Genomic DNA, 244,135 nt, shown 5'->3' on the forward strand with positions numbered 1-244,135 from the left:
TAGCTGCTTGGGCAAATTGAGGAACAAGAATCTTCAACTTGCCAATGCATAGTAACTATAAGGAAGACTCATCCCGAGCTGGTTATCTTTACCCCCAAAAAGGAAAAATACACAATGGCAGGAAAAGGTATGCGGGGACAACTAGAAAGAGGAACACAAGTTCAACTAAATCAACATTGCTTATTCACCTAATATAATGGCTTAGTTTAGCTTCTTAAATAAATCAAGAACAATGACTAACCTCGAACAAAAGAAACAAATTCAAAACCAAAAAAAAAAGTGCAAGAAATTCACACGTGACGACATGTCATTAGACAAAACTAGAAATGTAAAAGTTCAAGGACTACTTAAAGGCATTGACTTACCTCAACTTGGATCAGCTGGACTTCTTGCCTGTGAGAATACGGGATATTTGGAGGCCCGGCTAAATGCTTCATTAAACAAGATTCTTATCTGCATTTCCTGGAATCCCGGCAACCATGAGAGCAAAGCCACGGGAGCCATCACGATAATTCCAAACAGCATATCGTACAGCCGGGCCAACGAAACCACAGTCTCCCACACGACAGTGGACTGCAAGAATGGTCTAAGTACCAGGGCAATGGATATAAGGCCCCATCCTGTGGGGACAAATGCGAGGAGGCTCTTGACAAGGTCAAGGATATCGAAAGAAGTGAACTTCAGCAATAAGATGATCACAAGAAGCACGACCACAATGACAAGAAACTGTATGAGACGATAGTATATGTGTTCCTTAGCAGCATATTTATCTCGAGCATATGCCATGATCACATGAATAGCAACAGCCACAACCATGTATATCCATGATAGCAAGTATACAGCAATGCTAGTGTTACCCCGGATTATATTCAACTGATATACAACACCATACTGAAAAAGGAGGAAACGAAGGTCTAAAATGATCTCCAAAAGCTTGCCCCAAAGTCCGGTCGTCCTCAAATGGTCTTGTTCCTCGTACCACCAGGTCTCCCAGCTCTGGTCTGCCCTAACAAACATCCCTCCATCATTCCATATCCACTTCATGAAATCATTGTAATCATACACAGTCTTCAGCCAATCAAAGCCTGAAGGGTTAAATATAAATGGTGACATCATCCACGAGACAACTAGAAACCAGCTGGAGATGGTCATGGCTATGTAAACGAATGTGTCCTTGGCCAATGGGCTTTGTGAGGCATACACTACCAGAATAACCCCAAGCTCAATGCCCTTCACAAAGTGACTGCGGGCATACATTCGATAGTTCTCAGCGAAGCTTTTGTGCTGCACCACGAAACCACGGCCAGTGGCTCGGTATTTTGCACCCCCATGAAGAATAGTCCGGCCAAAATAGTGCGCCTGAGTCCCCAAAGAGAATGTGTAGAAGAATGACGCAAGCTGCAACTGCATCGTAATGAAGTCCCAAGCTGCCTGGAGGAATCCATGCTCAAGAGAGTTCTCTACAATCATTGGAAGAGCAGTGAAGATACCAAGCTGGACGGCAAACTGCTGGTTGAGAATAGCCCCGAGAGCTTCACCACTGACACTATCATTCTTAGCTGCCGCTTCAATGCCACTAAGAGCAAGATACAGGCGGCCCCACAAAAATGTGTAAACAGTAATAACCACTATCAATGAGTTGAAGTAGAAACCTACAGTTGTGTAGAAGACAGACAGCATCCGGAAAAAGTCTAAGCGGTGACCCAGCCTATATATGTCTCTGCTCAGAACCTGCTCACCATTGCCGCTAGCAACCTTGGCCTCAAACATAGCTATCTGATTCAACCCAACATCCCTTCCCTTACCCACTTGGATATATTCGTGGTGTGTTACATTCCCTCCTCTCAATGTACAGTTGAAGCCGGCAAATATATCCTCACTGATGTTGATCACCTTGGAAGCCTTGCTTAGCCCTCCACGGGTTAAGAACCAAAACCTATCAAAAACATCGGGTGACCATAATGCATACGTACCTTCAAAGGGTTCGCCAGAACACGCTGCCCCAAAGTCACGAAACTTGTTTCCTGGGAAGACATAAACCAGGCAAGAGAAGACACGGAGCCAGTGAAAATATTTTCACGTACTCCTAAAATCGTTGGCTTCCTGATCCCGTAAGAATTCTTAAATTCTTCCAACAGATTACGCATTTTGAGTGCCTCCTCAAAGTAATTGTCTTGGTTCATGTCGATGGTTTGGAGCGCATCCCCCCGAGTGAAGATTATTGCGTGGTTCTGATTCTCTGGCTTTCCTTCCCCAAGCTTCACAGGGCCCGGCAACTGGATCCGGTAGATCTCGACCTCCCTCTGCAGTTGCTGGTCGTACTTCACCAGAACAGAGTAAAATTCTACTCCGTCCCTCCCTGAGTGAACCTCATCAACATATGCAACTCGAAGGGCCTCGTTCTTCTTCATAAGATACAAAATATCTTTGGCACGCTGGTCTTTATTTGCCTTCTGAACGCCATAGACCTGACAGGTGATCACATACGTGAACTTCATTAGGGCGCACGCATTCTCACTCCCCTTCAACAGAAGACTCACACCACTAGGTGCTCTATCAAGTCTCCGTGAAGCCGGCATGTGGACGGAAGGAGGACCATTCAAGCTGGCATTGGACCTGAGTGAATGATGAGAAGCGATGTTTTGTATACCCATCCTTATGTCCACCTCTGAAGCGTCGTCTAGATATGAAAGCATCTCAAGAGCCCTATGGTAGTACATCATCCCTCTCACGGTGCGGGACAACGTCTGGCCCCTGTAAGATGCCCAGAGACGCAGCTCTGTCGCCTTAAAATTCCAAATATCTTCCACATTCTCCAAGCCTTCTCTGCGCATCCTTTCCAAGAAGTTCACCCACTCATCCTCGTAGACCTTCTGCAGATAAAACAGAGTTGAAATTCCATCCTCATTCTCTTTCCGAAGGCTGCCTTCTGTGTACAAGACATCTTCATCGTAGTAGGGAGTCAATACAGTGAAAGCCATCATCTTTTCCACGCAAGGGGCGAGAGGCATGTTCATGAAGAGCGAATTGCTAAAGAAGGCAATCCGACGCCTAGCCTCGAGATTCAATGGGACATTATGCATTGAGTCCCTGGATGTAAGAATTGTATGTACCCGGCGCAGATGTCTGTAGAAATCAGGATCCTCAGGAAGCTCGACAGCATTTTCAAAGAGGAATCCTGCATCAGTGGCTTGGCCTAGGGGTGCCAGACCCTCCTGCTGCAAAGCTCTAATCAACTTCTTATCCTTTGGGAATTCTCGAACGGAAAGTTCATAGAGAGCCTGCAGTACATTCACTATCTGGCTCATATCTTTTGTTTGGCTCAACAGAAGCTGAAGGAGTAGGCTTAATTTTGCATGAATATCTGTAAGAATTGTCATTTTATGAAGTTTCGTGATGTCCCCATTCTGAATATGCATATCAATACAATCGAACAACTTCTTGACAATAGATTTCTCTTCGGTATAGTCTTTGATAATCGTGATAATTAAGTACTTGATGCTATCATATGCTTCGATGACAGCACATCGCCTATACTCGTTGACGCAAATCTTCAACCAAAGATACCAGTCAGAAAATTCCGCCAACTCACTTGCCTGACTCAGGGCAAGAAGCAGTTCATTGCAGAGGAGGGCACAAGGCCAGCGGATTACCCTAATGTTCCAACAGTTGGGCGGTAGCTCCAAAAGCTCAAATTCTCTGTCACTAATGAGATCTTCTTCCCTGAGAGTTGTAATGATTTCATTCCAAATCAATGCAAACCTTGTCGCTTCCACTTGACTGGATTCTATCTTATTGTAGGGCTGACCAAGACCATAACGCAGTCTCAGCCGCTGGATCGCATCATGCAACTTCTTGACCATCGTCGCTTTAGCACTTAGCGCCGGCTCCGCTGGCATTAGATTAAACTGTAGTGCACTAGCGAAAAACTGAAACCTAAGCCGCAGCTGCTCAATATTCCGTATTTCGCCCAGATGTGAAAACAGCCCAATCACAGCACCAACAAGAGAAGAGAAGATAGAGTACCAAATTTGCAAGTCCATAAGGTATATCAAGATAACAGGAGTCCACAACAGTATCACAGCCATCCTATTAGTTTTACCGAAGAATTCGTGCCACGTGTACCTTACATTGCGAAGAGCTAAAAGAGCCTTTGTTGGAGCAACTAAAGGCTTGATTTGCAGGAAATAACTGAACGAAATTTTGCTAACCAACACCACAACCCAAAAGAGCGTGTACTTTATGTTATTCACAAGCCCTTCTCTCACGCCGCGACCCACAAAAATTCGAGTGTGGAACCACCATGTAAACAGATACAATATGCTCCAATTAAACTCTTCAATCCCGATCCGGATCCAAGGAAGAATGAAAAGCGCCAAGGCCAGCAACTCTGGAATTACGTACACTAACGCAGTCTTGAGGTATACAACGATCCTCCGATCAGCCTCTTGGGACCAATTGCCATCAGCATTCTTCTGAATCCATATTCTCGCATAGAACACCGAAAACACAACTATCCAAGTCACGGCAACAAGACTCTTCAACATCATCCTCAACCCAAGAAAGAACGTGTCTCTCGAAACCAAACTATACTGCGTCCCCGCGTCGAGCACGGATTGCAGCAACCTAAGTCCACTCCAGGTGATAAACACCGTCAATAGCTTCACCTGCACATCCCTGCTCTCCAATGCCTGCCAGGGGTACTTCTTCTCCTCCCAAGCGATGATTATCATCGCCTGAAGCAAGAGAATCAACAAAACCCAGAGCCTATCGAAGCTACGGAAGACATTCCAAAACGACCTCTGCTCCACAAACCCCGTCTTCCCCACCCTCTCACTCTTTCTTGCAGTTGCAAAGTAATTGCAACTCAAATCCAACGGCCATTTCAGCGTCTTGAAACATCTCCTTCTCCAAAAGTATTCATTCAGATCATCGTAATTCCGCCAAGCGGAATGCGGGGCGCTCCCGTTCCTACTGTCCTCAACCTCAGTCTGAATGGTCTGATAAATGGGCATCACGACGGACTTCAAGAAGGCATTTTTGCCGGTGAACGAGGGCAAGTACGGCCTGCCCGTGAGCCTATCAATCCTTTCCTCAAGAAAGGAGTTCAATTCATCGGCCATATGGTGAAACACATAGCAAATGCACTCGGGCATGAACCGCAAGTTCGCGGACTCGCCCCAGATGAGCAGATAGAGAGCCACGTACAGCAATTCGCGGCGGAGGGTCGTGATGCGGGAGCCCGAGGAGAGCCCGAGGAGTCTGTGGCGCTTGAAGAGGTAGGAGCACCAGAGGGTGTAGTTGCGGAGGAGCTTCTTGCGGAAGGAGCGGACGACGTTGAGGTCGAGGGCGTCGGCGTTATCCGGCGGCGCGTTGAGGCGCATTTGGGCGTTGGCGAGGTGGAGGACCAGGTGCTCCCGCTGGTTGCGGACGTTGTCGGCCTGGAAGCCGAAGAGGGCGGCCAGCCAGTCGAGGAGGTCGGGGCGGGCGCCGGCGGACCAGTCGGGGAAGGGCGGCGGGCGGAGGTCGTCGACGATTAGGAGGGCGGCGGAGACGGCGCGCACATCCGGGAACCGGAGGGAGGGGTGGTCGATGACGGGGCTGTGGATGGGGATGATGTTGTAGACCCCCTCCCGCGACGGCGGCGGCGGCGGCGGCGGCGGCGCGTAGCGGGGCACGGGCCCGCCCGTTGGCTGGGGACGCTGGCGTACGTTCATGGAGGGTTGGGTCGGCCACGCGCTTTGCTCAGTTATTGAGTTCGTCCGTTGCCATCATCATCATCAATGGCAGTGGCGATGCAGAAGCTGCTGTTGCTACTTGCTGCCGAGAAAGTGAAAAAGTTTTTTCAGTTTCAAACTTTCAAGAGAGAGTATTATTATCTAAATTATTAATTGCATGCATGCTTTGGAAAATGAAAAATATTTTATCTTTTTTTTTTTTTTTACCGTTTTTTTCTTTCGACAAGAAATCCAAGACAAGACAAAAAGAAAAGCGACAACCCACCTTTTGTACTCGAAAGTGCTTGTGGGGCTTGCAACTTCATTTTTTTTTCTTTTTTTTTTTTTTCACTTTTTTGGGTCTTGGTAAGTCCAGAAAATCGAGTCAGTACAAATTTCTTGACCCAAGTAGCTTTTTTTTTTTCTTTTGGGGTGTAAAGAAGTGGGAGAGGATCCCACCCGCGACGATAAGATAATTTGCGCCTCGCCCTCAACCAGCATAGAAGATGTTCAAAACTTCTTATCCCCATTGTACGACTCACTTGCGACCCGTGAGAGGTGTGTCCCTATGAGTCACCTCGGGTTTACGCCACCGGCTACCTATTATTCAAAGGTTCTCAGGTCACCAAAAAAAAAGTGAGAGAGGAAATAGTGCATGAGCTACGAAAACAATTTGCAATTTGAAACTATTCCTTACAAAATTTCAAACTTTCATTTATTTCTTTTGGGTTTAATATCATTAAAAAATCCCTAACCAATACCTTTCTAACAAATCTATCTCAAATAAAGTTTTTAATCATGAAAACTCTACGTCATTACAAATTTACCTCCAATTATTTTTGTGGCGACTAATACCTTCAAATTGATATATCTATCATAAAAAATTACCCTTCGTTAGTTTTCATTAAATTTTACCATTAAATCATTGAATTAAATGACACATGATAATTAATAAATATACTAATTTGGATTTTACCCTTCATTTATTATAAATGTACCAATTTTGTAATTTTTCTTAGTATCAATCTAGTTTAATAGATAGCATATTGATTAGAAATGTACCAATTTGGGTTTTTACAATCAAAAAATAATTTTTAGTAAATTTATCACAAATGTATTAGTTTGAAATTTTTTATGGTCAAAAAGTAATTTATAATAAATTTATCACATGCGTCCCAATTTAAAGTTTTCGTGATATTAAGCCATTTCATTTTCATCCCTAGCTCTTCTTCTCATTTTTCTCGAACAAAGCATCAATACTATTTAGTGAGAGGATCAGAATGAACTACCATAAATAAATCATTATCTATGCATTTCAGGAACAAGATTGCAGTATAAATTATAATGATCGCCAGCCTTTCGCCCTCTTTTTTTTTATTCTCATTGGTCGAAAAGCTTTTTCACCTTTTTTTCACTCGAAAAAAAAAAAAAAAAAACCTGCGGCACTTCACTTGACCGGATAACGCACGCAAGCGATGCCTGAAGAGTTGAATAACGTCCCGTGTGTCTTCTTTTCCTCCTTTTTTAACTTATTATTCCTCTCTTTTCAAGCGATCGTGTGGGCGACGCGCCGCCAGGAGAGAGTGAAGTCCACGCGCCGATAGATTAAACGGGAAGTGGCGCTCGCGTGCGCTCTTGCCAGTCGCTGAAGTGTACCATCGGGAATAAACGAAGAGATACAGCAAATTAATTAATTAATTAATTAATTACAATTTCAATAAAAGACTTTCTTATCTATTTTTTGTGTTGAAATATTCATGTCTATTGAGAATACATTTAATAATCATTCTATTTTTAGAATAATTTTTACTCATAAATAATTTTATATTTTATTTTTAGAATAATTTATGAACATTTGAAGATATTTATTAAAATCCTTAAAATTTCTAATACAAATTATTTTCTTTTAATTTTTTAATAAGTTTATTAAAATGTTCTCACTTTTCCTTTCTTTCTCCCTTTTCATCTTCTCATTTCTCTATGACCAATGACCTCATTAAAGCATAGCTGGCCCCCTAACAACCCGAGTTACGGTGAAGCTACCTCACCTAGTCAAGGCAAGGCCACGAGGCTCACCAAGCCATAGCGAGGCTCGTCGATTTAAGCCTCACTATGGCTCGGCATCACCGACTCTTGTCTAAGCGGTCATCGGCCATGGCCAAGACCTAGATCAAAAGGAGGAAGAACTAGTCGAAGGAGGAAAGAACAAGAATGAGAACGAGAAGATAAAACAAGAAAAATTAGACTTGATTTTAGAATTATTCCCAAAAATAAGAAATAAATTTTTATTCTTTATTTTATTTCAAATCTATTTTCGCAAATTAAAAAAACAAATTTTTGTTTATGAGAACAAAAATTTACCAAACGGATTTTTTTTTTGGTTTTGAAAAATAAAATAATAAAATCAGACACTATCTATCTATCTATCTATCTAGAGTATTACCATTTATCAACCATAAATACGATGGACCACCATGCAACATACGGTGGTTGTGGACAGAAGCACAAGCTCTTTTCCCGAGAAATAGTAACTCTCTCTTTTCCATATCAAGATCAAATTCTCCCCCCCCAAAAAAAAAAAAACAGAAGATGGCAAATTCTTGCACCCACAAAAAAACTCAACCAACTAAAAATCAAATGGAGCTTGAGGAGGGCGGTCTGGTCTTTCGATGTTGGGGATTTTGTTTAGAGGCACGAGAGCTGCTTCTTAGAACAAGAATAGAAATCTATAAGTGGTTGGTGGGTTAGACTAGACTACTATTTTTCATAATCTAAATGTGAGGATGAGACTTTGAAGGTATGTGGGGCCACTATTTTTCATAATGTGCCATATCTAGAAACTTTCAAGAACACATATTCGCATGTATATCGCACGCGAAATTTTATCATAATTTATCGTAAAAGAACCTTCGGTGAAATAAATAAAAATTGACATAAAGCAACACAATTACAAACAAGTAATGGATATGATTATTTTTAAATTCGTAACATTACGATGATTATAATTACAAATAAGTAATGGATTTTTTTTTTTTTTTTGCCTAATCTATTTTTGCCGGTTCCCAATTTTATGTGGTTCACTTGCTTAGGGCTTGTTCATCATTCTTCGATTATCCAATTAATGTCTACTCAATTATCGAAGTTACACAAGCCTATGTTTCAAAAGGGACTACAAAAGAATGCACAATTGTGATAATTCAAATGACTTTTTTTTTTTTGAATTATCAAAGGACACCTAAAGTGAGGTGAGGCTCAAATCCCCAAGAGAGAGAAATGGGATAGGACACGTGTTTTAAGCGGGATAAAAATCCGAGAATGAGTGTAGTGTAGGAATAGAGAACATTATAAGAAGACAAATTAAGGAACATTATAAGAAAAAAACGTTATATACAATTAAATTGATGAAAGACGTTACTTATTTTCACATGCAATTATTGTGATTTTAAATTATTTAATTGCATGCACGACTAGGAAATGGAAAATATTTTCTTCTTTTTTTTTTTCTCTACCGTTCTTTCTTTCGACACGAAGTCCCAAGTAAAAACAAAAAGGGAAAAGCGAAAACCCACTTTTGGACTTGAAAGTGCTCGTGGGACTAGCAACTTCATTTTTCCTTTTTCTGATTTTTTATCTTTTTTGGGGGCTTTGCTAGGTGCAAAAAAATTGATTCGCTTGAAATTTCTTGACTAAGTAGCTTTTTTTCTTTGGGTGTAAAGTAGAGGGAAAAGAAATAGTGAATGAGCTACGAAAACAATTTTGAGTTTGGAATTTTTTTCTTACAAAAATCTTAAAATTTTATCTTTTCTTTTTCGTTTCTCGCTCTACTTACCCTTTTTTCTCAAACAAAGTCTTGATCTAATGATAAATTGTCAATCATACTTTCAATAGATGTACATCTCGATCGTCAACCATCACTTAACATTTTCTTCTTGTGCAGACGCTTCTTATTAGGGTATTTACTCTATATCATTTGGTGAGGTGATATGAATGAACTATCATAAATAAATCGTTATCTACGAGCTTTAAGAATAAGACCGCCATGATACTATTTCACATTTAATAATTACTAGAATCAACTAACAACAACTTCTATTTAAACACAAGAAAAATATGAAACATTAATAAAATAAAAATCTCAATCATACTAATGATTCCAAATTATACACTCAATAGAAATATAAAATACTTATTTTAGATTCCACATTTTAAGTTATAAATCTCACTTATTTAGACCTAGATACTACTCATCGAAATAGCTTTCTTGATTTTTGGAATTTGAAACTTACTTTGCATACATTAAAACCTATGAACAGACCAATCGAATAAATTTTCATCGATCCGACTTTTTGATTCTTGATTTTACCATGAAACTATATTCACTCCAAACACAGATCCAATGTAGAGATATCTTGCCGCCATTAGCATCTCCATAAAATTATAATAATAGGCTCGTCAGTCTTATACTTTCAAATTATAGTGGTAATTAAACCGACACATGTCTAATATAGAAATATTTTATAGCTGTTATCATCTCAATCGAGTTGCAGCGGCAAGCTTATCGGTACGGCACTTTTGAAATGTGGCGGCGGCGGAATAGTCATAACTCGATCCCGACGGTGGCGTAAGCTAATCTAATCGCCAGCCCTTCGCCCTCCCTTTTCTTGAAATTTGACCTTTTTGGTCGAAAAGCATTCTCACCCCTTTGGCTTGTGGGGAAAAAAACCTGCGGGCGCTTGGGGTTGTCCGAATAGCGCACGCAAGCGATGCTTGGGGTGTTGAAAAACGCCCGTGTGTCTCTTCTTTTTCCGCCTTTCTTAAATTATCATTCCTCTCTCTTCGTGCGGTCGTGTCGGCCACGCGCCGCCGAGGGGGAGTGAGGTCCACGCGCCAATGGGATATACGGGAAGTGGCGCTCCCGTGGGGTCTCGCCAGTCGCTGTCGTGCACCATCTGGGAAAAAGCGAACAGATACAGCAAATTAATTAATCAATTAAAAATCTAAATTAAAAATATATATATTCCTGTCTAATTGCCAACCCCGGATACGACGGCGTTGCCGCTCGCTGCCACCGTGTAACGTACGGCAGTCGTGGACATTAGCGCCAGCTCTTTTCGCAGGCAGGAAATACTATTTTTTTCCTCTCACCTTATCGAGATCGGAAATTCTCACACCAAAAAAAAAAAAAAATCGAAACTAATGAAAATTCAAATCGTCGAATGTTATGATTCAAATTCTCATTTTCTCAAGAGATGAAATGAAGGGATGAAACAAAGAGGATTTAAAAGTTAGAACAGGACTGATAAAAAAAAGACAAGAAGTTTGATAATGAATTAAAAATTAGAGTAGGATTTCTTTAAAAAAAAATTGGAAAATCATAGAATGAGTTTACAAGGAGGGCGGTTTGGTCTTTTGATGGTGGGGATTTTTGTTAGGAGGTATGTGAACTGCTTTTTTTTCTATAAAATAAGTAGAAGTCCGTAAATAGTTTATATGTTAGACTAGACGTGTGACGCAAGTTTGCAATATTTTCCATAATCTAAAGTAAGCATGAGACTCCAAAGCTATGTGGGGTCATTATTACACAATCCGAACTCAATGCGTGTACACTATTGAATCACGTGAGTTTCGCATGGAATCCATCTAATCAATCGATTCTTTTGAATTGAGCTTGCATGTATTGGGATCGTGCTAGGAAATTTTTCTCATTTGTAAGTCTCTCGCGATATTGTTTGTAGTTCTAATTATTTTATTTTTTTCGTAGCTTACCATGATTTGACTTATTTAATGTGCTATATCTAGAAACTTTCAAAAACACATATCAACATGTATATTGCATGCAAAATTTTATCATATTTCTCATGAAAGAACCTTTGGTGGTAAAAATAAAAATTGACAGAAAGCAACAAATTACAAAAATGGAAATAATTATTTTAAATTCATAATGTTATGATGATTATAATTTCAAATAGGTAATGGATTTTTCTTCTTTTTTATTTTATTTTTATTTTTGCTCGTTCCCATTTTTATGTGGTTCATTTGCTTAGGGTTTGTTCATCATTCTTCAATTATCCGATTAATGTCCACCAAATTATCGAAGTCACAAAGCCTATGCTTCAAAAGTGGTTTCAAGAGAATGCGTAAATGTGATAATTCGAAACAATACCTAAAATGAGAAGAGGAAGATGAGTGGGTTGTTAAGGAACATTATCAAAAAAAAAAAAAAATAGAACTTTATTTACGATTAAATTAATGAAAGACATTACTTATTTTCAAATGCAATTATTGTAATTTTAAAAGGGCTTTAGGTATTCCTGTTACACAAAAATCAAAATACAAAACGTGGAAACGAGGGTCACCTAGAAAAATCCAATGGTACTATTTTTTTCCTCCCCCTAAATAGTGATATTCGTGCATCACTTGCAACATGCAGGTGTTAAGTACTAATCCTGACATAATTACAATTCCGGCAAATGGAGGAGTGCCACGTGGCACCCGCATCTGCCGTTCCTTTTTTCCTCCATTTTAGGTCAACCAAGCAAGCACTGAGCATTGCTCAAAAAAAAAAAGCAAGCACTGCAGCTGAGCTGGCCAATTGTACGTTGCACAGAATAAATTTTTCTAAATTAAAACAATAAAAAATTTCAAATTATGCATATTTTGACATAAGTATTTCGAACTCCGAACTTTTTTGGGTTTCATAAAAAATTTTAAATTTATATCAACATGATAAATATACCAAATGAAAATGACATAAAGGGCTAGTTTTTTTCGCAAAAAAAAAATAATATAATTGTGCGATATTAAGTGTAATTTGAGGTGTTTGGCGGCATTTTTTTTTTTTTTATATTTGTGATGGTATAGTTTATCTGATGGAATATTTTATCTTTCTAATAATGATGTGGTCCCCACCACGGGATATCTTTTCAAAAGCAACAACGGATCTATCTGCTGCAAACTGGAAAAGGAAAAATGGACGGGCGTGATGCGCCCATTTGAAACGTGGCCACGGATGGGGCCCACTCCTGGTGTTTTTTTTAAAGGCTGCTTTATGCCTTTATGCGCTCTCTCTTTTTTATTCATTTTTTTTTTTTTTTCATATTTTGGAGAATATTGTGGAGATGGGGGGGACTGACAGAATCTTTGCTTGGATTTGTCCTCTCTAGGTCAGATTCGCAATTCTCAAATTGAGATCTAAGGTAAAGCAGATCGTCTTTTTGATTACGCCCTTGTCTTACTTATAACGTTAACCCCCCGTGAAAAAGCCAACCTTTTTGCACACACTAGTCTCATCTCATGTCACATTATTTCATGGAAGCAAAAGGTATCTTAAGAAAAACTGCAACACTCATTCTCAGACTTTTGTCCTACCTCCTTGCAGGACGTGGGAGTCGAAATCCACTCCGGAAATGAAATCGTCCCCACCGCAATCTCCCCCTGAGAAGGTGGGGATTTGAATCCCTCACCTCCCCCTTCCAAGTTGGAATAGTGGCCACTGAGGCGAACCCCCAGTGATTAATCGTGCCCAACTTGAAATGTAGATTGATCGAACATTTTTTTTTCTGATTAGATTTGAATTGGGTCCATGAAATCTATTAACTAGACAAATCCAATGCATACTTTCAATGCGTTTAATTTTTTTACCTAAAGAATTTTACAGTGTTGGCTTGGGCAAATGGTTGGAGTGGGCCATCAGCCCACCAAAAACAAGCCCTAGAAAACTTCCATCTATTTCACTAATTCATTGGTGTAATTTTTTTTTTATTGGTTCCACTCTTTTTCTAATTTAACTCTAGCTCTTAAGCTTTTAATCTACCTCATTGTAGGGCATAAAAATCGAAACTCACATCTGAAGTCAAGTTGTCCCCATTTCAACCCCTTGGGAGAATGTAGGAATTCATTGGTATAATTCGGTTGCTTGATTTGTGCCCATTTCATAATCCAATGAGAAGTTTTACATCCCATGAAAAATATGAATTTGTAGCTTTGAGGAATAAAATTGTTCCAACTACCATAAGCATGAGGCATTCAAATAAACATCTACTTGATTTGATCTACTCTCTTTTTGCATACCCATATAAACGAGTCTTGAGTTATACTGAGCTCACTACAGTCGCTGATTTTTCCCTTTTTTCTTACCCTATACTTCATTGAACAAAATTCGTCTAAGACATACCTTAGAATACATCACCACAAGTATACATCAATTGGCATCATCGACATGTGTAGTAAAATTATAGTAAGAGATTACTCCATTAATGCATACAATACATGATCGATCCTCACTCATATATGTTACGTGCCCCACAAGGTAACATCAAAAGCAAAGTATACATTATATGTTATGCAAAAATTCACTTGCTAATAGTTGATATCACAAGAGCCTAAGGTTTGAGGGTGAAGAAAAAATGGAGGGAGCATAAAAGGATGATTAGGTAAATCACTGCCACAACAAAATTGGTGATGAGAGGGCGGTGACAGAACTTGGAGACTTGCCCACAAATTGGTAACCTAACTACGTGGTTGTTCCGGGGGGAGATATATATATATAGTAGCAAAGATAATGTCACGAAATTTATTTAGAACGGGAACGAAATGTGTGAAATGGTTGTTTGTTTATGATTGATCAAAGCATAAATTTGACGGCATCGCAAGTTGACGTGATCATCGCCATAAATAGATATCGCAAGCCCAATGTAAACCTGGCTCGTTTGAGCCAACTAATTTAATTTGTCAAATTGTGAAAGACCCACAACAACGAAATCTACTCGATCAAATGGTTTTCGGTGGATTGGGCTTCACATGAGCTAAACTTGGGTGAGCAATTATACATGCACAAAGTGATGGAATCAGCTTATTACGATACAAATTACGGTGAAATATTTGCCACGTTTTAATGGAAAATGAGTAGTCTCGATTGATCAATAGGCTAATTCATAAAACGATAGGCAAGATTTGCCTGCAATAGACATTATTCAAGAGGATTAAATTATCACTCTGTCACTAAATTATGATTGATTATATCTATCACATAGGTATGGGCGGAAAAAAAGTCTTAAAAATAGGAATTTTTCTTGAACAAGATTCATTTGTTTTACCTAATTTTCGAAAATCAACCATCACATCGACCTTCCAACCTTTCTTGTAAATTTATTTCTCAATAAAATGAGGAAAATGAACAAATGATTTTTAAACCTTTTGGCATTTTCGTACAAACCGTCTAGATGTTGTTGATTACTTGTGGACTTTCTAGAGCAAAGCCATCATTTCAAAAGCTCTCTCATCCACTACATTTTCTAACCTTCCACGTCATTTGTCCGCAAATAGCAGCAACCTACATACTCAGCGTCAAAGCATGCACGAGGGTTCAACATTATCAATGATGGCTTGGACAAATGGTTGGAGTGGGCCGACAACGCACCAAAAATAAGCCCTAGAAAATTCCCATCGATTTCACTAAATCATTAGTATAATTCGACTGCTTGATCGGGCCCATTTCAAAGTCCAATAAGAAGGTTTACACCCCACGAAAGATAGGAATTTGCAGCTAGAAAGAGTAGAGCAGATTAGGTTACGTGATGATGGCCATAAAGTTGTTCGTAGTCCAATAAGTGCGAGGTATTCAATATATATATATTGATCGACTCTTTGTATTACTATGTAAACATGTCTAGAGTTAAAACGATCTCACTGTGGTCATTGATTTTGCCCCCTTTTCTTACCCTATAAGTGGGCAAACAAAATTTGTTTGATACATATCTTAAATTGCATCATAAGCCATCATGCAAAATGTAATAACCCAAGCCAATATCACTAACCCTCCTATAAGTTTCGAAAAATTATACATCCATGAGCTCCGTCGACATGTGTAGTAAAATTGTAGTAAGAGATCACTCCATTAATGCATACAATATAACTGATCCTTACTCATATGCATTACATAGCCCACAAGGTAGTATCGAAAGTGAAGCATACGTTATATGAAATGCAAAAATTCACTTGCTAAGTAGCCGATATTACAAGAGCCTTAGGTTTTACGACGAAGAGAGAGCGGAGGAGGCATAAGAGGAGGACCAGGTAAATCACCCCCACGACAAAGCCGGCAATGAGAGCGCCGGTGACCTGGTCGGAAAAGCTGGGGACTTGCCCACAAATTGGTAGCCAACTGGCATGGCTATTCCCTTTCTTGCCCACCTGGCCTATTGCCACTGCAGCTGAAATGCTGGAGCTCAGGAGCATTGCAATGACCTAGGGATGGACACAGATATATAAATATACATTAGGAAAGACAATGTCATGAAATTTATTTAGAACGAGAGTGAAATGTATGAAATGATTGTCTATGATTGCTCAAAGCGTAAACTCGACCGTTGCAAGTTGATGTCATCAACTCATCATCATCGTAAATGGATGCCAGAAGCCCAATATAAACCCGGCTTGTTTGAGCTAAGTAATTTAAATAGTTAGATTGCAAAAGTCCCACGGCGATGTTATCTACCCAATCAATGGTTCTGGATGGAATGAGGATCACACAACCATCCACAAAAGTAGTGGAATCAGGTTATTACAGGGCAAAGTAAAGTGAAAAGTCCGCCTTGTTTTGCTGGAAAACTGAGTCGTTTAGATTCATTTCGAGAGGCTACTCCGTAAAATCATAGGCACAAGTCGCTCGCAATAGAAACTATCCAAGAGGATGAAAAAGTCACGTTATCACTAAATCATGATTGGTTTTATCAATTATGTCAGTAGCGAAATAAGTTTAGGAAATATATAAATAAATAAATAAATAAATAAATAAATAAATATATATATATATATATATATATATATATATATATCTTTGCTCAGATCCTATGTGGACATATATCTTTTTCGAAACCCTTATCAATCAAACGTATGGAAATCAATCCTAGTAATGATATTTAAATTACAAGACTTTGAACATATATTCCTGTGTAGAACAAGAAAATACATGAATTACAGAATTCTGAGATATGTTAGAAGTTGTGTTCGAAGCTAAAAGCTCTCATTCGCCTATTAATTTCTAAGTCGTATTCATGTTGTTTTGTAATCGTGTAAAAGATTAGGTGTACAAGAGTAAGTGTAATAGTTGAATCCTGATAGTGTGATTTATCATCTGAAAAGGATTGGTATTTGCAATTTGTAACTTGTTGTATAGATTATTAGTGCAATCCAACTCGACTTATGATCGTTGGTAAGGAAAATGGAATTAGGCTTGGGAATGAAACCAGAATCACTATATATCATTGTGTGCACTACTTATTTTTCTTACCCTTATTGGCTTTAGCACTTTCCAACGATCATGCTGACTGAAATATCTGCTTGACCTAATCTTTGCAAAAGTTGCTAACACTTTCCACAATTTCCATGCAACCAATTCAGCCTCCCTCTAAGTTGTATTATTAGTCCCAACAAAAGGATGTTAATTTGACGTTTAGTGTATCCAAGTTCCTAAACCTAAAATCTCTAATTCGAGAATGGTGAAATGCCATCCCGCATTTCACTTGGCCCTTAACTAGCCTAGGCTAGGTTAGTGGCTGTTTTAAAATAAAAATAAAATGATATATATGGCTAATCATAATGAATCGAGTAAGCTAAACATCACAAATTGGTAAGAACTCACACGTGACCTATATAGCACCAGCACGGACATATGACACGCGACACGACACGACACGACACACCGACACGTCATTTATTAAAAATAGAGAATTTCGACACGTTCCAACACGTTATATATTAAATATATTTTTATATATAAATACATAAATAAATAATAATAAAAATAGCCTAGAATTAATTTACACAAAAATATTAAATAATATCATTCATTATTTTAATTTGTTACAATAATACACAAAACTTAGAGGAAAAAATATTGTTTAAAGAAAAATGCTAAAATGATATTTTTAAATTTATTTATTTATCATATATAGCATTTTTTATTTCTTCTTTCATAGTAAAAGACTTTAAGAAAAAATAAAACAATTCTAAAAAAATAATGACCCCGTGCGTGTATATTTATAGCAATTTTATTACTTCTTTTATTACTTCTTTTGTGTATATTATATTTTGACCCCTCAAGTATTAGAAATTTTTAAAATTGACCAAATACGTGTCGGAATCGCGTGTCGGAATTCTGAATTCGCGTGTCGGAGCGTGTCGGAGAGAGTTGACCACGTGTCGGATTTTTCAACACTCGTTGACCGCTGTGTCAGGGCGTGTCGGAGCATGTTGGACACGTGTCGAAGTGTCGGACACGACACGAAAGCTTCCGGAGAGTGTCCATGCTACATAGCACGTGACAACATGCCGTTAGACAAGACTAGAAATGTAAGAGTTCAAGGACTACCTAATGGTATGCAATTACCTCAAGTTGGACATCAGCGGGACTTCCGGCCTCTGAGAATACGGGATATTTGGAGGCCCCGTCTAAATGCTTCATTAAACAAGATTCTTATCTGCATCTCCTGGATTCCCGGCAACCATGAGAGCAAAGCCACAGGAGCCATCACGATAATTCCAAACAGCATATCATACAGCCGGGCCAACGAAACCACGGTGCCCCACGCCACAGTGGACTGCGAAAATGGTCTAAGTACCCGGACAATGGATATAAGGCCCCATCCTGTGGGGACAAATGCAAGGAGGCCCTTGACAAGGTCGAGGAATTCGAAATGAGTACACCCCAGGGATACGACGATCACAAGAAGCACGACCACAATGACAATAAGCTGTATGAGACGATAGTATTTGTGTTCCTTAGCAGCATATTTATCTCGAGCATATGCCATGATCACATATATAGCGATGGCCACACCCATGTATATCCATGATAGCAAGTATATAACAACGCTAGTGTTACCCCGTGTTATACCCAACTGATATACGACACCATACTGAAAAAGGAAGAATCGAAGGTCTAGAATGATCTCCCAAAGCTTGCCCCAACGTCCTGTCATCCTCAAATGGTCTTGTTCCTCGTACCACCAGGTCTCCCAGCTCTGGTCCGCCTTAGTAAACATCCCTCCATCATTCCATATCCATTTCATGAAATCATTGTAATCAATCACGGTCTTCAGCCAATCAAAGCCTGAAGGGTTAAATATAAATGGTGACATTATCCACGAGACGACTAGAAACCAGCTGGAGATGGTCATGGGTATGTAAAAGAATGCGTCCTTGGCCATGGGGGTCTGTGAGGCATACAATACCAGAATAGCCCCGAGCTCGATGGCCTTCACCAAGTGACTGCGAGCATACAGTCGATAGTTCTCAGCGAAGCTTTTGTACTCCACCACGAAACCACGACCAGTGGCTTGGTATTTTGCACCCCCGTGAAGAATAGTCCGACCAAAATAGTGCACGCGAGTCCCCAAAGAGAATGTGTAGAAGAATGAGGCAAGCTGCAACTGCATCGTAATGAAGTCCCAAACTGCTGGGAGGAACCCATGCTCGAGAGAGTTCTCTACAATCATTGGAAGAGCAGTCAAGAGGCCGAGCTGGACGGCAAACTGCTGGTTGAGAATAGCCCCGAGAGCTTCATTGTTGACACTATCATTAATAGCTCTCCCTTCGATGCCACTTAGAGCAAGACACAGGCGACCCCACAAAAATGTGTAAATGGTAAGAACCACTATCAATGAGTTGAAGTAGAACCCTACAGTTGTGTAGAAGACAGACAGCATCCGGAAAAAGTCTAAGCGGTGACCCAGCCTATACATGTCTCTGCTCAGAACTTGCTCACCATTGCCGCTAGCGACCTTGGCCTCAAATTTAGATATCTGATTCAACCCAACATCCCTTCCCTTACCCACTTGAATATATTCGTGGTGTGTTACATTCCCTCCTCTCAATGTACAGTTGAAGCCGGCAAATATATCCTCACTGATGTTGATCACCTTGGAAGCCTTGCTTATCCCTCCGCGGGTTAAGAACCAAAACCTATCAAAAACATCCGGGTGACCATAATGCATACGTACCTTCAAAGGGTTCGCCAGAACACGCTGCCCCAAAGTCACGAAACTCATTTCCTGGGAAGACATAAACCAGGCAAGAGAGGACACCGAGCCAGAGAAAACATTTTCACGTACACCTAAAATCGTTGGCCTCCTGATCCCATAATATGTCTTGAATTCTTCCAACAGATTACGCATTTTGAGTGCCTCCTCAAAGTAATTGTCTTGGTTCATGTCGATGGTTTGGAGCGCATCCCCCCGAGTGAAGATTATTGCGTGGTTCTGATTCTCTGGCTTTCCTTCCCCAAGCATCACAGGGCCGGGCAACTGGATCCGGTAGATCTCGACCTCCCTCTGCAGTTGCTGGTCGTACTTCACCAGAACGGAGTAAAATTCTACTTCGTCCCTCCCCGAGTGAACCTCATCAACGTATGCGACTCGAAGAGCCTCGTTCTTCTTCATAAGATACAAAATATCATTGGCACGCTGATCTTTATTTGCCTTCTGAAGGCCATAGACCTGACAGGTGACCACATACGTGAACTTCATCAGGGCGTACTTATTCTCTCTCCCCGTCAACAGAAGACTGACACCACTAGGTGCTCTATCAAGCGTCGGTGAAGCCGGCATGTGGACGGAAGGAGGACCATTCAAGCTGGCATTGGATCTGAGTGAATGGTGAGAAGCGATTTTTTGTCGTCCCGTACTTATGTCCGTCTCTGGAGCAGAGTCTAGATCCGAAAGCATCTCAAGAGCCCTATAGTAGTACATCATCCCTCTCACGGTGCGGGACAATGTCTGGCCCCTGTAAGATGCCCAGAGACGCAGCTCTGTTGCCTTCAAATTCCAAATATCTTCAACATTACTCACGCCTTCTCTGCGCATCCTTTCCAAGAAGTTTGCCCACTCATCCTCGTAGACCTTCTGCAGATAAAACAGAGTTGAAATTCCATCTTTATTCTCTTTTCGAAGGCCGCCTTCTGCATACAAGACATCTTCTTTGTAATAGGGAGTCAATACGGTGAAAGCCATCATCTTTTCCACGTTAGGGGCACGAGGCATGTTCATGAAGAGCGAATTGCTAAAGAAAGCAATGCGACGCCTAGCCTCGAGATTCACTGGGACATTGTGCATCGAGTCCCTGGATGTAAGAATTGTATTTACCCGGCGCAGATGTCTGTAGAAATCAGGATCCTCAGGAAGCTCGACAGCATTTTCAAAGAGGGATCCTGCATCAGTGGCTTGGCCTTGCGGTGCCAGACCCTCCTGCTGCAAATCTGTATTCGACTTCTTCTCCTTTGGGAATTCTCGAACGGAAAGTTCGTAGAGAGCCTGCAGTACATTCACTATCTGGCTCATATCTTTTGTTTGGCTCAACAGAAGCTGAAGGAGTAGGCTTAATTTTGCATGAATATCTGTAAGAATTGTCACTTTATGAAGTTTCGTGATCTCCCCATTCTGAATATGCATATCAATACAATCGAACAACTTCATGACAATAGATTTCTCTTCGGTATAGTATTTGATAATGGTGATGATCAAGTACTTGATGCTATCATATGCTTCGATAACAGCACATCGCCGATTCTCATTCTTGCAAATCTTAAACCAAAGGTACCGATCAGAATTTTCTGCCAAACCACTTGCCTGACTCAGGGCAAGAAGCAGTTCATTGCAAAGGAGGGCACAGGGCCAGCGGATTACCCTAATGTTCCAACAGTTGGGTGGTAGCTCCAAAAGCTCAAATTCTCCATCACTAATGAGATCTTCTTCCCTGAGAACTGTAATGATTTCATTCCAAATCAATGCAAACCTTGTCGCATCCACTGAATTGGATTCTATCATTTTGTAGGGCTGACCAATACCATAACGCAGTTTCAGCCGCTGGATCGCATCATGCAACTTCTTGAACCACGTCGCTTCAGCCGTTAGTATCTGCTTCTCTGGCATTAGATTAAACTGTATTGCGCCAGCAAAAAACTGAAACCTAAGCCGCAGCTGCTTGATATTACGTATTTCGCCCAAATGTGAATACAGCCCAATCGTCGCTCCAACAAGAGAAGAGAAGATAGAGTACCAAATTTGCAAGTCCATAAGGTATATCAAGATAACAGGAGTCCACAACAGTATAACAGCCATCCTGTTAGTTCCGCCGAAGAACTCGGGCCACTTGTACGGTGTGCCACGAAGATCTAAAAGAGACTTTGTTGGAGCCACTAAAGGCTTGATTTGCAGCAGATAACTGAACGAAATTTTGCTAACCAACACCAAAACCCAAAAGAGCGTGTACTTTATGTTATTCACAAGCCCTTCTCTCCTGCCGCGACCCACGAAAATTCGAGTGTGGAACCACCATGTAAACAGATACAATATTCTCCAATTCGACTCTTCTATCACAATCCGGATCCAAGGAAGAGTGAAAAGCGCCAAGGCCAGCAACTCTGGAATTACGTACACTAACGCAGTCTTGAGATATACAACGATCCTCCGATCAGCCTCTCGGGACCAAATGCCATCAGCATTCTTCTGACTCCATATTCTCGCATAGAACACCGAAAACTCAACTATCCAAGTCACGGCAACAAGACTCTTCAACACCATCCTCAACCCGAGAAAGAATGTCTCTCTCGAAACCAAACTATACTGCATCCCCGCGTCGAGCACGGATTGCAGCAACCTAAGTCCACTCCAGGTGATAAACACCGTCAATAGCTTCACCTGCACATCCCTCCTCTCCAATGCCTGCCAGGGGTACTCGGTCTCCTCCCAAGCGATGATTACCATCGCCTGAAGCAAGAGAATCAACAAAACCCAGAGCCTATCGAAGCTACGGAAGACATTCCAAAACGACCTCTGCTCCACAAACCCCGTCTTCCCCACCGTCTTACTCTTGCTTGCAGTTGCAAAGTAATTGCAACTCAAATCCATGGGCCATTTCAGCGTCTTGAAACATCTCCTGCTCCAAAAGTACTCATTCAGATCATCGTAATTCCGCCAAGCAGAATGCGGGGCGCTCCCGTTCCTACTGCCCTCAACCTCAGTCTGAATGGTGCGATAAATGGGCATCACGACGGACTTCAAGAAGGCATTTTTGCCGGGGAACGAGGGCAAGTTCGGCCTGCCCGTGCGCCTATCAATCCTTTCCTCAAGAAAGGAGTTCAATTCATCGGCCATATGGTGAAACACATAGCAAATGCACTCGGGCATGAACCGCAAGTTCGCGGACTCGCCCCAGATGAGCAGATAGAGAGCCACGTACAGCAATTCGCGGCGGAGGGTCGGGACGTCGACGCGGAAGGCGGTGGAGAGCCCGAGGAGTTTGTGGCGCATCCCGAGGTAGGAGCACCAGAGGGTGTAGTTGCGGAGGAGCTTCTTGCGGAAGGAGCGGACGACGTCGGGGTCGAGGGCGTCGGCGTTCCGCGGCGGGGGGTTGAGGCGCATTTGGGCGTTGGCGAGGTGGAGGACCAGGTGCTCCCGCTGGTTGCCGACGTTGTCGGCCTGGAAGCCGAAGAGGGCGGCCAGCCAGTCGAGGAGGTCAGCGCCGGCGCCGGGGGACCAGTCGGAGAAGGGCGGCCGGCGGAGGTCGTCGACGATTAGGAGGGCGACGGAGGCGGCGCGCACCTCCAGGATCCGGAGGGAGGGGTGGTCGATGACGTTGGTGTGGATGGGGATGATGTTGTAGACCTCGTCCGGCGGCGGCGGCCGCGCGTATAGGGGCACGCGCCCGCGCGTGGGCCGGAGACGCTGGCGTACGTCCATGGAGGGTTGGGTCGGCCACGCGCTTGCTCAGTTATTGAGTTCGTCCGTTGCCATCATCACCATCATGGCAGTGGCGATGCAGAAGCAGCTGCTGCTGCTGAGAAAGCGGAAGAGTTTTTCAGTTTTAAAAAGAGAAAGAGAGGGAAAAGAGAGGGAGAGAGTATATTGTTATGTAAATTAATTATTTAATTGCACGCGTCCTTGAGATTCCTCGCGGCCGCCATCATCTCGACAGGTTGAACAGTTGAAAATCTGGTGCGGGGGCGTGGGAAAGAAAACGTGCGGCATTTCACTTGTCCGGAAAACTCGCTGCTTGGACAGTTGAAAAACGTCTGTCCTTTTTTTCGTCTTTTCTTGGGGTCGTGTCGGAGGCGAGTGAAGTCCAGGCACCTTCATTACAATATACGCGAAAGGTCTCGCCAGTCGCCAGTCGCAGCTCGCTGCCACCGTGTAACGTACGGCGGTCGTGGAAAGTAGCGCCAGCTCTTTTCGCGGGAAGTACTAATTTTTTGTTTTCTCTCTCTCTCTCTCCTTTCGAAAATGACCTTATCGAAATCGAAAATCCTCGTACCCAATCAAAAAGATAAAAAAATTAAAACTAACTAAAAATCAATTCGTTAAACCGCACGAGTTCAAATTCCCATCTTCTCATGAGATTGGGATGTAGACGATTAACTTTAAATATATGTTTCGACTCAAGCACCTATAAAAAAACAAGACAAAAATCTAAGCATAAATTAAGAGTTAAACTAAGACCGATAAAAAGGACAAATTTTGGGACAACGGTTGACGAGTTTACGAGGAGTGTGATTCGGTCTTTTGATAGTGGGGTTTTTGGTTTGGAGGCACGTGAACTGCCTTTTTTCTTTTTAATTTTATAAAAGATATAAAAGTCTGCAAGTAGTTGGCAAGTTTGACTAAATCTGACACATGTTTGCAATATTGTCAACCATCTAAAGTGAGAATGAGTATTCAAAGGTATGTGGTGGCATTACACGATCCTAGTGCACATGAACTCGATGCATGTACACTAAATCATTAGTATAATTCGACTGCTTGATCGGGCCCATTTCGAAGTCCAATAAGAAGGTTTACATCCCACGAAGGATAGGAATTTGCAGCTACAAAGAATAGAGCAGATTAGGTTATGTGATGATGGCCATAAAGTTGTTCGTAGCACAATAAGCACAAGGTATTCGAATGATCTTTTTAATTTATTTGATCGACTCTTTGCATTACTATATAAACATGTCTTGAGTTAAAACGAGCTCACAATGGTCACTGATTTTGCCCTCTTTTTTTACCCTATAACTATAAGTTGGCAAACAAAATTCTTTTAAAATATATCTCAAATTACATCATAAGCCATCGTGCATAACGTAATAACCCAAGTCGATATCACTAACCACCCTATAAATTTCCAAAAATTATACATCCATGGGCTCCGTCGACATGTGTAGTAAAAATGCAGTAAGAGATTACTCCATTAATGCATACAATATAACCGATCCTTACTCATATACGTTACATGCCCCACAAGGTAGTATCCAAAGCGAAGTATACATTATATGAAATGCAAAAATTCACTTGCTAAGTAGCCGATATTACAAGAGCCTAAGGTTTTAGGACGAAGAGAGAGTGGAGGGAGCATAAAAGGAGGATCAGGTAAATCACTGCCGCGACAAAGCCGGCAATGAGAGCGCTGGTGACCAGGTCGCAAAACTTGGGGACTTGCCCACAAATTGGGAACCAACCGGCATGGCTATTCCCTTTCTTGCCCACCTGGCCTATGGCCACTGCAGCTGAAATGCTGGAGTTCAGGAGCATTGCAATGACCTAGGGATGGACACAGAGAGAAATCATATATATATTAGGAAAGACAATTTCATGAAATTTATTTAGAACGAGAGTGAAAGGTATGAAATGATTGTCTATGATCGCTCAAAGCATAGACTCGACCGTTGCAAGTTGATGTCATCATCATCATAAATGGATGCCAGAAGCCTGAGATAAACCCGGCTTGTTTGAGCTAAGTAATTTAAATTGTTAGATTGCGAAAAACCCACGGCGATGTTGTCTACCCAATCAATGGTTCCGGATGGAATGAGGTTCACACAACCATCCACAAAAGTAGTGGAATCAGGTTATTACAGGGCAAAGTAAAGTGAAATGTCCACCTTGTTTTGCTGGAAAATGAGTTGGTTAGTTTCATTTCAAGAGGCTACTCCGTAAAATCATAGGCACAAGTCGCTCACAGTAGAAACTATCTAAGAGGATGAAAAAGTCGCACTATTACTAAATTATGATTGATTCTATCGATTATGTCAGTAACGAAATAAGTTATATATATATTTCCTCAGATCCTATGTGGACATATATCTTTTCCAAAACCCTTATCAATCAAACGTATGGAAATCAATCCTAGTTACGATACTTAAATTACTAGACCTTAAACATATTTTCCTATGTAGAACAAGAAAATACATGAATTACAGAACTCTAAGATATGTTAGAAGCTGTGTTCGAAGCTAAAAGCTCTCATTCGCCTATTAATTTTTAAGTCGTATTCACATTGCTTTGTAATCATGTAAAAGATTAGGTGTACAAGAGTAAGTGCAGTAGTTGAATCCTGATAGTGTGATTTATCATTTGAAAATGATTGGTATTTGCAATTTGTAACTTGTTGTGCAGATTATTAGTGTAATCCAACTCGACTTATGATCGTTAGTAAGGAAAATGGAATTAGGCTTGAGAATGAAACCAGGATCACTATATATTATTGTGTGCACTTATTTTTCTTACTCTTACTGGCTTTAGCACACAACTTGAATCACTCTGATCGAAATATTTGCTTGACCTAATCTTTGCAAAAGTTGCTAACACATTCCACAATTTCCATGCAACCAATTCAGCCTCCCTCTAAGTTGTATTATTAGCCCCAACACAAGGACGCTAATTAGACGATTAGTGTAATCAAGTTCCTAAACCTAAAATCTCTAATTCGAGAACGGTGAGATGCCATCCCGCATTTCACTTGGACCTTTATTGGCCTAGGAAAGGTTAGTGGCTGTTTCAAAATGAAAAAATAAAATAAAAAATATGGCTAATCATAATGAACCGAGTCAACTAAATGTCACAGATTGGTAAGAACTCACACATGACAACATGCTGTTAGACAAAACTAGAAATGTAAAAGTTCAAGGAATACTTAATGGTATGGAATTACCTCAAGTTGGACATCAGCGGGACCGCTGGCCTCTGAGAATACGGGATATATTTTTTTTTTTTAGGACTAAGAGAATACGGGATATTTGGAGGCCCCGTCTAAATGCTTCATTAAACAAGATTCTTATCTGCGCCACCTGGATTCCCGGCAACCATGAGAGCAAAGCCACAGGAGCCATCACAATAATTCCAAACAGCATATCATACAGCTGGGCCAACGAAACCACGGTACCCCACACCACAGTGGACTCCAAAAATGGTCTAAGTACCAGGGCAATGGATATAAGGCCCCATCCTGTGGGGACAAATGCAAGGAGGCCCTTGACAAGGTCGAGGAATTCGAAATGAGTGAACTCCAGCGATACGATGATCACAAAAAGCACGACCACAATGGCAAGAAGCTGTATGAGACGATAGTATTTGTGTTCCTTAGCAGCATATTTATCTCGAGCATATGCCATGATCACATATATAGCAATGGCCACACCCATGTATATCCATGATAGCAGGTATATAGCAATGCTAGTGTTACCCCGTGTTATACCCAACTGATGTACGACACCATACTGAAAAAGGAAGAATCGAAGGTCTAGAATGATCTCCAAAAGCTTGCCCCAACGTCCTGTCATCCTCAAATGGTCTTGTTCCTCGTCCCACCAGGTCTCCCAGCTCTGGTCCGCCTTAATAAACAACCCTCCACGATTCCATATCCACTTCATGAAATCATCGTAATCAATCACGGTCTTCAACCAATCAAAGCCTGAAGGGTTAAATATAAATGGCGACATTATCCACGAGACGACTAGAAACCAGCTGGAGATGGTCATGGGTATGTAAAAGAATGCGTCCTTGGCCATGGGGCTCCGTGAGGCATACAATACCAGAATAGCCCCGAGCTCGATGCCCTTCACGAAGTGACTGCGAGCATACAGTCGATAGTTCTCAGCGAAGCTTTTGTGCTCCACCACGAAACCACGGCCAGTGGCTTGGTATTTTGCACCCCCATGAAGAATAGTCCGACCAAAATAGTGCACGCGAGTCCCCAAAGAGAATGTGTAGAAGAATGAGGCAAGCTGCAACTGCATCGTAATGAAGTCCCAAACTGCTGGGAGGAATCCATGCTCGAGAGAGTTCTCTACAATCATTGGAAGAGCAGTCAAGAGGCCAAGCTGGACGGCAAACTGCTGGTTGAGAATAGCCCCGAGAGCTTCATTGTTGACACTATCATTAATAGCTCTCCCTTCGATGCCACTTAGAGCAATATACAGGCGACCCCACAAAAATGTGTAAACGGTAAGAACCACTATCAGTGAGTTGAAGTAGAACCCTACAGTTGTGTAGAAGACAGACAGCATCCGGAAAAAGTCTAAGCGGTGACCCAGCCTATACATGTCTCTGCTCAGAACTTGCTCACCATTGCCGCTAGCGACCTTGGCCTCAAATTTAGATATCTGATTCAACCCAACATCCCTTCCCTTACCCACTTGAATATATTCGTGGTGTGTTACATTCCCTCCTCTCAATGTACAGTTGAAGCCGGCAAATATATCCTCACTGATGTTGATCACCTTGGAAGCCTTGCTTATCCCTCCGCGGGTTAAGAACCAAAACCTATCAAAAACATCTGGGTGACCATAATGCATACGTACCTTCAAAGGGTTCGCCAGAACACGCTGCCCCAAAGTCACGAAACTCATTTCCTGGGCAGACATAAACCAGGCAAGAGAGGACACAGAGCCAGAGAAAACATTTTCACGTACTCCTAAAATCGTTGGCTTCCTGATCCCGTAAAATTTCTTAAATTCTTCCAACAGATTACGCATTTTGAGTGCCTCCTCAAAGTAATTGTCTTGGTTCATGTCGATGGTTTGGAGCGCATCCCCCCGAGTGAAGATTATTGCGTGGTTCTGATTCTCTGGCTTTCCTTCCCCAAGCTTCACAGGGCCCGGCAACTGGATCCGGTAGATCTCGACCTCCCTCTGCAGTTGCTGGTCGTACTTCACCAGAACGGAGTAAAATTCTACTTCTTCCCTCCCCGAGTGAACCTCATCAACGTATGCAACTCGAAGGGCCTCGTTCTTCTTCATAAGATACAAAATATCTTTGGCACGCTGGTCTTTATTTGCTTTCTGAATGCCATAGACCTGACAGGTGATCACATATGTGAACTTCATTAGGGCGCACGCATTCTCACTCCCCTTCAACAGAAGACTCACACCACTGGGTGCTCTATCAAGCGTCCGTGAAGCCGGCATCTGGACGGAAGGAGGACCATTCAAGCTGGCATTGGACCTGAGTGAATGATGAGAAGCGATGTTTTGTATACCCATCCTTATGTCCATCTCTGAAGCGTCGTCTAGATATGAAAGCATCTCAAGAGCCCTATAGTAGTACATCATCCCTCTCGCGGTGCGGGACAATGTCTGGCCCCTGTAAGATGCCCAGAGTCGCAGCTCTGTTGCCTTAGAATTCCAAATATCTTCCACATTCTCCAAGCCTTCTCTGCGCATCCTTTCCAAGAAGTTCACCCACTCATCCTCGTAGACCTTCTGCAGATAAAACAGAGTTGAAATTCCATCCTCGTTCTCTTTTCGAAGGCTGCCTTCTGCGTACAAGACATCTTCGTCGTAATAGGGAGTCAATACAGTGAAAGCCATCATCTTTTCCACGCGAGGGGCGAGAGGCATGTTCATGAAGAGCGAATTGCTAAAGAAAGCAATGCGACGCCTAGCCTCGAGATTTAATGGGACATTGTGCATTGAGTCCCTGGATGTAAGAATTGTATGTACCCGGCGCAGATGTCTGTAGAAATCAGGATCCTCAGGAAGCTCGACGGCATTTTCAAAGAGGAATCCTGCATCAGTGGCTTGGTCTAGGGGTGCCAGACCCTCCTGCTGCAAAGCTCTAATCGACTTCTTATCCTTTGGGAATTCTCGAACGGAAAGTTGGTAGAGAGCCTGCAGTACATTCACTATCTGGCTCATATCTTTTGTTTGGCTCAACAGAAGCTGAAGGAGTAGGCTTAATTTTGCATGAATATCTGTAAGAATTGTCATTTTATGAAGTTTCGTGATCTCCCCATTCTGAATATGCATATCAATACAATCGAACAACTTCATGACAATAGATTTCTCTTCGGTATAGTCTTTGATAATCGTGATAATTAAGTACTTGATGCTATCATATGCTTCGATAACAGCACATCGCCTATACTCGTTGACGCAAATCTTCAACCAAAGATACCGGTCAGAAAATTCCGCCAACTCACTTGCCTGACTCAGGGCAAGATGCAGCTCATTGCAGAGGAGAATACATGGCCAACAGAATACCCCAATCTTCCAACGGTTGGGCAGTAGCTCCAAAAGCTCAAATTCTCTGTCACTAATGAGATCTTCTTCCCTGAGAGTTGTAATAATTTCATTCCAAATCAATGCAAACCTTTTCCCTTCCACTTGACTGGAAACTATATTTTTGTAGGGCTGACCAAGACCATAACGCAGTTTCAGCCGCTGGATCGCATCACGCAACTTTTTGACTATCGTCGCTTTAGTACTTGAAGTCTGCTCCTCTGGCATTAGATTAAACTGTAGTGCACTAGCGAAAAACTGAAACCTAAGCCGCAGCTGCTCAATATTCCGTATTTCGCCCAAATGTGAAAACAGTCCAATCGTCGCACCAACAAGAGAAGAGAAGATAGAGTACCAAATTTGCAAGTCCATAAGGTATAGCAAGATAACAGGAGTCCACATCATTATTACAGCCATCCTATTATTAGGTTTACCGATGAACTTGTGCCATGTGTCCTTTACATCGGGAAGAGCTAAAAGAGACTTTGTTGGAGCGACTAAAGGCTTGATTTGCAGGAAATAACTGAACGAAATTTTGCTAACCAACACCACAACCCAAAAGAGCGCATACTTTATGTTATTCACAAGCCCTTCTCTCACGCCGCGACCCACAAAAATTCGAGTGTGGAACCACCATGTAAACAGATACAATATGGTCCAATTAAACTCTTCAATCCCGATCCGGATCCAAGGAAGAATGAAAAGCGCCAAGGCCAGCAACTCTGGAATTACGTACACTAACGCAGTCTTGAGATATACAACGATCCTCCGATCAGCCTTTTGGGACCAATTGCCATCAGCATTCTTCTGACTCCATATTCTCGCATAGAACACCGAAAACACGACTATCCAAGTCACGGCAACGAGACTCTTCAACACCATCCTCAACCCAAGAAAGAACGTCTCTCTCGAAACCAAACTATACTGCGTCCCCGCGTCGAGCACGGATTGCAGCAACCTAAGTCCACTCCAGGTGATAAACATCGTTAACAGCTTCACCTGCACATCCCTCCTCTCCAATGCCTGCCAGGGGTACTCGGTCTCCTCCCAAGCGGTGATTACCATCGCCTGCAGCAAGAGAATCAAGAAAACCCAGAGCCTATCGAAGCTACGGAAGACGTTCCAAAACGACCTCTGCTCCACAAACCCCGTCTTCCCCACCCTCTCACTCTTGCTTGCAGTTGCAAAGTAATTACAATTCAATTCCAACGGCCATTTCAGCGTCTTGAAACATCTCCTGCTCCAAAAGTACTCATTCAGATCATCGTAATTCCGCCAAGCGGAATGCGGGGCGCTCCCGTTCCTACTGTCCTCAACCTCAGTCTGAATGGTCTGATAAATGGGCATCACGACGGACTTCAAGAACGCATTTTTGCCGGAGAACTTGGGCAAGTATGGCCTGCCCGTGAGCCTATCAATCCTTTCCTCCAGAAAGGAGTTCAATTCATCGGCCATATGGTGAAACACATAGCAAATGCACTCGGGCATGAACCGCAAGTTCGCGGACTCGCCCCAGATGAGCAGATAGAGAGCCACGTACAGCAATTCGCGGCGGAGGGTCGGGACGTCGACGCGGAAGGCGGAGGAGAGCCCGAGGAGTTTGTGGCGCTTCCCGAGGTAGGAGCACCAGAGGGTGTAGTTGAGGAGGAGCTTCTTGCGGAAGGAGCGGACGACGCCAGGGTCGAGGGCGTCGGCGTTCCGCGGCGGGGGGTTGAGGCGCATTTGGGCGTTGGCGAGGTGGAGGACCAGGTGCTCCCGCTGGTTGCGGACGTTGTCGGCCTGGAAGCCGAAGAGGGCGGCCAGCCAGTCGAGGAGGTCGGGGCGGGCGCCGGGGGACCAGTCGGCGAAGGGCGGCCGGCGGAGGTCGTCGACGATTTGGAGGGCGGCGGAGGCGGCGCGCACCTCCAGGAACCGGAGGGAGGGGTGGTTGATGACGGTGCTGTGGATGGGGATGATGTTGTAGACCTCGTCCGGCGGCGGCGGCGGCCGCGCGTCTTTGGTCAGGCTCCCGCGCGTGGGCTTAGCCCGGTTGCGTAAGTTCGTGGAGTTGTGCGAGGAGCTTGCCCCGTTATGGAGTTCGGCCGTTGGCTTCATCATCACGGTGGCAACGCAGAAGCTGCTTCTGAGAAAGTGAGGGTATTTCAGTTCGAGATCGAGAGAGAGAGAGAGAATAATTGCATGCATGCTTGGAGGAGCCCTCGTGGTCGCCCACCCTATTCTTTTTTTTTTTTTTTTATTATAATTTTCTTTGGTCGATAAGCCTTTTCTCACCTCTGTTGACGTGTGTTCAGTTGACCGATGACCGTCGCGTCTTTCCTCTTCTTTGATTATTATTTGTCATATTATTCTGTGCTCATAATAACCGCCTTAAAAAAATGCGCACATGTGATTATTCGAAGCAATACCTAAAATGAGGATAGGAAGACGAGCGGGTTGTTAAGGAACATTATTAGAGAGAGAGAGAGTAGAACGTTATTTACAATTAAATTAACGAAAGACATTACTTATTTTCACATGCAATTATTGTAATTTTAAAAGGGCTTTAGGTATTACTATTAAGTAAAAATACAAAACGTGAATATTCCCCTAAATAGTGATATTTGTGCGTCACCCGTAACATGCGGGTGCTAACTACTAATCTTGACATAATTATAATTCCAGCCAATGGAGCATTGCCGCATGGCACTTGCGTTTGTCTTTCCTTTTTTTCTTCCATTTTCTTGGTTGAGCAGCTGAGCTGGCTTATTAGACATGGCACAAAATAATCTTTTTCTGAATTAATAACACAAAAATTTCAAATTATGTCCAATGTAATACAAATACCTTCAATTTTCTTTCACGTTACTAAAAATCTTAAATGTATCTTTTACGACACATGAACATTTGTTATCTCATAAAATTCTAAAATTATACATACCTAGATGAAAATGAAACAAAGGGTTAGGTTTTTTTCATAACACAAAAGAAATTGATATAATTGTGTAATAATAAGTGTAATTGGAGGGTTTTTTTTTTGCGGTATTTATTTTTTCTATATTTGCGATGGAATAGTTTTTCTTTCCAATGTGATGAATCCCCACTGGGTTCATCTGTCTCCTGCGAAGTGGGAAAGGGCGTACATTTGAAAGGTACCCCGTGGGGGCCACTTCTGTTGTTTTTTAGCTTTCTATTTTTTCTTTTTTATTTTTATATTTTGAGGAATACTTTGTTGTTTTTTAGCTCTCTTTTTTATTTTTTATTTTTATATTTGAGGAATATTTTAGAGCCCCCTCCCTCCCCCCGGCCCCCAACGACGAAAACGAAACCCCCGGGGTTGGTTGGGTTGGGGATTTGACAGAATTTTTGCTTGGATTTATTCTCTAGAGGCCAGATTTGCAATATTTTCAATGAAGATCTAAGGTAAAGCCGACCGTCTTTTTAGTTACGCCCTTGTCTTATTTATAATCTTAAGCCCCGTGAAAAAGCCAACATTTTTGCACACATTGCTGTCATGTCACATTATTTTAGGAGGAGCAAAAGGTATATTAAAAAAAAGTGTGGAGTCGAGTTGAACAAACAGTGCCTTACTTGAAAATTTCTATTGATTGGATTTGAATTGGGTCCATGAATTCTATTAGCTAGACAAAACTGGTACGTAGTTTTAATTAATGCGTTTAATTTTGTTTTTTTGAAGATTTTTTCAATGTCGGCTTGGACAAAGGGTTGGAATGGGCTGCCAACCCACCAAAAATAAGCCCTAGAAAATTTCCACCGATTTTACTAAATCGTTAGTGTAATTTGGTTGCTTGATTTGCGCTCATTTCATAGTCCAATCAAAGTTTTCCATCCCATGAAAAATAGGGATTTGCAACTATGACGAATAAATTGTTCCTACTACAATAAGCATGAGTCATTCAAATTAACTTCTCATTGATTTGATCTACTCTTTTTGCATACCTATTGTTGACACATAAATTTTGACTACCCTAGTCATTTATTTATTGCATAAAAATTAGGGATTAATTTTTAGCCCTAAAAAATAGAATTAAGTTGCATAGCATATAGTTTTAGAGCATTTTTTTTTATTTTATTTGCATTAAACTGGTGACGGATGGATTTGATTTGGTGGTTATGAACTTTAATTTAACAAATTAGGCGAGCTCACGAATGGAACAAATTGGCTCAAGCCTCGTATCTCGAAGAGATATTACGGACTCATCTTTGTGAAATTTCAAATTTGAAAAAAATCCTATTGTAATTTTGAAAAATCGGTGGAGAATATTCATTTTTTGCAAAGGAAATCTAGAAAAGATGTGAAAAAAAAATATTGTGTTTGAAAAATCTTCGTGGATATTAATTTGAAGAAAAAATAAAATTCTAATCCTTGGTCTATAAAAGGGATGTTCGCGTATGGTTTTGAAGATGCCACGCAATTGAAACACACGGTCACGGTTCATGAATGAAAAAGGGGGCTTTTCTCTCGTTCTCTTGAAAAAATTCAAGACAAAAAGAGAAAAAATTACTTTCTTCGTTTTTTAGGGTTTTTGGGGGGTTTTCCTCGTTTGTCTTCTGAGTCAAAAAGTCAGTAAAAAGGAAAAAAGGCTTTTTGGGGAAAAGAAAAAAATTACAGCAGAGTGAGAGAGACAGGTGAACGACGTGGGGGGCAGAAAAGCTGAAAAAAAAAAAAAGAAAAAGAAAAGGAAAAAAAGTGACTGTTCATCTTCTCCATGGTCCCCTCCGCCGGTCACAGCTGCTGACCGCTGCGCCCGTGCTGCTGTGGCTGCACCGCCGCGCCACCGCCGCTCCGCCAGTCGCCGGAGTTCCCCCTCAGCTGCGAGCTCGCGCTACTGTCTCGGTTCGCTGCCGCCGTCCCCTCGTCGTGCCAGAGCCACCGCCGCAGCGACCTGCAGCGACCCGCGAAGTTGTCGCCGTCCCGCCTGCTGCCCGAGCCACCGGCCTCCACCGCACCAGCCGCGATCTGCTCGTTCCGCGAAGCCGCCGCTGCTCCTGCTCCGCCTGACATGCAGCCCGTTCGCCGACGCTGCTCCTGCCTGCACTCGCGCGCCTCCGCCTCTGCTCCGACGACCCGGCGTTGTTGCCCTGTTCGTTGCTGCCGAGCCCTATCCGAGCGACACCACCGCCGCGCTTCGTTGCTGACCAACGACCACGCCGGCTGTCTTCCGTGCCGAGCGACGACCATCCGCCGATTCGGTTCCCATCCGCGAGCAGCTCCGTCTGCCGGACCACCGCCGCAGCAGCCACCTCCGTGCCGCACCACCGCTACCTCCCCGCCATCGTCCGCCCGCCGCCGCCCTTCAACGGAACGCCGGTGACCAGCCGCCTTTGGGTGACCCACCACCACGAGCTGCCAAGCCGTGGGTGAAAAAAAAAGGAAAAAGGGAAAATCAATCTAGGTAGTTTTTTTATTTACTTTATTATATTTTTTAGTAGAATTATTCCTTAACGTATGATTGAGACTCTGACATGAAATAGTTTATCAAATTAGGGATTGACAGTTTGATTTTTGCATCCCAAATCCGACTCGTAATTGCTTGAAAAATCGCCAATCCGATCTCACGCTTGAGATTCGATTAATTGTTTATTTAAAATTGACCAACCTGATTTCATGCGCAAGATATATTTCGTCAATTTTTGGTTATCAATCTTATCTTGCTCTGATTTACCGTCGTGTGGTTTGGGTCGACTTTGTTTTCATAGAAAAATTCAAAAAAAAAAAATCATTGATAGATTAGATTTGTTTTGGAATATTCCTCGCGTTATATTGCATATTTAGAATAAGAATTTTATTTCGAATTTTATTTTGAAAAAATAAAAATCCAAAAAATGCATTTATTTAGGATGCTAGTTTTTCTTTTTCTTTTGAATTGCATGTTTAATTATTTGACAATTTTAATTTCAAATTTCATAAAAAGAAAAAGGAAAAAAAAATAGAATTAGAGCATTCTTTGCACGTCATTGCATATTAAGATAAAATTACGTGTTTAATTTCAAGTTTTAGATAGATTGCATATTAGGTTAGAGATTACCAAGCTAAGATAACATCCCATTTTAAATTAAGATTTGGCCTGACCCAATTCTTAATATAAGTTGGATAGAATCTTAATTTAGCTAGATAATTTTTGCATTTTTCTAATTTCGAATTTCATGGAAAATATAAAAAAAAAATTTATCTTAGAATAAATCAATTTCATTTTTTAGTATAGACTGCATTTTATTTATGTCATATAGGTAGATTATATTGTCACGTCATATCATTTCATGTTAAATTAGTGACATTGCTTTGTATAAAGCATGACTCTCATTAAATAAGTGAAGAAAAAAAGAAATTACGTGTTAATTAGAAATTATATCTAGGATTGTCGATGTGAATTATAATCTAACATTACAAATGCTTTCGTTGCATAAGTATTGCAATTTATTCACTACTTTATCTGGGTGTTAAATTGGTGGTTTGCGCGCCCACATGATCGCCTCACATGTTAGGGAGGTGAATTAAAATCAATTCAAGCTGTAAACATTTTTTTCAAAATAAAAGAGAAAGGTACTAAAAGAGTATTAGAGAAATTTAGCATAACTAAGTCCTTGAACTCACAATCTCTGGTTTGTAGAAGTAAATAAATCTTTGTAGAAGTAAATAAATCTCTCATTATTTTACTTAGGTGTCTAATTGACTTACCATAAACCGATTAGTGGTGACTCCCTTTTACATGCTAAATATTTGAACCTAAGTTGCAAAATATCTGGTATCACATCTCAATATCGCTTAGGAGAACTCTACAGAGAGGTTTGGTAAGTTAGACTTAGTAGTCCATTCACCTAATTTTAGGTGGTGCATCTGAAAATTTGGTCGTGACACTTATCTAAACATATTTTGAGCTAAAACTTAGCTCACTATATTCACTGATTTTCTCCTTTTTTCTTACCTTATATGTCGTCAAACAAAATCCATTTTAACACATACTTTAGATTATGTCGCGAGCCATCATGAAAAACGTAAAACTCGAGTCAGTTTCACTTTATTTCCTATAAACTTCCAAAATTATATATCCAATGACTCAATCAACATGTGTAGTAAAATTGTTGTAAGAGATTACTTCATTAATGCATACAATATAACCGATCCTCACTCGTACATGTTACATGCCCCCATAGGGTAGCATCGAAAATAGAAGTATACATAAATGTAATGCAAAAATTTAAGTACGCGCTAGGAGTTGATAGTACTAGAGCCTAGGGTTTGAGTGCGAAGAGAGAGCGGAGGGAGCATAAGAGGAGGACGAGGTAATCGCTGCCGCGACAAAGCCAGCGATGAGAGCGCCCCGGTGAGAAAGGTACTAAAAGAGTATTAGAGAAATTTAGCGTAACCAAGTCCTTGAACTCACAATCTCTGGTTTGTAGAAGTAAATAAATTTCTCGTTATTTTACTTAGGTGTCTAATTGACTTACCATAAACCGATTAGTGGCGACTCCCTTTTACATGCTAAATATTTGAACCTAAGTTGCGAATTGGTATAGGCTTAGGAGAACTCGAGGTAAGTTAGACTTAGTAGTCCATTAACCTAATTTTAGGTGGTGCATCTGAAAATTTGGTCGTGACACCTATCTAAACATATTTTGAGCTAAAACTTAGCTCACTATATTCACTGATTTTCTCCTTTTTTCTTACCTTATATGTCGTCGAACAAAATCCATTTTAACACATACTTTAGATTATGTCGCGAGCCATCATGAAAAACGTAAAACTCGAGTAAATTTCACTTTGTTTCCTATAAACTTCCAAAATTATATATCCAATGACTCAATCAACATGTGTAGTAAAATTGTTGTAAGAGATTACTTCATTAATGCATACAATATAACCGATCCTCACTCGTACATGTTACATGCCCCCACAGGGTAGCATCGAAAAGAGAAGTATACATATATGTAATGCAAAAATTTAAGTACGCGCTAGGAGTTGATAGTACTAGAGCCTAGGGTTTGAGTGCGAAGAGAGAGCGGAGGGAGCATAAGAGGAGGACGAGGTAAATCGCTGCCGCGACAAAGCCAGCGATGAGAGCGCCGGTGAGAAAGGTACTAAAAGAGTATTAGAGAAATTTAGCGTAACCAAGTCCTTGAACTCACAATCTCTGGTTTGTAGAAGTAAATAAATTTCTCGTTATTTTACTTAGGTGTCTAATTGACTTACCATAAACCGATTAGTGGCGACTCCCTTTTACATGCTAAATATTTGAACCTAAGTTGCGAATTGGTATAGGCTTAGGAGAACTCGAGGTAAGTTAGACTTAGTAGTCCATTAACCTAATTTTAGGTGGTGCATCTAAAAATTTGGTCGTGACACCTATCTAAACATATTTTGAGCTAAAACTTAGCTCACTATATTCACTGATTTTCTCCTTTTTTCTTACCTTATATGTCGTCGAACAAAATCCATTTTAACACATACTTTAGATTATGTCGCGAGCCATCATGAAAACGTAAAACTCGAGTAAATTTCACTTTGTTTCCTATAAACTTCCAAAATTATATATCCAATGACTCAATCAACATGTGTAGTAAAATTGTTGTAAGAGATTACTTCATTAATGCATACAATATAACCGATCCTCACTCGTACATGTTACATGCCCCCACAGGGTAGCATCGAAAAGAGAAGTATACATATATGTAATGCAAAAATTTAAGTACGCGCTAGGAGTTGATAGTACTAGAGCCTAGGGTTTGAGTGCGAAGAGAGAGCGGAGGGAGCATAAGAGGAGGACGAGGTAAATCGCTGCCGCGACAAAGCCGGCGATGAGAGCGCCGGTGAGCTGGTCGCAGAACTTGGGGACTTGCCCACAAATTGGTAACCAACCGGCATGGCTGTTCCCTTTCTTGCCCACCTCGCCTATTGCCACTGCAGCTGAAATGCTGGAGCTCAGGAGCATTGCAATGACCTAGGGATAGAGAGAGAGAGAGAAATCATATGCAGCAGAAAAGACTATCGTGAAATTTAAAAAGAACGAGAGCAAAATGTGCAAAATGATTGTTTGCGATCAATCAAAAAATAGACTCGACTGCACGCAAGTTCATGTGATAATCCCCATAAATGGATACCGCAAGCCTGATATAAACCTAGATCGTCTGAGGTAAGTAACTTATATCGTAAGATCTCAAAAGACCCACAACAAGATTTACCCAATCAATGGTTTTCGATGGATTTTAGGTTCACATGAGCTGAACTCGTGCAAACATTTATCCATCCACAAAGTGGTGGAATTAGCTTATTACAGTGCAAAGTGAAGTGATAGGCATCGGATGACACTATCCAAGAAGATGAATAAGTCATATCATTACTAAATTATGATTGGTTCTATTCATCACGTCAATAATGAAATAAATTTAGGAAATATGTATATATATCTCCTTTCCTCATATCCTAGGTGGAGACACATTTTCCGAAACGGTTATCAATTAGACACATTGAAATCAATCCTAGTAACGATATTTAAATTACTTGACCTTGAACATATTTTCCATGTAGACAAAAAATTGCCAAGTGCCAAGAAGTTGGAAACATTCTAGTCTGCCTAAAAGATCGAGTCGCCTGCTTAAACCCTATAAGCCAGCAACTCCATGGGTCATGCGTTGCTTTTTAATCGAGAGAATCCATCGAAAGAACACACACCAAGAACTGAAAGAGCGTTCGGAGACTCACTTACCACATCCATCATCATCACAAGTCGCCAGAACACCGGCTTACAAGATAGCAGCAGAGAGACCAAGCTGTACCCGCCAGCAATGGCTTCTGCAATCACAAAGTACCTGCGCCACCGGAATCGAAATATGAACAAGAACCCCACTAAGAAACGAGTGAGAGAGAGAGAGAGAGAGAGAGAGAGAGAGAGAGGAAATGAAAGCTTTATGTACATGTGAAGGTTAAAGAGCTTACACGAATGCTGATGTGTAGCTGTACTTGGCATCGAAGCTCAGGTTGAGAACCTTGGCAGTCTCGTGGCTGGTGACCATGACCGCGATGGCTGCAGCCGTCGAGCCCACAGCTAGCAGCCTGAGCACTAGCGAAATCTTGGCCTTGGTCATGGAGTCTCTCGGCTTTCAGGCGGTGGCGATCGGACTGAAATGCGACCAAGCTACGGCGAGGCCTGTACTTAAATGTCTGAACACCCGATCACTCTAGATTTGAGGGAGAGATAAGAGGAGGCGAAGCGTGTTACTCGCACTGTTAATCAGATAATTCGTTTTGGAGGGCGGGTTTCGGACATCGATTTGGAAGAGCCATGTCTGGATTTCGGGAGTTGTTTATACATGCTGAAGTGCATACGTGCAGCTGTACTAGGTCAACTGCCCGATGCCTCTCGTCCGTTCGTTCGAGAGCGAGTGCGGCTGCTTCGGCGCTCTCTCCAGCTGCAATCTTTTCCTTCCTCCGGTGTCTGGTTGAACTACCAAATTTCAGCACCTGCCGAGGCCTTTCGTCGCGCGCCGCGTGTGGCCGCGAGGCTCCAAAACTGAGGCGTCGTGGTCAGCGCTTTCTCTTCACTTTTGGCAGATCTCTGCTAAATGCTCTAAAATATTGAGGGAGGAGGACGAGAGGAGTGGAAACTGGAAAGTCGGAATTCTATAGTTAGGTGACCGTACAGGAAAATGCATGGTGCCCAGCAGGAAAATTTTTAATTACACCTACCACGGCTACGTACACCTCATCGGATTTAACTAATGCGAGGGAAAGAATCCTAGAATCTTCATTTTTGGAGGCACATATTTGAATTTCTACATCAATTAAGAGTGGAATGGTACAAACAATCCATGAACTTTGGTTTAATATTTAATACGATTCATAAATTTTATATTTTTTAATGCGATTTTTGAATTTCCTGAATTTTTAATTTATTTAATATGGTATCTGAATTTTTGATATATATTTTATTTAGTTCCTAAATTATATGAAAATATTCAATATTATTCTTCCACTCATTCAAAGTTCTTATTTGAGGCATTTCTTGAAAATGACCCAAGAGTCTTCTTCAACACATTGAAAGGTTTTGTTGTCTTGCATTTCCATGAACATACATAAAGCGACTCCGAAATAATTCTCATTAGAAAAGAATAAATTACCAGTTTTTTTTTCATTTTCAAGGACTCGTCAAAGTCCAGCAATCTTATCAGCCCAACATAACTGAATATTTTTCAAACGGTTATGAACATTTTATTGAGAAAAAATCGGAGGGAGCTCAATCATGGTTCATCGAGGATCTGCATAGGTTACAAGTTAGTTTATCAGCGAAATATCCAGTTTTTCGGGTAGTCTCTCAAGTTGCATAACCATGTCACTATTTGGATTTTCATTATATTATTAAGGTCATAATATATGTACTTTTTGCCTATAAAAAACTCTATGCTTTACGATATTTTCCTTTACGCTCTAGAAATCTGCAGTGCAAATGAAGAAGCATGAGTCAAAGTAAATAAAGCTGGCAGTAATTCGCATTTACCATCTCGAAAGATAGCCTGCAGATGAGAAGCTTTATCTCTGCAAAACTTCTCAAAAAGTTCTTGGAACTTGGTGGTTTCATTCTGTTTTTACACTACATATTATGGTTGCATCGGATAAAGTCATCTCTAAACGAAAACATGTTCCCACGGTTGACCTCATTCAACACAATAAATACAATAGTTTTCCTCAATTATGTCGAATCAAGCTATGCAAAGGTCTTGTGAAAAATCGGCATTTTATCTTCCCTAATTATGACAGTTCATTTTAACTGAAAGTAATCCCAAACTCTTTGTCAAGATAGTACATTTTTGGGGACATTACCTAATCGATAATAATGAAATTTCTAGTTCATTGTTGATCTAGCATGGTCTCCAAGGTCAAGCCACATGAAAATAATTTCCGATCTATTTGCTTTCACCTGTTTTTGTAGATGGCCTCTCTACGACGGAAGGCTAATTTCATACACGAAAACTGGGTCCGGACACTACTTGATTTTAAATGAAGAAAACGCAAGAGAATTTTTTTTTAAAAAAAGTGTCCATATTTAGATTTTATGGGCCAACTAGACAGTACCCGCCTAGAACGGGCCATTTAACGGGCCCATTTTTATAACCGGACCATCTTTGTTAATTGGACCACCTCAATCCTTAAATTCCTCTCTAATCAAAGGCTTAAGCAGGTCGTCATCAACCACATAGGTTGACCTACGCTTTAAGAAAGCATGGTCTTGACTTTTCGCAGAAATCCGAGCAGGGTCACGCACATGTTCGATTCTTCAGTCCACCAAATGTGAAAACTTTGATGTTCGAGTCGAACATCCTTCTCAATGGCTCGTGCCTCACCTAATCCATGAAATTGCTAGGATATTTCGCAGGTCTGAGATTTATTCATGTATGTAAGCTTACGATAAAAACAAAACTAGAAGCCAACGCAAATATGATTCTGAACATTTCACGTTCCGTCTATAAATTGAAGTCTTTCGTTAATTGTACGATGAGGACTAGGAGTAAACCATTGAAGGAGACCCACATGTATGAAAATGGAATTTCAGACGTGGGATCGGCGACAAAGATAAGGGGCCGGACTCCATGAAAGCTCATGGAAGTTGCAGAGATGCATCGGCTCCAATCCTGGTCGGTCCAAAGAGCATGTGAAAATCGATACATGAGTCTCACGATGGTCCCTCCTCGTGCTCATGTCTTTCCTTTGAGTGAGTTGCAAGTCAAGAATTTGATTCCTGATTCCCCTTCTAGAGTTTGGAAAATTTGCGAAAAGAATAAAGTTACACTGAATTCTTGGCCCCTCGGAGTTTGTCCAGTCGACAGGGAGCCCCGACTTTTAGATGGCCAAGTGAGCTAGGTAACGCAATTTCATCAAAGTCCCAAATGGTTGGGACAGAGTTGAGAAATTTAACAAGAGATTTCAAAGGGCACGATTGCACGAGTCATGAAATTCAAGATGAATGCCCGACGGTCAGAAAAAGGCGATCGGCACCCTTTAGTCCTTCCCTCGGACTTGCATTTGTCTTCTCTAGAGATTCCAACCGGGGCCGAATCATGGAGCGGACTCTCCTAAGCACTTTTATCGTGGGAACTCAGTACTTGCATCGTGATAAAGTTAAAAATTAATCATTTAATTAGTAACGATTTGCCTAGTGATTTGCCTCGCGAACTACATATATACACGGACGATTGAGCTAGTCCAACAAAAAAAAAAAAATCTCCTTGCCAAAAGTTCTTCCGGTTCTTGAAATAGCTTAATTCATCCGGAAACTTAAAAGGGTGTCCAAGGTTGTTCTTTGTAATCCCTCCTGCAAGAGATTATTGAAAATATCAACGGAAGGTTGTGCTTTGATTTGGACAACCAAGGACATGAAAATGGTTGGAAGTTGGTCACCTAAGTGGGGTCGATTTTGGTAATCTGCAATGCTACAAAACCGGGCCATCTTTGTATATTGGATCGGCTCAATCCTTAAAATTCCTCTCCAATCACTGCCTTAAAATGGTCGTCATCAACCCCATGGGTTGACCAAGGCTTCAAGAAAGCATGGTCTTGCCTTTTCGTGTGGAAGCCCCATCACCGTGGCGGCCCAGGTTCGATTCTTCAGTCCACCGAATGCAAAAACTTCAATGTTCAAGTCGATCAATCTTGCTCATGGCTCGTGCCTCCCCTGATCCATGAAAGTAACGAGATATTTCGCAGGTCCAAGATTTATTCATGTACACAAGCTCACGATAAAACAAAATTAAAAGCTGGCGCCAATGAGATTTTAAGACCGAACCCTAATGCTTAGCAAGAGCAACCGATTGTATCTAATAAAAAGCTTGAACAATTCACGTTCGTCCCTCCAGATTTCAAAATAGGTCGTTTGTTAATCTCCAAGCTTGTTGTGAGATAGATATAGAAGAAGGAATGAATTGATGAATGAAAGTGGAAGAACTAGAGGTTAACCCCTTTTCGTTAACTGTACGATGAGTACTTGTACAACATTTGATCCTCTGAATTGCTAACTAAAATATGAATCGATAGGACAAGTTATGAAATTTAGGGGATTCTGTTATATCATATCAATTATTTGGTGATTGTAATAATAAAATTGGATATATTTATATTATATCATTTATTGTTGGAGATAAATGGCACATCAATATAAAAGAATCACAAATTTTATAAATGGAGATTGTAGAAATCTCTCACGATACTCTTGTCTACTTTATTTTTATCTACTTTTTAATTTTATTTTCCTCTCTTTTTTCATTTGTTTCTTTTTTTATTTCTTTCTTCCCCTTCCATTATTCTCCAATAAAATTTTATTAAATAGAAAGCTGTAATAATATACCTAAAATACCAAAACACTTAAAATATGTAATAAATATATATTTATATATTGAATTTATATTATAAGATAAAATTAAATTGAATATATAAATAAAAATAAGATTAAATTAGAAAAATAATTTTTATTATTATTTTGAATTTCTCATATTAGAATTTAAATCTTATTCATATTGATATATAATTTTAAATTTTTAAATTTAAGAAGTTTATTATTTGAGAAAAATAACTTTCCTTTAAGAGATATTAGAAATCTTATTTACCTTTAACCCACATTTTCATAAAAAGTTTAATCGATCTATATTCCTCTTATAGTCAATTTTGTCCTATCTTAAATATGCATCAAACGTAAGATAAATCTTATCTTATCCTGACCGCCAAAAGGCAGCCTAGGAGTACACCATTAAAGGAGACCACATGCAAGACGTGGGGACGACGAAGATAAGAGAGGTCGGACTGACAGAAAGCTCATGGAAGTTGCAGAGATGCATCGCGTCCAGTTCTTGTAGGTCCAAAGAGCATGTGAAATCGAGACACGGAGGCGTACATGGGGTCACATGATGGTCCCTCCTCGTGCTCGTGTCTTTCCTTTGAGCGAGCTGTGAGTCAAGAATTTAATTCACAAGTCCCCTTCCACAGTCTGGAAAATTTGCGAAAAGAGTGAAGTGACGCTGAGCTCTCGGCCCTCGGAGTTTGTCCAGTCGATGGCGAGCACTGACTTGTAAATGGCCAAGGGGGGCTAGGTAACGCAATTTCGTCCAAGTCTCTAATGGTTGGGATAGAGTCGAGAAATTTAACAAGAGATTTCGAAGGGCACCATCGCACGAGTTATGAAAGTCAGGACGAATGCCTGACGGTCAGAGAAGAATTTGTCTTTTGGGGCCAAGTCATGGAGCGACTCTCCTAGGCTCTTTCAATGCGGGAATTCAATACTTGCGTCATGATAGAGTGAAAATTGACCATTTCATTATTAACGATTTATCTAGCAATCCACCTCCCGAATTACATATATACACGGATGATTAAGCTAGTTGAACGAAAAAATTTCCTCCTTGCCAGAAGTTCCTCCGGTTCTTGATATAGCATAATTCATCCGGAAACTTAAAAGGGTGCCCAAGGTTGTTCTTCGTAATCCCTCTTGCAAGAGATTATGGAAAAGACCGATGGAAGGTTGTGCTTTGATTTGGACAACCTTGGACATGAAAATGGTTGGAAGTTGGTCACCAAAAGTGGGGTCGATTTTGGTAATCTGCAATGCTACAAAAGAAGAAATTCATCCTCATCACCAATAAACATTCTGGAGGATATACATATATTTTATATTTTGTTAAAAATACGTTTGAGACACTCGATAAGTAATTAAAGGGGAAAGTATGGCAAGTTTTCAATGCACTGGCCGATCGTCATGATAATATGCACAGTCAATTTCATGAAAAATAGAATGTTTCATCATTAAAAATGTTTGATTACTATTGATAGATGCTACATTGGAATGAATGACCTATTATCACATTAGATGTGACTAACCCATTGGAGATTCCCAAAATGAAAGGATCAGAGTTTTTGAATTCGTGCCATTTAAGGTCTAGGAACAAGCCACTTTTCTACCGAGGACGTTGAAATTCATTCTCTTCACCAATCAACATTCTAAAGGATACATATATTTATATTTTGTTAAAAATATGTTTGAGACATGAATAAGTAATTTGAACAGTAAAGTATTGCAAGTTTTCAATGCACTAACTATGCTCATAACATGCTTGATCAATTTCATGGAAAATCGAATATTTCATCATAAAAGATGTTTGGCTATTATTGGTAGAAAAGATTTTTTTATACATATTTTTTGCCAAAAAAATCAAGATGCTACCTTGGAATGATGACCTTTTATCACATTAGATGTGACTAACCCATCGGAGATTCCAAAATGGAAGGGTAAGAGTTTTTGAATTCGTGCCATTTAAGGTTTAGGAAGAAGCCACTTTTCTATCGAAGACGTTGAAATTCATTCTCTTCACCAATCAACATTCTAGAGGATACACATATTTTATATTTTGTTAAAAATATGTTTGAGACATGAATAAGTAATTTGAACAGGAAAAATTGCAAGTTTTCAATGCACCGACCGTGCTCATAACGTGCTTGATCAATTTCATGGAAGATCGAATATTTCATCATAAAAGATGTTTGGCTATTATTGGTAGATAAGATTTTTTTTTTATACATATTGTTTGCCAAAAAAGTCAAGATGCTACCTTGGAATGATGACCTATTATCACATTAGATGTGACTAATGCATCAGATATTCCCAAAATGGAAGGGTCAAAATTTTTGAATTCGCCCCATTTAAGTTCTGGGAAGAAGCAACTTTTCTATCGAGGACGTTGAAATTCATTCTCTTGACCAATCAACATTCTAGAGGATACATATATATTTTATATTTTGTTAAAAACAATTTTGAGACATGAATAAGTAATTTGAACAGTAAAGTGCTGCAAGTTTTCAATGCACTGCAGTGCTCATAACATGCTTGATCAATTTCATGGAAAATCGAATATTTCATTATAAAAGATGTTTGGCTATTATTGGTAGAAAAGGTTTTTTTTTTTTTTTTTATACATATTTTTTGCCAAAAAAGTCAAGATGCTACCTTGGAATGATGACCTATCGAAAGTTCCCAAAATGGAAGGAACAAAGTTTTTGAATTTGCGCCATTTAAGCTCTGGGAAGAAGCCGCTTCTCTGGGTTAAACAACCGAAATTCTTACAATAATAGAAAAAATGGAGCCGGAATCCTCGGCTAGACCTCGCATGAAGTGAACGACTTTCTCGCCAAAATAGCTAGCGAAAACGTCCCAAATTAAAATATTAGAAATTCGATCACACGATTCAAAATAATATGAAAAAATTCCAAATAAAGATTTGAAATGCCATCATCTTTTCAAATAAGGGTTTAAAGTGGATATTATTTTAAATAAATACCTGAAGTGTCTTAAATTTCTCAAATAATGGCTTGAAATAGATTTTGCTTCAAATAAGGGTCTAAACTCAATATTTGGTGAAGGGCAATTTCATGTTTTAATTTTTTTTTCCTTTTTTCTATTTTTTCTTACCCAAAAAACTAAAAAAAATTAAAAATTTAAAAGAAAAAACACACACAACGGGGGAGAGCTCCCTACCCCCGTATGATTGCTACCCTAGTGCCGATGTAGCGATGATGATGGCCGACGCTTGGATAGGGGCTAGTGACCCGTGCTGACCAGAGGCGAGGGACCCTTATAATTTTGGAATTTTCCCCAAAAATATTGTTGCTAAATCAATTGAAATATTTGAGGTACTCAATAATAATCTCTATGAATTGCATGAATGCACAAAGGGAAATGCTTGGTGAAAAAGGTTTTTTATTTTTTATTTTCTATAAGGTGATATGTTTTTTCAAATGTACAGTCTACCTTAAAATTACGTCATTGATTTGACAAACTTTAAAATTATAAATGTTTTTAATGTATGTTGCTGGTGGAAAAGTGCTTGTGATAACGAGTTAGATTGTCATGAAATTATTAAGTTGAAAGTACTCCTTTAGAACGAAATTTTTAAGAATATTTTGTACTATAAATGTTGATATTAATATATGTGCGGTGGTGTTTATAAAATGGTGGCCATAAATTTCTTGTTTTACTTGCACTGTTTGTCAATTCTCAAATTTGCCTAACTCAGGCCTTAAATCAAACCAATTTTAATCTGATTTGGTCATTTAGTTGATACATCAGCAACCACATAAGAGAGAGAAAATGTGGCGAGGGGTGGCTCACCCTTCGGTGAGGGCATGATTATTGTTAAGTGCTGTGGGCCTCCCTCCTGAAAGTAGGCGTGGGTAAAAGACCTCGTCCCATGGTGGCACCATTGCTCGCCACCCTCGCAACCGTAATGCGAAGGTTAGGCAACCCTTGCTTGACCATCACACGAATGTCGGGTGAGGGCAAGCAGACCCTCGCGTGGCCACCTCAAAAGGGCCCATTGTCCCATTAATAATGATCGTCTGATGTCATCCAATTCATTTGAATTGATCGCATCAAGAGTCGCGTGCGACGGATAACAATCGCATCGTCACGATGGTCAATTCGCGATTCAATTTATCAAATTCATGAGCATCTCTAATTTTTTTTTATTTATATAATTTTAGAAGTTAGTGATCTTTCTTTTAGAAAGTGGCATAGTATTTTTTGAATAAACGAGGAATTCTCTTTTTTTCATTTCGATTAGGACGAGTCAAATAATTTCGAAGGGAACGAAAAGTCAACATGGACGATTCCCGTGTGTTTCTACAGCGGCCACTCCTGTCGCTTTCTCAAATTAAAAACGCCCCACCACATATTGCCACGCGTCGACCCCCTTCTAGAACCCCAGCAAAAAGGACGAGAATATTGCATTATATGTGACAATGATTATAACGCCCCTTAATATCACCGAAAATACCAAACGGACACATTCACTTAATACCAAACTTTGAAAGAGGCGAAAGATCCGCCTAGGGGTTGGAGATCCCGTAATATCACTTTCGTATTTCTTAATAGATAGAAAATTATGAGATCTCACGATGATAAAAGTAGACACCACGTCAGATTAAAATTTGGGTATCGTCAAGTAAATAAGTATAATAGCCTTTCACGTCTGGGATGAGTGAGGTTAGGTAAAAGGTCCACTCAAGACCAGCATGCCTTTGGCACTATTACTAAACCAATTGGGTGGTTCTTGAATCTTCGGTTTAGTATCAATGCTTTCCTTGTACCACATCTTTCACAAATTGATGTATCCATGTTGTATTTATCTTGAATCATAATATATTTGGAATTTTTTGAAGGATAAATGCGACACAAATACATCGATTTAGAGTAAATATGACATAAATATACCCGATCTATGATTTTTTGTGATATAAATGTCGCACGGGTGCGCTGATTTGAGATAAATGTGGCATAAGTATATCGATTTGAAAGTTTTCGTGATATATTTATAGGTATACTGGCTCAAGATTTTTTGTGATATTAGCGTAAATTTGATACATGTGTTGAAATGGATATGGAATATTAAAATTAGTTGGTCTCGTGTAGATTTTAGTTTTTGACAAAATTAACGGTTCAGACTTAGTGCCTACCCACGCATGGCTGAGTTGGTGGGGGCATTCTCCTCTGGTATATCCGGATCCCCCAAGGTATGCTCATGATTTAAGTGGGGGGCTCGACGGTAGGTTGCTTGGTCAATCTCCCCTGAGGTATAATCGGTGTTGTGTTTCCGTAAGGTGAGCTAGGTTGGATTTTCGGCATAAAAAAAAAAAAACGGTTCAGACTCAGTTGAGTATATGTAGTAGGTTCTGATTCAATAGATCTTATAGATGGAAAACTATGGGAATAAAAAGATTTTGCTCTCTTCGAGATTTTTCTTGCTAAATTTCGATTTGGCCGATTCAAGAATCTTTTCTCTCACTCTACAGCCCCAGCTAAAATACTTTTGAAGAGACAAAAACTGGAGGGGGTGTTTCAAATCTCCCGTGAAAAAGGTTAAGTTTCCTTTTCTTTTTCGTAATAATATACTTGAGTGGATCAGGGTTTACGAATCATACGCAAAATCTACCCAATTTCTACTGTTACGAGTTTGAAACTCAAAGACAGGGGAAGAGACATATATCTCTTTCATGCAAGAACAAGACACTCCCGATTGCTTAGAGACATATCTAACACTCTTCCAATTTCATGAACCGATTAAGTTCGGGCCTTCATAATTGGACAAGTTACTCTTAACTTAGAGCAATCTGTATGCGGTGGGTGGGATTTGAACATAACCTCTAATTGCCAAGTTGCAAATCTCTCAATACCCCCAACTAACGACACTAACCGAGATTTAAAATAAGGACCGATGCAAAACACTGAGGGCGTGCATGGAAACGTTCCAAAGAAACGTTTCTGGAATACTTCTGTACGGATTTTGTTCTCGGGAACAAAAAAAAAAAACGCTGCGTTTGGTTGCGTTTACATTGTTTTTTTGTTTTGTTCGGAACAAAATAAGAAAAAAAAAAAAGAAACAACAAATTGTTGTTTGCATTTGTTAGAAAACAAAAATGAAGAAACGTTTCTCTTCTCTCTCTTCTTCTTTCTTCTTCTTTTCTTCTTCTTTTTTTCTTCTTTTTTTCTTTCGTCGGTCACCGGCCTCGGCCATGGCCGGCGACCGGCCGTCGAGGGCCGGGCGACGCCGTCGAGGTCGGCGACCTCGCCGGATCCGGGCGAGCCCGAGCTCGCCCAGCCAAGGCGAGGCTCACCACGGCGAGGCTCGGCCTCGCCCAACCACGATGAGGCTTGGCCTTGCCGAGGGCCGGCGAGCCTCGCCGTGGCCGGGCGAGGCTGCTGGCCGTTGGTCGGTCGCCGGAGGCGGGGATCGACCGAAAAAAAAGAAAAAAGAAAAATAAAGGAAAAAAATGAAAAATAAAATAAAAATGTTTAAAAAATTAAAAGAAACAAAAAAGAATAAAATTTACCAAATGTGTTTCTATTCATTTTTTATTCCCGGAACAAACGTTACCAAACGCGTTCTTTTGTTCAAAAATTGTTAGAACAGAAACTTTTTTTTTGTTTATGTTCCCTGGAACAAAAAAAGAACAGAAACGTTACCAAACGCGCCCTGAGTAATCACTCTTGTCCTCAGAATTTAGTTCATAAAATTCATGCAAAAATGCTTGTAACATGGTTTACAATTTGCCGGTCATACTCATTACTAGTGATTTCACTTTTCTTCTTAACTATTAAGTTGCCATTGTTATATCAATTGACATATAATTTAAGAGCACTCATTAACAAGATATTTTTTTTTTCATATTTTTTTGCCAAAAAGACTTAGGTGCTACTTGGAATGATGACCTATTATCACATTAGATGCGACTAACCCATTGAAAAGTTTTAATTTCCTGCCAATTTTTCTATCAATGACTGGGTCTACATGGTAAAACTTCTAGATTGAACAACTAAAATTCTTACAACGACAGAAAAGTGGAGCCGAAATCCTCGGCTAGACCTCGCATGAAGTGAACGACTTTCTCCCCAGATAGCTGGCAACATTGTTTCAAATTAAAATATTAAAAATTTGATTAGATGACCTAAAAAATAGGGCAAGTACCACAAAAAATCTCAAATTATATATACCGTGACAAAATATTCCTTTTTTTTTTGCCACCAAAAACCCTAAACTTGACTATTGTAATACATATACTCTCAACTTTTTTTTTTGGGTGTTATGAAAATATCAAAAATTATACATGTGTGACATATATATCCTTTATTTTAGTTTCATCTGAGATATATTTGTTGTGTCGAAATATAACTATAGGATTTTTTATTAAACAAAAAAAAATTTAGGTATTTATATCACAAATGGCAAGTTTAGGGTTTTTAGAGACATAAAAAAAGTTCAAAGCATTTGTCGTACAATGAGCTTAGTAAGTGATTTTTTGTGGTATTAATCCTAAAAGATATTGTTACCATATCAATTGAAATAGGAAAAATTCCAAATAGGGGCCTAAAGTGCTTTTATTTTCTCAAATAAAAGGTTAAAGTGGACTTTGTTTATAAGAGCTTGAAGTGCTTTCATTTTTTCAAATGATGGTCTAAAGTGACTATAGTAATCTCAAATAAGGGCCTAACTTCACTAGCCAAAGGCCATTTTCTTCTTTTTTACTTTTAAAATATTTTCCTTTTTTTTTTTTTTTCATGTTTCCCTTTTTTAGTTTTTCCTTTTTCTTTTTTTCCCCTCTTCCCTTTGTTGGCCATGACGGAGGTCGCCAAACTCAATGAGGGCTAGGTTGCTTGACTTAGGATATAGTGAGGGTCTCGTAAGGGTGAGGGTTACCCTCACTTGCCCAACCCGGTGAGGTGACCCTTGCCCTTGCCCAACGCCGACATTGGGCAACCTTGTTTGAGGCTAGCAGAGGAGGTGCAGCAATGGCAAGGGAGGAAGAGGAAAAAGAAAACAAAACAAAAGAAATAAAAAATATACTTAATTTTTTTTTTTTCAGAAATACCCATTCTTTGATGGCCAAAATAATCAGGCCAACCAAAAGTCCTTATTTGAGACAATTTGATTACTTTAGACCCTAATTTGAGACGATTGGCTACTTCAAGTTATTATTTGAAATAATGTTCACTTCAAGCTCTTATTTGAAAAAATGAAGGCACTTCAGGTCCTTATTTTAAAATTTCCCACTGAAATATTTGAGGTGTTTGATAATAATCGCTCTGTGAATTCTATTTTGATGCTGAATGCCCAAAGGGAAATGCTTGGTGAAAAATAATTATTTTCTTATGAGGCAATATATTTTCTCAAATGACTGTCTACTTCATAATCATGTTCTCGATTTTACAACTATGCAACGGAAATATTTTTAATGTATGTTGCTAATGGGACAATGCCTGTGATAAAAAGTTAGATTATCATGAAATTATGGGTTAATACCCTAAAAAACCCCAAACTGGTACACTTATGACAAATTTACCCCAAACTATTTTTTTGACCACCAAAAACCCCAAATTGATATACATTTGACAAATTTACCCCAAAACAGTACACTTGTGACAAATTTACCCTATGTTAGTTTTCGTTAACTTTTATTATCAAATTATTAAGTTAAATGACACGTGACAGTTGACCGGTATACCAATTTAGGATTTTACGCTCTGTTTGTCACCGTTTACAATTTTTGTGATTTTTTTGTGGTATTAATCCAATTTAGCATAGGGTATATTTGTCACAAATTTACAATTTTGGGGTTTTTTGCAGTCGAATAAATTAGTTTGGGGTAAATTTGTCATAAATGTACTAGTTTAGGGTTTTTTTATAGTCAATAGGGGTAAATTTGTCACGGGTATACCAGTTTGGGGTTTTTCATGGTAAAAAAAATAGTTTAGAGTAAATTTGTCACAAGTGTACCAGTTTGGGGTTTTTCAGGGTATTAACCCTGAAATTATTGATTAAAAAAAATACTCCTTTAGAGCAAAATTTTAACAATATTCTATTTTTTTAGGTGTTGACTTTAATATATGTGCAGTGGTATTTATAAAAATGGCGGTAATAAATTTCTTGTTTTACTTGCACTGTTTGTCAATTCTCAATTTTGCCCAACTTGGGCCTTAAATCAAACCAATTTAATCTTATCTGGTGACTTGGTTGACACATCAGCAACCAAATAAGAGAGAGAAAGAGGTGGCGGTGACGGGGCTACCCCTTGGTGAGGGCAAGATCACTAGTAGGGCAAAAGACCTTGTAGTCTTGAATGTACCATGGCAGCGCCATTGCTTGCCACCACCAATAGAAAAATGGAGCCAAAGCAAAACAACGAGTAATCACTCTTGTCCTTGAAGTTTGGTTCATAAAATTCTCGTAAAAATGCTAGTAATATGGTTTACAATTTGCCGGTGCTTACTAGTGGTTTCAATTTTCTCCTTAACTACTTTGTAGCTATTGTTACTATATCAATTGAAATGTAGTTTAAGAGCATTTGTTAACAAGATAAATGTATTTCCGAAAAGTCTTGATAATGATGACCTATTATCACATTAGATGCGACTAACCCATCAAAAAGTTTTGAAGTGGTGCCAATTTTTCTACCAATGACTCAGTCTTCATGGTAAAAATTCTAGATTGAACAACTATAATTCTTACAACCATAGAAAAATGGAGCCGAAATCCACGGCCAGACCTCGCATGAAGTGAACGACTTTCTCCCCAAATCGCTGGCAACATTGTTTCAAATTAAAATATTAAAAATTTGAGGACATGATTTAAAAAGAGGGCAAGTACCAAAAAAATCTCATATTATATTCACTATGACAAAATACTCCAATTTTTTGTAATCAAAACTCTAAACTTGACCACTGTAACATAAATATCCTCAACTTTTTTTTTTTTTTTGGTATTATGAAAACATCAAAATTTATACATGTATGACATATAAACCATTTATTTTAGTTTCATCCAAGGCATATTTATCATATCGATATAAGTTGGAGATTTTATATCAAAAAAAAAAGAAGTTTGAGTATTTGTATCATAATGGACAAATTTAGGGTTTTTACTTACAATGAGCTTAGTATGTGATTTTTTGTGGTATTAATCCTAAAAGATATTGTTACCATATCAATTAAAATATGGAAAATTTCAAATAGAGCTGTTAAGTGCTCTTATTTTTTCAAATAAGGATATAAAGTGGATTTTGTTTCAAATAAGTGTTTGAAATGCTTTCGTTTTCTTAAATAATTGCTTGAAGTGGCTATATTAATTTCAAATAAGAGTCTAACCTTGCTAGCCAAATGCCATTTTCATCCTTTCTATTTTTTTTTCCTTTTCCTTTTTTTCTTTTTTTTTTCCTCTTCTGTTTGTTAGCCCTAACGGGGGTCGCCAGACACAGGCAAGAGCTAGGTTGCTTGACTCATGATATGGCGAGGGTCTAGCAAGGGTGAGGGTTGCCTTTGCCTGCCTAGCCTCGACGAGGTGAACCTTGCCCTCGCCCGACACTAGCGTGGGGCAGCCTTGTTTGAGGTCCGCGACCTCGTCGGCCATTGACAAGGCACGGCAATGCCCAGGAGAAGGAAGAGGAAAACAGAGAAAAGAAAAAGAAATATATATATATATATATATATATATATATATATAAAAATAAATATATATATATATATGCTTAGAATTTTTTTGATCAAAATACCCCTTCTTCGATTGTCGAGGTAGTCATCAGCCAATCAAAAGTCCTTATTTGAGATAATTTGTCAACTTTTAGTTCTTATTTAAAATAATATTTACTTTAAGTCTTTATTTGAGAAAATAAAAACACTTTAGACCATTATTTGAAATTTCCCCTTTAAAATATCTGAGGTGTTCGATAATTATCTCTTTGTGAATTGTATTATGATGCACGAATGCACAAAGGGAAATGCTTGATGAAAAGGATTTTTTTTTTTTTTTGATTTTTTATGAGATGATATGTTTTCTCAAATGTACAACCTACTTTAAAATCATGTTGCTGATTTTACAAACTTTGCAATTAGAAATGTTTTTAGTGTATGTTGCTAATGGGAAAGTCTGCGATAACAAGTGAGATTGTCATGAAATTATTGAGTCAAAAGTACCCCTTTAGAAAGAATTTTTAAGAATACTCTGTACTTTAAATGTACTTTAAATGTTGACTTTAATATATTTCCAGTGGTGTACATAAATTGATGGTAATAAGTCTCTTGTTTTACTTGCACCGTTTGCCAATTCTCAAATGTGCCTAATTTGGGCTTTAAATCAAACCAATTTAGTCTTATTTGGTTATTTGACTAATACATCCACAATCACAAAAGAGAGAGAAATGGGTGGTGGCAGTGGTTGAGGGGGGGGGACCCCTCAACAAGGACATGATCACTGGTATGTGTTATGGATCACCTCATGAGTAGACGTGGGCAAAAGACCTCATAGGCTCATACCATGGTGGCGCCACTGCTGGACACCGCCGATTGAAAGTCTCGAGGCACTCGCAATTGCAAGGCAAAGGTTAGGCAATCCTTGCTCAACCAGCACACGAATGCCGAGCGAGGGCAAGCAGGCCTTCATGTGGCCACTGTGAGAGGACATAACGATCGTGCAATCTCGTCCAATTCATTTAGTGAACTGACCGTGCCGAAAGCTGCATGTAACGGATGCACAGCACATACATTGTGACATTCAATTCGCGATCCGTTTCATCAAAATAAATGTACCGTCTCTAACTCTTTTCCTGACTAAAGAAATTTAGTGATCTATCTACTAGAAAGTGGCATTGAATTTTCTGAATAAACAACCGAATTCTTCTCCTTCTTCTTTTCCATTTCGACGAGGACGAGCCAATAATCTCGAAGGGGACGAAAGGTCAACAGGGACGAACGATTCCTGTGTGTTTCTACAGCGGCCACTCGTGTCGCTTTCTCGAAATTAAAAGCGCCCCATGGCGCATCGTCACGTGTCGACCCCCTTCTAGAACCCGGCAAAATCGACGCGAATAATGGCATTAGATGTGACAATCCGGATAGATACATGTGCGGGACTTTATTTCCCGTGGAACGAGGTGTCCCATGCGCGTTTGACGTGGGCATCCACGAGCATAGATCTTCTAACCCACTTTAATACGGTGGAGAATCCCAAATTAGTATTTTTGTGCCGCATTTAGTTTAAGATTCATGTAATGATTCACTGAATCTGTGAATATCCAAAAATTATTTGTTATTCAATGTTTCAGTCGAAGTTTATTTATTTATTTATTTATCGGTCCCACTCTATTCATATTCTAATTTTAATTCTCGGACTTTTATCCTGCCTCATTGTAGGGCGTTCGAAACCCATACTTGAAACTAAATCGTCCTCATCCCAATCTCCCTAAAAATATGGGGATTCGAACCCCCTACCTCCCTTTTCATGTTGGAAGGATAAAGTTAATTGCTTGAGTTTTTGTTATCTAAAGATTCTTTGTTCTCCAAAAGCCCTGGTCGATTGTCTTGTGGATCCCCTCGTGCCATATTGTATCACATTTACCTTGAACTGCGGTAAACTTGGAATTTTTTGGATGGAAAATAAGGGATGGATACATCAATTTGGAGTAAATTTGTTATGAATATCCTACTTTGAAATTTTTTGTGATATAAATGTTGCACAAGTTCATTGATTTGGGGTAAATGTGATTTGAGATTTTTGGTAGTATTAACCTTGAATTTAATACTTGTATTGAAATGAATCTAGAATAGTAAAATCGGTTAGCCTTGTCTAGATTTTATGTGGGTGTCATCGAATTTAATGATTTGGATTCAATGAAGAGAGAGAGAGAGAGAGAGTAGGTTCCGATTCAAGAGTGCTTCTAGATGGACAACTATGGGAATAAATTTTTTTGCTCTATTCCGAATTTTCTTGCCAAAAAGTTAAGTTTCCTTTTCTTTTTCCTAAAAATCATGAACCGTTTAAGTTTGGGCCTTCATGGTTTGTACAAGTACCCTTCAATTTAGAGTAATCTACATGCGGTAGAGGGGATTTGAATATAGCCTCCGCAGAGTTAAAACAGACACTGAAGCAAAACCACAGTAATAAATCTTGTCCTCAAAGCTTGGCTTGTAACATGGTTCACAATTCGCGGGCGATTACTAGTGAATTTCACTTTCCTCCTTAAGTATTTCGCGGCTATTGTTTTGGTAGCGTGTGATTTTTCTCCTTTAAACAAATCTTGCGCCCATGCATGCATGTCTCGCGTGCAGATCTCCCATTATTTGGTATTTAGATTATTGACTCGATTGACTTTCACAGATACATGCACTTCTACTTTACCTCATTCATGTGTTTTTTAAATAATTAACGTTATTTTATCGGACAATTCGAGGGGCAACTTGACTTTCCCTATGAGATCAAATAATCTGTGTTGCTTACCTCAAGCGGAGGATACCCTAGACAGAATCCGCACGGTTCCGGCGTAACTTGCTCCCCTTCTAGAATGGCATATCCTTCGAAAGTTGAAAACCAAGAAACGATAAAAAGTCTAACCGGGAGAGAAGAAATTGGAGGTAAAATTGGAATTTAATAATAGCAAATTACTCCCAAATTCTTCAGTAGTAGGAGAGGAGGGAGGTCGCCCCACGTCACCGCTCTTTTCTCAATGGTGAGTGTTGCTTTCGTGTATCTAGGGTTTAGTAAGAAAATGACGGTGAGTCCTCTAATTTTGTGATGGTGTGCAAGATATTGCGAGTACAATTTATCATACTTGAATGTTGGTTCGAGTGACAATCATGTGCCGGATTACCGGTCGGTCCATAAATTGTCGCACCAACATTTGAGAGTGGTCCGTCCATATGTTGGTTCGAGCGACTATTATGTGGTGGATACTTGAATGTTAGGTTTTCGAAAGTTGAAGCCAAGAAACGATGAAAAGTCCAACCGGGAGGGAAGAATTTTTGAGGTAAAATTGGAAATTAAGATGATAGCAAAGTGCTCCCAAATTCTTCAGTAGTTCGAGAAGAGGAAGGTCGCCACACGTCACCACTCTTTTCTCAACGGTGAGTGTTGGTTTCGTGCATCTAGGGTTTGGTGGATTGATGACTATATGTATTCTAATTTTATAATGGTGCACAAGAAATTGCAAATATAATTTATATGTCGATATTTGAATATCGGTTCCTTTGAGGGGTTGGCGGGAAGCCCAATGAGGACGTTATCCCGTAATCTCAACTAAACTCCCGTAAAGGAGCTATGATGTGCCAGATCAGCGGACGGTCCATAGATTGGAGACCAATGAGAAATATATTATTTATGTCTAAGGTGCGAAGGAGTGCGTAAAGCAGGCGAGAGGCACTTTATTTTCTTCGATTCGATTGATCATCAGTAGGACGTCAGCGATAGTCAGTGAGGGAGCGGTAGCCCTCCTGCCTATATTTTTTTCCTTTTCTTTTGAAGTGTCTAAAATAGTAGATCATAAAAGTGCTTTTACCGGCTGATGAAGTCATACCTTTCTTTGAGACTAACAATGCTATTTCAAACCACCTCATGTGGTGGCGTCACTAGTGGCCTTAAGTACGGTATCGTGATGGTAGGTTATGCGCTAGCATTGCTCCGGTTTTACCTTGCCGATTGCTAGCTATACGGGGGTTTTCGGGTCACAAAAAAAGAAGAAAAATGCTATTTCAATACCCACTTAGCTGTCGGTTGTACGGGAATTCCCGGATTATAAAAAAAAAAACAATGCTATTTCAATACCCACCTTGTAGTGGACACGTTGATTTGCGCTCTACCCCCTCATCCGGGAGGGGAGGGGTTTAAACCTCCGCGTCCCCATTTGTGCGACTTAAGTGGAGTGCCGTGGGAGGTGGGCTCGCGCTAGTGCTTCCCTGATTTGTGCCATCGACTGCTGGTTATACGGTGGTTCCAAAGTCATTAAAAAAAAAAAAACAATGCTATTCGAAACCCCACGTTCTTATTGCGTGACTAAAGTGAAGTGCCGTGGGAGATGGGTCTTCATGCTAGTGCTTCCCTGGTTTAAACAATGCTATTTCAAACCCACCCCACGGTGGACGCGCTAGTTCACGCCCTGCTCCCTCATCCGAGAGGGAGGAATTTTGAACTCCGTGTCCCTATTGCGTGACTAAAGTAGAGTGTCGTAAGAGGTGGGCCCCCGCGCTAGTCTTCTCCAGTTTCGTCGATTTACGTGGTTCCATGGTTTAAAAAAAATGCTATTTTAAGTTTTTATTTGAGAAAATAAGAGCACTTCAAATTCTTATTTAGAATTCCTTTGCTCCCCCTTCCCTCCTTTTTATCCATGCTTATAAGTGCAAAAATAAGGGTATAACATTTAAAGGATTTTGGCCCACACAAGAAACAACTTGCCCCCAAATTAAAAGGGCTTGTGAGAGTATAAAAAGAAAATTGCTTTTCTATTAAATACCCTTCAAAATCCGACTTTAATTAATTTTAAATTTTAGACGTTCCGCTTATGTTTCTCTTGTCAAGAGTACAATATCGCATGTTTGTCCACATTTAGAGGACTAATTACTATCCGTTTTTGAAATTTTTGAATGAAATATTTTTTTTAAACCCTTAAAAAATAAAGAAGAAAATTCTAGATACGTCTTCTTGTCAATATTTTTGAAAAGTATTCGAAAAGAATGAAAAAGAAGTGAACGCACATATTCAATCCAAGCTTCATTTCGTGGGGGGAAAAGTCAAAACATTAACTCCTATAGCCTCCCCACTTTCAAAGGCAAATTAAATTGCACGAATTCTAGTCATTTGACTTAAACTCACCCATTACTTAATGTGTCGGGTACACATTGAGATCGATTTTCACACGTTTAGATGGCGAAAATCAAATCGACTTATAAAGAATGTTTTTCATGAATTGAAAACGACGAGTTTAAATACATGGAAAAAGATTGCATTTTTTTAGTAAAAGAGAAATTATTTTTCTAAAGTAAAGTAACAATCTTTTTTTAAAATTGATTTCCTTCAAACAAAGTGGAAATCATTTTTTTAAACCACAAACTAAATAACCACCAAGGGTTTGTCCCACCTTCCAACTTGAAATAGGGAGGTGGGGGGTTCGAATCTGGACCGGGGACAATTTAGTTTCAAATAGAGAGGTGGGGGTTTGAATCTTCACATTCTCAGGGATTGGGGGACGATTTAGTTTCAGGAGTGAGTTTTGATTAGCCCCACACTTTTCCTCTGAGGAGGTAGGGCAGAGTGAGAGTTCGAATATAAATCGAATAGGACCGACAAAAAAAAAAATCACAAAGTAAATAAAAAAATTTCATTAAAGATAATTTCCCTTGACTATAAAGTTTTCAGGTAAATCAAGCGCGCCCTAATTACGATTGATTTTGCATATATACACGCATACAATAATACGGCATTCATACCGTAAATATTGCCCGAACGTCGGTTCAGGGGCTCACGCCGGAAGGCTTGCAACGATGAGCCTGCGCATGCGCCGGACGATGCGAAACCCGTCCCGTCTCGGCCGTCGGATGTCGCGATCGCTCCTACAGGAGCCCGCGCGATCTGACGGCCGAGATGAAGCGGGCGGCTCCCAGCACGCGCGCGCATGCGAGACACGCCCGCGCGTGAACTGTTCTCCCACACAATAACGTGGATACTACCACCATAATAAAATTAAAAAAATAAAAATAAAAAGCGCAAACATCCCTTTCTATAAAAATCCCTCCACGACGATCAAGCTCCTCCATTCCCCCCCCTCTCTCTCTCTTCTTTCTCTCTCTTCTTCGTGCGCGATCGCCATTGAAGAAGCTCCGCGCGAGACCTCGGAAGGCGGAGGAGGAATCCCCCCACGCGATTTCGCATCCGCCGCCGCCGCCGGCCGCCGCTTTCCGGTAGGTCTCTCCTCCTCCTCCTCCTCCGGCCGGTGAATTCCGGTCTTCACCTTCGGTTCCGCGCTCCCGTCGGGTCCGAACGCTAGCAACCGCTCGTTAGTCTCGATTCGGAGTCTCGGATCTAGCGCTTTTTGACTCTCTCTCTCTCTCTCTCTCTCTCTCTCTGCGTTTGCCGCTTTCGATTTTAGAAATGTGAGGAGCTCGCCGTTGTTCTAGAAGTCTCGCGTCTGTCGGGTGATCTTCCGGTGGGTTCCGGTTGGTGCCGTTGGCTTCTAATTGGATGTCGTGGTGTCGTGTAATTAGGGAATTCGTGTTTGCGGGAGCTGATTGTCGCGTTCGCTGGGTGGATTCCGTCGAGCGATCGCGTTCTCCGTTTTGGTTGTCTTTTCCTTTGATGTAGCGATGGGGTTGTTCTGTGCAATCCGCGCTGCATTGCGCCGGCTAGTGGCGCAGAAACTTTGGAAGGCAAAGTGGCGTGCTTTTTGCTCGAGTTGAAACTTGGGATGGGCTTGTTTCAGGTTTTCCAGTGGGGAATTGGGGGTTTTCTGGTGTTGTCCAGTGTCTTGATCATGGCGATTCTTCTGTGTAGAGCTGGGCGATTGCTTCTCTCTCGGCTAATGGTGTTGTTTCTCTGTGTGAATAAAATATAGTTAAGAGGTGGCGCGTTTGCATAGGTGACTGTTGAGATGGAGGCTGAGGAAAAGTGAACTTTTTTCTAAATTTCCTTGAAGAGGTGGCCGTTGAACGGTCGAGCGGATTCAATTTTAATGCTTTTCTTTTGCATCTTTCTTCCATGTCCACAGTTCAGGCGGATCAGGAAGAATGATGGACTGATCTGTTTGTTTTCACAGCTAGCTATTCTTGTAATTGTGGGGCATAACATTTCTACTTTCGGAAAACATGTGATTGATTGGCATCTTGTAATCTTAGCTGAACAATTTTTCTTATGCACAAGTCAAATTTATATTGCTCAAAAAGATTAGGAACCAATTTGCCCTTTGGATTTATGCTCCTCTTCTTGTTTATGGGGAGGGCTTGTTTTGTGCTTCAGATTTGCTGCTCCTACTGTTGTTATCAAGGGGATGCAATTGCCTGACCTTCATTTTCTCTACAAGGGGACAGTGAGATAAACTTGTCAGTTCATTAGCTCTTTCAACCTAGAATTTTGAAGTGGGCTTCTTGTGGATGAATGCGTTGTTTGTTTTCACCATCTCCTGTGTCTTGCATAATTGATTTGATCGCCATTTGGACGATTTGAAAGTGGAGATTGAGTCACATTTGGGTAAAAAGAGACACAGAAAAGATAGCAACGATCCTTACTTTGAGGTCTTTATTTATTGTTTTCTCGTTTTTCATGCTCCAGTAGATTATAATTTTCATACGTTACCAATAGTACTAAGATCCTTACTTTTCTAGTGGATATTTCAGATATTTTAGTCTAGCTGGTGCTTGCTTTTGGCTTTATACATGATTGACGTTGGAAAAGAATCTACAACATAGTGCGATTGCAGTATGACGTGTCTTGTAAATTCAGTCAGGAAAAGATCATTTTGGACTCTTCACTGCTGTTGGAACTTGGAAGATAGGCTGGAAACAAAATCCATCCGAAAGTCAAAAAGTTAACTTTTCAGTTACGTAAAGCACATACAAAAGATGCTCTACTTTTATCTTTTCTTTAAGATGGGAGAATAGTGAAATCATAGTGTCCTTCCAAAAGATGTAGAAGAGGACGAAGGTGTCTAATGTTGGGACCACATCGATCACATCCTTTGGTACAACTGTTTTTTTTTTTTTTTGGTATTATCTAGTACCTTGTTTGTTTGATTGCAATTCTGGACCCAAAGTTGTGGTCCCCTCGGATTCTCACTAATCATGCATTTGGTATGCAAGGTCGATAATTGTTTGGTTCCTTCTTGTGATCTTAGCCGTTTGTGGGTCCTTGTTTGGTGCGTTTGGTATGGTTGTGCTCGCGCAAGGAGTTTCGTAAGCTCTTTTCAGTTATCTATATATGCAGGCAGAGTTTGTTGGACCTCTATGAACTTGAGAATTCATTAGCATCTCTTATTTTTCTTGTCACAGTTCTTATTGCAATTCTCAAGATAGATCCATGGCATTCGAGCAGTACTTTGCCCAGGAGTGGAGGCCCATCTCTGGACCAGCTATGGATTCTGGAAGTAGCGATGGCTGTTTCGACTGCAACATCTGTCTAGACTTTGCGATTGAGCCTGTGGTCACTCTCTGTGGTCACCTCTACTGCTGGCCCTGCATCTACAAATGGCTCCACGTGCAAAGCGCCTCGCTTGCTTCTGATGAGCACCCACAGTGTCCCGTCTGCAAGGCTGAAATATCCCACACAGCCATGGTCCCTCTCTATGGGCGTGGCCAAAGCTCCAAAGAGTCTGATCTGCAAGACAAGGCACTCCAACTAGGAACAATTGTACCCCCGAGACCAGCGGCTTGTGGCATCCAAGCTCTCGCCTCTACAACACCCCGCAGTGGTCAGCAGCTCCCCTACCGTAATCCTTACCAAAATCCGTACTACAGCGCCAATTCGTTTGAAGAAGATTCACCATCACCATTCCTCAGCATGGGATCCGTAGGCCTCGACCACTCGATGGTGGGAATGTTTGGGGAAATGTTTTATGCAAGAGTCTTCGGCAATTCGGACAGCCTATATGGTTACCCGAATTCATATAGGTACATGGGAGGAAGTAGCCCGAGGTTGAGGAGGCAGGAAATGCAGGCGAATAAGTCGCTGAGCAGAGTAACTTTCTTCCTCTTCTGTTGCTTCCTGCTCTGTCTAATTGTATTCTGAGCTCGGTTGAAGCCGGTGTTTCCAACCCCTCACCCATTTTGTATACTTGTATAGCGTAAAATGAATCTTAATGGTACTAGTAGACGGCACGTCACACGGCTTGCACTAGAGAATGACTCTTTGTTACATATTGAGAGATGGATTGCTATAGACAAAACATCATGGTCTTCGTGAGCGTGTCATCAGCGACCATCTTGTGCTTTAACTTCTAGTCCTCTTTGCCGTTCATTGTACTGTACTGTTCTTGGCACTCGACCCGTCACCGATTGACCCTACCTAAAGCAATAGAAATTGAGCGCAGAAAGGCCCGGGGCCACCATATTCCTTTTCCCTTTCCTGTGGGGGTAGGCCGGCCGAGTGGGGTCGAAAGATGAAACTACGTGTAATGGACAGCTTGTATGTATCCATGGGGCGGTCAAGTCCCAATCGAACGGACTGCGATGGCCCTCCTGGAGTCTCGAGGTTGGGTATCCTAGCCACGAGAAATTTAGGGGCGATTTTGATTATTGGTGGGTCTGATGAAATCGATGTCTCGATTCCATATCTCTTCGAAGTCTGCGAGTACCTGATGCTCGCCGACGGGCTAGATGCCAACGAGCTCTCCATCAGTGCTGGCTCGAGTTAACGATTGCGTTTCATCACGGTCCACCGTGAAGGGCGTCTCTTTCAGGGAATTGGCATCATCGTTTTGCACAGGATCGATGGGAAGGAATTGAATGCATGGAACTCCACTCAGATTCAAATGGCAGAGATTCGCACGCATGTGTATACTTTACATAAGTGCAAGCATTGCCCAATAGTCAATCTTTTTACATGAATGAGAAGAGGAAGATGGGGAGTTTGATTCTCCATCTTTTTAGGGGCTTGAAGATGGAAACTTTTAATTTCAAATGTGGAGTTCTGCTCTCATGTTTTGCAAAGTGACAGGATAAAAGTTTTAGAGCGAATTAAGAGTTTAAGTAGGATAGATAAAAAAAGAAAAAGAAAAAAATTGATGGGTCACCATTATAACCTTCTAAAAGAGTAAGAGCCATTTTTTTTTTTTTTTTGATAATAATGAAGGAAGGAAGGAAAAACGAAAGACCAGCACCGAAGTTCCAATGAATAGAACTGATATGATGGATGGTGATAATATGGACATAGAAGTGGTTGATGGAATTGCTGATTCATTGTGATTTCGAAAGCCACTAATGACTGATGAGGTAACACGAAAGTAGGCCTGGAAAATAGCCGTTGATGCATGCCTTTTTATCTACTCCAGGGAATGAGCATTCAATATGGTCTTTCAAAATATTAATATCTCAAAAGTTACTAAAATGGAATAAAAAAGTTTCGGCTTTGGTCTTGACTTTATTTGCTTCGTGAAAAATGAGTAATTTGAAAAATAATTTTTCAAAGCCAATAGCTTGTATCTCTTTTAGAATGTATGAATGAAATTTACTATAATGTCTAGATATAAATTATATTGATAATGAAAATATTTTTATTGATTAAATATTTCAAGTGACACAAGTGATTATTTCTGAATTATTCAATTTTTCGTGAAATTCTTCATTAAACAACATTTGAGAACTTAGGCTACATTTGGTAACACCTCTCTTCCGGGAACAGTTTTTTTAAAGACATTTTTTTAAATTTTTTTTATTCCTAGGAATAGTTTTTGACTATTTTGAGATGTTTGATAATTATATAAATTTTTCTTTCTGGAACAAAAATACGTTTGGTACAACCCTAAATATTTTTGTAACTTAAAATTTCTTTTAATTTATTAATTATTTTATTACAATTTTTTTTTTTTTTTTTTCTTCTCCTTCATCTAGTAGATTGTCGGCCAAATAAGGTTAGGCAAGGCCGCTTGCCTTGGGGAGCCTTACGGTGGTCGGTCGAGGTGGAGTCTCGCCGTGGCTAAGCGAGGTTTGACCTCACTCGTTACGTGAGGTTGAGCCGAGCCGCACCGAGCCGAGCCGCACCAAGCCTCGCTGGTAGCTTGCAAACTCAGGGGAACCTCATCAAGGGCTAACAAGACTCCGGTGAGGTGGTGGGGCCTCGTCTGGCTAGTTGCCGGCCATTACTAAGATTGGTGACTGGCTAGGGGAAGAAGAAAGGAAGAGAAAAAAAAAAAAGATGAAGAAATTGAAGAAAGGAAGAGAAGAAAAACTTGTTTATTAAGTTATTTTCGGGAATAAGAAGCAATTTTATTTTTATTTTTTATTTATATTTCAAATTTATTTTGGGAATAATTTGTTTTCGAAAAGAAAAAAATTATCAAATGCATTTCTATTCGTTCTTGAGAATAAAAGAATAAAAATACTTATTTTTTAGGGCATTATCAAACTCACCCTAAATCATTCCAGCATTGAAAAAGGACTGATCTGCAAAAGATTTGGTTGTGGGATGCCTTTTACTCATGTTTCACACGGTGCAGAAAGTTGGCACGTCAACCTCAAAACCTACTCATAATAAAAATAAAATAAAATAAAATAAAATAAACCTCGAAACCTACTCTCGCCACTTACGGTGCAAAGCAAATGGCCATGGCCAAAACCAAAGCAAAAGATAAAAACAATTAGGCAGGGACAAAACCCAAATAAATCGCAATCACAGTTGTCCAATTCATCATCACATCCCCTTTCCGTTCCATCCTCTCACGAGCTAAGATCCTATACATCAATAATTTTATCAGTTATCATCGTCGTACAATGCCTTAGTCGCTAGAAGTCAAAAAGGCCTATGTCCCATCCAACAATGTGGCATCAAACTACAATTGCTAGATTAACCAAAAAAAAAAAAAAAACTACAATGGCTAGAGCCCAGAAACCGTACTACTAACTAGCAGGGCAGGATCCAAGAGCGGGGAAGAAATTCAACAACTTGGTAGTCGGCCGAAAGGAGGAGAAATCACATGCAAGGTACGATATGATCTCGATTGATCTTGATTGATCTCGAAAATAGTCATCGAGGTGCAACGAATTTAGGATTGGTCTCGGGTTGTTTTTGAATGATTTTTCCATCAATGTCTCGTGTGTTGAATATATGGGCAGAGTGGAATAATAACTATTTACATACTTGACTTTTCATCCTCCAATGACACCGGGAGATTAATAATAGAGCATCAAAAGACCTATTGATGAATTATGAAAGTAAAGCAAGATAGAGAATTATTAAAAGGTGGGGTTAATAAGGGTATTTTGAGCACTCCTAAAGTGCCATATATATATTTGATGGGATAATATTTAATTTTCAAAAACCAATTATACATTACAAGAAAATTTAGCACAATGAAAATTACGTTGTCTTTCTTCAATTTGATTATTATAAAGAAGTGTCCTCTAAGGCACTCCTCGATAAGATTCTCTGCTAAACCGATGTTTGTCAGCAAGATAACATCCAAAAATCATTAATTCCTCAATCTTCTCGTGAATAAAGCCAAGCTCGTGACAAATGCATCTTTCATTTGTCGCACGAACTTCTCTTTCTTTATTGCAATCGAAGAAACGGACAAACCACATAGACTTGCTTATCGACCTGTTTGTTAGTCTCACCATCTACATGTAACATGTGACTGACTAGTAAATAAGTCATGTTGGTCGACAGTACAATTTCTAAGTACATTTTTATCTGTGCAAAAATGTCGTTATGCGTAGAATATATTGGAGATCTTATATTTTATTATGTGAAGCCCTACCTTATAGGGTTTATGCCCGAACTCATCCAAAATTTCATTACTTTTGTAGATCGAGTAAGATGCGAATTAAAATCTGAATGAATAATTATACGCATAATTATATAGGCTCGGGACTACAATTAGTCGAGCTTGTATTGTTTGCTTAATTCATGTATACAAGTTCCTTCCTTGACTATTGAACTTGTAGATTATCAAAAATCAGCCTAGTTGATAACATGATTGCGTGTTAATGTATCGAAAGATCTTTTAGGGTTCAATTCAAATGTAGGCTCTCCTTCTAGGTTCAACAAAAGAGGAAGTTGTCTCTCTTGGAACTTCCAAAATGTGGATTGATTTAGTATGATTGATTGAAATTTAGAGAGTATTTCCTAACATTGTTGGCTCTTTTTATTTATTTTTATTCATTTAGTCGTAGTCTACGTCACCAATTCATTTTTATTTACTTTTTTGGGCCACAATATACCCAAAATGTAACCAAACCAACATTTTGTTAGAGAACAAATGCTCTCAATTCATAATCAGTTCGATCTTATGTACAACGAGTTTGGTCAAGGGCACTTCACTAACTTGCAGCTTTGTTGAAAGTTAGGAAATGGAGAGATGAGGATATATGCTTTTTTAAATGAAAATTCCACAAATGGTTGAAAACCATGGGAGAAAATATTAGCAAAATAAGGTAACTGATCTCGAAAATGCTCAGTGAGGTTCGACGAATTTAGGGTTGCTCCTGGACCCTTTTTGAATGATTTTTCCATCGACATCTCATGTTTGGAGTATATAAATGGTGCGGAATAATTACTTTTTAAATACTTGAATTTTCACCCTCTGATGACAGCGCGAGATTAATAGTTGAGCATCAAAAGTCAGGTTGATGAACTGGGAAAGCAGAGCAAGATAGATAATTATGTGAGAGGTTGACAAGGGAAGATAAACCCGTTGGACATAGATGCTGAAAATTCCACCTTCAATTCGGGAAAATTAAGTTCTTTAGGGATCTCCAGCTTATAGATTCATGGTTAGCCGACTCGACAGTATGATTAGATAGACGACAATCTAATTAACACAAGCATGTCTCAAGTATGAGCTCCCACATGAATAAATGAAAGGGTCGGATTAATGAGGGTCCTCTAGGCACTCCTTAAGCGGCAATATATGTTTAACGGGACAACGTTTAATTTTGAAAATGCTCGTCGCATATTCGTCAAATGTCGCGATGAAATTTAATGTATCGAGACTAGATTATTTTATATATTTGATCAATAAACAAGCATCCTAAGAGCACTCCTTAACAAAATTCTGAGTTAAACCTATCTCTTTCAACACAAAAACAGCCAAAAATCACTTTCTCTGATGAATCTTCTCGCGTCTCCATTAGTCACACGAACTTCTCTTTCGCAATTGCAATTGAGTAAAGGGACGAACCTTCAAGACTTGCTTTCTGACTCGTTGATCTCACCATGTACGTGTAACATGTGGCTGACCAGTAAGTCATGTCGGTCGACAGTGCAATTTCTAGGTACATTTTTATCTGTCTAAAATTGTTGTCATGCGGAGAATATATTGGAGATCTTATATTTTGTTTTGTGAAGCCCTACCTCATAGGGTTTACTTCCAAACCCTCCTAATATTTCATTACTTTTATAAATCCAGTAAGATGCAAACTAAAATTCGAGTGAATAACCATATGCATGACTATATGGGCTTGGGACTATAATGAGTCGAGCTTGTATTGTGCGTTTAACCGATATATACAAGTTCCTTCCTTGACCATTGGATCTATAGATTATAAAAAATTAGCTTGGTCGATAACATGATTGTGTGCTGATGGGTTGAATTCAAATGTAGGGTCTCATTCTAGGTTCAACAAAACAAGGAGTAGTCTCTCTTGGAACTTCTACAATGTGAATTGAATTAGTATGATGAGTGAAATTTAGAGAATATTTCCTAATGAAATCAACTCTTTTAATATATGTTTTTCATAATCAACGTCACCAATTCCTTTTTTTTTTTTGGCCATACCATACCCAAAATGTAACCAAACCAACATTTTGTTAGAGCACAAATGCTCTCAATTCATAATCAGTTTGACCTAATATACAACGAGTTTGGTCAAAGGCAGTTCACTAACTTGCTGCTTTGTTGAAAGTTAGGAAATGGAGAAACTAGGATGTATGGCTTTTTAAGTGGAAACTCCACAAATGATTGAAACCGTGGAAGAAAATATTCAGTGGTTCTTCAGCAAAATAAAGTAATTGATCTCGAAAATACTCAAGGTGCAACGAATTTAGGGTTTGCTCCTAGACCGTTTTCGATTGATTTTCCAATCGATGTCTCGTGTTTAGAATATACGGGAGGAGCAAAATAATTGCTTTTTTTTTAAAATACTTTGAATTTTCACCCTCCGACGGCAACGGGAGATTAATAGTAGAGCGTTAAATGCAGGTTCACGGATTGTGAAAGCAGAGCAAGATAGAGAATTATGTGCCTGTTAGACAAAGATGCTGAAAATTCCACTTTCAATTCGGGAAAATTAAGTAACCATTGGGGACCATCCTTTTAACATGAAAGGGGGAGGTGGGGGGGGGGGTTCGAATTCCCATATTTTCCAAGAGTTAGGGTGGGGACAATTTAGTTTCAAGTGTAAGTTTCGATTCCCACGCCTTGCAAGGAGACATGGTAAAAGTCTAAAAATGAGAGTTAAAGTAAGAGTAAAGTATGACTGACAAAAAAAAAACATTCGGGAAAATTAAGTTCTTTAGGGACCTACAACTTATAGATTTACTATTTCTCGACTTGACTATGTGATTTGATAGATGACAGTCCATTTAACATAGTGTGTCTCTAAGTATAAGCTCCTACATAAATTTATGAAAGGGTCGAATTAACAAGAGTCTTTCGGGCACTCCTTAAGCGGCAATATATATTTAATGGGACAATATTTAGTTTTTAAAACGCTTGTCATATATTCATCATATATCGCGATGAAATTTAGTGTATTGAGACTATATTATTTTATATATTTGATCACTGGACAAGCATCCTAAAAGCACTCCTTAACAAAATTCTAAATTAAACCTATCTCTTTCAGCACAAAAACAGCCAAAAATCATATTTCTTTGGTGACACGAACTTCTCTTTTGCCATTGCAATCGAGCAAAGGGACAAACCTTCAAGATTTGCTTTTTGACTTTTTTTTTTTAATGACCCGAGAACCCCCGTACAGTTGGCAACCGGTGGGGTAAACCCGGGGCGAATTGGGTCGCCACCATAGAGCCAACTGTAGGTGAGTCGCGCAATGGAGACGTGGAGTTTCGAATCCCTCCTTCCTCGGTTGGGGAGAAAGCTCTAACCATCGCGGCTACCACGGGCGGTGGTCTTTTTGACCTATTATTCTCTCCTTCTACACGTAGCATTTGGATAGCTACTGATTGGAGAGTCAGGTCGGTGAATAGTGCAATTTCTTGGCACATTTTTCTTCATCTGTCTAAAATTCTTATCATATGAAGAATATGCTAGAAATCTAATTTTTATTTCGCAAAAGTCTAACTTATAGGATTTACGTTCAAACGCATTTGTAATATTTTGAAAATGGAACCGTGAAAACGACCATACAAATGGTTATGTGCACTGGGGACTCTGTAATAAGTCGAGGTTGTATTGTGTACCTAATCTTTCCTCAACTACCGAACCTTTAGATTATCAGGAAATTAGCTTCATCAATAACATGATTGTGGTCTTATGTCTCGAGCATCTTGAGATCTTTTAGGGTGCAGTTTAAATGCACTGTCTCCTTCTAGGGTCGACAAAAGAGGAAGCAATCTCCCGTGGAACTTTCTAAACATGGATTGACTTAGGATGATGAGTGAAATTTGGGAAAAGTGCGAAAAAAAGTCTTAAACCTTTTGTCTTTGTGCCAATTCAGTCCTAAATCTTTTTTCGGTGCCAATTTAGTCCTAAACCTTTTTAAGTCGTGCCAATTCAGTCCTTTCCGGCAATTTTGACCGGATTTTGCTGACTGGACGCCGGCCGGCTGACGTGGCCTGATCGGCGCTGACGTGGACAACTTTTAATAATATTTTAATATTTTAATATTTTTTTAAATATTTTTTTTTTTTATTTTTTTATTTTTAGTTTTGTCTTTTTCCTCCAGCCGGTCGCCGGTGAGGGTGAGGCCGACCTCATTTGGCGCGCGGCGAGGCCAACCTCGCCGGATCCGCGAGTCGAGCCTCGCCCATGGCCGCCTCGCCGGATTCGGCCATGGGCGATGGGTGAGGCTCGCCTCGCCGGATCGGCGAGGTCGAGCCTCGCCGGCCCTCGCCCGACCTCGCCGAGATCGAGGCCATGGGCGAGGGCGGTGAGGCTCGACCTCGCCGAGATCCGGCGGGCGAGCCTCGCCCATGGCCGCCTCGCCGGATCCGGCCATGGACGATGGGCGAGGCTCGCCTCACCGGCCCTCGCCCGACCTCGCCGAGATCGGGCCATGGGCGAGGGCGGCGAGGCTCGACCTCGCCGAGATCCGGCGAGGGCGAGCCTCGCCCATGGCCGCCTCGCCGGATCGGGCCATGGGCGAGGCTCACCCTCGCCGGCCTCGCCCATGGCGGGCGAGGCAAGCCTCGCCCGGATCCGGCGAGGGCGAGCCTCGCCATGGCCGCCTCGCCGGATCGGGCCATGGGCGAGGCTCCCCCTCGCCCGGCCTTGCCGGATGCGCGAGGCGAGCCTCGCCCATGGCCGGCGAGGCCGGCGGGCTCGACCTCGCCGAGATCCGGCGAGTCGAGCCTTGCCCATGGCCCGATCGGCAAGGCGGCCATGGGCGGCTCGCCCTCGCCGGCCCTCGCCCATGGCCGGCGAGACTCGACCTCGCCGGATCCGGCGAGGTTGGCCTCGCCCTCGCCGGCGGTCGCTTCTGGCCGGTCGCCGGACCTCGCGACCGGCCGGAGGAAAAAGAAAAAATAAAAAAAATAAAAAATATTAAAAGTATTTAAAAAATATTTAAAAAATTACAAAATTATTAAAAATTATTAAAAGTTATCCACGTCGGCGCCGATCATGCCACGTTAGCCGGCCGGCGTCCATCAGCAAAATCCGGTGAAAATTGGCCGAAAGGACTGAATTGGCATAACTTAAAAAGGTTTAGAACGAATCGGCACCAAAAAAAGGTTTAGGACTAAATTGGCACAAAGGCAAAAGGTTTAGGACTTTTTTGGCACTTTTCCCAGTGAAATTTAGAGAGTATTACCTCACAACGTTGGCTCTTTTTAGTCATAATCTATGTTACCAATTCCTTCTTTTTGGGCCATGCCATTCACAAAATATAACCAAACCACCATCTGTTAGAGCATAAATTCTCTCAATGTACAACTGAAGGACAGTTCACTGACTTGCTGCTTTGGATGTTGAAAGTTAGGAAATGGGGAGATGAGGATATATGCTCTTTTAAACTGGGGATTACACCAATGGTTGAAAACACGAGAGAAGATATTCAGTAGTTGCTCAGTGCCACGTCATCAACTGATGTCGTGTGGACATTTTTTATCAACATCTTTTTCATAAATTGACACGTGTTTGTTAATGTGGAATCAAATAAACAAAATTAAAAGTCTACCCTTGGTCCAACCACGTAAGCCTCTTTGCTTAATTCGCTGAGTTTGACCATTGCGACTGCCTGATCATCGTCGCCAATAGAGTCGCCGGCACCAGATCCAGGCCGACCAAGCGACAACCCTGCTCCATCCTCTCCGTCGTCACTCGCGGCCATAGACGAGCCGCCGTGGCTAGATTCAGATCTAGAGGCACAGCTCCAGATACGCATCCAAGCTAAGCAATTTACCTTGACACCAGAAAGTCTTGCTTGTCTAAGCGGATGCAAGTATACCATTACCTTGGAGCTCGAGGACTCTGTTGCTCTTTTTGCTTTTTGTGCTCGCTCACGGCCATGGAAGAGCGGTCGTCGCCGGTCAACAAGCAGCTCGTTGCCCGGCATTGCGTCCAAGCCGAGCCCAACCTTAGTCAGGTTTGTCTGAAACACTAGGTAATAATGTTGCCACGTCAGTTGATGACGTGGTATATTAGACACGTATCGTCTTTTGTGAATGGATGTGTTGTGTATTGAAAAACAATACTAAATAAGCTGCTGACATGGCGCTAAGCAACCATTGAATATTTTGGAACGCATGGCACCGGAGACTTGCTGCTTAACATTGAAGATGCACGAGAACACAACGTGGACAAATTCAGGACTCATCGCGTATGAAAAATCACGCTTGAACGATATCTCGACGGGGCCCTAGCAAAAGTCACAGGCTCGGGATCAGCCTTACGAACCCGATAAAAGCTTAATCATATAGCAAAAAGATTTTAAAGATGTGCGCACGAATGCACATGAAATTAGAGGGTGTACATCTTGTTAAGCACGTCCATGTTCACCGCCCCCGGTTGAACTTTAGCTCAATGTGAGAATCAAAGACATGTCGAGACCCGATCGGTCGTGACTTCAGATTAAATGACCGGCGAGCCCGGCCGGCCGACTAGAGGCTCATGAATCGCGATGAGGCCTGTACTGTTGGCATGGGCTTTCAACTTGGTAAAGGCCCTGCGCTTGTTGGGCCAATGCTGGTTTCTGTCACCTTAAATCGGGCCTCGGCCCATTATTCTCTGCTCAAATGCCTCTAAAGCATCGATGTTGTTAGGACAAGGTGTTATGAAGATAGTCCATCGACAGAATCTGTCTTAGTTTGTTTTCTCCTAAATGCATTAATAAATTTCAAGCTAACACTTTTTATATAAGAGAGATGGCTTTGTTTGTTTTGTGAAAAATGAATAAATTAAAAAATAGTTTCTAAAAAAATGATTGATTGTATTGATTGAAATGATTAGTCAATGAAAATATTTACGTTATTGATACCAATTTACATCTAAAAGTTTTCGTAAGCGGTGAAAATATTTTTTATTCATTTATTTTTTGTAAGTGATACAAGTGTTTATATTACAATCATATTTCTTGAAACAAATGGCGCCTTAATGCTAGGAAGATCATGTTTGTTTAAATGAATTGGAAGAAGTTAGAAAATCTAATTTTTTATTTCTAGAATGAAAAGTATCCAAACATGACCTTTTCCTCATTCATTCATTTGTTCCACAATAATCTTTCCATCTACAAATATCCTCAATCATCTCTCTTGCTTAGTCATCATTTTGCATTTTTTTTATTATCGTATGGGAAGTATTAATTCCATTTATGTGGACATACAAACTTATGTCATTGGGTTCTTACAGTAATTTTTCTCGTAATAAAGATTAAAGATGCACATATTTAGACGGGAGAAATCGAAATAACAATAATTTTTTACGCAATAATATAGCTTATTTTATTTATTTCGAGATAGTGTCAGCACATGGCGTGGATTCACAAGTTGTATTATTATTATCATTATTATTATTTTTATTATTATTATTTTGGTTGTCGGTATGCTGTGTATGATTTTGTCTTCTATTTGTTGCACGTTTTTTTCCCTCACTCGTGGTCTAACGTCTTGACTCCTCGAGCCGTCGAGTTGGAATGCGCCAGAGTCCTACCGACAGTGTCATTTCAATGTAAAGGCCGCTTTGGAGGAACTTTCATGGTCGTACAAATTAAATCGCTAATCATAGTACATGTCGACTCTTTTCAAGACACTCGTTAATCAACAAGTTGAGAAAATTTACCCACCGATGGATAGCGCAATTGGTTGAGTTCTACTGCTTTACAGCATAAAGGAACGAATTCGAATCTCTACGTTGTCAACACGTCTTAAATATGGGGTCATAATGGTGAGGTTCTATGTTAACTTCCCTTCAAGTATTGATGCTTGGTCCGGGGTGCACCGTGCATTCTACGGGCCATGGGCTGCTCGGCAAGCCTAGTAGATCCTAGACATCAAAAAAAAAAAAAAAAAACGAGTTGAGAAAGTTTTATGATTTTTGATGTACCAATTATTTTTTTATATAATATATAATCGATATCTTGAAAATATAATTATCTTAATGAAGTACTTTCACTGAGTTCTCAATTTATTTGTTGACACCACTGTATCAGACAAAAAAGTTCACGCTTTCGGTGCGTCCTTATCGAGCATTGCGACATAAGTCATTTCAAGACTAATTGATCTTTCTAGCACGTGAAGTCTAACTTTTCCGACAACAGTAAAGTTGGAAATTTTAACGGAATAAGAATTTTCAATTTCGAGAAAGCATATCATGCAACAAGAGCGTCAAACAAGATATTATTTATTATTTCACTTTGATGAAATATACATTAGGCGTCGCAAAATGTTTACCACGGAATATATAATTGATCGATGATACGATATTAGCATGTCGCGGGATAATTTATCTTGTACCTTTTATTTTAACCCAAGGTCTTGATTTGCTGGATGCCCAAATTGTTAAATTCACCAGGTCAATGATCTCGAGGGACAAAAAGTATGGCGATAATCTTTGACAATCCCATTTTATGACTTTAAGATGCAACTTTTGAGAATCGAAGTTGAAGCCTATTAAGAATACATTTTTTTTTATAATGTTTGGCCAAAAGGACAAAGCATTCTTACAAAAGACGAGGATAATGGATGAAAAATCAAATTATATTCTATCTTCAGTTGCCTCTTTATTCAACCAAAATTTGCTAGAAAAGTATTATTATATTGGTGGAGAACCGAAAAGAAATGAATATCCGTCAAAAGGAAAAGGACCAAAAAAAATAAAAATAAGATGTTGCTGCCCAGGATCGAACTGGAGACCTTTAGTGTGTAAGACTAACGTGATAACCACTACACCACAGCAACAACTTTGGACTATGGGAAGAAGAAGAAAATATATATCTACAAATAGAAGTATCTCAATTAGTCCACGAACTAGATTTTCCTGTTAAAACCTTTCTTCTTTCACCACCCATTTTGTAAGTACATTCATGACGTCATGCGCGTATATAATTTTTTTTTGTGTGGAATTAATGCCCTCAAAACACATGTGAAAAGTACTTAAAATGAGCAAAAATTCCGTAATATTGCATTGTAACTAGACTTTTATTGTTGCAAAGATCTAATTGCCACATTTAAATTCCTGAATGCTCGGACTTCAAATGAAAAGTACCATGCTCCACGGCCGAAGATTTCTTTGAATTTTTCTTGCTATAAGAAAATTGGTGAAATAAAAAGGAAAAGGTCCTCTTTTTTTCTTTTTTTTTTTATTTATAAATTTTCATAATGCACTGACTCGGAGTGTAGGGCATCTAGAGATTCATGGAAATATATCCTCTCTTTTTTTTTTTTGGATAATTAAGTGAAAAGTAGAAATGACAAAATAGTATATTTAAAAGGGTAAAAAAAGTACGTGTGGCACGTGCATTTTACTCGCCCTTTTACCAGTCAAATCAGGCTTGCTACCTTTCGTCCATTTCATCTCCCGGATCCTGCTCCACAGTACTTTCCGCCGCACAACCAATCGTTATCGCAGCCCGCCACCTTCGCCCCCAGTCAAAGACGACTTTCGGTTACGAAGCCTTATTAATCAACGGATGTCGTCGAGATCCTGCAGATCATATCGTGGAACGGGCCGCACCGGATGACGTCTCGCACGCACATCATGAGGACTTTTTTGACCAGTGGAAAAGGGAGAAAAAGCTCCGGAGCTCCCCCAGATCCTTCCGGCGTTTGGGGTCAGTGCGTCTCCTTCTTTAATCTTCTTCCAAGGCCCTTTTTAATAATTGATTTCGGTGATTAGTTAGTAGGAGAGATGCTTCTTGAAAAATTTAGGTCCAAGTTAATTATCATCGCCACTTTAGATCTTTTCAATCTCATTCTCAATCTTAAATATATCGATTCGACTTCAGCCATGGTTATAAAAATCGAGTCTCGTTACGACACTTGTCAAAATCGATTTAAGGAAAGTCAGCAATATAGTATACTTTTCTTTTGCGTTGTACGTGATCAGTGTGTTGGAAATCAAAACATTTTCTTAGTTAGTATGGTTAACTAGTGACCCGGCGGCATTTCCATGTATAGGGATGTTACATGTCACATGAGAGTTGCTTATCTTTGATTAGTAGACCAGCTTTGGTAGTTTTGTCAAGACATCGTGATTGAATTTCATTTTTTGACTATGACTATAGGAGAGGGATGCATCCTTATCAATGATAACTACTCAACATGAACATCTTCTTTGGTTGAGTACCCTTTTTAGCTTGCGAGACTGGCTTCTCTTGAGGAATTTATTAGAAAGATGAATTATCTTCATTCCTCTTTTCAAGTTGTTACCTAGGGTTGCAGAACTTATTAGTTATTCCTATTACACAATGTGACCACTTTGTTCAAGTATGACTTTTTCCCTACATAGACAAGTAGATGCACGATCACTTTGTGCACGGTCGTCTATCTAATCACTAGAGTCAATTTTGCACACCTCATCACCGATAATTCATCTTTAATCTCAAACGGAATGGTGATAAATATTTATCTCATTTAAGTACGTCAGGGTGCATACAAAAAATGTGTTTCAACATGTACTTTTTTATTAGATTTAATATAGGTCCGGTAGTTTCTCGAGATGCGATTGATTTAGTATAATTAAATATATCGAACAATAATCGCTCGCATTATTACTTCCACTGATCCGTAGATAATATTTTTGAAATAATTATTGTAGATAAAACATTCGTTAACAGTATTAATTTACCAACGAATTCAAGTTCATCTTGAGTACTCCTAGAGTTAGTCCACTCCCACTTTTTTAAAGACAAGTGACATTAGAAAAACACCACTAAAGTTTCCAAAGGAAAAGATGAAACGTCACTTCCGCCTTCCAGGGCGCTAGCAGCTTCCTAGCGGAGGCTGGTTGAGTTGAATAGGATAAAACAGAAAGACTGAAGAATAATAGAGGCCGGGCCTTCCGCAAGGAAAGTGGCAACCAGAAAGAACACGTAAGTGACAACAATGGCGGCTCGTGAGGAAGTTTCAGAGCAGAACAGCAACCTACAGAGCACGAGCAGGAGCCCGAGCCCGAGGACGAGAGGCCCCGCTCCGTTCTTGCTCAAGACCTTCGATCTTCTTGAGGAAGCCGGAGGTGACGATCTCGGAGAAGAAGAAGAAGAAGAAGATGATGATGATGATGGCGACGGCGAGGGGATGATGAAGAAGAAGAAGAAGAGGAAGATGATATCGTGGAACAAAGAAGGGAGTGGGTTTGTGGTTTGGTGCCCTGCCGAGTTCTCGGAGCACATGTTGCCCAAGTACTTCAAGCACAACAACTTCTCCAGCTTCATTCGCCAGCTCAATACCTACGTTAGTCTCTCTCTCTCTCTCTCTCTGTGGATCAGATGCATGCGTTCTGGACTCATCTGCAGTATCGAATCTGGTGATTTCACCTGCCAAGATTTTTAGAAGGGACTCGCTGGACTTAATGGTTCAGATCGACGCCGGACGCGTGCGCCGCGTCTTGTTTCGACTGAGTACATGCTTAGCTTTTGAGATGCAGCGCGACCTGCCTTTTTATCTTCACTATCCATTAGAGTCTGCACTTGGAGATTGGATCATGTGACTTGGAGATATAGCATTTCTCGTTCTTCTAGGTCGCTTCATTGAAGCATACACAGCTTCTGAGTTTAGATCTTAGAAATTTCATGTATTTTTTGTCTTCTCTACCTTTCTTCGTTATATTTCAAATCTTTATCACTTAAGGAGCTGCAAATAATTTTTTGTTGAATGATGAGAAAAGGGTAAGCTTTCTTTTTGACCATCGGCGACGAGGAAACCTCCTTTTTTTCTTTTTCTTTTTTGAACAGAACGAGGAAACCTCCTTAGGCCGACAAAACCGGCACTGAATAGGCCTGGAAATTCAAATGCCGATCAGAATTCGAATGGAGTTTCACTCAAAGATACAGAATTTCTTGTCATATCTTTCCTTGATAATAGGCCTTTATAACAAAACGATAAAGAAGCATGAAGTCAGCCATGTGTTGAATCCGTGCATGAGGAAGTGTAGCGTGGACGGTGCTTGCTAAAATTGAAATATGAGCCCAAGTATGGACGTTGGTCGGCGCAGATTTCTTTGATTTCGGCTCGCTTGTCAGACACCATATCTTTATTCATAGACTCATGTGGAGGCTTGTTAAATTTGAGCAAAGTATTTGTGGGTCCTAAAGTGAAACAAAAACTCGCATTATGTTATATCAATATAGTGAGTTGAAGACACACTAATTGTACGTGCGCCGATTGCCCATAGTAAGAGGTTAGCTAGAAATCTTAGCTACGTCAATGAAGTTTCTTTTTGCTTCAAAGGCTCCTTTTATGTCGACGTAGCAACATTTTTGAGAAGAGAGTAAGGAAAGTATAGACCAGAAATGAATGAGCGCAAACCTTAATATTGTAATTTGACATTTAGATACAACTACATATTTCACGGTATATTTAAGTATACCCAGGTTTATAATTTGAATAGGTTCAACTTTTTGTTGATGATGGAAAAACCATAAAAGCAGGGATTCAAGAAGACATCATCCAAGAGATGGGAGTTCAAGCACGACAGGTTCCATAAGGGGTGCAGGCACAGACTCGCGGAGATCACCCGCAAGAAGTGTGAGCCCAGCGTCTTCCCTCAATTCTTGAGACCTTCCAAAGACCACCACAAGAACAGCAACAACAGCAGTAGCAGCAACGGCAATGCACAGACCAGTGCAAGCTTTTTAGAGGAAGATGGTCGGGTCCAATTGATGGAGGAGAACAAGAACTTGAGGAGGGAGAAGATGGAGTTGGAGACCCAGATAGCCCAATTCAAAGCTATAGAGATGAAGTTGCTGGACTGCCTTGGCCAGTACGTGGGCAACAACCCCCACCCCCACCACCACCATGAGAAGATAATGTCATACAAGAGCAATTTTGGAGGGTATGGTGAGGAATAGCGCTTGCAAATTGAAAGGATTAACGATGTTGATTTCTGTTGATTTGTGTCCTTTGCATTGAGAGCTCAAAACCCAATCAAGGGTGGCGCAATCTTATCAAGAAATTATCCAGTTACTTCTCGAAGCATGTAAGGGCAATCTTCTTAGGGTCTCTTCCCCTTGCCAAGGGTCACTCCATGTGAAAATCTGGTTGGGCAACATAAATAATAGACGGTTCGTGTTTAGTGGCGTGCAAAAAATGAGCTTATCCAAACGTGATCCTTGAACTTGCAACTTGGGCAGTCAAGGACTCGAATTTCTAAAGTTTTTTCGATCAAACTTTCCTTTGGCTCCCTCTCCGAAGGAATGAAAGATTGAGGCTGAAGTGTCTGTACGTGCCCAGATGGAAGTGTGAAGCGGAAAGAATAGGGGCAACTTTAGAATTAAAAGCTCTTGATACTTCTTTTTTTTTTTTTTTTGTGAGATAAAGAAATTGAAGTGTTATAACTTTTGTATAGTAATCATTTTAGTATCAAAATCTATTGACGTATCACTTTAGTTCTACTTTGATTAAAAAAGAAAAAAAATGCTATTGCTAATTTAGGATATCGGAAATTCAATATGACAATATTTTAACATTTCTTCCAACTGATGTGATTTGTTAGAAATCCGACATGGTAATATTTCAGCATAAATACTCTACAAGACTTTGCTACCCAAATTTAATAAAATTCGGGAAAGATCTTGCCAATTTTTCCTTCTTCTTCAAACCCTAATTCAAATCGCAATATTTCGCAACAAAATTAAGAACTCAATCTTGCAATGGAGAGTAGAAGCAGGATAAGTGGCTCATGTTTGCATCAACAAAGTCAAGATGAAGGTGAATATTACTACTATTGTGAGCTCAAAAGTACAAGACCAACTTTGACAAGTTTGATTCCAAGAAGATTTCATGGATGTACTAGGTATAAAGAAGACTTGAAGTTCGAATATTTCAAATATGTTGATGCAAAATTTTTAAGTTAAGCAACATAGGTGATCTTAGAGCTACCAATGGTGTCATGACCTAATTTTCGAGTGCAACGGCTAATGGACTACTAAGTCATTAGCCTACTAAGTCTAAACTTCTCTCAAACTCATACCAATTTGCGATTTAGTTCAAATTTTTAACATGCAAATGGATTTTATCTAGAAAATCAGTTTTAATCTAGATGACATGCAAATGCAATTTTTTGTATTTTTAAGATAAATAAAGCAATTAAAAGATAAGCACCAAATCATTCACGGTCATCAAAAATATTATCCATCATTCGAATTTGGAAGCGATATCTAATCAAACCTGATTATTTCGCTAATAAAATCAATAAATTGATCTTAGCCTTAAAGATCAAAATATCGATTTTATTTTCACATGATTAATTATTTTATCTAAAGCCTTATAGATGGAATAAAAAATCGGTGTGTGGTTGCGAATTAGGCAATAAACCCTAATTGGAAATACACCTATCATTCTGTTAAAATTTTTTTGGATTGTGTGTTTGCACTGCGGAAGCATTGGTTTTGGTATTAGTTATAGTTTTTGGTTAGTGATGTGTGCAAGTGTATGGTGTAGTTTGTAGAAGATGGACAAGGAATAAACTAGGATAATTGAAGGACAAGGAACATGGGATATGGAAATAGTTTCATTAGTTGGATAAAATAATTTTACAATAGTTGAAGGAAGTGTTGGTGAGGGAGCATGATGTGGTTTTTATGCTTAGCTCCCACACCAAAACATGGAGCACTTGCTCCTGATTTTTATGCTTAGCTCCCACACCAAAACATGGAGAACTTGCTCCTTTATATAGGCTGCCAAGGTAGGTGGAGGAAGTCTCTAGATTTCTCTATAAATAGCTACTAACATAAGATGGAGAATTCTAGAATGAAAACACAAGAGATGGCAGCTTGTAGACTCTTCTAGAATTTTTCTTGAATTTTCTAGCTCAAATCTATCTTGAAGTTTCTAGAATTGGATCACAAATTCCAATACATTCAAATATGCACGTAAAATATTGAAAAACATGTATTAAGCAATAAAATATCCAAACCAAATTTAGATGAGATAATTACCTAATTTCGTAAATAGTATTACCAAATTTGAACTCAATGGAATTGGCTCGACGGATGATCGGCAGGCGAGACTTGGCACTATGAAGAGATGGTGCTGACACCGAAGGTTGCTAGACGGGTGGTGCAGGCCCAGCGATTACGACGTGCTGGTGCTGCTCACAGTGGCCCAGCGATTCAAAGAGGCTCTCTCCTTTGTTGTTTTTGTCTTTTTGTCTTTTTGTATTATTCTTTTCTATCAACTCTCAGCCATTGATAGTGCCGCAGTGTAGGATGGAAGCTTTGATGCTCACCAGAGAAGACAAAAAGCTTGGTGGTCGCAAGAGAGATATTCAACAAACCTGTAAAACCGAATCAAATTTCAATGGGAAGGACTGAAATCGTGGGGGTCGCTAGAAATTGAAGAACAGATGTGGAAAGGCGTTAGCTTCTCGTTGGAATCATCTGGAACAGAGATGTCGGAGATGCAGGAGCGAGCCGGGACTGCTTCTATGTTTGCTGGATTCGCTGGACGTCTTGGCTGAGCAGCTTTCAGTAGTGGCAGGTCCAGCAGCAACTAATCGTCATTGAAAGTTCGGCAACGATGCAAGAAGGCAGCAGCGAATCACCAGGAGCTCGAGGTGCAGCAGGGACCAGTGACGATGCAAAGTGCAGGCGTTGGGGCTTGCCGATGGGGTTTCGCAGCAGCGGCGCTCTTGTCAGCACGGCAAGTCGTCAAGATGGAGTAGCGGTAATAGGCGGCGCCGGAACGTACACACGACCGTGGGATGTTTGGCCGCAAACCACTCAGCCGTCGTATCCCTCCCTCCTCTTTTCCTGGCGTCTCTTTCAATGTGTTCTCCTTAAAATTGCCAACGATGGTCGGGCGTTAATAATTGCAAGAACAGCGTGGGGCACGACAGCTACAGTCTTGGCTTACGTGACCTGCAGTGAACAAGCAAAGGAACTCTCTCTCTTCCTCCAATTCTCCGGCCATGTATTCTATTGTGTGGAAGCGTTCCTTTTATACGTCAACGGGCAGGGTTACGAAGAAAGAAAGCAAATCGTATTTCCTCTTCTGATTGCTTAAAAGATATCATGATTTGTCCTTTTCTTCCCTCCTTTTGACTGTGAGTCCATCTTTTGGCGATTCATGCATATTTCTTTCCTTTTGATGGTGTATGCTGTATAATCTTTATCGATTCTATTTCTTTCAACTAAATATCAGCTCACGAGTTGTTCAATTCCGTATATTATGCTAAGGATAAGCGCTTTGTTCATAGAAAGGAAAGATTCATATTTTCAATTGCCAAAAGTTCAAGATTACATAGATGCAACTACAAAGGAATCGATGAAGTATATTCCACGACCTTGTAAGAAAATATTTAGAGTCTCATTCTCCTGAGTCCATCCACCATCGTTAGTCCAATGCGAATGCAATAAATAAAAAATGAATACACCTAAAATTATATGCTATGCAATTAATATTATTTTTTTTAGGGCTTAAAAATTAATCCCTAATTTTTATGCAATAAGTAAATGACTGGGTCGCCAAAATTTAGGTGTCAACAAACGGCATCAACCTCCACTTACATTAACAAACAAGTTGAATAATACCGACTCAATGCAACCAGAAATGAAGGCTTTGGAATCTTTGGCCATCCACATGAAGAAGGAAGTTCAAGTATGAAAAGTGAAAAAAAGTTCTAGATGCTTGTGCTGTTGGTATATGATTTTGCTTATTTTATGCTCAAAATGTAAACTACATGATGAGAAGAAAACTTTTTAGTCTACCATAGTTGAAGATCATTGGAATGTGTTGTTATATTAGGGCAATGTAAGCTAGTTATTGCCTTGTTTGTACTGGAAATGTTAGTTTGTTGCTCAAATGTAAACTAAATTGGCCAATCAATTAAGCTTCAACTAGTTATTCTTCTTGCCACTATAGAGTGAGTTTGCCGGAACTTTGTATAATGCTGCAATTGTTGGTTAACTCTTATGTCTAGGAATTGTTGGGTAATCATGCAAGTATGCATCCATCCATTGGTTTTTTCTAGTAATTGTGTGTATGGTGGTTGAATGGCCTGTTAAGTGGTCAATTTGTTGGTTAGTGTATTTCTATAAGTTTTGTGCTGCAATTTTTACCATGATGGTTGGTTAAGGATCAATGGTCAATTTTTTTGTGGCTAGTTTTAGCTACTTTGTGCATGAGATAAATGATCAATCTGCTTTTTACAAGTTTGTGAGTGATCTTTTACGTTGAAAGTGATCACTTATGATTTTCAGCTTTTTAAAAAGTGGTGTATTGGTTTCACTTTCTTAAACACATCCATGACTAGCTTACGGAGAAGCAAGATCCGAGCACTTAGATGGCAACACACATGGCGTATGAATTTGGAAACACATAGAGAAGCAATTATTCCATCAACCATGACTTAGATTCAAACCAAACAACATTGCAAATTCAAAATAAGGATGTTCTTATATCAACATAAAGTGAACATTACTAACAAAATGTCACTTGTAGTATTTGTCCTACAGTTGGCCCTACAGTTGGTCTTTGGAGTTGACCTTGCAATGGCCCTTGCATCGTTGCCTTCTGGTGTCCTTTGTTGTCGTCGTTGTTGCTTCTTCAATTAACATCTAGCCTTTCTATGCCCTTCCCCATGGTAATGTGAGCACTTAATTCTTCCACCAACTTGTCCATCCTCTTACTTGTCATCTCAAAATCATGCATTCTCCTTTTCTTTTTTGGTTTCTCTACTTGTTTTTTAGTGATAAAGGGTTAGGGGTTTCATAATTTGTTGGGTCTTGAAATTTGTTACTTTAAAATAGGTTGCATCATAAATTGATACGGAGTAAGATATTTACTTTTCTTGTACCAGTCTTCTAGGTAATCAAGAAGTTTTGGTTACTTAAGCTGGGTACAAATGGCATGTGCACAAAATATTCCAATTACTTGTCAGATTTGACATAAACACTTTTTCATCTCTAGTTGGACTATATACTTTTACCATTATTCATGATCTCATATCTATCATCCTAATTTGAAGCAAGATAACAAACCTACTAACCCCCATGCCGTCATCCAATCTCTTGGCAATCTTAGGACGACACTATTTAATTCATTTTGCAATTTCATCTCTCTACCTTTGCAGTCTAGTGATGATTGTAATACATATGTCTTCAACCATGATTGATTTACACCTAGCCTCTATGATTGTGCCATTGAATTCTTTATAGAAGTTGTTATTAATGATATTACACTTGAATTTTTTATTGTAGAAGGCTCTATGACAATGCTTAGATTTTTAGTGCGGAAGAGTGCTCTAGAATCTTCCCACATCAAGGTAAACGACCCCTCATTGTGAATTATGAAATTTGCCATGTTGGTGCTCATTGCAATAAGCCAAAATTGTTTATGCGACTTATTCTATTTATACTTCTTTGCATAGTTTGCATATATGGGCCTCACACACATTATATGGTTAGCATATAATATTAACTCAACTAATGCAAGAATGAGTCCCTACAATAATTCAAATCGACAACCATTTGTAAGCAACAATATATGATTGACATTAGAAAAACAACAATGGACAATGTAGTCATTCATAAACATCCAACCTTCCTCATCAGTTATCCCTAAAGTCAACCATTAGATTTATAGAAACCATTGTTCTCCACATTCACAACAACCTAGGCTAATGAAAACATGTAGTTATTTTCATCTCTTCTAATAGTAGCTAATTACTCTCCTTTGTATAAACTATTCAAAAAAAGAAAAATTATTCAGTGATGTGGTACCGCCAGGATCATGTGCTAATATAACACGCATTTCTCTAGTTAGAACCTATCACAAAGTGACATATGTCAATTTAAAGTCTGCTAACTACTGAGATTTACCCGAGTTGCCACCCTTTTCACATGAGAAGAGTGGATTAATCACGCTGATAGGATAGTAAATGCCTTCAAAATTCAATTGATCACCAATTCATTGTATTCTCTACTCTCACTCTTTCATGTCCCTTTCTTTAACTTTCCTCATTTTCTTTGCTTTCTGAAGGAAAACCTCTATTAGAAAGATGTGAAGCCGTGGTCGCATAGCACTAGGTTAGTCATCTTCTCTACTCTTGTACTCCTTTATTGTTAGAAACTTTGTCATTTTGTTAGACACTCAAGCACAGCCACTCAAGTAGTCTCATTCTTCAGTTATGATAGGATCTATCTCTTATGTGGATGCTTTTTGATTTTCTAGGCAAATTTCTTGTAATTAGTGATGACCGACGATGGTAGGGATTATTGCTAACTTATATTTTCACAAATATGTGATAGATTATTCCTCATTCGTATAGCTAGCTCAATTTGTTCTAGTCTTTGTCTGTTATCTCCTCTTTGTCCGAGATCTCTCCTCCTAGGTCTTGTTTTTCGTCCGTGATCTCTTCTTTGCTCGAGATTTGTTCTGTCAGAGATATCTTTGCATTGTGAAGTTTTGAGTCTTCAAATTGGGGCTTGATCCCCTTTAAAAATCCACAACTTTAGTTCAAGTTTAATTCTACCATATACTTTTTTTGGTCTTATAAAAAACTCCCACCCCCCAAATTTCATTCTTGCCCCAATTTTACCATAGAATTTTTTTGGTTTTATAAATAACCGCCAAGGTTATGTCCAATCTTACTTCTACCCTAATTTTTTTATATCATAAAAAACCACTAGCTTTTACTTAAGTTTCATATATGCCCCTTGGGAAAATACTAGACCATTTGGTAACCATTTTGAATGAGCTCTCGACCAAATGCTTGGCTTTGGGAAAGCTAAAAGCTCAATACTAGTAGAGACTAACATTGAGCTTTCAACATTTGATCAAATGCTAAACTTAATTTTTTCATTCAAAAACTATTCTCACAAATTCTTCAAATTTTCGATTTTGTCCCTGGTTAAATTTTGTTTATTAAGAAAAAGGAGACAACCCTTCGCCGGTTTGGCAAAGGGTTTGGTTCATTTTCAATATACATACATACACACATACATACCCAAAACCCATTGCAAAAGTTTTTATGCCAAACATACATTTGACTTAAAGTCCATTTGTAAAGAGTTTTTACCAAACACAATTTGTATTTCCTCAAATAACTTTGACTTTTGGCATTTGTATTACACCTAAAGCTTATTTGCAAAGCTGAACTAAACACACCCTTGTTATGTGACATTTACACATCATTGCTCTTGCTTTTTCCCCCCAAATTTCATATTCAATAAAATGTCTAGAGATAAATTTTCATGACAATTTTAATGACATCTTAATGGATCTGAAATTTGGGTAAAAACTAGAGTAATGTGGGTTAGTTTTCTTCGATTGCTCTTACTCTCAAAAGAGTTTTCCTTCGGTCTCGCTAATGATATTTAATTTTGCGCTTAGTCTTTAAGCTCTCGTGCTTGTGCTTGGGACACTCAACTCGAGACAGTTTAAAAGTTGGGACACTAAGCTCGCTTGATAGTTTTCTATTTTTCGATTGTCAAAAGAAATTTTGAATGGAGAGTAAATGGGGATAGTTTTAGGACTCAACTAAAAGTTGGTAGTTTTTTATGAGACAAAAAAAATGACAAATTTCGTTCTTTCCTTTCTCGTTTGCACCAATATCAATTTTAAGAGGTCTTCTCTATAGTTGTTTCTATCTAAATGTAGGTTTTAACTTTGTTTTTCTGGCATCTTCTTTCCGGGGCTTTAATTGAACAAACAATAAATAAATTTGTTGCTCATTGCACAAAAAAATGCATCTCACTAAACACAATAAATCACCAATCTTTTTCTAGTTGTGAGATTCCTCCCCCTAGTACTTAGCCTTAATTTTTTTTTCTTTATAAGCTCTCACCTTTTCTTGCATCTTCATTTTGTGTGTATAGTGAGAGAGGATGACAATAAGGGTCTGTTTGACAGTTGACTAAACAGTAGCCGATTTTATTCATTCGTAGGAATAGAAAAAAAAATTCTTTTGATAAATTTTTTATTCCCACAATTAGACTTGAAGCAAATCAAAGAATAAAAAAAGTTACTTCTTTGTTTAGAAACAATTCCAAAATTAAGCCAACCCCCTTTTTTTTTTTTTTTTTTTTTCGCTTTTCACTTCTTCTTTTATTCTCTTTCTTCGTCCTTCTCTCTTCTTCTTCTACTACACCGTTGCTACTTGCCAGCGACTGGTTGGGCGAGGTTTGGCGAGTTTGCTGGAGGCTCGCCCAACCACTGACAAGACTCGGTCGTGCTAGACCTAGGCGAGGTTGAGCCTTGCCTAGCTAGGTGAGCCTCACTTGGCTACCGACGAGCCTCGCTAGCCAAGCAAGGCTCAGTTGAGCCTTGGGTGAGCGAGGTTGACCTTGCTGATCTGGTGAGGTCGAGCTTGCCCAACCATTGATAAGGCTTGCCAAGGACTAACAACACTTCGGCAAGGTCGTTGACCCTCGTCTAGGTGGTTACTAGAAATTCAGAGACCGACGATCAACCAAAGCTTGAAGAAGAAGAGAAAAAAGAAAAAAAATAAAAAATAATGATAAAATTATGTAAAAATTAAAAGAAAATGATTTGGATTAGAAATTTTGAGGGCGGTGTCAAACAAAATTCTATCATGAAAATAGAAATCTTGGGCAGTTATTAATTAAGTACCTTCAAATGCTTATAAATTCATATGGGGAATAGAATTAAAAAAAATCATTTACAATTAGAAATTGTTTTCAACAACAAAATGATTACCAAATAGGCCCTAAATGAATGAGTGAGAGAGAGAAAGACCAAAAGGGAGAGAGACTAAGGGCACACATGATAAAATTTTGGAATAAAAATTAATTTTGGCCAAAAATTAATTTTTCAATTTCTATTTTATGGACGAGTTTTAAGTACAAAAACGTGTTTGATAACAATTCAAAATTTATTTCTGAAATAAAAATTCGTTTGATAACAAAATAAAATTTATATTTCTAAGAGCGACAACAATTGACGTTCGGTGACTGGTGGCGGGCGGCCAAAGTCCGACGTTTGGCATCCAACGCCAAGTTCGGTGACTAGCGGCGAACGGCCAAAGTTCGGTGACCAACAACCGGTGTCCAACGTTCTGAGTTCGATGTCTGACGTTCGACATTCGGAGTCCGGCGACAAGAGGCTAGTGGCAGGTGGCCAATGGCACGAGTCCGGCGGCAGGTGGCGGATCACGAGAGGCCAACATCCGGCAGCGGTGGCGGCGGCGAACGGTCGCCGGCAAATAACATCCGGTGGTTGGTGGTGAGCCTTTGGCATCCAATGATTAGCAATGAGCAACCAACGACTGGTGGGCATTCGACATCCGGCGACCGGCAGTTGGTGACGAGCAGCCGGAGTGCGGTGGCCGGGGTTGGTGGCGGGCGGTCGACAACCGACAGCGGCCGTCTGGCATCCCACGGGCGGCAAGTGGCGACGAGCGTTGATAAGAGTGAACGATGAGAAAAATTTTGATTTCTCATTCCTGTTCCAAAAATAGAAAAGTTAAAAATTTTAATTTCTGATTTATGTTCAAAATCTATTTACGGAATAGAAATCTGTTCCGAAAATAGAAAATTGCGTTACCAAACGGATTTTTATTCCAAACCTATTCCGAGAAATAGAAAAACAGAGAAATAGAAAAACCAAAATTTTGTCATGCGCGCGCCCTAAGTCAAAAGAGACAAGACAAAAAGATTGAATTTTGAAACGTGTGGAAATGTATCAGTAGGTCTAGCCTACAAATATATTCAAACTATCAACGAATTCCTAAAATTTGAGGCAAGATGGGGATTGTGATTTTTTTAGGTATAATGACAAGTTGAGAGGCTCGACTAGAAGGGGTGTTTTGTCATGAAAGATTATCTCATCATTCACACTACTACTACTACTACTATTATTATTATTATTATTATTATTATTATTATTATTATAGATCTTGTAGGAATTAACATTTTGTTTAAATGGTCACATAGAACTCTTTATAACATATAAAAATGAATAGACGAAGTTTTTTTTTATTATTTATGAAATTATTTAGACATAAATTATTATTGATAAATGAAATTTTTTTCCATCAATTAACTATTTTAAGTGATTATCTTTAAGAAAATTTTATCCAAATCATTCATTTTTTGCGCAACAAACAAACATAGATAATCCTTACTAAATTTCTTTTAACCTCATCAATCATGCAACTTCTTTATTTTATTAACCATTATTAACCTAACATTAGAGACTATTCTAATCAAGAAACATATATAATGACAATATAGATAGCATTATTAGCGACTGTACTGTACTAACATTTTTAGAGGTTATGAGCAGTTATCCCTTGAGATAATAAAACAAATGGTTTATGAACAATGTGGTCTCCAAATTGTTAACTTAATATATAATATGGTTCATAAACTTTGATTCTGTTTAATGTAATCCTTGAATTTTGAGTACATATTCTTCAACTTAACATTCAATATTGTCATTTCATTAATCTAAGTTTATGAACAACATTGCATATTTCTATACTAAAAGTCCAAGGACCAAATCAAACAAATTGAAATTTTAAGAATCACATTAGACGTTAAGTTAAAATTCGAGTATCATATTGAAGATATTAAAATTGAAAAACCGTATTATGTCCATTTCTCAATTCTCTTTGCCCTTTTTAGCTAATGGAGAGCGAGCTCTAAACCCTGCTCAAACCCCATTTCATCTCTCTCTCTCCATATCAATGAACGGCTGGTCGTCTCTGATCCGCGCCCAAATCTGCAGCCGTCTTCCCGGAGCCGCCGCGACCGGCTGGCGGTGCAGCAGAGGGTACTACAAGAGCAGGACCCGGAAGCCCACCCTCTACTCGGAGGTCAGCCCGCTCGGGGACCCCGGCCGGAGCGTCGCCCCCGCGCTCGACGGCTGGCTCCGGAGCGGCAACACGGTCCGGTTCGCCGAGCTCCAGCGCATCATCCGCGACTTCCGCCGCCGCAAGCGGTTCTCCCACGCGCTCGAGGTCCGTCGTTTTTGAAGCTGTTGATTGGGTTTTTGTTGGTGTCCTGATCGAAGCGGGCTGTTTTGAGTAGTGTGTGGATTGCTGTGTGTGTGCTTTAGAAGTTTGGATTTTTTTTTTTCTTTTTTTTGGTTGGGATGACTCGCGTTCGGATTGTGGGATAGGATATTTCGTGTCTGTGATTTAGTAATTGTGTGTTGATATGGGACAGGGTGTTTGGGAGATTGTAATTTGGCCAATTGGGGGCATTTGGTTCGCTCGAAGGGTGAATTTTTCGAGCTGTCTGTGTTTGCTGGTCTCTAATTTGATTCGGGTGGTCTGTGAACTTATGCTCCCAATTTGAGCTTATGTAAAAAGTGGGTTGTGACTAGGGTAGAGATCTGAGATTGGGTTTGCGATTGCAATTGTGGAATGAAGTGACACTGTTGTAACAAGAGAAAGGGAAAGAGAAGGATCACATTAGTGGTATGCAGAGTGTTTGGGTAGCCTAGCCATTGGGAAACAGAATGAAGTCCTGCTTCTTCTTTTTTTGACCTCATAGACAATGCTTCCTGAGAAGTAAAAAATGAATTTATGCATTTGTTTTGCGGAAAATAAGTGATTCGGAAAATATTTTCTGAAAAATCGCTTATATTGTTTAAAAAATAAATAAATGGAAAATTATTTCATCGCCCATGTAAATAGTTAGGTATAGATTGTCATCAATAATGAAAATATTTTCCGTTAACTAATTTTTCTAAATAATATAAGCAATCATTTTTCAGAAAATGTTTTCTAACTCACTCATTTTTTGCAAAACGAACGCACCCTTGCTACCCTCAAAAGGGAAAGTCCGATCGGGTGCAGATTCTGTGGTCACAGGAATGCTGATGACTTATATAGGACATGTCCTGCTTGGCCCTTTCGTTTTCTTTTCCTTCAGAATCTGTGTTTTTCATTTGGGAAATGGGTGGGGTTTTGTGTGAAGGTGTAACATACAAAACATTTGATTTTGAGACAAGTGATTCTGCTGCATACGATCTTATTTTCCGTGGTTATGTTTTGCAGGTCTCTGAATGGACGCAAAAGAACGGTGTTTTTGTTTTTTCACCTGTGGAGCATGCTGTGCAGTTAGATTTAATAGGGAGGGTCCATGGATTAGTTTCAGCTGAAAAGTACTTTGAGAACTTGATGGACCATGATAAAACTTACAAGACATATGGAGCTCTCCTTAGTTGTTATGTAAGGCGGCACCAGGTGGAGAAGTCCTTGTCTCATCTCCAGAAAATGAGGGAGAAGGGTTTTGACTTGACAGCTCTCACTTACAACAACATGATGTGCTTGTTCACGAAAATTGGACAGCATGATAAAGTACCTGATGTGTTAACTGAGATGAAAGAGAACAAAGTTTTGCCAGATAACTTTAGCTACAGGATCTGTATGAATTCCTATGGCGAGAGATCTGACATAAAGGGAATGGAAGAACTCCTTAGAGAGATGGAAACCCAACCTCACATAGCTGTGGACTGGAATACATACGCCGTTGCTGCAAATTTTTACATAAAAGCAGGGCTGGCCAAGAAGGCGCTTGATGCCCTGAAGAGATCAGAAGAGAGACTAACTGGGAAAGATGGGACTGGATATAACCAATTGATATCACTCCATACTAGTCTGGGAAACAAGACAGAAATTTTGAGGCTGTGGGATCTAGAGAAAAATGCTTGCAAAAGGTGCATAAACAAGGATTATATTAACATACTAAAATCTCTGGTGAAGCTTGGTGAGCTTGAAGAAGCTGAGAAAGTGCTGACAGAGTGGGAATCATCTGGGAATTGTTATGATTTTGGAATACCGGATACTGTCATAGCGGCTTATTCTGAAAAGGGGTTGCACGAGAAAGCCGAAACGCTCCTTGAGAATTTGAAGGAGAAAGGAAAAGAGACTACTCCAGACAGTTGGGCACGAGTAGCTGCAGGATATTGGCACAACGGTGATGTGGAGAAGGCAGTGAAGAGCATGAAGGTGGCCCTCTCTCTTCCGGTGACGAAGAAAAGGTGGAAGCCTGATCCTAAGTTGGTTGCAACAATTCTAAATTGGCTTGGCGACAATGGTAGTGTAGCAGATGTGGAAGCTTTTACAGGCTTCTTATCCATCGTTCCTGTGAACAGAGAAATCCATGATGCCCTGTTAAAGGCTGGTTCGAGAGAGAGTAAGATGTAGGTGGGTTCTAAACAGAACTAGAGCTGCTGAACTAGAAGGAGAAGAAAAAAGCTCATTAACGTGAAAGATGTTAACAGCACAAGACAGTGCTATTTGGAATGGTCGAATAGCCAGAGACTGTTTTTTCCACTGGTTTTCGGGTGAAACCTTGGCTGGTGGAAGATCAGTCGAGTGCCGTTGTTTACCACAAGCAAGTCGACAGAGAAGCCTGAATGAAATTGCTCTTTCGCAAATTGGAGAAAATCAGGTTAATGCTAGAGAACAAGTAAATCGTCTGATGCATCGAAGCGCCGCTGTAAAAGGTTGTGGGATTTTTCTTTGGGGGTGCCTTGAGAATCTTTTAGTTTTTCATGTCCCCTCCATATCTTGGTGTCTGAGAATGGAATTGGCAAAGCGATTCTATGTCCGAAATCCGTTTTAGTTTGGCCCCCTCTTTGGTGAAGGGGTTTCATTTGCACGAGAAATGTGGCATTTCTTTGCCTGAATAGATTTCCAGCATAACATGAATATTAGCGAGACGGTGAATGCTTGTTCATTAGACTCGAAGCAAGAAAAAACGAATGTCTCGACAATGAGCAGCAAAGGAGCGCTTCACGATAAATACCTGAAGCTGGGTGAATTATTTTCGGAAGTGAATTTGAATCATGTTAAGAGATTCAGGAAGTATCGCTTTCTCTTGCGTAGACTCCGTTAAAATTTATCGGGCAGAAAAAGTTTAAGCTCAATGCGTCTAAGTCTCACACTGAATTCCATTATCCTCTCTTCTATTGCCTCTGTTTCGAGTTCCTATTTCATTTTGTTCCTAGCTCGTGGTGCACCAAAAATCTCTATCAAATAGAGTAACGCTGCACTTTCTAAATTTTCAAATAACAAAAACTGTAGATGGTTCATATCAAATTAGAGGTGAATTTTCTTCCCAAATGCAAGAGGTATGACGTCCGAATGACAAACGATAGGGATGATGTCCGAATGACAAACCATGTGCCATCAGCAAGATCAATATGACAAGATGACGGAGTGGCATATTACCCACAGATTATTGTAGAAATCATCCCATCTTCACCAACAGAAGGCTACCACTCAAAGCAGCAACAATTCTTAAAACACGACGAGAACTCTGCAACTTTCACCATCTTTACACTATAAGAAAGAAGTTTTGCTCATCCTAAGATTGATATTGATAGCCACCTCTTTACTGCTCTATCGCATTTAAGAACTAATCAGTCAATGCGAAGGAGTTGATATAACACGTATATTTAAAAAGAAAAAATAAAAAACCTCTGGAACAAGCAAAACATGACGAATGCGCAAAAAGAAACTGATGTTGCTGTCCAGCTCTGCCTTCGATTGTGGAATGATACTGTCTACTCAGACAGGGTGGCCTTTAGCTCTCCACCATTTTTAAGATCCATTACAATATCACAACCTCCTATTAGCTCACCTTTGTAGTAAAGTTGCGGGTAGGTAGGCCAGTTGGAGAAGGTTTTAACACCTTGCCTCACTTCTTCGTCAGTTAGAATATCAAAGGAGCCGAAGGCAACCCCCTCCTCCTTAAGAGCATTCACGACCTTGGAGCTAAATCCACACCGTGGAGCATCAGGGTTGCCCTTCATGAAAAGCATAACAGGTGACGAACTAATCAACTTCCTAATACGGTCTTCGAGATTCTCTTTCTGAACAATTCCTTTCTCGAGTAAAACCTTCTCAAGTTGCCCACTTTTCTGCATCTCCAATACAATGTCAGATCCTCCAATAAGCTCACCCTTGATATAAAGCTGGGGATAGCTGGACCAATTCGAATGAACTTTGAGCCCTTGGCGGACCTCATCGTCAGAGAGAATGTCAAAGCTCTCAAACTCCACTTTCTCTTGTCTAAGTATCTCAACTACCTTTCTGCTGAAACCACACTTGGGTTCATCAGGTTTTCCCTTCATAAATAGCATGACTGGACCTGAATTTATGAGGCTTTCAAGCCGAGACGTAAGAGCTGAACTCAAGCCAGTTGATTCTGTGATGCCAGCCTTACCACTTCCAGTTTTTTCATTTGTTGCCTCATCGGATGCGGCAATACTGATCCCATGATCCTTGAGAACTTCTTTCAGTTCACCACTATTATGCATGGCAGTTGCTATTTCACATCCACCAAGCAGTTCTCCTTTGAGTAGAGCTGGGGAAAAGTTGGCCAATTTGAAAACTTCTTCAATCCCTCACGAACCTCAGCATCAGATAAGATGTCAAACGTTCCAAACTTGATCCCTTCTTTCTTCAAAATATCTACAACATTTTGGCTGAATCCACACTTGGGGGCTTCAGGGCTTCCTTTCATGAATAGCATTACTGGCTGAGAATTAATTAGCTGCTGCAGTCTAACTTCAAGTGCCCCTTGTTGCTGCACTTGGGAAGAACCATTTCCTCTTGCAAACTCCTGCACTGTCTCAAGAACTGCAGGCCCTGCAGCCATCCCAAGACTGGCAGGAGCCGCAGGTGCACCAGGGTTGATCGGTCCTGCAACTTTAGCTACTTTGTTAGCCAGACTAGATGGATTTGCACCTTCCAATGTGTCAACGACTTTACCATCCTGAAAAAAATTTAAAAGAACTCAATTAGACGTAAAATGCACTGTTTAGAAGCATATTGAGGTTTACTGAGATAAAGTTCACAAATAGGAGGCTGCCAGATTGTTTTCTGGATGTGTTATATCATCTCATTAACCATGACAGTATCCAAAATATGCCACAAATTTCAAAAGATAAAAACTAAAGCCATTAGGCACAGGCCTTCAAAAGTCCATGCAAAAGCATTTGAATATGTATATTCAAGATCACTTTCCTACTGAAAGCCCACATTTCCCACAACCTATAACTTTCTCTGAGGCCTCAAATTATTTCTAACAACTTGACCACAGACAGTTATGACTTCAAGTGCACTTCCATAACTTCCAGGACAATATTCCAGACTCTGCTTTAAACCTTGATTGGCCACATGACAACCATTCTAACTAGAATTTTGCAAATTAAAAGCAATAGAACCCAGAAAATCCAGCCATTCCATACAAAAATAAAATAAAATAAAGCATATGGCAAAATTGCCTTATTTCTGTCTAATCCATCTAGTTACCTTGCACAAAATCAAAGGAAGCCACCACATGTTATAGTATCATGACATCCGCTTCTTACGAGAAAAAGGTGTCCTTCACACATAATATACCGACTCCTTACCGGTCAATGGAACAGTTTGCACTTTTTACCAGTTCAACATTTTGCTACAAGATATTTTGCCGCTACGCCATCTCTCAAAGGACTTGCAGCCAGTTGGTAGATTTCCACCTTTTCCTTTTTTATTCTTCCCTTTATTGCCAACTTGTCTCGGTTCATTATCCTTGGATGGAATCATCAGGAGATTTCTTTTTCCCCTTCGAAATTCTAACAGGAGAAAATGACTAAAACACCCATTATCTCCAGCTGTACACTCTAATAAATTTCATCAAAAGGATATGGAGAACTCCATCTCCTTTACAATTTGTAAAAAGTTGGCTTAAGAGGGCAGCGAAAAATCTAGTTGTATGTGGGCATGGAATTTCTTTATGCGTCTCCCCAAAATGCCCTACATCCCACCGCAAGGATTTCACCTTGATGCATAAATAATGATTTTCCAAGAAAAACTGGACTGCAACTTGAAACAGGAAAGTTAATATCAACAAACAAAGAAATGACTGAACTCTAACCTTATGTTAAGATGAGGAGGGAAGGAAAATGAGAGATGAGCGTGTAAAATGGGGCATAATTTGAAATTTTGTGGGTGAAAATTTAAAAAATTTTCAACACCTCTCTCACTTCCCCTCCCCTCCTTAGCTTTACATAATGTTAAGTTACTTTCACATAAAAAAAGGGGTTCTGATCCAATGTCAAACTTCCCTTTTCATATAGTTGATAGGCATACATCTCCCCCCTTCCTTTTTTTTTTTACCTCTTTCTCTTTGAAACTGCTGAAAGAACCCAATTGCAACATCTTCTTGACACCATAACCCATTTTCCAATAAAAGCTCCAAGCTTGTTCAATAACATGGAAAATGGAAGACAGACAGCCTTGTATTTACGTATTACAGTGACAACAAATGTCAACCTAAGTCTCATTTAAATAGAAGAGGCCAGCACTAAATGAGGTTAGCAATATTATGCAGACAATAGTGACACAAATATCAAATATATTATTCCACACTGTCCTATAGATGCTTCTAAATTAAACCATTTCTAGCTAATCAGACAAAGAAACCACTTTTTTTGCTTGATATTCTGGGAATGCTTGTACCAAGACAAATTCCCTCAACCACAGGTACTGTCATAAATGTAAATAGATGCAATAATCATGGTTTAAATTGATTCTTACATGGTGTGGGCTTTTTACCGGATTATTTCAGAATCAAGAAAGCCTGTTACAAGAACCTATTAATCTATAAGCAAATTGTTGAGAACAAAAAGGAAGTCAGTCCTCAATAGCTCTCGGTGTGAGAAAGAGCATTTGAGAGGTTTTAACTTGAAAATGGCATTAATATTACTCCAACAGTGCATATTGAAGATTTTGGTCTGTACTTTGTGTCTTCTCGTATATTTCCTCACACTATTAAAGAAAACCCAAATCAACAAATAAAAGAATCCTCTTGGTGTAATAAATATCAGCCTCGTATGTGCTCTTCATAAAAAAAACATCTCGTTCCTGAGAATATTTTTGAAATGACAGTGAAAGCATATGGTCGTTGTTTCGTACATCTTTAGAAGTACAGGATAAATTTTATAGAAATCCCAGGCATCGGCTAAAACATCAACTATGTAGACACAGGAATATGCAAAAAATGACTTATGAATATAAAGGTATGAGAATGAAAAGTACCACCACTTATTTTAATGTAAATACACCAGAAGCAATTGCAACCCTTTTGAAGGAATATAAATGAAAAATAAAAAATGATTAAAATGTACAAAATCCTCATATAAATGAACATCAAAGGATCCTTAAAATGTACAAAATCTTCTATTAGAAAGACAGATAACTATTCAAACAGTAGCAGATACAAAACTCTTATCATCAAACAAAAGAAAGAAAGAAGATTCACCTTGAAAAACACAAAGTAGGGCACAGCAGACACTGCATAAGCCTCAGATATTTCAGGTTGCTCTTCAGCCTCAACCTGCAGAATAATTTAGAGATGACCTCCAATGAAACAATCCACAACAAGAGACATTTTAAATCACACCAAAGCAAGAGCATACGGCCTCATTTGCATCTGAAAATCTATCTAAAGCAGCATCAGTATAGCAAAGAAAACACCAGTTATCTTCAACCGATGAGCCCAAGCTTTTATTTTTACCACATTCCTTTCAGGCTCAACTCACATCATGATCCATCATCAGAATCTCGGGATAACTCAACAGAACTGCCGCGAGAATTCACGGAACCTACTCAAGGTTCAACAACCCACCAACACTCCTGATCTAATCAGTCCGATAAAGCAATGATTTTTCGGGCTGTTTCAACAGAATTCCGCGAATCAATCCCAAGAACACGTACGCTATGCACTCACAACAACCACATAGACACTCAACTAAGTCCACCACATTCAACCATACGATCGATACACACAGGCACAGCCGTACAAAAGTCACATTTTTCATCCATCATTAGCGATGCGAAGCACGTCGTATCAAAGCAAAACGGCAATCATTCCGGCGGGAGAGAGGTGACCGGTACGAACCCGGAGGAAATTGGCGAGGGGGAAGTCGATGGCGAGTTGGGAGAAGACTTTGTCCATGTGCTTGGACGCGTCGCACCACGACGCCCAGAAGTGGAGGGCCGCCGGAGCTCCGGCCGCGACGGCGGCGTCGAGCTCCTGCTTCGACCGGACTTCCTTCACCGAACCCCCCATCGATCGCGGGCGGAGATTTCGCCGGAGCACCGGAAGAGAGAGAGGGGGAGGAGCAGAAAAACCCTAGAAAGTTTGCTCCTTTATTGCAGAGATTCTCGAGCGTTGCAGAGGGAAGCAGGAGGAGGAGCTGGGCTTGGAATATATTCTGGCACTGGGGCATGTGTGCGTTCGGGATTGGAATTTTTTTTTTCTCAAATAATAACTTAAATTTAATTTTTATTTTAAATAAGAATCTAAAATAATTATATTAATTTTAAAGAAAAGCCTGAAATGATCATTCATGATTATTAGCCTTACTAGCTCGTTAGCCAAAAATGTTGGGCGATTAAAAATGTTTTTGTCTAAATACAACATAAATTTAAATTTACAAAAAAAAAAAAAAAAAGCCCTTGCCCTGGCAGTGGCCATCACCATCTAGGCAGCAACCATCGCAATCACCTAAGTAGCATCTAGGAAGCATCAACACTTTTAGGAAGCCTTCATATTATATTGTACACTCCGACACGTGTTCGAAAGCAACACGTGTCCGATGCTCTCAAACATTATCCGATATTCGATCAACACGTCGAAATATTCGATACTTTGTCAACTTTTTCGATACTCGAGTCAAAATTTTGACATATGAGCTTTCGATACGTAAGATCAATTTTAAAAATTTTCAATAAATGAGAATTCAAAAATATATATATAGGTGGAAAAATAAAAAAATAATAAAAATAATAAAAATAAGAAAAATCTAGTTTTCTCCTCTTCTAACTCTTACAACACAATACACAATTTATCCACTAATTTTTATCTCTTTTCTTTCAATACGTTTGACACATAAGTTCATAATGTGAATTGCTTATTTTTTCTCTAAGCTTTATGGATTATTGGAATGGAATAAAATTTATCAAATTGAAACAATGAATGATATTAATAAATGGTGGATTGATGTTTTTACTATAATTTAATCTAAGCTTTTTATTTATTTATTTATTTATGAATTTGTCACAAATTAATTTGATTAAAAATGATAATTTATCATGTATATATAAAAATATACATTTAATATGTAACATGCCCCAAAGTGTCGCATTTTCTTTATTTTCTAAAAAATGACGTATTGCTATATCGTGTCATGTCCTATGTCGCGTGTCAATATTAATACTATTTAGAATACCAATAACACCGATATCGACGCATGATATGTGACATGACACGACACGATATACCGACAAGACTTCAAAAAATAAAGAATTTTGACACGTTGGAATACGTTATATGTTAAATATATATTTATATATATACAAGATAAATTATCATTTTATCATTATTTTAATCAAACTATTTGATTTAAATTCACAAATAAATAATAATAGGCTATAATGATTTTACATTAAAGATATTAATAATCTATCATTTATTAATTTCATTCATTATTTCAATTTAACAAATTTAACTCAACTCTAATAATCTATAAAATTTGGAAGAGAAAAGAAAAAGTTACTTGCTTGTCAGAAGAGTGTTGGAAGAGAAATGAAAAAGTGAAAGATGAAAGAGCATGAAAATGAAAGTCAAAAAACTTTTTATTATTTTTATTATTTTTATTATTTTTTATTTTCTACATATTTACATTTTGACTCATCATTTATTAAAAAATTTTAAATTGATTTTATGCCTATTGGAATCACGTGTCAAAATTCTAAACTCTCATATTGGAATTCCCAACTCACGTGTTGGAAAGTGTCAGGAGAATTGACCGAGTATTAAATTTTCTGACACGTATTGATAGAATGTCGGAAAACATCAAATAATATTGGAGAGTGTCGAATACGTATTGAAATATCTAACACGATACAAATGCACATGAAAGCTCCCCAAAAGTATTGGTGCTTTATAAGCCATCACCCCATCAACGATAGGGCGATGGCCATAAGTGAGAGGGAGCTAGGAGGATTAGGCCTTTATTTGAAACAATCACCTGCCTCTATTTTTGCTTCTTTTTTTCTTTAATTCTTTTTAAATTTTTAATCTAATTCAATTTAAATTTAAATTGCATTTGGATGAAAATATTCTTGATCGGCTGAAATTTTTTGCCAATTGATGAGCCGGCAAGACTGTGTCCTTATTTGAAATAACCATAATTACTTTAGGCCATTTTTTGAGATTAATATAGCTGCTTCAAACTTTTATTTGAAATAAAATCCATTTTAAATCCTTATTTGAAAAAATAAGAATACTCTAAGCTCCTATTTAGAATTTTCCATATAAATGATAATAACAAACCTGTTTCATATATCCATTAATCCTCACCTTAGACCTTGTCCAATGCTATAATCAAATGTTAAATACCTAGAACCAAAGTATAATCCATATATTAAGAAATGTGATATACATATACTTCCCGTTGGCATGCATAGCGTTTACATTGACCTGACCACAAATAAGTGAGTACAATTCTCAAAGTATGCATGAATCCAATTCATCATTGTCAAAGGGATTCATTGTGCTCTTACGTCTGTACTATACATATCTTTTACAGACATAAAGCACGATTAAAAGCCAAAAAGACGAAGAAGAAGAAAGAGAAGTCGACCAAGAGAAGTGTTGAAAGAAGGGTGTTGAAACACAAATGTGCTGTAGAAAAAGATTGACGGGCATATGCAAGACAATTATTAAACCTCCATGAAAGTCCTCACTTATTATAGATGACTTCTCAGAAGAGACACCAAAAGTCCAAATGTGAATGGATCACTTTCACCAGTACTGAGACAACAACCTCAAATGAAAATTCAATGTCCATCATATGTCCAAATGGCCCTCCAGACCAGTAATAGGTGAGCAAAGAATGACCAGGATTCTCATCACAGATAAACTTCTCAGAAAGGAGATGTACTCCCAGATTTCTTCTTGTAAAAGCTCAACCGTTCTCGCTGGATTTTGTCCAGCGCAATCAAAATGGTTCCTGCAGTTCCTTCTTCAGTCCATTCGATGGATTCTTTCTCCAGAAGCTGCAAGATCTGTATGAATAAAAGCACGTAAATCAACGACATGATCAACAGTCTCTTAAAAATAAAAGAAACAAGGATCATGCGGATTCTGTTGGGAGTTCTGTTGAACTTAATGTTTAAGAAAGTGAAACGTACCCTTCGCCTACGAGCTCTTTCAGAGGTATTGGTACCATTAGATTCGATGACAACTTTGAGGTAAGCTGACAGAAAATAAATCACGTGTTATTACCACACTTTCTTTCTCCATGTCGTAATTACAGCAAAAGTCACATGATAGGGAAAGTAACTGACAATAGATGCCAGAAAGCGATAGCAGATGATGCTTCATGAGACTAACTGCCTCCTTGGGATCTTGTTGATGCAGGTCAAGCAAAAATTCATCGTTCGCATCTGCATTTCCACCACTGATCACAAAGAGAACAATAACGATGAGTAAGTCCTTTAAATCCTTCCCCGAAATCACAAAAGGTAAAAGAGATGTTCAAAGCATGGAATATGTTTTCTATGAACATTTTTCACTTGCATTAACTCTGTTATGAGCATTGTTGAGCTCAAGATCCTCCTACAAAAAGGTAATACCTTGTCTCGTAAATCTTTGCATTGGATTCTTCATCTGCTTCACGTGCTTTTTTCTGGTAGAAGTGTCCCTGGTATAACAAAGAATTATCATATCATTTTCCAGAATTTTTTCTTTTTAAACTTCCAAAGTACGGGCGGCCAACCCATCCACACAAACCAATCAGCACATGCCTAAAAACCATCAGTTTTGATGAGATACAGGCTGCACTTAGAAACCTTTGAAGCTTCGCCGTAATATCTCAAAGAAGGATCACTTATTTGCTTCCAATAAGATTTTCCATAAGTAATTGAAGGTCACGATTGAAAATATGGCAAGTTCGACATATGGATGCCGGTGATTGTTAGAGCTTTGAGAACATCATCCAATACAAGCTCCCATAAAAAACCACTTATGGTAACAAGTATGAAAGCATGACAATCCCATCAGATTAGTAGCATGATTCAGAAGGCAGGGTCCACTTCCAGCATTATATCATTGGCAATGCAAGGCCAATGAAAAAGCTCCTATCTAAAGTTCCTGCATAAAAGGACAAGGATGTTGAAATATTTTTCCATCAATCAATGGAACTCAGATATCACTGAATTGGTCAAGGACCCCCTTTGCGGAGTGGGAGAAGTAAGATTCTTCAGGTTGGCATTGACCTGTTCAGCATCTTCCACTTCAGCCTCGTCTTCATTCTACAGACCAATTAGAATCTATTTAACGTCCATCAACTTTTGTACCTCATTTATGAATCGATAGAAATTGAGTGGCCAATTCTTTGCATATTCAAATCACAACTTTGTCAAGCTTGAATCCCTGATAGTACCATGGACTGATGGAATCAAACCTGCCCTACCGAGAATCTTGAAGAGGACTGTTGTTGGCCTTCTAAACTTATCAAGACATAACTACTAGTATATTCAGAGACATTTATAAGCTTTACCTGTTCCATGAGTCTTTCAGCCAAAGCCCGATCTCCATTAGCATAAGCTTCAACAGCCTGATATATAGATTGCGCACAACTTTACATTATTTTCAGCACACTTTAAACAGAATGAGATTCACCACGCAATTAGGAAAAAAAAAAAGAAAATAGGAAGAAGTCACTCACTGCTGTGTAGTATTCTCTCATAGTTCTGCGATGCTCCAATACAGCCTTCCGGAGAACTTCATACGCATCTTCCACATCTATATAAACAGTTACTTTCTCAAATAAGGACAAATAAAGGAAACGGCAAAAAGAGGAGAGAAAAATCAATGCACACATCAATAGACAGTATTGCATAACCAGCTCCCCATAAGTCTTTCATTTGAATTTGAATATCGAATATTCCAGGGTGAAACTTTTCTAAGCTCATAAATCCATCATATCACCAGTAAACTTCAAAATGACTCCGTTATTCATGCTATAACTCTATACTCACACAAGTTTCTTCAATGAGAAAATTGTATCTGCAGGGTGCATATCTAAGCATTGGAGTCAGAAAGTACCACATTAACAGGAGATCAAGTACAGAGTATGGTTCCTTTCATACGAGAGAATATGATGTCATGAAGCTGGCCTATGCAGCTTCCATGGGCAAATTTCAGATATTAAGAGCAGATATTCAGAAGAAGGGAAGTATCATTAGAGTCTAACAGGAGGATTTAACATGCAATCCACTATTGGCCAATATAAGTTTATCTCCAACTTCTGTATCCAAGGACCTCTACACATCGATAGTTTAGGCCTTTAGCAACTAGTAGGTAAAAAATTTCAGACGGTATTTATCTTAAGATGCACAAGGAACTCATGGGTTAGGAAAGTGAAAGGGTTCTGATATTGTTTGCAATCAATAGCAACCTGAATTCACAACTTCCAAGGACCACTAGGACAAAAATGTTCACAGTAGAGACTAAAAGCCCAAGAGTAAGTTCCTGCTGAGGTTTATTTAAGGGACTATTGAAGGGCGAGTGCAAGCTCCGCTAGATCATAACTTCATAGCGTCTTCCCATCATACAAGAAATGAAGTCTTAAAAAGTAAATTACCGCGGTCATTATTTTCACAGTTTGTGTCTGTTACTTGAACCTTGTCTTCAGGACTTAAATCTTCTGGTAGCGGAATCACCACCTTGCCAAATGCTCTAGATCTCCTCCAAGAATTACCAAGAAATGACCTCCTCCTACCAGTTGTGAGGTGAGGTTCATCATTGTTTATCTTGGAAGCACTAAATAGTGTGGCCAATATTTCCTTTTCTTGATTCTGCTTCTCTATTTGTTGTCTAGTCAGTTCAGCAGACTTAGGTTTGGACAATCCACTTCTTTCTCTGCAACAAAAGAAACCAGTGCATGTAACTAGAAGGAAAATATGGTAGTCACAAGCTGATTCTTTTCCCTGTGAAAATGACTATTGGTTGTAATAACTCAGTTTTTGAGACGACATCCAGAAAAATAAGCACATTTGGGATTGAGCTGAAAGATTTGGGTGAAGGAAAGATGTTTTCATGAAATAAGTACAAGGCAATAAGCATACCCTCCTGCATTTTTAGTGTCTCGCAACATTTTTGGTGGGCAAAGCATTTCAGATGCAGGGTTTATATCTCTATGCTGTAACAGAAGTCAGAGATGAACAAAACAAATTAACAAGGAGAGCATATATCACTATGCCGTAAAAACAAATGACAGAATCATACAGATGTTAACATCACATAATTAAAAAAATTACGTTCAAGGAAAATAGAATAGTATGCTTAATAACCATCTTCCAAAGAACCAAATATGGACTCTTGTAAACATTCTGACCAGGATAAGGTATCCTATCAGGTGAGACAGCAACTTGAGCTGCGGAGTCAAAATTTGTTGGTAACACCTTGAATCCAACCATGTACAACAGGCTATATCAACTTGCTCTTATGATCATTGACATTGATCCTTAATGTAAACTTGTGACAAACCAAATGAAGAACAAGAATGAGGGAGGGCGTTGCATTGCACTATTTAACCAATATACCCAGGGCCTTCACATGCATTAATTAAGTGTTTTGGGTCACATTAATTTAGAGAACCACAAAAGCGTTCCCCGTGTTTGTCAATATTTATTTAAATGTTTCAATTATCCCCCTCATGGCCCCAGATAACACCAATAAATTTGTAACAATTAAGAAGCTCTGCTTTATTCAATAAAAATTAAAAGGCCCCATTTGTAGGCCCCAAATCCACCTATTTTAACTGGTTATTCCTTCAAACCATACTCACAGAACTTTAAGGATTTGCAGGTGGTAAATTTCACACTGACCAATCTCTGGTGCAAGAGGAGACATATCATTCTCCTTGTCTATAAAAGAGTACAATTTCTGGTGTTTACGTGCATTAAATTTGAAATTTAGAGGCAAACATTAGTATTTCTATCTGTTCTATCTTTCTTAAGAGACAAGTGAAATTTATCCATAAATTCTGTGAGTTAACAAACATGGCCATCATCCTGGTTCAAGTTGAGATGAGAAACTTGACATGCCTGGCTCACTGAATAAGTAAATTGGTAAGTATAAATTTGATATACGGAAAAATTTATGAATTTTATGCCTGCAGTGCACCTTTATCAGTCAGATAGTTCTGGTCTAAGATGACAAATTAGGTTTATAAAATCACTAAGCACTGAGCAGTCCCAGAAAATTTTAAGAAGTACTGGTACAATTAAAGCACCATGCAAGAGAAACTTTACATTCTGACCAACCTTTTTCAGTGACTCTCCATCCAAGTTGCTCCTTTCCTTTGAAGCTATGGCTGAAAATTCAATTAGTTTCTCAAAGCTCTGAGAAAAAAGACATGCAAGATTATCAGAAGTTAGTAATATCATGAACTTGTCTTATCATTTTGTATTTGATCATGAGGTACGGAAGTTAAACATTTACAATTAAGAATTGACTGCACTTGAAATGTATTTATTCAACAGCCAAGTTTAGCCTACTAGAAATTTTACCCTTTAAGGCTTGTATCAGCTATCGCTCTCACCCATTTCTTTGAACAGTCAATGTTGAAGACAATCACATGTGACTAGTCTCTTCACATAAGTTACTACGATGACATTCTGTCAAGAGAGAATATCTAAGCAATTTCCACAGCAAGATAAAACGTAAAGGGTCTTTCTATGTTCATTTCAGAACCGAATTGAAGAATTTCTGTCTTTATGCTACAAAGTAAAGTTGAACTTTTCTAGCACAGCATTTATGCCCATCCGTACAACCAACAAAAAAGGCACTTACCAACCTATTTGTTGATGGGTTGGAATTTACAATAGGGAAAGGAATGCTCATTTCTTTATTATTTAATTTACAAATTTCGAAGTGCATCCTAATCTTCTCTTTCTTGTAATATATTATAAGAACAGTTTTGACATTCCATTATTTTTTAAGCATACCACATTGCATGTACACAGGATTTATATAGGCTTCGTATTGATATATTCTCCTTCCACCTAATAGGTTAAACTTTCATTTTAGACTTTGTAACAGGGTATCAAAACTAGGTTTTGTGAGGTTCCCTGTTCATCAATTCCAGTGTTGCCCTAAATCTGGTCTACAAATGAGGGAGGGTGTTAAAAGTATCTCACATCACTTCTCTACGGGATTTATATGAGCCTTACGTTGCCCTAATGGCTTAAGCTTTTGGTTGGATATTCCAACGATTATCATTTCCTATCCATTGCCATATTATTAATATGTAGCAAGCAAACAACGAAACCGTAATAATCGTTCTATTTTAACTTATTCACCAAGCATTCCACTTGAGTTAAATATTTAGAATCACAATTGAGCATAATAATTATACTTGGCTTGTATCTAACTTGGAAAGTCACTCATTAATTGTACAATATGGCCTCAACGTGATCGGGTTTTCTTGAATAAGATGAACTCCAGTGGAAATAATATAGAATATTATCATTTCAAAACATGGGTAATCAATTATACATACCTCTTTCACATCGTATCCACATATCCCTGCATCAAGTTGAAGTACTGTTTGTCAGCCATTTCATTGTATCATATGTGAATACATGATGCTGCATTCATCTCATTTATTAAGATCATATATCATCTGCATTCCAGATTCATAAATTATCCTCTCTCTCTCACCAACCATCTCATTGTATTTTATGCATGTTATGCATATGCACAATGGAATTGGTGCACATGTTCAATCAGATCTTTCAAAATTTAGCCCCTGTTTAGTAAAATCTAGAAAAAGAAACTGTAAACAGATAATTTAAGTATTCCTCTCTTTCTTTATAAAAAAAAAGTTTTTTTTTCATAATCTTTTTTGTCTTCTCTTCATCTATACGTCTGCATGCTAGAAAAAATATCATCATCAGGTAGAAGTATTGCAAATCCTAGGAAGGGGATATTTGTTTATAAAATCAGACATATAGGATAACCATAGGGGCATATGAATGCTAAAGCTTTAGGCCGTATGACCTTGGAATTTACTGCAAAATGACCAATATATAAAAGGATGACAAGCATGACAATCTGTACATCTTTCCGCTGTGAGGCACAGCATGATTGAGTGGTTTTGTTCAACATAATAATAAGCTAATATATAATCTATCTCCACAAGATGATATGCAAATTGAAATTATGTGATGCTGTGACAGTAACAAGATAAATTTTAGCATTCGAGTGTCGTTTGACACACAAACTAATATTGCTTTTGTATAAGCAAATGGTGGAACTCCTCTCACCTAGCATAAAGTTCCTAATGCCGATTTTGGTTTTATACCTAGCATACATTTCCTTTCTTTGAAGAGTCAATACTAGAACCAGAATGTATTGTTGCTCAGATACAAAGGGGATAGTATCAAGCACAGAAACTATGGCCTCACTAATAACATTGTAAATGTACTTCCAAAAATCACCATCGGTGCATTCTGCCATACAATATAAGAGTAGAAATGGCTTGAAATCATTAGCACAAGTTGCAAGTCAGCATTACAGGAATATTCTCATGCTCAAACCTCTGTATTAGCCACAAGCTAGGGTCTCCAACAGCATACACCAGGAGAGAATAAAAACTGATTTTGTGGTTTTCCCCATAATGCAATAAGATACTTCCCAAAGAAAAGTCCATACATTTGTGAATATGCCTTTGAGCAACATCCTCCTGAACCTATCATTAACTTCACAAACTGATGTTCATGGTCTTCATCTCATTATGTCATTGTCATGAAGATCTGACACTCTTGTTTGTCAGGAACCTATTCCAGTACAACAAAACTAAGACATACTGCTACAAGCAGGATCACTATATGTACAAATTGCCATCACACAATCTGTTTTTTAAAGTCTTATGTAAGATCTATGTACTCCAATCTTTCATCTCTTTTCTTCTCCTTCCCCTCTCAACTGGTAAACTCATCATATAATTGTACATGTTCATAGGGGATCCAAAGGCCATGTAATTGTTCAAACCACCTCTTGTGAACTTCTCTCCACATAGATTAGGGCCTCAATCACTTATTCTCTGAAAAATACAACTCCAATCAGATCTTTTCTTGAGCATGCACACATCCGACGAATGTTTGTGTCTTTGCCAGATGCATTTTGTGCAAACTTTGGCATTTGACCCCCGATAGTCCATGCCATAAAACATCATCAGCCCTATTCAGTGCTCATAAAAAGCAATGGATGTGCCCCACTTCATTCATCCTTATTCTCTTCTCTAGATAAAATCTCCATCAATTTCTTCATCATTTTGCAAAGTTGATCTTATATATTGGAAACATTCATTTTTTTTGGGAACTTCTCAGTCTCTAATTCTGGCCCCTTTTGTACCTTGAACCTCTACTTCTTCTGGACTTACACTCCATATGAATTGCCTTTGACCAGCAAACATAAGAACCCTTCAATTCCAAGTTCCAACATTTTCCTCTAAAGTTTGAGCTCAGCATTTACTTCTACTCGAGTTTTGTTTGATACAATACCATTTTAAAAAATAATGCAACAAGATATATAATCATGGATATCCTCAGTTAACAAGATCATCACTAGAGAAAAAAGATGATGACTTAGTATAACTCTAGGACTATATGCAAGTCCTCCGTTTCTTCTCCATATGTCCTTATTGGAGCCATAACTCTGTCATACATACTCTTTATAGCTTGCTTATGGGTGATTACTCCTTCTCTAAATCCAACAAATTATTTTTCTTTGAACCCTTTCATGTGCTATCTCCATACAAATCTCCGCACCTAGCAAATTGCCTTGATATTCCATCCTCTAAGCACAAACTATGTTGGCTGTCCAAATATGTAACTTTTGCTTCAAGACATGGTAAACTACTCATTTTCCTATTCTGAAATTAGCACAATTGGATACCCTCTCTATTGTGATATATCGCTACCAAGTGCTTTTCCTTCACTAATCAAGCATGTCCTTTGCTCCAGAGATTTTACTGAGGGTTAATAAGTGTATGAGATAACTATCTCCTCCTTATCTTTTCAAAGTTAAATTGATGGCAGTTTGGTTCCGCCAGTTCTAATTTTTCCCCTTCAAAGCCACAAAAACTTCATGTTTCCTAATCTGTTGATAGAAGGACAGGTCTTCACTCTTACTCAACTCCCCCAAATAAAGTATTTCTTCCAGAACCTTCATTGAAGAAATTAAACCAATAACTTCTCCTCTATCTTTAACCTCATCCTTTGCAACTAGGTCCTGTGCAAACTCGTCCTTACTTCATCTTACTTGGTTCAGATCTCTAGTCCTTCTCTTGTTCTAGCGAATTTATACACATCACTCTCTCCTCTGGTGCCCAACCATTTATAAGGTCATTAAAAGCTGCTAGCTTCACATCTTCTTCTTTTTAAATTCTTCTTCACTAATTTGTCAAGAAACTTATATGGCTAGTAAATCTATCTCTAATATCTAGGTAAAATGAAGAATGAAAAAACTAGACAGCAACTTGGAAATTTCATCCATGACCATCTTTAGGTTTAATTGTCTGTCCATTGCCATCAAGTAACATAAATATGACCGAAGGCTTTTCTCATCCCTCTTTCTTGGTCTCCTATAGCCTGGTAGTCAAATTTACTCCCTTTCTTTAAGAGGCTTATTTTTTTCCCCTGTAAAACTCATTGCTTTACATGGACATTACTTCCCTATTGACTGCTAACCTTCAAGCAGATTGATAGATATGAGAAAGTTCTTTGATATTTTCTGCTCACGTGTGATCATAAGTGTTCCATTTATTCTTTATAAGTATCAAAATTTTGTTTGTGACTTTGACTCACACATATTGGATTCTCACAACCACCCTCATTTTCTATACCAAGAACCTTTTGCAGATAAAAAAACTCTATCAGTGCTCTACTCATAATTCAAATCACTAACTCATTTTCAAACCAATGTCCTGCTTTAGGTGTGCCAAAAAAAAATACTAAGGAAGTTCCACCATTGTCAAAAAACTGTTCATGTGAGTCATCTCTCTTGCAAGCAATTGAGAAATAAACCAATCTATTAGATTGTCTCAATGTAACTTTCAGATATCTATGATTAAGGAAAACTTCCAAATCTCCAAATAGAGAATGATGTAATACTGTATTCAAGAATTTTCTCAGGCTCAGATAATACTTGTACCCTAATTCTGCAAATTAAACTTAAACTATTTTTCAAGAAAAGAGGATGTATAAAATATCAATGGGATAGCAGTGCTAAAAATGTTTACCAAGTACTTTGCCAATCACATCCCTATCTAGCTGAAATCCATCTTCAAGCATTTTAAACAGGAAATTCTCTGTGTCCTTGTGCATCTCCATGATGGGATTCGGCTGAAAGTCTGGATTATTATTGGAGATGGACGGCAACTTTGAATCCAGTTTCAAAGGTTTGGCAGTCTCAAGCGAACAGAGTTTGGCTTTGACATGCTCTTTTCCCCGAGAACTTGAAACACTACCCGTTGAAACAGGACGCCATTTTAGGTTTGAAGATCTGGTATTAGCACCTGCTTGAAATGGCTTCGGACGGAGGTTACCATTTGATGATGATGAACGAGATCCTCTTTTCACATCACTACCAGATAAGTGGTCAGTGGTATCTGCACCTGTAGAGTGGGTTTCTCTCATTTCAACCCTAATGTGACCTAGGAAATCTGTTTCTTTGAGAGAGAGAGAGAAAACACTGACGGCACCGCGAGAAAAATTTCGATGTTTCCTCAAAAGTGTTCTTAAATACAGCCAAACTTGAAACTTACTTACAAAATGAATGGCAAAACCAAGGGCGATAATTAAAGAGTTGCCATATCATTAGGACATAATGCGGTAAGCAAAAATAGATGAATATGCACAGATGAAACCCAGATTTCCTGTTGTTTTTTTTTTTTTTTTTCCTTCCTTGTCGTTTTTGTTTGGACCATTTTCTCGGTAGATGGGAAAAGTCTTAACACTTATTACACCTTCCTAAGGAAAAATTAACTCATTATTACGACAAGAACCTAATGTGTTAAGCAATAAAAAGTGGATATGCATATTATCCAAGATTACCAGTCATTAAATTTTTGTCCCTTTTTCATTTTGGTTGGGATTTTTTTCCAGTGAGGGGGTGGGCAGTCATACATTTAATTACACATTGTAAAAGAAGATTTTACCGATGAGGTTTGTGTTCTTAAGATTTCATGTCTCCTGTGCACATCACAACTCACAAACAAATGCACATCATTATTCAATACACAATGGTTCTATAAAGCATCAGTGCAGGAAGTGAATGCAATTTACTTAGATTACAGAGGATGAATATGCCTGTGCAAATCACTCACTCATGCGATCAAGTTCCATAGTTAGGCATCAGGACAAATACTACCAGAAAAGAAAATAACAAGCTAAGCCACTCCAAATATGATGAGAAACACAGTGCATGATTCACTTATTGATGTCTAGCGAGCCTTGTGTATACAGGCAATAGCAGACCATATGGCAATTCCGGAATCAATAGAATCAAGACAACTTCATTCATAATTCAGTAAGACTTGAACCTCTGCCGTAGGAGGACCACCCATATCGAGCAATTACTTAGCAATAAACTGTGGAAAAGGCTATGCTAAGGAGAGTAAAATGGCACAAAAACAAGATAATCCATTTGAGAGAAGTCGAAGGCACCTAAATCAAGTATGCTGTGTGACAAACGAGCGCCACATAATGCATTCTTGGATCTGGTGATTTCCACATAACCTTGCAATAAGAGGATTCTTCAAAACAGATGGCAACACACATGAAATCCTATTTTGCATGCCAATAAAACCATTTATCAACTGACAACATTTTCAGTTTTCATAAACGAGCTTAGTTACAATGTCAGTTCATGGCATCAAAACTATTTCACTAGCTAGGAAAGTGAGCTATTTGCCTTATGGTACAAACATACAGCAATTAGCAAAAAGGCCAAATACCTACGCATCACTCTAGAAACACATTGGGCCTTCAAAAAGTCGCAGAAAAATATCGGAACAATTGTACAAAGCAAGCAAACTTACCACGTAAAAAAGCAAAGAAATTTATGAAAAAAAAGAAATCAGGAAATTCCTAGACAACTGAAACTGTCGCTCGGCGATGCATACCAAAGGCTGAAGATATCAGAATCTAATGCAGCTTATGTAAAAGCGCGATCAATTTATTGACCCCGACGACCTCGACTCCATACTTCACGCCTCAGCTTTGTGTTGGATGGTCTTGACCTCTCTCACCCTAAAAGGTAGCTCAAAAGAAGGAGACTTTCCGTCATACTTATAAACCGACCACCAGCCTCTTTCACAACCGACATTGGACAACCTCAAACAGAATTTTTAACAACACCCTTGCACGCTCTTTCTATCCACTTTATTATGCCATCCATTTCCACGCGTAAATCGGCTACCACCCACTTTCACGCGGCGGCGAAACGAGAAAAAGGTCCTACCTTTGACTCCCCCCGCGTCCCAAATTCTCACTGCCGACCAGTAACCGAGCTCACAAGTTTCAGCCTTTCATCATCATCACTCGAAGGCAGAGAGAAGGACATACACTAAAGACAACGAAACAGTCTCTCCATCCCGCCATCCGACACGATCCACATTACGGTACGGAACACATCCCGCGGAGCAACCCGACGTCCCAAACTCTTCGCTGATCAAAACCAGTCCGGTCGACTCCGTTTCGCGCGGACGCAACGTGAGAGAGAGAGAGTACCGGCGAGGGGATGATGCTGTGCGGAAGCGTCGTCGGGCGCTCTCCCGGCGAACGCGTCTCTACATTCCGGCGACGGCGACGGCGACGAAGGCGGGGAGGGGAATGCCGCGGGGTTTCTGCAACGACGGAAGCTCACGGCATTTTTCAGAGAGAGAGAGAGAGAGATGGCACGTCAGAGCGCCATTCCCCCACGCGACGTTCCGCCTCCCGGTTTTCCTTCCGGGAGAAAAAGTGGGCAAATTGCAATAGACAAAAAAAAAAAAAAAAAAAAAAAAAAAAAAAAAAGACGGTCACCCAAATTATTTCTTATAACACAAAAAATCGTACCTATATAATATATATATCACTAACTTGTATAGCATGGCACATTTACCTGAAACTGTTTTTATAACATCAAAAATTTAAACATTTTTCTGTGACAATAAATGTTCACACAAATATAAAACTGGGATTTTTATTTCAGTTACAAGTTTAGAATAAATGTGCCACATAAATACAAATTTATGATTTTTGTGTCGGTAAGAAAATTTGAGATAAATATATTGGCAAAAAAGTTTGAGATAAATGTATCACTGTAGGTATAAGTTTAGAGTTTTTTTTATGGCTTTTATCCGAAATGCACATTTTAGTTCCGAGTTCTAAAAGAAAAATTACTATTTTCCTTTACATTTACTTATGTAGGTGTGTAATTATAAATATTAATTCTCTTTAGGATTTGTAACAATTCTTTGAGCTTTTGTTTTGCCTTTAGGCCATTAGAATTACTAAAAACTTAATAATATAAACATTTTTTCGACCACGGTCACCATTCATACCTAACTTCTAATTATTGAAAGATTCTCGCATTTTATCGAAATCCATTTTTACTCTCGTAAATTTGAGGTCTTGAACGGTATCTATAATAAGATCATGGTTCATTACAAAACACTTATGGCGGGTTGCGCGGACCTGGCGAGAATGTGGCTACTTTAATGATGAGGATTTGAGATATTATACCACGATCCATAATAATAAAGGAGCGCGGCAATCATATCTTTTTTCATATAAAGGACGATTTATTTTCTATGCTGTGAGTATTTGCTCTTGGAATTATAAGATATTAGAGATCAAACCTATCACCAACGGTGATTTGAAATTAAAGAAGTCCTTGTATCACTTACAAAAATAAATATGTAAAAAAAAGCTTTCATTGTGCACTTGAATATTTAAACATAAATTATTAGTAGTAGATAATTTTTTAATTTAACTAATAATGAGCACTCATTTTTAGAAAAATAGTTTTCAAATCATTCATTTTCTACTTAAAAAAACCAATTGACCAACTAAATTAGTATCTCTCATTCAGTTTGTGAATGAATGACTCGCACTCTAACACTTCACTTGGCGAGTCATTCTGTGTAGACCAGTCTCAGCAAATCTAGCCATGCTCATCTAGCAACTATCTTCAAGCGCAAGTACTTTGTCATGTAGACCAAACGTTGAGCAACACGGAATGAATCCTAACGCACTTGGAAAACAATCAATCCACGCTACGCAAGCTAATGCTCACACAAGCATCATGATACCCGAAACCGAAAATACATGAGTCGAAAGACATCGAACTCCGCCGTCCTCGCGAATCATCCGAATCGCATGTCACGCCGCTCGACTTGGTAGCTTAACGAGCCTTCCAGTACCTGCTGTTTAAATGCTTTGTCAATGTGATTCGAATCCTTTCAAAGATCCTGAAAGTGCAGCTTCAAAAATGGCGTCGACCAAATGGGCTTGCGTTGCTGCAATCTCGCTCCTACTGAGCCTAGGATCGAGCGCTGCTCAGAGGTCTCTCCTTATGAGCAGCACCAACTGGCAAGAGGCCGGCGAGCCGACGGATCTGGACTTACGCGGAGGAATTGCCGGAACCCTGGGGTCATCAAGTGAGGGCGGCACCATGGCCATCTCCGACATGGGCGGTTTTGGCCAGGACATGCCTGGTGAGGCCAGGCCTGACCACCGCGATCTGAGCATGGCTAGTGGATGGGATATGGATCCGGATGGCGAAGGCCACGACGGCTGGCCCGCTAACGCGCACGATAATCCTGGGGTGTCCAAGGAACCCGCACCCATTCCGAGGTTTCCTGATGACCCATACGACCCGCCATTAAGCCAGTGGCGGGATCAGTTCATGTATTGCAGTCCAATGTCCTGTCAAGGGAGGAAAGATGACTATGGCCCCGGCGCCGGCGGGGACTGCATGGGATTTAGTATGTTGATTGAGTACCCGTCGCCACCACCTTCAAGTAAATCAGGAGTCAGCAGAAACCCAGTACACTCGCCAAACGGAGCTAAACCTGATGGCCATACGATTTCTTTCACTGAACCTCTTGCTTTTCCTCCGGAATCTCACGCCACCGGAATGCCGGAGGCAACTTGGGAAGAACCAATGATGCCTGGTCACTGAGTGATCGATGAATGCAATAGTTTGTAAGGTATACAGCATTATTCCTGCATAATTTCGCCACAATAAAGACACAAAGAAATGTGTCTCCAGGAACTCTGCTTTCAACTATGGGGTTAATGAAAATGCACGCTTATATTATATAAGCCAGATTCGATGAGTGCACCATATACTGCTCGGCTTTCCCACGTACTTGCATGGTGGTTTCACTCGTCGCGTATGGGTCCTGCTCAAGCCGGACATTTTCACCTCGTTTCGCCCTCTCAAATTTCACTCAGTTTCTACAAAAGCGGAGAATACTCGCTAGCTCTCACCATACACTTCCTCTCGACCATCCTGTCATGCCATCTGCAGAATTACAAGTCCATAAATTGAACGTGCCGGAATCCAATGAATGCGGTTGAATAATCCTGATGATGTATTCACTAATCTTAAGCACAAATTGAAAAATCTGCAGCCCTCCTTAAGTATTCGGAAGAGGAGAAATTACAAGCCCTTTGAAATGTGCAGCCTAAAGTATTCAAATATACAAGAGCAATCGAAACAACAAACAGAAACAAAAAAATCTCAAGTCTCCTCGACATATCTCTGGGGAGAAAAAAAGGTCTTTCTTGCTTGACATGTTAACTGCCATAAAAAGGAAGGGCCGTATGGTCGGGACAACTTTACAATTTGCGCTTGATCTCGAATACACAGATAATCTGATCCCAATTATCATCATAGAAACATAATATGAATACATATACATACACATATTCCCTCTCAGTGCATGCTGTTAACAAATTGCACTTCAATTGGAGAAAGAAATGTTCAGGCCGCAACAAAATTGTTCATGGAAGGCCAGAAAATCTGCTCATGGATGAATAGCGACCCATATCACCAAAAAACTAAAGTATGGGCGAGGTAAACCAACCTAGAAATCTTCAGTTAATATATGCAACTGTACATCCATAATTCAGTGGACTTTCCTGTTCATACTTGGCAACTCGGGGATGATTCTTCAATATCTCAAGGACCCGTTCCTTAACAGCTCCAGTACCCATACCATGAATGATGAAGATGACAGAGTACGAGCCTCTAGAAGAAATGGCCATGTCAAGTTCAAGAGCAGCTTCCTCGACTCGCATGCCTCGAAGATCCACAGTGTTCTTTGATGTCTGCAATAATGGTCCATACAAAGAGCCTTCATCTTTGTTTCCCTCGACTTGATTCTGGAGCTCTTCATTGTTATTCTGTGACTAAGAAGGAAACAAAAACATCGAGTTAGCATCTTACTTTGTGCACAGAGAAGACACCAAATATGCACCAAATACTTAAAAGGCCAGCTTTGCTATTTGACAATAATCCAAGAGGAAGAAAGAATGCATGCATGCAATAACATTCCAAATTATGAAATTCTGACAATCAAACAAGGGACAAACTGAAACATGTCCATCCTTCAAATACACAAGTAAGATCTAATGTAGGACACACGTGTTTGGCAACCTAACAACCATATGCATCCATCAATTGGAGAGAAGAATTGAAAGACACCACACAATCATCCCAGTAAAGGATCATAGAAAATTTGTCTGCAAGTTCCATTTAAGAAAGAGTATTTTACAACCGACAAGGAATTGATGGCATGACAAGTCATCTTAGTGAGGCAAAGTGAAAAGAGGGAAAAGACAGATGTTACAATGTATGTTCAACAATTGAAACGGCTAAAGCCTGCAATTCTGAAAACTAAGGACAGAAGATTGGACCAGACTTGTAATAAATACAGATTAGTTGGAACTTGGAATGACTCCCGTCATAACGGACAGCAAGTCCAAGAAGAGCCTATATAAGTTTGAAAGTCTGGACTTCATTGCGGAGTTCAACTATGCACTAGTGAATCCATTCAACTGCCTAGCCCTTGAAATGGATTTCACTTTCTCAGGGATCAGTGATATAAGCATCTTACCTGTCTGCTGCTTATAATGCATTTGCTATGTAAAAAACAAAGATAGAGAAATTGAATAAGCATAAAAGGCAAGATGATAGTATTCAGATAGTGGTCATAAACCTTCCTCCTTAACTGTGGGATGGAACTGGAAGCTCGACTCCTCCTACTATTGGCAACAGCTCTAACATCATTCTTGTTTACCCGGACTCTTACTTTACCGAATTGGACAAGGACAGTGTCATCATCCCCAGTTTCTTCAACAACAGTAGCTAATTTATTACCCAGTCCCTTGACGTGGACCTGCTCCCCATACTGTGGCACAAACAAAGCATCATCCGATCTATCAGGAAAATCTAGTTCGCTAGGTTGATGAGCTTCTAAGATAGATGCGATTGAGGATTCACATTTCCTGACAAGTGAATTAAGCTGATCAGGACTGGCATCTTCAAGGTTATTTTCAAACTCTTCAACCACTGCTTGTATTTGCATTTCTGTTGCCTTTCGTTCTTCTTGGGCATGATGCATTTCCTTTGCCATAAGAGCTTTCAGACGGTTATCAATGTCTTCTGCCTCATGCAGGATCTTCATTTAACCATATAGAGCAAATAAGAAGAGGGAAGAAAACATAAGAGATTTTTGCACAAGTAGAAGGATTGGTGTATGAGTAAGTGACTATTGTAATAATACAAACCATAACAAAGCACTCTGTTCCCATGAAGAAATCTATTTTTTGCCGTAAGCCAAAGACAAATGTCAAGATGCCAACTTCCCATCTGAACCAGCAGCATACAACACAATTCTCAAGTTTCTCCATAATTAATAAGGAAGTAAAACTTGCAGATAAGCTTTCAATAATCAATCTTTCAATTCCTCTCATGGCTTTGAAGTGGCTATCAGAGATTTCAACTCATAAAGCATATCCTAGTGCCCAACAGATGAAGACTTCCACTAACTATAATCTCAAACAGTGAATGCAATGCACTTGATCTGATTCAAACACTCAACAATTAAGACACAGCTTACTTAGAGCTAATACTTAATATTTTAAGTCCGTGCAAGGTAAGTTAAGAAGTATTATAAAGTGTATGACTGTCAAATGCAATGACCCACCGGCAATTAAGAAAACACACTCACATATCACAGGCATATCTAAAACTTGATCAAATTTGCAAAAGTTGAGCACCGATTGGAACTACGAGTAGTAGGGAAAAAAATCATATAAACCTGATTTTGAGAAATCTATTGACTTGACTTGCAATAAATCTGTTAGGAACTCTATAGCCAAGAAAAACACGATGTTATTAAGTGATTGTGAGATTCAACCTTGACCCAAGCCAATGATGCAACTGCAGCTGCATTATTTATTTCACAAGACACGTAATTGAATACAAATGCCATGAGGAATAAAAAAGCATATTAATGAATTAATTCAATGCTAGCATCAGCAAACTGACTTAATTCACTAATTTCAAGAAAACTACTTTGATCACATGCAGCAACAAACTATACAGCAAACATAATAAGTTTGAACAAGATTGCATTATGGTGGCACGTTCAAAATACTACCTCCTGATAAAGATTCATGACCTCAACATGAAGAGATGCAGCCTTCTCAGCTTGGGCTTTCAAACGGTCTCTTTCCTCCAGCAAAGATTGATATAGCAAACCTTTCCGCTCTTGCTGCCTTTCTGGTCTTAACCTCTCCACCCATTGTTTCGCTCTTTCAATTATCTCCCCATCGAATCCAATTGATTTTGCAATATTCAATGCATTTGAATCACCAGTACTCCCCCAGAGAATCCGATAAGTAGGTTCCAAGGTTTGCAATGAGAATTCCATAGCTGCATTCTCAAACTGCGCATCCTTTTTCTTCAGAAGGGTTAAATCCGCATAATGAGTAGTAACAACAGCTAAATGAATACGATTCTTGAGATATTGCAAGATGCTGGCAGAAAGTGCCACACCTTCTGAGGGGTCAGTTCCACTACCAATCTCATCAATGAGGACAAGTGATTCTGCTGAGGCAACATCTAAGATTTTGCATATCCGAGATATGTGCCCGCTAAAGGTTGAAAGATTTTGTTCCAAGGACTTCAAGGAAAAACTGGAGTAAGAACAAAAAATTAACAAAACTGAAACCATCCAAATTGTTCATCAGCCATAAACAACAGAAAGACTACCTGATGGTCTCCAATATCTGCGAGAATCAGATCGAACCATGGAATCCTCGGGGAACCCTTAGCAGGCAAATACATGCCAGCCTTAGACATCAGAGCTGCTAGGCCCAAAGTTTTCATGGAAGCAGTTTTGCCTCCTGTATTAGGCCCAGAGATCACAACTACTTTGGTTCCTTGCTCGATTTTCATGTCTACAGGCACAGGAAAATCAGAACTGACTCCTGAGTTATCTCTAGATGATAGCCCCCTCCTGCTGTTATTTACATTAGCAAAGTCCATGGAATTGGATGCAGCTACATCAGTGGAATGCCCAAGTGATGGCTCAAGAAGCAATGGATGTCGAATATTTTCAATATCAACTAGTCTAACAGCTTCAGCATCACATGAGCCATCAGAATGATCTGAACTTAAAGTTGGACAGACTCCATCGATCCACTGGGCATGAGAAGCTCTAGCAAATGCCAGATCTATTTCAAGAACCCTATCCAATATGTGCTTTATTTGTATCCCTGCATCTGCTATTTCAGAAGTAAGCAGGCTTAAAATTGCTATCTCTTCCTCCCTTTCAGCATTTGACAGCCTCACTTCCATGTTGTTCAACTCAACTGCCTCTTTAGGTTCCATAAAGTATGTGGCACCAGAACTGCTAACACTAAGAACAACTCCGTCTGAAAGTAAATATCTATGCGAGGCCCTAATACCAACACAAAGCCTGGAACGGCGTGTGGTAATTAGAGGCTTGTCAATGCCCCCAGCACGAAAAACATGAGCTGACACTTCTTTCAACAATGAATCCAACTTTTCCATGTTGCTCTTTCTTTCAGATCTGATGATCTCTAGATCTTCACTAGCTCTATCAAGGATTATTGAGAGATTGCAATCTATGCAATATTCTATCTTCCGTTGTAGGTCTGTGCAGAAATCACAGTCATAGAGAATTTTGAGAAGTGGAGCGTACCTGTTGAATCCCACAACAAAGAAAGAGTCAAGCCATTCGAATCTCATGAGAAAGATTAAGTCAAGAGATTCTCCCTCTTTTCTAAATAGATAAAAGAGATGTAACTCTCCTTTCACCACAACAACTCTAATAAAATAATTTCGAGGTCGATTTAGAATAATGCAAATCAATGAACTATCTAAATGTAGCATACATTCAGAAGACCATCAAGCTTCCAGCAATCATAGAAATATGAGAAAAGAAGATCATGATAGTCTTATGCTTCTCCTCATGTTAAAGAAGAACACGTCAAGACCTCTTTGGATTCACCAAACAAAATTTTTCTATACAAGTCACTATAAGAAGAACCATGCACCAAATAATGATGTGCCTAGTTTGCTATTACTTATGACTCGTTAATTTAAAACATTGAAAAGGGGTACAAATGAATGACTGACACCATCAAAATCTCACTACAATGCAAGAAATAGTAAATATTGATGTTTTACATTAAGCACACGCTACATCAACACTAAATCACTAGTAATCATTAGAAAACTACAATCCATTTTCTGTTTCTCTCTTTCCAATGAAACAACAGAAGGATCCAGCTACATTTTAGAAATTCTTAACACCTATAACTCCCATATTTATTCAAACATTCATCAGTTGATTAAAACCAAAATCCATATATAAAATCTTGGGAAAAAAAAAACAATTGGTCCAAACTGATCTACATGTCAGATTAGTGACCAATAAAACCAAAAAAGAAGACAATGAGAAAATGACTCTTTGACTAACCATAGCATCCCATGTGTGAAATGCTAGCTATCTACAGTCTACAGCAATTAGAAGCAAAGGAAATCATGAAAATTTTGCCAAGGATAAGAAGTTCCAAACATGTTGTATGTAACTTCCAACAGATCACAGTGAGAATAGTAGTGACAGAGGGAAGGAGGACAAAGGGGACACATGCAGCAACCCCACCCCCAAAACACACACACACACACACACCCAAAAGAACAAATCTCGACAAAAACCCCAAATGCCCAAAACACACGTGTAGCATCTCATATCATCCTGTTATTGTCCTTGTTAGTTTGTGACATCATTAGAGATAATTCTAGTTTCAACAAATGTAATCGTTGATTTCTTTGAAGGCCAACTTGCCAAAGAGAATCAAATCATGTCCAAGCCAGTGTGCTACTTCCCTTATAAAAAGATTCTTGTTAATAAGTTCACTAAGTGCACTATAAGTAAGAATGCATATGAATCCCTTTTGAATTTTCAAAAAGAATGGATTTCATGAAAGCTACTTAACTAAAATAGAACCATTTACATTTCCAAGCATATTAATAGCATTATCAAGTGTGCTAAGGGCACAAAATAACCATGATATTCATGATATGTTCATTATGGTCAACCATGTGTTATCTGCAGTGATTGTTCTCGTAGCACAATGTACATTTACAATTTAGAGAAAGCTACTTAATTCAAGCAGAACCATTTACGTTTCCACAGCATAATCAGCATTAATAAGTGTGCTACAGGCACTATGTATTCATATTGTTTAGATTATGATCAAATTTGTATTATCTGTAGTAGCTGTCCTTGCAGTCACAATGCACACTTTTTCTTCTATATCATGACAAGATTTTTAAGGAAGAGCTTGTTTTTATAAAAAACGAGAGAAAGAGAGAGAGAGAGAGAGAGTTTTCTAAGCAGTGTCCACTGTAGGCATCTCTCTAACACAAAACCCAAGAAACAAAAGAAAGGAACAGCGAGGAAAGATGGAAGCTACTCTCAATCAACGCTGGTTCCACCACTATGAGAGTAAATTCTAGCAACACAAGTTATGGCATCCCAGAGTCAACTTGTAATTGGCATTTTCATTAACAGAATTTATTAAGCATCAATAGAAACCAACAAACGTTGAATGCAACAGGCTCCTCACGTTGCCCGACTAATCATTCCCACATTCACACAGCACAAGAATTGGCATTTTGCAATCAAATCCTTTTATCCAAAATTAGAGCATCATCAAACTCTATGCTTCCTAATACATATAACCACATCACAAATGCATAATCTCACTGAAAAGGAGTGTAATTATCTATAAAATCTAGGTTGCAATCAAGCCAAGTCCAGTCAACACAATAACACTTGAACTCAACTAGACTCGAAAGCTCAAGGCCACAGCTTGATATTTATCTACAGCCTAATTTTCCAAGCTCGATATCGACCAGGCAAAGTAATTTAACAAGCTCGAGCTCAACAGACTCGGATTTATCAAGAGTTAAGCTCGAGTTAGGCTCGAGATTGCGTTCCCGAAGTACAGTAAGACTATAAAAATGCTATTTTTAATTATATTATCGCTGTATTACCGAAATAGTTCCGCGATGTATAAGAAACTAATCACCGACTAAACTAACGAGCTACTCGAGCCAAGTGCTACGAAGAAACTTACTCACCTCCCAAAAGAATCACGGCCGCCCGCCACCGCCGTCGCCTCGAGCTCCTCCCCCACCTTCCTCGCGGCGCTCAGCATCCTCCGCACCGCGCATATCTCCCCTATCGTGAGCAGCTCCCCCTTCCTCGCCGACTCCACGACCGCCGACACGTCCTCAATCCCGGACAAGTCCCACCGGCGCGACTCCGCCGCGAGGACCGCCGCGGCGGTCTGGTCCAGGAGCCTCCGGCTCGCCGCCGGGGTCTCTCCGATCGGGACGTCGGCGTCCCGCGTGGCGACGAGTCCCATGGAGGTGGAGGCGAAGGAGGAGAGCTGCCTGCAGACGGAGCTCCATTCCAGGGTCTTCAGCGTCTCGGATTGGAGCGCCTGAGCTAGGGAAGGGCGGCGAGGGTGGTGCGAATCGTCGGAGTCGGAGGCGGCGGCGGCGGCGGCGGCGGCGGCGACGACGGCGAGAGGGACGGCGGGCCGTCCCGGGGAGGAGTACGGCGGGAAGGAGAGGTTCGGCGGGAAGGAGACGGGGCAGAGGAAGCGGGCGGTGGTGAGTTCCATTGACGGTGGTCGAATGCGGTCGTCTTTTGAACTTTTTATCCAATTGGACGAGGTGCGGCTCGCCACGTGGCATTTCTAAACCGGACCGGCCCGTGTTGGATTATTTGGTTGGCCCGATCTAGCTAAACGAAAAATTATTCAAAATGTCCGAAACCAATTACACTTTTATGAATTTAATCTTAAACTTTTCAATTTTATTAATTAAATACTAAGAATTTTCACTTTTATAGTCGGTCCATCCAGTAAATTTAATTTTACGTGGACATCGATGGTGCCATGTAGAATCGATGTCCATGTAAAATAGTCGGCAATGACGTGAATAACTTATAGTAATATTTTCTTCTTTTTCTTTTTTATTTATTTATTTTTTCTTTCTTTTGTTGGTGTTTGGTCACTAGCCACAAATGATGGTCGACGACTAGCCATGCCCACAGGCAAGGGCTCCCCTCACTTATAGCGAGCAAGGCCAAACATCACTTGTGGCTAGTGGGAGGCCATCAGTAGAAGGAAGGTGGCAGTTTAGAAAAAGACAAAAAGAAAAAATATTAAAAATTACCCACGTTAGTGCTGGTCATGTCACGTGAAACCGCCAACATCTACATTAGTAACTTTCCATTAAAATTGGATGGACGAACTTAATTGATAAAATATGAAATGGTTTAGGACTTTTTAGACAATTTTCCCATCTAGTTAATCATACATTATGTGACTATAGAGTGTGATGATCATCCCTTGTCCAATGGAGAAAAAACATTGTCTGATCTTAATTTACTTAGAGTGTGTTTTGTTTACAGAAAATAGATGATTTTGATAACATTTTTCTAAAAGAAATTACTTGTATTGCTTACCAAAAATGCAGGAACGAACTATGTTTTCATCATTCATAAAAATTATTGGACATAAATTGTTGTCGATACTTGAGAAAATTATTACCTAATTAGTCTAAGTAATATGAGGAGTTTATTTTTAAGAAAATATTTTAAAATTATTTATTTTATCAAAACCTTGGTAAAAAAAATTATTAAGTAAGTTTGTATAGGTGGTATTACTCTCCTACCACTTATCTCTTTGCCTCTTTCAACGACACTCACGAATATCAAGTTATTAAATCATGCACTTGTGAAAAAAATGGATACATCATGCAATGTGGACATATGATATAGTGACACAGCAAACGATTTATGTATATAAATTAAAATAGTCTTCTTTAAGATTATTTATTTCACGAAAAATGTGACAATTTTGGAAAGTTTCTTTCATGAAATCATGGAAAATGACAATATTTTCCGATATTTAGCTAAAATCTAAAAATAAATTAGAAAATATGTTTCATTATTTGATAAAGAAAATCAAATGCTAAATAGACATACAATATTCAAGCTAGTGGCTTGTGCATGAGTAGTGAAGAAATCTAACATGAGTAATAGGTCTCAAGCTCTAATCCTCAACTCCTAGGCACGAGCACGGGCACTAGTCTTGGGTCCACGGACACCGAGCCCCAGAAATCGGTCTCCCATGCCTAGTTCCCCAGCTACTCTTAAGTGTCTAAATTATTTTTACCTCCCCAAGCATCTCTAATTACTTATTTTTCAAATACTGTGTCCAAGGACAAATTCGTAATTCCATAAATTTATTTTATATCCCACATTTGTCAATATTAAAGATATTTTGTACCTCATAGCAACCTTCTTACTTCTTAGCAAGATTTCAAATCTCAAAATAATTTTCTCTTTCCCTAAATATTTATACATATTGGTCATATTCTAGAAAGAATGAACACTCTTCGGGGGTTTCCATGTCATTGTCGAATGCGTGTCAAATGTGTCAGACACGTGTCGCACACTTCAAGCACTTGTCTAACGTGCAATCGACATGTGATCAACAAGTATCAAAAATCCAACACGTGGCTAGCACTTCGAAGACGCCTCAACATGCCATTCTGAAATGCACGAGTCAATTTTAAACATTTTCAATAAATCTATCAAAAATATATATACTTAAGTCATATGCCCAGCCACCCCAAAATTGATATACCTAGCCGGCCCCAAAAATATATCGACGTGTGGATTAATTTTTTTTTTTTTGACTTATTGTTAAATGTTAAATTTAATTGTGGAATGTGGATTGCTTATTTTCTTTTTCTAAGTTTTATGAATTATTGGAATGTAATGTAGTTGAATTTGTCAATTCAAAATAATGAATGAAATTAACAAATGGTGGATTAATTTTTTTTAATGTAAATTTATTCTAAGTTCTTTTTTTATAATTCATTTATTTTTGGATTTTAATCAAATTAATTTGATTGAAATAATCATAAAAACGATAATTTATTATGTATATATAAGAATATACATTCAATATACAACATATCTCAACGTGTTAAAATTCTCTATATTTCGATAAACGACAAATCAGCATGTCATATCACGTATCGCGTGTCGCTATCAGTGTCGGTGCTACTTAAAATTCTTTATCCTCTGAAGCATCCCTTAATAATAGCTTCTACAAGAATGGCTTTAGCGGCATCTTTGGCCTTTTCCTCTATCGAGTCATGGTTCAAGCAACTCCTACCAGTCCTGCGTTGAGAATGCAACTCAAGACACTCCCCAATCGATGCCTATCCAACCAGGAAGCAATCATATGGTACAATAAGTGCATGCTGCACCACTTAGATATCGACTTCTTTGGAGCGATGGCGACACACTTAATGTGGAATATCAAGAACAACAGATCACCTAATGATTCGAATGTCAATGCTCTCGCTTTGATATATAGTCTTGTGGCTAATGTTTCATTTTTATGAAGTGCATGAATCCGATGGAGGCGACAGCTCACGGCAAAGATATTGACTTGTGTAGTATAGTATAAAAATCAATAGTACCCCGTGCAGCTCTTGGCTCAATTGATGGAGGATATCAAGCAATGTTGTGAAGGAAAAAGAGGTTGGCAAATTCTGAGCTCGAGCTGTAATCTTCGATATGAGAATTACCTTTTCTATCGGCAGCGGGCAGCTTCACCTCAATCAGTTCCAATTGTGACCTCGCCTTCATGTATAAATAAGGTCATTACTTAGAAAAGCATATGCAATGTAAAGCAAGCTAGTTCCTATGATTGGAAAAGTATAAAGATGATTTGGTGTGCAAATAATACTTCATGGAATTAACCAATCTAGATGCTTAGAAAGTGCACAATTAGTCTTGTTTACATCATCATGGACATTTGTTTACTCTTATTGTGATTCACAGTTGCCATTGGCATGTGCCCAGTGTGCCACTATTGTATTGTGTATCTTCATCAATTATTCCATTCCATTAATTAATCATTCATATATTTGGCAATGAAATGATTTTTTCTAAAAATTTCAATTTCTTGTATGCATGTAACACATCTGTAGATTTGCTATTATATACAAAAGTAATGCATCAAGTCATCTTTCAATTATTTGATAGCAAATTAAAGAATTTTTAGGATGTCATGTAGGACTAGTATACACAAATTATATGCAATTGTAACTTGTAATGAGTAACTTAATTCAACTTAAAAATACACAATCTCGTGGTTAATGTTTCATATAATTGTACGTTGTATGAAGTGCATGAATACGATTGAGGTGACGGCACATAGCAAAGATAGAGACTTGTGTAGTAAAAACATCAATAGTACCCAATGCTGCTCTTATTTAGCTTAGCTGATAGAGGATATCAAGCAATGCTGTGAAGGAAAAAGGGGTGAGCAAATTTTGAGCTCGAGCTGTGATCTTCGATATGGGGATTACTTTTTCTATCAATGGAAGACGGCTTCATCTCAACTAGTTCCTAGTCTGACCCCACCTTCACCTGTAGATAGGGGTCACTACTTAGAAAAGCATACACAATGTAAAGCAAGCTAGGTCCTATGATTGAAAAAGTATAAGATGATTTGATGTGTAAGTAATGATTCATGGAATTAACTAATTTCAATGCTTAGAAAGTATACAATTGTCTTGTTTACCTGGTCATGGACATTTGTTTACTCTTACTATGCCTGACAGTTGCCACTGTCCAGCAACCGGCGTGCACCCGGCGTGTCGCCGCAGTATTGTGTATCTTTATCAATTATTTTATTCTATTATCTAATAATTCACATGTTTGGCAATGAAATGATTTTGTCTAAAAATTTCAATTTCTTGTATGCACACAACGCATGTGCACATTTGATATTATATATAAAAGTAATGCGTAAAGTCATCTTTCAATTATTTGACCGCAAATTGAAGAAGTTTTTTTAGGGTTTCAAGTAGGATAAGTATAGTATACACAAATTATATGTAATTGTAACTTGTAATTAATTACTTAATTCAACTAAAAGATACAGAATCTCGTGGCTAATGTTTCGTATACTTCTACGTTGTATGAAGTGCATGAATCTGATGGAGGTGACGATGCATAGCAAAGGTATGACTTGTGTAGTGTAGTAGAAACATCAATAGTACCCAGTGCTACTCTTATCTAGCTTAGTCAATAGAGGATATAAAGCAGTACTGTGAAGGAAAAAGGGGTGAGTGAATTTTGAGCCTGAGTTGTAATCTCCACTACAAGAAAAAGTGTGACCCCACCTTCATGTATAGATAAGGGTCACTACTTAGAAAAGCATATGCAATGTAAAGTAGGCTAGTTCCTATGACTAGAAAAGTATAAGATGATTTGGTGTGCAAGTAATGATTCATGGAATTAACCAATTTCGATGCTTAGAAAGTGTATGATTAGTCTTGTTTACATGGTCATGGACATTCGTTTACTCTTACCGTGCCTAACAGTTGCCATTATCAAGCAACCGGCGTGTGCCCGGCATGCCACTGCTGTATTGTGTACATTTATCAATTATTTCATTCTATTATTTAATAATTCATATGTTTGGCAATGAAATGATTTTGTCTAAAAATTTCAATTCTTGTATGCATGTGATGCTCGTGCACATTTGCTATATATATAAGTAATGCATCAAGTCATCTTTCAATTATTTGATAGTAAATTGAAGAATTTTTTAGGGTGTCACGTAGGATAAGTACCATATACACAAATTATGTGCAATTGTAACTTGTAATGAGTTACTTAATTCAACTTAAAAATACACAATCCCGTGGCTAATGTTTCGTATACTTCTACGTTGTATGAAGTGTATCAATCTGATGGAAGTGATGGTGCATAGCAAAGATATGGACTTGTATAGTGTAGTAGAAACATCAATAATACTCAATGCTGCTCTTATTTGGCTCAGCTGGCAAGCAACATTGTGAAGGAAAATGGGGTGAGTGAATTTTGAAACCGAGCTATAATCTCAGATATGAGGATTACTTTTTCTATCAAAGGAAGGCGGCTTCACTAGTTCCAAGTATGACCCCGGCTTCATGAACACAGGGTCACTACTCATAAAACATATGCAATGTAAAGCAGGTTAGTTCCTATGACTAGAAAAGTATAAGATGATTTGGTGTTTAAGTAATGATTCATGAAATTAACCAATCTCAATGCTTAGAAAGTATACAATTAGTCTTGTTCACATGGTCATGGACATTCATTTACTCTTACCATGTCTAACAGTTGCCACTATCGAGTAAACTGACGTGCGTCTGGCATGCCTCCGCTGTATTGTGTATCTTTATCAATTATTTCATTCTATTATCTAATAATTCATATGTTTGGCATTGAAATGATTTTGTCTAAAAATTTCAATTTCTTGCATGTAGGCAACGCATTTGCACATTTGTTATAGATACATACGTGTGTATGTCAAGTCATCTTTCAATTATTTGACGGCAAATTAAAGAAGTTTTTTCAGGGTGTCATGTAGGATAAGTATAGTATACATGTATTATATGCACTTATAACTTGTAATGAGTTACTTAATTCAACTTAGAGATACACAATCTTGTGGCTAATTTTTCATATACTTCTACATTGTATGAAGTGCATGAATTTGACAGAGGTGACGGCACATAGCAAAGATATGGACTTGTGTAGTATAATAGGAACATCAATAGTATCCAATGCTACTCTTATTTAGCTTAACTGACAAAGAATATCAAGCAATGCTGTGAAGAAAAAAAGGGGTGAGGAAATTCTGAGCCCAAGCTATAATCTCCAATATGAGGATTACTTTTTCTATCAACGGAAGGTGGCTCACCTCAGTTAGTTCCAAGTGTGACCCCACCTACATGTATAGATAAGAGTCACTACTTAGAAAAGCATATGCAATGTAAAGCAGGCTCATTCCTAGGATTGACAAAGTATGAGATGATTTGGTATGCAAGTAATGATTCATAGAATTAACTGATCCGATTCTTAGAAAGTATACAATTAGTCTTGTTTACATGGTCATGGACATTCGTTTACTCTTACTGTGCCTAACAGTTGCTATTATCGAGCAACCGGTGTGCGCCTGGCATGCCACCACCATTTTGTGTATCTTTCTCAATTATTTCATCCCATTATCTAATAATTCATATGTTTGGCAATGAAATGATTTTGTCTATTTCTTGTCTACACACAACACATGTGCACATTTGCTATTATATATATATATATATATATCATCTTTCAATTATTTGATAGCAAATTGAAGAAGTTTTTTTAGGGTGTCATGTAGGATAAGTATAGTATACACAAATTATGTGCAATTGTAACTTGTAAGGAGTTTACTCAATTCAAATTAAAGGCATTATTAAAAGACTATGGGGTTAAATGTCATAGTTCACTTTTCTATATTTCAATAATAATTCTTTATTCAATTAAGGATAATGATAACGCAAGTACTTGAATTTTCATCCGTTTTATAATTAAATACATGAACTTTTTCTTCTATTGCGTCAAATATCTCGATTTTTCAAATTTGCATCATCATGATACTTTCGTTATATAAATTGTCATATTATGCGATTTTGCTCACATGACTCACTTAGTTAGCCAAAGTTAAGTCCAAATGATGGCGTAGCTCACTTATTAAGCAAAAACTATGCCATTTCCATATAAGTATCGGTATCGGTGATGAGGGAGAAGAGAGTGTTGATTCGAATGACCTAGGCCATCCAATATTTCTTTATTGACATGGCAACATTTCAAGAAACTACATCGGACGCCAACGTGGACGGTTAACGGCTATTTGAACAGTGTTGTTGTCGAATTTGACGTTATGCTTCTCCGATTTTAGTGCATGACTCACATTTATCCGCATCTAAAAAGTTGAGGTACTTAAATGAATAAAAGTAAGTTCAAGTACTCAATTCTACAATAGGCCGAAATTCATGTACTTGCGGTCACCGAGGCCTCCGTGATGGCTGACAATAACGTGACTTCTTTGGTTACCACCAAGCTAATTTGCTGTTTACCAGGCATTTTTCTTCGCAAGGCATTTGAGCGTCCAACAGAGGCGATTTTAACATGAACGGAAAGCTTTATTTGCTTTTGGACATATCCCCATAAGAGCGTGCAATGAGACCGAGTCCCTAGTCGATTTATGAGATTCGTCGACATTCTTATTGATGTCATTCTTGCATCCACTTAAATGTTCTCAAGCGATAAGAAAATTCGCTAGATAAGCATGTGCTGAAATATTATCTTACATCGATTGAGAACAGGTCTTAGATACTATTTATATTCATGTAATCTCTCTCTATTTATAAGTTTAAACTTTCAGGTTAAACTTTCTAATATGATATCGGAACCATTTACCCCTTACATGAAGATGCGTGGTAAAAAAATCCATGTGAATGTGCATAGTCAAAATTCCACATGCAATTGGTAATCTGACTTGCACATGAAAGGAAATGTTGAAATATTATCCTCTATCGATTGACAAAAGATTCTAAATGCTTTTTATATTCTTATGGTCTCCCTTCACCTATAAGTTTAAGTATTTGGGTTGAGCTTTCTAATAGCATGCAGTAACAATTCTCCATATTTTGAATTTTATATGACAGAGAGCACATCCAAGGCCATTATCTATGCAGCCAGCTTATCAGACAATCTTCAGATAACAGAACATACACCGGCTGGTCAACCGATCAAAACCCAAGAACGGAATATGCAACTAAATTGCACCCAAACCTAGGTCAGGAACTCTACTTGGTCAGAATATCACTGTCCTCCCAAAAGAAACCAATATCAAGCTAGAAATCGAATGGTCAAGACAGGTAGGTCTGCAAGATTGGCAGCACCTACTGTCCTCTATCAAAAGAAACTGAAATCTGATAGTCATTAATCATAACCAGCACGAGTAATACTGATACACAGAAAACTATGTGCATTCGCACTTCGAACCTTATGAAATTATATTACGATACCATGTTAAGAACCTCCAACACAAAAATTTATAGAACGGATGATTATGGGAGACCAAACCTCCAATGATTATGGAAGCAAAATTCCAGTACCATGTTAGACAAACCTTAAAGACAAAACCTTCTATTATATCAGAGCACAACCTGTTTTATTAATATGCCGTTTGCTGTAAAGCGGGACAATACTGGACCATTGGGACAGCCTACCAGGATTCATTACTATTCAAACCTAGTTGGATTTGTATACTTGGTCCGCCGCTTAGCAATTGCAAATTGCTTCAATACATTTCACCATAATGGAAAAGGGGAATCCTTGCGACTATTGAGGCAGTAGCAATAGAATAAAATTCCTAAAAGCTGCAATAATACTTATAAAAGCACCTTTTTTTTTCTGAGTTTGGCAAAAGGAAAATACTAATGTCATATTACGCGAGTGCAATATCTTAAGAAGATAAAAAAAAGCACAGATGTATAATTATTGGAGTTTTCAGAGCGGACAAGGGAATTGTCGAAGCATCATTTCCACAACTTCAATCTTGAAATCCTCTTCAAGAGCTGCTTTTTTCAGTCCAAGCAACAGAAACTCCAGACACAGACCACTCCCGTTGATTTAACCCTTCCCAACAGGGTGGCTTAGGGTTTAAAAAGTGTGTGTTATGTATACACCATCATCCATCCCCCTCCCCCAAGACACCCCCCTAAATAGCCTCTATTATGAAAACTGGTGAATCTATGCTTTTTTCCTATCTGAATTATTCATCTGGGAATGTTGCTCTCCTATGAGTAGTCATAGCCATGGTCGCTTCTAAAATCAACTATGGGCGCGTTTGGTAACGTTTCTGTTCAAAAATTGTTCCAGAGAACAAAAATAGAAAAAAGTTTTTTTTGTTCAGGAAACAATTTTTGAATAAAAAAACGCATTTGGTAAACTTGTTAGGGAATAAAAAATAAACAGGAACACATTTGGTAAATTTTATTCTTTTTTGTTTCTTTTAATTTTTTAATATTTTTATTTTATTTTTCATTTTTCCTTTCTTTTTATTTTTTCTTCTTTCGGCCGGCAACCTCGCCCGGCCACGGCGAGGCTCGCCGGGCCAGGCCGGCGACGCTCCGGCGAGGTCGTGGACTCTCGACGGCGTCACCCGAGCCCTCGGCCGGCCGGTCGCCGGCCATGGCGAGGCCGGCGACCAGGCCAAAGAAAAAAGAAAAAAAAAGAAGAAAAGAAAGAAGAAGAAAAGAGAGAGAGAAGAAGAAGCGTTTCTTCAAAATCGTTTAACAAAAAACAACTTTTTTTGTTTCTCATTTTTATTCTTTTTGTGTTCAGAAAACAAAAAAAAAAAAAAAGAATAAACGCAACCAAACGCATTTACATTGTTTTTTTTGTTCCTGTGAACAAAAAAAACAAAAAAGTGTTCAGAAACAGAAACGAGGAATAAAAACATGCAGGCCCTATGATTATCATTCCCAAAAGAAATTGCTAGTAACGAAACAAAACATATCTGTCAGGCTACTTTTCCTCATCAAGAAATTCATGAGATGGCAACCCACAGAACAATTTCAACGTTTCAAAATGCCACCTGACAGCAGATATGAATTGAGAGCTCTCTTTCAGGATTTTATTCCCCCCTCCACCAAAAAAAAAAAAAAAAAAAAAGATCAAAAGAAGAAGAGTGAAAAGAAAGAGCTACCATTTCTATTATACTATTGTTTCAAGAGGTGGAGCCAAGATGCTTAGAAGTACAAATTCACTTCTCCAAAGCCCTCCCCCACAACCCACCACACAAGTGAGGAAAAAGACATTGGCATTTAATTAATTAAACATTGAGGAATTTGCTGATAAATCATCGAAGGGGAGGGAAGGACAGCTCAAGACCAACAGCCCAGCTGATATTTGCCTTAGTTGAAAAACAGTAACAAAAAAAGCCATGCGTCCTGCAATTGCAGGTTTAAAGGATTACCAATCACGGTAGCATTTCAAGCACATAGCATGGCGAACAAATGCAACAAAAACTCTTTTTCCAGCCAAAATTCTTGAATATAAGATTATGCAGCTGCAGTGGCGACAGTGACTTTAGACTTTGAACAAAAGAGATCCAAAACATCTGCATAGTTACGTATGTGTCTTGGGCACTTAGAAAGAAGCTCTTGTACTTCATTATGCCTTCTAGCCTTGAAGAAGGCTTCAAACGTTTGAAGAAACACAGATGTAGATGGGAATTTTTTCCAGGTCATTGCCTTTAGAAAAGCAAGAGCATCGTCTTTGGTTCCTTTCTTCGATACGTGCTGAATAAAAGGATCAAGGAGAGGTGGGTATCCATGTTCCTTCATCAAACTCAAAAGTTTCAATGCATCTTCAAATCCTCCTTGAGCCAGCAATTTCTCTATCAAAAGTTTGTAGGTCGTATGCCGAGGCTTCAATCCATTGTTGGATGCACAATCATTCAAAATTTGCCAAGCATCAAAAGTTCTGTCCTTTTCGCAATATGCATTAACCAGTGAATCAAGAGCACAGCTAGCAGAAGAACCTGCATCCTTCTGAACCATCTCATGGAAATAATCAGAAGCCTTTTCAAAATCTCCCGAAACACAATGCCCTTCTATTAGCAATGTAGAGGTCCTGAAATCAGAAGTAACACCAGACGATTCTAGTGTACCCATGAATTTGCTTGCCTCATCCTTTTTACCAGTACTACTAAGCTCGAATGCAATTTTGCTCCGGAGATTGCAACCAGGTAAGAACCCGCACTCCTGCATTACTTTCAAAACCTTGTTGAACTCCCCCAATCTTCCTACACTGGCTAAAGACTTCAAAACCGTATAAAGCATGGAGTCTGTCAGCACATTCCCTTTCTCTGTATAAACCTTTACAACTCTAGAAAAAAGACCCATATCAAAGTCCTTGCTAACGGCTATTTTTCTCAATAGGAATGTACTTTCCGTCGCTGAAGGCCTATTGGCACCACCCATTGCAAACTCATATAAATAGACCGTGTCCTTCATCATCTTTCTCTTACAAAACCGACCCAATACCTTGCCATAAGTCTCTACTTCCATTTCATAGCCAGCAACCTTCATTTCATCGACCAGCTTCCAAAATCTATCAATACAATCTTCTCTCCCCAAGACAACTGCCATGGCATTATATGTCTGCTCATTATGCTTAAATAAACCACTTTCTTCGACCCACCGGAATAATATCAATGCTTTCATGGGCTCGGTAGCAAGATTTTCCAGTACCCTCTTAACCACATCACTTGAAAACTCGACATCTAACTCCCACAATTTCTTCTCGACATCTTCACTCCAAACCAAATTCTTCACTATTTTACAAATACTGGAGGAATTCTTCTCAACAGAGCTATTAACCGATCCAGAAGAAAAAACGCCTTTCAGCTTCTCCGCATCACTCTCTCTCCCCGCTTTCTCAAACGTCTCCAACACTTCATCTCTAACGCGTCCCGACACGCCATAACCCCGTTTCTTCATAGTCTCAAACAAACCCCAAAATTCAGAGATTAAGCCGTTCACACCCAAGATACCCAGCATCAAATTATACGACTTCGAGCTCAATCTCTCACCGTGCCTCTCCGAAACCCAATCGAAAAACTTACCCGCGGCGCGAGGCCTGGCAGAGAGACTCTCCAAGACCTTCACAATCAAGTCGTGGCTCACGGCGACATCGCTCGACTCCAGCTCCTCCGCCGCATCTTCGTAGTCCTCGAATTTGGCGAACGCACCGGCGACAGCCGCGTGATCCGAGTCCTTCAAGGGCCTGGCCGCGAAAGAGCTACTGGGTCCCGCCAAGCTCCCGACTTGGTCGTCGAACGGGGGTCCCGGAGGTGAGCTGTGAAGTGGGTTCGCGCGGAAAAGCGGCGCCGAGCGGCGAAACGAGTGCGGGTTCGGATGCGGACAGTGTCCCGGGACGTTCGACGTTGAACGGAAGTGGGTTCGGAGGAGAAGCAAACGCCGTGAAGCTCTCATTTCTGCGGGATCTTCGGGATGCGATGGCTGCGAGGATGCTTGAAATGGAGGAGGGATGGCGGCGGAGGAGGAGGAGGAGGAGGAGCGCCGGAGATGATCAGTACGGCGCGACGGCGGGCGACGGCGATGGATGGGTTTAGGATTCTAGAGAGGGACAAAGCAAACGTAGACATGCATTCAACATGAGCGGAATAATAATTTCTATAAAATAATCGATTATATCTAGCTTTAAAAATGAGTTAATGAAAAAAAATTTCATTGTCGATGACTATTTATATTGAAATATTTATGTAGATGGTGAAAATATTTTTTCATAATTTATTTTTATTAATGATAGAAGTAATTATTTTCCAAAAAATGTTTTCACGTCGCTCGTTTTTTGCGAAATAAAAATTTCATCTTTTAACTATTTTGATTATATTTTGCACTATGTATATTGTATGTCCCAGTAATTTGCTAGGTGTTATTCATGCATTATATCAATTTGGATGGATTATAGTTACAAAGGAAATGAAAAATAAACTAATAAAAAGATTCACAAACAATGAGGCCTATTTTTTTTTTCTGTCGGTCAACCAGTCTTCTAACGTCTAAAAGTGTTCAGCAATGACCTATCGAGAAACATTGTCCAAATGCTGAATAGAGAACATAATAGCTAATTCTCTTATTGTCTTTGGTCGCCTTGATGTGCCTTTTGAGGCAGAGAATGGCATCGAATGCCCGTGGCATTTAGCCTTGGGGCATTAAGATTTGAAATTTTACTTGCTAGCCTCGTAATTTCGAAAAAATAACACAAATAATCTTTAAATTTTGACTCAATATATAATGTTGTCTTTCGAATTTTAATTTTGCAACGTGATTCTTAAATGTTGACTTAATATGCGACGTCGACCATAAACTTAGAATTTATTCAATGTAATTATTAAATTCTTGATAAATGTTCAATGTAATCTTCTCAATTACATTATTTTTATATATTTTAGGGACTAAATTGAATATTTATCAATAATTCAGGGATCATATTACATAAATTAAAATCACAGACAATATGGCCTATTAGACATTTGTGTCATTTTACTCATAATTTTCTTTCATCAAATCCACTAGTCATGTCATTTTGAAATTGATCCGTACAAAATGCATATAATTTGGTAGATTAGAAAATCTTAATTTGAAGTTCTAAACTAGAAACATAATTTGAACATTAGAGAATGGATTATACTTTTGAGCTAAGTAGCATCAATATTAATATGCTACACATGACACACTAACACATCATTTAAAAAAGAAGAAGAAGAATTCTGACATGTTAGGATACGTTATATATTAAATATGTATTTTTATATAATTTGATTCAAATTCATAAATAAATAATAATAAAAAGTCTAAAATGAATTTACACTAAAAATATTAAAATTATTTGTTAATATCATTCATTATTTTAATTTGACAAATTCAAATTTATTTCAATAATTCATAAAACTTGAATGAAAGAAAGAAGTAATCCATGTCGAAAGAGAAGAGAAAAAAAAACTTTGGGGTGAATTATGCGCGGCGAGAAGTAAGAGTCAGAAGATGAGAGAAAACTCAATTTCTTATTTTTGTTGTTTTTTATTTTTTACACATTTATATTTTTACTCATTAATTATTGAAAATTCTTAAAATCGACCGTGTGTGTCAAAATCATGTACCAAAATTTTCTGATGAAATTTTTGACAAGACATGAAAGTTTTCGAAGAGCATGGATATTTCATAACTTTTGGGTCTAGACTCCAACGATCTTGGATAGAGAGTCGATTTTGGTTCCGGGCGTACCAAACCGGTTTGGGCCGGGCGTTTCGGATCAGTCCCGGTTCAAGGCCGGTCCGGTTCTCCGTTCGTTTAACACCGTCGTCCTCCCCAACTACTCTCTCTCTCTCTCTTTCTCTCTCTTCCCTTCGGCAGCTCTGAAAGCGTTCGCGGGTGCGGCCATGGCGGCAGCGGCTGCGGACCTGGTTTCCCTCTCGCCTCTCGAAACTTGAACAGCGATTCCGCCACGCGATTCTTCAAGGACCGCTCCGTTTCTTCTCGAAACTTCTAGAGAGAGAGAGAGAGATGATACCGCAGCAATGGGGCTCTCCGTGCGGAAACCACTGCACGAGCAAGTTCTCCGCCCTCACTCAGATTCCATGTATCTCTCTCTCTCTCTCTCTGTTATCCGCATGGCGGTTTTGTGTTTTTGAGGGGATATCGTAGCTCGATGATGCAAGTTTCAGCTTAAAAATCGCTTTTTTTATTTTTTTTATTTTTCGGAGCTCTTTGCGTGGACATCGATAGAGGATGAGAAATGCGGGCGCTCGGTTGAGTGGCGAGATGACGTTTCAGTTTTCCCGTGTTTATCGGTAGCTGGTTGATCGGTGATTGGAAGTTGCATGATGAAATACGCATGAGAGGGAATTGGGAGAGGTTGTGAAGTAGAAGTGTAACGTTCGGGTCGACCACGATGGGATGGAGTTTAAAGGGCTGCTTCTTGTTTGGTAATACCCAGTGGACAGAATTTGATGGTGTTGTGTGAAAGGAGATGAATTTGCTGTTGCATTGCTCGCGGAGGTACTCCACTGGTTATGGTTAATTTTACTGAACTGGAGTTCCGACCTTTGTACTTTGGGTTCCTCACCATGTAGTGAGGATGGAGATCGCAACGGATGTTATTTTGGTTATTTATATACTGCTGGTCGTGTATATTATGGTATCATTGCCCACACCAACATACCTTACTCCGTCCTCAATTGTCAGAGATGTCCATCCGCCTGTCTCTCTCTATTTCTGTCTTCTCTCGATACTTGTCTTTGGTTATAGACGCTTCTCGACTGTAGCTTACTCGCTATGTCTATGTGATGATATTCAGTTTTTTTGTTATTTATGTAATCGTTATGCTATTGCTCCACGACATGTTGCCATGTTTTTTATAGAAATCTATGTTGGAGATAATGGTTGAATTCATATTTTAGATGGACAATTGAGATACCTATTAAATTATGCACTGTATTTGGCTTGTGTTGGATTTGCTCTAGCAGAATACTATCCTGTTGTTATTAGATTTCTTGAGTATGTGGTGCCCTGTGACTTTCTATCTTTTTATCACGGTTCTTTTCCACTCCGTTTTGCTTGACAGTTTTGTAATGGAGAGTTCTTGGATGGAAATCTTCAGATTCTTGATATGCAGGAACTTTTTAGATCTTACCTGTCAGATTTTGCTGGTTGGTTTCAATTGAGCGAGTGTCTGAAATGCGAAAACATTTGCCTGAATTGGTTGTTGCTTTTTTTTCTCCTCCTTTTCTGGTGATTGACTTTTACATGTGAAACATCATATCTGCTCTATCCTACTAATTGGAGCATATTAATGACAACAAAAGGATTATGCAGGGAGAGTTTTTTGCAAGAAGGCTTGTGATGCTGATGGAGAGACATGGGAAGAATGTGAGTTCCCTTTTACGTTTGACTATCTTTTACCCTCATATCTGGACATTACCATCATACTATTACAAAACATGAGTGACTTACAAGAGTAGTCAAGAGCTGAGAACTATGCCTTACTTAGGTTCAGGCTCTCCTTTGCCTCGGTGTGCACTAGGACAAAGAGATTATGCAGTGAATTTGGGGAAGTGCTAATCAAATGGAACGTCTCTTGTCATGAAGCAGCCTTTTTTTTTCTTTTTATTGAGCTGTGGTTGGGGGAGGGGACGGTGTCTAGTCAAGAACTGATGCTTGGCTTTAATTTTGCCTGGACCCTGCCACAAGACACTCGACACATATGTTTTTGCTGATTTGACAGCAAAAATAGAAGTGGAATGATTTCATTGAGGGGAAGGATCTTTCCTCGTCCTGGCTTTGTAAAAGACTCAATGACTGCCTTAAGATCATGAAGCTTGAGAGGTGGAGAAGAAACTGTTGTTTAACGCTCGTCTTTGTCTATGGAGGCTTGAGATTGAAAACATCTGACCTAAATCTAGGGTTATCAATGTACAGATCCCTTGCCTGGTTGAAATCTCGCTTTGGGTATTCCATTCCTACTGCTCTCTCTACTTGGGAAGGGCCACCTGACTAGATGTGTACCAAGCGGATTCATCCTTTGTCGATTTCCTACTTCTATTGACTGGGTTATTGGAATTTTAGGTGTGGAAGAGTGCAACGAGATGTGTTATAAGGACCCTGTGCTGAAGGACCGCCAGTGGAGTGCTTACATTGATCGCTCTCCTGGTGCTGCAACTTACTCAGAGGTTTTGCTCTCCTCATAACTTTCCATGAAAGTTGTAAACATTACCTTTGTCTGCTCCTTATGCTCTTTCTCTCTCTCCCCCCTCCCCTCTTTATGTTCAATGGGCTGTGTTACCTTGATGGCAGTGGCTTGTGCCAAATGTTCTGTTTTTTGAATCAGCCTTCTGTTATTAAACCATGTTAAAGGTTAACCTGGTGGTTGTGGCATATGCATTCTTATCTGGAGATAAACAAATGATATCTCACCATAGAAATGGTGATTAGTTGCAACATTGAAGCTACAGTGTTATCCTGTGGCACCGTAACCGACATTCAGCTTGCCATATTACTGTTGCAAACTATACCTAAAGATCATTCTGTATTGCACCATAAGGCCTGTCTACATAACAATAAAAGTTTAGTGGGGAATACTGAAAAAGTATGCACAATGATGGAACTCTGTGTATTTGGGTATGGGCAACCGTCACCCCAATTTGGGAAAGTTACTCAATTCATATTCACTTGAAAGGTTTACATGTGTCTTTTGGCGGTCCTTTGTCAATTAAAACAATTTAAGCTATTATTGCTAGAAGCGTGATGTGTGAAAATGTGGTCACATAACTAAATCTAAAGCACATATCATACCTACGTAATGGTGATTGTGTAGAAATTCCTTATAAATTTTGTACGAAAATCAGTATCATATTGATCTGAAGCACAAGATGATTTGGAATGCTCATCAAACTACCTATTCATATATAACAAATTCCAACATAATGAACTGCTCCCTTCCTCTCTCTCTCTCTCTCTCTCTCTCTCTCTCTCTCTCTCTCTCTCTCACATATCTTTCGACAAAAAAAAAAAAAAAAAAAACTGCTCTTATAGAAAATTGATACCAACGTGAACTCCCAAAAACTTTTGTCTCTTGTTAAATAATGAAGGATTTTTTTTTTTAAGAAGAGAATTGTACAAAATTATAAATCTACAAGACTAAAAGAGAGAATAATAAACGAAAATTAAAACAACACCAAGAATAGGCACATACAGAGCAAAATGACCAAAGCCGAGTAATCGAATCTCAATGCAGGCAAGGTTTGGTATGTTACTGATGCTAGTCATTCTTTCATTGTGACTCATGTATCATCAAATGGTGTCAAAGGGTTATGCACCCAAGTATTATGGACTTTAATTTTGGTAATTTCTATTGAGTGTAAATTAAGTATCTTATTGGTAGTTTTTTTTTGGCCGAAAGATATCACATTAGTAGTTTAATAGTATCAGTCGGTCTCTTCATGGTTTTGACATGTCAATGAATGGCTCTTTAACCTATCAATTAATAAAAGAATCTCAGTAGTGACTTTGATATCTTACCAGATTGTTAAGGGAACAAAAGCACTATAGTACTTCCTTTATATAAGACTTTGAGTGGCCATTAAAGGAGACAAAGTATAACTGGCATTCATGGCCGTTTTCTGACTAGGGAGGCACTTTGGGGAGCAGCCACTGCCCGCGACCCCAGCCTCCATCCCTGGGCATGCAGATTGCTCATAAAAACTTTCGATGGGTTGTACAGGTTCTTAATGCTTGTAGAATCTGGTCATTCGTATGTCCTTTTGCATTTTAAGTGATTAAAGCAAGGCAGGTTAGGATCTATGAAGTACATATTTTATTCCTTCTGAGAATTGAGGTCTGACAATAGTTGATTGAAGAATAAATGAAATCTCTAAATTAACTGAAAGAAACTGCCTCTTGAATTTAAGAGATGGGCTGTTTGTGGAGTGACACTGGCAAGAGATTATCTTCCCAAAATTGGCAGTGCTTGGTCTTTCATCGTGAATAGGGCTTGTAGATATGGTTGATATACATGTCCGAAGTATAATCCGTGTGACCTCCCTCTACTTCTTTTTCTTCTACAGGAATGTTTTCATGCTTGTGTATCTGGCTGTGGCTACAAGGTCAGTTAATGTGTGCATTAAACAAATTCTTCATATCATTGCATCTAGGGTAATTTAGAAAGCTGAACCATTATGATTATATTGTGTTTATGGATATTATGGATGCACTGATACAGAAGTCATTTGTTGCCTTTTCAAGCATGCGTTTTGTTGGCCATTGAGCTGCGTCAATTACTGTGTGGCATACACGCACATGCTAAGGCTTGTATGACAATAGACTATCTTAAAAGTACCTACATATATTAATTCTAGAATGGAAGTTATCTTGTTGGCTATTGAGCTGCGTCAATTACTGCGCGGCGTACACGCACATGCTAAGGCTTGTAAGACAATAGGCTATCTTAAAAGTACCTACATATATTCTAATTCTAGAATGGAAGTTATCTTCCAGCAGTCTTGTATGGTTGCAGATTTAGAAGTACTAGTTGCCATGGCTCCCTTAAGTTTCATCTTCTCTACCGTAGCTCCACTCTAGTTAGCTATTTTACTCAATCTTTTTGTCGAGCTCATGTAGATCATCAAGAGAAAAGTTACTTATTTAATGAAATTATCTCTTTAGCTCCATATCGATCATGTGCTTATTGTTCTTTCTCTGTATGTATGAATACCTATCAAGATGGGGATCTATTGAAATGTCAATGACCCTTATTCACATGTTTAGCATTTTGTTTTGGATGCCGAGATAGTGTTGTTTGCCTGGCATAAGCTTGAAAACAGTGTTGCAACTGTTGTCTTGGAGATGACTTAAACTCTGTATTTCTTTGCCTTTATATGCCCCCCTTAAATGGGGCCAGTGCGGTGAATTAAACATAATGCACAAGCTGATGAAGCTCTTTCCCCTATTTGGTTTTCATAACTTCCTTTTACTCTGCATTTTTTTTTCTTTGACACAACGGTGTTCAAATACTCATTGCAGTTTGGCATTCCTCTGGAGAAAGTCGAGCAAGTTCGTCCAAACAGACCACTGAAGCCTCCTCCTCCTGTTCAGAAGGTAACTGAACCATCTCCACAACCTAGCGTACCCTCCGAAGACATTCCTGGCACCTCCGCCTGAGAGGCAAAGCATCTGAGAGCTGAACTTTAGATTTTAGTAACAACAGATATCCATAGAAGGTTACAGTGGAACTCACATCGTTTACTGCTTTCCTAAACAGCTAACTCCAACGACCAATTTTGGCTGACTGAACCCAATATATTTGCATCGCCCATCTGCCATCCCGGATTTTTAGGCTTTTTTTGTACTTCTTTCCTCTGACCTTGAGGAGAAATTAGTAAAAATTATCTGAGTTGGATGCAATATGTAACTTGAACCCAAATTAGCAATCCAGTTCGGCATTGTTGATGCAAACATTATGTGCATCAAACGGAACGTGCTGGAGATTCTTTACTAGTGTAGCAAAGTATTTACCACAGGCCTCACAATCTCATCAGATGAATGGTCACTATGAAGCATTGCAAAGGAGAATATTCCCCAACTGGAGCATCGAAACTCATGTTTCTTCAAATTATCATTATGTGTATTGTTGAGAAAGATGTCCTTAATCCGAACTTGACATTCTCAAGTTCACCAATACGATCAGAAAAAGGAGATTGTCAGCAGATTGCAGATCCCAAGTATTTTTTTCACTAAGTCAGCGACCATCATGGTCAGACCCGGAGTGGAGTGGAACAAAAATATAACGATAATAGTATTACATTTTACTAAAAGGAAGAAAATGTTGCTGCCCAGGATCGAACTGGGGACCTTTAGTGTGTAAGACTAACGTGATAACCACTACACCACAGCAACTCGGCTCCGATAACCAAAGCTAAATTGGCACTACAACATATGATGCAACATCCGACGTTTATTCCGGGGTGCTATTGCCACACCACTTTGAGCACTAGAGTCCAACAATTGGGTAATGTCTTGGAAGCTTCTCACTGACATAACTGCTCATTAACGAGTTGAAAAAAATCAAAATTTCAGCTTGGCTCGAAACTGAGAAGCAATAAGGACGGATGGTAGTGTACAACAGGAACTGGAGTGTCTGAGCATATGAAGCTTCCTCATTTGTCATGTTCCAAAATTGGACTATGATTTGGACATTCGCACACGAAGCAGAGTTCATCTGCTTCCCCATTCCCATGTGTCAGATCGAGCTTGTCTTCCACATTTAGGCTTTGAGAGAGAATTAGCACTCCTTCGTTTCTCCAACAAGTTCAGTCCAATATCTTGACGCATATGTCTAGAAGCCTGGAGGATTTATATTAGCCCACAGTTTACCAAGTACTATCAAGGACTCTTTTTAACTATTTTCTGGAAGAGAATAGAGGTAGGAAGGCAATCAAGGGCTTTGAGATGGCAAGAATTATGAGGAGTTGCCTGCAATCACTGATGAAGTGGGTGAACTATGTGGTGGGGATGGTTGGGGTGGCCATGATCTTGTATGGCTTTTGGATGGTCAGAGTTTGGCAGAGGGACAGAGATTCAGGCTCCACTTTTTACTCTACTGCTCCTTGGTAAGCTTGCTCCTCCAAACTAAGGTCATTTATGCTTACGACTCTTTTTCCGAAGAGAAAAATCCAAACCTTTTGGACAGAAGTTGAAGGCTTGAAGTAAAAATCAATATCATTGAATTCATAAAATGCATGTGCATTCGGCATATTTTAACTCACGGATCATATGGGTTTCAAGTGGAGTTCAGCCTAATCGAGTATAGTACATACATACACTCAGTGCATGAAACTGGTGCCTATTACAGTTCTTCCTTACTCCAAGTTACAGTTATTTTCAGTGCTATATTTTTCTAGAAGGGAGATCCTACCATTTCTCAGCAAAGTTGGGACTCGAATGCAGGTTCATCTATGCTTTTCTTGGGATGGGAGTGATCTTGTGCCTTATAACATGGATTGGTCGCGTTGCAGCTGACACTGCAAATGGCTGTTGCCTTTCTTGTGTATCCTTTTTCTTTCTGCTTCTCTCTTTCTCAATTGGCCCAGACACAATGCAAGGACAAAGAGCTTCCTCCGTTGACAGGTTCCTAGTGCAAAGTGTAGATGAAGTTAAACCACTTTGGAAGTGTTCCTGAAAAGTTGCTTATGAGAATGGATTAGAGAAAGAGTCTCAATAGCATTATTCGACATTTTAGAAGTAAAAATGTTCCTGGAAGATATAAATTCAGCAACAAATTTACAGTAAATTACGAATAATTATGCTCATTTTGTGCTTGATTCAATTCTATTGTACCAAATGTTGACCCTTAATCAGAATCAAGTACATGTTCATCATGTGTTTGCTCATCCTGATTGAAATCATGGTGACTGCAGATGTACTCCTGAATTCTGACTGGGAAAAGGTACTGTTCATGATTAGGGCAATTCCAGAAATTAGCATTACATGCAGTTGTTTTGATTTATCATCACTTTTGTGTATAATCCATGAAATGTTTGCTTATTTTTACACTGTGGCTGATGCTCCTAAAGGACTTACCTGAAGATCCAACCGGAAGGTTTTCCGATTTTGAGGATTTTGTGAAGTCAAACTATGATGTCTTCAAGTGGATAGGATTGCTAATACTCCTAGCACAGGTATCTCATGCTCCATCAATTTGTATCTACCTTTCAATTTATTTTGAAGAAATGCGTTGAGATTTTGGCCTATTTCGAGCAATCATCCAAGCAAATTTGTCAACCGTCAATGAGAAAGAACACATTTGATTCGATTGGCCAGATTGCTTAGGTTATTACATTTTAGTGCATACTTAGAAACCCGACATTAGTTATAGATATATGATTATGGGAATTTGCGAGGTTACCCACTAATTGTGCTCTTAAAATGATGTCATTTAGTATGGAAGTCTAAATTATGCTCTTTTTTCTTTCTCCAACCTGAATCAATCTTTCTAAAAGCTTTGAACGTTTATTTATTGCTTCTTGCGACTCTTCAGGGACTGTCCATCCTGTTGACCGTGGTGCTTAGAACACCCAGGCCGCGCCGGGGACCCGACTTCGACGACGATGACGAGTACCCTCAGACGAAGCTTCCGCTCCTGGGTCATGCACCTCCGCCACCTCCGTACGCTGTCGCGCCACCGGCTTTTGCCTCGGTTAAATAGCTCTAAAAGCTTTGAACAGATAAATATGATGGCCACAGTTCGAGCTCTCTCCCTATTCATATGCAATAGGTGTTGTGCGTGCTGTCTTTTCTGCTAGAAGCAGGAGACATGTTTGTGGGTTATATATATGCTTTGTCGTGTCATGTATGTCTAATGTTTTGGAAAATATCGCAAGATACAATCCTTATCTTCACTACTAATCTTGACAAGTAGTTTCCTCTCGGGCTAGCATCATTGAAGTTGCCATGATCGCCAGCAATAGCATGATTCGCCAACAAATGAAGAGAATGCCGAAGAGCTTGCGGACTGAACTCGAGATTTTTGCGCATTCTTCACCATCTATAGCCTTCATCGAATAATCCGAAGAACAAAACCTTCTGCCATAGAATCAGGGAAGATGAGACTCTACGCGAGGTCATCTAATTCCATTATATTCTCATGATGAATGTAAATAGGACCATAATAGAAATTATGTGCGGTGATGAATGATGAGTCCCGGGCGTCCCCAGGCATCTCCGTTTTTGCAAGAGGAATGCAACTACGTCGTCCGCCACTGTCGAAGCTCAACTGCACGATCGAAAATTAGACAAATGGCAGAAGCAAATTCGGAACCCCCCCTTAATGCAAGCTTCTCTATAAAGAGTTTAAAACCATTACTTGATCCAGAGTTTTGGATCACTATCACTAGCAACAATCATGCATAAAATTTAAGAGTTAAGTAACTCCAGAGAGGCCAAAAGACCTCAGATTTCAAACCCCCATTGTGTTAAGTGCACTGTGTTTTAGCGTACTCATCATCCTGCTCAAAAATCATTACGAGAGCACAGAACAGCAGAACTTTAAAATGGAAAGGTACGTAACTTTCAAGGAAGTTCAAATATATACAAACATATATACACAAGTGTTGAGTTCATCTTGCAATGAGTTTATACATAGAATTGCAATGAACTTAAGGCCATACAGCCCACATTAACTTAGGCTGGCTTCATTAGAAGGATAAAAGAAAACCAACCAGGAATTGGTTATTAAGGGGAGAAATTAAAAGAAAACTGTGCAAAGAACTAGCTCAAGTTGAGCCATTCACCTGAGGTGAGAATCATAGGTGTCAAAAAGGGCCTCGGGGATTATCAGTGGCAACTTTTCTATGTATATGAAGAGCCTCCTAAGATTCTCCCTGGTTACTGTCTGCATGTCTACTATGTCCCTGGTGTCAGTAAGTACCCAGAGATCACCAGAGTCCACTCTCTTCAAACTGTCGCGACAGAAAGGGCATGACTGGGATATCATTCTCCTGCGAAATTCAAAGAGGTTTTAAGGAAGGAAAACTCTTGCTCCTCCATGGAGAGCAAATAGCTCATAATAAATAGATGCGACTAATTATTTCTTTCTAACAAGTTCTTGCTTCAAAGATGCATAGCCCATTTATTTAATCAGGTGAGAGCTCAAGTAGAAAGACTCAAGCATCAAGAAATAAACTCTAATTGGATTAGTTTGTATAAGAAAAATTGCTAGAGAAGCATGCAATAACAATGTTACATATTTTGAATTTTACATGACAGAAAGCATATCCAAAGTCAGTATCTATACAGCAGCTCGCCAAAGCATTCTTCAGAGAACAGAACATACACTGGCCAGTGGACTGATCAAAGCCCAACAACAGAATATGCCACTAAATTGCACCCAAACCTAGGTCCTCAAGAAACCAATATCAAGCTAGAAATAGAAAGGTCAAGAGAGGTAAGTCTGCAAGATTGGACACATACTATCCTCTATTAAAAGAAACTGAAATCCGATACTCATTAGTCATAAGCAGCATGGGTAATGTTAATATAAAGAAAACCGTGTGCATTAACACTTCAAGCCTTATGAAATAATATTACAATACCATGTTGAAAGCCTCCAACACAACAATTACTAGAACAGCTGATTATGGGAGACCAAACCTCCAATAATTATGGAGGCATAATTCCAGTACCACGTTAGACAAACCATATAGACAAAACCTTTTATTATATCAGAGCACAACCTGTTTTATAATAGAACAGATATGCCGTTTGCTGTAAACAAAAGACTCATATTACTAGAGCTGCTTTCCATGAAGTGGAAAAATACTTGACCGTCGTGACAGCCTCCTAGGATTCATTAATATTCATACCTAGTTGGGTTTGTACGCTTGGTCCGCCACTTAGCAATTGCAAATTGCTTCTATACATTTCACTATAATGGAAAAGGGGTCCTTGCGACTGTTGAGGCAGTAGCAATAGAATAAAATTCCTTAAAGCTGCACTAATACTTATAAAAGCACCTTTCTTATTCTGGATTATTCATCTGGTAATGTCGCTCTTCTATCAGAAGTCATAGCCACGGTCACTTCTAAAATCTACTACGAGAGCCATTCCTAAAAGAAATTGCTAGTAATGAAACATAACATATCCGTCAGACTACTACTCTCTCAAGAAACTACCTCCCCACCCCCCCCCAAAAAAAAAAAAGATTCTCTATCTTTTTTTTCCTACTCTGGATTATTCATCTGGCAATGCCGCTCTTCTATCAGAAGTCATGGCCACGATCACTTCTAAAATCTACTGCCAAAGTCATTCCCAGAAGACAATGCTAGTGATGAAACATAACATATCCGTCAGACTACTTTTCCTCATCAAGAAATTCAAGCGATCGTAACCCACAGAACAATTTTAACATTTCATAATGCCATCCGGACAGCAGATGTATATTGTGCACTTTCTTTCAGGATTTTATCCCCCATATCAAAAGAAAAAGAGAGAAGAAAGAGCTATTATTTCAATTATCATTGTGGAATATGCTGATAAATCAAAATTGAAAAATGGAGAGAAACCAAAAGAGAAGGAAGAGAAAAAGACTTTTTTTTTTTTTTTTTTTTTTTGGTTGGGGGTTGGGGGGGGGTTTGAGGGAAGGACGTCTCAAGACTGACAGCCCAGCTGATATTTGCCCTAGTTGAAAAATAGCAAATGGTCCAAAGGATTACCAATCATGGTAGCATTTCAGGCACATAGCATGGTTGCAGTTTGGCAGTACCATTTTGCTATTCAGCTCCATGCATATTCCACATTCATCTTCCCTTTCAGCATCTACATCTGAGCGCAGTGCATGTTCCTCTTCCTCTCTCCTGCAGTATCTCCCCAGGCATACTTCCTCTGTATTATCTCTTCGGCATCTGAAATGCCTCTCTGAAGTTGCATCAGAGAGGGATAAATTACAGCTGATAAACAATGGCAACACTGAATCAGGGGACAGATGCAATATGGAGTAACCATATGACCACAAAGCCAGATCGATCACTTGGAAATGCTACATTTTACCATAGAACTCTCTGATACTTGCTTTTCTCTCATGCATAGACATGGTTGTCGTGCCATCCACATGAACCTACCAGAGAACAAAAATCTCGGGGTCAGATATTCATGCTCCCAAAACTGTTAATCACGCATGCTGCCAATAAATCAAAAAGAAAAAGAAAAGCTTTTCACGCCTTGTAAATAAGAATTCTCAAGAACCCAAGGGCACCGGCAAGGTAGCAATCTGTCCATTGCACCAGAAAGAGGAACAGGTGCGCAGCCGAACTATACGACAATCTCATTTGGAGACAGGCACCATCATAATCCCCCGGAAAATCTGAAGCCCTGCACGACACTCGCACAGTAAAGATCTACCCCAAGAATAGCTTCCAGACACACGCAGAGTGGGGCACACAATCCACATCGGCGAGGTTAACAGCTCAAGCGGGCAATCATGTAAAAATTCCATAGAGAACAAGAAATGGGTGTCAATCACAAATCCAAAAGCCTCAAGAAAAGATAAACATGAGCTGAAGGAAGCTCATTTCCACTATCTAACCAAGCTCCTCCATTCCTCAACCACTGCGGATCAACAGGTAGGTAAAGACCAGGTAAGCGGAAACATTAACTTCGCATCGCGAAGACAAGGCGCCATAAATTAGCAACACCCAAGAGACTTCCGTTAGAAAAAAATCAAGCTTCAACAGAAAAACCATGCCAACTTCCTCCAGAAAATGGAAACGAGGCATAACAAGCTTCAAAAGCAAAACTTCAAGCAGACCCAGCAACCAGCACCGAGCCCCGAACTCGCCTACCCAATTCGCCAAACTCGACAGACGAATCGCGACCGAAAATTCAAGAAAGTCCATGATCGAAGAAGAAGCAGGTAGAGCGAGAGAGAGAGAGAGAGGATCGGAAGGGCGAAATGGGGAAGCTGCTCACAGCGTGTTCGCGTGCTGGATGTCGGCTTCCAGCACCTTGAGGGAGTCCTTGAACGACTTGCGCATCGACGCCATGTACATCACCTTCTTCCCGAAAAAAAGACCTTCCCGACGACCCCTTCACCCGACGAGCACCATCGAACGCCGCCGGCGACGAAAGCGAGGGGGGGAGAAAGAACCCTCGTCGGAGCCCGCCGCCGGAAACCCTAATCGGACGAAGGCCGGCCGCCGCCGCCGACGACGGCGGGGATATCGAGGAGGAGGAAGGCGGTGGAGCGTGGCGAGAGGAAGGAGAAGAGGACACGTAGGAACGGAGGGAATTTAGATTTTGGCAGCGACCTTCCCCGTCGTGGAGTGGGGGGATCCAGCGCGTGATGGTGCAGCGTACGGACGGATGGAGTTAAAATTTATTAATAATATTTATTTATCCGATTATTTCTATAATAATAAAAAAAAGAAAGTAAATATTGACGAGGAGGACACACCCAACACGCTCGTGACCTTATCCGGATTAGAATGATTAATTGATATCTTGTGGATAGAATATCTGGGCAATCAAGAATTTTCCCTAAAAAGAATGACACCCACCGCCCTTCTTTTTTATTTTTATTTTTCTTCTTTCTAATTTTTAATTTGCTGGTCGTTTTTTCGAGCCCAAACAAATTCCACCTCGAAAAAAGCGTTTCCCGTTGAAAGACTGGACTGAGGGCCCATCGACGTTTGGATTGATGAGTCTCGATTAGAAGACCCACCCAAAATAGTATAGTCTCGGTGCTGACGCACGATACACGACACCTACGAAGCACGGACACGTTGCCCATGCTTCCGTGTCGTGTTCGACACGTGTCGGAGTGTGTCGGACATGTCGACACACTTGGACATGGGATCAATGCGTGTCGGATTTTTCGATACGCAGTCAACTTTTCTCGACACGTGTCGACATGCGTGTGAGGAAGACGATGGAGGGTGGAAGCGAGGGCGAGGGAGTAGAGACGAGGCTGCGAGCGATGGCGAGCCCGCAATGGCAATGGCTTGCCCGCGACGGAGAGAGACGGCCAGAGAAAGAGCATAGATTGAAAAAATATAGTCGAATAAGACAATGGAAGGGTAAAGACGAAAGACGAGGGCGAAGGAGCGGAGACAACACCGTGACGGTGAGGTAGGGCCTACTGCGATGGAGGGCTGGCGATGAGGCTGAGGCTAAGGCCGCGACTACGAAGGAGGAAGGGCTGGAGGAGAGGTGGTGAGGTGACTGAAAGAGAGATCGTGTGAGAACGAGGAGGAGGTCATGGTTAGCAGGTGATTGGGGGGGAGGGGCAAGAAAGGGAAAGAACCGGAGGCGGAAAGTGGGGGTGGCGTGAGGGGGAGGAAATTGAGAGGGGGAGGAGTGGGTTTGAGGTGGGGAGGGGTAGAGAGGAACAAGAGAGGAAGATAAGGGCCTGTTTGGCAACCCTTGCCAACAGTCATTCCGATTTTTGTTCCTGCACCGATTTGGGACGAGAATCGCGTTTGGTAAATTTTTGTTCTGAACAATTTTGGACAAGATTTGAGAATAAAAAAATTTGATTCTCGTCCGAGAATCGAAAAAAGAATTAAAACGGTAAAACCTTATTCTTTCTTTTATCATCTCGGTTGCCATTCGCCATCGCCCGCCGCCCGTCCGCCGCTCGGGGCCGCCGCCGCCGCCGCCGGTCGCCGGTCCGCCGCCGCGGTCCGGCGAGATCGCCGGAGGCAAGCCCTGCCACGGCGAGGCTCGGCCTCGCAGATCTGGCGAGGCCCGGCCTCGCCGGTGGCCGGGCCGGCCGCCCAAGACCGGGCGAGGCCGACTGCCACCGACGGGTGGGCAAGCCTCGCCGGTGGCCGGGCGAGCCTCGCCGCGCATCGGGCGAGGTCGAGCCTCGCCGGTGGGAGCCGGGCGAGCCTCGCCAGCTGCCGGTGAGGCTCGCCCGGCCATCGCATGAGCTCGCCAGCCCCGCCTGCACAAGCTGGCCTCGCCGAGGTCGGGGCGAGGCTGCACTGCCACCGGCGAGGCTCGACGAAGCCCGAGCCTCGCGAGGGCCGGGCGGCGCTCCGTGAGCGTCGCGGCCCTCGGGTGGCCGTGTCCGGCGACCGGCCAAATGAAGAAGAAGAAGAATAGGAAAAAAGGGAAAAAAAGAAAAAGAAAAAGAAAAAAAGAAAAAAAGGAAAAAAAAAGAGAAAAAAGTAAAAAGTAAAGAAATTATTTAAAATTTATTTAAAAATCAAAAGAAATTATTTAAAATTTATTTAAAAATCAAAAGAAATTAATTTGGAAATGTAATCAATTAATACGGTATGCAAACGCAATTTATTCCGAATAAAAAATTTTGAAGTTACCAAACACGTGTTTTTACTTTTAATCGGTTCGCAGGAATGTAAAAAAAACCGATTCTTATCGAATCGGCCCCTAAATGACCGTTACCAAACGCGCCCTAAATTTTGAGGAATGAGGGTTTGGAAAAAAAAAAAAAAAAGAGAGGAAAATAAATTTTGGACGATATATATTATATTTGTTAAAAAAATAAATTATTTAAAAATAATTTTCAAAATGAAAATACTAAAAGTTAGATAATGATAAATTTTAATTATTATAGAAGATCATAATTTTTTTAAATAAGTTAATTATAATTTTTGTTAAAGTTAAAAATATGTTATCAAATATGGATACGCATTAACTATTAATGTCTTTCAAATTTCCTATGAATACATTTATTAATATTATTAGTGCAAATTCATTGTAAGCTCTTTATTATTATTTATTTATTTGTGAATTTAAATCAAATTAATTAAAAATAAAAATATTCATTTAATATATAACGTGTCCGAACGTGTTGAAATTCTCTATTTTTTGAGAAATGACGTGTCGACATATCGTATCGCGTCGTGTGTCCATGCTACTTAAGACAACACGACATGATACGCCAACACGTCGTTTCTTAAAAAAACAGAAAATTCCAACACGTTGGGACACGTTTGTATATTAAATATATTTTTATATATACATAATAAATTATCATTTTTATAATTATTAATTGAATTAAACTCATAAATAAATAAATAATTCTAGAATGAATATACACTAAAAACATTAATCCATCATTTATTAATATCATTCATTGTTTTAATTTGACAAATTCAACTTTATTTCAATAATTTATAAAACTTTGAGGAAAAAACAAGCGATTCATATTATGGACTCGCATGTTAGATATGTTAGAAGAAGATAAAAAAAAAAAACTTAAGGGGTGACTTATATACGGAGTCAAAAGAGAAAAAAATATTATGTTTTTCTTCTTTCTTCATTTAGTATTTATTATTGTGTTTTATTTTTTCACACACACAAATATACATATATATATTAATTATTGACATTTCATTTATTGAATTTCTAAAATTGACATCAATATCGGAATCACATGTCGAAAACTCGTATGTCGGAATTCCGACTTGAGTGTTGGAGAATGTCGAGAAAGTTGATAAGGTATCGAATTTTTTGACACGTGTTGACCGAGTGTCAAATAAGCGTCAAAGTATCCAACACGACACGAATGCTCTTGGAAAATGTCGGTGTAGTTTAGAACCCTTGGACAAAATTAGTAAGTAGGGCAGTAGGGCGAGATTAGCTGTCTCATAGGGGGTTCGGTCTCTTCCTGAGTCCATGGTGTGCGAGGACCCTTTAGTGGACGACGGCTTCCGCCGTTGGCAAGCGACGGCCGACGGGTCAGCTCGGATTGGCTCGACCCACTGGCATGCCAGCCCGCCATTGGATGGTAGCGGGCGAATGGATATGGTCGGCGTACCAAATTCGAATTTCGAACGATATGCAGGCAATCAGCCGGACGGACGCATGATGCAAAGGTCCCTACACTCAGACGAGAAGTGGTCTCCATTCGACAACACGAGGGCTTCAGGGCCTGGAATGAACCGGGCTTTACTAGGGATCAAATTTTGGGGGCCGATAGCTTAATGCTTCGTGAATCTAAGCCTTACACTTTTCCAGCTCCACCACTCTCACCCTTTTGTTGAACTTTTATTATACTTTGGTTCTCATCTCAAATACCATTTACCATACTAAAGATCACGTTATGTCCTTGTTTGAAAAAAGAGAATATAAGATATAAAAAAAACCATTAAAAAAAATGTTAAATTATTACATTGATACCACTTCAACCCTTAATATTTTACATTTATGTCAATTCAATTTATTTAATCAATTCTAATCGAAATATAGCTAGATCTATCATATCTGACACAACTGAGAGAGATATAGACAAAACTAATCATTTTCATTATTCTTTTCTTTTCTTTTTCGGGCTTGGACAAAGGCAGCCTAGGCCATGAGGAGATCGATGACCTAGGCAAGGATTGTGACCTTCAACCACAGTGAAAAGAAAAAGGAAAAAAAAATCAGAAATTTTTTTTAAAAAAATTATAAAATTATCCATGGTTACGCAAGTAGGATGGTCGACATCCTTAGTAGTAATTTCCGATCATGACCGGATGTTCCAATTGACACGACTAAATTGATTTAATCAAAAAGTGTAATATCATATTAATATCAATACAATAGACCCATTAAAACTTGATTTAAAACTTTTTCGATACTTTCTTGTAACATGCCTTACCCATTTAGTATTTTTCCTGCTCCAAAATATGATTAGATTTGTCCTGACATTATCAATCTCTGTCGTGAAATTTCATTATTATCTTCAGCAAATCAATGTTTGGCTCCCATCACAGAAAATACATAAATAGGTTTAGGATGACTAACGTTCGCATCCTCAAAACTTGTGACATCCCAGAAATTCAGTCTATGCCATGTTCATGAATCCGTTTCATCAGAGATTCAGTTCATCAATCTTGGTTTTCACCTTTGCCCTGTTTCAGCTCACGGACTTTAGCCGTTCATGGAAGACCCTCAACATGCTCCTGAAGGTGACGATCCCGGCAAGGCTTCTGTCCTCCTCCACGACCCAGACATAGCTCACCCTGTGCGCGAGCGCCTGAATCATCACTGCGACAAGCGAAGAGCTCGGGTAACACATGATGGCCTCCGACCTCCTCACCATCCTCGCGGAGTAGCCTCCGATCCTCCCGCTCTTCCCGCACCCAAACTCTTCGTCGGAAGAGGATGATGCAGACGGCAAAGAGAAGGCCAATTCCTCATCCAGCGATTCCAAGAACGTGACCAAGTTCTTCTCTTCCAACCTTTCCTTGACCAGACGGACTAAATCGTCTGGCGGACCACCACAGTCAATGTACGCCATGAGATCTCCAGCAGATAGTGTCAAGACAGCAGCAGCTACAGTCAAGTCGCAGGCACTGAGAGTCAATGGCGAGATCTCGCCAATCAATTGGCCTCCGTCGTCGACGATCGCCACTGCAGTTTGTTTGAGGTTGGATTCAGGGATCAGCTGCAAGGCTGATGCAGCAGGGTCGTAATAGTGCACAGCAAGGATCGTGTCAGTGTCGATGATGCCAAGAGAATTTATCGGAAGGGCCGGCGTGGGGGCAAAGAGATTGATGAAGTTGAGGAGGTATCGAACGATGTCTTCCAGCGTGAGCCAACAGTATTCCCGGTGGTTGTGGAGGATGTTCTTCCTCGGTGCGGTTCCCTTGCGAGACCGCATCGGCACCACCAGGTTCTGCGCACCTTCGAGGATCAGCTCGATCGCGTCCAGCAAGCTGGAAACGGAAGAGACAGAGTCGTCGTCAAATGCCATTCAACATGCCGATGCGAGAACAAAATCAAAGCAAAATCGACACACAGATACGGTGCAATGACGATTCCTTTTTACACGAAATCCGGCATCATGAAATTAAACCGAATCCTCATCAAAACAGTCGCAAACAACAGTAGGATCCCGACATCGAACGTCCCCAACAAAGAACCGAATGTAAATTCGCATCGACATTCGATGAAATCCTACCTAAGATAAGGACACGAAACAAAACGGACGAACGAAGGCATGACTGGAATTAGATCCGTGAAGAACCGCAGTTTGAGGTGAAATCGACATTCAATTTCATACAGGTATCCGCAAACCAAATCGATTCTCATCAAGATTGCCACAAAACGGTTCGACCGTAACAGCGGAAGTCAGAAACAAGCAACAAATCATGCATTCATATCAAGATCCTATCAAATCCTCGATGAAATTCCACTACCTAATCGCAAACTTTCGAAGACAAAAGCGCCGAAACGCGCAGATCGCATCGGCGAAATCTCAAAATGAACCACCACGAGTCATCTCCGACAAGATACGAACCTGGCGTGAGGCTCCAGATGCCTGACGAGGCCGCCGCCCTTGGGGACGACGGCCGCAACCTTAGACCGGAGCGCGGCGGCCGGATCGGCGAGGTTCTCCTCCCTGCACAGGAAGCAGACGATGTCCACCGTGCACACCTTCCCCACGCACACGCAGCGGCCGGCCTCACCGGAGGGGGCGCCGTCGGCGCCGTCGTCGTCGCAGCAGCTCCACAGGCCGACGGCGGCGTCGCCGGACCTCCTGAGGGCGGAGAGGGCGTCGCCGACGGTGGCGGCGGCGGCGGAGAGGCACCTCAGCGCGGGCTTCCCGAGGCAGAGTTCGGATACCTCATTCGCCAGGAATCCCACTGCCATGCAAAGACGGGTCGAGATGGAGATGGAGAGAGAGGAAGGTTCGGGAGAGCTGCAATGGAAGGAGAGCTGAGGAGAGCGTGTTTTGGGTTCGCGAGGTTGAAGGAGGAGACGCGCCGGTATTTATACGGGGGGCGTCACCGGATATTGCCGGTTCGCCGGTTCGCTCGGCCACGGGAAAGACAAGGCGGGGCCCGCTGTACTTGTCCGCATGGGCGGTATTGCCGGACAGCACATCACGTGGGGCACCTTAACAGGGTAAAGATTAAAATCAACTCGATCATGAATCCATTAATTTTATCAATTAAATCGATTGGATTAATTTTAACAGGAAAGAAATAACTCACGTGGATATCGATTAACTTAGACTGGATATTCGGTGCTAATATAGATGATTTTTAATAATATATTAAGATTTTAAATATTTTTATTGATTTTTTAATTCTTTTTTATTTCCCTTCTCTTCTCCCTCCTTTGGCCGGTTGCTAACTTCAGGCAAAGCTCATCTACCTCGATGAGGCTTGACTTTACCGTTGCTAGGCAAGGTTGGTCTCACCTAATGTCTCGCTAGTCCCAATGCAAGGTCAACATCAGCAAGGTTGGGGTGAGGCTCATCCTTATTAGTGGCCTCTTGCTAGGTCGACCTCACTAGTCTTGGGTACCTACCATTATACTTACAATGATTGGCCATAATGGAGAGGAGCATTATATTGGGAGAATTTTCACCTACTATAAATTTGCTTAGACATGCGAAAAATGATAATAGATCTGCCACTCGAACCAAGACATAACTTTTAGTAATTATTGTTAATCATTTTTGGCACTTCTTTTCCCCATAGAGATATTGAATAGCAGGAACTACTTTTTTGACCATTGTAATTTTGAAAATGAACATTGAAATGTCCCTTCAGAGTTATGAACATTGAAATGTCCTTTCAAAGTAAGTAAATAGATTCGAAACATATAAAATGTGGTATGTATATTGTACCTTTTGAGGCAATTATAGGTCCTGGGAGGCAATTCTAATTGGTCAATAAATATAGATTTCAATGCTATTTCACCTCTAGCCGATCGTCGAGGCCTGATGACTGGCTAAAGAAGGAAGAAGAGAAGGAAAAAAAGAAAAAGAAAGAAAATAAAATTTTTAAAAAAATGTTAATGTTATTAAAAAATGTCATATAAGCATCCAAAGCATTCACATCAACAATTTTCAATCAGAATTGATCAAATGGATTTAATTGATAAAATGTGAAAAAATGTAGAATTCAATTAGAAAAATTTTAAAATTTATGATTGAATTTGCTTGAATTTTTTAGATAAACTATCCAAAAAAACCCTACCACCGTTTAATTTAAATTGTTATTTATTTTGGTTTTTCCAAGTTTCGGAGTTTTATAGGTCCCGAAAAACTCGGTTCTCTCTCTACTTAGGGCTTCATTAGGTTATCTTTACCTCCATCTGTCTTATGATTAGATCTTTGCAATTGGTAGTGAAATTGCTTGACATGATCACAAAATCATGGATGGCTAAGAAGAAGTTGATGAACGTATTCAATGGACATGAATTGAAAGTGTTTCGTGCGTTCGAAGGAAAGATGACTTTGAAATAGAAGAATTTACCGTCAAAGCGAAACGTTCTACGGGTCAAAGAATAGAGAGCTTTGAATCGATCGCCAAAGAATTTGGATGAAAGAAGCAAATGAATCACTCGCTTGAAAAGAATTCCCATAAACAATCAATTCATATGGCGATTTTTGCAACTGATGATGCACCTTCTATTCATAGATGGACTAAGATGTAGGAATTAAGGAACCTTTAAATTGGGCAACCTACTCAAATTAAAAAATCTACATAAGCTATGAAATCTAGTCAAATTAGCTTTCTTCTTCTTCTTCTTCTTCTTTTTGGGGTCTAAAAGTTAGCTTTATTCTTCAACTTCTAGAAACTCCATCTCAAATGACCTCTTCTCATTGGTTCCACCGTATCATATTATGGCTGAAATCTCTATTTGCTCACAAAAAAATAAAAGGCTCGATTAATTGATCTGATGAGGTTTCAAGCAGGTTTGTGAGTTGATTATCTACAGTGGAGTTTGATGCTCCGACATCAATAAATGTACTACATGTAAAACATACTTGATCATTCTCAATCCAACCTCAAAGTTCTCGCACAAAAATTCATTGTTTGAGATAAATTTTATCATTCAACCAAAAAAAAAAAAAAAACAGAGACAAATTTTATCTTTATGGATCAATAAAAAAATCATAATTTGACAGGATAATAAATTCAATAAAATCTCCCATATCCAAAAAGAGAAGAACCCTCTTCTCTATAGTGTTTAAAGCTTACAATATTCACATTTTCTTTATTTAAACACAGGCCGATTCAAGATGCACTTGGATGATTTTCAGTAGAGACATGTGGGTATGAATTTTAACGGTGAGGATGCGTTCTCATAAAAAAGAAGAAGAAGAAGTATTAGATTATTGCTAGGAGATATCAAATTTTAAATCATTAACTTTCTGTAAAGTTCTCTATACTTTTTCGATAATTTATTGACATAACGGTATTTTCGTCACATGAAAAGCTGACAATAGACTTGAAAGCTGACTTTACAGATTGTGCAGATGCACGCAAAGGTTTGCATATTTCCATTTTTGCGTTAATTCAAAAAATATTATCAATCGGTATCATATATAGTAAAGTGGATAATTCATTTGCAATAAACAAACCAAGATTTTTATATAGATATATTATATATCTACTAGTCGTGGACATGACTTGCAATTTCACCAAACAGCCATGAGTATTAAATATACTAGTAGACGTACCAATCGAATTATCCTCTAGATTAGTGAGTTTCAATAAGAGATATTTGTTTTCTGAGAATTTTATTTTTACCATCAATCCACGTTAATCCTCAAAGAGTTTCCAGCTTGTTTATTTTTCAAAAATAAATTCATCAAAAAAATAATAAATAAATAATGAAAGAATTTTTATTTTTGGTAGATAGCTCGCATCTTGAGTGTCTATTATTCTTTCTCCCAGTTAGCGAATATACCGTCTTCGTGCACGGACGACTCGTCGCCCCATGAAAACAACTTGAAACCGCCTTTGCTCCACAAGTTTGAAAAGTTCGACAACGATTTGTTCGTCTAATGTATCTCGTGCCGCTTGCCGACGGAGTTCACATGCTATTCATATACACACGGGCTCGCTTGCCAACAGAGCTTATAAGTTTTGGTTTTTTTTTTTTTTTTAATTGAGCATTCGAACATGATTTAAACCCGGGTCCAGGTCGGGTAGGGCTTGTATGACAATCCTACTCGCACGGCACTTTCAATCATCAAATTCCACATGTGATTATTCCTAATTTGGTTCCACGCAAGGATGCCAAAAGATATTGCGCGTTTCTTGCAAACGAGGGATTTATATACTCTTTATGTACAGGTAATCTCTTTTCACCTATAAATTTAAACTTTTGGATGGAACATTTTAACAATTGCCATGCACATATTAACATCCATATTTGCACGAGAAATTAGATCACCAAAGTGGTCGTTTAACTTTAATGAACACAAATCTTTCTTGACCATACATTACCATTTATTTTGTGAACTTTTGAGTCAAGCATACGCTGTTTTTTCTGGTAAACGGATGCACGCAAATGCCACAACTTTCCTCATCAATGTTCTAAACAAACTTGGACTTGGCTTTTGTTTTTTAATGAATGGAAAGTCCGACCAGTTGATACGGAGCATGTTGAAATGCACATGTAAATTGTCTTAATAAAGACTCATATCAGGACATTGGTATGGTGTATAGCGGTAAATATATCTTAGTTAGCTCATAATTTATTAGCTTAAACTTTTAACTAGACATGGGTTTAACTAGATATATTGACGACTTTGAATTTGGTCACCCTGGGACTGAAGGTAGGTAAGGGTTGTGGTGTAGCGATTGACTTTGGTTTCATCTCTTTGGATGAAAGTATCGAGTTTCTACAAAACAAAATATGCCATCGAGAACCCTTTTTTTAGGGGGGGCAAAAAAAGAAGAAGAAAGGACACAGTTAACAAGAATTAGTTTGGTGTATTATTAAAGTTCCCGCATCATTTATTTACGCTGTGCACATGTGATCTCTTTAGCTATAAATTTATGCTTTTGGACCGGATATTTGCTTTTCCTTTTTTTTCTTTTTTTTTTCTTTTTTTGTTTCACTTGCTTGAATCTGGGTGAGGGCTGAGGCCGTCACTTAGATCTTGGCGAGGGCGCTGGCCAGGCCAAGCCTCGCCAGGTTTGGGCGGGCAAGTTTCGGTCCCCCTTCTTAACCCCAATTTTCACCCTTAAATTCATGGCCGTGCAAATATACCTTTTCTCTCTCATTTTTCAATTGATAACGCACTAGCAATATTCCTTATTGGACCACCCACCTGGGTGGCATTTCTACCCCTCTCCCCTTGTGAAGGAGGGGTTCATCAGTCGCTTGGGCGTGACTTAACTGCAGCGTGAGTAAACTGCGTCGCCGCCCCTGATTCTTCCCGGGTGTTGGCTTTTGGGGTTTCTTGGATCACCAAAATAAATAAATAAATAAATAAATAAATAAATATATATATATATTCCTTATCGGTCATGTTTTCTACATTCGTGGTCTGTGCACATTCTAAACAGTATTATTTCCTCAAGATATAGTGTAAAACCTTAAAACTCTTCATGGACTTCATCTTCTCTTCGAAACGTTGGTCTTGAAGTAGGGTTTTCGAGTGGCTATTTCGAGGGATGGACCAAGCAGAAAACGAGGGCATTCCTTGGTGGTTTCAGGATTCTTCACCAAGAAGTAGGTGCCTTATGACACCAACTGAGGGCTGTCCCGCCTGTTCAACAAATATACCGTTGACGAGCTGATAGAATTGCGTTCTTTATTTCATTATGTTGGTGCATGCATGTCTCAGTCTCCTAATTTAATACGATATTTTTATCGAGCCTCATCCCCAGCTCTACTCTCTTGATATTTTATGTCTAGAGATGCCAAGGTCTGCATGAGATCTAGACAGAGCAGTTTAAGGACCTACTCGATCCATAAGGCATTCACGTTGAGGAATCAAAAAATTGAAATTTTTGTCGACTTTGCTGCTGCCAATGTACAATTTGTTCACGTCTCTTTTGGCATTGATTTTCTTTTAGCAGCCGTTCGTTTCTTCATGGGCCAAAGGACAAACGGCATCATTTGCTTCTGGACAAGATATTCCTGGGGAAGATACTTTGATTCTCAACCAGCTCGCGTTGTAATTTGGAGCTGAATTCTCAACCAAATGTTAAGAAGAGAAACTGAACCTCTCATTGAAGATCTTTTCTCCATAGTAATTTGCAAAGAGACAAGACGGAGAAGCACGAGGAATTCGTGCATTTTGTATATATATCTTCCTGGAGTTAACAGAGACCACTTAAATTTTCGAAAGGCGCAAATGAATTTAAGTGCGACTACGTTAAAAGCGACCTTTCGTCGAAATGATAATTCAACTCCTTCTGTGTGGATAGTATACATGATATGAATGCTTCAATACGAATAATTCAAAGGCTCAGATTGGAAGTGGTCAATATTGATAAGCAAATTGGTGAAGGATGTGGTTTTATCTTTAAATTTGGCAAAACGAAATGTTTCACTATGAACAAAAATAGTTCTTCGTGATCGAAGATCAATCAATAAAGTTACATCATTGGAATGAATATAAAGTCGAAGGTAGTGGGGCCAGGGCGCCGCTCCAAGCTACCCAAATCTTGGCCCATTGTTGCCAATGGTTCACAAAAAGCGATGAACATTTATAAAATCCAGAGAGGTGTCTCGATCACCAACCGACCACCCGAAAGAGCCAGGATATTGAAAATTCCAAAGATTTCTTAATATGGTACTAAGTAGTCATAAAAGACATTCGATGAAATCGCACATACTCTCGAATAACACTCTAAAAATATACTTAGAAATCTATTCTGTCATGATAAGGAGGTCGAGAAAATAATATGAATCGCACCCGTTTGAAAATTTCTGATTTGGTTCTTTGACATGGCGCAGCACCATTTTAATTTTCTTTTGGGATAACAGTGTAGATTTGACAATCCACATCTCTCAACTAACTTATGAAAAACAAAACCAGGATAATTAATTGAAAACCATGAGCAAATGAAGTCGCTCTAACTCTCCAAAAGTATCTGTTAAAAAAAAAAAAATAACTCTCCAAAAGTAGAAGGGACTCTTTCTCTCTCTCTCTCTCTCTCTCTCTGCCCCCTGGGAAATATACGGTCCACGAGAAAAACGAAAGGCCAGCGATTGCAGAGGCCGCGTCATCGATGACGACCCGGGCCCGGCCGTCATTATCCCTCCCGCACCCGTCCGTCCGTACACGAAAACCCGCCACACAAAACCGATCCGGGCAGGCAGCGGAGAGACGACCGATACGTGTCTGTCCCGAAGTGCCGTCTTCTCTCCGTCGACCACTCATGGTTCTTTGCCCCGTGGGATTCGTTGGATCTTGCGATGATCGGAAAGATGTGGCTCGTGCGGGACGAGACGAACGCCGCAGTGGTACCAGGTTCGCCGTGCGAAACCGTACCTGCAAGTCAAATCGCGCGACCACAGGATTGATCGGATGTAGTGACGTGTTCTGGAGACTTTGGCGTATTCAGCTTGGATCGTCTGAATTGATCGGGGCCTTTCGCTAGCGATGTGATCGTGCCGGCTACAAAAATATCATCCTCGTAAAAGGTCGTAAGGATAAGTATGGCTGTAGAAGAAAACGAGAACCATTGTTTCTCAATCGGTCCAATTTCCGATTTTGAGATGTACATTTTCAGATAGAATTGAAAATCAATAATCTATGACAAGTTTTCGAATGTTTTTTATTTGATATCTTTACACAATCCTATGGCAAGATTTCGCCACTTTCAATAATGAGTGTGCAATCTGAAATCATTTGTCAAAGCTTCTATTTTCGATGATATTTATGAGTGAGATTTTTATTTTGTTAACTTTTTATAATTATCATGTATCTAAATATGAAATGTAATCAATGGATTGTAGCGAATAATGGTCTTTAAAGGCAATGATTCACTGTAATCGTTCAATCAAAAGTATAGATGGAACCTTAACAAGATAAGTTCTAAATTCCTGGAAATGCAAGAAAGGTTCTAGATTTTAAAAATTAGAGAACTTGTTTTTATGGGTGGATTTTAGATTTCGGGTGGAATTTAGACGGAATTTTAAACTAATCACCCCTAAAATATTGTACAATGATGATTCGAGGAGATAGGAACTTGATAGGGTTGAAGAGCAATTGAGATTGTTGGACGGCCCCACGCTTGAAGTGTAAGATGAGCTTATGAGGCTTGCATGGGATGCGAATTATGCAGATATTAGATGCGATGGAGAGTAAAGTGCATTGAAATTGGGAAGTGTGGAAATTAAATTGCTTGGAAGGAAGAGTAATACGAAATCGAAAGTCAAGATCTCGATCTGGGAGAGAAGTGTGGGTCTTTTCGAATTCCTATTTATCGTATTTTGATGCTCAGAATTGTGAGTTTACTTGAATTGAGAGACCCAACTTGACAAGTGCATGTTAGTAAACGAGCCATAAACACATAAGTTTCAGTCGATTTCAAACCTCAAGCTATATATATTGTTGAAGCATCCTACATCTGTGTACATGGTTTATATACTTTTGATTTATATGTTGTCTCCATTTATCTATTAGCAGCTTAACCTTTTTGGGTTGGCCACTCTAACTTGGTATTAACCCAATTTTGCTTCGATTTATTTTGTGCATGCGGTCTCCCCTTTATCAAATTCCACTTGTGTTCTCTAATCCGTCCTACACGTGAAACGTGATGTTAAAGTATTCAACATTTGTCTAAGGAGGATTGTACTTTATACCCACATGATCTTCTTTCACCTATAAGTCGAAGCTTTTGAATTGGTCCGCCACAATCACACATATAATTTTCCATATATGCCCACCCGATCTAACTTGGTTGCCCATCACTATGCAAACCCGATAGTCGCGATATGCCAACCTAATCTACTACTAATTTTTTTTTTTATTATGCAAATGGCTTTAGTGGAAGTTATAACATTACTTAAAGGGTCCTTATAGTTGATCAATCGATGAAATTATTTGATAAGTCACTCTCTTGAACTTGAGATTATAAAAGGTTGCGTGGGCAAGACAATGTCTACATGAATTATTTGTTAAGTCGCTCTCCTGAATTTGTTCAAGTCCAACCATAAATATACTTCCGTGCGAATGAGAATAAAACATTTGTCAAGGAGATTTTCTCACGAGCTTTTTTGGGGGGCGGCGACGGCGAAGTAGACTTCCAACCATTCCAATTGTCTAGATTGCTGGAACATAAAAAATGAATTTATTGATCAATCCGTTTAAGTTGAGACGAGGATTTTGTGCGATATTTGTCAGTTGAAATGTTTTTTAATATAAAAATGAGAGATAAATATATTAAAAATTCTAAAACTTATCACAAAACAAAATGGCCCAATGGCTTGCGGTTTTTATCTTGAAAATTGTTATTCTTAGATTAGGAATGATATGTGTTATTTTTAACAAATGTTTGTTAAAAATTTCTCACATTATTTGACGACGGGTTTTACATACCATTCATATAAGTATGGGCTTGCTTGTCGACAAAGCTTATAAGTTTTAATTTTTTAGATTGGACATTCTTACATAATATTAGACCCACATTTAACCTTAGTTTATTTCTCTCGTACGGCATTTCGCTGATCAAATAACACTTGCCATTTCTAATCTGGAAAATATTGTACATTATTTGTCAACAAAGCCTTTTATCTGTACGTTTAAATTTTTCAATTGGACACTCTAACAATCACCGCACGCAAAGTGACATTCTTGCACAAGCAATTAAATCACCAAAGTGGTCATTTAACTTTTGTGAATGAATATCTTTCTCGACCATATGTTGCCATTTATTTTGTGAGCTTTTGAGTCAAGCTTATGCTGTTTTTCCGGTCAACGAATGCGCTCCACTGCCACAGCTTTCCTCGTCAATGATCTAAGCAAACATGGACATGGATTTTGATTTGTGATGAATGGAAAATCCTATACGGTGATGTCAATTGAAAACATTTTATATGTGAAGCATATTGAGATGCACAGGTGAGTTGTATTGATAAAGTATCACATCGATAAACTAGTGTGGCATGTAAATGTAAATATAGTATAGTTGGCTCATAACTCATTAACTTAAGTTTTTGAATGAAGATGGATCCAAATGGATATGTTGATGGGCCAAACTTGATCTCCCTCTCGGCATTCTCCATGGGAAAAGTACTAAAAAAGTTGAGGCCTATTATATTTGTTCCAATTTAGTTTTAAACCTTTCAATTAGATCGATTTAGTCCTAAACATTTTCAAATTGATACCAAGTTAGTCCATTTAGTCAATTTAGGCTGAAAATTACTAACGTTGACACCGGCTAGTCAATGTGGCATGGTTGATGCTGGACATTTTTAATACATTTTTTAAATTACTTTTTGATTTCTTTTCTTTTTTCTTTTTCCTTCGCCTTGTCTTTTCCATTTCTTTTTTTCTGGTGGCCATTGCTGGCCATCGACCATAGCCATGGCTAGTGAGGGTTGGCCTCACCTAGGCGAGGTTGCCCTCGTCAGCCACAGGCGACAATCAACCTAGCTGGGTCGAGGCTAGGTGAGGGCAAGTGCCAGCTGTCCAAGCGAGAACCCCTTGCTAAATCTGGTGAGGCCAACCCTCGCCTAAGTCGGAGTGGCCTTGTCACGCCTTGCCTAAGCAAGCATTAGCCTCCATAGGCCTTGCCTAGGCGAAGGCGAGGTCCGGCTAGCCTTGCTTGGGCAAAACGTGGCAAGGCCACCAAGGCATAGCAAGGCCGCCTTGGCCTGGGCGAGGGTTGATCTCACTAGATCTGATGAGAGGGCCTCACTTGGCCGATGCTTGCCTTTGGCCCATTGACTGTTGAGGTTGACCTTTGCCTGTGGCAAGCGATGGCCATTGGAAAAAGAAAAGGGGAAGGAAAAAAAATTCAAAAAATTATTTTAAAAATTATTAAAAAATTATTAGAAATGTCCACATCAATGTTGACCATGCCATGTTAGCCGGCCGGCATCCACATTAGTAATTTTCAACCTAAATTAGTTGGATGGACTAAATTGGTACAATGTGAATAGACTTTAGAACTAAGTTGGTCCAATTAAAAAAATTAGGATGAATTGGTATCAATACAATAGGTTTAGGACTTTTTGAGTACTTTTCCCCATTCTCCACTAATGAAAGTATTGGACTTCTACCCTGTGCTCTCAATAAATGATATCGGATTTTCAAGGTTCGATAAGGGAGAAGACCTAACAACGAGCTTGTACGAGCACATTAGGAGGAGGTTGTTAAAATGTTCGTGTATTGTTAACAGATGAATCTCTGGATTGATTGACAATCCTTCGCAATACGTAATTATCCAAAGGAACCCCAAACGAGAACAATCCAAGAAGTGAATTGTACTATTTTCAAGAAATTTTAAAGCAGCAAATTAGAACATACGAGAAAACTTTTAATGCAAAACAAAATATGCCTTGGATCGGCCCCGCCCCCCCGCCTTCTCTCTATAGAAGGACAATCTTAACAAGAATTAATTTAGTGTATTGTTAAAGTCCCACGTCATTGATTTACTTCGTTTAAGTGCTCTTTATATACACATAATTTCCGCACATTCGAATGTGATATTAAAGTCAGGTTCTTTCCCACTTTATTCCTGCATGTGCCCCATTCGTCAAATTCCATGTGTTATTTCTAATCACGGGTGTTTAAATTCCTTATAAGTCATGTTTTCTATAGACATTCTAGCAGAATTATTTCCTTCCCAAGTTAAATTATCAAAATATCGAAATGTTCGTCTTGCGCTAGGGTTTTCCAGTGGCTATTACAAGGGACGGACCAAAGCTGAAAACGAGGGCAACCCCCTTGAGGAATCAAAAACGTTGAAATTCTTGTCAACTTTGCTTCTGCCAAAGTACAATTTGTTCACGTCTGTTTTCGCATTGGTATTCTCCAGCGGCCGTTCGTTTCTTCATTGACGAAAGGACAAAGGACATCGTTTGCTCTTGGACAAGAAGACAATCTTGTGGAAGAAGATACTGTGGATTCCCAACCAGCTCGTGGTGCAAATTGTAGCTGAATTCTCAACCTAATGTTAGAAGAGAAACTCAACCTCGCGAAGATCTTTTCTCCATGGTAATTTGCAAAGAGACAAGAAGGAGAAGCACGAGGAATTCGTGCAATTTGTGCATATATCTTCCTGAAGTTAGTAGAGACTACTTAAATTTTCGGAAGATGCAAATGAATTTAAGCGCAACCATGTTAATAGCTACCTGCCTATTCAAAACAATAATTCAACTCCTTCTACATGGATAGTATAAATAATATGAACGCTTCAATGCGAATAATTCAGAGACTTGGGATCAGAAGTGAACAATGTTGTTGATCAATAAAATAGCAAGGGGTGTGGGAAAGTCTTATCTAGAAATTTGACAAAATGAAACGTTTTATTATAAATAGAAATAGTTCGTCGTGATAGAAGATCAATCAATGAAGATGCATCACTGGAATGAACGTTAAAGTTAAAAGCAATAAGGCTAGGGTGTCACTCCGCACTACTCAAATCTCAACCCATCGTCGACAATGGCTGACAAAAGAGCGATGACCATCTATAAAACCCATAGGCATCTCGGTCACTAATCGATCATCCAAAAGAGCAGGCTTAAGGATATCGAAAGTTATTGTTATAATATTTAAATAATAAACTACACATTCATCTAACAATTTAAATATTTAGAATAGTCAGTAGTGATTTTATGTAATCTTCCATAGTGGATGGAGCCTTAGAATATCTAAGATGCACCCACTTGCTTGAACAATACGTGGGAAATACACCCGAAACTTATCCAATCATGTTAAAAGGAGGTCGAGAAATCGATAGGCATTGCACTTAATTGAAAGTTCTCGATTTTCCGTTTTTTAACATGACACCATTTTTAATTTTGTATAACGGTGAGGATTTGATAATCCACATCTCTCAACTAGCTCAAGAAAAAAAAAATTGAAAACCATGAGCAGATAAAATGTCTCCGTCCCCCTGGGAAATATCCGGCCCACGGCAAGAACGAAAGGCCAGCGATCACAGAGCCCCGGCCGTCGTTATCCATCCGTACACGAAAACCCAGCCGCACAAGTCCGAGCCAGGCAGGCGAGGGGAGACGACCGCCACGTGTCGGTCCCGACGCGCCCTCTCCTCTCTCTCCCTCCCTGGTGCCTGCGCGTCTGACCGGGTACGGTCCGTTGCCACGTGGGGATCGTGGGATCTCGCCGTGATCGGAAAGATGCGGTCCGCGCGGGTCGAGACAAAACGACTCCCGACGAGACGACGTTCGCCGTGCGAAAACGTACGCGGGAGTCAAATCGGGCGACCCCAATTATTGATCCTATGCGTTGACGTGTTAGTTCAAGAGTTTGGCTCGTTCAGCTTTGACCATCTGACTTGATTGCGGCCTTTCGCAAGCAACGTGATCGTGCCCAATGGGAAAATATCATCCTTATAAGAGCATCATCATCATCATAAACATGAGCATGATTTTAGGATCGAGATGAAAATCATTGATTTACCGTCGATTCGATTTTAGATTCTAAAATATACATGATATGTTATTTAGAAACTCATTTTGGTGAATTTAAGTTTCACGTTCTAGATATAATTGAGAATCGGTAAGTTGAAACAAGTCTTTATGATTTTCTTGTTCCATATCTTCGTATGATTCTGCGGGATTCCATGATAATCAATGAAAAATATACATTCGGAAACTACTTATCTACGTCTTCATTTATGATGATATTTATGACTGAGATTTTTATTTTGTTAATTTTTCATAATCTTTGTATATTTAAATATAAAATATGGTCCGTAAATTGTAACGAAGTAATTATTAGATGTGATAATTCATTGCAACCATTCGATAGAATTTGAGTAAACTCTAGAAACAATCCTAGAATCTGTGACCAAGTAGATTTTAGATTCCAAATATTAGAAAATCTGCTCTTATTGATAGGTTCCAAGTTTTAGATAAAACTTAAATGAAAGTCGGAACTACTTACTTCGAATAATGAGTATGTAATCTAAAATCACTTATCTAAACTTCCATTTTCGATAATATTTATAATTAAGATTTTTACTTTATTAATTTTTCATAATTTTCGTGTGTCCAAATATGAAATGTGATTGATGGATTGTAGCGAATGGTGATAATTAAATACGATGATTTATTATAACCGTTTAATTAAAAGTATAGATGAAACTTGCGTAAACCTTAATACTAACCTTGGAACCTGTAACAAAATAAGTTTCGGATTCCTTGATATGCAAGAAATGTTTTAGGTTTTAAAAATTGGAGAACTTGTTTTGATAGGTGGGTTCTAGATTTCAGGTGGAATCTAGACGAAACTTAAAATCAATCACCTCTAAAATATTGTACAATGATGATCCGAGGTGATAGGAACCTAGCGATTGAGATTGTTGGACAGTCCCTCGCTTGAAGCGTAAGATGAGCATATCAGGCTAGTATGGAATGCAAATTCTGCAGATATTAGATGCGATGGAGAGTAAAGTGCATTGAAAGTGGGAAATGCGTGGAAATCAAATTGCTCAGAATGAAGAGTAATACGAAATTGAAAGTTAGATCTCGTGCCGGGAGCGAAGTGTGGGTCTTTTCGAAGTCCTATTTATCGTATTTTGATGCTCGGAATTGTGAGTTTACTTGAATTGAGAGACCCAACTTGACAAGTGCATGTTAGTAATTGAGCCATAAACACTTAAAGCTTAGTCGATTTCAAACCTCAAGCTATATATATTGTTGAAGCACCCTACATCTGTGTACATGGTTTTATATATTGTTTCCATCCACCTATTAGAGCTTAACCTTTTTGGGTCAGCCACTCTAACTTGGTATTAACCCAATTTTTGCTCCGATTTATTTTGTGCATGCGGTCTCTTGTTCGTCAAATTCTACTTGTGTCCCCTGTCCGACTTACACATGAAACACAGTGTTAAAGTATTCAACATTTGTCTAAAAAGGATTGTATGTTCTTATATCCACACGATCTCCTTTCACCTATTAGTTAAAGCTTTTGGACTGGTCTGTTGTAATCGCACATATATTTTTCCATATATGCCCACCTGATCTAGCTTGGCTGCCCATCACTACACAAACCCGATGTTCGGATATGCCAACCTAATCTACTACCAATTTTATTTTATTTTATTATGCAAATGGCTTTAGTGGAAGTTAGGACATTACTTAAAGGGTCCTTAAAGTTGATCAATCGATGAAATTATTTGATAAGTCACTCTCTTGAACTTGAGATCATAAAAGGTTGCGTGGGCAAGACAATGTCTACATGAACCATTTGATAAGTCGCTCTCCTGAATTTGTTCAAGTCCAACCGTAAATATCTTTTCGTGCGAATGAGAAGAAAACATTTGTCAAGGAGACTTTCTCACGAGCTTGGTGGGCGGCGGCGAAGTAGACCCCCAACCATTCGAATCGTCTAGATTCTTGGAAGATAAAAAATGTATTTAGTGATCGATCCATTTTCGTGACGAGGATTTTGTACGATCGAATTCCTAATTTTAATTATAGGATCTTTTTTAATTGATTCTTTTATAAAGGAAATCAATTAGTTATTCATGAAACTTTCATTTATTTAATGACTAGAATTAGACGAGGAGGGACTTGAACCCTCACAAAGTCGATGGATTTTCCTCTTACTATAAATTTCATTGTTGTCGCTTCAATGGGATCTTTTATCCTGGTTGGCGTCAATTGAAATGTTTTTTATATAAAAATGAGAGATAAATATACTGAAAATTCTAAAATTTGTCGCAAAACAAAATGGCCCAATGGCTTACTGTTTTTATCTTATAATTTCTTTTTCTTTGATTAGGAACGATATGTGTTATTTTTAACAACTGGTCATTAAAAATATCTCACATTATTTGCCGATGGGGTTTACATACCATTCATATACACATGGGCTCGCTTGTCAACAAAGCTTATAAGTTTTAATTTTTTTGGATTGCACATTCTTACGTGATATTGGACCCACATGTAGCCTTAGTTTATTTCTCTTGTATGACATTCCATTGATCAAATAACATGTGTCATTCCTATTCTGGAAAATATTGTACATTATTTGTCAACAAAGCCTTTTATATGTAAGTTTAAACTTTCCAAATGGACACTCTAACAATCGCGGCATGCAAAGTGAAGCAATTAAATCACCAAAGTGGTCATAACTTTTGTGAATGCCGACCAAAAAAAAGAAAAAAAAACTTTTGTGAATGAATATCTTTCTCCACCATATGAGCCATTTATTTTGTGAACTTTTGAGTCAAGCTTATGCTGTTTTTCTGGTCAACGAATGCGCTCCACTGCCGCAGCTTTCCTCGTCAATGATCTAAGCAAACATGGACGTGGATTGTGATTTGTGATGAATGGAAAGTCCTATATGGTGATGTCAATTGAAAACATTTTATGCATGGAGCATATTGAAATGCATGTATGAGTTGTATTGATAAGGTATTACATTGATAAATTAGTGTGGCGTGTAAAGGTAATTATATCGTAGTTAGCTCATGACTCATTAGCTTAATTTTTTTAGTGAAGATGGATCCAAATAGATATGTTGATGGGCTCAAACTTGATTTTCCTCTCGGCATTCTCCATGGGAAAAGTACTAAAAAAGCTCTAAGCCTATTATATTTATTCCAATTCAATTTCAAACTTTTCAATTAAATCAATTTAATCCTAAACATTTTCATATTGATACCAATTCAATCCATTCAGTCAATTTAGGCCGAAAATTACTAACATGAACATTGGTTAGTCGATGTGGCATGGTTGACGCTAACGTAGACATTTTTAATATATTTTTTAAATTGCTTTATGATTTCTTTTCTTTATTCTTTTTCCTTTACCTTGTCTTTTCCTTTTATTTTTTCTGGTGGCCATTGCTGGCCATCAACCATAGCCATGGCCGGTGAGGGTTGGCCTCACCTAGGCGAGGTTGCCCTCTTCGGCCACAGGTGACGATTGACCTCATTGGGCTAAGGCTGGGTGAGGGCAAGTGTCAGCCGTCTAAGTGAGAACCCCTTGCTAAATCCGGCAAGGCCAACCCTTGCCTAGGTTGGAGTGGCCTCGTCACGCCTTGCCTAAGCGAGGGTTAGCCTCCATAGGCCTTACCTAAGCGAGGGTGAGGTTCGACCAGCCGTTCCTAGGCACGTGGCAAGGCTGCCTTGGCTTGGGAAGGGTCAATCTTGCTAAATCTGATGAGGGGGTCTCACTTGGTCGGTGCTCGCCTTTGGCCTGCTGAGGCCGACCTTTGCCTGTGGCCAACGATGGTCACTGGAAAAAGAAAAAGGGGAAGTAAAAAAAAATAAAAGAAATTCAAAAAATTATTTAAAAATTTAAAAAAATTTAAAAATTATTTTAAAAATTTTAAAAATTTTAAAAATTATTAAAATGTCCACATCACCGTGATCATGCCACGTTAGTCGGCCAGCATCTGCATTAGCAATTTTCAACCTAAATTGGTTGGATGGACTGAATTGGTACAAATGTGGATAGATTTTATGACTATATTGATCAAATTAAAAGGTTTATGATTAAATTGGTACAAATACAATATGTTTAAGATTTTTTTGGTACTTTCCCCATTCTTCACTAATGAAAGCATCAGACTTCAACCACATGCTCTCAATAAATGATATAGGATTTTCTTGGTTCGATAAAGGAGAAGACCTAACAACGAGCTCGCACAAGCACATTAGCAGGAGATTGTTAAAATGTTCGTGTATCATTAGTTTAAACTTTTGAGTAAAAATGTGATGTCAACAAATGAATCTCTAGACTAATTGACGGTCCTTTGCAACACGTAATTATCCAAAGGAACCCTAGAGATGAACAATCCAAGAAGGGAATTATACTATTTTCAAGAAATTTTAAAGCAACAAATTAGAAGAATATATGAGAAAATTTTTAATGCAAAACAAAATATGCCATGGAAATCTGTCTTTGTTTTTCCCCCTTTCTCCAAAAGGACAATCTTTTGGACCTGAGCAAGTCCTTAAAAGCCTCATGGAGGAAACAGGCGGGAAAACCGGCCTAGGGTGAGAGACCCCGTGCTGTCCTCATATTCCCTCTCTGTCAGGAAGAAAAAGATAGACAGGGAATTATGGGGCCTCACGATGGTGAATGTAGACACCAAGTCAAGACTTCGATTCTGGTTACTACTGGGTAGGCAGATATAGTAGACTCCCGTGCCTAGAGTGAGTGAGAGTAGGTTAAATGCTCACAGCTGTGTTGACACGCCTTACGGCACTGTCCTCAACCACAGGTTGACCCAGTTCCCATAAGGACAATCTTAACAAGAAATAGTTTAGTGTGTCCCACATCATTTGATTTAGTTTGTTTAAGTGCTCTTTATATACATGTAATTTCTGAACATTATAATATGATATTAAAATCAGGTTCTCTCCCACTTTATTCTCACGTGAGCCCCATTCGTCAAATTCCATGTGTTATTTCTAATCACGGGTGTTTAAATTCCTTATAGGTCGTGTTTTCTATAGACATTCCAGCAGTATTATTTCATTCCCAAGTTAAATTATCAAAATATCGAAACGTTCGTCTTGCGCTAGGGTTTTCCGGTCTCTATTTCAAGGGACGGACCAAAGCTGAAAACGAGGGCAATCCTCTCGAGGAATCAAAAAGGTTGAAATTCCTGTCAACTTTGCTTCTGCCAAAATACAATTTGTTCACGTCTGTTTACGCATTGGTATTCTCCAGCAGCCGTTCGTTTCTTCATTGACGAAAGGACAAAGGACATCGTTTGCTCTTGGACAAGAAGACAATCTTGTGGAAGAAGATACTGTGGATTCCCAACCAGCTCGTGGTGCAAATTGTAGCTGAGTTCTCAACCAAATGTTAGAAGAGAAACTCAACCTCGCGAAGATCTTTTCTCCATGGTAATTTGCAAAGAGACAAGAAGGAGAAGCACGAGGAATTCGTGCAATTTGTGCATATATCTTCCTGAAGTTAGTAGAGACTACTTAAATGTTCGGAAGATGCAAATGAATTTAAGCGCAACCATGTTAATGGCTACCTACCTATTCAAAACGATAATTCAGCTCCTTCTGCATGGATATTATACATAATACGAACGCTTCGATGCGAATAATTCAAAGACTTGGGATCGAAAGTGGGTGATGTTGTTGAAAGATAAAATAGTGAGGGGTGTGGGAAAGTTTTATATCGAAATCAGACAAAATGAAATGTTTTATTATGAATAGAAGTAGTTCGGTTTGATCAAAGATCAATCAATGAAGATGCATCATTGGAATGAACATTAAAGTCAAAAGCAATGGGGTGAGGGTGTTGCTCCACGCTACTCAAATCTCGACCCATCGACGACAATGGCTGACAAAAGGGTGATGACCATCTATTAAACCCACAGAGGTGTCTTGGTCACCAATCAATCATCCAAAAGAGCGGGCTTAAGGATACCGAAATTTATTGTTAATAATATTTAAATAATAAATCACACTAATAGTTTTAGTATTTAGAACAATCAATGGTGATCTTACATAATCTCTCATAATGGGTGAGTGTTAAAAATATTTAAGATGCACATATCTACTTGAACAGCACGTGGAAAATACACCTGAAATTTATCCTATCATGATAAAAGGAGATCGAGAAACCGATATGCATCGCACTTAATTGAAAGTTCTCGATTTTTGATATTTTAACAAGACACGTCATTTTTTTTTTCCTTGGATAACGGTGTAAGTTTGATAACCCTCATCTCTCAACTAACTCAAGAAGAAACAAAAATAAAATAATTGAAAACCATGAGCAGATAAATGGCTCCGCCCCCCGGGAAAAAATATCCGGCCCACGAGAAGAACGAAAGGCCAGCGATCGCAGAGCCCCCGGCCGTCGTTATCCCACCCGCACCCGTCCCTCCGTACACGAAACCCTCGCCTCGCCACACAAATCCGATCCAGGGCAGGCGTCGGGGGACACGACCGACACGTGTCGGTCCCGAAGTGCCCTCTCCTCTCTCTATCTAGCTGCGCTTTTCAACCGCGTACGGTCCGTTGCCACGTGGGGACCGAGGGATCTCGCCGTGATCGGAAAGATGCGGTCCCGCGCGGGTCGAGACAAAACGAGTCCCGACGAGACGACGGGAGATTTTTTTTTGCCGGCGAGCCGCAGGTAGTACCGCGTTCGCCGTGCGAAACCGTACGCGGGGGAGTCAAATCGCGCGACCCCCAATGATTGATCGGTTGTGTTTACGTGTTAGTTTAAGAGTTTGGCACGTTCAACTTGGATCATCTGACTTGATTGCGGCCTTTCGCTAGCGACGTGATCGTGCCGACTGGAAAAATATCATCCTCATAACAGCAGCAGCATCATCATCATAAAGATGAGCATGATTTTAGAATAAAGATGAAAATCATTGATTTACCGTCGAATCGATTTAAGATTCTAAAATAGATATGATATTTCATTTTGAAACCCATTTTAGTGATTTGAGATAAGTCTTTATGATTTTCTTATTTATATTTTTGCACGATTCTGTGGGATTCCATGATATTTAATGAAGAGTGTATATTCTAAAATTATTTATCTAAGTCTTCATTTATGATGATATTTATGGCTGTGATTTTTATTTTGTTAATTTTTCATAATCTTTGATGTTTAAATATGAAATGTGGTCACTAAATTGTAACGAAGAGTAATTATTAGAGGCAATAATTCATTGTAACCGTTCAATTAAGAGTATAGATAGAACTTGAGTAAATTCTAAAATCTGATCCTAGAATTTGTGATAAAGTAGGTTTTAAGTTTAAAAAATTAAAGAACCTATTCTAACGAGGAAGTTCCAAATTTTAAATGGAACCCGAATGGAAATTAGAATTGCTTACTCCTAAAATATCATACGATGATGATTCATTTTGATTTGAGGTGATAGGAACCTAGCAAAGTTGGAGAGTCCTCGGTGAAAGCATAAGATGAGTAGATGAAGCTCGTATGGAATGCGAATTCTATGGATATTAGATGCAATGAAAGTATAGTGCACCGAAATTCGAAAATACGTGCATATTGATATGCATAGAAGGAAGAGTAATATGAACTCGAAAGTTAGATCTCAATCTGGGAGCGATGCATGTGTCTTTGAAGTTTTATTTATTGTATATGGATGCTCAGACTTTCAAGCTTGAATTGAGAGACCCAACTCGACGAGCACATATTAGTAATCAAGCCATAAACTCTTAAAAGCTCAGTCGATTTAGACTTCAAGCTATATTTATTATTAAAGCATCCTACGTTTGCATACATGATTTATATACTTTTGATTTACATGTCTTCTCCATCAACCTATTAGCAACTTAAGCTTTTGGGTCAACTATTCTAACATGATATAAACTCATGGCTTCTACTACGGTTTATTTCATGCATGTGGCCTCCCGTCAAATTCCACTCATGATCCCTAATCCGGCTTGCACCTAAAACGCAGTGTCAAAATATCCAACATTTGTCTAGAAGGAGGGTTTCTATGTTATTTATATCTGCATGATCTCCCTCTATCTATTGTATAGATATTTTCATATATGTCCACCTAATCCAACCTAACTGTCTGACTACTCAAATTAGATTATCAAGACAAGCGAACCTAATCTAGTACCACTCATGTAAATGGCTCTAGTGGAAGTTAGGACATTACTTAAAGTGTCCTTAAAGTTGATCGGTCGATGAAATTATTTGACAAGTCACTCTCTTCTTGACCTTGCGATCAGAAAAGGTTGCGTGCTCAAGACAATGTCTACATTATTTGATAGGTCGCTCTCTTTGGACTTATTCAAGTCCTGCCATAAATATCTTTTCGTGCGAATGACATGACAACATTTGTCAAGGAGACTATCTCGAGAGATTTAGGGGGCCGAAGTAGACCACCGACCATTCGAATTGTCTAGATTCTTGGAACATAAAAAATGTATATAGTGATTGAACCGTTTTGGTTGTGATAAGGATTTTGTACGATCTTGTCGGTTGAAGTGTTCTTTATATAAAAATTGAAGATAAGTGCACTAAAAATCTTAAATTTTGTAACAAAACAACTGCCCAATGGCTTGCTGCTTTTATCTTAAACTTTTTTCTTATGATATCATTCTTTCCTTTATCTATTTTTTAAAACTTTTTACTATATATATGGCGAAGTAATAAAAAAATCTTTTTTTTTATAGCAAAAATAAAGTCATGTTGGCATTTTTCGTTAGCCAAATTGTAAGTATCAATGAAAGATGGACTTGATTGCTCCAATTTGACAAATTTTATGATCTAATTGCACTTTTTTCGTAATAAGTTTGAAGACTCCTAGCGCACATATCCTATAAAAATCAAAGTTAAATTTCTATAAATATAAAATTCTATCCAACCTATAGTGTATGTTATTAAGTATTTTAGATATTTTACAACTAAAAGTTCATTGAAAGAGTAACTCTCGAACTACAAAGTGTGCAACACCAAGCAAAATGTTAGAGTGATCGATTTCAGATTGGATAGGCCCTCTCAAGGCCGGTTTCCAATTTTTAGGACTGGAAATCAACCCCGGTTGATCCAAGACTCAGCCTAGAACCGCACTAGTCAATTCCAGGGTCAACTAGGGAACCGGCCTATCCCCCAAAAGCACATCAACTACTGGCAAAGAAACAGACCTGGAGCAGCTCATTCAAATGTTTCACCCACGATGTCAAAATGACACGAAACTCAAAAAATGCTGGGGAAGCAGCATCGCTGAAGTGCACATATCGCATGAGTATGGTACAAACGGAGGAACGTCAAAGGGGTAGAAGCAATGGGTAAAGAGATCGGTGAACGAAAAACTAAAGAGAAAAAGAGGGCAGGACTCGAGAAGAATGATATGGTGGTGATGGGACCGGAGGACGATGCCGATACTACTTATCTCATCACCTAAACTCTATCCCATCAATACTCAGTCATCGAGTCGTAAAATTGCTGGCAAAGAGAGAGACGTCAAGATTAGAGGTGAATTGATTCAAACGGGTTCGACTCCCAATCTTTGAAATCGAGAACTAGACTAGTCCCCATGTGAATTGGCCAGATAAGGCAAATTCAGTTCATTTCTCGTGATGAATCGATCAAGTCGCTCAGTCCTAAAGCATGGAATCATTATTTCTTGGATCATTTGCGAAGGGAATATCACATGTCAATTTGAAAAACCTTTCATATATTTATCACACGGCAGACACTCTCTCCCTCTCTTCCTCCTTCCATATATGAAGTAGAGGATCTTCTCTTGAGACTGAGTACAAAGAAAGAGACATATGGAACAACGCGAATCAAAGGCGACCTATTTCTTCATACCTATATATATTTTCTAGTAGACCTTTAGAAGAAAAAAGAAAATCGAACCGAACCAAACTAGACCGTAGACTCAATAACTTCCATTTCAAATCATAATGTATGAATTCGACCTAGAAAACCATAGAACCGCCCTTGAACATCTGAATCAATTTCATCGCCCCGCCGCCACCAGACCCTTTGCCTCGGCGGCCCACGTTCATCCAAATTTGATCCAAACGACTCTTGATAGCCCACCGCTTTGTTCATGGTTTAGAAGATTTCGAGAGTGCCCGTTAATCTTTGCTCTCTCTTCCTTGGGCCTGGATTTGGGCCACATACTCAGGCCCAACGGGTAGTCAAACGGAGTGGTCCGACATGTTTGCGGGATTCTGTGTCGGACTGGGGTTGTGCACTTTTTTTTTTTTTTTTGAATTTTTAATTCCAAAAAAGGAATAAAAAAAATCAATAAATGGGGTAGAAGAGGATATGGAGATGACTGGGATAAGACGAGATAACCGACATGGCTGACTCGGATCGGCGTCAAGCGTCACATCCGCTTCTTGTGGATAAGGCTACTTTTGACCAGCTCCTCGTACTTCCAAAACTTACAAATTTATTACCAAAAAAAAAAAAAAATTGTTGCTATTGCTTTTATGTATAAATAACATTTTTCTCTGCCAGATCAACATTCGAGATAACGCCCTGTTTTTGTTTTTAATATTTCTTCTATTTTTTTTTCTCTTTTTAACAATAAAACAAAAAGAAAAGAAAAAAAAATTATGGAGCTAGAAAAAATTTTCCCTATGATTTTAAGAGATTGGTTGTATCAATTCATTTTTTACCCGAATCTAATTTTTTGTCGGTTTTTCGATTATTTTATTGAGTCGGAGATGTAAGCTTAATCCATACTTATAAGCAAACTCGTTAAAAATCCTCAAATGTTTTTAATGAATAAATTATCTAATCAATATTATATTTATTTGAGCAATTCGTGCAATTCAATCGCTTTGATTATACGAAAGCAAACCGACACAGTTACTTAGAAAACAAACGACCGAACACGGTCCTCACTCCTCCTCAACCTCAGGCAAGGCCTCATCACCGTCTACACAAACAAACAAAAGAAAATTAGTTTACACGTGTTCTGTTGTCATTGGGCCGCCATTCCGGATAACGTTTCCACGTTGGTCCCCCTCCCCCCACCATGTATAAATACGCACCGAAGACGGGCAGATCTCCACCATCATCATCAATTCATCCGATCTTCTCCAAACCCACTGTTTCATCGATTTCCAGGGTCGATTCCAAGCTCTGTTCAAGTTCGAGTCCTTGTTCTTTCTGTGGGAGTTTGATTGTGGTATTGCGAAAAAGGGAAGGAAAATGCTGGGGATATTCAAGAAGGGCCTGGCTCACCCGCCGCAGGAGCTCAACAGCCCGCACCCGATGCAGGCGGCGGCGGCGGCGGCAACGAGGGAGCCCAAGTTCCCGAGGGAGATATTGGAGGATTTCCTGGCTACCCATCAGTCCGGCAGCGGCAGCAGCAATGCCTTCTCGGTCAGCTTCGAAGACGGCGCCCTGCTCGCTTACGCTCGCCCCGAGAAGTCCTACTCGGTCCATCAAAGGTTAATCTCTCTCTCTCTCTCGCGCGCTTGAGCAGTAAGTTTAGAACGATCTTATTGGGGAGAGCAAGAATATAAATGTGACGCCTTCATAATGTGATGGATGGCAATTTCCGTTGAAATTGCATATAAGCAAAGCTAGAATTGCAGATGAATTCAAAGTATAGTCGACGTTTTTCGTGTCGTGCTCATCAGGAGTTATCTACTGTCTTAGCAATGCAAACCAGTCTTTCTGAATCAAAGTTATTTTTTTTTTTTTTTTGGGAGATCGGAGCTTTTCGCCGAGCGAATTATGAAATGGGAAGTTGTTGAATTTTGAAATGAATGAGTTTTTGTGTTCCCCCTTGTCTTTCTGGGCAGATTGTTCTGCGGCATGGACGACATCTACTGCATCTTCCGGGGCAGCCTGAACAACCTGTGCAGCCTCATCAAGCAGTACGGCCTGAACAAGGGCGCGAACGAGGCCATGCTCGTGGTCGAGGCCTACCGGACCCTCCGCGACCGGGGCCCATACCCGGCCGACCAGGTCCTCAAGGACCTGGACGGCGACTACAGCTTCGTGCTCTACGATGGCAAGGCCAGGACCGTATTCGCTGCATCCGTAAGCTCCTCAACAACATTCAATTCTGTTCATTTTAGCAAAAAAAAACAAAGGAAAAAAAAGAAATTCTTTAAATCTGAAATTTTTTCCAATTCTTGATGATGAAAATATAGGGAGCGGAAGAAGGGGTGAGGCTGTTCTGGGGGATTGCAGCAGACGGCTCTCTAGTGATCTCGGACAACTTGGAGGCCGTGAAAGGGAGCTGTGCCAAGTCGTTTGCTCCATTCCCAGCAGGTTCGTATGCTGTAAATATTTTTCAATAATTAGAAAAATCAAGAGATTAACAGTTCAAATTATTGAAAATGTTTTGAAAAAAATGAGAGAACATGCTTAATAGTTAAATTACTGAAATTGGGTTCCTTTCATTTTTAACGTTAGAGAATATGCTTAATAATTAAAATTACTGAAAATATCTTTTACGGTTTGTGAACTGTAAATATCTTTCAATAATAAGGAAAATCACGATATTAATGATTCAAATTGTTGAAAATGTTTTGAAAAAATGGAGAGAATATGCGTGATAATTAAATTACTGAAAATGGGTTTATTTTGTAACTTTTTATTTTTATTTTTGGGGTGCAGGATGTATGTTTCATAGCGAGCATGGATTGATGAGCTTCGAACATCCAAGGAACAAGGTGAAGGCGATGCCAAGAATCGACAGCGAGGGAGTCATGTGCGGGGCCAATTTCAAGGTCGATGTCCAGTCCAAGGTTCACGCTATGCCACGCGTTGGGAGTGAAGCCGACTGGGCAGTTTGGGGCCAAAATGCATTATAATAATCCCTTAGGAAGAAACCCATTTTAAGCAAAGATCGAAAGTTCGATTCTGCCTTTGTAATTTTCTTTTTTCAATTTCCTGCTTGGATTTTTCGTTGTCATTTCTTCTTCTTCTTCTTCTACTCTCGAGCTGACTTTGGTGGGTTTCCCATTGGGAAAGTTGCACGTCTTTGCTGCTTATGTACATGTTTGACCCTTTAGAACATTAATAAAAATGATCTGAATTTGGTAGCGAAAATTAGCTTATAGAACATGAACTTAATTCGTTTGTATCTGAAATTTCGGTTTTCATCATATATCATCTTCATTGGAAGGTGTAATTGGGATTCCCTGGTTTTCATCTTTTTATATTTGTCGTGTTTGATTTGTTTTGTGCATTTATTTCATCGCTTCAAATTGTCTAATTGACTACATACTGCCTGATTCTTGATGAACAGCTTTTGGGTTACCGAGCAATTTGACTCAACTTGCATGTGGCAATCACCCAAATTTTGTTGGCTCATTTTCTCGAGAGATCAATGGGGATGGTGATAAGAGACGGAAGATGGACTATGTTCTTTGACATGGTCTACTCAGCATTGCTGCTTACATTTTAATTTTTCTTTCATTTCTACACATCAACTTTACAGAGTATCAATTTTACCAAAAAAAAAAAAAAACTTTCAGAGCATCAAGTGGATAAAGTGAGAAAAATGAATAAATCATTCCGAAAGCAAGAATGATCTTATCATGTAATTTATTCTTGACATGTAGAGCACTCTGCTTTTAGCAATATCAAAAGATTGCCTGTGCCATACACAAGGCAATATTCTTTATATGATCTATTTTCATCAAAGGAAAATGTAAATAAAAAGCAAAACAGAAGTTTATTGATACATTAAGAGAATTTGAATAGCTCTTATATTATTAGTCAATTAATGAAAAGCTTAGGAGTTAATATTGTAAGAAACTTATTTCCAGAGACTTTCATGTCCTTCTAACTTTTTTAATGGCCATGGTCAATTTGCCAAAAAAAAAAAAAAAAAAATATCATAATTATTCATAATATGCAGTGCCACATTTTTTAACCTTTTCAAAGTGATTTATATACTCGACAGACAATGTCTAAAGAAGTCAGTGGTATGATGTCCAACAATAATGTGAAACGTTAGCAATGAAGCATAACTTAAAGTTTGCTCACCTATCAAGTACTCTTCTCCGTGATTTTAAGGCAAATGTTGATTTCTATTTTCTGTTTAGTCGGACTAATGTATGCTGATGAATCCAAACTGTATCTTGACTATGAAATGATATAAAGAAAAGCACTTACATCAAATGCGTTACAAATGAAGTTCTTATTACACATATTAATCCCATATCTTATGGAAAATAAGGTCATCAAACATTAAGTTAAAGAAAAGGCTCCAGTTAACAACATTGGCCAACAAAAGTAATGTGATGGTATATTTGGATTGATATATTGAAGAAAGAAATTACTTTAAAACAGTAGCGTTGATTTGTTTGAAAAATGAAAAAGAAAAAAAGAAGAAGAAAAAACAGCAACTACGTCCCTATGCTTCAATTTCACCTAATCTGACTTGGCTACTCTCACTATTATGAGGTCAACACTTGGTCGACCAACCATGTTTAGTGTACTAAGATTGTCTTCAAACCGAAGATATGCCAATTTTGTAAAGCTAATTATGGATTTAGCAATCAGAAATAGTCCATTTAAACTCTCCAACATAAGACAAAGCCCAAAAAATATCAGGGAACCTAGTCGTATGATATGGGCACAACAACTTTCTGCATAGCCATTGCAAACAAAAAATCAAGAGGACATACCTCCCAATCTGGCAACAGATCATAACTTTTGGCCTCTGTTATGTCAAACACAGTAATGCCTGTAATTCTCTGAACTCCAAATTTAGTAGCAATTAAATTATGCACAAAATGAAGGTGACTGGAGAAATTATTTTTGGAAGAGAAACAAGTAGATAAGATATGAAAGGTACAAGCCAGACTTGAGTATTTAGCCAAATGAAATGAAAAAGGTACAGGCAGTAGATATGTTGCATATAAATTGATGACATAGTCGGTGTTCACTATTAATGAGGATTCATTAAGCACTGTACTATTCATCCACATAATTATATCAAGGCCCGTTTGGTAACGTTTCTGTTCAAAAATTGTTTAAGGGAACAGAAATAGAAAAAACTATTTATACTCCGATGAACAATTTTTGAACAGAAGAATGCGTTTGGTAAACTTGTTCGGGAATAAAAATGAATAGAAACACGTTTGGTAAATTTGTATTCTTTTTTGTTTATTTTAATTTTTAAATATTTTTATTCTATTTTTATTTCTTTCTTTTTCTTTTTTTCTTCTTTTGGCTGGTCGTGGCCTCGCCTTGGTCGACAGGGCGAGCTTGGGCTCGCCAGCCTTGCCTCGCCTTGGCAGGCGAGCTTGGGCTCGCCGAATCAGGCGAGCCCAAGCTCGCCCTACCACCGGCGAGGCTCGGCCTAGCCGAGTCACCGCCAGGCCGGCAAGCCTCAGCAGGGGCCGGCGACGCTCCGGCGAGGTCGCCGGCCCTCAACGGTCGGTCATCGGCCATGGCCGAGGCCGGCGACAGCCAAAGAAAAAGAAAAAGAAAAGAAGAAAAAAAAAGAAGAAAAAAAGAGAGGAGAGAGAAAATTTGTTTTTAAAAACATTCCGAAACAAGAAACATGTTTTTCTTATTTCTTGTTTTTCCAAATGTGTTTCGGAAACAAAAAAAGATTTGGAAACAAAAAAATAGATTTGGAACAAAAAAACATAAATTTTGTTCATAAACAGAAAAAAAAGAACGTTAACAAACATGGCCTATATCATCAAGAGCTGGAACCCCCTCCCAAAAAAGGAAAAAAGAAAAAGATACAAACATCCACAAAAAGAAAAAAAAAAAAAAAGCTAATGATTGAACCGTTTTTGTTGTGATAAAGGATTTTGTGCGATCTTATTGGTTGAAATGTTCTTTATATAAAAATCAAAGATAAGTGCACTAAAAATCTTAAAATTTGTAGGAAAACAACTGCCCAATGGCTTGCCTGCTTTTATCTTAAAAAATTTTCTTGCAATATCCTTCTTTCTTTTATCTATTTTTTAAAAACGTTTTACTATATATATGGAGAAAATAATAATAAAATTTCCTTTTTTTAGCAAAAAAAAAAAAAAAGTCATGCTGGTATTTTTCGTTAGCCAAATTGTAAAGTTAATGAAAGAGGGACTTGATTACTTCAATTTGATAAATTTTATGATCTAATTGCACTTTCTTTCGTAACGAGTTTGAAGACTCCTAGCGCACATATCCTATAAGTATACAAGTTAAATTTCTATAAATATAAAATTCTATCCCACCTATAGTGTATGTTGTGAAGTATATTAGATATTTTACAACTAAAAGCTCATTGAAAGAGTAGCTCTCAAACTATAAAGCTTGCAACACCAGCAAAACGTAGAAGTGATCGATTTCAGATTGGATAGGCTCTCTCAAGGCCGGTTTCCAATTTTTAGGACCGGAAATCAACCCCAATTGATCTTTTCCCCAGTTGATCCAAGACTCGACCTAGGATCGCACCAGTCAATTCCATAGGAAACCAGCCTATCCCCCAAATGCACATCAACTACTGGCAAAGAAACAGACGTGGAGCAACTCATTCAAATGTTTCACCCACGATGTCAAAATGACAAGAAACTCAAAAAATGCTGGGGAAGCAGCATTGCTTAAACGCACATTTCGCATGACTATGGTACATACGAAGGAACGTCAAAGGGGCAGAAGCAATGAGTCAAGAGATCAGCGAACGAAAAACTGAAGAAAAAAGAAGAAGGCCGGACTCGAGAAGAATGGTATGGTGTTGGGACCAGAGGACGGTGCTGATGCTACTCCTCCAATCACTTGAACTCTATGCCATCAATGCTTGTTCATCAAGTCGTACAACTGCTAGCAGAGAGAGAGAGAGAGAGAGAGAGAGAGAGATGTTAAGATTAGAGGTGAACTGATTCAAACTGGTTCAGCTCCCAATCTTAGAAACTGAGAACTAGACCAGTCCCTATGTGAACTGGCCGGATAAGGCAGGTTCAGGTCATTTCTCGTGTTGAATTGACCAAGTCGCTCAGTCCTAAAATGTGGAATCTTTATTCCGTGGGCCAATTGTGAAGGGAATATTACGTGTCAATTTGAAAAACCTTCCACATATTTATCACACGACGCACTCCTCTCTCCCTCCTTCCATGTATGAAGTAGAGAATCTTCTCTTGAGACTGAGTACAAAGAAAGAGACATATGGAATAAAAAACATGCGGTTCATCGCGAATCGACATTTTTTTTCATGCCTATATATATTTTCTAGTAGACCCTTAGAAGAAAAAAGAAAATAAAACCAAACCAAACCAGACCGCAAACTGAATAACTTTCATTTCAAATCATAATTTATGAATTCAACCTAAAAAGCCATAGAAGCATCCTTGAACATATGAATCAATTTCGTTCCCTCGCCACCAGACCCTTTGCCTCGACCGACCCACCCATTATCATGGCTCGTAACCAAGCCCGATTTAGATCGAAACCGTCTGGGATGAGCAATTAGGAACTCGAATCGGGAACCCGAGATGGTTCGAGCCCCCAAAAAGATTCGGGCCGGAGACTCAAAATGCCATCTCCCGAAGCCTGCCCGACTCGCCCATTTGCAACCAATTGGGGACAATCGAAATACATTGGATCTAACTGAAGGCCCACATTCATCCATAATGATCCGAACAACTCTTCATAGCCCAACCTTTTTGTGCACCCTAATTCTTATCCTTTCTCTCTCTCGGGCCTTGATTTGGGCCCAAGGCTCACGAATCAGGCCCAGCAGATAGTCAAACGGAGTGTGGTCAACGGCAGGATCGCCAGATTCTGTGTGGGGACTGGGCCAGTGCACTTTCTTTATTTTATTATTATTTTATTATATATTCTGAATTTTTAATTTATTTTTATTATTTTTCTGGATTTTTAATTCCCAGAAAAGGAATTAAAAACTAAATAAAAGGAAAATTAACGGAAAAGAGGGGTAGAAGAAGACGTGGAGATGAATGGGATAAGACGAGATAGCCGACACGGCTGACTCGGATCGGCGTCAATAAGTGTCACATCCGCTTCTTGTGGATAAGGCCACTTTTTGACCACTTCCTCGTACTTCTAAAACATAAATAATTTATTACCAAAAAAAAAAAATGCTGCTATTGCTTTTATATATAGATAACATTTTTCTGTGCTAGATCAACATTCGAGATAACGCCCTCTTTTTGTTTTTAATATTTCTTCTAATATTTCTTTTCTTTTTTTAACAAAAATATAAAAAAAAGAAAGGAAATTTACGAAACTAAAATAAAATTTCTCAATGATTTCAAGAGATGGGTTGTATCAATTTATTTTTACTCAGATTTATTTTTTTGTCGATCTTTCGATCATTTTATTGATCTAGAGGTGTAAGCTTAATCTTTACTCATAAGTGAACTCGTTAAAAATCTTCAAATATTTTCAATAAGTAAAATCACTAAAGCGACTTTGTTGAAATATTTTCAATAAGTATATTATCCAATCAATATTATATTCATTTGAGTAATTCATATAGTTTCAATCACTTTAATTACATGAAAGCAAACCACCAAACACGCTCCTCGCTCCTCCTCAACCCCAGGTGAGGCTTCATCACCAGCTACACAAGCAAACAAAAGAAAATCACTAAATTTGACCATACCAATTTCGAATAAATTTACACGTGGCCTGTTGTCGCTTGGCCCACCATTCCGGATAACGTTTCCACGTTGGTCCCCCTCCCCCCACCATATATAAATACGCACCGAAGACGGGCAGATCTCCACCATCATCATCAATTCATCCGATCTTCTCCAAAACCCACCGTTTCATCGGTTTCCAGGGTCGGTTCCAAGCTCTGTCCAAGTTCGAGTTCTTGTTCTTTCTGTGGGAGTTTGATTGTGGTGTTGCGAAAAAGGGAAGGGAAAATGCTGGGGATATTCAAGAAGGGCCTGGCTCACCCGCCACAGGAGCTCAACAGCCCGCACCCGATGCAGGCGGCGGCGGCGGCAACGAGGGAGCCCAAGTTCCCGAGGGAGATCTTGGAGGATTTCCTGGCTACCCATCAGTCCGGCAGCAGCGGCAGCAATGCCTTCTCGGTCAGCTTCGAAGACGGCGCCCTGCTCGCTTACGCTCGCCCCGAGAAGTCCTACTCGGTCCATCAAAGGTTAATCTCTCTCTTTCTTGAGAGCAGTAAGTTTAGAATGATGCACATTGGAGAGAGCAAGACTATAAATGTGACGCCTTTATAATGTGATTGATGGCAATTTCCCTTAATTGCATCTAAGCAAAGCTAGAATTGCAGATGAATTTGGAGTATAGTCGACGTCGCGTCTCATGTCGTGCTCATCAGGAGTCTTCTACTGTCTTAGCAATGCAAACCAGTGTTTCTGAATCAAAGTTCTTTTTTTTTTTTAAGGGAATTCTGAAATGGGAAGTTGTTGAATTTTGAGGTGAATGTGTTTTTTGGTCTTTCTGGGCAGATTGTTCTGCGGCATGGACGACATCTACTGCATCTTCCGGGGCAGCCTGAACAACCTGTGCAGCCTCATCAAGCAGTACGGCCTGAACAAGGGCGCGAACGAGGCCATGCTCGTGGTCGACGCCTACCGGACCCTCCGCGACCGGGGCCCGTACCCGGCCGACCAGGTCCTCAAGGACCTGGACGGCGACTACGGCTTCGTGCTCTATGACGGCAAGGCCAGGACCGTCTTCGCCGCATCCGTAGGCTCCTCCACAACATTCAATTCTGTTCATTTTAGCAACAAAAAAAAAAAAAAAGAAAAAGAGTTTTTTTTTTCAATCTGAATTTTTTTCCAATTCTTGATGATGAATATAGGGAGCGGAAGAAGGGGTGAGGCTGTTCTGGGGGGTTGCAGCAGACGGTTCTCTGGTGATCTCGGACAACCTGGAGGCTGTGAAAGGGAGCTGTGCCAAATCGTTTGCTCCATTCCCTGCAGGTTCGTATGCTGTAAATATCTCTCAATAATTAGGAAAATCGCAAGATTAATGATTTAAATTATTTAGAATTTTTCGAAAAAAAAAAAGGAGAGAATGTGCTTTATAATTAAATTAATGAAAAATGGCTTCTTTTTTATTTTTTATTTTAGATAATATGATTAATAATTAAATTACTGAAAATGTCTTTCAAGGTTTGTTTACTGTAAATATCTCTCAATAATTAGGAAAATCGCGACAGGTTTAAAAAAAGGAGAGAATATGCTCGATAATTGAATTACTGAAAATGGGCTTTTTAATTTTTAATTTTTTGTGGGGCAGGATGTATGTTTCATAGCGAGCATGGATTGATGAGCTTCGAACATCCAAGGAACAAGGTGAAGGCGATGCCAAGAATCGACAGCGAGGGAGTCATGTGTGGGGCCAATTTCAAGGTCGATGTGCAATCAAAGGTTCAAGCTATGCCACGTGTCGGGAGTGAAGCCGACTGGGCAGTTTGGGGCCAAAATGCAATATGATAATCCCTTAGGAAGAAACCCATTTTGAGCAAAGATCGAAAGTTTGATTCTACCTTTGTAATTTTCTTTTTGCAATTTCCTGCTTGGATTTTTCGTTGTTATTTCTTTATATATATATTATTTCCAATCTCGAGCTGACTTTGGTGGTTTCCCATTGGGAAAGTTGCACGTCTCTGCTGCTTTTGTACATGTTTGACCCTTTAGAACATTAATAAAAATGATTTGAATTTGGGACCGAAAATTAGGTTATAGAACATGAACTTAATTCGTTTGTATCTGAAATTTCGGTTTTCATCATATATCATCTTCATTGGAAGGTGTAATTGGTATTCCCCGGTTTTCAACGTTTTATATTTGTCGCGTTTGATTTGTTCGATGCGTTTATTTCATTGCTTCAAATTCTCCACTTGGAGTACATACTGCCCGATTCTTGATGATGAACAGCTTTTGGGTTACTGAGCAATTTGACTCAACTTGCATGTGGCAATCACCCAATTTTTGTTGGCTCATTCTCTCGAGAGATCGATGTGGATTGTGATATCAGACTGAAGATGGGCTATGTTCATTGACATGGTCTACTCAGCTTTGCTGCTCACATTTTAATTTTTCTTGCATTTCTACACATCAACTTTACAGAGTATCAAATAGATAAAGTGAGAGAAATGAATAAATCATTCCGAAAGCAAGAATGATCTCACGATAGCCAAAACGAGAATAAACAATCAGGAAGGTTTCCGCACTACATTTCAACTGGTCTACCCAATGATTTTACAATAGACAGGTAGAGAGCCGAAATATAACAAGAAGCATGAATAACCAACCAGCCATTCTAAAACAGCTTGTCGAATGGAATTTCGACAGTTTGGTAGCTTATATGAACAGTATTTAGAGTAAAATTCACTCTTTTTCGATTGTCAAGGCGATGCAAATGGATTTAACTACTTCATCACTAGCAACAGCTTCACAAGCAATCCAGTCAATAAGATGTAAAAGAGTCATCTACCTACAAGTGCACTATCTCTAGTGGGGAAAATCAGTCTTCCATTTTAGGGAAGGAAGAGAACATTGGCAGATATAACCCATTTAAGCTTTCAGACAGAAATTGGAGGTGAAAGTTAGCTGATGCACCAAACATTCTTTGTGCACATCCAGAAACTCAATCAGATTCTCACCAACAGGATTGACAAGTAGAAATCTGCACTAACTTGAGGTGTATATGTACAATGACCAAGCAATGGCTTGTCTATGAAGATCATCAAAATGCACCTTTTCTTGCAAATTTTGAACACAATGGAATCAGAGTTAAGTTATCTTCTGACAGCTGAATAGGACATGGGAAGATAGATCACTTGACATCCACGAAGATCTGCAAGTATCCAGAAGAAATCATTAAAACGAACCAACAGCATATCATGTGACCCGTCCAATACCAATAAATTAGATTACAAGATCCACCAAGTAAGAGATCCACCAAGTAAAAAACGACGTTGATTTTGTTGACAATTCCTAGTCAACACTAGAAATTCATATCGAGCATGGTATGTTGGACATGGCAGCTCAAGTATGTAGCAAAATCATTTTGTGAAAGACCTGTATGGCTTAATGCAATTATAATTGTGGGGAAAAAATTCATAGGAAATAATTTCATAGGAAACCTTCTTACTTTAGAAATTAAAGAGCATATGCTTGCGATAGGTACAAAGAGTTTTATCATGGAATTTATTCTTGACATGTAGAGCACTCTGCTTTTAGCAACACCAGAAGATTGCCGTGCCATACACAAGGCAATGTTCTTTATATGATCTATTTTCATCTAAGGAAAATGTATATAAAAAGCAAAACACAAATTTATTGATACTTTAAGAGAATTTGAATAGCTCTAATATTATCAGTCAATTAATTCTAGGCTTAGGAGATAATATTGTAAGAAACTAATTTCTAGAACTTTCATGTCCTTCTAACTTTTTAAACGGCCATGGTCAATTTGCCAAAAAAAATAAAAGAAAATAAAATATTGTAATTATTCATCATATGTGGTGCCACATTTTTTAACCTTTTCAAAGTGGTTTATATACTGACAGATAATGTCTAAAGAAGTCAGTGGTATGATGTCCAACAATAATGTGAAACATTAGTAATGAAGCATAACTTAAAGTTTGTTCACCTACTAAGTAAATTTCTCCGTGATTTTAAGGCAAATGTTGATTTTTATTTTCTGATTAGTCTGACTAATGTATGCTGATGAATCCAAACTTTATCTTGACTATGAAATGATATAAAGAAAAGCACTTACATCAAATACGTTACAAATGAAGCTCTTATTACACATATTAATCCCATATTTTATGGAAAATAAGGTCATCAAACATTAAGTTAAAGAAAAGGTTCCAGTTAACAACATTGGCCAACAAAAGTAATATGGTATATTTGGATTGAATATTGAAGAAAGAAATTACTTTAAAACAGTAGCATTAATTTGTTTGAAAAATGAAAAAGTAAAAAAAAAAAACCAAACAAACAAAAACAAAAGAAGAAAAAAGAGCAACGAGCTCCCTATGCAACACAATTTCACCTACTCTCACTTGGCTACTCTCCCTATTATGAGTTCAACACTTGGTCGACCGACCATGTTTAATGTACTAAGATTGTCTTCAAACCGAAGATATGCCAATTTTGTAAAAGCTAATTATGGATTCAGCAATCAGAATTAGTCCATTTAAACTCTCCAACATGAGACAAAGCCCAAAAAATATCAGGGAACCCAGTCATATGATATGGGCACAGCAACTTTCTGCATAGCCATTGCAAACAGAAAATCAAGAGGACATACCTCCCAATCTGGCAACAGATCATAACTTTTGGCCTCTGTTATGTCAAACACAGTAATGCCTGTAATTCTCTGAACTCCGAGTTTAGTAGCAATTAAATTCTGCACAAAATGAAGGTGACTGGAGAAATTACTTTTGGAAGAGAAAAAGTAGATAAGATATGAAAGGTACGAGCCAGACTTGAGGAATTAGCCAAATGAAATAAAAAAGGTACAGGCGACAGATATGTTGCATATAAATTGATGACATAGTCAAGTGTTCACTATTAATGAGAGATTCATTAAGCACTGTACTATTCATCTGCACAATTATATCATCAAGAACTGGAACAATTTGAGAAGAGAAAATAAGCAGCTCCTCCCCCCCCCCCCAAAAAAAAAAAAAAAAAAAACGAACAATCTAACAGCAAGTCCAAAAGGCAAAATTCTGACTTTGATGTGACATCAGTAGACCTAGTGAACATAAAGACACTGCAGCTAGCCCAGTCATATCATGAAAGGTACCTTGAGGTAAGGCCATGTTTTTGCCGGACATACTTCAATTTATGAATGTATAGCATTACTAAGGCAACAAATAAATTAAATTTGAGAATTGAGAAGCTAAGGAAATACTCATCAGACTCGGGCATGTTTGCTACATGATTAATGGATTGGAAATTAATGAATTGGAAAAAAAGTTTTTACTCAAACTGTTTTTTGTTATGCATGATGCCCCTCATAATATGTTAAACCTGACCTTAATTCTAATTGTGGATCACCTACTGCATGCAGATGCAAATGGGACTAAAAGTAACTTCTTCCACATTCTTGTATTCAATACATCATAAACTGACCAAATAACACTGGCAGGGGCACAATGCAGTGCGCATCATCAAAGAAAATCTACCATGATTCGTGAATCACAAATTTAGATAACAAGTTCCAAACCAAGCAGAAAAACCAGCATAGGAAGCTCAATTACTCAGAGAATAATTGCACTGTAGTAGATAAGACATCACAGAAGCTACACAAAGGTATAGTGAAAGAATCCACGTAAAAAGTTTGAAGAACATTTTCTGTACCAGTGCGAAATCTGATGAACCGAATGCCTCGACCTTTGGTAAAGCCTACAAGATTCAAATCAACATTTCAAAAAAATAAGTAATCAAAATCCTCACCGACATAAAAGGCACATATTTCCAAGTCACACCAATTTGACTTCCAATTAGATCCACCTGCCGCATGCTATCAGATGATGACACACGCTTAACATGTTACTCCTGAAAATACTCTCTCTCTCTCTCAGAGGCAGCACCAGACACATTTTCTGATTCCACTCATCCTATAGAATTCCCTTTCACCAGTATTATAACATGTATTTCCAGCATAAGAAAAAAGTGAATTTTTATACACAAAGCATGTTGAGGTCATCACCAGACATTAGGTAAGTCTACTTCGATACAGCTTTCAGTCCTGTCCAGGCCAGAATTGGTCAGCTATGGATGGGATATTCCAGTAATGAATGAAAGGTATGCATTTACAAATGGTGAGGAATTTGAATGAAAGATCCTAAGATGAGCACTAAGAGTACACATTTCCAACTTTAGGTATCCCTCAACACACTGCAAGCGGGACAAATATCATGCAAAGGAAGCTTTTAAAAGCTAGATAATCCAATTACCATCTTTTGAAGACCATTAACCATAACAGCCCTGTCCTCAGCTAATTCATTCTGCGATAACCAAACTTCAAAAGGACCCAAATCTCGGTCCATCAAGTTCATGAGATTGAAGTGTACCTGCAGCGTGCATTAGTAATAGTGCATTCCCAAATGTTTCTCGGCAAAGAAAAAAGCATTTTCTGGGAGAACATAACATTTAGGCAAGTTAGACTAATCAGGTTCATAAATTGAGAGGATGACTCCAATAGTCACTAAGAGAAGCATTGTAAATTCCTGATCAGCTGTGTCAAATTAATTCATCACAATGGTATGTGAAACTTTCTATTTATAGAGACAAATCTTGTGGCACAGTAATGATGGAACTAACCGAGAAGGATCTTCCCAAGTTAATATTGTTTGGAGACTCTACAACACGCAAGTCAATCTCTTTGCGGGTGATGGCCTACAAAAGAAAACAATTTGAGAAACAGATATAATCTTCAGTATCAGCTAGCGGTCAAAGTTACAATGGAACAACTTTAATAAAGGGCTCACATTGCAGTCTTTCAAATTTAAACATTTCAAGTTTACATAATGCATAGCCATGCCCTAACGGTTTTCCCCTCAAGATACATCCTCTCATAAAAGCACAAGTAGATTATCAGCTAAAATACCCCACGGTTTCGTAAACTGGTTAAATTTGCTTGTCTACTGTTACCATGGCATTTTCCAAGCAATAGCTTAAGTTATATGCCAGATCAACCATTCTATGACCCTTCATTTAATGGTACCAAAACATCACCACAAACAGACAATCCACAAGCAAAAGCATATCGCAGCCAGCTAAAATCTAAGTTCATCATTGACCCCAAACTAAAACAACCACTACAAAAAGAAAATTCAAAGTATGACTAAGTAACACAAAAGAGAATCTAAAGAAATGGAGCAAACAGAGCAACTGCAAACCACTACATAAAGAGCAAATACAAATACTTATTCTTTCTAAGTAATGGGCGTCAGATGAACTAAAATTTTCTATCCACAAGCTCGAAGGGGGACACTTACAGTCCCAAGAATCTGCTGTGTCTGTAAACGACCAGGTTCGCCCAGATTTGTGCGCCATGTGATCTGAAGCTTACCAAGAACATTATTTCCCTCAACTTTCATTTGTCCATTACTCTGCGAGGATGATTTCAACTGATAAAGATAGTTCTGAATTCCTCCACCTGATCTGATCAGGACCGGTGGCTTAAATACCTCTCTGTAAGTCAAAAAAATCATTGCCTCTTGGCATTCAATTTTTTTATGAATAGAACAGCATATAATCTGTGGATTATACTAAGAAATCCTTTACATACTTAGCTGGAGAATAAATCTCGGACTGGTGCTCATCAGCCTTTAAGATAGTTGCACCCCAGTATTGTGCTGGCTCAAAATCAACTTGGTCCATATACAAGTTCGATTTGGTGTGATTTTCAATGCACGCTTCCAGAAATGTAGTTTCCTGGTATATGTTTTCAAGTTGTCACATCCTAATAGGGAGGAGCAGCATACTGACATGTTTTGTCCTCAGCATATAGGGTATTTGTTGCATGGTATGAAAAAAATGTCAACCCAAAATAGTTAAAGGTTGAATCTCATAAATGTAGATAATGCAATGAACTTGATTATCAGCATTTGTGGAGCTGTCTTAACTAGGATTTTGGACAAAATCTTACTAGGTTGGACAGCTTCAAATATGCTCTGTGAGAGAAAGGCATGGTAGTTTGCAAGTTATGGTGATCAAGCTTATGCCTGAAAGGATCAAAGCAACATCCAATATGGACTACAGAGACAATTTCTAGCATGTCATAACAAGGAAATAAGTTTCCTTTCAACAGACTTCCGGACATTGTTATTATTCAACGAGGATTTGTAAGACAATCATCTCCTATAGGCCCTCTTATGAGAAAAGGATATGGCAGAGCACACAGGAGTCCAATATTGTAAAACAAAGAGACCCATGCAAACTCTGAAATGCTAAAGATATTCACCCGCGGGGGGGGCAGCAGAGAGAGAGAGAGATGAGGTGAATGAAAACAGAAAAAATCATTTTAAGAACCAAAACCAATAACCAATTAGCTAATTCGATCTTTTTCATTAAGCTATCTAATCTGATGAAAAATTAATTGCCACTAAAACTTCTGCAAAGAGCTAATAACAGGATCTAGCACGTCGTTCCTGTAAATGCAATATAACAACGAGATAAAAACCGTAACTTACATTAACTAATTAGCCAATCTCAACCTACCTTGACCACACGGACCTGCAAAGACAAAAGAAAAGAAAATAGTAAGAAGGATTTCAAACAATATATCATGCATAAACAACTGAGAAATTCGTCTACGCGTGCATAATGTTCAAATTTCAAGTATTAAAAGAAATACCATCTTGCAGCCAAATGAACACTAAGATGATACCTTTGTCCTCACGGAAAGTGGATTCGCAACAACGAATTTGAAAAACTGAGGAAGATATTTTCTTTCTCCTTCGCCGTCAGAATACAATGCCGTGCAAACCAGGCTGAAAAAAAGAAGAAGAAGATTAGCAAAACAGATGAGATGCACAAGTTTGAAGCATAGACACCTTAGCACACCTAGTTGGCAGCACACTCATAAAAGTACTTCATCGAAACAAAGTATAGCGAAACTCACGTGTGAGCTCCGAGTTCCTTCACATCATGTTCCACAATAAAATCATAACGCCCTCCCGCACGAATCGTTTCCACCGGAGACTTGGAAGTATCCAGAAGCAAAATCCGCTGCCTCTCGGTTTGAATTTCCGCCTGTAAACTAATCTTTCAGATAGACATACTAATTACCGACCAAAATTGAGTGTAAACATATCTATGCCCTCTCATCATCGACAATGCCATACGTAGGCAAGCAAACGGACACCGACCGAAGACAATAAAGCTCGATCATCGAACTACTCGACTGCGAAATCCGCATCTAAGAACCGAACGCACCGACCTTAATCGTGACGTCCCTGACTTCGAAGCTCGAGCTGTTGTTGATGCTGATGTAGCTGCAGAACGTCTCTCCCAAATAAATCGCCCTGCAAAACGCCCGAACAACAGCTCGAATCAGCGCACCGATCGAACCGACATCATTTCCGACGACACACGAATTCCTCTCCAAAGAGAAACTCCAATCCAAAACGACGAAGAAGAAGAGGAAGCACTCGAGATCGAGTCCGATCGATACCCGAAGGCCTGGGGGAGGAGGAGGAGGCCGGAGAGGCCCATGGCGTCGGCGGGGTGGCGGAGGAGGAAGCGGGAGCGGTAGGTGGGGTCGGCGGCGGCGGCGTCGGAGGGGAGGAGGTGGGAGGCGAGGAGGGAGGGGAGGCGGGAGGCGGCGAGGGGGTCGTCGAGGATGTCCTCGCCGGCGAGGAGATCGGAGGGGTGGACGAGGAGAGGGGGTTCGACGAGGAGGGAGGGGCGGCACAGCCGCATCACCCGGAAGGCCAGCGAGTGCGGCCCCTGCGTCGTGCTCATCTCTCTCTCTCTCTCTTTCCGATCGCCGCCGACGAAGAAGGAGATCGCTCTCTCTCTTTCCGATCGCCGCCGACGGAGAAGAAGATCTCTCTCTGAGATTCAGTTCGGTTTTGAAGTTGAGTAACGTCGGAGAAGTTCTTCAAACGCCGGACGATCGAAGCATCCAATTTTTACGATTTTAGAAAATATATATTTTAAAATAATCGCTCAATAAAAATAATTTCATCTATACATCTAGAAAAATAAAAATACATTTTCTGTTTATTTAACATTGTCTATTTTTTGAAACAAACGCGTTATAAGTTGGCACGACATGACAATATGAATTTTCCACACATGAATTTCACCATATTGGTAGCCAAAATTATTTTTTTGTGACACGACTTTCAGATGGCTGATTACCACATGTGAATACGAATTGTCCAGTTGCATAGGCCTTGAAGCAATAATCTTGCTTAATGAATTTAAAGAGAAAACAGAAATATGGTACGATTCTGCAGTCTTATATTATACATGAATAAGAGTAAGAACATTTTAATCACTTGACTTATTAAAATAAGGTACTCTTAATAACCATTTATATTTTCAAGAAGAATTTATGTCATTTCTATTCTAAAAAATAAAGAAATGGATTTTTGTTCACTCATTATTTTTGTTTCAAATCCATTCTCCGATCACTTCGACACTTTCAAAAATAGAAAAATTAATTAATGTTAGCAAACAGATTTTTTTTATTCCTTTTCAATTCCGAGGAACAAAAAGAACATGAATAAAAAGAAAATGATTACCAAATAGACCTTAAGTACGATAAACCATGACCAATGTGAATTAATCTGAATTACGACCACAGTCACGCCAGCCGACGCAAATCACCGGGATTTTATAGGCCGGCGCACCGCATCATTTGCCGCCTCTTTCCGGCATCCATTTGTCCCTGACGAATGCAGCAGGGAGAAAGAACCACTTCTTGACAGGCCAAGAATCACAAGGGCATAAACATAAGGAGAGACCTCCAATTTTAAGCCTCAAGTTCAGAGAAAGCGCAGGGAATTGCACTGCGATGTTTCTCCATTGAAGCATGACAAATTACGATATACTCGGGCCAGAAAAGAGAATTGCACATGTAGAACAAGATATAAATATCTCAGCTGTATGAATAGGCAAAATCAATTCCTTTACAGCAGTTTTTCAACATGTACTTGCCGCGCTATCTGCACTATGGTAATTTACACAGAAACACAACACGCGCTAGTAGAAGAAGGAACTGAACAGATCGCCACCTTCGAAGCGGCACCGTTCTCGCTGTCAAAGGTTAAGAATCTTCGCTGAAGCAAAGTTGTTCTACTGAAATACTACAATGTACAAAGATGCCTTGTCATCAGGCCTTCCCAAGGCAGCCAGCCCATCTCAACTTTCTCCCCAATACTGGAAGCCAAAAACATTGCCCTCTTGATAACCTTCCCAAAATTAACCATTTGGGATGAACTTGGCAAGGTCGTCGCATGCATGGAACATGGAACGGATCCAAAAATGGGAAGATAGGAGAAACATTCATTTACACACTGGAGGAGAAGGGATAGGGAACAAGGACCATTTACACAACTCGGACCCAAGCTCCACCACAGATGGGACATCCGTGAACCCACCGGCTGATCCAATAGGTCTCCCGCTCGTTTTGATTAGGTGGACTAGCAGAGCCCGGCGAAGCAAAAGCACTAGTCTGCCTCAAGCATCTCATGCATTTATACCACGTTCCATCCAGACCAGTTTTCCACATGGCTGTGATGACGTCCCTTCGAGATCCCATTATACCAAGATATGCGCCCAAGCCCACCGAGGTATTCAATCCAAAAGCGGCATCTCTCTCTGACATCCTTCGCTTCCTCGGCCATAAACTGAGGACCCCAGGATAAGCATCAAAAGCTTCCAAAGAGTTTGAGTTCAAACTTCCATTGCTCGATTTTGGGTTATCCTCAACTGGACCTGCATCATCTGGATCGGACCAAGGACCACCATACATGTTGCGCCTGTGCCACTCCTCAGCAGGCGGATGAAGTTCCAATTCACGAAGCAACAAACCAGCTGCATCTGCACCTCTAGGCCGGGGCATACTCTAGATAGTCCACCAGATAGAAAAAGGCACAACATACATCAGTTGTACACTAAACAGGAACTTCAGCACTTACAACAAGAATGCGGCACGTAAAATACAATCCTAAGTCTGATCCTTTTCAACCCAGTCTAGTGGCCTATCAATTAAGTAGAACCAAAATCCAAATTACATAATCAGTTCGAGCATGTAAGCACCTGCATCTTTGCCCATACAACAAACAAATAACCACCAGCAAATTTGCCAACATTCTAACTGGATACTACGACAACTTATGTGAAGCGAGAAAAATACAGAGTAAAAAGATAATACAGTACTAGAGTAAATCCAGTAATACCTGCATATATGGACCCAGCGATGCTTCCACAACTTCAGGCAATACAGTATAATTCCCTTCTATGTAATGCAATCGAACTTGAATGTTGCCAATCCCAACCTGAGAAACCGGCAAAGGATGTGGCAGAGTAGCTGTTCGGAGACACAGATCTCTAAGGATGAGAAAAAGGACCTTCACCTACACGACAAAGATGTCTTAAGTCTTCTACACAATATCCTTTCCTATTGCTGGGGTACAGAAAAAACATTGCATTGAAAATATATAAGTAAAATCTTGGCTATTCTTATAAATTCATCAATGAAAGACGGAACAACAAAACTGAGAGCTGCCAAAAGATGATTTGCACTTAAAAACAGAAGTCAAAAGCTCAAAGCAGGAAATTATTGGAAGTTAAGACCGAAAACTAAGCCTAATCTCTACCTCTTCGAATGTGTATCCTTGGCCAGCATTACCCGACCCCAATCTTGACCTTCCAGCAGAACCTTCTTCTGCTGCCTTTGACCCAGTCGCCGTCTGACCAGCTCGAGCTCCCTGACCTTCATCTGACCTGGTGATAGATGATGCTGGCTTCGTGGAAATAGAATTCATTTCTTCGACCTTGCCAGGGCCACCAGGCTGTGGTTTTTGCCCATTTGAGTCACTAATTCTCTGAGCAGTACTTGCAAAGCGAGGTAACTGGCTTCGCCGGAAGAAATAGCAAAAGAGAAGAAGTTGGCACAATCTGTGGAGGAAATGGCAGTCACCAATCAGTCTAACAGCTGGTGTTCCGGGAAACGTTCCTGTGTTGATACTGATTGGCATGAAGGATGATGGACCATTCATAGGGGGAGCTGCACCGGAGGCTCCTTCATTTGTGTTACTAATCTTGGCAATAGCTCCTTGTACCCAGGCATTTATCTGGGTGCTGCCAGAAGAGCTTGCAGTGCCACTTTGACCAGCTGAAGAGGAAAAGGAACACTAGAGAATAAGTGAGGCTGCTTAAGAAAAAACCATCGAAATTTACAGAAGCTCACCACTTAAGCAGTATAATATTTGCATGTTTCGCAATTCTAACCGTATAAAAAAAACACTAATCAGGCTGTGAATTGAACTTACCAAAGATGTTTCATATATGATTTATTACCCAACTTTTATTCTTCGGATCAATCAATTAATGACTTAAGACGATCTGCCTAGTATTAAACTATCAGTCAATGCCCTAAAAAACTTGGTTGAGGCTAAATAAACTCATACAGGCCAGATGAATCTACTACAACTTAATCAAATTTCAAAGGGATATGCAGCCATTCTTCTTCTTCTCTTTATTAGTATGCAATTTATAAGATTAAAGAGGGCAATAATGATTTGAGACTTCTTCAGATTATGTCTGGTGAGATTCAAGTATTAAGTCTCGTAACATCATTAATGTCATTACCTTGTCCATCATAAGAGACGTACAATAAAATTAGTACTTCAACACACACAAACGCAAACAGAGAAGACTTGAAAGACTGGAAGAATCACATCCTGAGAATTTACATTTTCCCACTAAGCAATTCCAGAATTTGCAATTGAGACAGGCACTCATGCTTTGATTCAATATTTTAACCACCATGGTGATATGAATGACTATCAAAGTTCTGTATGACCTAGAATTTTTCATCAATCCATCAAAATTGAGGTCTCAAAGAATAGAAAGTTCACATTAGAAGATCCCCAATTCAACCAAAGTCAACTCTTGAAAAGCAGCAAATTCATTACAAAGTGGAATGCATGTACCTTGACTTGTTGTTGGAGATGCTGATGTTTGGTTTGGACTAGTCACCATGTTCCGGTTACTGCCAGTTCCTGCATTGACAGCATGGCTAGCCAATGTGCGACAAAAACTAGCATAACGCCGTAATCGTGTGATAAAATGTGAAGCCAGATCAAGAACTGCATCAACATAAGCCTGCGAGACATCTTTGACAGTCAGAAACATGTATACTATTATATCTTTGTTTCAGCTAAAGTCAATTGCCATAATCTGGATAGAAGAAAAGGTCAACAACATGGGGGGAGACAGTTGGAGGGTACACGAAAAATGCAGTGTATTAGATGGCATTTGAAAGTGAACGCGGCCTTAAGAGAACTCTATGCAAGAGTATGTCATAGCCATTTATTTCACACATCAAATCACAATCTTGATATGTTTCATACATAGCATTATTTGAAAGCCAAAAGATATCTGGGCAACCACTTTTTCAGCAAAAGCTACCTTTCTTTACTTAAACCGCTTATTTGTCCTAGATCTTTTGTAAATGAATTTCACTATCACAGTGCCCATAATGGAATTTCAGTTTAGAAAAAAGACAGGAAGATGGTCATTGAAATAACGACTTAAAGCCATGGCAAAACACAGTCAGAAGATCTGCATTTCAAACTCCCATGTGACAACAAGGAGATCTAATATCAAAAATCAAAAGAAGGTGAAAGTACCTGTATACTAGGGACAAGTGCCGGGTCAACAGCCAGACCTTCAGGATCAATTCCAGAAAACATTTCACTAGAAGCCTGCCATGGCTCAAGTACTAATGCTGAAGGATTCACCAAAGCAGACTCAATACCCTTCCCCAGCATATCTAGCAACAACCTAGCTTGCATGTCTAGTACCATTGCCCTGACCTCTTGAGCATTTGTACCTTCCAAAAGCCGGCATTTTATACGGTCAAGGCTCTGCATGTGAATAACAAGTTCTGTTAACCAGGAGGGGAGACAATCTTTCAGCAACTCATCATACATACATGACACAAAGCAAATGGTAATGTCAGCTTAACACCCACCCCTTTCTTTTTCTCTCTTTTCCTTCCCCATTCTCTCTTCATGAATATGAGAAACGCAAGAACAAAATATATCCAAAAAGAAGCATATCACTTTGCAAACAGCTCAAAGTATGAGGAATTTGTTTCCCTCTCTATTTGTGCTAGCTTTTTCAATGGGAACAACTACTATCCTGGTCATTTCCTACTAAAAAATCCTACAAGCTTGTTATAATTATCAGTAACAGCTAACAGAGCCACTATTCAGAATAGTACCACACCTCTTACAATTATACTCAAATCTAAACCATTAACAACATCTGAGGAAAGTGAAAACCAGCATTGTCACTTGAAACTACAAAATATCCCCAGATAAATCTCTCCATAATTCGTTTGTGCAAACTCCAGAACTATTTTCGGGCATACAACCAAGCAGTTTTAATGTTTAGCAAGTAAGATTTGCATCTATATCAAAAGCTAAACCTTGTAACTTCAGGTCATCATGACCCATAGTCGAGCAACATAACAGAATTTACTCAGAACAAGAAAAACATGCTTTGACGGTTTACAATTTTGTCTTCAAACCAGACTATGTTATGGGAAAGCAGAGAAAAAATAGTTTAGTAATACTAGAAACTTATGCACCCAGTCCATGTCACATGAAGCCGTGATCATCTCAATAACCATCTAACCTGTCTACTTCAATTCTAAAGACTGCAACATCAGTATGCAAATTGGTCCAACTTACAGGTCCATACTGTTGCCTGTGCTGAGTTGAAGGAAGAGAATGGAAATCAGCATCCAAGACCGCAATGACACTATTGAGGGAAACTGAGAAAGCAGGAAGGAAGAAAGCAATTTATTATTAAGCAAGGAGCCATAACAGTGCAAATGCATTTTGGAAAGAATATAAAATAAAGAATGAAACTATAAGATTGGTATTCATGCTATGCACTGTTAATGCATCATCACCATGTCATTATATATTCTTTCCAGTAAAATTGAGATGATACAATCAGTTTGATAGGAAGCAAAGTCTTCTTGAGTAAATTTGTCGTGTTATGGTTGGATTAGATTGGTTGACTGTTTGAGGCAGATTTTCTGTTCAAATAGAAGAGAACTCCGCCAATCAGGGTCCTACAGTTGAAGGGGGTAAGATCAAAGTATCCGTTTTCTTCAAAATAATTGACTAAAAACTTATATTTTCAAGTTTGTTATTACCTAAATAATGCCTAAGAGTGATTAAGACTGCATAGGTAAAACAGTTAGAGATCTAGGGTTCACATCACCACTACTTTTGTAGTTCAGAAGACTCATACCCAAATTAACTCCTAAAGGACCAGCAGCAACTAGAAGTTACCGGAAACTAACAATCCAAAGATCTAAATTACCAAAGTTAGTTAATTGCAACCATCATTATTTTGAGATCGAATTGCTTTGGCTCTACCCATATAGGATAAAGCATATTAGGGCGCGTTTGGTAACATTTCTGTTTAAAAATTATTCTAGGAAAAAATAGAAACACTTTACATTCAGGGAACAATTTTTGAACAAAAAACGCGTTTAGTAAACTTGTTCCGGGAATAAAAATAAACAAAAACACGTTTGGTAAATTTGTATAATTTTTTTATTTCTTTTTTTTTAATATTTTCTTTCTTATTTCTTTTTCCTTTTATCTTTTTTTTTTTTTTTTCGGTCGCCGGCCTCGCCATGGCCGACGAGGGCGGCGGCCTCGCCCGGCCACGGCGAGGCTCCTTAGGGCCACAACAGGCGACGCCGACTGGCGGTGGCCCGGCCAGGCCAAGCCTCGCCGGCCGGCCGGGCGAGCTTAGCCTCATCGGATCCGGGCGAGATCGACCTCGCCCGGCCCGACCTCGCCGGCGGCCGGCGAGGCTCGGCCTTGCCACCGCCAAGTCGGCTCTGGCGGTGGCCGGCGGCCCGAGCCTCGCCGGCCTGGGCAAGCTCGGCCTCGCCGGATGCGGGGGCGAGATCGAGCTCGCCCGGCCGGCGTGAGGTCGGGCTCGCCGGGTCTGGGCGAGCTCGGGCTCGCCCGGCCAAGGCGAGCCCAGAGCTTCGCCAAGGGCCGGCGACACTCCGGCGAGTACGCCGGCCCCGACGGCCAAAGAAAAAAAAAAAGAAAGAAAAAGAAGAAGGAAAAAAAGAAAAAGAAATGTGTTTCTAAAATCGGTTTTGAAACAAGAAACAACTTTTTTTTGTTTCTTGTTTACATTCCAGATGTGTTTACGGGAACACAAAAACAATTTTGGAACAAAAACGCACCCAAACGCGTTTTTGTTCCTTTTGTTCCCAGGGAACAAAAAAACAGAAAAGTTGTTTAAAAACAAAAAAAGAAACGAAAACAAACGGGCCTTTAGTGTATCCCAACTAATACACATGCTTGCTCCCTGTAATAGAAAAGAAGGCAAAGGGACCAATAGTGATATCTAGAAAATATATGGCTAAGAAATCTTCACCAAGAAGCTATCAAGTACTGAGATCTTTTCTCGAGTGAGACATTTCATCATAATTAGCAGGTTTTTATCATATAAACAACCCTACTTAGAGATAAGGTTTGGTTGCTGTAATATCATCAAAATGGCCTGTAACATTTTCAAATTAGTTTCAATGCTTACCAATGCCACACTCGGCAGCACTCTGCGTGCAGCCAACAGCGTCCCACCAATCAACACCAACCATAAGACTCCACCAAAACCTGCATGGACATACAACAGATTCCATCATGCTAAACATTGTCATGCCCCCAAAATCCATATCAAGCTCCTTAAAGGATCAAGCAATAAGCACAGTTGAACAGTGGAAACTATTACTGAGAGATACTAGACCAACCTCTCAGCAATTGCACGTTCCCAGGTGGATGCGTTAGCCTTTAATTGACTACTAGGAAGAGCAGGAGGAAGGACACGAATAATCTTCAGTATGGTCTGGTCCTTCTTGCTGTCATGCCACACAGAAGCTGAACAGCAGCTTGTGGAAGAGAAGGCAGGAGCAGCAATTGCAGAGCCAACATTAATCTGGTAATTATCAACAGCTGCAAAGTTTGGCCCTGAAAAAATGTGGACCCCGCCTCGTAGAAAAGCAATAGCGATCTCTCCACCATGTGCAGAATAGACGATTCGAGCAAGTGTTCTGATATCACTTGGCAAGTCAAAGGGATCAAAAGAGACCCTTTTTGCCTTCTCAACATCAGAATCAGATGTCTTCGCAACATCAGATGTAGGTCCTGCGGCAAGTGATTGATGGGATCTGAAATCACTTGTTGGTGGTATGCTTGTGTCGACTTTTGATACCCAAACTGTTTGCATGGGTGCCTGCCCACCAAAACTAGAACTAGGGTTACCAAATATATGATGAATAACAACAGGCTGAAGAGATGATTCCCAGCGTTGTACTCTCCATCCTGTAATTGAAGGACCCTCATCCGGATCATAAGGGGACATGTACTGCCCTGAAAAATGAAGTATCAGTGGTTGGTAAATTCCTACTCAGGGCCCACTGGCAAATAATTCATCCTAACCAGCAAGAACATGAAAAAGAGGACAAAAAGTTACCCTCGACTATAACAATAGCTATAACGGAGCCGCCGCATGTAGGATCAAAGGCAACAGCTGTAACACCAGAACCCCATGTGGTGGTTGCGGCTGATTGTGCTGCGGCTTCAGGACTCACATAAGCAGAAAAGTTTGAAACGGGTGAACAATGCAGAGATACTGCGTCATTTAGATCTTGATCTGTCTGCCTTTTGCCTTGCTTCGCCTCAGACAATAAATACTCTTGCCAACTGAACAAATATGCTGCCAAAGGAGCAAAGCCAGCCCAATTGGGTGGATTGACCGAGGGCGGGACCCCAGGAGTTGCACTAACCTTCGGAGTTGCTTGAAATCCATTTCCAGGACCAGGAGTGACCTCCCACACAACAACAGTTGAAGGGTTTACAATTGGAACACCTGCAACATGCATCGCACCACTGTCTGTTATGATTGCATCAGCAGCCATGATCCCACTGGGACCAGCACCCAAGAGTCCTTTACTTGTGTGAAACCACTTTGGCGCAACACCACTTTGACTTGGAGGCCACTGGGACCAGTTTAACTGAACAGAACCAGATGAAAATACGGAACATACGCAGAGAAAATTGGGCCATCTAGCTGCAACAAGTTCATGTATCAGATATCCAAAACTCAAATTCAGAGAGAGAAGAAACTTGCAGGTCATCGTTGTCACAATGTCATAATTCTATATTCAAAAGGAGAGGTCATGCCCATGCTTCCTACATGGTTCACTATGGACTTTCTATATCTTTAATTAAAAGTATATATAACACCCAATGAAGTTATTAGGAGGCATAAATCAAAGAGCTTTCAATAAAGATTATACTCATACTATCATCTCTCTCAATCCTTAACGTACAACATTAAACTCCATTATCCAGAAGTCACCCTTCTGCAAAATTCCATTGTGGATTACAGCACCAGCACAGATACCTACACCTAATTGTGTTAGACTGAATAATGGATTTATTGATCAAGAGCATGAATTGAATCGAGCATGGATTGAATCAAAATGCAAAGACGGTAAAGATGAAAAGAAAGTACAATGCCAAATTTCTACCTCGAAAATTATCCAATCAAGGGGCTTGCTAGGTTTACTCTCATCCAAAAGTCAATCAGAGCTAAATCTCAGCAAAAATGGTTCTGCTTTTTGAACAACTAGTGATCCATGTGATATTATTACTTCATCCTTCTCAATGGTATGATGCCATAAATAAGCTCATCACAGCAATCAACATACCTGAAGTTTGCGACTGCTGAGAAAGGAATTTTTCCTCAAAAGTTGACTTCGAATTTGCAAGAGTACTAGATTTAGAGGAAAGCCACCTATACTGATTTTAAAACAAACGAAACAACAAATAGTGTTCAGGAGACTGATAATACAAACCAAGCTAACCATAGCTTATCGTAAAACCAATGTAGTAACATGCAAGATGGTGACACTGAACCATGGTAGACAAAAATGAAACAAGAACTAGATCACTTTGAAAGTAATGAAAAAATGGAGGAGGGAACAGACATCGCTTGTGGTTCATTTTTCATCAGGAAATGGCTTACTGGACCAGCAATACATCCTAAGCCTTCATTCCTAGAAAGCATCTCATACTAGAAGATATGCAAGGGCATGAAGCTACGTGATGCCAGACTTTTCTGACAATACAAGAATTTTAAGCATAATCAAGTACACAGGAATCATAGATAAGAAGGCTCTTCATAAGTTTATAAAAGAGAGAGAGACAAGGTGTCAAACATGTATCTTTGCTCATAGCACATGATTATACAGATTCCTCCATTCAATTTTTTAATGAAATAGATCAATCAATCATCACCGAGATAACATACTGGAGACACCCCAGATAACCACTTTGTAACAACAGCAATATCCTGCCGCCATTGATGCTCGCATTGCCAGCAGCTAGCATCCTTTACCAGATTAGCTGGCCCCTGAAAGAAAGAAATACACTGTAATTAGTGTACTCAAACATAATGAAAAAATTCGATGATGTACCCCATCTATTAAGATGGAGAAATAAGTTTATTGGCAAGATCTTGTGAAAAAAGGCCTTGAGTGTTTGAAGAAAACAATCCAGTAGGTTTGCTTACTTGAAATGGTTGAGTCCAGATAGTGACACTCCCATGAAAATTAGCTATTAGTAGTGCTCGAGGGCATGAGCTAGGGGACCATTCAATAAACTGAACAGAATCTCTTGGAGAATCTGCAGAAAATTCAAAGCAAGTACTTGTAATTCATAATATCCGGGCACATCCTTGAAAAGAAGGGAAGATATATGACCTATCAACGAAATAACAGACTAGGATCACAAAGATAAAGTTGAATGGAAATAAAGCAAGAAAAGAGTTCTACTCACCCCAGTGTTCTGGGGTAAGAACAGACATTTATGGTCAATCTGTTCAAAAGAGAAAATGAGAAAAATCTTTGTATCATCCGAACAAGGGGCAAACTAATCGAGCCATCAAGGAAGCAAGGCCCAACTTATCTTCAAGAACTTAAGTAACATACTTTTGAATGCAGAAAATATGATCCTTTTTGTAAACAACAATGGAAACACGATCATTGACTAGGAAAATAGTGCACTTTTCTCATGATAGTGTAAAGACCAAAGAACACATGTAGCAAATAATCCTCGCACTATGATCCTTGGATATATTATCTAAATGGATTAAACCTTTTAACCTGATAATGTTTAGAGATTGTGGAAGATGACAAAACATATAGCAAGAGGATAAATAAAAGTACCTGCTCTGACATTAAAAACAGCACACTCGGTTGGACGCTCAGGGATAACAATATGGATAGGAATCCAGAATGGTGGATTAGCAGTCGAACTGGAGATGGTACAAAAAAGAAATTACTAAATTAAGCCGATACTTCCACTGCCAAAGCACAACAGAGTAAAGGCTTCTTGCCCAATTCATTCAAAACTATCATGCATGCAGATCACAATATACCGAGTGTGTGTTTGGGGTGGCTTTTGCTTTTTCACATTTTGCTTTTGGCTTATGCCTTCTCTTCCTTTCAATTTTCACTTCTATCTCATATTGAGCACTTCAAAACTTTACAAATGTACATATATCAACCTTCAAGAGTCATTCAGAATTTTTCCTTATTTTTATAATTCAAAGAGTATGTTTTTTGGCCAGGAAAGCAAAATTTGGGAGCTAAAGCGACTAGCTACCTTTGGTAAGCTCCTCTAAATGCATAATTAAAAAAAATAAAATTCAAAAGATGGATTTTCATTTAGATAGCAGAATCAGCAGGTCTACCCCAATGTCCTGGGGTCTAGGTAGTGAGAACCGCAAAGAAACCACCAACCTTGGAATTCTCGCGCAAGTTTCAGATGCACAAGCTATTGCATTTAGCTTCCCACACCAAGCAACGGCACTGAACAAGAAAAAGAGAAGAAGTTAGTAGAAGATATGCAAGGATAACTGCACATCAATCATCACAGAAGCGCACATATGCTAGTGAACTCTAATGTCTTATATGCAATGACTGTATAAATCGTAAAACACAATCCGTTTTGACTCACATTTACCACCCACAGAATTTAACTGTACCTAAAGAAGTCAGCCGGAATAGCTTAAAATGTGCTCTACCCTACCATGCAAAATTTCTATATCCCTCTTTGAATCCAACCCTCTCCAGCAAACACTTACAAAGTCAATGATGCAGGCAACAGCTCCATAAAGTAACATCAGGTATACCGATGAAATGACAGCTAATTCTCCAACAGAAGCATATCCCTAGTTTTTGCTTTACCGGGAAAAAAATGGCAAATATAAATTCAAGACCAACTGTGAGCTTTTCAGTCTTTCCTCACAGACATCAAATTTGGGACTTACAACTTACAGCCAAGGAGAGAATGAAAGTTCGGACAGAAGAAGCTCACAACAAACATTCGAAACACTAGATGTAGACAATGCTAACCAAGCACCAAATGCACGTTAACAAACCAAAAACATACAATATAAACATCACCAGAAGAACCACATTCTACTAAGAAACCCATATAATGGAGAAATCACGATTCTGCTTTTAAGCTATTGCTATTCAAAACCACCCTCCATATTGGTGTTTTGACCAAAGAACAATAAGAATAATACTAATAAAGTGGCAAGTTCTCTTCAATTGTCTAAGAGGTTGATAAAAGTGATTATGTTTCCATTAACATGATGTCCATCGAACTGAATGACTGGTCCATCCGTATAAGGTTTTCAATATTTTCACCTCAGCCGAGTGTCATGTAAATTTCAAACTGAAATCTCCCAACCTGATATAAGGAGCCTCATTGAAAATTGAAGTTCAACATGAGAATCAACAAATTGAAGGTGGGAGATGACAGAAGACTGCAATTGACTCCAAATATATACAGTCCAGGAATTGGGTGGGCCATATAAGTAGCAATACTAAAATTCAAACACACATTCATACAGATTGCAATTGAAATTCTATTGCATGTTGTGCTTTGACTTGGCCTTTATAACCAATACGCTGTTCTCTGAAGTTTTTGTCTCCCCTACCATTAACTCACTTGACAAACTATTGCGGTTGTCCCTATGATCAGCTTGACCAGAATGCAATCAAGACACACCTACAGCCAGGTTTTGCTTATGTTTAGAGGAGACGATCGATTCTGTGTTGCCTCCCGAGATAGTTTTTTTTTTTTCATATGGAGAAATAATACCAAAAAAAAACTGCTTCCAACCTTGCATGGTTCAGGTCCGTACGAAAAAGTCTTCATTTGAGTGCCAAATTCAATCACAAACGCATACCTTTGTACATAAAATGTAGAAATGCTAAGGTAAAGTAATCCTACAACAGCCAATTTGTACTAAAATCAATTCATCCGCAATCATCACGCATGAAGAACATCAAAATCCTTGTTGATAATTGGAAACACATATATGCAACATCAACAACATCATCATCCCGAATTCGATGAGATTCCCAGCACTTCCTCTTTCGAAGTAACAAAAGACACTATTCCGCTGCAGCTAGTAGGCCGCAAACACACAGCTTTACAGAATTCCAACTAAATTACATCAATTCGATGCGCACTCATCCCAATTCAGCACAACCCCTCAGACCCTAATTACACGAGCCCCAATCCGGCCACCAACCTAACTCAACCCCGCCAAAAAGAATCACCTGAAATTGCGACACAGCTCGGGGACGCTCATCTTGTGCATCAAATTGGAGCGGGGCTGCTTCAGCCGGATCGCGAACACGGTGGCCGGGCTCACCGCGTCCTCCTCCATCGGCTCCTCCTCCTCCGCCGCCCCGCGATCCTCCTCGCCGGCCTCCTCCTCCTCCTCCGCCGCAACGACTTCAACAACTGCTCCTCCTCCTCCTCCTCCTGCCGCAAAGGTCTCGGCTTTATCGGCCGGGGGTGCCGGCGGGGGCGGCGGGGGGGGGGATATGGCGGCCTCGAGCGACGGCGGGGCCACGGCGGGGGATCTTCCTCGGAGGCGGCCTGACTCATCTCCGAGGGGACCCCCAAGGCCGAGGCTTTATAAGCCAAGGAGGCAGGGGGGGCAGCAGGAGGAGAGAAGGGGAGGAAGAAAAAAGGTGGGTCGTGAGTGGTGGGAAAGTCGCGATTGAAGGCGACAGGTAAACACTGTGAAGGAAAAGAGGAGAGAGAGAGAGAGAGAGGGGCTAGTGGGGTTCGAGCTGTGCTGGTGTGGGAGACTGTGATTGGGTTCTGGGGGCTTGTGGGAATTCTTTATTAGGGTTTTCCCGTGGGGGGGTGAATTTGGGGGAAGAATCTGGGCTCGATTTTGGAGTTAGAGAGAGAGAGAGAGAGAGAGAGAGAGAGAAACAAGGGTAGAGAGAGAAGGAAGGTGGGCGGGGGGGCGCTCGATTTGTCAAGGTCTGGGCTTTGTGCGCTAGAAAGCGAGGGGAGATAGGGAGGGATGATGGGTTGGCTGCTTTTGCTTGGAAGACGGAAGCTTTCGGTTTGAATTTTGAGGACAGAGAGAGAGAGAGAGAGAGAGAGAGAGACGGGAAATGAACAGGGGAGAAGAGGGCGTCAGCAGAGAGAGAGAGAGAGAGAGAGAGATTCTCAGTGTGTCCGACCAGTCGACATGGGGAAGGTGCGGCGGTTCCTACTTCCTTCCTCGGTGCTGCTCACGTGCTTCTTCTTTCTTCCTCCTCCTCGGACTCAAGTGCCCTACCTCCCTCCCTCCCTGCCTTTCTTCTTTTTTCTCTATCTTTGCTCCACACGACTCGACTCGACTTGACTTGACTCGACACCATGTGATCATGAGCTTTTTCCATACTCATTTCGGAATCTACCGGGACCAAAGATGTGAACGAGTCTAGTTATCAATGATTATGAATTGCCTGAGCTCGAGTCGACCACTAGATAAATAGAATATCAAATTTGTTGCGGAACTTTGTGAACATATATTTTTTTGGTTTTTTCCGTCAAATTTGAAAATGGAAAAATTAGGGAAAGTTATATGTTGCAATTTGTGAAAATTTCAAATGTTTCGAATTTAAAAATTAAAAATTAAAAAAAAAACTTTTCTTGGGAAATTTGAAAATCAAAATTCAAAAAATTATGAGGAATCATATAAAAATATATATTTCCACTTCATGAAAGATTCAAATATTTCTGATTTAAAAAGTTAAAGTGTGCACTTCATAAAATTTTGATCAAGCTAAGTAAAAGTCAATTCATATGTATTCCTAGTGCATGAATGATAATTATTTTTGTCCTAAGAACAATTTCTAGCCAAATTTTTATTCTCTGGATAAGTTTTTGAGCAAAGATACGGGTTTAATATCAACACAAAATTTCTACTCGCCGCATAGAATTGAAATTCATTTAATAGGTTCTCTCAAATAGCTCCCTCCCACGCTCTTTTCCATTCATTGTACTCCATTCTTTTGTGAGATAAAACATCCTTAATCAAATGAATTGGAAGCGTCGATGTAGAAATCGTACATTGACGGGCAACGGGCAATGGACAGTAATGGCGAGCGATGGGAAGAGTTTTTATTTCTGTTTTTGTTCTAAAAATAGAAAATTAGAATATTTTATACTTCTCATTTCTGTTCTAAACCTAATTTTAGGATAAAAAATTTCTTGGAAATAAAAGAATGAAATTGTGTTATCAAATAGGTTTCTATTCCAAACCTATTCCTGGAAACAAAAAAATATAACATAAAAATATAATGGTTATCATGTGCACTCTTAGTGTAATTGCTTATGTATTTTCTTAAACGTGAAGAATATGGAGATGTGATGTTTATAATGTTAAGCTACGCATGCTAATGCTTCTGTTCTTTGTTCCCTGGAATAGAAAAAGAACATAAATTTGTTTGGTAACGTTAATTAATTTTTTTTTATTTTTCAGAATAGAAAAGTGGCTCAGGAATATATTTGGAACGGCAAAAGACATAGAAAAAGTAGATTAATGTTCCCGAGAATAATTTATCGAAATAAGTATTTTTTTTCTCCTTTTTTTCTTTTCTTCTTCTTCCTCGAGTGGATGGTGGCTGCAACAAGGAAGAAAAAGAAAGAGAAAAAAAAAAAAATCTTAAAAATTTAAAACATTCTAAGTTACAAAAATAAAAACATTCGTATTTTTCTATTCCGAGAATAGAAATTTTGTATAATTGTTAAACGTATTCTTTTACTCAAAAATTGTTCCAAAAAATAGAAATAGAAAAATACTATTTTTTAAAAGAAATTGTTCATTTAAATGGAAATGCTACCAAACGCACCCTTAGTTGTCTTTGGAAATATTGGACTCCAAGCTCAAGGTCAAGCTTTGGTTTCAATCTCTATCGAGATTAGACCATTAGAATGAGGCAAAGTAATTTGAATAACTTTTTACGACTAGAAAACCTTGCTCAACAAAAAATTATATCATATCTTGAAATTTTTGTATTATATAGTTTAAGTAGTTTATCTCAATAATGCTCAACTTAATTGCTATATATGATCATGGAAATCTTGTATACACGTCTTTGATACGGTGGAATCATGTCTATAAAGGAAATTCTTGAGCTTTTAATTTATTTAATATGATTCTTTAACTTTTAAACATTTTTATATAATTTAGAGACTATATTGAAGATTTACCAATAATTCATGGATTATATTTGAACAAACTAAAAGTGCATAGACGATATTGTACCTTAGGATAAGGTTTGGGACTACATTGCACAGATTAAAAGTTCATAGACGATAATAAATATTTAGTCAAAATTCATAAAACATTTGTTGGAACTAAAAGAGTAATGATAATTTTGGAAATTTGGAACAAGAGCACAGATGATGATCGGAGGGAGGACCTTACTGAAAAGCAAATGCTCATACCACAACTCACTAATTTCGAAAGCTCACTTTGCTATTTGTGGCTTGGGTACAATGTTTCACAAGTGCTCTATTTATAGCTAAAGTATTACCATTCAAAAGCTGGTGCACCCACCAACTCTTCTTTCAAAAGAGCTTCTCTCTCTCCTTAGGGTAGAGCTTTCCTCCATGTCTTCAATGGCTGCTAGCACAAATCGACTTCTGCAACCACCATGCTTTTGGATTCGATGCTCACTCTAGATGGCTTTGAGTGCATTTCAGATCCGGTAAGTTGAATCCCGAACCCTAACCCTAACACTCTCCTTTCCAAGTTTTCTGTTCCGAAATCCACAAACCAACCAACAAACCATCACAGTGTTGCTTTCTCCTCTATCAACTGCACTGTATTATGCACGCTTCTCCCCATAGTTAATAGCAGCGCCATTTTCTGTCCTCCCATACCAATTCTACAGAGCCCCCTTCAATCTAACCCCAAACTGTTACTCCCCAAAAGATCTAGCTCCAGTAAGATCGATATCTATAACCTTTGTCCTTTTGAGGAATACAGTCAAAGAGAAGCGAGACCCCTGCACAACGGAAAAATGGAAGGTGAGAGCGAGAATGATTTGCGATTAGCAACATTATGTAAAAGCCTAGGTTCTCTTTGGTCAGCAAGTGATGTGGTTGAGGTCTCCACAGAAATTCCTTCTACTAAAAGGCAAGAATGCAATCTTACTCTCTTTGGTAAGTTGTTCTCTAAACCTAATGTTAATTTCCAAGCCTTTACTAACATGATGAAGAAGGCATGGAAAACATAATCAGTTGCTTGTCTGCAAAAAGAGCCAGGGTTATTCTCCTTCGTTTTTCAATTTAAAGAGGATAAAGATAGAATTCTAAAAACAGGCCCATGGTCTTTCGCAAGTAACCTTTTAGTTCTAAAGCAATGCGAACCAGAAATACCATAGCACTGCTATGAGTTTTCTTGTTGCGCCTTTTGGGTTCAAATGGGAGGGATAACTCCATGATGGTTTAGAGAGGATGTGGTTGCTGATTTGGCCGAAAGAGTGGGCCGAGTAGTAGAGATACAGATGGAGGCTAAAGGAAATGGCCCACACAAAGCAGGAAAGGTGAGAGTCGAACTGGATTTGAATTCACCCTTAAAATCAGGAGCTATATTTGACATCGGGAATAAGAAGCCATGGGTGGAATTTAAGTATGAACGACTTCCACATTATTACTACTCATGTGGGGGAATTGGTCATTACGCCACCGATTGTGAAGAAATCCCTTATGATCAGACTAAATGGGCAAAAAATAAGGTAGGGAAGTATGGACCTTGGTTAAAGGCGGAAGTTCGTGACCACAGCCCTCATTGGGAAGCCTTCTATGGCAAATTAGAAACAAATTCGGAAGCTGACGAAGTTGTCCCAGACACGCCTGCAACAGAAATGACATGGAAAGGGACATGATAAATGAATTGGAGACACGGGCTGCTACTCGTAACAAGAAAAGACCAGATTGTCATTCTTCTCATTATCTCCAAGAAGGATCGGCTATAGATCAAAGCAAAAAGATAAAGGGAAACAGATTATGTGTATTGATCTTCCTAAAGCAAACTTTTGGCCAGAAGACAGCAATAGAAAGAAAGATTTGAAGACCCGGAAAACTAAAAAACAGAGAAGATCAGTAGAAAATGCCCTGGTACTCATTGATGATACGGAGCTGTTGGAAACCCCTGTTCAGATAGTAAAGGAGGGAAATGATTGGGCTTTGGTGGCTAGCTCTAATAAGCCAAGGAAGACATCATGAAGATCCTTAGCTGGAACTGTCAGGGGCTGGACAATCCCCTAACGTTCCAAGAGCTAAGAGCCTTAGTAGCTCCCGAAAGGCATACCATGGTTTTCTTAATGGAGACAAAGAACAAGGAGTTGATGGTTAAAAGCATTATCAAACGCTTAAAATTCCCAAATAAAATTGTAAAGAATCCGGAAGGGTTGCAGGAGGCTTAGTACTAATGTGGAATGAAAATGTGGTTCTACAAGTGATTTCCAACAACAACACCTTCATTGATGTTGAATGTTATGATCCAACAAGAGGCTGTAATATGGGTATAACTTTTCTCTACGCTCCCACCAATTACGGGGAGAGACTACTCTTATGGCATCAATTAAAGGAAATTCAGGTACAACAACATACTTCCATGGATTTGCTTGGGGATTTCAATGAAATTTTATATGCTTAGGAGAAAGTAGGAAAAAGGCTAGCAAATTACTACCGAATGGTAGCTTTTCGTGATCTCTTGAATGATTGCTCCCTAATGGACATCGATAGTAAATGATGTGCTTATACATGGGCCAACAACAAAGATGGAGAGGATTTGGTTAAAAAAAGATTAGATCGAGTTCTATGTACCATGGACTGGCGAGTAACCTTCCCAGATGCTGAAGTTCAGGCTCTACCAGCTATTGGTTCAAATTACAGCCCACTCATTCTCATGCTTCACCCTGAAAGTCAAAAAAAAAAAAAAACAATTTAGATTTGAAGCTTACTAGTTGGAAGAAACATAATGTAGGGAGATCATAAAGCAAACATGGGCTGGAAATCTCTTCAACAAAAGTAGCTTCTCAGCCAAAGTGCATAATGTGTCATCACAACTCGAAAAGTGGAGCAAAAACAAGTTCCTGAACGCAACCATCCGCATAAAAGAGTTAAAGCGGCAGTTAACAGACCTAACAAATAGACATCCAGAAAGCTACAACAAGGAGGAATACCAGCAAGTTGTGGATCAAATTGAAAAATTATGGTGACAGGAGGAAAAATATTGGGGGATTAGGGCGCGCATCAATTGGCTTAAATGGGAAGACAAAAACCCAAAGTATTTCCATGCCACCATAGTAGAGAAGGTAGAGAAACAAAATAACCATGTTGAAGATAAACGAAGACACTTGGTGTAGGGAGCCGAATATGCTTAAGCAAAAAATCATGGAATTTTATCAAACACTTTATGAAATTGTGGGCCCGAGGAACTTCCAGCCGGTCCTAGACCAGTGTCCCAGTCCAGTAAATGAGGCAATGAACACACAATTGATGGCAAACGTGACAATTGAAGAAGTTGAAGAAGCGGTGTTTCAATTGGGTGCACTCAAAAGCTCTAGGTCCCAATGAGTTAAATGGACAATTTTATCAGCATTATTGGGAGGAACTAAAGAATGAAGTTTTTCAGCTTGTACAGCATTTCTTTGAGATAGGTACCTTCGACCCTACCCTAAACCAAACACATATTTCCCTCATCCCGAAAGTTAAAAATCCAGAAAGCATAACCCAATTCAGACCTATCAGCCTATGTAATTTAAACTTCAAAATCATTGCTAAAGTGCTGGCGAACAAATTAAAAAGATGGCTTCCAGAACTTATTACTTCCAAACAAAGTGCTTTTGTACAAGGGAGGCAGATTCAAGACAACATTTTCATAGTTTAGGAAGTTATCCATCAGCTCAGAATTAAGAAGAGAACAAAGAAGTTTCAAGCCATTCTAAAATTAGATATACAAAAAGCGTATGACAGAGTGGAGTGGGACTTTCTGAATGAATATTTGTTAAAAATGGGATTTAATACAAGGTGAGTAAGGATGATAATGCAATGTATTCAACAATAACTTTTAGTGTGAAAGCAAATGGGGAGTCTATGCAATATTTCACACCATCAAGGGGATTAAGGCAAGGTGATCATCTATCACCTTATCTATTTATTCTTGTGTCGAATGTCCTATCATGATTAATGCACAAGACTATGGCAAACGGGAGTCTAAAAGGGATAACTATGAATTCACATTGCCCTACTTTATCACATCTACTTTTCGCTGATGACTCTATCTTCTTCTTGGATGGGACTATATCAGAATGTCAAAACCTAGCAGCTGTCCTAAATTAGTATTGTTTTGCCACGGGTCAAACAATAAACCTAAACAAATCAGGAGTAAGTTTCAATAGAGGCTGTCGTTCGAATCTGCAGAGAAATTTGGCACAAGAACTCAGAGTCCTGATCATAGATAAGACAGGGAAATATCTTGGCATCCCGACGGATTGGGGCCGGTCAAAAAAAGAGATGTTCGCCTGGATCCTAGCTAGAGTAAACATGAAGATGGAGGGCTGGAAAGAGAAACTTCTGTCCAAACAGGTAAAGAAATGCTGATAAAAGGTGTAGTCCAAGCACTTCCTCAATATGCCATGTCGATATTTAAAATTCCCATCTCAATATGCAAATCAATTGAAAGAAGAATCGCATCCTTTTGGTGGAAGCAAAATGAAACAAGTAGTGGATTGCATTGGAAGAAGTGGGAAGTTTTGAAAATGAGAAAGGATGAAGGAGGGCTTGGATTCAGAGATTTAATAAATTTCAACAAAGCAATGCTGGGAAAACAAGTTTGGAGGTTATCTCAATCCCCCATAGCCTTATGGAGCAGAGTTCTTAAAGGGATTTATTTTTCAAATGGAAATATGTGGAAGGCAGGAAAATGACAGCGTCCATCATGGGGTTGGCAAAGCATTCTGGTGGGGAGAGAAGCTATTGAAAAGGAGGTACAATGACGAGTAGGTGATGGCAAGAAAATCAGAATACGGGGGATAAATGGCTGGAATCTGGTGTGATAGGTGGCCCAACAAATAGAGACGACCTCACAATCGTAGTTGAACTAATAAGTGATGAAAACATGGGATGGAAATAAGCAGAGGTTAAGCACCTCTTTGAAAACAGAATAGCAAATGAAATTCTCTCTATCCCTATAAATCCAAACCTGAAGGAAGATACTTTAGTATGGCAAGGCAACAAGACAGGAAAGTACACGATGAAAAGCGGCTACAACAAAGTATGTGCAAACAACACAACAACAGAGCAACACAAAGCATCAACCTCATTTTAGCCCCCCCGAACCTTGTGGACGAAGATCTGGAATTTATCTATCCCCCCAAAGATGCGCATCTTTATAAGGAGTGTTTGTCATAATACAATCCCAACAAGAGAGAATCTATATAAACGAAATGTATTACCTGATCCCATTTGCACGCTATGCAACAATCATCTGGAGACCACCGAGCACCTGTTTCTTCTCTGCAAATGGACTAAGAAAATATGGATAGATCCACGGGTTAGACTCAAGTGTGAACCTAACAGCATATCCCGCTTTGATAAACGGCCGATGGAAAGTTTCGAAGGTAAAAGGGACCAACCCGAGAAGGAGCTCCTGGCGATGGTAATATAGTTTGTCTGGAAAGCTCGCAACAACTCGATTTTCAGAGCTCAAAAATCGGATCCAAACACCATTGTCGACTTGGCGCAAGCACATCTCCAAAGTTTTAGCAGATGGCAAAACAAAAAAGAGGCTACGAAGTCTACAGATCTGCACTCACCGAAACAATGGAGATTGCCAGAGGGAGGATTGTTAAAGCTAAATGTCGACGGCTCATGGATACAACGCGAACAGGTCGGATCAGTCGCCGGCATCTTACGGGATCACACCTGGGCAAGTGGTTGATGGCTTCGCACAACAGGTCCGAGCTTCCTCCCCTGTTCAAATCGAAACCCTAGCGATTCTGCAAGGGTTGGAGTTTTTGCAGTTCAAAGCAGCTATGCACGTGGGAGAAGCTGAAATCGATCAAGTACAACGAAGAGAAGTAGTGTGCGAAACTGATTGTTTAACTGCACAGCAAATCATCCTAGGCCGGGCCGAGGCTCCTTGGAAGGTGAAGCCCATTATCGAGCAATGTAAAAGCCTTATATCTCGTTCAACTTCGATGACGCTGATCTACTGCTCACGGGAAGCCAACAAAGCAGCCGACATGCTTGCGAAAATGCACAGAACCAAATTACTACCTCAAAATTGGAGATCCTTCCTTCCTCCGGCTCTTTTGGAGATTTTATGTTCTGAATCTTACCTATTATCTTCTTGTAAGTCTCGCATTTTATGAATTAAAGTAATTATCATTCCCGACAAAAAAAAAAAAAAAAACAAAAAGCTGGTGCACCCTATGATTATTTGCTCCAAGACAGACGCAGCATTTAACGGAGAAGATACTTTTCTCGGTGCCCACGATCTTTCCTTTTGTCTTCTTTCTTTTTCATGTACCTCAGAGCATTTAATGAGATTTGATATTCTTGGGTTCACGCAGCCCACCATAAATCGTGCTTGTTGATTTCTTTTTGTCTTCACAGAGATACTATCAACACATTAATCAATTTTCATTGATACTTCAACTCCATTTGTGCTATTATCTTGAGCTAAAAACAAGTTTGAAAGGTCACGTCTCGCCCCTAAGAAGCTAAGCTTCTCTGGTTTTTTCCAACACCGTTATCAAGAATCACCCTAGACATAACTATTTTAATAATTTAAACTTTTAAAGAAATGCATATTTTATCACTCCTCATCATATTTATTTGATTTTTTTTCCTAATACTAAAAATTGACATATTTAATTGGAAAGACAAATACGATTTGAATTTGAAATCGCCTGCTCTAGTATCATGTAAGATTTGAACTTTCACACCTGCCATGTGCTTTGCCCTGAACATTCTTTGGTCCTTCCTCGGAGACATCATACTTCACGAGAATGTTGAATTTGGTGGTGAAAGCATTGAAAATCTAGTCTTAGACAAGTAACTTCATAGAAAGGGAAGCGAAATCCAAGCCATACGAGATAGAGATGGATGGGGTCGCCACATTGATTGAAGTTAGAGTTACTCGTGGGTGTTTTTTTTTTTTTTTTTTTTTTTTTTTTTTTTTGAGATCACCCACCAATCAAAAGAGCCGGTACTCACAAATTTTGGCCCCAAATGAAACCTTACTTTAACTAAGACTTGCAAGTGACCCGGTTTCTCGCAAGACGAGACACAACGTGACTTGTTTCGATGCCCAATTTAAACTCAACGAAGATTTAAAAGAAACTCTAAAATGACAAGTCATTATTTTTTATTTTATCTTTATCAATCTGAGACATTCATAAAAGTTGAATGCACAAAGGCATCTTAGCTTGTGAAAGACACAATCCTAACATCTCTTTTTATGTTGCTATATTACTGGTCACTCTAGTAAGGTAATACCTTAATATCGGGTACGCATAAAATAATAAGCCCTCCATTTAAGGTCATGCGATCGTCAGCATCATTTTCTCACTCCGGTAAGATTTCGTAGACTCGAAACTAAAACTTCGCACTTAACCACGAGTGGGATTTCGACTCTTGGTTGTACTGTCATCTTGGCCAATATAAAAAGAATGTCTTCGTCATCTCGTGTCACGACTGACCCCCTTTCCTAATTTTAGAGGTGGCAACCATATTTTTCACAAATGGATCAAACGTGGGTTATAAAGTTGTAATGGGCCATAACCCATGTTCGACCCATTTTAAGTTCAATTTTATATGGATCGAAAATGAGTCACACGTTCTGACCCATTTTCGACCCACCTCCGCCGCTCGCCTCCGCCACTCGCCGCCACGGCTTGCCTCGACGGAACTTGGACGAGCCGCGAGCTCGCTGGCCATGGCCGAGCTCGGGCTCGCCTAGATATGGTGAGCCGCAAGCTTGCCGGCTGTGACGGAGCTCGGGCTCGCCTAGATTGAGCGAGCCACGAGCTCACCGACCATGGGCGAGCTCGAGCTTGCCTGGATCTGGCAAGTCGAGAGCTCGTCGGTTGCGATGGAGCTCGGGCTCGCCTAGATCGCGGGAGCCGCGAGCTCGAGCTCGCTGGAGGTCCGGCAAGCGCGAGCTCGCCGGCCGCGACGGAGCTCGGGCTCACTTGGATCGAGGGAGCCGCGAGCTCGTCGGCCATGGGCGAACTCGAGCTCGCCTGGATTTGGCAAGCCGCGAGCTCGCCGGCTGCGACGGAGCTCGGGCTCGCCTGGATCAAGCGAGCCGCGAGCTCAAGCTTGCTTGGATCAAGCGAGCTGCAAGCTCGCCAGCCATGGCCGAGCTCGGGGTTGCCTGGATTTGGTGAGCCGCAAGCTCACCGACCGCGACAAAGCTCGGGCTCGCCTGGATCGGCTGAGCCCTGAGCTCATCGACCGCGATGGAGCTCGGCAACTTGGGCTCACCGGACGGGCGGAGCCTTGATCTCACCGAATTGCAGCTTGGCTGGTCACCGTCGATGGTGTAACAATGGAAAAGAAGGAGGAGGAAAAAGAAAGAAGAAAATAAAATAAAATAAATAATAATAATAATAAAAAATAAAAAAAAGAAGAAAATAATAATAATAATAATAGTTTCAAAAAATTTTAAAATAATAAGAAAGTCGATTTTTTTTAATGATATTTGGTAGATAGATATCCATATACATACTGGAGAAATACTTTTAGACAAAGCTCGATGCTGTTTAGATTGATAAATAGAAATTCAAAACATCATAATGTAATTTTTAACTTGATGAACTAAAATCAATAAATAAACCAAAATTAAAAACTATTACAATTAAGAAGTTATGCATTCTTGCATTCAAGAAGATTTGTTCTAAAAAAATATTATTTTCATATCAATTATTAGCTCATCAAACTTTTGTCTTATTAAGAGTTCTTTAAAAGTATTTTAATTTAAAGGTTTTTCACATTTTTTATTTTATGTACTTTTTAAATTTGGTGTGAAGTTTTTATTTGAGTAACTAAATTGAGTTAAATATAAATGTGTTTTGATAATATGAGTTGGTCGGGTATGGGTCGAGTATAGATCGGATTGGGTATGGGTCATAAGATTTACATTACAAGAATATGGGTTAAAATGGATTAAATGGGTCAAATATGAGTCGACCCATTTTCGACTCGACAGATACCCGACCCGACCACCTATTTGCCACCTCTACCTAATTTTAAGCAAAACCCTAACTATCCTTTTAACTCGACTCATTTAAATGTCAAACTAATTTCATATCTGTGATGGTCATTGTCATGTCTAAATTTCGATATGCATTTAACAATTACTGGAGCACATGCACACGCAATCTCAGAGGCGACTCCAAGAAGATGCACAAGCAGATAATGATATAAATTAAAGCTTGGTCCAAGAGATTATTTTTTAACCTTTTTTTTTTCCGGTTATGTCATCTCCAGTTGTGCTTTCCATTGTTAAATCGAAGAAAGCGTTGAAAGTACTAGAAGAGGAAAAATCCGTTCGGCTGGCCCAAGAAGAGGAACTTGGACCATGGGCCACAGAGCCAAGTGGTCGGGCCAGCGGCCCATGAGCATTCGAATCCGGGCTAGCCCAAAGCCCATTTTCTATGGAGATCCGTGTATGGACAGGTTATATTCCCAAGTGGGGCCCACCAAGGAGACTCGAGAATTAAGAGAAGGATAATCCAACCAAACATCCTAGAATTTTCCCAACGGGGCCGTACTAATTCCTCAAAACTTTTCATGGTCTCACTAATATCCCAAAACTTGTACCGTTGACTTGAAATTACATTTCGTTAGACTTCCGCACATAGTGACAGTAAAAAATCCAACGTGTTAACATTCATGTATAATGCTAAGCCAATGAATCTGATATGGTAATCGACGCATGCTGAATGTCGACCTAGAGTGTAGGCACGTCTGGTTTCTAATGGGCACGCATGTTGTCAAGTAGGATTTCTTATGGCCATATGGACGGAAGGTACTTATGGGTAATTGGTACGAGTTCAGGGTATAAGTGAGATGAAAAAGAATTCAGATTATTAGCATTCACGATTCCAGCGGGATTATCGCTAAATAAAAGGAAGAGAACGACGTAGGGTAAAGGAGATTCCTCTCTCTTTTGGCTCTTTTCTCACTCCGGACGCGTTTTTTATGTTATCCGACCTCTTGACTTAAGTATCAGACGTTCCCCCAACGTAAAATTCGATACAAAGACAAATGAATAGTACAAGTGTCTAATCTAACTTAAAGTGAAGAAGAAGATTGGACAATCAGGCATCAAAAGGTATAATATTTACCCCATTAAAAGGGACATTGAAGAATAAGGACAGTGTACTTAAAGGAATGATCCCTTTTTAATTGAGCTAGATTCGACTTTTTCAAGGTAAAAATCGTTGTTATCTTCCTAGCTCTCTCTCTCTTTCCTTGGCAAGTAAACATCAATCCACATGTAATCACAGTACCAGAAGCTTTCCCTAGAAAAGATCACCGCAAATTGCTCTATCCCTTTTAATCACCGCAAGTTGCTCTATCCTCTTTGATAATCTATGACTCAATACAGTGGAAGAGCACCCAAAATCAAATAATCCAAACGAGAAATAAATGCAAAATATCAAACCTGCTATAGAGGGTTTATTCCACTTGGCAGGCTTACTTCATAGGAAGAGATCCACGAGACATTCGATAGATACAAGAGGAGATTATAATAGCTTAAAACACAACTCCCAAGTGTTTTGCGGGCCTTAATTACACCCGAGAAGTCTCACAATCTCAAATAAAAAGGTAGAGAGTGTTTACATTGCACACTCACACTCCTTAATTTCTCCTCGACTTTTTCATTGAGTCTAGACGTTCGCTACATTTAAGTTAGAAAAGTCTTTAGAGTACATTGCCGTGTGCATGCTAGCATTCGGGATTTCTCGAACGCTGTCCAGTCATGTCTGGACATTCGACCTTCTTTGCGTGTGTCGGTTGGAAGTCTGACTAGCGACGACTAGACATTCTTGTTGAGTTCTACGTGTGTCCACAACTCATATTTTCGACCTATAGTAGCTTCATTGTCCTTTGCACACTTTTCTCTAAGTGTCCAAACCTCAATTAGGACATCCGGTTCGCATTGTCGTGCAACTTCAAACTCTTTCACTTACTCTAGATGACTTAGATTTCAATCTCGAGTCGAACATAAACCAAAACTGGTTGAGTCATATTTCAGATTAACCTTTTTGGAAGAACAATAAAGATCGTGAAACTACTTAGCAATGCTATGAATAATTGAAATATTAATTAAACTGAATCCTAATAGCAAAGGATAGCTTTTGAAAAGTCATACCTAAGCTTTGCCTTCAAAATCCCTTGGGTAAATGCAAATACTATTTAATAAATTTTTTGAAGAGATGGGAAAATGCAATGGCATTTCCAAAACCCTTTAAAGATCTTTAAATTGAGGTACATTCAAAAGTGTTTTGAGCTTTGGACATTTCTAGAATGCAAATACAGTTTTCCTTTTTTCTAAATTGCCCTTGCTCAATTTTCATAATTTCAAAATTTCCCCACCTCATCATTGGAAAGGGTTCGGGTCGCTGGTGAAGTTAGATTTGGTTAGTTGTCAATTCAATTTGGCTCACTGGCTGCTAAGTTCTACCACTATATAGTTTGAGAATTTCTTTTAAAAAAACAAAAGTGTAGTTTTTTTTTTTTTCAAATGGCATTTAAGTCAAAGTTGCTTCTCAATATATTTTTTACTAATCACTATTTGTATTTTCGGAAAATCACTTACACCTAAAATTTTTGCATTTTCCTAAAGGCTTTTTCCTCAAAATATTTCCAAACGTGTCCTTATTCGACCAAGAATCTTCTCAACAAAAGCTTGCAAGACTTCTCAGACATTTACAAGTATTTCGACAAGTAAAAACTCCAATTCAAAACCATTGAAATCAACCAATCCTTGAACATACATCACTATTTGGACATCCTACTCCTACTTTTCATTATTTGATACTATGTCCCTTCTAAATATCTTATCCAAATATACTAAAAGACAAACGGCAATTTTCTTTTTTTATCGTTATTCAATATCATGTTTCAAATTTTTTTTTTATATTTAATTTGCCCATTGAACTTTTGAAAATCCAATCAATGTGTTCCTTCTACTAAATAAACTGATGGCGTTGGCTTACGAGAACTTTAATGTTTTGAACTGGCCATGACATTGATACAAATTGGCATCTACGTGGCTCTCTTCCTCTCCTTCCTTCTACTAAAAAAAAAAAACACTTGAGAAAAGTTTGAAACATAAATTTTTTATAGTTACCAAACCAAACGCGTGTTTTACATTCTTTTTCTATTTCGGAGAACATAAATTATTGCGGTTACCAAACGTGTTTCTTTTTTTTTATTCCAAAAACAGAAATTTTATACTGGTTCTGCCAAACGCATTCTTTTGTTCAAAACTGCCTCTCGGAATAGAAATAGTTTTCTATTTACGTTCTCATAAACAATTTTGAATGTAAACGTTACTAAACGCGTCCTAAGCTTCTCTTTTTCCAACACCATTATCAAGAACCACTCAAGACATAACTATTTTAATAGTTTAAACTTTTAAAGAAATACATATTTTATCACTCCTTATTATATTTATTTGATTTTTTTCATAATACTAATAGTTGACATATTTAATTGGGAAGACAAATATGATTTGAATTCGGAACTATCTACTCTAGTATCATGTAAGATTTGAACTCTCGCGCCCGCAGTGTGCTCTGCCCTAAACATTATTTGGTCCTTCCTTGGAGACATCATCATACTTCATGAGAACTTTGAATTTGGTGGTGAAAGCATCGGAAATCTAATCTCAGAGAAGTAAATTCATAGAAAGGGAAGCGAAATCCAAGCCATACGCGATGGAGATGGATGGCATAGCCACACTGATTGAAGTTAGAGTTACTCGTGGGTGTTTTTTTTTTTTTTTTTGAGATCACCCACCAATCAAAAGAGCCGGCACTCACTAATCTCGGCCCCAAATGAAACCTTACTTTGACTAAGACTTGCAAGTGACCTGGTTTCTCACGAGACGAGACACAACGTGACTTGTTTCGATGCCCGATTTAAACTCAACGAAGATTTAAAAAAAAACTGTAAAATGACAAGTCATTTTTTTTATTCTATCTTTTTTAATCTGGGATATTCATAAAAGATGAATGCACAAAGGCATCTTAGCTTGTGAAAGACACAATCCTAACATCTCTTCTTATGTTGCTATATTATTGGTCACTCCAGTAAGGTAATACCTTAATATCGGGTAAGCATAAAATAATGCGCCCTCCGTTTAAGGTCATGCCATGGTCAGCATCATTTTCTCACTCCGGTAAGATTTCGTAGAATCGAAACTAAAACTTCGCACTTAACCACGAGTGGGATTTCGACTCTTGGTTGTACCGTCATCTTGACCAATATAAAAAGAATGTCTTCGTCATCTCGTGTCACGAGTAACCCCCTCTCTTAATTTTAAGCAAAACCCTAACTATTTTTTGAACCCGACTCGTTTAAATATCGAACTAATTTCACCTCTGTGATGGTCATTATCATGTCTAAATTTCGATATGCATTTAACAATTACCGGAGCACATGCTCATGCAATCTCAGAGGCGACTCCAAGAAGATGCACAAGCATATAATGATATAAATTAGCGCTCGGTCCAAGAAATTATTTGTGATCCTTTTTTTTTTTCGGTTATGTCATCTCCAGTTGTGCTTTCCATTGTTTTTTTTTTTTTGACCCTGCAATCACCGTATAGCCAGTAGCCCGCAGCGTAGGAAAGCACTAACATGGGGCCCACCTCTCATGGCACTCCACTCTAGTCGCGCAATGGGTTGTGCTTTCCATTGTTAAATCGAAGTAAGCGTTGAAAGTACTAGAAGAGGGAAAGTCCGTAGGGCTGGCCCAAGAAGAGGAACTTGGACCATGGGCCACAGAGCCAAGTGGTCGGGCCAGCAGCCCATGAGCATTCGAATCCGGGCTAGCCCAAAGCCCATCCCTCATTTTACGCGTAGTTTCTTTGACTGGTGGGGGTTCGTTCAATAATTTTTATTTAAAGCAAGGGGAATATGGACAGGTTATATTCCCAAGTGGGGCCCACCAAGGAGACTCGAGAATTAAGAGAAGGATAATCCAACCAAACATCCTAGAATGTTCCCAACGGGGCCGTACTAATTCCTCAAAACTTTTCATTGTCTCACTAATATCCCAAAACTTGTAACGGTGACTTGAAATTACATTTCATTAGACTTCCGTGCATAGTGACAGTAAAAAATTGATGTGTCAACATTCGTGTATAGTGCTAAGCCAATAGATCTGGTATGGTAATCAACGCATGCTGAATGTCGACCTAGAGTGTAGGCACGTCTAATTTCTAATGGGCACAAATGTTGTCAAGTAGGATTTCTTACGGCCATATGGACAGAAGGTACTTAGGGGCAATTGGTACAAGTTCGGGGTATAAGTGAGATGAAAAAGAATTCAGATTATTAGCATTCACGATTCCAGCGGGATTATCGCTAAATAAAAAGGAAGAGGACGACGTAGGGTAAAGGAGATTCCTCTCTCTTTTGGCTCTTTTCTCATTCCGGACGCGTTTTTTATGTTATCCGACCTCTTGACTTAAGTATCAGAGGTTCCCTTCCCCCAACGTAAAATTCGATACAAAGACAAATGAATAGTACAAGTGTCTAATCTAACTTAAAGTGAAGAAGAAGATTGGACAATCAGGCATCAAAAGGTATAATATTTACCCCATTAAAAGGGACATTGAAGAATAAGGACAGTGTACTTAAAGGAATGATCCCTTTTTAATTGAGCTAGATTCGACTTTTTCAAGGTAAAAATCGTTGTTATCTTCCTAGCTCTCTCTCTCTCTTTCCTTGGCAAGTAAACATCAATCCACATGTAATCACAGTACCAGAAGCTTTCCCTAGAAAAGATCACCGCAAATTGCTCTATCCCTTTTAATCACCGCAAGTTGCTCTATCCTCTTTGATAATCTATGACTCAATACAGTGGAAGAGCACCCAAAATCAAATAATCCAAACGAGAAATAAATGCAAAATATCAAACCTGCTATAGAGGGTTTATTCCACTTGGCAGGCTTACTTCATAGGAAGAGATCCACGAGACATTCGATAGATACAAGAGGAGATTATAATAGCTTAAAACACAACTCCCAAGTGTTTTGCGGGCCTTAATTACACCTGAGAAGTCTCACAATCTCAAATAAAAAAGGTAGAGAGTGTTTACATTGCACACTCACACTCCTTAATTTCTCCTCGACTTTTTCATTGAGTCTAGACGTTCGTTACATTTAAGTTAGAAAAGTCTTTAGAGTACATTGCCGTGTGCATGCTAGCATTCGGGATTTCTCGAACGTTGCCCAGTCATGTTTGGACATCCGACCTTCTTTGCGTGTCGGTAGACGTTATTGTCGAGTTCTACGTGTGTCCACAACTCATATTTTCGACATATAGTAGCTTCATTGTCCTTTGCACACTTTTCTGAGTGTCCAAACCTCAATTAGGACATCTGGTTCGCATTGTCGTGCAACTTCAAACTCTTTCACTTACTCTAGATGACTTAGATTTCAATCTCGAGTCGAACATAAACCAAAACTGGTTGAGTCATATTTTAGATTAACCTTTTTGGAAGAACAATAAAGATCGTGAAACTACTTAGCAATGCTATGAATAATTGAAGATATTAATTAAACTGAATCCTAATAGCAAAGGATAGCTTTTGAAAAGTCATACCTAAGCTTTGCCTTCAAAATCCCTTGGGTAAATGCAAATACTATTTAATAATTTTTTTGAAGAGATGGGAAAATGCAATGGCATTTCCAAAACCCTTTAAAGATCTTTAAATTGAGGTACGTTCAAAAGTGTTTTGAGCTTTGGACATTTCTAGAATGCAAATACAGCTTTCCTTTTTTCCAAATTGCCCTTGCTCAATTTTCATAATTTCAAAAATTTCCCCACCTCATCACTGGAAAGGGTTCGGGTTGCCGGTGAAGTCAGATTTGGTTAGTTGTCAATTCAATTTGGCTCACTGGCTGCTAAGTTCTACCACTATATAGTTTGAGAATTTCTTTTTAAAAAAACAAAAGTGTAGTTTTTTTTTTCAAATGGCATTTAAGTCAAAGTTGCTTCTCAATATATTTTTTACTAATCACTATTTGTATTTTCGGAAAATCACTTACACCTAAAATATTTTGCATTTTTCTAAAGGCTTTTTCCTCAAAATATTTCCAAACGTGTCCTTTTCGACCAAGAATCTTCTCAACAAAAGCTTGCAAGACTTCTCAGACATTTACAAGTATTTCGACAAGTAAAAACTCCAATTCAAAACCATTGAAATCAACCAATCCTTGAACATACATATCACTATTTGGACATCCTACTCCTACTTTTCATTATTTGATACTATGTCCCTTCTAAAGATCTTATGCAAATATACTAAAAGACAAACGGCAATTTCTTCATCGTTATTCAATATCATGTTTCAAATTTTTTTTTATATATTTAATTTGCCCATTGAACTTTTGAAAATCCAATCAATGTGTTCCTTCTACTAAATAAACTGATGGCGTTAGCTTACGAGAACTTTAATGTTTTGAACTGGCCATGACATTTATACAAATTGGCATCTACGTGGCTCTCTTCCTCTCCCTCCTTCTCTCTCTCTCATGCACACAAATACCCCAAGACTACCTCGTGACAAGGCACAACGGTCAAGAACGTGCGATGATCGTGATGGTCACAAACGACATTCGAGAAAGAAAGAAGAAGAAAGAAAAGAAAGGAAAAAAGAGAAGACAAGACTTGCAACAAGAAAAGTAGCGGGACAAATTTTTGGACTAGTCATCATTGAATTAACAATCCATGTCAGGAAAAAAATACACGTGAACGGACATTACGGTGAGCGGAAGGATCCCATTAAACTGATTTTCAAAGTTACAGGATTAAATTAAGAAAAGAAGAAACATTTTGGGGGCATTGTTGAGTATAAGAGTATGTTAAGCAACCACTGTGTCATTACCCCTACGTAATAAATGAAAGAGAAGTTTTATGGCTAGAAAGAATGTCACTCGCCCATGGGAAAGAAAAAGATATTGTACAAGCATCATTTATCTTAAGATAATTTTTTACTAAGCTTGGAACCCGCGTTCGCTATTCTATGGATGATGAGGGTGGCTAGCAAGAATCACCCTAGGGGTGAATAGATGATAAAATAAAATCTTGACAGATAAATGCGGATAGAACAAGATCATATTCTAAAACAAGGCTTAGAATATGCTATGTAGTAGAACAAACTCTAGAAGCACCCGGCAAATGTGCAATAGACTTTAACAATAAACAATAAGAGATTATGGATAAAGAAAATTGCACACGAAATTTGTAGTGGCCTAATTTAGATTAAGCCTATGTTTACTCTTCTACGCTGATAGTATACTATCTTGATTTTACTAGATAATCAATAAAAGGCTATAGTCAAGTCGTGCCGCTTATACCCAAGTGTTTCTCCCCAAAGTAGGTGCTGCTTATACCCAATCCGATAGGACTTACTATCTTATGCCAAAACACACACTTATAATACTGTTAACACTTCTCAAAAGATTACACAATTTAAGTTTACGAAAGACAAGTGTATATGATCGAAGTTTGCTTAAACTTTGGAAATTTAGATTCTACGCATCGTCCCTTACTTGCTTCTCAGTCCTTGATCTCCTTAAATACCCACTTCCACTCTAGCCATTGGACAGTATCCAATCTAGGGGATCGTCTTCCAATCTATTTGTTGGACACAATTGTATAAAGAAGATTAGATAGACGTTAAGTGACAGAAGCAAGATCCCCAATTGATTTTGACGCCCATACAGATAGAATCATGGTTTACATAGGTAGAGCTTCTTCATTTAAAAAGAACTTATCTTCAGGATTCAATTGCCAATCAATTATATTGAGGCAATCAAATCTATCTTGGTTTGAAATCCAAACCAAATCACTAGTCCTTGTATGTTTTGGGCTTGTGTCACGTTTTATCAAGTTGTCTCATTCTAAACATGGTACGTTCTTAACTTGCTTCGTTATGAACTTATCACATTCTGGATCACATTCTATATTTGTGTTGTTTTGAACCCATCACGTTCTAGACCTGTTCCGTCTAAAATAGATTTCATAATATGGACGTAAGTATGAATATATTCATCCTTAAAGTCTAAACATAATTTGAATAAGTTTAGTTCCAACATAGAGTCTATCTTCGAGTTCTTCCAAGTATAGTTATTGATAATATCATCTACACGTTCTATCATCTGTATAATATATTATTCAATTATTAAACACGTTAGTAGCTTTTGATTTATTTTGTCATTTTCAACACATAATAAAAGATTTTTCTAATAGATGAAACATTATTCGATGTGACGTAACTGAGGTGATTTGCTTAATCAAATTCAAAGTTCTTCTTCGGCACTTATTATCTGATTACATTTTTATTTGGGAAAATATTATATTTCATGATAAACCAAAATATAGCAATTTTTTATATTATTGTTATTATTATTTATTACCGTCACCTTTGTCAAGAGGGTGGCCGGCATCTGGATTTTTATCTCGTACTCGACAACGAATCTTAATTGATTCGCAACAGAGAATCTGGAGAGGGTCCGGGCAAGCAAGCTGTCTCCCGTCAATCCACAAACATTATTTCAAGATTCGTGTGCTGGGAAATGAATGCCGGTGTAAAAGGGTGACCACGTTTCGCTGAATTTGCTAAGGGCGACCTCCACTATCTTCTAATAATAATTGTTAATAGAGAACATAAAGTTCTTTATTGGACGCCGACCATCGTTTGGTAAGCGAAATTCTCGAGAATTCAACTACACGTACATAAATAGATCTTAAAGGTGATTGCATGGATTCTACTGTTCAGTAATGTCAAAGTTTCCTAGAGTGTATCGCATCGAAACAACGCTCTATCGATCGATGTAGGACGAGTGGTTTCGGGCTCACTATAGGCTCCACATGGAATTTGGAATTAACCCTTCATATTTTGGAACTTACCCATTAAAATAAGAATATTACAGGATTGTGTAAAAACATAAATAAATAAATAAAATACAAAAATTTATTTTGGATTTTAGGTTGAAATCTGCCTGTCAAAATAATTTCCCTAATTTTTAAAACTTGAAACTTAGTCTACATGTCTTAGAACCTAACAGGTTTTCATTGATCCGGTTTTTCAGTTTTAAGTTCTACTCTAAAACTATGCTCACTTCAATTTGGTACCATGCTCCTTCCGAAGGTCTTATGCAAACTTACTTGAAGACAAGGACAATTGTCATTTTATCTTTATACAATATCATGCTTCAATTTCTTTTTTCTTTTTTTAATTTGATCGTCGAACTTTTAAAAATCCGACCAGTTCTGTCCTTCTAATAAATAAAACTAACGGCCTTCGCTAACGAGAATCCTAGTGTTTTTAACTTGCCATGATATTTATATAAATTGGCATCCACGTGCCCCTCCCTCCCTCCTTCCCTCCCTCACACACACGTACCCTAAGACCAGCTTTTGGCAAGGCAAAACTGTCAGGAACCCGCGAGGATTGTGATGATCATTAACGACGGTCGAGAAAGAAAGGAGAAGAAAGAAAAAAAAAAGGAAATAAGAGAAGAGACTTGACTTACAACAAGAAAAGTAGCGGGGCAAATTTTCGACCTAGTCAACATTGAATTAATAATCTGCGTCGAGGAAAAAAAAAAAGTACATCACGTTGGATGGGAGGATCCCATTAAACCGAAATGTTAAAGGATCAAATTCAGAAAAAAAAAAAAAAGAACATTTTGAGGGTAATGTTGAGTATAAGAGTATTTTAAGCGACCACTGTATCATTACCCCTATGTAATTAAACAAAAGAGAAGTTTTATGGCATGAAGATATTTGTTCATTTAGGTCAACTGCCCAAGGGAAACAAAAAGATTTTGTACAAGCATTGTTGGTCTTATGTTACATTTTTGACTAAGCTTGGAACCCACGTCCACTAGTCTATGGATGAAACATTATTCGATGCACGTAAACTAGGTGATTTGCTTAATCATATTAAAAGTTCTTCTTCGCACTTATTATCCAACTAAGTTTTTATTTGAGAAAATATTATATTTCACGATATACCAAAATATAGTAATTTCTTATATTATTGTTATTATTTATTACTATCATCTTTGTCAAGAGGGTGATTGGCATGTGGATTTTTACCTTGTACTTGAAATCGAATCTTAATTGACTCATAACAGAGAATTTGTAGAGGGTTCGGGCAAGCAAGGATTCGTTTGGTAAAACTTCTGTTTGGGAAAGCAATTTCTTTTGAAAATAACCTGTTTTTATTTCTATTCCCTTGAATAATTTCTCAATAAAAGAATGCATTTTGTAATTATACAAAATTTATATTATTGGAATGAAAAAGAATAGGAGTGCGTTTAGTACAATCTACAATTTTTTTTTTGTAATGTAGAATTTATTTTAATTTTTTAATGATTTTTTAAGATTTCATTTTCTTTTCTTATTCTTTCTTGCCACCGTCCATTGCTGTGGCCAGAGGCGGACTAAAGAAAAAGAAATAAAAGAAAATATAATTTATTTCTAGAAATTATTCTCAGTAACAAGAAATTACTTTTTGTTTTTCTATGTCTTGTTTATGTTTCAAATCTATTCCTCAGCCACATTTCTATTCTAGAGATTAGAAAATTTAATTGATGTTATAAAACAAATTTCTGTTTTTTTTTTTCATTCTAGAAAATAAAAAAAATAGAAATTGAGAGAAATAAAAAAATAAAATAAAAACGTTATGAAATAGAGCCTAAGCCTCCCGTCAATCTATAAACATTATTTCAAGAGTTATGTGCTGTGAAATGAATGCTTGTATAAAAGGGTGACCACGTTTTGCTGAATTTGCTAAAAGCGACCTCCACTTTCTTATAATAATAATTGTTAGTGGATAAAATAAAATATTTATTGGACGCCAACCATCGTGGTAAGCGAAATTCTCCATATTTCAACTACACGTACCTAAATAGATCTTAAAGCAAAGGTGATGGCATAGATTCTAATTTTCAATATGTCAAAGTTTTCTAGAGTGAACCACATCGAAACAACACTTTATCGCTAGATGTAAAAGCGAGTGATTTCAAGTTCAGTATAGGTTTTTATTTGAAACTTGAAATCTATATTTCATATTTTTAAACCTACTTGTCACAAAAGGAATATCGCATGATCACACAAAAATATAGATAAATAAAAACATAAAAACTTATTTCAGGTTTCAGGCTGGAACCTACCTATCGAAATAGAGTTTTTAATTTTTAGAACCTAGGATCTATCTTGCATATTTGGAACTGGATAGGTTTCCATTGGTTCGGTTTTTCGATTTTAGATTTCATCTTGGAATTATGCTCACCCTTATCTAGATGGCTAGTTAGTTACTATGCCTTAACGCGTTGAAAATTGCAAGGAATCCCCGATTTTTATCTTCTGCTAGTGATAAGCTAGAGGAATGCGAGATTCACATTATGTGGCCGCATCGGGTGTTTTCCTACGGGAACCGCGTCGGCCTGGCCGTGCCAAAGAAAGATCCAATTTCCACAGGTCAGGACAGGACGGAGGGGGAGTCTCGTCAGCAAGGAAGGATCAACATCGAAAACCGAGAATGTTGACCGAGGTCGAAGGGGACGGTGATATAAAACACAAGGACAATAATGCCACGCCATGCCAATCGCCACCCTCATTGGTCGCCAAGTTGATTCTTTCTTTTCCACTGAATTGGTCTCCCTACATCTATGTTGACGTCTCGGTTTGCTCACTCTCTCTCCGCGTCTTTTACATCAACGTCATGTATCATCACAAATTTGTTTTGGCCACCTCCTCTCGCTTGGGAAAAGACTCTTCATTTTCCTGTACCACGTCCCTGTGTTTCAAGGGAGAAGGCATCACGGGGATTCAGGCGGGATTACCTTGAAAAATCATGTAAAGAATTTTCCTTATGGTTGGACCCCCCGTGAGGGTTTCATTTTTCTCGAGGTGGAATCCCTCCCTCTATCATGTCTTTTTAGGATGTCAAAACCTTTTAAGGTCTTATTTAGGACTAGAAAAATAGATTTATAATATAATAGAATTAAGAAGATAAAAAATTTACTTTTTGCTTTCAAGAATAGTTCAAGAATTAAGCCTAAATCATTTTCTTTTCTTCTTTTTCTTTTTCTTTTCCTCTTCTTCTTCATCTAGCTAGTCGTTGGCCATCATAAGTGAGGTTGGCGACTTAGCTGAAACCCGCAAGGCTCCCTTGAGGTCAGTGCCTGGCTAGAGGAAGAAGAAGAAGAAGAAAAAAAAAGGAAAAAGAAAAGAAAAAGAAGCAAAAAGAGAAAAATGTAATAAAATTATTAAAAATTAAAAGAAATTTTTAGTCACAAAAAATTTAAATGTTGTACCAATACATATTCATATTCTGGGAATAGAAAATTTATGTAGTTACCAAATGCTTAGAAATTCATCCATGGAACAAAATTAGAAAAAAAAAAACATTTTTAAGCAAAAATTGTTTTCGGAAACATAACGGTTATCAAACACACGCTTATTCTACCAAGAATCTTTTCAGCAAAAGGTTGAAAGATTTCTCAGACATTTACAAGTATTTTGAGAAATTGAGAATATAATTCCAAATTATTGAAATCAACTGATCCTTGAACATGCATCACTATTTGGGCGTCCCACTCCTACATTTTGTAATTTGGTACCATGCTCCTTCCAAAGGTCTTATGCAAACTTACTAAAAGACAAGGACAATTTCTTTTTATCTTTATACAATATCGTGTTTCAATTTGATCGTCAAACCTTTAAAAATCCAATGAATGTGGTCCTTCTAATAAATAAAACCAACGGCATTAGCTAATGAGAATTCTAATCTTTTTAATTTGCCATGATATTTATATAAATTGGCATCCACGTCCCCGTCCCTCCCTTCCTCACATGATTACCTTAAGACCACCTTGTGGCAAGGTACAATGGTCAGGGACCCGCATTGATCGTGATGATTATAAACGGTAGTCGAGAAAGAAAGGAGAAGAAAGGTTAAAAAGGAAAAAGAAGAAGAGACTTGACTTACAACAAGAAAAGTAGCGGGGCAAATTTTCCACCTAGTCACCATTGAATTAACAATCCGTGTTGACGAAAAAAACATGTAAGCGGACATTATGTTGAACAGAAAGATCTCATTAGACCAATCTTCAAAGTTTGAGGATTAGATCGAAGAAAAAAGAAACATTTTGTGGGCGATGTTGAATAGAGGAGTATGCTTACCGATCAACGTGTCATCACTCCATACGTAATTGAATGAAAGAGAAGTTTTATGGCATGAAAGACTTTTGTCCGTGAAGAGAAAAAATGTATCGTACGAACAATTGTTTTTTCTATTTCGATGGCAAACCTTGGGATCCACGGAGGAACCCACCACTCTCATGAAGCGAGTAAATCCACCTGCGACATGGTGGGGATTCGAACTTCTCCTCTTCGTGAAGGGAAGAAAGCCCGAAGCCAGCAGCCACTCAGTGCGGTGGTATTGTACAAGCAATTATTTGTCTTACTATACATTTTTGAATTAGTTTGGAACCTGTGTCCTCTACTTAGTGGATGCAACATTATTCGATGTACGTGGACTAGACGATTTGATTAATCGAGTGGAAAGTCCTGTACATACAACATTAACTTCTTCAACACATATTATCCAATTAATTTTTTTATTTGGAAAATATTTTATCTTGTGATAAACCAAATGTAGTAATTTCTTATATTATTATCATTATTTATTACCGCCGTCTTAGTCAACAGGGTGGCCGGCATCTTGATCTGACCTCGTACTCAATATTTGAATCTTAACTGACGCAACAGAGAACATGGAGAGGGTCCCGGCGAGCAGGCGTCTCCCGTCATTCTATACAAATTATTTCAAGATTTATGTGCTGCGAAATAAATGCCTGTGTGAAAGGGTGACCACGTTTCGCTGAATTTGCTATAAGCGACCTCCACCATCTTCTCATAATAATTGTCAATAGATAAAATATGGTATTAATTGGACGCAAGATGCAACCGTTGTTTGCTAAGCGAAATTGATGAGAATTCAACTATCACGTACGTAATAATTCTTTAAAACAAAGGTGACTGCATAGATTCGAAGTGTTCTGCAACGTTGAGTTTCTTTGGGTGGACCACACCGAAACAACGTTTTACCCGTAAATGTCCAGTAAGTGGCTGCTACCTCAACGCAATTGAAATTTCATTTAATCCTTAAAGCTGCGTTTGGTTGCCCAGACAAGGATTGAAATAGGATAATATAGCACAAAAACCCGGTGGCTGGTTGCACTAAAGGAAAACTAAATATTGGAAAAATAACGCGGACGTTATAGGAAAAAATAAAAACTCCCAAATTTCTTCTTAATCAATGCTTAACCGTAGCACTAAGAAACCTATTGGTCAATTCAAGTGCCCGAAACGCCAACTGCCGGGAGAAAGCCGCCAATTTGATTAGACCTTGTCTATTTCCTTCAGAATCAAACTAAGAAAGAAACCGTCAAGGATATGCATTGTCGCAGACGAGATCTAGGGCTTGGTCGACCTCAGATTCGAGATCCAAGGATCAACCTTGTCGGTCAAGCTTGGGCTCAATGATGACGAGGACGATTGCAAGCTACCTAGTGAGAATCAATGGTGACGGGTTGTCGTGTGGGCGACAACAGTAAACATTGTGAAATTAGTTAGCAATGCTGTGAATAATTGAACAAATCAATTGAACCGAATCCTAATAGCAATGGATAGCTTTTGCAAAGTTACACCTGAGCTTTGTCGTTAAAACCCTTGGGATAAATGCAGATATTGTTTGACAACTTTTTTTGAAGAGATCTAGGAAAATGCAATTATATTTTCAGAAGGCTTTATAAGTTTTTAGTCCTAGGCAGGTCTAAAGGTGTTCCAAACTATGAGTATTTCCATAGTGCAAATACAATTTTCTTTCGTCCAACTTGTCCTGTTCAATTTTCATAATTTTGAAAATGTCCCCACTTCATGCAATGTCGCCGGTGAGGGTTCAGACCACTAACGAGGCTAGATCTAGTTGACAGCCAATGTGACTGGCCGGCTACTAAATTCCACTGGCAAATAGTTTGAGAATTTGTTTTTAAAAAACAAATAAAATATATTTTTTTCCAAACGGCATTTAAGTTAAAATTGCTTCATAATGTGTTTTTTTTTTTTTTTTACCAAATAGTATTTGCATTTTGGGAAAATCTCACTTTACCTAAAATCCTTTACATTTTCTCAAAGGCTTTTCCCTCAAAGTATTTTCAAATGCATCCTTATTCTACCAAGAATCTTCTCGGCAAAAGCTTGGAAGACTTCTAGGGACATTTACAAAAATTTTGACAACCAGAGAGAATAATTCAAAACCATTGAATTCAACCAATCCTTGAACGTACGTCACTATTTAGACACCATACTCTTACTTTTCATAATTTGGTAATATGTTCCTTATGAAGATCTTATGCAAATTTACCAAAAGACAAGGACAATTGACAATTCCGTGAGTCTTCAAACTTTGTCTTGTCCGGGTGAGGAACCCGCGGAGGTAGAGTCAAAATTGAAATCGGGTGGAATCGTGAATGTTGATCGATTGAGCATCACGAAGCAGTTGATAGTTAGAAACGATGGAGAGTAAGGAAGAAAATGAATTGAGAATGGCAGCCTTGTGTAAAAGCCTAGGGTACTGTGGTGCGAGGAAGATGTAGTTGAAGTGTTTGATGAAATACCTCATCGGAAAAAGGAGGAATGCGGGCGTACTCTCTTCGGCAAATTATTTTCCAAACCAAATGTGAACTATCCCTGCATTTATAAATACAATGACAAAAGCATGGAAGGCGAAGGAGTTATCTGCTCGCAAAAGGAACAGGGGCTATTCACTTTCGTATTTCCAACGGAGGAGGAAAAACAGCGAATCTTAAGGAACTCACCGTGGTCATATTCAACCAACTTGCTCGTCTTTGCAGCAATGTCTTCCGAAGTCCCCGAGCATTGTTATGACTTCTCTAAGGCAGCCTTTTGGGTGCGTATTGGAGGAGTCCCCCGGTTGGAGAATAGAAAAAGTCTACAATGACTTGGGGAAAAGGTTGGGGAAGGTAATTGAAGTTCAATTGGACACAACAACTCATGTTCGAGAATAGAGGAGGTCGAGTTAGAGTTGAAATTGATCGACATTACCGCGAAACGGGAGCGTTCTGGATATTGGAAACAAATGCCTCGGGTGGAGTTCAAATACGGCGCCTCCACACTTCGCTTCTCTGTGGAAGGATCGGACACTATGCTGCGATTGTCTCCAACATCCATACGCAACATCACCACGGGCGTTGAACAAGAAAGGGTCACATGGACCTTGGTTAAAGGCTGAAACCGGTGATCACGGCCCCTCTTGGGATGCATTCTACGGCAAATTAGAGGAGTTAGTAGTGGAAGAAACTCTACCTGTTCCGTCACCTGAACCAGGGGAAGGAAAATCCTCTGAGCAAGAACCACCTACTGATATGCAACTCGTCGTATGTAGCAAGAAGCGACCCGAAAGTTGTTCAGAACAGCTAACACACCCAGCAAAAGATCCTACAGCAGGAGAAGATAGGGATCGAGGAAAACAGGTTATAAACCTTGAAACTCAAAATCATTTGGTATTGAAAATCGGGAAAAGTAGCAAGAAGACAATGAAAGTTCAGAAAGCAAAAAAACAGAAATGCATGCCAGAAATATCATCCCTCATCCCAGATGATGTCGATCTAATGGAAACCCCAGTGAATCTAATACAGGAAGGACTAAATTGGGCTTTGGTGGCTAGCCCTAATAAGCCACCACAAAAGCCATGAAAATAGTGAGTTGGAATTGTCAGGGGCTGGGTACCCCCCTGACAATTCGGGAATTACGAGCTTTGATAGCTCTTGAAAGGCCCAAGTTACTTTTTCTTATGGAGACGAAAATACAGCTACCGGGGTGGAAAGAATCTGCAAAAAGTTCCCGTTTCAGCAACGATACTTAGTGGAACCAACGGGAATAGCGGGGGATTGGCAATTATGTGGCAAGAGGAAGTCGGTCTAAGGTGCAACACAGCTCTAAACACTTCATTGATGTACGGTGCATCGATCCGAAAGTAAGCGAAAATGCAGATCACCTTTATACACGCATCCACTGATTTTGGAGAGAGGATGGCATTATGGCAACTACTGGGAACCTTTAAACCTTCAGCTTCTACTCCCTGGATCTGCATGGGAGATTTCAATGAGATACTATATATATGGGAGAAAGTTGGGAAAAAGAGAGCGGATAATCGAAGAATCACAGCTTTCGAAACATGATAAATGATTTATCCACGATGGATGTCGAGAGCCATGGATGTGCCTTCACATGGACTAATAAAAGGGAGGGGGCCGAGCTGGTTAAAAGCGACTCGACCGAGTACTTTGTAATCTAGAGTGGCGAATCACCTTTCATGACGCAGAAGTACAAGCCCTTCCTGCTATCGGATCGAGACCACGACCCCCTAATTCTCGACCGCATC

General features: G+C 39.3%; 17 protein-coding genes, 6 non-coding genes and 1 pseudogene across 29 annotated transcripts; 7 read left to right on the top strand and 17 right to left on the bottom strand.

The window, feature by feature from the left end:
- LOC120292864 overlaps positions 1-5,833 on the bottom strand; it is a 6,864-nt pseudogene extending 1,031 nt beyond the window's left edge.
- Positions 2,655-2,734, bottom strand: LOC120293042. The gene has a single exon (XR_005550701.1). It is a non-coding gene; the product is annotated as a small nucleolar RNA J33 (small nucleolar RNA).
- A 10,051-nt stretch (positions 5,834-15,884) lies between the features above and the next one.
- Positions 15,885-23,505, bottom strand: LOC120292815 (callose synthase 11-like). Its single transcript, XM_039311247.1, has 2 exons — positions 18,106-23,505; positions 15,885-15,962 (listed from the first exon to the last, which is right to left on the bottom strand). The coding sequence occupies exon 1, from the start codon at positions 23,450-23,452 to the stop codon at positions 18,119-18,121; it is 5,334 nt and encodes a 1,777-aa protein (XP_039167181.1). The 5' UTR covers positions 23,453-23,505; the 3' UTR covers positions 15,885-15,962; positions 18,106-18,118.
- On the bottom strand, positions 20,395-20,478 carry LOC120293044. Its single transcript, XR_005550703.1, has one exon. It is a non-coding gene; the product is annotated as a small nucleolar RNA J33 (small nucleolar RNA).
- Positions 23,506-26,691: 3,186 nt separating the features above from the next.
- LOC120292493 (callose synthase 11-like) lies at positions 26,692-32,005 on the bottom strand. The gene has a single exon (XM_039310698.1). It carries the CDS (start codon positions 31,744-31,746, stop codon positions 26,692-26,694), a length of 5,055 nt encoding a protein of 1,684 aa, XP_039166632.1. The 5' UTR covers positions 31,747-32,005.
- LOC120293043 lies at positions 29,008-29,087 on the bottom strand. Its single transcript, XR_005550702.1, has one exon. It is a non-coding gene; the product is annotated as a small nucleolar RNA J33 (small nucleolar RNA).
- A 6,624-nt stretch (positions 32,006-38,629) lies between the features above and the next one.
- LOC104441015 (CASP-like protein 1C3) lies at positions 38,630-40,269 on the bottom strand. Its single transcript, XM_039310998.1, has 3 exons — positions 39,956-40,269; positions 39,726-39,828; positions 38,630-38,960 (listed from the first exon to the last, which is right to left on the bottom strand). Exons 1-3 carry the CDS (start codon positions 40,102-40,104, stop codon positions 38,739-38,741), a joined length of 474 nt encoding a protein of 157 aa, XP_039166932.1. The 5' UTR covers positions 40,105-40,269; the 3' UTR covers positions 38,630-38,738.
- Positions 40,270-61,101: 20,832 nt separating this feature from the next.
- LOC104441016 (E3 ubiquitin-protein ligase RMA1H1) lies at positions 61,102-64,285 on the top strand. 2 transcript variants are annotated; one of them, XM_018871848.2, is made up of 2 exons: positions 61,102-61,259; positions 63,339-64,285. In XM_018871848.2, exon 2 carries the CDS (start codon positions 63,367-63,369, stop codon positions 64,072-64,074), a length of 708 nt encoding a protein of 235 aa, XP_018727393.1. In that variant the 5' UTR covers positions 61,102-61,259; positions 63,339-63,366; the 3' UTR covers positions 64,075-64,285. The 2 variants fall into 2 exon arrangements, with proteins under 2 accessions (XP_018727393.1, XP_010052315.1); XM_010054013.3 differs by lacking the exon at positions 61,102-61,259 and adding an exon at positions 61,285-62,393.
- A 12,220-nt stretch (positions 64,286-76,505) lies between these two features.
- TRNAV-UAC lies at positions 76,506-76,578 on the bottom strand. The gene has a single exon. It is a non-coding gene; the product is annotated as a tRNA-Val (tRNA).
- A 1,987-nt stretch (positions 76,579-78,565) lies between these two features.
- Positions 78,566-80,911, top strand: LOC104441018 (heat stress transcription factor B-2a). The gene is made up of 2 exons (XM_010054015.3): positions 78,566-79,071; positions 80,268-80,911. The coding sequence occupies exons 1-2, from the start codon at positions 78,724-78,726 to the stop codon at positions 80,685-80,687; spliced, it is 768 nt and encodes a 255-aa protein (XP_010052317.2). The 5' UTR covers positions 78,566-78,723; the 3' UTR covers positions 80,688-80,911.
- Positions 80,912-91,433: 10,522 nt separating this feature from the next.
- Positions 91,434-94,488, top strand: LOC104441019 (pentatricopeptide repeat-containing protein At4g21705, mitochondrial). Its single transcript, XM_010054017.3, has 2 exons — positions 91,434-91,759; positions 92,804-94,488. The coding sequence occupies exons 1-2, from the start codon at positions 91,487-91,489 to the stop codon at positions 93,953-93,955; spliced, it is 1,425 nt and encodes a 474-aa protein (XP_010052319.2). The 5' UTR covers positions 91,434-91,486; the 3' UTR covers positions 93,956-94,488.
- A 523-nt stretch (positions 94,489-95,011) lies between these two features.
- LOC104441020 (monothiol glutaredoxin-S17) lies at positions 95,012-100,018 on the bottom strand. The gene is given in 4 exon segments (XM_010054018.3): positions 95,012-96,116; positions 96,119-96,533; positions 99,066-99,140; positions 99,705-100,018. Coding segments are annotated over 4 exon segments (1,458 nt in total). The 5' UTR covers positions 99,876-100,018; the 3' UTR covers positions 95,012-95,319.
- Positions 100,019-102,223: 2,205 nt separating this feature from the next.
- Positions 102,224-114,827, bottom strand: LOC104441021 (putative nuclear RNA export factor SDE5). Of its 3 annotated transcripts, none has more exons than XM_039311016.1 (12): positions 114,617-114,827; positions 112,126-112,500; positions 108,382-108,407; positions 107,144-107,221; positions 105,944-106,017; positions 105,460-105,737; positions 104,542-104,618; positions 104,374-104,430; positions 103,448-103,515; positions 103,160-103,272; positions 103,004-103,068; positions 102,224-102,877 (listed from the first exon to the last, which is right to left on the bottom strand). In XM_039311016.1, the coding sequence occupies exons 2-12, from the start codon at positions 112,214-112,216 to the stop codon at positions 102,737-102,739; spliced, it is 1,068 nt and encodes a 355-aa protein (XP_039166950.1). In that variant the 5' UTR covers positions 112,217-112,500; positions 114,617-114,827; the 3' UTR covers positions 102,224-102,736. The 3 variants fall into 3 exon arrangements, with proteins under 3 accessions (XP_039166950.1, XP_039166952.1, XP_039166951.1); XM_039311018.1 differs by having other exon boundaries at positions 112,126-112,494; positions 114,617-114,816; XM_039311017.1 differs by lacking the exon at positions 114,617-114,827 and adding an exon at positions 114,010-114,242.
- Positions 114,828-117,492: 2,665 nt separating this feature from the next.
- LOC104441022 (endonuclease MutS2) lies at positions 117,493-125,110 on the bottom strand. Its single transcript, XM_010054020.3, has 5 exons — positions 124,563-125,110; positions 121,158-122,112; positions 120,544-121,068; positions 119,098-119,559; positions 117,493-118,288 (listed from the first exon to the last, which is right to left on the bottom strand). The coding sequence occupies exons 1-5, from the start codon at positions 125,108-125,110 to the stop codon at positions 117,974-117,976; spliced, it is 2,805 nt and encodes a 934-aa protein (XP_010052322.3). The 3' UTR covers positions 117,493-117,973.
- A 10,119-nt stretch (positions 125,111-135,229) lies between these two features.
- LOC120292765 (pentatricopeptide repeat-containing protein At3g02490, mitochondrial-like) lies at positions 135,230-137,582 on the bottom strand. Its single transcript, XM_039311182.1, has one exon. The coding sequence runs from the start codon at positions 137,403-137,405 to the stop codon at positions 135,468-135,470; it is 1,938 nt and encodes a 645-aa protein (XP_039167116.1). The 5' UTR covers positions 137,406-137,582; the 3' UTR covers positions 135,230-135,467.
- A 1,735-nt stretch (positions 137,583-139,317) lies between these two features.
- LOC104441023 lies at positions 139,318-145,008 on the top strand. Of its 2 annotated transcripts, XM_039310582.1 has the most exons (6): positions 139,318-139,575; positions 140,811-140,864; positions 141,561-141,664; positions 143,122-143,214; positions 143,558-143,596; positions 144,513-145,008. In XM_039310582.1, exons 1-6 carry the CDS (start codon positions 139,500-139,502, stop codon positions 144,648-144,650), a joined length of 504 nt encoding a protein of 167 aa, XP_039166516.1. In that variant the 5' UTR covers positions 139,318-139,499; the 3' UTR covers positions 144,651-145,008. The 2 variants fall into 2 exon arrangements, with proteins under 2 accessions (XP_039166516.1, XP_010052323.2); XM_010054021.3 differs by lacking the exon at positions 143,122-143,214.
- A 304-nt stretch (positions 145,009-145,312) lies between these two features.
- Positions 145,313-145,385, bottom strand: TRNAV-UAC. Its single transcript has one exon. It is a non-coding gene; the product is annotated as a tRNA-Val (tRNA).
- Positions 145,386-145,697: 312 nt separating this feature from the next.
- Positions 145,698-147,914, top strand: LOC104441024 (tetraspanin-19). The gene is made up of 5 exons (XM_010054023.3): positions 145,698-146,098; positions 146,436-146,535; positions 146,854-146,934; positions 147,062-147,166; positions 147,526-147,914. The coding sequence occupies exons 1-5, from the start codon at positions 145,938-145,940 to the stop codon at positions 147,691-147,693; spliced, it is 615 nt and encodes a 204-aa protein (XP_010052325.2). The 5' UTR covers positions 145,698-145,937; the 3' UTR covers positions 147,694-147,914.
- A 636-nt stretch (positions 147,915-148,550) lies between these two features.
- Positions 148,551-152,310, bottom strand: LOC104441026. Its single transcript, XR_005550550.1, has 5 exons — positions 151,950-152,310; positions 151,202-151,352; positions 151,032-151,098; positions 150,698-150,931; positions 148,551-148,984 (listed from the first exon to the last, which is right to left on the bottom strand). It is a non-coding gene; the product is annotated as an E3 ubiquitin-protein ligase AIRP2 (transcript).
- Positions 152,311-156,620: 4,310 nt separating this feature from the next.
- On the bottom strand, positions 156,621-158,674 carry LOC104441027 (CBS domain-containing protein CBSX5). Its single transcript, XM_010054025.3, has 2 exons — positions 158,236-158,674; positions 156,621-157,651 (listed from the first exon to the last, which is right to left on the bottom strand). Exons 1-2 carry the CDS (start codon positions 158,586-158,588, stop codon positions 156,850-156,852), a joined length of 1,155 nt encoding a protein of 384 aa, XP_010052327.1. The 5' UTR covers positions 158,589-158,674; the 3' UTR covers positions 156,621-156,849.
- Positions 158,675-182,340: 23,666 nt separating this feature from the next.
- LOC104441029 (stem-specific protein TSJT1) lies at positions 182,341-184,349 on the top strand. Its single transcript, XM_010054029.3, has 4 exons — positions 182,341-182,734; positions 183,092-183,332; positions 183,446-183,566; positions 183,915-184,349. The coding sequence occupies exons 1-4, from the start codon at positions 182,493-182,495 to the stop codon at positions 184,109-184,111; spliced, it is 801 nt and encodes a 266-aa protein (XP_010052331.2). The 5' UTR covers positions 182,341-182,492; the 3' UTR covers positions 184,112-184,349.
- A 5,648-nt stretch (positions 184,350-189,997) lies between these two features.
- Positions 189,998-191,927, top strand: LOC104441028 (stem-specific protein TSJT1-like). The gene is made up of 4 exons (XM_010054026.3): positions 189,998-190,377; positions 190,694-190,934; positions 191,050-191,170; positions 191,490-191,927. Exons 1-4 carry the CDS (start codon positions 190,139-190,141, stop codon positions 191,684-191,686), a joined length of 798 nt encoding a protein of 265 aa, XP_010052328.2. The 5' UTR covers positions 189,998-190,138; the 3' UTR covers positions 191,687-191,927.
- A 660-nt stretch (positions 191,928-192,587) lies between these two features.
- On the bottom strand, positions 192,588-199,837 carry LOC104441030 (trafficking protein particle complex subunit 13). Its single transcript, XM_010054030.3, has 12 exons — positions 199,398-199,837; positions 199,164-199,248; positions 198,846-198,976; positions 198,612-198,714; positions 198,443-198,457; positions 197,511-197,656; positions 197,218-197,413; positions 196,541-196,615; positions 196,174-196,290; positions 195,575-195,619; positions 194,517-194,615; positions 192,588-193,052 (listed from the first exon to the last, which is right to left on the bottom strand). The coding sequence occupies exons 1-12, from the start codon at positions 199,685-199,687 to the stop codon at positions 193,032-193,034; spliced, it is 1,323 nt and encodes a 440-aa protein (XP_010052332.1). The 5' UTR covers positions 199,688-199,837; the 3' UTR covers positions 192,588-193,031.
- Positions 199,838-200,809: 972 nt separating this feature from the next.
- Positions 200,810-214,458, bottom strand: LOC104442640 (mediator of RNA polymerase II transcription subunit 16). Of its 3 annotated transcripts, XM_018871853.2 has the most exons (15): positions 213,651-214,458; positions 211,815-211,883; positions 211,239-211,327; positions 210,584-210,696; positions 210,323-210,424; positions 209,721-209,811; positions 208,481-209,077; positions 207,759-208,377; positions 207,545-207,624; positions 205,660-205,742; positions 204,592-204,828; positions 203,893-204,064; positions 202,555-203,072; positions 202,135-202,311; positions 200,810-201,800 (listed from the first exon to the last, which is right to left on the bottom strand). In XM_018871853.2, the coding sequence occupies exons 1-15, from the start codon at positions 213,758-213,760 to the stop codon at positions 201,282-201,284; spliced, it is 3,576 nt and encodes a 1,191-aa protein (XP_018727398.1). In that variant the 5' UTR covers positions 213,761-214,458; the 3' UTR covers positions 200,810-201,281. The 3 variants fall into 3 exon arrangements, with proteins under 3 accessions (XP_018727398.1, XP_018727399.1, XP_018727400.1); XM_018871854.2 differs by lacking the exons at positions 211,815-211,883; positions 213,651-214,458 and adding an exon at positions 210,850-210,888; XM_018871855.2 differs by lacking the exons at positions 211,239-211,327; positions 211,815-211,883; positions 213,651-214,458 and having other exon boundaries at positions 209,721-209,806; positions 210,584-210,700.
- Between the last annotated feature and the right edge of the window lie 29,677 nt (positions 214,459-244,135).

This window comes from Eucalyptus grandis, chromosome 4, assembly GCF_016545825.1.
Source record: "Eucalyptus grandis isolate ANBG69807.140 chromosome 4, ASM1654582v1, whole genome shotgun sequence".
Lineage (NCBI taxonomy): Eukaryota > Viridiplantae > Streptophyta > Magnoliopsida > Myrtales > Myrtaceae > Eucalyptus > Eucalyptus grandis.

Bases quoted from the DNA above. Each gene is read 5' to 3' on its own strand.
- LOC104441015 (XM_039310998.1), bottom strand. From the start codon at position 40,104: ATGACCAAGGCCAAGATTTCGCTAGTGCTCAGGCTGCTAGCTGTGGGC. The intron at 39,829-39,955 runs GTAAGCTCTTTA...CCGGTGGCGCAG, and splicing joins AGCTACACATCAGCATTCGT to GTACTTTGTGATTGCAGAAG. The intron at 38,961-39,725 runs GTAAGTGAGTCT...CTCTATCCCTAG, and splicing joins TTGTGATGATGATGGATGTG to GTCATTGCAATGCTCCTGAG.
- LOC120292765 (XM_039311182.1), bottom strand. From the start codon at position 137,405: ATGAGAGCTTCACGGCGTTTGCTTCTCCTCCGAACCCACTTCCGTTCA.
- LOC104441028 (XM_010054026.3), top strand. From the start codon at position 190,139: ATGCTGGGGATATTCAAGAAGGGCCTGGCTCACCCGCCACAGGAGCTC. The intron at 190,378-190,693 runs GTTAATCTCTCT...CTTTCTGGGCAG, and splicing joins TCCTACTCGGTCCATCAAAG to ATTGTTCTGCGGCATGGACG. The intron at 190,935-191,049 runs GTAGGCTCCTCC...TGATGAATATAG, and splicing joins GGACCGTCTTCGCCGCATCC to GGAGCGGAAGAAGGGGTGAG.
- LOC104441022 (XM_010054020.3), bottom strand. From the start codon at position 125,110: ATGGAACTCACCACCGCCCGCTTCCTCTGCCCCGTCTCCTTCCCGCCG. The intron at 121,069-121,157 runs GTAGTCTTTCTG...TTTTCCTTGAAG, and splicing joins CAGATATTGGAGACCATCAG to TCCTTGGAACAAAATCTTTC. The intron at 119,560-120,543 runs GTAGTATTTTGA...GGTTAAATGAAG, and splicing joins TCATGAATCTTTATCAGGAG to ATCCTGCATGAGGCAGAAGA.
- LOC104441024 (XM_010054023.3), top strand. From the start codon at position 145,938: ATGGCAAGAATTATGAGGAGTTGCCTGCAATCACTGATGAAGTGGGTG. The intron at 146,536-146,853 runs GTATCCTTTTTC...ATCAGAATCAAG, and splicing joins ATGGCTGTTGCCTTTCTTGT to TACATGTTCATCATGTGTTT. The intron at 146,935-147,061 runs GTACTGTTCATG...ATGCTCCTAAAG, and splicing joins TGAATTCTGACTGGGAAAAG to GACTTACCTGAAGATCCAAC.
- LOC104441030 (XM_010054030.3), bottom strand. From the start codon at position 199,687: ATGAGCACGACGCAGGGGCCGCACTCGCTGGCCTTCCGGGTGATGCGG. The intron at 198,977-199,163 runs GTCGGTGCGTTC...ATTAGTTTACAG, and splicing joins TCAGGGACGTCACGATTAAG to GCGGAAATTCAAACCGAGAG. The intron at 196,291-196,540 runs GTTAGTTCCATC...TGCACGCTGCAG, and splicing joins ACTTGGGAAGATCCTTCTCG to GTACACTTCAATCTCATGAA.
- LOC104441027 (XM_010054025.3), bottom strand. From the start codon at position 158,588: ATGGCAGTGGGATTCCTGGCGAATGAGGTATCCGAACTCTGCCTCGGG. The intron at 157,652-158,235 runs GTTCGTATCTTG...TTCCGTTTCCAG, and splicing joins CATCTGGAGCCTCACGCCAG to CTTGCTGGACGCGATCGAGC.
- LOC104441029 (XM_010054029.3), top strand. From the start codon at position 182,493: ATGCTGGGGATATTCAAGAAGGGCCTGGCTCACCCGCCGCAGGAGCTC. The intron at 182,735-183,091 runs GTTAATCTCTCT...CTTTCTGGGCAG, and splicing joins TCCTACTCGGTCCATCAAAG to ATTGTTCTGCGGCATGGACG. The intron at 183,567-183,914 runs GTTCGTATGCTG...TTTGGGGTGCAG, and splicing joins GTTTGCTCCATTCCCAGCAG to GATGTATGTTTCATAGCGAG.
- LOC104442640 (XM_018871853.2), bottom strand. From the start codon at position 213,760: ATGGAGGAGGACGCGGTGAGCCCGGCCACCGTGTTCGCGATCCGGCTG. The intron at 209,078-209,720 runs GTATGTTGATTG...AACTTGTTGCAG, and splicing joins TCAGCAGTCGCAAACTTCAG to CTAGATGGCCCAATTTTCTC. The intron at 208,378-208,480 runs GTAACTTTTTGT...TTCATTTTTCAG, and splicing joins AGCTATTGTTATAGTCGAGG to GGCAGTACATGTCCCCTTAT.
- LOC120292493 (XM_039310698.1), bottom strand. From the start codon at position 31,746: ATGCGCCTCAACCCCCCGCCGCGGAACGCCGACGCCCTCGACCCTGGC.
- LOC104441018 (XM_010054015.3), top strand. From the start codon at position 78,724: ATGGCGGCTCGTGAGGAAGTTTCAGAGCAGAACAGCAACCTACAGAGC. The intron at 79,072-80,267 runs GTTAGTCTCTCT...CCATAAAAGCAG, and splicing joins TTCGCCAGCTCAATACCTAC to GGATTCAAGAAGACATCATC.
- LOC104441019 (XM_010054017.3), top strand. From the start codon at position 91,487: ATGAACGGCTGGTCGTCTCTGATCCGCGCCCAAATCTGCAGCCGTCTT. The intron at 91,760-92,803 runs GTCCGTCGTTTT...TATGTTTTGCAG, and splicing joins GGTTCTCCCACGCGCTCGAG to GTCTCTGAATGGACGCAAAA.
- LOC104441023 (XM_039310582.1), top strand. From the start codon at position 139,500: ATGATACCGCAGCAATGGGGCTCTCCGTGCGGAAACCACTGCACGAGC. The intron at 139,576-140,810 runs GTATCTCTCTCT...AGGATTATGCAG, and splicing joins CGCCCTCACTCAGATTCCAT to GGAGAGTTTTTTGCAAGAAG. The intron at 140,865-141,560 runs GTGAGTTCCCTT...TTGGAATTTTAG, and splicing joins TGGAGAGACATGGGAAGAAT to GTGTGGAAGAGTGCAACGAG.
- LOC120292815 (XM_039311247.1), bottom strand. From the start codon at position 23,452: ATGGACGTACGCCAGCGTCTCCGGCCCACGCGCGGGCGCGTGCCCCTA.
- LOC104441021 (XM_039311016.1), bottom strand. From the start codon at position 112,216: ATGGAGATGCACAAGGACACAGAGAATTTCCTGTTTAAAATGCTTGAA. The intron at 104,619-105,459 runs GTAATTTACTTT...CTGTTTATATAG, and splicing joins CTGTGAAAATAATGACCGCG to ATGTGGAAGATGCGTATGAA. The intron at 104,431-104,541 runs GTGAGTGACTTC...TCTATATATCAG, and splicing joins TGAGAGAATACTACACAGCA to GCTGTTGAAGCTTATGCTAA.
- LOC104441016 (XM_018871848.2), top strand. From the start codon at position 63,367: ATGGCATTCGAGCAGTACTTTGCCCAGGAGTGGAGGCCCATCTCTGGA.